At 39.7% G+C, this 240,779-nt stretch overlaps 5 protein-coding genes across 6 annotated transcripts; 3 read left to right on the forward strand and 2 right to left on the reverse strand.

Moving 5' to 3' along the window:
• Positions 1–78,445: 78,445 nt before the first annotated feature.
• On the forward strand, positions 78,446–107,433 carry LOC132406200 (uncharacterized). 2 transcript variants are annotated; one of them, XM_059991521.1, is made up of 9 exons: positions 78,446–78,865; positions 79,916–80,161; positions 80,658–80,902; positions 84,871–85,029; positions 87,334–87,436; positions 91,199–91,345; positions 94,742–94,936; positions 103,881–104,056; positions 106,371–107,433. In XM_059991521.1, exons 1-9 carry the CDS (start codon positions 78,610–78,612, stop codon positions 106,518–106,520), a joined length of 1,677 nt encoding a protein of 558 aa, XP_059847504.1. In that variant the 5' UTR covers positions 78,446–78,609; the 3' UTR covers positions 106,521–107,433. The 2 variants fall into 2 exon arrangements, with proteins under 2 accessions (XP_059847504.1, XP_059847505.1); XM_059991522.1 differs by lacking the exons at positions 94,742–94,936; positions 103,881–104,056; positions 106,371–107,433 and adding an exon at positions 92,143–92,279.
• An 808-nt stretch (positions 107,434–108,241) lies between these two features.
• med16 (mediator complex subunit 16) lies at positions 108,242–136,877 on the reverse strand. Its single transcript, XM_059991520.1, has 14 exons — positions 136,668–136,877; positions 131,226–131,333; positions 130,528–130,697; positions 129,163–129,594; positions 127,997–128,102; positions 125,869–126,021; positions 125,027–125,238; positions 123,887–124,093; positions 119,592–119,802; positions 118,855–118,988; positions 115,265–115,457; positions 110,568–110,784; positions 109,787–109,870; positions 108,242–108,538 (listed from the first exon to the last, which is right to left on the reverse strand). Exons 1-14 carry the CDS (start codon positions 136,801–136,803, stop codon positions 108,412–108,414), a joined length of 2,490 nt encoding a protein of 829 aa, XP_059847503.1. The 5' UTR covers positions 136,804–136,877; the 3' UTR covers positions 108,242–108,411.
• A 5,889-nt stretch (positions 136,878–142,766) lies between these two features.
• Positions 142,767–158,998, forward strand: LOC132406202 (iron-sulfur cluster assembly 1 homolog, mitochondrial-like). Its single transcript, XM_059991524.1, has 4 exons — positions 142,767–142,868; positions 150,061–150,114; positions 155,966–156,071; positions 156,423–158,998. Exons 1-4 carry the CDS (start codon positions 142,776–142,778, stop codon positions 156,569–156,571), a joined length of 402 nt encoding a protein of 133 aa, XP_059847507.1. The 5' UTR covers positions 142,767–142,775; the 3' UTR covers positions 156,572–158,998.
• A 134-nt stretch (positions 158,999–159,132) lies between these two features.
• On the reverse strand, positions 159,133–189,123 carry r3hdm4 (R3H domain containing 4). The gene is made up of 8 exons (XM_059991523.1): positions 189,003–189,123; positions 181,325–181,479; positions 170,130–170,245; positions 163,291–163,414; positions 161,423–161,508; positions 160,750–160,835; positions 160,288–160,343; positions 159,133–160,193 (listed from the first exon to the last, which is right to left on the reverse strand). The coding sequence occupies exons 1-8, from the start codon at positions 189,056–189,058 to the stop codon at positions 160,090–160,092; spliced, it is 783 nt and encodes a 260-aa protein (XP_059847506.1). The 5' UTR covers positions 189,059–189,123; the 3' UTR covers positions 159,133–160,089.
• Positions 189,124–201,106: 11,983 nt separating this feature from the next.
• On the forward strand, positions 201,107–222,696 carry LOC132406590 (G-protein coupled receptor 54-like). Its single transcript, XM_059992409.1, has 6 exons — positions 201,107–201,344; positions 201,868–201,992; positions 216,456–216,591; positions 217,320–217,558; positions 220,121–220,470; positions 222,603–222,696. The coding sequence occupies exons 1-6, from the start codon at positions 201,107–201,109 to the stop codon at positions 222,694–222,696; spliced, it is 1,182 nt and encodes a 393-aa protein (XP_059848392.1).
• The last annotated feature ends 18,083 nt before the right edge of the window (positions 222,697–240,779 follow it).

Below are 240,779 nucleotides of genomic sequence, written 5' to 3' on the forward strand. Positions count from 1 at the left end.
AAAAGTAAGAACCCCAAAACCCCCTGCCCCCTGCCATGCACAGGCAGCAGCAAGCAGCATCAACCCTCCTCTTCCTGCCCTTCCTTCCCTACTTATTCTGGCATAAAGCATCAGCATTCCCACCACCCACCATGCCAGCAACAGCAAAGCCCCAAAGAGAGACCATGGTCTACAGTCCATCAAAACCTAACCGTTCACTCCAACATTTTCGATATTTCGCACGCACTCTCGCACTAATAAGGGAGAGTCATATCACTCCTTCTACAGCGAGAGACAGTATCTCCCAAATCCTCATCCTCTACTGGTATCAAGTCAAGCCAGCAGGTGTGAGGGAATACTATCACCAGTAAGCTTCTCCCCAGTTCACCTCCCATCATATCTTCAAACTATATTCCTGTTCCTACATCTTCACTGGGTCTAATTCCTAGAGTTCTCTACCCAGCGGTTCACCATGATATTCTCATGGGTACAACCACTAAATGGTGAGTGACACCCAAATCCCAAAAGTGAGTAACTGAAAAATAAGTCAAAATTCAAAGTAAATTTATTATCAAAGTATATGTATGTCACCATATAAAATCCTGAGAAACATTTTCTTGTGAACATATCTATAGAATAATAACTATATCAGAATCAATGAAAGGCCGCACAAGTAGGCCATTCAACAAGAGTGCAAAAGACAACAAGTTGTGCAACTGCAAAAAGAAGAAATAATAATATAAATAAATAAGCAATAAATAATGAGAACATGAGATGAAGAGTCCTTGAAAGTGAATTCATTGGTCGTGGGAACATTTCAATGATGGGGCAAGTGAAGTTATCCCATTTGGTTCAGGAGCCTGATGGTTGAGGGGTAGTAACTGTTCCTGATGCTGTGAATCCTGAAACTCTTGTGCCTATTTCCTGACGGCAGCAGTGTATGTCCTGGGTGGTTGGAGTCTGTGATAATGGATGCTGCTTCTGTGTGACAGCATTTTGATGTAGATGTGCTCAGTGGTTGGAAGGGCGTTATCCATGATGGACTGGATCATCTGTTTTCTCAGTTATATAAAAAGTAAAAGGGAAGTGAGAGTTGATATTGAACCACTGGAAAATGATGCTGGTGAGGTAGTAATGGGGGACAAAGAAATGGGAGGTGAGAGTTGATATTGAACCACTGGAAAATGATGCTGGTGAGGTAGTAATGGGGGACAAAGAAATGGCAGATGAGCTTAATTAGTACTTTGCGTCTGCCTTCACTGTGAAAGACACTAGCCACGTGCCAGAGGTCTGTGAGTGCCAGGGAGCAAGAGTGAGTATCATTGCTATTACAAACGAAAAAGTGCTAGACATAATCAAAGGTCTTAAGGTGGATAAGTCACCTGGGCTGGATGGATTACATCCCAGAGCCCTGAGAGAGGTTGCTGAAGAGATAACAAGCATTAGTCATGATCTTTAAAGAATCACTGATTCTGGCATGGAGGACTGGAGAATTGCAAATGACACTCCACTCTTTAAGAAGGGAGAAAGGCAAATGAAAGGAAATTATAGGCCAGTTAGTCTAACCTCAGTGGTTGGGAAAGTGTTGAAGTCTATTATTAAGGATGAGGTTTCAAGGTACTTGGAGACTAATGATAAAATAAGTCAAAAGTCAGACTTGGTTCTGTAAAGGGAAACCTTACCTGACAAATCTGTTATAGTTCTTCGAGGAAGTAAAAAGTAGCATGGATGTCATTTACTTGGATTTTCAGAAGGCATTTGATAAAGTGCCATGCATGAGGCTGCTTAACAAGATAAAATCCTATGACGTGACGGGAAAGATACTGGCGTGGATAGTGGAATGGCTAGCAGGCAAGAGGCAGTGAGTAGGAATAAAAGGGGCCTTTTCTGGTTGGCAGCTGGTGAATAGTGGTGTTCCTCAGGGGTCAGTATTGGAACCGCTGCTTTTCACATTGCTTGTCAATGATTTAGATGGATTGTGGCAAAGTTTGTGGATGATACAAAGACAGATGGAAGGGTAGGTGGTGCTGAGGAAGCAATGTGATTGCAGTAGAAAGACAAATTGGAAGAATGGGCAAAAAAATGGCAGATGGAATAGTGTTGGGAAATGTATGATAATGAATTTTGGTAAAAAGAACAATAGCACGGACTATTATCTAAATGGAGAGGAGGTTCGAACGTCAGAGCTGCAGAGGGACAGGAGTCTTCATGCAAGTCTTAGAAGGTTATTTGACAGGTTGAGTCTGTGATAAAGAAGGCAAATGCACTATTGATATTTATTTCAGGGGGAATAGAATATAAAAGCAAGGAGATAATGCTGAGCCTTTATAAGACACTAGTCAGGCCCCACTTGGAATATTGTCAACAGTTCTGGGCCCCATATCTCAGAAAGGATCTTTTGTCATTGAAAAGAGTCCAGAGGAGGTTCACAAGGATGATTCTGGGAATGAAGTGGTTAACATATGAGGAGTGTTTGGCAGCTTTGGGTCTGTACTCACTGGAATTTAGGAGAATGCATGAGGATCTCATTGAAACCTACTGAATGTTGAAAGGACTAAGTAGGGTGGATGTGGAGAGGATGTTTTCATGGTGGTGGTATCCAGAACTAGAGGGCACAGGCTCAAAATTGAAGAGTGGCCCTTTAGAACAGAGGTAAGGAGGAATTTGTTTTTTAGTCAGAGATTAGTAAATCTGTGGAATGCTCTGCCACAGACTGTGATGGAGGTCAAATCCATGCTTATATTTAAGGTGGAAGTTGATTGTTTCCTGATCGGTCAGCACATCAAAGGATATGGCGAGAAGGCATGTGAATAGAGTTGATTGGGATCCAGGATCAGCCATGATGGAATGGCAGAACAGATTCGATGGGCTGAATGGCCTAATTCTGCTCCTATAATTTTTGGTCTTATAGGCCATATCCACTACTTTTTGTAGGATTTTCTGTTCAATGACATTGGTGTTTCCATAGCAGGCTTTGGAAAATAGACACAAAGCATGAAAACATGCCCTTTAGCCTACCTGGTTCACCCGTTTATATTAATCTAATTTTATTCTCCCCGTATTCTCATGAACTTTCCCTGAATTTCTACTATCTCCATTTCCAGTGGCCAGTTAGCCTACCAACTTGCAGATCTTTGGAATGTGGGAAGAATCCAGAGCACCCAGAGGAAACCATCACAGAGGGAATGTAGAAACACCACAGGTAGCATAGGAAATTTCTCACCTGACAACCTCTATCTGCTTCTTTTTTATCTGCTGTTGGTTCTATTCCATCAGCAGGGACTTATTACAATACCTTTCACATCTTGGACTTTAGGGTTCAGAGAACTAACAAGATAGGCCCTCCTCATCTGGCCTAGGTAAGAATAGAAGTGCAGGTACTATTGTTGATGGTTCTGTGTAGTGGCCGTAGTACAGCATGATTATTCTCTTTGTTCTGGTATCTGAAATTCAGCCCAATGTACAAGGATGAGCATATTTTAATTTTACAAACTATTCATGAACTCTAATTTTTGAACAAACTAGGAATAGTGTCTTTATAAGTACAAAAACAGCATCAGTAATGCTTATGCATGATAAAGCAACAGGTTTCTTCAGGATGGCCTTCATAATTTTTTGTATTCTCAGTCTAGCCTCAGAATCAAAATCAGGTTTGTTATTACTGACGTACGCCATGAATTTAGTTGTCTTGTGCCAGTACTGCAGTGCAATACAAAAATATAATATACAGAATAAAATAAAATATATAAAATATAATATAATATATGTTACAATAAGGAATATGGAACTGTGGATTCTAATTAATTGGGCTATCAGTGAATCAGGGCAGCTGTTTATTTGGGACAATTTGTAGAGAACAAAATCTAATTGGAAAAAATAGCCAGGATTCTCTTCCTTTAGTTGGGACACTATGCCACTTAATTGGGGCAGGAGACCATTGCTGAACAGTTTCTAACTAACATGCATTCACTTGGCTGTTAGACACTACACAATGCTTAGAGTTTTCAAACACTGTCAGTTGCGCATGCTTATGTTCAAAAAGCAGCAATTTTTGTCACTTTTAGTTGGTGATAAGTAAGCATTAAGGCAAATCAATGCTTTTTTGCTCACTGCAGTTTCAAGTATTCAGGCTTAGAGATGCCAATAACTGCAAGGAAATTAAATGATTTCACTACTTCAACAAGTTGGGGAACTACAAATAATTTGAAGGTATCAACAATAATCTTGAATGCTGCAATGAAAATGAAGATTTTGAAGATGCAATGGTCAAAAATTGTATGAAGACAGTCCATTATCTACACTAGGTGTCTGCACTGATTTTGTTCATTTACAGTCAATCAAAAGAGCACAGCATCATAATTCCTCTGTCAATAACTATAGAGAACTAATATACAATTTATTGTACTGTAGAAATATTGATAGTGTTCTTATTTTTTCTGTATTTTATTTAAGTTCATAAATTGTTACTCAATTAAATAGTAGTTTATCTTTTTTATACTTTTTAAACTATTTCTATGAAACTTAGGCTAATTGGAGCAGCTGCTGAATTGGGCCAAAATGCACTGGATGGGTCCAGAATCCTGGGTCTTGTGCATGGTTTAATTGATGCAGTTTGTGGTTTGTACTGTGTAGTTCACATTATGATGTTTCTGGATTCTCGTCTCTCTTTTTTGTGGCTGTTTTGGGCAATTTTGATTGGGGTGGGCTGGCTCTGAGGCCTGCAGATAGCAAGCAATGCTGCGCTGCATTGAACTGAACTGAGCTGAACTGAAGGTGCCTGGACTCCTGATGACTTTGTGACTTGGTCTTTGCAGTCTATGTTTCACACTCTTTTTTGCCATTTGCGTGATTTGTTCTTTTTTTGCACTTGGGGGTTTCATGCTTTTCTTTGAATTAGTTCATGGTTTTCTTTGTTTCATGGTTGTTTGTTTGAAGACGAATCTCAGCTTTGTATACTGTATACATAGTTTGATCATTGATCCCAGTTGTGTCCCAATTAACCAGAAGGTAGTATTTTATGAGGTGGTATCTTATGAGTTCATGGACTATTCAGACATCGGATAGAAATCTGCAAAGAAGTTGTGTACTACTGATCTATGTCTAGTTTTACTGAACAATTTATCCATTTTTTGCAGACCATATTCTTAGTCATTGGGTGTCCACCAACTAAAGAAATAAAGATATACAAGTAAGTAATCGAACATTTTAACATTACAAAATGACTTCAACTGAATTTGATTGCTGAATACTATAAAATAACTAAAGGGATGAAAAAACAGTATTTTTGGATGCAGATTGTGGGATTTCTAGTTAGCAGTATTCTATAGATCCCCAAAATAATTAGCCTCTACTCTGAAGTTAGCTTGTGTTTGTATGGTGACTTTACTCAGTTACTTAAGTCAAGTCAAGTCACTTTTATTGTCATTTCAACCATAACTGCTGGTACAGTGTAAAGTAAAAATGAAACAATGTTTTTCAGGACCATGGTGTTACATGACACAGTACAAAAAACTAGACTGAACTACGTAATTAAAAAAACACAGAGAAAGCTACACTAGACTACAGACCTACACACGACTGCATAAAGTGCACAAAAACAGTGCAGGCATTTACAATAAATAATAAACAGGACAGTAGGGCAAGGTGTCAGTCCAGGCTTCGGGTATTGAGGAGTCTGATAGCTTGGGGGAAGAAAGTGTTACATAGTCTGATCGTGAGAGCCCGAATGCTTCGGAGCCTTTTCCCAGACGGCAGGAGGGAGAAGAGATTGTATGAGGGGTGCATGGGTTTCTTCATAATGCTGTTTCCTTTGCGGATGCAGCATGTAGTGTAAATGTTCGTGATGGCGGAAAGAGAGACCCTGATGATCTTCTCAGCTGACCTCACTATCCGCTGCAGGGTCTTGCGATCTGAGATAGTGCAATTTCCAAACCAGGCAGTGATGCAGCTGCTCAGGATGCTCTCAATACAACTCCTGTCGAATGTGATGAGGATAGGGGATGGGAGATCAGCCTTTGCAAAAAGTAGATAGCTCGTAAGATATGGGAAGTGGTCCATCTTTTGCAGGGTCTTGTTATGAACCGTTATTGCTAAGGGCAAGTTTGTAGAAGATCCTGGTAAGGCTCATTCTGTCATATGCTTTGGTGAATCTTCCAATTGACTAAGGATAAGTGACCCAATGTTAGCATCCTTTTTTGGGCCACCAACCCCTGCTCTGACACCCTAGTTACTCTCAATTACAATTGCATGCCTGGCACCAGGCTCTCAAAGCAAATACGCAGTTCTGAGATGTAATGGGAGAAGGTACCAGATGGACAGAGAAATACCTTTTGATGCATGGATTTTTGTCAAAGCTTCCATGAATAAGTCCAGGGAAATCAAAGAGGAGAAAGAGCATTTGGGATGACATCGATAACCTCAAGACTATGGATCAGGCATACACAGGAGCCTCATAAGCAACTGAAGTGTTCCATCTCATAATCTACATACCTGTTTACCTTGCCAACAACTCCTGCCCCATTTGTGGAAGAGTGTGGAGTTACCATATTGGCTTCAATAGCTACGTCAGAACCCACAATGTAGGAGTGGAAGCAAGTCATCTTCCAAGTAATCTTCAAATAACATGAAAATATTTGTAAATCTATGTTTCCTGTTATAAGAACCTCTGGATTCTTCTGATTAAGACAGATCTTCACTACTTCTGTCCAAGAAAGCATGAGAAGGAACTCCAGTGTCAGATGGCTTTACATGAAAAGCAAACTAATTTCCTGTGCTTCTGATACAATAGCAGCTTTGCAATAGAACATAGAACAGTACAGCACGAAAACTGGCCCTTTAGTCCACAATGTCTGTGCGGAATGCAATGCCGCATTAAAAAAAATCTCTTGTGCCTGCATATGATCCAAATCACTCCTTTCCCTGCTCTTAAATGCCACTCAACACACACAAAATTCTGGAGGAACTCAGCAGACCAGGCAACAACTATGGAAAAGAGTACTGTCGAAATTTCAGGCCGAAACCCTTTGGCAGGACTCTTAAATGCCACTGCTGTATTTGCTTCCAACACTACCTCTGGCAGCCTCTTCCAAGCATTCTGTAAAAAAAAATTTGCCCTGCACATCTCTCATAAACTTTCCACTGTTAATCAGAATCCTGGTAAACCCCTTAAACATTCTTTCCAAAGCCTCCGCTTCCTTCCTGTATTGTGGCGATCAATACTGCATACAAAATGCATTAAGAGTAGTCTTTACCAAACTTTTATGATGTGCTTACTTTTATACTCAATACCCTGACCAATGAAGGTAAGCATGCCATATACCTTCTTTACCACTCTATCTACTTGAATGGTCACTTTTGCTGAGCTAAGGACTTGGGCCTCAAGATCCCCCTACACATCTTACATTTGACATTATAAGGTGCAGCGCCTCACAATATCTTAGATTAAAATTCATCTGCCATTTCTCCACCCATATCTATAACTGATTTACAGAACATCCTGCCCGCAACACTATCCACAACTCCACCAATCTTTGTGCTATCTGCAAACTTATAACCCACTCAACTACATTTTGATCTAAATTTTTTATATTTATCATAACCAACAGAGGCCCTAGAACACCACTGCTTGTCACAGTGCAAAAGTTCACAAAGTACAGAGACCAGTAACAGCAGGCATTTGGGCATTCACACAGAGGTCCATGTTTCTTTACCACTGCATACTTCCCTTCTCTTCACTACACATCACTATGATATATCTGATAATGTGTACTCAAGCATATTGTATTGTTGAAAATGAGTTTGAGAGCATTAATGACTGTAAAATCTTCATAAGAAGCACATCAAATCTTACCAGTTCTGTAACAGGAAAAGGTTACTGCCAAACTGAAATGTGAGTCCAACAATATCCAGTCAAATTTTGGCACTCTGGAAATTCATCCAGGAATTCTCAGTCACACTTTGCACTCCCTCAGCTGATTCCCACATTAGGTTCATAAACAGAGGGAAACTTAAATAATATCATCACAGCTGACACTGGAAATGCAACCCAGCCAGGTACTCAGATTTGTCTTTTAAACTTTCTTACTTTGATTTCAGTGCTCATAATGTAGATGCTAATGCACAGGGAAAGAAAACAAACTCAGATTGAGTTACCACATTGCAAACTGTCTCTATTCATCCTTTAGGCATGAATTTGGGCTTCCATTCATTCTCAATCCCACTCCCTCTCTGGCCTTTCTATCCTTATCCACTTACACTTTTCCAAACATCCAACTTAAGCTTAGGGAAGAGCACCTCATCTTCTGTCAAGACAAGTTACAGCTTTCAGGACTCTACATTGAATTCAACAATTTCAGTCTTTCTAGTTTGTGTCAGAACTGGGTAGCTCTGATGCAATGTCATTCACCTGTAACCCTAACTCAGTTTTTTTTCTCCCTGCACAGTTGCAGCCTCTTTATTCTGTCCTTCATTCTCATTTTTTCATGATTGATTTATGTACTTTGTATCTCACTGTTACACCATTATATTATTTACTTCCCTTCCATCATTATTCAACTCACTTAACACCACTGACATTGGCCAAATCAAAGGTGGTGATTTATTGGTATAGAGGAGGGAGATTGAGAATCTCCCTCAACAACAACAACCTCTCACTCAAAGTCAGAAAAACCAAAGAGTTGATTATTGACTACAGGAGGAAGAAGTTGGAGACTGGGGAGTGAGAGGGGATCACAGGTGGAGAGGGACAATAACTTTAGATTTCTTGGCATAATCATATCAGAGGATCTGCCCTGGGACTGTGAGTTAAGTGCAATCACAAAGAAAGCATGGTAGTGCTTCTCCTTTCTTAGAAGTTCCATAAACCTGGTTCCAAGGTGGAGATGACTGGAATTAAATATTCAAGGGTATCAGGTAATACGGAAAGATAGGCAGGAAGGCAAAGGAGGTAGAGTGGCACTCTTAATTAAGGATGAGATCAGGGCGATTGTGAGAGATGATATAAGATCTACAGAGCAGAATGTTGAGTCCATCTGGGTAGAGATTAAGAATAGTAAAGGGAAAAAAATCACCGGTGGGAGTTATCTATAGGCCACTTAATAAAAATATTGCAGTGGCAGAGGTGATTAATCAAGAAATAACTGAGGCTTGTAAGAACAGAACAGCAGTTGTCATGGGGGATTTAACTTCCACATAGACTGGGTGAATTAGGTTGTTCAAGGAAGTCTTGAGGAGGACTTCATAGAATGCATCCGTGACGGCTTTCTTAAGCAGCATGTTAGTAAACCTCCAAGGGAAAATGCTATCTTAGATCTAGTCCTGTACAATGAGACAGGTAAGATTAACGATCTTGTAGTCAGGGATCTTCTTGGAAAGAGTGATCATAGTATAATTGAACTTTACATAGATCTAAAACTACTGTATTATGCTTGAACAAGGGAAACTACAAAAGGATGAGGGAGGAGTTGGCTAATGTAGATTGGGAGCACAAGCTATCTGGTAGGACAGTTGAGGGACAGCGGAACATTTTCAAAGAGATTTTTCACAGTGCTCAACAAAAGTATATTCCAGTCAAAAGTAAGGACAGTACAGTAAGTGTGGGGAGAGCCAGCCTTGGATAACTAAGGAAATAAAAGATACTATCAAATTAAAAGCTCATGTGTACAAAGTTGCAAAGAGGACTGGGAAAACTTTAAAAAGCAATGAAGAACAACTAAACAACAACTAAGGAATAAATATATAAAAAAAATTATGATGTATGACCTATCTTTAAATTTTTGATTACAGAGTGGTATACCTTTATGTGTTATGCTATAAGATTTTGATCAATTTTATCACAATATATGAATGTACACGTTATGTTGAGATGTATCTATGTGTTGCACTCTGTAAATCTTGTTTTTTTTTCTTCTGAATAAAAATGAATAAAAATATTGTAAAAAGAAAAAAGAAAAAAGAAGTAAGGAAAGGGAAGATAGAGTATGAAAGTAAATTAGCACAAAATATAAAAACAGATAGCAAAACGTTTTATATATATATATAAAGTGGAAGAGGGTTGCTAAAGTCAACATAGGTCCCTTGGAAGACAATAAGGGGAAATTGATATTGGGTGATAAGGAAATGGCTGAGGCATTGAACGACTATTTTGTGTCGGTCTTCACAGTGGAAGACCCATCTAATAAGCCAAAGAATGATGTTATGGATGAAATGGGAGGTGAGGACCTCGATAAAATCACTGTCACTAAAGAGAAAGTGATGAGCAAAATAGAAGGCCTGAAGGTAAATAAGTCCCCTGGACCTGATGGGATGCATCCCAGGTTGCTGAGGGAAATGGCGGAGGTTATAGTAGATGCGTTGGTAATCATTTACCAAAATTCTCTAGACTCTGGATAGGTCCCAGTGAATTGGAAGACAGCAAATGTCACACCACTTTTTAAAACAGGATGCAGGCAAAAGACAGGTAACTATAGGCCAGTTAGCTTAACATCTGTAGTCAGGAAAGTACTTAAAGCTGTCATTAAGGAAGAAATATCGAAACATTTAGAAAGGAGTGGTTCCATTAGACAGACACAGCATGGATTCAGAAAGGGCAGGTCCTTTTTGACAAACTTACTGGAGTTCTTTGAGGACATAATGAGTGCAGTGGGTAGAGGGGAACAGATGGATGTCATATACTTGGATTTCCAAAAGGCGTTCGATAAGGTGCTGCACAAGAGACTTATAAATAAGATACGGATGCATGGAGTAGGAGGAAGTGTATTGGCATGGATAGTGGATTGGTTAACCAATAGAAGGCAGAGAGTTGGTATTAATGGGTGTTTCTCCAGTTGGCAGTCAGTGGTGAGTGGGGTGCTGCAGGGGTCGGTGCTGGGCCCGCAGCTGTTTACCATTTACATTGATGATTTGGTAGAGGGGGCTGAGTGTAGTGTAGCAAAATTTGCTGATGACACTAAACTAAGTGGAAAAGCAAATTGTACAGAGGATGTGGAGAGTCTGCTGAGGGATATAGATAAGTTAAGTGAATGGGCCAAGGTCCGGCAGATGGAATACAATGTTGGTAAATGCTAGATCATCCATGTTGGAAGGAATAATAGAAGAGAAGATTATTATTGAAATGGTGAAAGATGCCAGCAGGCTGTTGTGCAGAGGAACTTGGGAATGCTTGTTCATGAATCGCAAAAAGTTGGCTTGCAGGTACAACAGGTTATTAAGAAGGCAAACAGAATGTTGGCCTTCATTGCTAGAGGGATTGAATTCAAGAGCAGGGAGGTCATGCTGCAACTATACAGTGTTCTGGTGAGGCCACACTTGGAGTACTGTGTGCAGTTCTGGTCTCCATACTTGAGGAAGGATATACTAGCTTTGGAAGCAGTGCAGAGGAGGTTCACCAGGTTGATTCCAGAGATGAAGGGGTTAACCTATTAGGAGAGATTGAGTTGCCTGGGACTCTTCTCTCTGGAATTCAGAAAAATGAAAGGGGATCTTATAGAAACATACAAAAATTTGAAAGGGATAAATAAGATAGAAGTAGGAAAGTTGTTTCCATTGGTAGGTGAGACTAGAACTAGGGGACATTACCTCAAGATTCAGGGGAGAATATTTAAGATGGAGATAAGGAGAAACTGTTTTTCCCGAGAGCGATGAATCTGTGGAATTCTCTGGGCAGGGAAGCAGTTGAGGCTTCTTCACTAAATTTATTTAAGATACAGTTAGATAGATTTTTACATAGTAAGGGAATTAAGGAGTTATGGGTAAAGGCAGGTAGATGGAGCTGAGTTTACGGACAGATCAGCCATGATCTTATTGAATGGTGGGGCCGGCTCAATGGGCTGGATTTCCTACTCCTGCTCCTATTTCTTACGTTCTTATGTAAGTTCTCATAGATTCAGCATGTCACCTAAAGCTTTAACAAACTTATACAGATGTTCAGTGGAGAAATTTCTGACTGGTTCCATCATGGCCTGGTATGGAAAAACCAATGCCCAGGAATGGAAATGTGTACAGAAAGTAGTGGTTACAGCCCAGTCCATGACAAGCAAAGACCTCCCTATCATCCAAGGAGCATGATACAAAAAAACAGCATCCATCTTCAAGGAGCCCTACTATCTAGGCCATGCCCTCTTCTCAATACTACCAGTGGGCTGGAAGTACAGGAGTCTTAGGTCCCACACAAGAGGTTCAGGAACAGATATTACCTTACAACCATCAGGCTCCTGAACCAGCATGAATAATTACACTTACCTCAACTCTGAACTCATTCCATAATCTACACATTCATAATTCATGTTCTTAGTATTTTTTAATTTGCACAATTTGACTTCTTTTGCACATTGTTTGTTTGTCAATATTTGTTTATGTGCATTATTTAATAAATTCTAATGTATTTATTTATTTCCCTGTAGTCGCCTGCAAGAAAATGAATCTCTAGGTGACATATATGTATAAAAATGTACTTTGAGTTTTTATTTATGTTTCCCCCAATTAGATCAACTGTGCTTGACTTGCCTTCACTACTTTTCCTCAACTGGCTCCACCACTTTTTGTATCATTCTGTGCCTGCTGCCTACCATAGACTTCCTTTTGCTCTATCCATATCTCCCTCTTTACAACTTAAGGCATGTTAAATTTCAAATATTTCTATCTTCTGATGAAAGGTAATTTACTTAAAACTTAACTTCATTAAACTCTCCACTGATGTTGCCTGACCTACAGAGTATTTCTGGAATTAACTGTTTTTATTTCAGATTTCTAGCATTTGGAGGTTTTCTTTTTCTTCCTGATTATCCTCTGCATTCTGCTTTTTCTGCTTGTTCTTCGTCGTCCACCTCCAAGCATTGATGACAGTAGTGAAATGGTTTGTAAAGCAGTCCAAGACAAACAAAATTTTCTTCTTAGTGAATTCATATGATAATTTACAACTCTGGCAAAAAAAAGTGTTCAGAAGTTAACAAGGAATTTGAAATAGAAAGGCTGAATGAACTGCTGATAATTTTAAGTAGCACTTGTAAACTCTCCTTTTCTTTTCTTTCTGCCAGTTAGTGAGTTAAGAAGATAGTGATAGCCTATGTGCAGGCCTCTGTTAGTCTCAAGAGACCATGGATTTGTGCCTTGGAAAGTTTCCAGGGCACAAGTCTGGGCAAGGTTGTATGGAAGACCAGCAGTTGCCCAAGCTGCAAGTCTCCCCTCTCCATGCCACCAATGTTGCCCAAGAGAAGGGCATTAGGACCCATACAGTTTGGCAACGGTGTCATCGCAGAGCAATTTGTGGTTAAGTGCCTTGCTCAAGGACACACACGCAGTCTCAGCCAAGGCTCGAACTAGCGACCTTCAGGTCACTAGATGAACGCCTTAACCACTTGGCTACGCGCCAACACTTAATAGCCTATACCAAAATGTAAACAAGTGATATGAATTACTTAAAGTAGCTGTGGTACATCAGCTCCAATAAAACTGTCACCACTCTTTTTTTTAATAGAAATAAGCACTTACTTGGATACAATATTCCCTTTTTTTAATAGGTGCATGGACTAACCAGTGTTCTGAGTGGAAATATGTATAATATGAATATTTAGAATGAATAGCTGTGCAGCAACAAAGGCTACGTGCACAGGAGCACCAGTTACTGAGCAGCCATGCACCTGTGCAGCTTAAAGGGAACAGTGTTAGAGACAATCGCAGGCCAATCATTTGCTCAGAGGCTGAAAAATGGATGTGAAATTACTTGGATAGTGGATTCACAGTATGCATAACCAATGAGATTAACTGAGGGCCTATAAGAATTATGTTATAAGAACTGGATTGTTTTACTCAGTCAAAAGCCTCAAAAATATAAAAGAATAGAGCCATATTAATGCTGGGCTTATTAGTTGAAATGATCTTCTCCCTACAGAAGAGATACATTTTAAGGAGGGTCATGGAGTCATAGCATCATACAATATGGACAAAGGTTCTTTGACTCAAGCAACCCACACAAAATGCTGGAGGAACTCAGCAGGACAGGCAGCATCTATGGATAAGAGTACAGTCTATGTTTCGGGCCGAGACCCTTTGGCAGGACCCTGCCGGAGAGTCTCGAAACGCTGACTGCACTCTTTTCCATAGATGCAGCCTGGCCTGCTGATATCTTCCAGCATTTTGTATACGTATGCTGCTTGGATTTCCAGCATCTGCACATTTTCTCTTGTTTGTCTTTGACCCAACTTGTCCATGCCAACACCGTTGTCCGTCGGCCCATGTTTAAGCCTTTCCTATCCATTTAGGTATCTACATGGCTTTTAAGTGTTGCTAATGTGCCCACCTCAACCACTATTTCTGGCAGCTTATTCCAAATCCACCCCTCTCTTTGCATGAAGAATCTGCCATATATCCTTTTTAAATCTCTTGCTTCTGATCTTAAACCTATGTCTTCCTGTTTTCAGCACTCCTTCCTGGGAAAAAGATAGTGTGCCTTCAACCTGTCTATGCCCCTCATGATCTTATTTACCTCGGTCAGGTCATCCTCAAACACCTATATTACAGGAAATAGTCTGAGTCTACACAAACCCCCTCCCCTCAAATCCAGAAAACATTCTGGTAAACTTTTTCTGTACTATTTCCAATTTAATAACATCTTGCCTATAACCAGGTGACCAAAACTGTAACAGTACTCCAAGTGTGGCTTCACTAATGTCTTACATAACAACAACATAACTTCCCAACTCTGATACTTAGTGCCCTGACTGATGAAGACTAACGTACGAACACCCTACTTACCTGTGACACTGCTCTCAGCAAAATCTGCACATGCACTCCTAGTTCTCTCTGTTCCATAACACTCCCAAGGATCCTATCATTCACTGTATAGGTCCTAGCCTGGTCTGATTTTCCAAAATGCAATACTGTATCTCATAATTATCTGGATTTGAAAACAAAATGGTATTCCACAGCCCACATACCTATCTGATCAAGATAAGACTATAAGACACAGGAGCCGAACTAGGACACTTAACCCTCTGAGTCTGCTCTATCATTTCATCATGGCTGATCCTCTCCTGCCTCCTCTCCATAACCCTTCATCTCCTGACTAATCAAGAATCTTTCAACTTCTGCCTATTTGGCTGTGTGATGAACTTCATGACCACAGACCACAGTGCATGATGATCTCAACAACAGCCATCTGGCGACAAGATTTCCTTCCCACACCATAACAGAGATTCTGTTAGGATATCAAATCAGCTGATTGAAAAGTATATAAAGGCTAAACATTGAGAGGACACACCACAATCAACAGTGCACTGATGATGTTTTCTCACATAGTGATGAAACATTTGCAAGTAAAATGCCAAGATCAGGGAACAACTCAACCCAACCAACAACCACCTGAGCAACACACCTCTAATTCTTTGTCTGTCCTGCTGGGTGCAATCTTTCATTGATTCTGTTGTGTTTCTTTTATTTACTCTGTATCCCTGCAAGAAAATTAATTTCAGGGTTACATATGGTGACATATATGTACTTTGATAAGAAATTTACTTCAAACTTTGAACTTTGAATTCACCCTGAAATTTGAGAGGGAGGAACTGAAACCAGATGCATCAGTGTAGGAATTAAGTAAAGATATCTACAGAGGCACAAGGGAAGAACTGACCAAAGTTGATTGGAAGGGGACACTAGAAGAGATTATGGTAGAGTAGCAATGTCTGGAGTTTCTGAGAGTAATGAAAAGATTCAGGATTGGTTCATCCCAAAGAAGAAGCAGCATTCTAAATGGACGTTGAAGCAACCGTATCTGGATTGGAAACTTTTAAAAACAAAATGTCAACTAAAAAAGCAATAAGGAGAGAGAAGATTGAATATGAAGGTAAGCTAACAAATAACATAGAAGGGGTTACAAAAGATTTTTCAGATATATAAAGAATAAAAGAGAGGCAAGAATGGACATTGGACCACTGAAAAATGATGTTGGAGAGGTAGTAATGGAAAACAAGGAGATGGTAAACTAACTGAATAAGTATTTTGTGTCACTCTTCATTGTGGAAGATATCAGCAGCATGCTAGAAATTCACAAATGTAAGGGGGCAGAAGTGAGTGGGCTCACTATTACTAAGGAGAAGGTGCTTAAGTCATCTGAACCAGATGGGCTACAGTCCATTGTTCTGAAGGTGCTATCTGAAGAGACTGAGAAGGCATTAGCAGTGATCTTTCAAGAATCACTAGATTCTGCAATGGTTCCAGAGACTGGAAAATTGAAAAAATCGCCCCACTTTTTAGGAGAGAGGTAATAGACAGGAAATTATAAGCTAATTAGCCTGACCTCAGTAGATGGGAAGGTGTTGGAGCCCATTATCAAGGAGGAGATTTTGGGGTACTTGGAGCCACAATATAAAATTCACTGAATTTAGCATGGTTTCCTTCAGGGGAAATCCTGCCTAACAAATCTGTTAGAACTCTTTGAGGAAATAGCGGGCAGCATAGACAAAGGATAGTCAGTGGGTGTTGTTTACTTGGATTTTCAGAAGGTCTTTGACAAGGTGCCGCACATGAGGCTATTAAATAAGCTAAGAACCCATGGAAAGGTACAAGCATGGACAGAAGATTGTCTGACTAACAGAAGGCAAAGAGTGGGAATAAAGGAGACCATTTTTAGTTAGGTGCCAGGAATAGAGATGTTCTGCAGGGGTCAGTGTTGGGTCTGTTACTTTTCACTTCATATGTTAATGACCTGCATGATGGAATTGATGGCTTTGTGACCAAGTTTGCGGAAGATACAAAGATGGATGGAGGGGCACATACTGTTGAGAAAGCAGGGTATCTGTAGAAAGACTAATTCCTGATGTCCCCACAATCACTTCAGCTACCTCTTCCAGAATCCTGGGGTGTAGTCTATTTGGCCAGGTGATTTATCTTTTCCATTGTCAGCCATCGTTTCCTCATCCTCCCTTTTGAATACTTCATCTTTGGGATGTACCTTTCCCAACACCAGCCAATGCTGCTCTGCCATCATCCCTGTAAATGTCTCCTTCCAATCAACTTTGCCCAACTCCTCTCTCATGCCTCTATAATTCCCTTTACTCCACTGTAATACTGATACATCCAGTTTTAGCTTCTTCTTCTCAAACTGCAGGATGAGTTCTATCATATCATGATTACTGCTTCCTAAGTGGGTTCCTTTACCTTAATCTTCATAATCAAATCTGGGTCATTATATAACACCCAATCCAGAATTTGCCATCCCCTTAGTAAGCTCAACCACAAGCTGCTCTAAGAAAGCCATCTCAGAGGCATTCTACAAATTTCCTCTCTTGGATCCAGCACCATCCTGATTTTCCCAGTCTATATCCCTGCATATTGAAATCAATGTTGATTATTGCAACATTGTCCTTTTTACATGCCTTTCTATCTCCCATTGTAATTTCTAGCCCACATCCTGGTATGTTACCCCTTACTAGGGATTTGATTTAATTTTTACCAGCAGAGCCATGTTACTCTCTCTGCATACCTGCCTGTCCTTTCAATGCAATGTGTATCCTTGGATATTAAACTCCCAACTATGATCTTCTTTCGGCCACAACTCAAAGATGCCCACAACATTATGCCTGCAAATCTCTAACTACATTACAAGAGCATCAACTTTATTCTGTATATTGTGTGGATTTGAATATAACACCTTCACTCCTGTATTCATCACCTTTTTTGATTTTGTCTTCCAGTACATTGAACTCATCTCATTGACTGCAACTTTGCCCTATCTTTTGACCGTCCATCCTCACAGTCTCACTACACACTGCATCTACTTGTATATCAACTTTATCACTTGGTTCCCATCCCTCAGCTACCTCAGCTTAAACCCTGTCCAACAGCTCTAACTGCCAGCAAGGATATTGGTCCCCCTCTGGTTCAGGAGTAACCCGTCTTTTTTGTATAGGTCATACCTTCTTCAGAAAGGGTCCCAATGATCCAGAAATCTGAAACCCTGCCCCCTGAACCAATTCTTCAGCCATGCAATAATATCCTATTCTTACCCTCCCCAGCATGTGGCACAGGCAGCAATCCAGAAATTACTATTCTGGAGGTCCTGCTTTTCAGCTTTCTGCCTAACTCCCTATATTCTCTCTACAGGACCTCCTCCTTTGTTCTACCTATGTCGTCAGCACCAATATGTACCATATCTTCTGGCCACTCACCCTCCCCCTTTCAGAGTGCCATGGTCCTTATCTAAGACATCCCTGACCCTGGGAGGCAACATATCACCCGGCTGTCTTTTTCACAGAATTTGCTTTCTGCCCTATCATTACTGCACTCCTCTACTTCCCCACTCTTCCCTTCTGAGCCACAGAGCCAGACACAGTGCCAGAGACCCGGTCAGTTGAAACGATGTATGAGCTTGGATACCTGGTAGGTTGTTTCCTCCCACCGCCACCAACAGTATCCAAAGCGGTATAATTATTATTGAGGAGACTCAGGAGTACTCTGCAATGGCTGCCTATTCCCTTTCCCTCTCCTGATAGTCACCCTGGTACCTGCTTCTTGCAACTTTTGGGTGACTACCTCTCTACAGCTCTTATCTATCACCTCCTCATATTCTTATATGAGCTGAAGGTCATCGAGCTGTAGCCCCATTTACTTCTTACAGTCTCTAAGGAGCTGTAGCTCTACGCACTTTAACCAGATGTAGTTATCATGGAGACTGGATGTCTGCCAGAGTTCCCATGTCTCACACAAAGAAAATAACACTACTGATAGACCCATTCTCAGCACACTAGCTATTTACCTACACAGAAAAAAATAGCACAAAAGTCCAGGACCACAGTGCGCCACCTCAGAATAGAAAGATGTCCATTTAGAATAGTGATGATGAGGAACTTCTTCAATCAGAAAGTAGTGATTTTTTTGGAATTCATTGCCACAGATGGCTGTGGAGGCCAAGTCATAGGGTACAATTAAAGCAGAGATTGATAGGTTACTAAGAGCATCAAAGGTAATTCTACAATTTTAGTGATATAGGGAGAAGACAGGAGAATGGGATGGAGAAGGAAAATAAATCAGCCATGATCAAATGGCAGAGAAGACACAAAGGGCTGAATGACCTAATTCTGCTCCTATGTCTTATGGTTTTATTTGAGTGAATGGAGCAGAAGGGGGCAAATGGTGACATAAGGATGGTAGTTGAAGTGGTGAATGATTTTGGAAACCAGCAGAAAAGTTTTCAGATGAGCTCATGTTTATGGATGGTACATGTTGGAAGCTGACCAGGAGACTATTGAAGCCACTGAGACCAAATGTAACAAGCACTTGTTGGAGGGTTTCAATCACTGTTTTGCTGAGGCTATGGTAGTAAGAGTCAATGTTACGGATGTTCAAATAATTCGGCAGAATGTAGTGTTGGGAATTTAATTCAGGGTCAGAACAGGGCCACAATGATGCAAGCAGTCTTGTTTAGACCATAAGATATAGGAGCTGAATTAGCCATTTGGCCCATCAAGTCAGTTTTGCATTTCAACATAGGCAATCCATTTTAGCCTTAAAAATTAGCCAAGGAAAGTGGTGAAATTAGCTAAATGATGTATTGGGGACCAAGAACAAGAGCTTGGTGATCTAAATTTTAATTCTGAAGGAAGTCCTGCTTGTAAAATACAAGCAGAAAGCTTGGGGGATGAACTGAGGTGATATGTCGCAGAATCATTGCAGATGGAGTTCCGATGCTGTCATTGAGTGGTATGGTCTAAGCCCAGAGCTTTTTGCAGAAGTGGTGTCCAGGTCCTAGTGTGAGGTATGATACTCTTATTAGACAATTTTAACGCTGGTCCAGATTGGAGGCGTGCTTGCTCTCTGCGATCTTCTCTCCACTCTCCTGGGCGCCGGATCCTTTTGCTGTCTATTGTTTGGTCAATTTAAATGTCAGCGCAGGTAAACTGAAGGGACAGGGTGTCAGTCTGGACAAGAGCTGATTTCACTCATTCTCTGCGATGGTCATCTCCATAATGCTGAGCCTTTGAAGATTGTCCTGCTACTGTGCTCCCTGCTACTGTGCTCTGTACCCTCTAATATGATGAACTGATCGGCGAGGTTTTAAGCCTATTTCATCCAGGTCTGCAGTTCAGATCTGAGTACTCAATTTTGATTTGGAATGCTGCTGTTTGCTTCAATTGTTTTATTCTTTTATTCTTCTTTAATTGAGTTCTTTCGGGTTTCTTGCTTTATGGGTACCTGTGAGCAAGCAAATCTCAAGGTTGTATAATTTATACATTCTTTGGTAATAAATCTACTTGAATCTTGCACATTGGACAAGATGCTTGATAAATCACAGGGATTGGAAACGTGAAATAGTATAACAGTGCTGGGGAGGTTATTTGGGTGTTGTTAAAACGTACGTGGAGTTCAGCATTTGTTTGGATAATGTGAGTAGTAGCATGTTAGTAAGACTGGGTTTGGATATGCCTTGTTGCTTCTGCTACCCATTTAATTAGTTGTACACATTTTCTTCCTAGCCATTTATGTTCATTTGTACAACTTCATAAAATAGCTCTAAGCAATTTTTAATGTTTAAAGAGACAGAAACCATTTTTGTCTAAAACATGATAGTACTGTATTTCTTCACACTTCCAACCCATTTCTGCCTCAGGTTTTTTAGGATTAATGGCTGATAAGTTTTCCATCAATTTCTCCTTTTTGTCAAGTAGAATACCAGCATGTTTGTCTTATCTTTGTATTAATAACATTTTAGTTAACATTAATGCATTTTGTATCAAAATATGAACCTTTTAATTTTTGTTTCTGTTTCGATTTTGCAAAATAGAAGAGTAACAGCATGTAGCAGAGGGTTACTTAGTGCTTCAGGACTTAGTAATTATGTCATCAAAAAGTGAGTATTGACTTTTAAAAAATTATTCAGTACAGTAAAACCCAGATCATTTGGCGCAGTTGGGATTTTGGTAGAGCCAGAGTCAGACTATTGGATGTTACTCCAACCCAAATATATGTTTATTAATTTCTTTATATTTTACATATTACATGGTATAATAATTCCACCAATGTATCCAGTGGATTTGAAGGAATGCGAAATATGCAAGCACTCCAAATATGGTTCCATGGCAAACCTTTCTATGTTACTAACTACTGGTGTTCTTAACCTCTACCACAGTTCCAGCAGCAGATGAATTCATAACCCTGACTCACATTCCAGACTAACAAGTGAGTCAGATGGTGCAATATCAACGTTTTGAACATCCGAAACTAAGATTATTGGTGATTTACTGTAGCTGGGGGATGTCCAACATTTTTCAGCTGAATAAGTGGGATTGGGATATGTTTTAGCTTTCTGGCTGACAGAGTTATTCATATCAACATATGAATGAAAAGCAGGAGGAGACCACTTTGAGACCAGTGCCTTTCAATGAGATTGGGTCTGATCTGATTGTAAACTCAGCTTCTCAGTCTGGTCTACCCTAGTAATCTTAACAAACATCTATTTAGCCCTGTTTTAAAAACTATGCAAAGAATCTGCTTCCACCACCCTTTGAAGAGGAGAGATCTAAACATTTGCAATACTCTGGGGGTGGGGGTAAAGATTGCCTCGACACTTAATTTTGAATTTTTATCTCCATTCCTACTCTTTACCACAACAGGAAACACCCTCTTCCATCCTATGAAGACCATTTATGATCTTATGAACTTTTCTAAATTCCAGTAGATCCAAACTTAGTCTGTCCAACTTTTCCTTGTAAGTCAACCTACTCATTTCAAGTATTAGTTTATTAAACTCATATTAAATTTGAACTCTAAACCTTCCTCAAATAAGGACACCACTACAGTACACAATATTCCAGATGAGCTCTCATAAGTGTCCTATTTTTCCTGCCAAAATGGATAAAATGTCTGCTCAAGTAATTTATCTGCATTTCTTTGTAACCTCCTCATATCCTCTTCATTAATTACATTCCTACTTGTCTTTGCCTCATCAGCAAATTTAGCAACTGCACCTTCAGTGCCTTCATAATTTTTACAAATTATGAGGCCATAACATTGATTCCAGTAACTAACCTTTTCACATCTTGCCAATCAGAAAAATCCCTTTGTGTCTATGGTGTTTACTGTTAAGCAGCCAATCCCTTATCAACACCAGTTTCTTACATCCCAGATCATACCCATTTTTCCTGCAATTACTTTTGATTTGAAAATCTCTACAGCTCATTCAACAATTCCCTTTTGCTGCACACATCACTTCTTCAAAGTATTACAATGAATTGATCAAGTGTGATTTCGCTTTCATTTTGAATTTGCCTGATCACGTTGTCATTTTAAGGTGTCCAGATGTAACATCTTTAATAATAGCTTCTGACAATTTTCTACGAACAGATATTATGACAACTGGCCCATAATTTTCAGCTTTCTATTCTTCCCCGTTTTGGATAAGGGAGTTACATTTCACTGTTTGTCAATTTAAGGGAATCTTCCCTGAATCTAGGGAATTTTGGAAAGCTGAAACCAATGTGTCCACTGCCTCACTAAGCACTTTTTGAAGACATTAGGATGAAGTCTGTCAAGACCCAGAAACTTAACAGCCTGCAAATCCTACAATTTTCCTGAGTTACTCCCTCTTTTCCAGTTGTTGATTTGCAGTTACAGTATTCGGGCAGTGGGTGAATCAGCCCCCTTGTGCTTTTTGATCTCGTCACTTGAGATTCAGTGTCACGCAACCCTGCCACTTTGATCTGGCCCACACCTTCATTAACTAGGTCTAACACTTGCCTTTCTTGGATCTTGCCCCTTCTGACACAGATCATCGGGTTTGTGGGGGTGTGGCCAGGGTTAATCAGGGTGTGCGCCCCCTTGGACTTTAGGATTAGGTTTGAGGATAGGGTTGGCAGTTGTATATGTAGGGTTGGGAGAGATCAGGTTGTGGAGTTCTGTGTGGTGAGGTATGAGGGGCTCTGGCAGAAAGGGTTGTGTAGTGGAGCCAGTTTAATCTGGCCCATGCCTTTCACTATCGTGGTCCACCACTGCTTGGCTCAACAAACCGGGTGTGAACTGGGACACATCATCAGTAATGCAACCTCATATGCATGTGACTTATACACTCTGGTGAAAGAAGGCTTGTTTAATTCATCTGGCATTTTTGGTTTCCCATTAGTAATTACCCAGACTCACTTTTTATTCGACCAACTTTCTCTTTATAAAATATCCAGAGAAACTCTTTTTGTTTTAACATTTTGGGCAGGTTTTATCCCGTACTCTAACTTTTCGTTGGTTGTTAGTTATTTGTTGCTGCTTTTTAGATTCTATCTGGTTTTCTTTCCATATCTATTTTGTGCAGTTATGTACAGATATATTCCCAGAATGTAGATAATGTTCATGGTATGTGGTATGATATATTTTGCCAGCATTTATTCCAGGTACACTTTACTCATTTACTTAATAAACTTCAATAGAAGAACATCTCAGATAATATCATGGTATTTTATTCAATACATGTAATAGAACACAGATGCCTTGCAATTATTCCCAGTTAGCTTCTGTTTTGCAAAATCCATTCACCATACTCATGTAAACTGCATGCTAAAGGCCATTGTAGACCTGGATATTATCTTGATGATTTATTGTATTGAGCCGTCCTCGATTTGTGTATGGCACACTTGCAGCAATATTGGATTGCGAGGATCTTTTGGCCCAGGGCCATTTACAAAGTTTCACATGAATGTGAATGCATGATGAAACACAGAGGCCTGAAGTCCTAAGAGTTAAATGCTGACACTTCAGACTCTGTGTTCCATTGCTGGATGCACTATTGAGTAGCAACCCTGAAGAAAGAATCAGAAACAAACACAGGCATAGTAATGGTAACATCAATTATTTGAATTATGGTCACCCTCAAAAGTTAAATACAGTTAAATGTTTCAGTTAATTTACTTTGTTTTAATATTTTAAATTATAATTTAGTATTTTAATTTGGTTTTAATGTTATTAATAACTTTTTAAAAATTACCTTTTATATATTTGAATAGCTTTAAAGTTTGAAAATTATCTACAAATGCTTCACAAGTGGCTGACAAAGTCTTTGAAAATTATCTACAAATGCTTCACAAGTGGCTGACAAAGTCTGTGAAGGGGTTTGTAGATATTTTCTAAATCTCTCTAATCATAGTTACTTCAAATTACTTATTATGTATTTAGATATTTCTAAAATAAGGTATTCCCGGATTAGAACTCTATTGTTAGTTAAATAAGGCTGTCTCGCTGCTTGGAGATCACTTTGGCTTAATGGATCCCTTTTGGATGCAGAGATCGGCTCATTTGGCCCTCCACTTTCAGAGAAAAAAAAAATTTGCAGGTGGCTGAGACAACAGGTAACAGACTGCAGAATGGTTTATTGTGTTTTGTTTGAGGCTCAAGGCATCATATGTGATGAATTGGACATACCGTTTTTAAGAATTTAAGAAAGGTTAAGGTTGGGAGGGAGTAGGCATTGCATTTGAGAGAGCTCTTCGGGATATATGGTAAGTTGGAGATTCTGTAGACTGGGTGTGAGAATGGGGATCTCAGGATTAGGCTAGGCCATCAAGTGGGTTGGTGACTATTGACTGATAAGGAGTTTAGGGTTATGATCTGGCCAATGTTGGGGGAACCTGAAACACATATGTTGATGCAGTTGAGCAGAATGAAAAATTGGAGTGGAGATAAATAGAAATCCTATAGGCAGTCTTTCTTTAGAGCAGGGGTTCCCAACTGTTTTTATGTCATGGATCCCTATCATTAACCAAGGGGCCCATGGACCCCAGATTGGAGCCTTCTGGTTTAGAGGATCCATGGACTCCATAGCTTTAGAGCAGATGGAAATTGAAAGAGTCAGGTAATGAGTCCAAGCTGTAGGAGTTAATGTGTTGCGGTTGAGGCTCAAAGCATCTTTAAGTCAGACCAAAGCAGCCCTTCCCTACCTTGTGAAATTTATATATTTTATTTAGAGATTCAGCTTGGAATAGGCCTTTCCAGCCCTACGAGCTGCACTGGCCAGCCACCCCCGACAACCAAAATTTAACCCTAAAGTGATCACGGAAAAATGTATAATCATCAATTAAACTATCTAGTATTTCTCTGGATTGTGGGAGGAAACCAGAGCATATGGAAAAAAAACCATGCATTCCACAAAGAGGACGTACAGATTAATCTCCATTAATCTTACTGCTTAAGCTTTCAATTAGTTCCAAAATATACATTCTCATTTGGCTTGATCTAAATCTTAGTTACTTTGGTTATCTTCTTTTAAAAATCTTTATAATTTTTTTCCCTACACTAGCTCCTTATGCTGTAATTTCTCTTTATTGACAGCTGTTATCTCACCCCTTTCTCTGGAATTCTATCCCTGTAACCTTCCTCCTTAAGAACCTCCACAAAATTAACTGCCTTCGGCAGGTCTTTGGTCATTTCTTTCAATGTCCATTCTCTTGATTTGGCATTAAATCTTTCTTTGATCCCTGATATGGTATTCTTTATTGAAGGATAAATGAAAGTTGTGAACATCCGTTGTTAAATTTCTGAACTGTTAAATGTATCTTTGACAATTTTTTTGCTTAATTTCTTTTTGTTTTAATCTTTTAGGGAATTCTATGATCCTTCCTTTTCTTTTAAATCTAAAACAGCAAAAGAAGACCTAATTGTGAAATATAACTATAATTTATTGGGATGTCCAGTAGCAGTACATTATGCAAGTCCTTGGAGTCCAGTACTACAGCTGTAAGTTTTTACAACTTGTTGGTGGAAAACACCATAGAAGAGCTAGTAAACGATAAGGAAAAATGAAGTACTTTCATAATTCAACATACTGCTGGTATAGAACTGTTATGTAGATGTTGTATAGAGTACGTTCAAAGTTCAAAGTAAATATATCATCAAAGTACATACATATATGTCTCCATAATCAACCCTGAGATTAATTTTCTTGTGGGCATCCATGGTAAATCCAAGAAACACAATAGAATCAATGATAGACCACACCCAACAGGATGGATAAACAGTCAATGTTCAAAAGTTCAAAGTAAATATATTATTAAAGTACATTTGTGTCACAATATACAACCCTACAATTCATTTTCTTGCAGGAATACTCAGTAAATCCAAGAACCATAATAAAATTGATGAAAGACTGCATCCAACAGGGCGGGCAAACAACTATTGGCAAAAGAAAACAAACTGTGCAAAAACAAAAGAGAAAAAAATAAATAAGCAATAAATATCGAGAACATGAGTTGTAGAGTCCTTGAATATGAGTCCATAGGTTGTAGGAACAGTTCAGTGATGGGGTGAGTGAAGTTGAATGAAGTTATCCCCTCTGGTTTAAGGGCCTGATGTTCGAGGAGTTGTAACTGTTCCTGAACCTGGTAGTGTGAGTCCTGAGGTTTCTGTACCTTCCTGATGGCAGCAGAAAGAAGAGAGGATGACCTGTGTGGTGACAGCACTCTGTGTAGATATGCATAATGCAGGGGAGGGCTTTACCCATGATAGAATGGGCCATATCCATTACTTTTTGTAGGATTTTCCATTCAAGGACATTGGCACTTTCATACTAGACTGTGATGCAGACAGTCAATATGCCTCCACCACACATCATTAGAAGTTTGATAAAGTATTAGATTTATGCCGAATCTTTGCAAACTTCTAAGGAAGGTAAGATGCTACTGTAGTTTCTTCATAATGTACTTATGTACAAGGCCCAGGATAGGTCCTCTGAAATGATAACACCAAGGAATTCAAATTTGCTGATGCTTTCCACCTTCAATTCCCGATGAGGTCTGGCTGATGGATCTTTAGTTTCCTCCCCTGAAGTCAATAATTAGCACCTTGGTCTTGCTGACATTGAGTATGAGATTGTTGTAGGAGCCAGATTTTCAATATCCTTCCTATATGCTGATTTGTCACCACCTTTGATTCAGCCAGTGACAGTGGTGTCATCAGCAAACTTAAATATGGCATTGGAGCTCTGCTTAGCCACACAGAGATAAGTGTAAAGCGTGTAGAGCAGGATGCTAAGCATACAGTCTTGTGGTGATGTGGAGAAGATGATTTTGCCAATCCGAACTGACTGCAAGTGAGGAAGTTGAAGATCCAATTGCACAAGAAGGTATCGAAGCCAAAGTCTTGAAGCTTATTGATTAGTTTTGAGGGGAATGATAGTATTGAAATTAGAATTGTAATGTGCAAATGCAACAAACTATGCAAATACAAATAAAAACAGTAACAATTAATAAATAAGCAATAAATATCCAGAGCATGAGATGAAGAGTCCTTGAAAGTGAGTCCATAGGTTGTGGGAACAGTTCAGTGATGGGCTAATTAAACTTCTGTAAAATTACCCCTCTTGTTCAAGAACCTAATGGTTGAGGGGTAATAACTTTTCCTGAACCTGGTGGTGTGACTCCTGAAGCTCCTGTACATCTTTCCTGATGGCAGCAGTGAGAAAAGAGCATGGCCTGGATGGTAAGGGTGCTGCTCTCCTGTGACAGCACTCCACGTAGATGTGTGCAATAGTGGGGAAGGCTTTACCTGTTATGCACTGGGCCATTTATGCTACTTTTTGTAGGTTTTTCTGATCAAGGGCATTGGTGTTTCTATACCAGGCACTGATACAATGACCAGTTCAGTCACGGGCTTTCCATTGAAAACTTAAGTAGTGTCTGAGGCCCAATGTTTTGAGCTCTACTGACCTATGGTACAGGCCAATTTCAAGTCTGGGGATTAGTACTGGTTAATCAACAGAATGGAACTAGGAATTGAGCCAGGTCAATGATCAGGATTGAGGATATTTGACAGAATGAAGAAGTTCAATTTACAGGGACAAAATTTGGTTTGCCAATCCACATCCAAGATGGGAGAATTAGAGTAACTGTGGAAATTGATGGAAATCAGATATTCAGGATGGATGGTGGGATCGTAAAGGATGGAAATGTGGAGGTAATGGATTTGACAAAAAAGTAATGGTAGAATAAGCTCTATAAGTTACATTGATTAGACTAGCTGAGATGGCCTGCAATGTTTAAAGAAATATGGTAAAGGATTGGAGAAGTTTAACTGTGAGAAAAAATTAGGTAGGTTGGAATTGTTTTCTTCAGAGCAGTCCACATGGGTGCTTAATTTAGATGTATAAAGCAATGATATAGCTCGGGAAAATCCATTTCCCTTAAAGGATTAACCACAGAGAATTAAAATATTAAAGGGGTATTGTAGAAAATTTCTTTTAACCCAAAGAACGATGGAATAATTTAATGGCCTAAAAGGTTGCTGTGGCAGAAACAGTTGCTTAAAAACTAAACAGATGAACTTTTAAAGGCAGTTGTAGTCATCTCACTACATGAAGGATGTGGATACTATAGTGAAAATGCAGAGGAGATTTACAAGGATGTTGCCTGGATTGAGGAGCATTCCTTATGAGAATAGGTTGAGTGAACTCAGCCTTTTCTCCTTGGAAAGACAGAGGATGAGAGGTCACCTGATGAGGGTGTATAAAATGATAAGGGGCATTGATCAGGTGGATAGCCAGAGGCTTTTCCCCAGGGCTGAAATGGCTAATATGAGGGGCATAGTCTTAAGGTGCTTGGAAGTAGGTACAGGGGGATTGTCAGAGGTAAGTTTTTCACAAAAGAGTGCTGGGTGCGTGGAATGCACTGCCAGTGACAGTGGTGGAGGCAGATACAATAGGGTATTTTAATAAACTCTTGGATAGAATCAGAATCAGAATCAGACTTTAATCACCAAATAGCTGTGCACATACAAGGAATTTACTTCCGGCAGATGTACATGGAGCTTAGAAAAATAGAGGGTTGGCACAACATTGTAGGCCGAAGGGCCTGTAATGTACTGTAGGTTTCTATGCTCTATAAGTACGTTATAGCAGGAGAGTGCCAGTTGGTTTCTTGTGATTTCTCCATCAATGAATAAGATCATAGCCAATCCATCACCGCTGTGCCAGCTTTCTGCACAGATCCCTTAATATCTAAAAATCTGTCAAATTTTATTTTAAAATAAGCCTCGACATCCATTTTATGTCGTGAATTCAAAAAACCCCTTCATTAACCTCTGGGTGCAACATTTTTTTGCAGATCATTTCTGAATTGCTAACATCTTATTCTGAGACAGTGATCCTAGTATTTTAGATGTGTGTGCTGGAGGGAACATCAACTCCATATCTACCTTGTAAGCCCAATAAAGACTTCATATGTTTCAATGGGATTTTACCTTCTTCTTCAAATCTGTATACAGTGTAGGCCCAGATAACCTAACCACTCTTCAACAAAACTGCCTTTCAGGAATCAATCTGATGAACTTTTGTTGCACTCCATCCAACCCAGGTATATTTTTGCTTGGCTAGAGAGAGAAGGTTTATATAGATTATTCCAGATCTGGTAATGTTGGCTAAGTCTCTGAAATAAATATGGAGGAGTTTCTGTTTCAACTTTCAACAGCAGCAATGGCATTTTCAAACTGTATGTCACTGGATAAAATTTAGTTCTCAATTTTAGGAAGTTGATAAAATAATCCATCTCATTAATCAATGAGACTCAAAAAAACACTAATAAAGAATTTTGGATCCCATAGCTATGGTGAGATCCAGGTTTCTAAATTTGTGGGCTTTTTGATATTAAACTAGAGTTTCATCTGCCAGTCGAGTAATTACTTTTGTGGTATTGTTCAAATATTATAAAGTTTTCCTATACTCTTGCTTAGATTCTATGGTATTAGTTAATTTCCTGATTTTGATGTTTCAGATGGGAAAATGGTAAATTTCAGAAGGAACTTGATGTAGAATATGTAATGTTTGAAGTGAATGGGATAAATGATTACAGCTATCAACTCCATCTACATGACATTGATTGTATCTCAGAAGTACAAAACTGGACAGTCATGTTAAGCCAACAGACTAATCCAGATCCTCACACTGCTTGGCACTCAAAGGTAATAGTTGCAATTAATTATAAATAATGTGTTAATCATATTATCCACATTTTATAGTAACTTTCTCAGTATGTAATATTGATCCACAAGTTTAAATTCTTTTGATAAATAACACAGTTAGAACATTACTAAGTTCCTGCTTACTATTTTCCTGAGCTGATTCCATTTGATGCTATAAGAAAAACATAAGGAATTACCATAAGACCATAAGACACAGGAGCAGACTTAGACCATTTGGTCAATGGAGTCTGCTCTGCCATTCAATCATGGCAGATACTTTCTTCCCTCCTCAGCCCCACTCCCTGGCCTTCCCCCCCATAACCTTTAATGGTGTGGCCAATCAAGAACCTAACCATCTCTGCCTTAAGTACACCTAAAGACCTGCCTCCACAGATGTCTTGGTAAAAAAATTCCACATATTCACCACTCTCTAGCTAAAGAAATTTCTCTGCATCTCTGTTTTAAATGGACAGCCCTCTATCCTGAGGCCGAACCCTCTTATCCTAGACTCCCCCACCATAGGAAGCATCCTTTCCACATCTACTCTGTCTAGGCCTTTCAACATTCAGAAGGTTTCAATGGGATTCCCCCCTTCATCCTTCTAAGTTCCAGAGAGTATAGTCCCAGAGCCATCAAAGGTTCCTCATATGATAACTCTTTCCTTCTCCGAATCATCCTTGTGAACCTCCTCTGAACCCTCTCAAATGCTAGCACATCTTTTGTTATACCAAAATTGTTCACAATACTGAAGGTGAGGCCTCACCAGGGCCTTATAAACCCTCAGCATCACATCCCTGCTCTTATACTCTATACCTCTTGAAATGAATGCTAACATGGCATTTGCCTTCATCACCACTGACTCCACCTGCAAGGTAACCTTTAGGGTGTTCTGCACAAGGACTCCCAAGTCCCTTTGCATTTCAGATTTTTGGGTTTTCTTCCTGTTTAGAAAATAGTCTGAATATTTACTTCTACCAAAGTGCATGGCCAGGCATTTTCCAACATTGTATTTCATATGCCACATTCTTGCCCATTCTCCTAATCTGTCTAAGTCTTTCTCCAGCCTTGTACTTTTTTGCCAGTTGAGTATTTCTTTGTTTTGGAATACATCTATCCTGCCCTTTCCTCATTTTTCCCAGAAACTCCAGCCATTGTGGATCTGCTGTCATCCCTGCCAGCATCTACCAATTTATCTGCCATCTCCTCTCATACCACTGTTCCTTTACTCCGCTGAAATACTGCTATGTCAGACTTTGCTTTCTCCCTTTCAAATTTCAAATTTAGCTCAATCATATTGTGATCACTGTCTCCTAAGGGTTCCTTTATCTTAAAATTGGTAATCGCCTCTGGTTCATTACATAACACCCAATCCAGTATAACTGATACCCTAGTAGACTCAACAACAAACTGCACTGAAAAGCCATCACATAGACTTTCAACAAATTCACTCTCTTAAGATCCATTACCAACTTTATCTTCCCAATCTACCTGCATATTAAAATCTCCCATTACTACCATAACATTGCCCTTTTGACTCGCCTATTCTATTTCCCGTTGTAATCTGTAGTCCACATCCTAGCTACTTTTGGGAGGTCTGCATATAACTGTTGTCAGGGTCCTTTTACCCTTGCAGTTTCCTAACTCAACCCACAGGATTCAACATCTTCCGATCCTATGTCACATCTTTCTAACGATTTGATGTCATCCTTTACCAGCAGAGCCACACCATCCTCTCTGCCTACTTTCCTATCCCTCCGATACAACTTGTAACCTTGGACATTCAGCTCCTGACTACAACCATCCTTCAGCCACGATTCAGTAACAACATCATACCTGACTATCTGTAAAAGTGCAACAATATCATCCACCTTATTTCTTATACTCCATGCATTGATCCTGCATCCCTAATGCACTGATACTCATCCTGCTGACTGCAATTTTTTCCGATCATCTGCCTGCTCTTTCCAACAGTCTGACTGCATGCTATCCTTGCTTTTTTACCATCTGTCCTAAGCTGAGTCCCTTCATTTTATTTCCCATCCCCCTGTCAAATTAACTTAAACCCTCCCCAACAGCTCTAATGAACCTGCCCATGAGAATATTGGTCCCCCTCAGGTTCAGGTGCAACCCCTCCCTTTTGTACAGGTCATACCTCCCCCAGTAGAGATCCCAAAGACAGGAAGAGCCTGAAGCCCTGCCCCCTGAACCAGCTTCTCAGCCACGCATTTATCTGCCAAATTATTGAGTTTTCTACCCTCATTGGGGCGTGGCACAGGTAGCAATCCAGAAATGACTACCCTGAAGATCCTGCTTCTCAGCTTTCTGCCTAGCTCTCTAAATACTTTCTTCAGGACCTCTTTGCTTTTCCCTCCTATGTCATTGGTACCAATGTGTACCAAGACACCTGTTTGCTCTCCTCCCCTCTCCAAGTTGCTGTCGACACAATCAGAGACGTCCCTGACCCTGATATCTGGGAGACAACATGCCATCCGGGTGTTCTGTTCATGTCCACAGAATCTCCTGCCTGTTGCTCTGACAATTGAGTCCTTTAACACTACCTCTTCTCCCCCTTCCCTTCTGCACCACGGACCCATGCTCAGTGCCAGCAAGCTGGTCTTCATGGCATCCTCCTGGGAGGTGATACACCACAATAGTATCCAAAATAGTATATATACTCATTTTTGAGGGGAATGGCCACAGGGGTGCTCTGCTAACTGCCTACTCACCTTCCCATATCTTCTCCTGACAGTCACCCAGCTAAATGCCTCCTGCAACTTAGGGGTGACTACTTCCCTGTAACTCCAGTCAATGATCTCCTCACTTTCCTGTACAAGGCAAAGGTTATCCAGCTGCTGCTCCAGATCCCAAACACTGTCTTCAAGGAGCTGCAGCTGGATGCACTTCATGCAAGTGTAGTTCCCTAGGAGATTTTGGGTCCTACAGATCTCCAACATCTGGCATGAAGAACACACAATAGTTATTTAAACTACACTTACCACTCCTGACACAGTAAGGAAAGAGGGAAACCTAACAGAAACTTAACTGGACAACTTACCCAGAGCCAACACCTCTTCCAAGCCGAAGCCTCCTGCACTTGTCCCCTCTGTACTTTTATTTACTCCTCTCTGCACTTTCCGGCCGACCTGCGAAAAATCTCCTCACTGTGCACTGCTCCTGCCAACCTCCGAGAAAACTCCTCGCTGTTCGCTGCTCCCGCCACTGATTGTGCCACTGGAAAGACAGCTGACAGCTTTCAAATGATGATGTTTTTTTACATTCCTGCCTTTGTGATTAATGGCAATACTAAACTAATGATTTTTTTTCTTTCACTTTAAGAATTACCGTAGCTGTTTGCAACCGGGCCCACCACTAACAGCTAGTCCTCTTGCTGAATACCAGATTATGGGTGGAGGGTTCAAAAACCAAATCCTCTTTGCAAAACGCAATGGCATTTATGTTTTCAAAGCAATTGTGGTAAAACCCTCTTACAGGTAGGTTTAAAAGAAACTGATTACCTCGGCTTTTCTTTATTTCTGTTCAGGAGATCATTTGAATTACTTCCAAACATTTTAATGACATACTTCTCTCTTTCCACATGCTGAATATCTACAGCATTTTTACCGCACCCACAGTGTTTTGCTTTTGTTTTAACAGCATGCTAACAAAGTGTAAAATAAATTAGAGATATTACGTGATACAGTGAAGTAAAACAATTACTGTATGTGAGTTTAAGAAACCCATTGTCAACTATATTCACCATATACATTTACATGTATTAGGAAATTTCTGTGGTGTGTCGGCATGACATGCAGCAACAAAAAACACAACATTCAACAATTATAAAGAATAAAAATGTTATATTAAAAATAAAGTTATAAGTTAAATTACAGACGTGGATATGTTGACCATATAGTACCACTTTCTAGGTTAGAGTTAGGTACTACAGTTCTGGTATATATGCATCTTAAGATGTTAATATTAGAGGAGGCTGAAGAAAGATGAGAGAAGGGCTCTGGCAAGGAAGGCATGTCCTTCCAAAGCCAATTCCAAATCCACATAATGCATCAAGATGCTAACTTAAAAAATAGATTATTGTTGACATCTATCAATGGTTCCATGACAGGCTCCACCATCCTACTCATTGAAATAAAGGTCACTCAGGGACATATCACTTTCTCCTCATACAGAGAGCAACACAGGCATGTGGGTTTGCACATTTAGTAGGATTTCTGAAACATAGAAAATAGGTGCAGGAGTAGGCCATTCGGCCCTTCGAGCCTGCACCGCCATTCAGTATGATCATGGCTGATCATCCAACTCAGAACCCTGTACCTGCTTTCTCTCCATACCCCCTGATCCCTTTAGCCACAAGGGCCATATATAACCTCCTCTTAAATATAGCCAATGAACCGGCCTCAACTGTTTCCTGTGGCAGAGAATTCCACAGATTCACCACTCTCGGTGTGAAAAAGTTTTTTGTCATCTCGGTCCTAAAAGGCTTCCACTTTATCCTTAAACTGTGACCCCTCGTTCTGGACTTCCCCAACATCGCAAACAATCTTCCTGCATCTAGCCTGTCCAATCCCTTTAGAATTTTATACGTTTCAATAAGATCCCCCTTTAATCTTCTAAATTCCAGTGAGTATAAGCCTAGTCGATCCAGTCTTTCTTCATATGAAAGCCCTGCCATCCCAGGAATCAATCTGGTGAACCTTCTTTGTACTCCCTCTATGTCTTTCCTCAGATTAGGGGACCAAAACTGCACACAATACTCTAGGTGTGGTCTCACCGAGGCCTTGTACAACTGCAGTAGAACCTCCCTGCTCCTGTACTCAAATCCTTTTGCTATGAATGCCAACATAGCATTTGCCTTTTTCACTGCTTGCTGTACCTGCAAGCCCACCTTCAATGACCGGTATACAATGACACCCAGGTCTCGTTGTACCTCCCCTTTTCCTAATCGGCCACCGTTCAGATAATAATCTGTTTTCCTGTTCTTGCAACCAAAGTGGATGACCTCACATTTATCCACATTAATTTGCATCTGTCATGAATTTGCCCACTCACTTAACCTATCCAAGTCACCCTGCATCCTCTTAGCATCCTCCTCACAGTTAACACCGCTGCCCAGCTTCGAGTCATCCACAAACTTGGAGATGCTGCATTTAATTCATCTAAATCATTAATATATATTGTAATCAACTGGGGTCCCAGCACTGAGCCTTGCGGTACCCCACTAGTCACTGCCTGCCATTCTGAAAAGGTCCCATTTACTCCCACTCTTTGCTTCCTGTCTGCCAACCAATTCTGTATCCACATCAATACCATACCCCCAATACCGTGTGCTTTAAGTTTGCACGCTAATCTCCTGTGTGGGACTTTGTCAAAAGCCTTTTGAAAATCTAAATATACCACATCCACTGGCTCTCCCCTATCCACTCTACTAGTTACATCTTCAAAAAATTCTATAAGATTCGTCAGACATGATTTTCCTTTCACAAATCCATGCTGACTTTTTCCAATGATTTCACCTCTTTCCAAAATGTGCTGTTATCACATCTTTGATAACCGACTCTAGCATTTTCCCCACCACCGATGTCAGACTAACCGGTCTATAATTCCCCGGTTTCTCTCTCCCTCCTTTTTTTAAAAAGTGGGGTTACATTAGCCACCCTCCAATCCTCAGGAACTAATCCAGAATCTAAGGAGTTTTGAAAAATTATCACTAATGCATCCACTATTTCTTGGGCTACTTCCTTAAGCACTCTGGGATGCAGACCATCTGGCCCTGGGGATTTACCTGCCTTTAATCCCTTCAATTTACCTAACACCACTTCCCTACTAACATGTATTTCCCTCTGTTCCTCCATCTCACTAGACCCTTGGTCCCCTACTATTTCCTGAAGATTATTTATGTCCTCCTTAGTGAAGACAGAACCAAAGTAGTTATTCAATTGGTCTGCCATGTCCTTGTTCCCTATGATCAATTCACCTGTTTCTGACTGTAAGGGACCTACATTTGTCTTGACCAATCTTTTTTCTTTTCACATATCTATAAAAGCTTTTACAGTCAGTTTTTATGTTCCCTGCCAGCTTTCTCTCATAATCTTTTTTCCCTTTCCTAATTAAGCCCTTTGTCCTCCCCTGCTGGACTCTGAATTTCTCCCAGTCCTCAGGTGTGCTGCTTTTTCTGGCTAATTTATATGTTTCTTCTTTGGACTTGATACTATCACTAATTTCTCTTGTCAGCCACGGCCCACTACCTTCCTTGGTTTATTCTTTTGCCAAACTGGGTTGAACAATTATTGTAGTTCAACCATGCAATCTTTAAATGCTTGCCATTGCATATCCACCGTCAACCCTTTAAGTATCATTTGTCAGTCTATCTTAGCTAATTCACGTCTCATACCTTCAAAGTTACCCTTCTTTAAGTTCAGAACCTTTGTTTCTAAGTTAACTATGTCACTCTCCACCTTAATGAAGAATTCCACCATATTATGGTCACTCTTATCCAAGGGGCCTCGCACGACAAGATTGCTAACTAACCCTTCCTCATTGCTCAATACCCAATCTAGAATGGCCTGCTCTCTAGTTGGTTCCTCGACATGTTGGTTCAGAAAACCATCCCACATACATTCCAAGAAATCTTCTTCCTCAGTGTCCTTACCAATTTGGTTCACCCAATCTATATGTAGATTGAAGTCACCCATTGTAACTACTGTTCCTTTATCGCACGCATTTCTAATTTCCTGTTTAATGCCATCCCCAACCTCACTACTACTGGTAGGTGGCCTGTGCATAACTCCCACCAGCGTTTTCTGCCCCTTAGTGTTATGCAGCTCTACCCAAATCGATTCCACATCCTCCAGGCTAATGTCCTTCCTTTCTATTGCATTAATCTCCTCTCTAACCAGCAACACTACCCCACCTCCTTTTCTTTCCTGTCTATCCCTCCTGAATATTGAATATCCCTGGATGTTGAGCTTCCATCCTTGGTCACCCTGGAGCCATGTCTCTGTGATCCCAACTGTATCATATACATTAATAACTATCTGCACATTCAATTCATCCACCTTGTTACGAATGCTCCTCGCATTGACATACAAAGCCTTCAGGCTTGTTTTTACAACACCCTTAGCCTCATTTTACACCCCTCTGTCTCTCTGCACTTGTTCCCATCCCCCTGCCACATTAGTTTAAAGCCTCCTGAACAGCAGTAGCAAACACTCCCCCTAGGACATTGGTTCCAGTTCAGCCCAGGTGCAGACCGTCCTGTTTGTACTGGTCCCACCTTCCCCAGAACTGGTTCCAATGCCCCAGAAATTTGAATCCCTCCCCCTTGCACCATTTTTCAAGCCACGTATTCATCTGAAGTACCCTCCTGTTTCTACTCTGACCAGCATGTGTCACTGGTAGTAATCCAGAGATTATTACCTTTGTGGTCCTACTTTTTAGTTTATCTCCTAACTCCCTAAATTCACCTTGTAGGACCTCATCCCGTTTTTTTACCTATATCGTTGGTACCTATGTGCACCACAACCATTGGCTGTTCACCCTCCCATTCCAGAATGTCCTGCAGCCGCTCAGAGACATCCTTGACCCTTGAACCAGGGAGGCAACATACCATCCTGGAGTCTTGTTTGCAGCCACAGAAATGTCTATCTATTCCCCTTACAATTGAATCCCCTACCATTATAGCTCTCCCATTCCTTTTCCTTCCCTCCTGTGCCACAGAGCCACCCATGGTGCCATGAACTCGGCTGCTGCTGCCTTCCCCTGATGAGACATCTCCCCCAACAGTATCCAAAACAGTATATCTGTTTAGGAGGGAGATGACCTCAGTGGACTCCTGCACTATCTGCCTACTGCTATGCTGTCTAGTAGCTACCCCTTCCCTTTCTGCCTATTTACCTTTACCTGCAACGTGGCCAACTCACTGAACGTGCTATTCACGACTTTCTCAGCATCGTGGATGCTCCAGTATGAATCTAATAGCAGCTCCAGATGCTCAATGCGGTCTGCCAGAAGCTGCAGCTGGACACATTTCCTGCACACATAGTCGTCAGGGACACTGGAAGTATCCCTGATTTCCCACATGCTGCAGGATGAACAAACCACGGGGCCAATCTCAGCTGCCATGACCTACCCAATACTTGCCTCAACTTTTGAAACTTTCTCCTTTTAAAGGAACTTACCCATCCTCAGCCTCTGGTCGTCGAAGCCTCACAAGACAAAGCTTTTGTTACTCTATCTCCCTGTACAACGTCGCCTGCTCCATCTAACTATTCTCTTTAAATACTCCCGCTGCCTCACACGCGCTTGCGCAGTCATGCCCCCGTTAAACTGGTTCGGGGAGTAGAAGATTGGACACATTTGATATTAAGGGATCTGTATGTAATTGACAAACTTTTCATTAAGAGAAAATGCATGTTTTATTAAGTTGTCACTACCATGTGAAGATCTAATTTGTTATAGCTAAGCACCTGGTAAACATGCATGACTCATTCATTCTAAGGTAGTCCTACTGTACCCATCATGCTGGACTGATTGACAACTCACAGAACAAATGGTCTTTTGTCTTACACTTCATTCCTCTCCACAGCTGCAGTCTCCCCGACCCAGTTGAAAAGGGGGGACCAGATGTGAAATGTTAGCTGATCTTTCTTTCCACAGATGCTGCTTGACTGGCTGCATTCTTTCAGCCTTTCTGTTGTTGGTTCGGGTTCCAGTATCTGCAGTTTTATTTATTTTCCTGCCTTTCTTAGTGTAGGTTAGGGCTATCCTTTAGAAATTTTTCCAAAATTTACTGACCACAGATGTTGGACTAACTTGCATGAAATTACAACTAATCCCTGTTGTCTGTCCTGATTAAAGCTACATTTGCCGTCTTCCAGTTATCTGGTACCTCATCTTTAGCTGGTGAAGATTTAAATTTCTCTATTAGATTCACAGCAAAATCCTCCCTTGTCTCCTATTGTAACTCATCAAGCCCTTGATTTATAAGACAATGGATTTATAAGACAATAAATAACTTCCTTTTCATTTTAACATGCTCTAGAAATTTGCCATCCCAAATAACATCTCTAGGTACAGTATTTTTCTTCTTAAATAGATCTAAAGTATTCATTTAAGACCTTACCCACATTCCCTGGTTCCTTGCACAGTTGTTCCTTTGGTCCCTAATTGGCTCCACTCTTTCCCTTACATTAGAGCACTTTTGCTCTTATATACTTATAAATGCCTTGGGATTTTCCATAATCTTACCTGCTAGTGATATTTTGTGATACTGCTTCACCATCCTTCTTTTAGTAGCTTCCTATACTCAGTATCCTGAAGGGCCTTCCCTGTTTTCAAAGCTCTATATCTAACATATGCTTTCTTGTTTTTTAAATCAAACCCACAATATCCCTTGACTTTCAGCCTTCCCTGACTTGTGTTCCTTATCCTTCAACTTTATAGAAGCATGTTGGTCTTACTCCCACTTCCCAATCGTAGATTTACCTGCTCACAGCCTACTTATCCCAGAACCTATCTAATGATATTGAAATCATCTTTCCCCCAATTCAGACACTAGTTTCTGGATCATCATTATTCCTTTCCATTTATTAATGATGGTCACTATCACCAAAGTGCTCAGCCAAACAATGACAATTCATCAATTTCATTTCCTAGGATTAGGTTTAGTGTGGCCCTGTCCTTGTACAGCTATTTACACACTGACAAGAAAAGTTTTCATTGATGCACTTTAAAAATTACACCTTATCTAAACTTTTCACACTAAGATGATCTGAATTAATGTTGGGGAAGTTGAATTCCCTTTTTGCACAGTCCTATTCATCTTACACCTCTTTGCAATGTGCCTGCATATTTGATCACATGCTGGGAATGATTAGTTCCCGATGAAGGCACATGGGTTAGAAGCTGAAAATCATGGTATCCAAAACACTCTTATAAAAAACAAGAAAAGTAATGAGCCCAAAATGAATGGATTGAATAGATGTTATCAGTTACCCTGCAATCAAAGCTGTGGTGAATTCTCAATTGAAGAAAAGGTAAAACATGTTGGAAGTATTGCTGACTGCTTCTAATTATTAAATTGTAATTAATACTACTTCTTCTCTTTTACACAAATTGTTTGAGTATTGAATTGAATTAAATTTATTACTTACATCCTTCATATACACGAGGAGTAAAAATCTTTATGTTACATATCTGTCTAAATGTGCAATGTGTGCAATTTATAGTCATTTGTAATAAATAGTATGCACAACAGGACAGTCAGTATAACACAGAGATACAATTGTATCAGCATGAATTAATCAGTATGATAGCCTGGTGAAAGAAGCTGTCCTGGAGTTTGTTGGTCCAGGCTTTTATGCTGTGGTACCATTTCCTGGATGATAGCAGCTGGAGCAGTTTGTGGTTGGGGTGACTCGGGTTCCCAGTGATCCTTTGGGCCCTTTTTACACACCTGTCTTTGTAATTCCTTCCTGAGTAGTGGGAATTTTACATCTACAGATGTGCTGTGCTGTCCGCACCACTCTCTGTAGAGTCCTGCAATTAAGGGAAGTACAGTTCTCATACAAGGCAGTAATACAGCTAGTCAAAATGTCCTCAATTGTGCTTCTGCAGAATGTCCTTAGGATTTTGGGGCCCATACGAAACTTATTCAACTGTCTGAGGTGAAACATATGCCATTGTGCTTTTTTTACCACACAGCTAATATGTACAGATCACGTGAGATCCTTGATAATGTGTATGCCGAGGAACTTAAAGCAGTTCACCCTCTCAACCCTAGATCCATTGATATCAATAGGGGTTAGCCTGTCTCCATTCCTCCTGTAGTCCACAACCAGCTACTTTGTTTTTACAACATTGAGAAAGAGGTTGTTTTCTTGACACTACTATATTAGGGTGATGACTTATTCTCTGTAGGCTGCCTCATTTTTTTTTGAGATTAGGCCAATCAGTGTACTATCATCAGCAAATTTAATTTGCAGTTTGGAGCTATGGATGGCGACACAGTCATGGGTATACAGGGAGTAAAGGAAGGGGCTTCGGGCACAGCCCTGAGGGGTACCTGTATTGAGGGTCAGAGGGTAAGAGTTGAGGGAGCCCACTCTTACCACCTGCCAGCGATCTGACAGTAAGTCCAAGATCCAGCTGCACAAGGCAGGATGAAGGTCAAGGTGTCTGAGCTTCTTGTTGAGCCTGGATGGAACTATGGTGTTGAATGCTGAACTGTAATCCAAGAACAGCATTCGTACATAAGCATCCTTCTTCTCCAGATGTGTAAGGACAATGTGTAGAGCTGTGGCTAATGAGTCATCTGTCCATCGGATGTGTCAGTAAGCGAATTGTAGGGAGTCCAGTGTGGGTGGCAGCATGCTGCAGATGTAGTCCAGCCTCTCAAAGCATTTGCTTATTATTGAGGTGATTTGCTAATTATTATTGGTTGATGATGAGGTCAGGAAATTCCTGAGAATAACTTGTGTAAGTGCATATTTCAACAGGAACACCTTGCAGATCATGATTCTATTAGTTATGTATATATTGCAATGTCCATCTCTCATGAAGAGTAATTGTACAGTGTCTTTATTTCTACTAATCCATGTAAAACATGCCCATGAACTTTTCTCTTTACACATATAACAATGACTCCTTCAACAATAAATTTTCCTCAGATTAATTATTAGAAATATGTAAACTATGCTTATTAATAGATCAAACACAAGGAAATCTGCAGATGCTGGAAATTCAAACAACACACACACAATGCTGGTGGAACACAGCAGGCCAGGCAGCATCTATAGGGTGAAGCGCTGTCGACATTTTGGGCCAAGACCCTTCGTCAGGACTAACCGAAAGGAAAGATAGTAAGAGATTTGAAAGTAGAGGGGGGAGGGGGAAATGTGAAATGATAGGAGAAGACCGGAGGGGGTGGGATGAAGCTAAGAGCTAGAAAGGTGATTGGCGAAAGTGATACAGAACTGGAGAAGGGAAAGGATCATGGGATGGGAGGCCTCAGGAGAAAGAAGGGAGTGGGGGGGTGGAGCACCAGAGGGAGATGGAGAACAGGCAAACAATTAAATATGTCAGGGATGGGGTAAGAAGGGGAGGAGGGGCATTAACGGAAGTTAGAGAAGTCAATGTTCATGCCATCAGGTTGTTCCTCCAACCTGATGGCATGAACATTGACTTCTCTAACTTCCGTTAATGCCCCTCCTCCCCTTCTTACCCCATCCCTGACATATTTAGTTGTTTGCCTGCTCTCCATCTCCCTCTGGTGCTCCCCCCAACTCCCTTCTTTCTCCTGAGGCCTCCCGTCCCATGATCCTTTCCCTTCTCCAGCTCTGTATCACTTTAGCCAATCACCTTTCCAGCTCTTAGCTTCATCCCACCCCCTCCGGTCTACTCCTATCATTTTGCATTTCCCCCTCCCCCCTCTACTTTCAAATCTCTTACTATCTTTCCTTTCGGTTAGTCCTGACAAAGGGTCTCGGCCCGAAACGTCAACAGCGCTTCTCCCTTATTAATAGATGTTGGTTATTTATAAAGCCTATGTATACATATGTATACTTAAGAACTGTGCAGAGTACATTTTATTTTTTATTCTTCTTCCATTTCTTTTGCAGTTTCTGTAACCTTACTACCACATTTAGTGTGTTTGTACATGGAGCCCAAACAAAGACTCAATTTTCTTCAGAAATGTTGCTAGTAATATTTATTTGTGTATTAATTTTCATTATTTGGTTAGGTTTTTTTGTTTCATTGAATGTATAATACAATGTATTTTAGTTAATCAAACATGAAATTACATTCGTTTTGAATTTTTGTTGATACCTATTGTGGCAAGAAGTTTAAGTACATAAAGTTTTTGTATAAATCTCTATAGCTCAAACTGAACTTTCCATATAGCTTTAGAAAAAGTTGTTCTAGTCTAATAGGTAGTAATTCTTAATATGCATGGAGCTATTGTCATCAGAGAAAAAGTGGTGCATAATTCTGTTATATTGACTGTTATACAATGAATCCTTAATGTTAAAAAATGTCATATATAAAATAACTAAAAATGTTATGACTGAATAATTTTCGAGTACATTTTGAATGTATAGAAGGGAATGCAAATAAATAAAACATCTAACCAAAAGAATTTTATGTTTTGATCTTATCAAACTTCGAAAACTATAAAATGCACTGAATATGCCTGAATGATAGTATAACAATACTTATGGGTATATAATCATTTTGCAGCAATAATGATTTTAAGTTGTTTCTTTCTTAAATGAAATGGTTGGATAACATTTTGTGTGTCCTATATCAATGTGTGTTTTTATTAAGATGTAACCATAGGTTTGTGATTTTACATAGCATTTACATTAAATTCGTGTTTTACATTAGACAACAATTTTTTTCAAAAGTGTTGCTTCCTTAGAATTTTTATTTTGTTTATGATAGACCGCTTGAAGCTGAACACAAATATAATTTTAGATTACTTGTATCATATAGGAATTTGGAAAAACAAGAAGTTAACTTTGATTGTATATTAATAAAATATTTAATTGCATAACAGTGCTGACATTTTGCAAAGGTTCACCTAAGCTAAAATGTTACGTTGATGATTTTCATTTCTATTCAGTGCCTTAGGCTTCTTGCTAAAGCCACTAACAACAATCAGCCAACATTGATAATTCCAATTGCCCTGATACTGTTTCTCCATGATTGCAATGTCCTGGTAAAACCTTTCACCATGCTCGATGCTTAACAGCGCCAAGATTTACAGGGTGATGCACCATCAATAACTCACACTGAGACGTAAGGCGAGATATTGGCTTTTATTGACTGGAAGAAGGAACCAGGAGTGAGTGTCCATCATACTATGTCCTGGAGACTGAGGCCGAGCGTCAGGCCTCAGATCGCCTTTATACAGGGGCCTGTGGGAGGAGCCACAGGAGCAGTCAGCAGGGGGCGTGTCCAGACAGGCACATAGTTCACCACACAGGGAAGAAGTCTAAATGGGAATGCAAAAAATTAATCTTTTAGTGACATGTTGCACTTAACAGTCTTGAATGCTTGAAGCATAATATCTACCAGCTGCAAGTCATTTGGTGCTCTGTAGTTGCCAAGAAAATTTTCAACAATTCCACGTGATTTTTTCTGCTCCTACTAGAAGTGCTTCGAATAGCCTATCATTGATTACCTGCTTGATCTGTGGATCAACAAAAATGCATTTCTTAATCTTGGCATCAGTTATTCTGGGAAAAATCTGTCTCAAATTTTGAAATCCTTCTTAGAAGTTTGTAGCTTTTCTAAAACCTGTCCTGCCATACACCATCTGCCTTGCCTGAGCTTGCTCAGGCATGCCTGGACAAGATAGAAAACTTTTCAGTTTTCAGGCAACATTTTAAATTGACTTGAATTATGAATTGAAGTAACAAATATAGACAATTTTTAAAAAATGGTGTGTGATAGGGAAATTTCATTGTGATTTTCATGATCAGCAGTCCAAATTCCATAAGACACACCCAAAAGTACTCAGGAAACAAGATCTTTGTTTCCAGTGTTACTTACATTTCCTCGCTATCTCACAGCTCCACAGGAGGTTCCCACTTCTTTCAGTTATCATAATAATGGGGCACCATTGTAGCATAGAGGTTAGCTTGGCTCTATTACAGCTCAGGGCAACAGAGTTTGGACTTCCCTCCCAGTATCCTCTGTAAGCAATTTGAATGTTCTCGCTGTGAAATGCATGAGCTTCCTCTGGGTGCTCCATTTTCCTCCTACAGTTCAAGATGTACCGATTAGTAGGTTCGTTGGTCATTGTAAATTGTTTCATGGTTAGATTATGGTTAAATTGTGGGTTGTTGGCACAGCTCAAAGGGCCTATTCCACACTGTATCTCTAAATAAATAAAAATTAAATGATGAATGTGTGAGGGAGAGTGAAGGGGTTCTTGCTATTACCATGGAGAAGGTATGCTTGGAAATCTGAAAAGTCTGAAGGTAGATATGTCACCAGGACCAGATGGACCCCAGGGTTCTGAAAGAGGTAGCTGAAGAAATTATAGAGGCATTAGTAATGATCTTTCAACAATCATTAGATTCTGAATTGGTTCATGAGGATTGCAAAATTGCAAATGTCATTCCACTCTTTAAGAAGGAAGGAAGATGGAAGGAAGGAAATGATAGGTCAGTTAGCCTGACTTCGGTAATTGGGAAGATGTTGGAATCCATTATTAAGATAAGGTTTCAGGGTACTTGGAGACACGCAATAAAATAGGCCAAAATCAACATGCTTTCCTTTCTGGGAAATCTTGTTGGAATGCTTTGAGGAAATAACAGGCAGGATGGACAAAGGTGAGTCAATTGAGGGTGTATAGTTGGATTTTCAGAAGGCCTTTAACAAGGTGCAGCAAATGAGGCTGTCGACAGGATAAGAGCTCATGGTGTTACAGGAAAGATACTAGGAAGGATAGAAGATTGGCTGGCTGACAGGAGGCAAAGAGTGGTAATAAAAGAGGCCTTTTCTGTTGGGCTGCCAGTGATTAGTGGTCTTTCACATGGGTCGGTGTTGGGTCTTCTTCTTTTCACATTATATGTCAATGATTTGTTTGGCAGAATTGATGGCTTTGTGTCTAAGTTTGTGGATGATATAAAGATAGGTGGAGGGCCAGGTAGTGCTGAGGAAGCAGGGAAATTCTAGAATAATTTAGACAGATTAGGAGAATGGACAAAGGTGGCAGATGGAATATTGTGAAGGAAAATGTATAGGCATGCACTTTGGTAGAAGGAATAAAGGCATGGACTATTTTCTAAACAGAGAGAAAATTCAAAAATCAGAGGCGTAAAAGGTCTTGGGAGTCCTCGTGCAGGGTTCCTTAAAGGTTAACTTGCAGGTTGTGTCAGTGGTGAGGAAGGCAAATGCAGTAGTAGCATACATTTCAGGATGACTAGAATATAAAAACAATTGCGTAATGCTGAGGCTTTATAAGTCGTTGGTCAGGCTGCATTTGGAGTATTGTGAGCAGTTTTCCCTTATCTAAGAAAAGATGAGCTGCCATTGGAGAGGGTTCAGAGGAGGTTCACAAGAATCGTTCCAGGAATGAAAGTGTTAATGTATGAGGAGTGTTTGATGACTCTGGGCCCATACTCAGTGGAGGTTAGAGGGGCACTTCATTAAAACTTATTGAATATTGAAAGGACAACACAGTGTGGATATGGAGGGGATATTTTCTATAATGGAGGAGTCTAGGACCAGAGAGCACAGCCTCATAATAGAAGGTTGTCCATTTAGAACAGAGATGTTGAGGAATTTCTTTAGCCAGAGCGTGATGAATCTGTGGAATTAATTGCCATGGGTGGCTGTGGAGATGAGATCATTAAATATATTTAAAATGCAGGTTGTTGATTAGTAAGGGTATTGAAGAGTATGGGGAAAATCAGAAGAATGGGGTTGAGAGGGATAATAAATCAGCCATGATGGAGTGGGGGAGTAGACTTGATGGACTGATTGACCTTGTTCTGCTCCTATGTCTTACGATCTTATGAATCCTGTAGATGGCTCTTATCAGTTTCCAACTGATAACATTTTATTGAAAATAAATAAATATAGATTAGGATAAATATGAGTAATCGCAAAATATTTAGAAACTGTTTCCCTATTTTGAAGTGTACCTTTTATCTTGTAGATGCTTAATTTCTTCAGCTTATTTGCAGCCACTTTTTTTCTTCATAATCACAATCAGCCTCAGAAACCTGATTTAGTTCTTTGAGGTTGTGACAAAACACATTAATGAAGACAGAACAGTTGACGTGGTATATACAGACTTTAGTAAGGCAGTTGATAAGGTTCTTCACAGTCAGATAGTCATGAGATATGGGATGCAGGAAAACTTGGCTGTGTGGATTCAGAATTGGATTGTACATTGAAGCAGAGGGTGTTTGTAAATGGAGTGTATTCTGCCTGGAGATCAGTGACCAGTTGTGTTCCACAGGGATCTGTTCTGGGACCTCTGATCTTTGTGATATTTATAAATGGCTTGGATGAGGAAGTGGAAGGGTGGTTTACTAAGTTTGCAGATGATGAGAAGGTTGGTAGTTTTGAAGATAGTGTACAAGGTTGTTGTAGGTTATACTAGGACATTGATAGGATGCTGAACTAGGCTGAAAAGTGGTAAGTGGATTCAACCAGGGAAAATGTGAAGTAATTCAATTTGGGAGGTCAAATTTGAAGGCAAAATACAGGGTTAATGGCAGGATTCTTAGCATTGTGGAGGAACAGAGTATCTTGGGGTTCATGTCCCTCAAAGTTGCCACACTCGTTGATAAGGTTGTTAAGAAGGTGTATGGTGTGTTGGCTTTCATTAGTCAGGGGAATGAGTTCAAGACCCATGAGGTAATGTTGCAGCTATATACTGCAGAACCCTGATTAGACCACACTTAGGATATTGTGTTCAGTTCTGGCTGCCTCATTACAGGAAGGATGTGGAAGCTTTAGAAAAGGTGCAGAGGAAATTTGCCAGGATGCTGCTTTGACTGGAGCGCATGTCCTAAAAAGATAGGTTGAGCAAGCTAGGGCTTTTCTCTTTGGAGCAAAGGAGGATGAGAGATAACTTAGCATAGGTATACAAATTGGTAAGTGGCATAGATCATAGACAGCCAGAGCCTTTTTCACAGGGATGTATGTGAAAGAATGTATTATGTTTTGCACCTTGACCCCAAAGGAATGGGGTTTAATTTAGCTGTGTATGTGCATATGGTTGAATGTAGAATATGTTGTTAGGGGTTATGATAGAGGTAGATGCATTAGTGATATATAAAACACTCTTAGGTAGGCACATGGATAATAGAAAAATGGAGTGCTATGTGGGAGGGAAGGGTTACTGTACCTGTATTGTAGGAAGAAGTGCCTATACTGTGCTGTTGTGTTCTATGTTCTAATTCATAAAATTAATTTGGAAGCTAAATCAAGATAGATCACTGTAGATTTTACTTGCACCTCAATAAATTAAACCAAGACAAGCTCCTTGAAGCTGCTCTGCCAGTCAATGACATCATGGCTGATCTGATTTAACTTTTCATTCCTTTACTTATCTAGAATCTCATTAACTCCATTAGAAAATATTCAAAGACTCTGCTTCCACTAGTGTTTGAGAAAGTGAATTCCAAAGACCCTCTGAAAGAAAAAAAACACTCTATATCTGTATTAAACAGGTGATATCAAGATCTCTATTCTCCAGAAGAGAAACCATCCTTTCTACAGTCACTCACTTATGATCCCTCAGAATTTTACATTTTCAATCAAATCCACTCTCATTCTTCAACAGGTAAAGGTTTGCTGATTCTTTCTTTATGAGAGAACTTGCCCTAGTATCAGTTTCAGTACATCTATTCTTAAATAAGGTGACCAGTGTTGCAGAAAGGACTCCAAATGTGATCTTATCAATGCCTTTTTGAACCATATACTTAATAACAGCCAGTCATTAGTACAACATTGGGCAATCCAGTCGGATGTAAGGAAAACAAAAATGAAGAGGTATGGATGGCTAACACAGGAGAGAATAACAGAGTTGGAGAAAGTGGGAGAATGGAATAGAGTTCTTACAAAAAGCATATCAAGAGAATATGTGGTCAAAGGAACTGTGCATTCATGGGTTTGTAGTGGTTCCATTTGATAAAGGAGGATAGAGATGGAGATCCACACTATTCCTGTTGAGCTCAGAGGGATTCCAACAAAAATTGCATTAGTACGTATCTTTTGGAGATGGGGGAGGAGGTAAAAATATTCTACTTGCCCTTCAGGCTTGCCGTGGGTTTATGCCAATAGTTCTTACATAAGAACATAAGAAATAGGAGCAGGAGCAGGCCATCCAGCCCATCAAGCCTGCCCTGCCATTCAATAAAATTATGGCTGATCTGTCCATAAGCTAAGCTCCATCTACCTGCCTTTTCCCCATAACCCTTAATTCCTTTGCTATGTAAAAACCTATCTGTTTCTTAAATATACTTAGTGAGGAAGCCTCAACTGCTTCCCTGGGTAGAGAATTCCACAGATTCACCACTCTCTGGGAAAAAGTTTGTCCTCATCTCCGTCCTAAATCTTCTCCCCTGAATTTTGAGGCAATGTCCCTCGTTTTAGTCTTACCTACCAATGGAAACAACTTTCCTACTTCTATCTTATCTAACCCTTTCAAAATATTGTATGTTTCTATAAGCTCCCCTCTCATTCTTCTGAACTCCAGAGAGTAGAGTCCCAGGCGAATCAATCTCTCCTCATAGGTTAACCCCTTCATCCCTGGAATCAAACTGGTGAACCTCCTCTGCACTGCCTCCAAAGCCAGTATATCTTTCCTCAAGTATGGAGACCAAAACTGCACACAGTACTCCAGGTATAGCCTCACCAGCACCCTGTATGGTTGCAGCATGACCTCCCTGCTCTTGAATTCAATCCCTCTAGCAATGAAGGCCAACATTCTGTTTGCCTTCTTAATAACCTGTTGTACCTGCAAGCCAACTTTTTTTGATTCATGAACAAGCACTCTCAAGTCCCTCTGCACAACAGCATGCTGCAATCTTTCACCATTTAAATAATAATCTGCTCTTCTATTATTCCTTCCAACGTGGATGATCTTACATTTACCAATGTTGTATTCCATCTGCCAGACCTTGGCCCACTCACTTAACCTATCTATATCCCTCAGCAGACTCTCCACATCCTCCGTACAATTGCTTTTCCATTCAGTTTAATGTCATAAGCAAATTTTGCTATGTTACACTCAGTCCTCTCTTCCAAATCATCAATGTAAATGGGCCCTGCACCGACCCCCGCGGCACCACACTCACAACCAACAGCCAACTGGAAACAGCCATTTATACCTACTCTCTGCCTTCTATTGGTTAACCAATCCATTATCCATGCCAATACACTTCCTCTGACTCCATGCATTCATATCTTACTTATAAGTCTCTTGTGCGGCACCTTATCGAATGCCTTCTGGAAATCCAAGTATATGACATCCACCTGTTCCCCTCTATCCACTGCACTCATTATGTCCTCAAAGAACTCCAGTAAGTTTGTCAAACAGGACCTGCCCTTTCTGAATCCATGCTGCGTCTGTCTAATGGAACCACTCCTTTCTAAATGTTTCACTATTTCTTCCTTAATAACAGCTATTTCTTAATTCAGGTAGGCCTCAATCCACACTCTCCTTTAAAACTGACCTCAGGGCAAAAATAGAGTGGTGAACTCCTCCCTTCACAATGCAGCTAGAAATATTTCCTCTTGTTTGTTGATACCCATAAGCTAGAATTTGCACAGTAGAGTCACAGAGAGCCCAGTATTCATTAAACACATTGAGGACAAGTATGGCTATATCACAAAGTCATCAGTTTTATATTCCTAAAGTCATTAAAAGACCATCCAAAATTCATCACTTTTAAGTTCCTTAGTACATTCCTGTCATCTTTATTGGCATTATTTCAGTTGCTTCCATTAGTGCAACATTTCATTTGTAAACTATGTGTTTGAGTCTTGGTTAGCTCATGTTGGGTCCATAATTTTTTTTTATCTGTTTATCTGTTTTGGTGGAAATCATTATATATGTGCAAGGCAATTGCAAAAAGGGACCCATACATCGCCATTAAATATCAGTTTTAGTAATGATGAATTGAACTTTATATGATAATCTGTCCTGGTGAGGCACAAAGATTTGTGAGAATGTGGAATGGGCCAGTAGATGAAATGGTGAAGGTGGGTACAATTGCAATGTTTAAAACAATATTTGGACAGGTACATGGATAGAAAATATTCAGCAGGATATGGGTCAAATTCTGTCAAATTGAACTAGCTCAGGTAGGCAACTTGGTCACCATAAATAAGCTGGGCCAAAGGCCTGTTCCAAAGCTCTCTGGTTCTATGACTCTATTGACTTCCTCATCCTGAAAACTACTTAGACTTTCTCCAGCGTGATGTAGATGCCAGAAAATAGGAAAATTTAGCAAAAATTTAAATCTTCTTTAAACTAAATGTTGATTTGAAAATAACATTAACCCATCTGATCAATTCCTATGGCTTTTTCAAGAATGCAAAGGGCATTTATCATATTTCTTTTCAGTGACAATATTATGTGCCCTGTGTACAAGCAAAAAATCTGTAAAGAAATATCTTAGAAAGGGAAATAATATGTTTATTGGATAGTTTTTTTTTCAGTTATGACTAGTTCTTTTGAATATGGAAAATAATATTTCTGAAGAATGAATCATTCACAAGGTAGGTACTTAACTTATTTTCAAAATAACCATAACAATTTTAATTAGTAACATAATTGCAATAATCAAAATTAAAGATCCCATTACCCTGGCAATATCAACTTGATACTGCAACAGTGCACTAGTTCTATTTTGTACATTGACTATCTGCAACCTGTAGAATAGGATGGGCAATTTCATACGAGATCCTTACAGCTGACCATCTGAGAAGACTACTAGCAGAACCAGACACAAGTTGATTCAGACAAAGTGAAAGGTTGCTGCTACCTTACAGCTATGAGGTAAACATTTTTCAATATATTACCAATGAATATGCTAAATAATTTAAACATGTGTAACCACATAAAATAGGCTGCAAGCTGATTAGGATTTAATCAGTGTAACTACTCTTAGTCTTTATCATATGTTTTTTTAAATCATACAACTAGGATGATAACAACTCATTTTATTGCTTACACTTGAACTCTCCTGGTTTAGTTTTCAGACATGCCCTAGTTAGATTTCATTGCTTGATGTTTGTAACTTTGTTGATGCTATGCTGTATTGTCCCCTTTGCTTCCATAATTAAGACTCCAGAACTGATTAGTCTTTTATTTTAATCCTATAGTTTAAAGATTATTTTCATGATTTCTTAAGAATTATTCATTTATTTTAAAATGACTTTCATCTTGTGTAGTATTAGTAATATTATTTGATTTTATTACATATTACTTTTTTTCTTTTTCATTTACTCAGAAATTTCAGAAAATCATTAATTGTATGAAGTTAAGTTCAATGTGGGGGAAATACTTTTTCACACCTGTGTTCACTTTGCATACAATTTTACTTAATTACTGGCCCTGGTTTATTTTCTTTAACCGTTTATTATATGCTTTGTCACATTATTTCTAGGGATACATTCTATGGTGAGTTTTTGTTTAAATATTCTAAGTATTTTTACTATTTGTTAATTTTCTATTGTTTATATTTCAGAAAGGAAGTTCATCACTTAATCACAAGTTTTCCTTTTCTAGTAAGCCATGACTGTAGCCTATGAATGTACCAGGCAGCTTTTTTCTCTATATATTGTTTAAAACAGTGGTGATCTTGTTCAAGAAATGACTGACCTAGAAAATGTGTAGGCTAGGTTTGAATTTGAGAATGTTATTGTTTCTTTCCATCCATTTGTTTTGATATACCTCCATTTCCCTTGAATTTTTATGCTTTGCTATTTTCCTTGTCCTTTGTGTAAGCAGGTATCATCCATTTGGTATGCTTTAGTTTGGATTATCTTCAGACAATACCCCTTATTGCCTGGGTGTTTGTATAAATTTACTCTTATCAGTTTGTAAGATACTGAAGTAATATATTGTTCTGTTGAATCCCTGCAGTTACATCACATCCTTCCCACTTTTGAGCATCATGCTTTGCATGTGTCCATTGCGCTAGTGCTTCAATAACAGAAAATAATTTGCATTCACTCTGAACTCTTTTTGTTAACTTTGAACCTTATTGGTTTATTTTTCTCCTACAGATTTTCTTTTCTTTAAGGATTTTGCCATGTCCTCCTTAGATACTTCAGTTCCTTCATGCAGTTTTCCAGTGGAAGTTCAGTATTTTTGGAGAAGAATCAACAAGTCAGTGAGGATGCTGAAGTGCTCCATTGCAGCAGTGACCAATGGTAAGTTCTCTGCCAGTCTGGAATCTTGATTATTTTTTTAATTCATTGTTCACTCTTAAGTTTGTTTAAAATACCTCCTGCCAGATAAGTTGGACAGACAGAGGCATTGCTTTCTGATAATGACTAAAATTTGGTCTTAAAATCACTGTCCTTCATCTACCCAATTCATTTTACTGAAATAAGCTGTCATCTTTAATCAAAATATTTTTGTTCCATTATGCTCCCAAAATTACATCATAAAGTGTTATATTGGTGCTTCAATACAAAAGCCCCTCAGGGCTGTGTCCTAAGTCCAGATTGAGCTTTGACTGCCTTGGCCCACACACTCCTGTTTCGGGTCAAGTGGATCAATTCATCGGTATTCATTTCCAGTTCTCTGGCTGCTGTCTCCATCATCATTTGTCTTTGCCTTCCTCTTGCTTTCTTCCCTTCAATCTTTCCCATAATTACCATGCTTTCTAACTCTTCTTTCCTAATCACAGGTCCAATGAAGTTACGTTGCCTTTTCATGATCTCAATCATTATTTCGCTCCTCAAATGAATATTAATAGTTTTATTTATTTTTCTTTCTTTTTGTATTTGCACTATTTGTTGTCTTTTGCACATTGGTTACTTCTCTTGTTAGATGTGGTCTTTCATTTATTCTATTGTGTTTTTTGTATTTACTGTGAATGCCTACAAGAAACTGGATCTCAGGGTTGTATATGGTAACATATATAGGATGAATTCTGATAATAAATTTACTTCATACTTATTCAGTGCCATTCTAAATTATTTTGGACTTCTATTCTTATCCTGGCCGGCTGGTGGTGCCGTGACCTCAGTGCCAGACTCTGGAGCGAAGGCTCCCAAGTTTGAATCCAGTTGGGCTGCTTCTGGGTATGCTTTCCATCTGTGCCGGATTGAGTGTCGAGTTCGCAACTCAGCCTCATAAATAAAAAACAACTGCTCTGTGAGAAGGACGTGGGGAACCACTCACAGAATCTTTCCTTCAAGACAACAACTTGAAAAAAAAAGTGGTCGCTGAGGCTCTGGCAGAGTATGGCACACACACAAAAAAAAATTCTTGTCCTAATAATTTGATCACTGATGAAGTTATTCTGGCTTGGCTATAATTACTTGAATAGACTAATAATCTTTCGACCCTCTAACATCAGACCAGCTAGAGAGGAATGGAAAATAGCAGTCATTGCTACTACTTTTCTTAACAGATCATTTATTAATCCCTTTTGTATGTTTCTCTTAAATATGCAAACCTGTTAAGCTTTTCCTTCTCTTTATATACTCTTGCCTAATTGCACCACCCCTGACCTCTCTCCTAACCAGCTTCTTAATGAATACAGAAGCACAGCATTCATTTAAAATGATGCTCATTTCCAGCTCTATATACAGCTTGTCTTTTAGCCTCCTAATGAGCTGTAGTCTTAAAATGCATAAGAAATGATAAACAAAATAAAAATCATCAGACTTTATATCAGCCAAGTAATTATCGTAAAATTCTGTAATTTGGAAAGGCATTAACAAATAAACAATCAATATGCACTTAAATAAAGGATGCATTTTGGACATTGGTGAGTCATAGAATACCATAGCACAGAAACAGACCTTTTGGCCCATCTAATGCAGACCTGATCTTTTCCCTAGTCCCATCTACCTGCACCCAGACAATATCCCACCAAACCCATTTCATCCAAACTTCATTTTGTTGGCCAGAAAGAACAACAATCTACAAATCAGCAAACAGGAATGAGGCAAGGGCAGTGAAGATAAAGCAAAAACCTTTGTTCTTCCCATGTGGTTGCAGGAGTAGAGGTGGCCATTTTATGAGTTCTTCCAGTCACCATTTTGTGAACTGGCTCTTGCTCACGCATAGCTTAATCAGAGCAATTGAATGTGGACATAAGGAGTTTCTGTTGATGATCTGCTAAACCTGAGTCTGCTTTCAGATGAGCTGTTTATTATGTAAAATGGCAGGCTTGTAGAAGGAACAGCCTGTGGTCTGGCTGTCTAGGTTCAGTGTTTAGCTGACCTGGTTGAACTGGTTTGAACCTGTCTGAGTGGAAAAAACAAAATAGTTCACCTGGTGCATAAGTCTGGGAGAAAGAGCCGTAAGGCCAATCTGTTTGTAGCCTTGAGCCGCTTCCAATGAGAAGCTGACATGGGTTGGTCACATGAACATGAGCAAAGAAAATCGAAACATCACAGATTAATTTAATGAGGATAAGAATGGAGGATTTTGGGAGGTCAAGCAGCATCATGTCTGAAAACGAACCATCACAGAAGTGAATGAGCCCATGTCAGGAATGTGGAGATTACAGGGATCAAGAAAAACTCCTGGCCAGCATAGACTCCTTTTCCTGGATATTACCTCTTTTATTCTTTGGCTGGTCATGGAAGGTCAGGGAAACCTAGTGGATATGCACCCTGGTACTTAGTTTCATAAATTCACTGTTTGTTAACTGATTACAGATTCTCTCTGTGCCTAAATGATGATTATTGTTGAGGATCAATATTTGTAATAACTCTAGTGTTACAGTTGAACCCACATCTACCACTTCTTCTGGCAGTTTGTTCCACACTCACGCCACATTTCCCTTGGATTCCCTGGGGTGGTTGTGGGGAGCCTGCATGCATTCACACTATCTATACACCTCATAATTTTGTACAGCTCTCTAAGTTCTTTATTCATTCTCCTGCACTCCAGGTAATAAAGCCTGAACCTATTCAACCTTCCCCAAAACTCAGGCAACATCCTTGTAAATTTTCTTTGCATTCTTTCATGCATATTGATAACGTTCCTGGAAGTAGGTGACAAGATCCGCATATTATACTCTCCAAAATCTTGTATAACTTCAACATAACATTCCAGCTCTTGTACTCAGTGTCCTGATTTATGAAGGACAATGTGCTAAAAGCTCTGTTTATAACCCTACCTTCCTGTGATTCCCCTTTCAAGAAATTATGGACCTGCCTGCCAGATCCCTTTGTTCTACTACATTGCTCAGTAACCTACTGTTCACTTTCTAAATCTTGCCTTAGTTCGTCCTCCCTAAGTCCAACACCTCACATATGCCTGCATTATATCTCATCTACTAATTTTCATCCCAACTTCCCAGCTGTTCAAGGTCATGCTGCAAGCTTTGATTGCCTTCCTTGCTGTCCACTATGCCCCCAATCTTGGTGTCATCTATAAATCATTAATATTGATAGGAAATAACAATGGACCCAATGGGCACACCACTGGTTACCAACTTCCAGTCAGACACAACCATCTACTACTACTCTCTGGCTTCTCCCATTCAATATCAGATCCAATTGACCAAGCGACTTAACCTCCTGGACCCGCCTCCCATGTGGGATGTTGCCATGTTCTTTTTTTTAAACACCACCCCTTACAATTTCCATGCATGCTTATCTTGTGACCACGACAGTCAATTTCAGCTATAGTCCACTGAAGCTGTTTTCTGTGTATCTACCCAGCAATAAATTAGAATTTGTGGCCAAATATAGTTGAGAGATGCATTTGCACCATGGAATTGGTTAATAAATACAGTGGGTTCCAGTTAATTGGGACTGATTGGGCCTAGTACATTTTGGCCCAATTGTTGGCTGGCCCAATTATCCAAAATTTCATGGAAATAGTTAAAAAGGAATAAAAAAAGACAAACTACCATTTAAATGAGCAATACTATCTATTTAAATGAAATACAGAACAAATTAGAACACTACCAATACTACTACAGTCCTATAAAAATGTGTTATTAGTTCGAAATGGTTACCGACAGAGGAATTAATCAAGTGTACTCTGGCATAGCACTCATTCGTAAATTATTCATTCTTAATCCTTAAAGCATTGAGGTTTAATGCTTTTGCCAATAGCCAACTATTTCTTTTTATCAGATCCTGACAGTTTTGAACAATACAACACACTTATGTGATCCATTCCTTTCTTTGAACCTGATACTCTTGTGTGCTTACAGTAAAGGGAATCATCTAGCGTGGTATGATAAAATGGCCTGTTTCATCTGCACAAAATTTTTGAAGCAGATGGTGAAGTTTTGTAGATTTCCAAGTTTCTGTACTTACTGCATCAGCACTACCTTTCTAGCTGTGTGCTTTCTTGAATTTAATGTGGTGCCTACATTTTCATTGAGACAACCATCCATCTGTTGCCTTAAAATCTTCATGCCTCAGCTTCTTGGCTAGCTCCTCCGACTTGTTTTTTAACATTGACCTACTGACACGCACAGCTCGTCCAGTTACAATGGAAAACCACTGACTGAGGGCCCCTTCAACATCTGGATCCTGACCACATTTTCATTTTTGGGATCTTCCCTGTTGTCCTCTTGCATAATGCCCATTATTCTCGCAGTTTACCTTGCTGATATATCAAGCATGCAATTGTAGATTTCGGCCCTCCAGTTCTGCTGACGATGAGTGGTGTTAGGTGGGAGGCTTTTGATTTGGTCCAGTAGGGTAATTTTTTTTTTGGCTGGTGTCACATCTTTCCATGGCAAGGATCTTAGAAGAAACTTTTTGAAGTCAAAATTTAAAAAAAAAAATCAGCATCCATTGGTCCAAATGGTTAACATGACACAAGCACAAGCAACTATTCCCTCTAATCACAGTGTTGTGTCTAATGGCCACACAAGTGTATGTGACTCACCGTGTTCTGTCCCAATTTCTGGTATAGTGTCCCAAATAAACAAAGAGAATCTCAGCTATTATTTTTGAATTATTTTTGTTCTTTAAGATTTGTCCCAAATAAGTGGCTGCCCTGATTAACCAGAATCCACTGTACATGTAACTAAAAGTAAGAATGTAAAACAACTTTTGTTTCAATGTAGGAAATACAGTACTTGATTTTGTCTTTTGAACATTGGTTTTGATTTTCAGTTCAATTATGCTGCTACAGTTATGTTGTGAAAGCTTTGCATTTTTAAGGAACATGGAAACATAGAAAACCTACAGCACAATACAGGCCCTTCAGCCCACAATACTGTGCCGAATATGTACTGAGTTTAAAAACTACCTTAAGTTACCCATGGCCCTCTATTTTTCTAAGCTTCATGTACCTATCCAGGAGCTTCTTAAAAGACCCTACTGTATCCACCTCCACCACAGTTCATTCCACTCACTCACCACTCTCTGAGTAAAAAACTTACCCCTGACATCTCCTCTGTACCTACTTCCAAACACCTTAAAACTGTGCCCTCTCGTGTTAGCCATTTCAGCCCTGGGAAAAAATCTCTGACAATCACACACGATTAATGCCTCTGATCATCTTATACACCTCTATCAGGTCACCTCTCATCCTCCGTTGCTCCAGGGAGAAAAGGCCAAGTTCACTCAACCTATTCTCGTAAGGCATGCTCCCCAATCTAGGCAACATCGTTGTCAATCTCTTCTGCATCCTTTCTATAGGTTCTACATCCTTCCTGTAGTGAGGTGACCAGAACTGAGCACAGTACTCCATGTGGGGTCTGACCAGGGTCCTATACAGCTGTAACATTACCTCTTGGCTCTTGAACTCAGTCCCACGGTTGATGAAGGCAAATGCACCATATGCCTTCTTAACCACAGAGTCAACCTGCACAGCATCTTTGAGTGTCCTATGGACTCGGACCCCAAGATCCCTCTGAGCCTCCACAATGCCAAGAGTCTTACCATTAATACTATATTCTACCATCATATTTGACCTACCAAAATGAACCACCTCACACTTATCTGTGTTGAACTCCATCTGCCACTTCTCAGCCCAGTTTTGCATCCTATCAATGTCCCGCTGTAACCTCCGACAGCTCTCCACACTATCCACAACACCCCCAACCTTTGTGTAATCAGTAAATTTACTAACCCATCCCTCCACTTCCTCATCCAGGTCATTTATAAAAATCACAAAGAGAAGGGGTCCCAGAACAGATCCCTGAGGCACTCCACTGGTGACTGACCTCCATGCAGAATATGACACGTCCACAACTATATTTTGCCTTCTGTGGGCAAGCCAGTTCTGGATCTACAACCAATGTCCCCTTGGATCCCATGCCTCCTTACTTTCTCAATAAGCCTTGCATGTGGTACCTTATCAAATGCCTTGCTGAAATCCATATACACTATATCTACTGCTCTTTCTTCATCAATGTGTTTTGTTCCAAACTCAAAAAATTCAATCAGGTTCATAAGGCACGACCTGGCTTTGACAAAGCCATGCTGACTATTCTTAATCATTTTATGCCTCTCCAAATGTTCATAAATCCTCTCTCTCAGGATCTTCTCCATCAACTTAACAACCACTGAAGTAAGACTCACTGGTCTATATTACCTGGGCTATCTCTAATCCCTTTCTTGAATGAGGGAACAACATCTTCAACCTTCCAATCCTCCAGAACCTCTCCCGTCACCACTGATGATGCAAATTCATTGCCAAAGGATCAGCAATCTCCTTCCTCACCTCGCACAGCAGCCCGGGGTATATCTTGTTCAGTCCTGGTGACTTATCCAACTTGATGCTTTCCAAAAACTCCAGCACATCCTCTTTCTTAACGTCTATATGCTCAAGCTTTTCAGTCCACTGTAAGTCATCCCTACAATTACCAAGGTCCTTTTCTGCAGTGAATACTGAAGCAAAGTATTCATTAAGTAGCTCTGCTGTCTCCTCCGGTTCCATACAGACTTTTCCACTGTCACACTTGATTGGTCCTATTCTCTTACATCTTATCCTCTTGCTCTTCACATACTTGTAGAATGCCTTGGGATTTTCCTTAATTCTGCCCACCTAGGCCTTCTCATGGCCCCTTCTGGCTCTCATAATTTCATTCTTAAGCTCCTTCCTGCTAGCCGTATAATTTTCTAGATCTCTATCATTACCTAGTTTTTTGAACCTTTTGTAAGCTTTTCTTGTCTTCTTGACTAGATTTTCTGCAGCCTTTGTACACCATGGTTCCTGTACCCTGCCATCCTTTCCCTGTCTCATTGGAACATCACTCAAATATCTCCTGCACATTTGCCACATTTCTGCCATACATTTCCCTGAGAACCTCTGTTCCCAATTTATGCTTCTAAGTTCCTTCCCGATAGGTTCATATTTCCCCTTACTCCAATTAAACACTTTCCTAATTTGTCTGTTCCTATCCCTCTCCGATGCTATGATAAAGGAGTTAGAGTTGTGATCACTATCTCCAAAATGCTCTCCCACTGAGAGATCTGTCGTCTGACCAGGTTCATTTCCCAATACCAGATCAAGTATAGCCTCTCCTCTTGTAGGCTTGTCTACATATTGTGTCAGGAAACCTTCCTGAACACACCTAACCAACTCAACCCCATCTAAACCCCTTGTTCTAGGGAGATGCCAATCAATATTGGGGAACTTAAAATTTCCCACCACAACAACCCTGTTATTATTGCATTTACAATTACAATACAATTATAGGAATGTAAACCAAACCATCTTAGCCTTGACTGTGAATTCAATTCATATGTCCATTGCAATAATTTTAAGATTTAAATTTATGAGTTATTTTCCTTATATGATAAGTGTTTGACTAAAGATTGGAAAGTATTGGTCCTATGCTCTGAATTATTTTGAATTGCTGGAAATAAATCAGAAGGGTCAAAGGTTCATTGAAGAAATCCTCTGCTAGAATCCCTTCTAAAAATGCTGCCAAATAAACATATATTGGCATGGAACTTTCGTGAGGATTCTCCAGAGAATAGTGGTGAAAAACTTGTCCAAATAAATATCAAGGAAACAGCAATTTTTTTTTCTCTATTTATGGTGTGATCAGTTCAATCCACCTCTTGCAGCCAGGTAAGGAAATACCTGTTTTATTGAAAAAATGTACATTGAAATTGTGTTGCCTTTAAGGCATTTGTTTAGTTTATTATATTTTCGCTTTAGTAATTTATCATTTTCATTTATCATTTTCTAGTTAAAGTTAAGATTGTTTAAAGTAAATTCGTTGTCTGTGATATATTGTGGCATGAGATGACGTCACACCTGGTTTCGCCGCGTCTTGTGGGAAAATACCGGTTTGGAGAAACGGGAAGGAGGGGGCTTATGTGTGCAGGATCAGCGCGAGAAAAGTTTTCTTTCTATGCACTAGAAACATTAGTGAAGCAACGCCGTAAGTTCATGAGATAATCAATATGTTGAATTAAAAATGTTAACGCTGATTCTGTTAAAAGTAATGACGGTTGATAAAGTTTATGTTTTTTGTTATTTAAAGAGTTGCGGATAGTTTGTGTTGAAGTGTATTTAAAGCCAGTCGATGGCACAGGTAGATTCTGACTGTATGTTGCACTTTAATGTAATATAGTTGTAGTTTTACTTTTGCTAGTATTTATGATGTAAATGTGATGTCAAGAAGGAAAAAAATACTGTGTATATTTTGTATTGTTTTATCAACAGTTTTCACCATACGTTAATGTGGAAGAGTGAACAGTAAATGGTTAATCTTACTGGGACCGCCTCATTGACTGGTTTATGCTTGGTGTTTAGTTCAGAGTTCTTTTACACCTGTGCGAGAACACTACAGAAATATTCAGAGATTAAAAGTAAGGTTTGTGTTTTGATTGAATATGAAAACTGTGAAGGAGTCAGAAAAGCCTGTGAAGGGTGTAGTCGAAGGCATTGGTGTACTGGTGAGAATGTAAAGGTTGTTATACTAACAGGAACAGGTACTAAAATGTCACAGACAGACATACAGAGTATTTGGAGGACTTAAAATCAAACTATAAAAAAACCTCCAAGACAACCAAAGAGAGGACAGCTTCAATCTGTTTTGGAAGAGTCTTTATACAGTTCCTCAGAGTCTAATGGTGCCGCCTCACCTATCTTTGTCCAGAGGTATTTACAGCATCAAATATGTGATGCCTATGATCGCAATCATCAAAAGCTGAGTCCATGCATGGCTTCAAGGGCTCCATCATGGAGTGATCATTACAGTACATGCATTCCTCATAGAAATTCAACTTACCATAACCCATCACCCCTAACTGATCTTGTTGGGCAAGAGTTTTGGTCAAACTCTAATACAATTCCAAAGCTTACAAAAGCATTCCATGACTCCTCGCCTGATAGTGGGAACTGTTCTGGAAGTCTCTGGGTGCAATGACATAATCTAGATGCTTGTCAGGCCTCACAGTGTTATGGGCCTACCACCTGGATTGATCCATCTTTCTTCAGGCCCAGATGGTAGGTAATCAAAAGGTGGTGTATGGTTTTCACTTCTGCTGTGCTACTATACAGTTCTATCTACAACCTCCTGAATTGTGACCAACACCAGGAGTTTGTTATTTAAAAAGAGCGCTTTAAAGCTTAATAAGCTGACTCTAATTTTATATAATGGAATTAAAATATATATTTTAAAAAAAGTCTTGAAGTAACTGGAGAAAATATTAAATTTACCAATTGTGATCTAATCTGGCAGAGCACACTCAATGAGCCAACTGATCTAATTCTGCTGGTATGTCTTATGGTTTTATTATACATGTAAAAATATGCCTAATACTATAGATTTGCATACTGCACCTTTTTAAAATTGCCATTCAGACCAGAAAATCAATCCCAATGTTATTCTTTATCTGATGTTGATATCTCAGCATATCCCTGATTAGGTTAGCTTTATTTGTCACACGTACAGTACATTGAAACATACAGTGAAATGTATCATTTGCATCAAATCAAATCAGATCCCTAGTCTAGACATTTGAACTTAAGATAGAGTGTATAAGGGTGGAAAGTGGTCCTACCTTCTTGGCGGTAAATATTATCCATCCTGCTTGCTCTGTCATGACAGGCTGAGGAGTGGCAGCTGCTGGTTCTGTAGAGGGGTTAGTGTGGCATTATCAACACCATGCAAAATGTTTAAGTGTTATATAGGCAGTTTCACCCCAAGAAGGGACAGGACTCCTAGTTTTCTTTCTGCCATTTTGAAAAGTGTGGGAGCCATGTATTCTGTGTTGTGCATTTATAATGTGTATTATGTTATTAGTGGGGGCATGCTAAAAGTACAGGGAATAAGTTTTGTATTCTTCCTTATTTTGTGGCAGTTTGTAGTTTGGGACCACAAAGGTCACACCTTTGGTGATCACTTCATACTACTTTATATCGCTTCAAGATTGTATGCTTGCTAATTGCAAATAAAAGATTGAAATAAGGAATTCAGCACTTTGGAACAATCGCTTTCATTGGAGCTGAGGATCATGCAGGTACAACAAATCCATCTGAAGTAGCAAGCTGGCAGCAATTGTTTTGGTCTTGTTTTAGTTTGGTTTTGCTGCTACATTTTGTCAGCAAAGTTATCGACAGTTACATCAAACATCAGCATTTCATAAGACCATACGAAATGGGAGCAGAATTAGGCCATTTGATCCATTGAATCCACTCCACCATTTTATCCTGGCTAATCCATTTCCCTCTCAGCCCCAATCTCATGCCTTCTCCCCATATCTCTTCATGCCCTGACTAATCAAGAATCTATCAACCTCTGCCTTAAATATACCCAGAGGCTTGGCCTCCACAACTGTACGTGGCAACAAATTCCACAGATTCACCACTCTCCGGCTAATGAAATTCCTTCTCATCTCCATTCTAAGTGGCGTCCCTCTATTCTGAGTCTGTGTCCTCTTGTCTTAGACTTCTCTGCCAAAGGAAACATCCACACCAAATCTACTTTATCAAGGCCTCTCAACGTTCGATAGATTTCAGTGGGATCCCTCCTCATTCTTCTGAACTCCAATAACCACAGGCCCAGAGCCATCAAGTGATCTTCATATGATAAGCCTTTCAATCCTGGAATCATTTTTGTGAACTTACTCTGAACCCTCTTCAATGTAAGTACATCTTTTAGATAAGAGGCCCTAAATTGCTCACAATACTCCAAGTGAGGCCTCACGAGTGCTCTTTAAAGCCTCAACATTATATCCTTCCCTTTATAGTCTAGCCCTCAAAATTAATGCTAACATTGCATTTGCCTTTCTCACCACCAACTTAACCTGCAAGTTAACCTTTAGGGAATCCCGCACAAGGACACCCAAGTCCCTTTGCACCTCAGAATTTGGAATTTTCTCTCCATTTAGAAAATAGTCTACACATTTATTTCTTCTACCAAAGTGTATGACCATACACTTCCTAACACTGTATTCCATATAACTCCTTTGTTATATGGGGTTAACCTTTGTAGTTTCTTAGCTTGACTGGCAGCAATGCTTTGGTTTGGTATTGCTGCTACAAAAAGTAAACAATTTTGTGATAGGCCACTTTCTTTAAAGTTCATCCTGCAATTTAGGAAGTGTCTTGTTGAGATCATAGCAATCCTCCATCATGGGGATTACTGTATCTCATGCTGCTCATGTGGCCTCCTGTATATCAGTGAGACCTGACATAGATTGGTAGACTGCTTTGCTGAGCACCTATGCTTTTTCCACCAGAAAAAATGAGATCTCCCAGTAGCCATCCATTTAAATTCTGCTTCCCATTCCCATTCTGACATGTCAGTCCATGTCCTCCTTTACTGCCGCAATCAGACCCACACTCAGGTTGGATGAGCAACACCTTATATTCCATTTGGATAGCCTCCAACCTGATGGCATGAACATTGATTTCTCAAGCTTCTTGTAATTGCCCCCCTTTAACCATTCCCCATTCTTGTTTACATCTCTCTATCTCATTACCTGCCCATCACCTCCCTCTGGTTCTCCTCCTCCTTCCCTTTCTTTCTGATCTTCTACCCTCTCCTATCAGATTCCCCCTCCTCCAGCTTTTTATTTCTTTCACCAATCAGCTTCCCAGCGCTTTACTTCAACCCCTCCCCCTCTTCCAGTTTCACCCATCACCTGCCACCTTGTGCTTCTTCTTCCTTTTCCCGCACCTTCTTGTTTTGACTTCTCAAATGTTGACTGATAATTCACTTCCATAGATGCTGCCTGACCTGCTGAGTTCCTGAGTTTCTCCAGTACTTTGTGTGTTTTGCCTCCATTGTGGGGATCTCCGTTGGTATTTTTAAAAAAGCCATGTTTAAGTTTACCTCCACTCTTGAAGAAATAGCATATACAAGTACCTTATTGTTGCTGTTTACACATGATCAATACCAGAAAATATAATGCAAAATTGAATGACTTGGAGTACAAGTTCAATTACTGGCTTTGTGTAGAATTCCCTATCATTTTCTATGCTGTAGAATTTTCTCTGCAGTTGTCTACATGACCTCAATATTGCTTCCTTTAGTGTACAAATCTATGTACACATTTTCCCTGCATAATAAGTAACAGAACATAACTTTTTAAAAATTATTGCTCAAAGGTAGTTTTTCCACAAATGTTTTGCTAATATTGTGAACTTTGATTTAAGTGGTTGCCTGCACAATTGTCATCTATTCACAATTCCCTACATTCTGGAGACTGGAAAACTGCAGTTTATTAAATGGAGGTAAAATGGGAAGCTCTAGGCTACTTTGTCCAACCACTGTCATTAGGAAGATGTTGGAATCCCTTTATTTAAAATATATTAACAAGTGATTTTTATCAAAGGGAAATCATTTTGACAAATGTACTAGAGTAGTGAAGACAAAACAAGTGGATAAAGAGAAACCAGTAACTGTGGATTTACAGAAAGACATTTAATAAGAAGCACAAAAGGTTGCTACAAAATATGAGCGGGCATGGATGAGAATAGTAAATTGACCATTTAACAAAAAAACTGAGAGTCAGGATAAATAGGTCATCTTCAGATTGGCAATCAGTAACTAGCAGGGTATCACAGTGATTGAGGTCAAGGTCTCAATTATAATCTATATTTGGATGAAAAGACTAAATGAACTATAGCTGAACTTGCTGATACAAAATTATGTGAGTTGGCTAGTTGTGAATGGGTATGAAATGTGATTAAGAGTAATGGAATGTTAGTCTTTATTCCAAGGGCTTTGGAGTAGAAAAACAGGGAAGTTTTAATGCAGCTCTGCTGGGTGTTGGTGAACTGAAGTTGGAATACTGTGTAGTATTTTGGACTCCATAATTAAGGAAGGATGTGTCGTGGAGACAGTACAGAGAGGGTACAATAGATTGAGTTCTGAGATGAAGGGGTATTTTTATGAAGAGATATTGGACTATACTCAATGAAATCTGGAAGAATAAGAAATAATCTATTTAACCAAAAGATTCTGAGGAGGTTTGAGAGCATGTTTTCTCTAGTGGTGGTGTGTAGAACTTAGGAGTATGCTTTCAGGATATGGGGTTACCCTCTTCAGGAATGAATTTTTTCAGTAGGTCATGTCTCTTTGGCATTCCCTGCCCCACACAGGTGTGAAAGCAGATGGAGAGAGACTGGAAAGGTGGCATTGAAGTTGAGATTACATCAGCCATGATCTTACTGAATTACAGATCAATCCTAAGGGACAAATGGACACACTGGTGTTCTCTGTTTCTGAAAATTCTCAGTGGCCTATCTTTGAAATTCTGAATGCTTGGATGATGAATCCTCTGGTGATTTAATCAAAAATAATTTTGTATATTTACCAAAACAGCTAATATAAATATGGAAGATATCCCTGACATCCTTTTGTCTTTCAGTTCTCAACAGAAGATCTTGCCATTATTTTTCAGCACTTGTGTCTGGAGAAGCTGTTCATTTCTCACAATTAATTAACCAACCTTATTTGTGATAACTTTTATTTGAAAATACACAATTAAAATAATGGGGTGAAATCAAAGTCAGTTTGATCCCAAGTTCATTAGTCTTCAATCCCTAAGCGTTTTTTCATTGTAGTAGACATTGAGACCACACAGAACTCCTGAACTGCTTCCAGAGCTGCAGAATCTGCAATCCTACTCTTCTTGGATACAGAATGTGTGATTGTATCTGTGGAATGCCTTTTTTCCTTTCTGGCGAGGTCAAGATTTTTTGGGGAACTATCAGTTACTAGAGATACCTCTCCAGGCTTTGGTAAGGTATTCAAACCTGGGTTGCAACTGCTGTCTTTTATTGAATTGTACAAAGGGTTACAGTCAGATGACTCAGCATTGAACAGACCATAAATGCTAACACTATAAAAGAAGTCCATGGTAGTAATTATGTCTTCAAGCTCAGGGACTTCATAATCAGAGGACATAAGCTCCTTGGGCAGTGCAAGGAAACCCATGCTGTCTTCAGAACTATTTTCATCTGTTAGAGGTAGTTTTGACATTTGATTCCTGATATTTGAGATGCTTTCAGCTATGGTTTTTTCTTCTGATTTTTCCTGGGTGATCTCAATATTATTACTGAATTCATCTAGGTCTATACTATCTGAAAGTTTTCCTGATATTGCAATGGGTGAATTGTTCAATAATGCATTGTGGAATGGGGTGCAATCAAACATCTTCATGGCATCTTCTAATGATACCTCATCAGGTAGTGTATCTGACACATGATTAGTTGGGCTTGTGGAGTCTTGGTTTTTTGCTGTTTCTACATTGGAAATGAGTTCACTTAACTCTTCACTTACTGCATCAAGTGCAGCAAGCATTTCTTCTTCATCATCCGTTAATCGGGTTTCATTACTGGTTGAAGCAATTACACATTTTTGTTTTTTCTGTTCACTGTTAGAGGTTGGGCTGAATTTTGTGGTCAGTTGATCAGAAGGACTTTCCTGAACTGGGGTATCCACAGGCAATGGGGTTGTCTTACTCATAGCATCTTCAGACTTCGAAGCCTTTGGCAGTTGAGTATTTTGGTTTTGTCTCAGGTTATGACGTTGTTGCAATTGAATTTGAGGATTTAGCAACTCAGTATGAAATCTTGCAGGAACATTCGACACATGAGTCTTACTATTGATGGGAAATAATTGGCTAGAATAAGCAACTTGGTTTCTTCCTGGAAGTAAAATTGGAGTTTGATAGTAGACAGGGGGTGGTTGGTAGATGCTATTATTCTGATCAGATGGTGAACAGTAAAGGGGAGAAAGGTACTGATGGTCAAGATGGCCAGGCGTTGCTGCTGTGTTTAAAATGAAGTTTTGATTGTAGAATGATGAAGCAAATCTAAGTGGCAATTCACATTGGGTTCTGTTACTTCCAAGATTTTGTATTCTGGAGTCATACAGACAACCACATGGTGCTACATGGAATCCTGTTTAAAAAAAAAACACATCTATTTTTACCTTTCAATAGAATAATTTTTATCTCAGAAATACATTTGTGAACCTATGTGTTTAATCGCTTCCTGGTACTTGTGTGTAGGTACGTCATATTTTAGTTCCATCATGGACACTATGTAATGATTATCAGTTATGCCACATTTCACAATGCTTGTACACATGTTTCACAGATTTTTGTAGTCTGGCTTTGTTTCATGTACTTGATAGGCAATGAATGAGCTTGGTCAAGAATCCCTGTTTGTTTTTATCCTGTTTGTTCTGTTATCAGCAAAATAATAAAAATAAAGTTTAAAAAAAGGAATTGCAGTAAAGCCAGAACTCATCACTTTGAAGTCAGGATGGATGGAGCATTTGAGTCCCAGTGATGGGTCCACTTACTTTTGTAGGATCAGAAGGCAGATTTATGTGCAAAGCTTGCAACTATTGGCTTTTTGATTTGTAAAGCATTACTGAATTGTGCTGTGATTGCTCTTGAGCTCCAATTATCCAAATTTCTGTTTAGAATCACTATGGGCACTGTCCCCACTTTGCTGAATGTTGCAACACCTTGTGTTATAATTCTTCTTAAATATGTGGGACCTTATTTCAGATTTCCAACTTTGTCAGAAAGTATATGGTAGTTTAAATGTGTCTATCATCTCTGTTTTCAGGATTAACAAACTTGTCTATTTCCTAAATAGAATTATAAATAAAGCTACTCCTTTGGCACAGTAATCCATATATAGGACAGGTGATTGATAAGTTCGTGGCCCAGGGTAGAAGGAAATGAGTTATTAACTTCAAACTTTCTGCATAATCACTCAGAGTTGACCTGCATGTGCATGTAACGAGAGCTGTATAATATCCTTCTACCTTAGGCCACTTTGTACTTTGTCACCCTCCATGTAAATAGCCTGATCTTTTAAGTAAAATTTAGATAACTTATGTTGACGTGATTAATTCATAGGAAATAGTTAATATAAACTAATTAAATTGGATTTCCTTATTTTATTAGAATTTAACCTTTTTTCTGCAATGGTGAAGTTGATTGATCCAGCATATCAGAGGAATTAAGCTGGTGTTGCTGCTGTTCTATTTGAGTTGGTACTGCTGATAAAGTTTTTTTTAACTGTTGCAAATTTACAAGTTTGTCACTTTTAAACCATATGTTACTTAATATATTCTTCAAATCTGTCAATTGAAAATTTGCTCTTTAAGAGCCTTGTAGGTAATTCCAATAATGGTGCAAGAAAGTTGGTGAACTTCAGATGAAAATTTTCAAGGACCTGGATGCCCTGGATTTTTGAATGTGGTGACTTTAGAGATAATGAGTGCCCTGGTCATCATCTTTCAGAGTTTTATCAATTCTAGAATTGTTCGTGCAGATTGAAGCACAGCCAATGTTACCCACCTATTTAAGAAAGAAGTGAAAATGTGGAACCAATTTATTAGTTCTAACTTCAGCGTTAGGGGAAATGCAACAGCTGTACATCTTAATTAGAATACTGCAACTGTGTTTGAATAAAGTTTACTTTTGGTATATGACTTGTAGAATTGATTAGGGAAACAGTGGCTGTGGTATACAATATTTGGAGTTTCAGAGGACTTTTGTTAACTACCACATAAGGTTAGAGCACATGGAATCAGGCAGTATGACAACTCAAAATTGGTTGTCAGGCAAAATTGGGAATAAATGGATTTTTCAGCTTGATGAGCACTGACCAGTGAGGTAGGCCATTTAGGACAGAGGCCAATTTCTTCCCATTGGACTCAACTTTTGGAGTTCTCTACTAGAGAGGGCTGTTAGTGAATCCACTCAAAACTCAGAAAGGCAGTATCTATTATTAAGGACCCCAGTACCCAGAACATGCCCTTTTCTCACTGTTACCATCAGGTAGGAGATACAGAAACCTGAAGGCACACAGGAACAGCTTCTTCCCCTCTGCCATCTGATTCCTAAATGGACATTGAACCTACCTAAGAGCACTACCTCACTTCCTAACTATATATTATTTGTTTTTGCAGAATTTTTAATCTATTCACTCCATGTATACTGTCATTGATCAGTTTATTTATTCATTATTTTTGTTCTATATTATGTATTGCATTGAACTGCTGCTGCTAAGTTAACAAATTTCATGACACATGCCGGTGATAACAAACCTGATTCTGATTCAATGGATCTTTGGATATTAAAGGCATTGAAGTACATGGTAATTGTCCTGGAAAAAGCCTGTAAGCAAAAGACCAGCCATGATCTTGATCAAATACTGAGTTGGTTTGAGGGACAGATGGCCTAACCTACTTCCAAATCTTATCCTCCTCTAGTTTAATTCTCTTTTTCACATTAGTTATTCAGTTATGTTGACTTAATTTATTTAGTATGATCAACTTGCCTGAAAACTGTAGACTTGAATCTCATTATGGTTGTCAGTAGCTAATCTAGGCTAATACTTCAGTACAATGCTGAAAGGTTGCAGGATTGTCAAATGTACAACATTTTGAATGAGATGTTATAAGGAGGCTCAGTCTACTCATTCATTAGGTCCTAAAAATAAATATGACACCATTTGCAAAGCAAGAAATTCTAATAGCATCCTTGTTCACATTCAATTCCCAACAAACTAAATATTATTCATCTATAAGTCCTCCAAGAGAACCACAACCTTGTTTTCAGGTTTGAAGGACTACGTGCCTCAATGACCCAGAGGAGTCAGGGTCACCCTTGCCAAATAGGCCAAAAGGTAAAGTTCAGACTTAGAGTGGCCTACCAGTCCTCTGGGTTCAGGGGTTCAGCTTAGGGCTAACAACCCTGACAGATACAACAAAATTGTTACGGAAACAGCAATGAAGAATCATTTTAAATCTGAGTGCAACAGTCTTCCTGAGTCTCCATCCGGGGCTTGTGTGGTTGACAGTAGTGAAAACCGAGAGGAAGCTACTGACACCACGAAGGGGGTCCTGAACACCGCCTGAGATGGAGGACGTTCATTGCTGCCCTCAATGCCAGCAGCGTAACGAGCAGTAAGTACATCCTGTTAGTGGGACAGTGCTGTAGGTTGCTGTCTAGTATCAGTTCCTTCACGGTAGGACGCCCTCAGTATTACTTTGTCAACTGCAGCTCAATTGTCAGCATTTGTAATACTGAGTCGAGAGATTGTTTCCTTAAACGCCATAGAGCACAAATCCAGCTGTTAGTTGGTGCAGGTCTAAGGAAGCGCCCCGGCATTAGAGACGGAGTTCTGAGCAAGTGTCTTTTATATTAAGTATTGAAACAAGACCCTCTTTGCTCTCTTGGAAATGTAAGTGTTGAAGGAGATTACTTGCACGACAATACAAGCACTAATTTTATAGAAAATAGGGTTTTCTCGCCCGCTTTTCCTCCGTTTCCAGCACTTCTGTCCTTAGCACAGATCGCACCACCCCCCAGACAAAACACAGATAGAGCACCCTCCCCCCCACCCCCGGTCCTCGCCTACCACCCTAGCGCCTCGGTAATCAACATATTATTCTTCGCATCCTCCATCTACAACGCAAGAGGAACCTCTCCTCTTTCCGCTGGAATCGCTCTCTTTATATGACTTCCATCTATATGAGTCCTGACGAAGGGTCTCGGCCCCATACGTCGACGGTGCTTTTTCCTATAGATGCCGCCTGGCCTGCTGTGTTCCACCAGCATTTTGTGTGCGTTGCTTTAATTTCCAGCATCTGCAAATTTCCTCGTATATGACTTCCCTGTTCGCTCGTCCCTCCACAGAAGTCTCCGCCCCCGAAACAACAAAAATTGCCTCTACAACATATCCATCGCTACCACCCAAGGCCCTAAACTGCCCTTCCAGGTGAGGCAGCACATCGCATGTGAATCCTCGTTGCTTCTTCCTCTACATGGTTCCTCGCCTCGCCGAGCAACTTCTCTCCGTCGACTTTGCCAGGTGGGATCTCCCAGGTAGCCAATCATTTTAATTCCATTTCATAAGCCTATACTGACGTGTTTGTCCACGGTCACCTCCACTGCCAGGTCGAGGCTAAGTGCAGATTGGAGGAACAACACCTATTCTGCCTGAACAATCTCCAATCTAGCGGTAGGAACATCGAATTCTCAAACATCTGCTAACTGTTCCCCTCTATCGCTCGCTCCAATCTTTTTATCTCCTATCCTGTTCCAACCGTCACCCACCATTCTATCACTTTTCCCCATCACCCTTTCTATCTGCTCATCACCAACACATTCCTACTGGCTCTTCTCCCCAGCCCGCCCCATTCATTCCATGCTCCGCCGTCCCCTCCTATAATTTTCCATTACCTCCCAGCTTCTAACATACCCACTTGCTCCCTTAACCGAAGAGGTGGAATTCTGTGCTAGAGGAAACAGTTGAGGTGAAATCATTAAAGCAGTTAGATATATATTTTTATAGCCATAGAGGTGAAAAGTTGTGGGGAGAAAGCAAGAACAGGATCAGCGATTAAAATGAAAAGGTCAGCAGGCTACAAGCAATAGATGGCTTACTCCCTCTCCTGTTTTCTGGGGGTTTTTTTCTTGACCTCTTGAACAATATGTATTCCACCAACATTCTACGCAAAAAAAGATCTCGGATACTATTTGCGGAAGCGTTATCACCGTGAGTACAATTCGAAAGCGTCTAATTGACAAGGATTTTGACACTCCTTAGAGGAGTGATGATCTCTGTATTATAAAGATGAAAATATTTTCCACTTTGCTTTGAAGTAGCAAGAGAAAGGAAACGAAATCGGATCACCCGCAGATGAGGTGAAGAAGAGCGGAAGTTAATGAGTTTTTATGAACAATATTATAAACGGGCGATTTCGGGGAATCAAATGGAACTGTATCTATGTAAAAGGGGTTGACTTGTGAAAATATAAGATCTTAATCCAAAGAAATCCGACCTTGATGTTCTTGTAGAACATATCTTGTGGCTGAAGCTGATAGGAATTGGGCTACAGGTTGTCCTGAGAGAGGGATACTGGACCTCTGTGAAAATCCCTCGTTCTGAAATCTTGTTGAACGCTGCATTTTAAGTCCACTTGCTTATTCAGCGAGAAAGACACTTTAACGTGTTAATAACTTACGGTAGAGCCAATGTTTGTGTAAATGTCTCCAGGGAGACAATGTTCCAAAATATAACGAGATGTTCGGAATACGAACAATTACATGTTCTAAGAGAGAACCGATACGTTCTAAGCACTGATTGAAAATTCTCTTATTCAACAATTAACAGAATTTGCTGGATCATAATCAAATCTTTGTAAAATGCAGAGAATGAAACGTCAAGCAAAGGTTAAATGTGTTTTAAATATTCCATTAGTGTACAATTTGATATTGAGATGCCTTAACCGCGATCATTGATTCATATAACCATATAACAATCACAGCACGGAAACAGGCCATCTCGGCCCTCCTAGTCCGTGCCGAACTCTTAATCTCACCTAGTCCCACCTACCCGCACTCAGCCCATAACCCTCCACTCCTTTCCTGTCCATATACCTATCCAATTTTACCTTAAATGACACAACTGAACTGGCCTCTACTACTTCTACAGGAAGCTCATTCCACTCTCTGAGTAAAGAAATGCCCCCTCGTGTTTCCCTTAAACTTCTGCCCCCTAGCTCTCAAATCATGTCCTCTCGTTTCAATCTCCCCTACTCTCAATGGAAACAGCCTATTCACGTCAACTCTATCTATCCCTCTCAAAATTTTAAATACCTCAATCAAATCCCCCCCTCAACCTTCTACGCTCCAATGAATAGAGACCTAACTTGTTCAACCTTTCTCTGTAAATTAAGTGCTGAAACCCAGGTAACATCCTAGTAAATCGTTTCTGCACTCTCTCTAATTTATTGATATCTTTCCTATAATTCATTGACCAGAACTGTACACAATATTCCAAATTTGGCCTTACCAATGCCTTGTACAATTTTAACATTACATCCCAACTTCTGTACTCAATGCTCTGATTTATAAAGGCCTATGTTCCAAAAGCCTTCTTCACCACCCTATCTACATGAGACTCCACCTTCAGGGAACTGTGCACTGTTATTCCTAGATCTCTCTGTTCCACTGCATTCCTCAATGCCCTACCATTTACCCTGTATGTTCTATTTGGATTATTCCTGCCAAAATGTAGAACCTCATACTTCTCAGCATTAAACTCCATCTGCCATCGTTCAGCCCATTCTTCGAACCGGCATAAATCTCCCTGCAAGCTTTGAAAACTCACCTCATTATCCACAACACCTCCTACCTTAGTATCATCGGCATACTTACTAATCCAATTTACCACCCCATCATCCAGATCATTTATGTATATTACAAACACCATTGGACCCAAAACAGATCCCTGAGGCACCCCGCTAGTCACCGGCCTCCATCCCGATAAACAATTATCCACCACTACTCTCTGGCAACTCCCATCTAGCCACTGTTGAATCCATTTTATTACTCCAGCATTAATACCTAACGACTGAACCTTCTTAACTAACCTTCCATGTGGAGCTTTGTCAAAGGCCTTGCTGAAGTCCATATAGACTACATCCACTACCTTACCCTCATCAACATTCCTCGTAACTTCTTCAAAAAATTCAATAATTCAAAAATTCAAGTAGCCCTTTTCGTCTGACAGTTTAAAAAAAAGTTACTGTACTGGAGAATTTGTAGAAACTTACAAGTATATAACCAGCGCTGGAAAATTGTAGGCATAATGTAGCACAGGAATCAAAAAAGTTCTTAAAATTATGAGGGGCATGAATGGATTTACTAGGAAGGGATTTATTTCCCTTAGCAGAGCGGATCAAGAGCTGTGGGCATAAACTTAAAGTAATTGGTAGAAGGATTGGAGGGAAAAGGAGGGAAATAGATGTACCAGAGGATATGAGGGGTCTGATGCATCCCTGTCTGACAGTGTAGTAAAAGCAGAAGTCCTGGTCACATTTAAACTGTAATTGGACATGCACTTTAAGAATAACCTTATATGGTTGCAGACCTTGCCCCGAAAGATGAGTAGCATTTGTTTTACTGGCAGGGGCACAATGGGTTAAACGGTATTCTCCTGTGCCATTGTTTCTATGATGTAAGATTTACTACAAATGCAGGTTAGACAGTTGTTTGCAAATATTTAGGCAAGTAGCTGAAATAGACACAATTCATAAGTGGAAGATAATCCTGGTGCAAACATTGCACTCTAGCAGTGATTTTTAAAATAGAATATTCATTGATTTCTGAGAAATTAGTCTGGAACTGTATTGGTAGATGACAGTACCTTTGGGAGAAGATGGGGTGTTTCCAAACCAAATGTGTTATGTGATGATGGTGCACAGTTATACACTTGTTGCCAAAGTATATCAAATGAACACAAGGCAAGAATATTCTGAATTGTCTTTTTAATAGCCACCTACTGACTAATTTCAATATTTCACTCCATTTTATCTTCATCAGATCCTTCTCTTACCACTGTAGTTGGATTTCCTCCAAGATATTCTGCTCTAACTTGTCCTGTGCTATGTGATACAATGAACACTGTTTCCCGAGGGTTCTGTCGTTCACAGTTGGTTTACTTAGCCGACCTTTTCTCCAGAAAAGATTCTTCATTGTTAGACCAGAACTACTAAACTGATCAAGAAAATACTCCTAAATGCATTTCAGAAATTCTAGTCCTGCTTTGTTATTTAAATTGCTTAAGATTAGTGTAATGGGAACCCAAATAACACTGCTCTAAAATTCCCTCACACCTCTGTAATTCCTTTGCAGGCTTGTGATTATATTTTCCTATCACTATATTACTGTACAGAATATCATCAATAATTTGATTACATCCTTACTTCCTATTCTTAACCAAATTGATTTTTTCTTTGGCTGTCAAGGATAGCATTTCTCTCAAGCACACTAAATCTTCCTTAATCATTTTTGTCATGCTGACTCCTTTTTTTTCCCATAAACAAGAGAAAATCTGCAGATGCTGGAAATCCAAGCCTTTGGAAGGGTCTCCGCCTGAAACATCGACTGTACTTTTTTTCCATAGATGCCTGGTCTGCCGAGTTCCTCCAGCTTTTTACCCTTTTTTTCCCCAGGCCTATCTTTTCTGAATACCTTGAATCCAAAACTATAAAGCACTTAACCCTCTCCTCCTTTTAAATCATGCTTCATTCATTAATAAAGATATTGATAAACTTTTTTTCTGTATTGGAAAGCTTCTCACTCTAGTGGTTATCACTTTAAGATATACTATAGTGGTTGGTGTATTGTTATGTCCTTTTGCTCTTGGCTGTGGTTTTTGATAAACACCTGGTGCTGGCAGCTCCTTGACATTCCTTAATATTAGAGTTTTCAAGGTGATGAATTGTGCCCATTTAAAAGCCCTCAAGATTGCCAGCATCTGCAGAATCTCTTGTGTTTATCACTTAAAAACATTTATTTGATTGTCTTAGAGTAACTTTATAAATGTTCACTTTTATGGATAATTGTTTCTATATTCACTAGCAATATTTTACAGATCACACCACTGGACTCCCACATGCTCTTGAGGGATTTCTGCTGCACAGTATAATTCATTCATTTTATCAAAATATGCAAGAAAATGGAAACTACACCAAATCGTTCACTAAAGTAACCTTGCTGTGTAATTTCGACAAATCTCACACATTATTTATTTAACTTTTTGAATGTTTTATTTTAGGTGAACACATGACCTAAAACAAGGAAATTATTGTCAGTGACAAACAAGAGAAAATCTGCAGATATTGGAAAGCCAAGCAACACACACAAAATGCCAGAGGAACTTAGCAGGCCAAGCAGCCTCCATGGAAAAGAGTACAATCGACATTTAGGCCCAGACCCTTCATCAGGTCAAACCCACAACCTGTGGCAGCTGGAACGACAGGGACAGCAAGAACATAGGACTGTCACCCAGAAGTTGCTTCAAGCCACATCATCATTCCTTTAGCATCACTGTTTTGGAAATATCAGGAACTGCAGTAATTCAAGAAGGCAACTCACTGCCACCTCTCAACAGCAACCAGGGACGGGCAATTAACTGGTAATTCTTCCTTTGAAAACCCCACCTCTTGAATATATTAAACAAAATCTGTAACTCCAGCTAAAGTCTGAAAATTAAAACGATACTGTCTTGCTTTTCCATTTGAAATACTGCCCCCAAATGCCCACCATAGTCATCGAGAACGATGGGATGGGTGAATAAAGTTTTGATGATGGCTTGGCAGTCATCCCCTGAAGGCACAAATATTCAGCCTGATGACAGGAGGATGGGTAATCTCGGTTTTTAAATAAAGTTAATACAAACTGAACAGCTACCCATTTGTTCTGTAGAACAGCTTTACTTCATTCCCAATTTACGATCTTAATTACATTCACTGGGCTGGGCTCCAGACCTCAAACACCTCAGTCAGGCAGAGTACCCCAAGCTGTGTAGTGGCACGAAGTAGCGGGTGGATAGAGGAAACTGCATGAGCATGCCATTAAAGCTGCCCTGGCAGGAAGGAAAACTCCACCTCCCAAACCGCGTGCTTCCCTGGGCAAGCACCTCCTGGCAGAGTCGGCCCATCCCACTTCGGCCTGCCCAGAAAGCATAGAAGCAGGTTGTTCTGACAAACTTACAGTTCTAATGATTTCTGGCCTGGCACATTCATGCCGTTTACTTTACCTCTGCCGCCTCCCTCTCACTCGTGTTTGAACCCAGCTTGACGTGCTGAACTCATCCTATCTGACATGTAAACCAGTTATTTGTTTAATATTGTTTCAAATTAGCAATTATTTTCTTAATCACATGTCAAATGCTCACGTCATTGAACAACTTTTCTGAACTTTAAAGAGTGCAGTTGATTTGCATGTATTCTAAGTTTGAAATAAAATCGTATTTCTGGAGACTGAAAACAGTTTATTGAAGGAGTGGGATAATGTGTTTCGTATACTAAGTAGAATCGTAAGCATTAGTACACGGATGACGCTGCGGAGCTCAACCCCATTGAACAATACATACAAAGGCGGCATTTCCTAAAGTGGGCCCAATTCGAGTAATCTTTCAATCTGCCTTTCAATACTCTACTTAAGACTTCAGCTGTTTTCTTTCATGGATACCGGAAATGATAAAGAGCTTTGAATTTATTTAGGGTGACACCTTCTATGGAAGCTCCATTATTTGATAAACTTGTTCGTAAATCAACTATCTCTTGCTAACAGTTAATTCTAGCAACAAACGATTTCGTCGTCTTGTATGGAAAAATATATTGAACGGAAATGTCAAATCGCATAAATGAGTTATGATTTATAAAAGTCAATTTATAAAATGCATCAACGAACTCTGACCTAAGATCATTTTCACGTTTCGCTTTTTGTTTCCTTGCTTATATTTGAGTTTAAATCTGGTTGATCGACATAGTGAAATGTAGCGTTATATTTTTAATTGTAGAGTTATTGACGAGCGTTGCTCCTTTAATTTTTTTTGGTGTCTTGCACACACTGCTCCGCAACGGCTTTAATGGCATGTAGCTTAGCAACGACCAAGCCTCGGTCTGCCTCGCGAATTGCCCTTCGAGGTGTCCAACTGGGGTTTGGAAATGCATTCGTGTACCATCTCGGGGCCCTGGGTTCTAGAATCAAAAACTTCTGAAAGCATTGAGGCGTGAAGACCGAGGGAGTGAGGGGGTGAGGGCGATGGGTTGCGCCTCCAGTGTAAAGACAGCAGAGGCCGTCTCCCCGCCACTGACCGTGGGAGATGCCCAAACACAGCCACTCGTGCAAGGAGCGCTCGCTACAGCCGACCGCCTGTTTCCTGCTGAACATAACCGGAGCCCAAAGGGCGAGCTCAACTTAGCGAGGGACGACTTGAAGGCAGACGAGGAGACTGGGGAAGTGTACCGTCAGTCCTGGTCTCAGTTGACCCATGGGACCGCAGGTCCCAGTTCTAATGGTAAGTGCCTCTAGTAGAGTCAGAGAACTAATCAAACTTGCCCCTAGACAGGAAAAAAATCTGAAATTTCCAAAACAGCTGAGTTATAATCAACGCTAAAAAGTGAAATAGTCAAAGCTAAATATTGTGGATGCGGAAAACCAAACAAAAATTTGCCGGAAATACTCAGGTTAATTTTGTCGAGTGTACAGAATCTTATTTTCATGCGTGCCGGCCAGCAGATTGTACCTGAGGCCATTCTGCATCTTTCACATACATAAATAACAGAGCCTACTAAATTCAACTCTCCATTCCCTTCATGCCGGACACAGTGGCACCACGGAAGGCACTTGTTTCACAGACTTGCTTACCTACGTCAGTTCTCCATATGGGAGTTTCATTAGTTTTCCCTGTGACTATATAGATCTTTCTTGGTATCTTCCTACATTTAAACGATTCGGAGAATCAGCAATGTATTGTGGGCATATGTGATAGAATAGGTTACAGGGAAACAGGTGTGGGAAAGAGATTGGTGCAATTGATCCAAGAGCCAGTTTAGATTTGATGGGCCAAATTGTGTAAATAAAACATTCAATTCTGAGTCTGTTCAAAATAAGAGCATAAAATGTGAGAATTACTAAGCAGGTCAGGCGTATCTATGGAGGGATAAGAATTACCATTTCAGTCACACCTCTCAGGACTCCAAAATTTTCTCTTTTTTCAGCTTTCAAGCATCTGAAGTTTTTCTTAACTTTTTATCTTTTTCCCTAATGAGATGACATTCCTCAAAAGCCCCAGTTAGAATTAAAACAACTAGCCATATTAGAATGGGAAGTGGGGGGCGGGAGACGTAATTTACAATGTTTCTGATCAACCTTAGTATCTAATGTTAAATAATCTCTTCTAATAATGTGAAAGTATTTCATGCAACCTATCTAAGACAGATGTTTCCAAGAAGAGTAATTAACACTTGATACTGGATGAAGTTTACAATCTGTCTTGGATCATAAAGACCCTAAATCAATAAGTTTATTGCAAGTATTTTTTCATATGACATTCTTTCATTAATAGATTTGAATAATTCTGTAACTATGGAGGAATACAACAACATTAATAAAAAGGCCATGGGTGAGGAGCAGTGTGCTTTGAAGGAGATTGATTCAGTTTCTGTAGTTCAGGAGCAATCAGTCAGCAAGGTTACTGTGGTTGTTCTGGAGAATGGAAGTAACCTAACATGGCCAGAAACTACCAGAGCCCCAGATTCTGAACAGCACAATATGCTACTTTGTGAAGGAGGTCTACTGATGAGACATGAAGGTGAGAAATATGTTCATTTTATCAATTTAGACATGAAGGGTGCTTTTTAGCTTTTTTTGTGCAATATCCTTTATCCAAAGCCACTCTGATCCTCCACTGAAGGTCTGAAGATGACTGTCACAGAAATATTTCAGATATCGTCTTCTTACTTGCATCATTCCTGTGGCCAGTGTTTCTACACTGATAAGGTGTTTATCCAGAATATCAATGGAAGCATTATATCTAGCTCTAAGCTTGTTTTCAACAATAGACTTGGCAGTATGGTGAGCCAAGGCTTGGCTAATTACTTTCCTCTTATTTTGAACCATGGTGATGGGTTTTTATCTTCTCCTTTTCCACGCTTGCATGTAGAATTTTTATTAATGTACGGCAATCAGCTTAGTGGAATTTGATGTTTCAAATGGAAAATCTGATTGCATTAGCCAATCAGATTCTTCCACAGACATTCAGAGATGTTGCTTGTCATATTTACCTTATCATCCAAATTCCTTGCCAGACAGTTCATTTTCTAGTGAGACCAACTGTTCCAGTTTGCCCAGTGACCTCTGTCTCCCAGTTGTAATCGATAATGGCAGTGGACTGATAAAAGCTGGACTCTCAGGAAATCAGTCTCCAGCTTTCGTTTTCCCAAGTGTGGTTGGAAAGCCAAAGGACACATCAATGAATGTTTTTGGATCATCAGGAAGAGACACTTACGTTGGAGATGAAGCTCAAAGAAAACGCAGCGTTCTTCACTTGATTGTAAGTGGAAAACTTTTGTATGAAAATACAGATTACTTTCATTAGTTTTTCAGTGTTAATCTACACAGTCTACAGTGTGGAGTCCATCAGAGATTGCTTCCTAGAACAGATACAGAATCTACTCAGAGATTGGCTATTTTGAATCGGTGATGAACAGTAGGAAGCAGTAATAAACAATCTTGTGATAAAAGATCCCCAGGACAGGGGTGGTGAACGTTTTTGAAAGGGCAAGCTCAACTTGGTGATGAATTTCTAAATAAATATTATCATGCATGTTGTGGTAATTTTGAGCAGAGATTATCATTGATTAATGAATTAGTAACATTAATTATGGACTTTTTTAAGGAAAAAGGATGAGCCCAGTTGGTTATTAAATGTATTCATCATTTTACTATTACTAGAATTATAATAGAGACAGATTGAAATAAATGAAGTGATTTAGCAAATCTGTTCAAAATTATTAATAGTAATCTTTTAAAGACATTTGAAAAATAACAACATTTTATAAATGGTATTATTGTACCTCATGTATAACATAAGAATTGTGAATGTGGTGTTATAAATTCTTGTGCATATTCATAAAGGATCAAGGGAATGAAAATAAATACACTTTACTCTCAGTGAGACTTTTGTTGCTGCAATAATGATGACAAGTATTTCAAATCCACTTGTATTTGGTTGTTTCGAGAGCTAAACACTAGTTTAATCTCCCATAATTAGATTTGACCAAGTTCATCACTGAAAACAACTTGCATGAATATTTGTGGAGGCATTGAACTACATACAATACTTACTGTTAATATCACTGAATATCCAGTTTTCACTCACAAACAACAGAAGAAAAAAATATAAGCAGAGCTAAGCCAATGCCAACTGGCTCAACCATTTACTATCCAAATACTGATAAGGTATACTACGTTTGTGAGGTTTTCAAAATGTATCATCCAATGTTACGTATTCTCACAACCATCTAGCTGGCACCAAGCTGATGTGAGATGTTTCCTGTGAAAACATCTCACTTCTCTCAGTTTGTAAAAAATCATTTGTTGTTGCATTTGGCAATAAAAATAATCATCGTGATGAGGTTTAAAGAATTGAGCAGTGGCACTACACCCTGCATGCCAACAAAATTTTTGTGGGTGCCTCCTTGTACAGGTGAGCCATAGGCTTCGCCACCCCTCGAGGTAGTCACCACAATATGATAGAATCCAGATGCGGTTTGAAGCTGAATATTACAGGCCAAAACTACTGCTTCCAACTTGTATAAGGTCAATTAAATTGGTATGATGAAGAAACGGGAAAATAAGAGATGTGTCAGTGGATGAACAGTGTCAGATAGTCAAACAGCTGGTCAAAACACTCAGAAGGAACTTGTCCCAATTAGAAAGGGGGAATTCAATGAGAAAGAGACACTATTTATGGTTAGCAAAGGAAGTCGGATATAATGTTATATTGAAAATTACAGTAGGTCAAACAAAGTGACAAGGCCTGGGAAGTTTAGGATCCAGCAGCAAAACGCTAAAAAAAAGCTCTTAAGAAAGGGGGAAATCACTTTTTTTGAGAGGAGATGCATATAGTATATAAAAGAAACATTGAGTTTCTATGCATATGTAAATAGGAAGAAGGTGGCTAAGGTTGGTGTGAAGGATTTCTAGATGAGAATCCTGGTGAACTAATCACATGGAAACAAAGAACTGATAGATATATAAACAATGATTTTTTTTGCAACAGCCTTCAAACGAGGATGAACATTTAAAAATTCCAATCATAAGGGATAAAATATTAGAGAAACTTGGTGGACAAATCACTGGGACCTGATGGCATGCACGGAAGAGTTTCAAAGGCTGTGACTGCAGAGATAGTGGAGCCATTGGCTGAACATTTTCAGTTCACTAAATTTGAATATGTTCCGGAAGATTAGTCAACAAATGCGAGTCCCTTATTCAAGAAGGGAAGAAAGTTTAGGCCAGTTACTTTAAAATCTGGCAAGGGGTTAGAATCAACAATCAAAGAACAATTAACTAATCATTTAGGAAAACTATAATTAAGCCTAATTTCATTAGGTTTAATGAAATATAAATCATGCATGACAAAATAGCTTGAATTCTTTGAAGATGTAATGGGGAAGTTGATAATGGGTGTAATGTATTTAGATTTCCAAAAGAAATTTGTCAAAGTGCCGCATAAGAGGCTGGTGCATAAACTAAGATCCAAAGACAATGGAGAAAGTGTGTTAGCAGGGATAGAAAGGGGAGAGTTAATATAAATGGGTCCTTTTCAGGCTGGAGGGCTATAACTTGTGGAGTACCCCAGGGATCAGTCTTTGGCCTGCAATTATTTATAATTTGCACTAATGACGCAGAGAAGAGAACAAAATGCAAGGTTTCCAGGGTTGTCGATGATATACTAGGTTGAAGGCCACATTCTAATAAACACATTATGTCTCTGCAATGAAATATATACTGAACAATTGGGGAGGAAACCTGATAAATAGAGTTTAATATGTGAAGGGTGAGGACATGTACTTCAGTAAGAGAAATCAAAAGCCAGATTATTATCTACATGGAGAGTCCCACTGATTGAAGTTCCAAGGGCTCTCAGAGTTATAATGTATGAATCACTAAATTTAAAGGCAAAGAATTACCATGTACAGTAGTTAACAAGGCAAAGGATATATTGGCCTTTATTTCAAAGGGATTGGAGTTTAAGAATAGGGAGGTTTTGTTACCATTGTGCAGGGCCTCATGTGGAATACTGCACTAAGTTTTGACCATCTTAACTATAAAATGATATAAAAGCACTGGAGGCTGTTTAAAGGCTAATTATTGTGATGAGAGATTTGTCCTACCAGGAAAGGTCTTGTGTAGCTTTCTCTGTGTTGTTTTTTTTTATTATTACGTAGTTCAGTCTAGTTTTTTGTACTGTGTCATGTAACACCATGGTCCTGAAAAACGTAGTCTCATTTTTACTATGCACTGTACCAGCAGTTATGGTTGAAATGATGATAAAAGTTGACTTGACTTGATAATTGGGGTTTAGATGAATGGGAGATGATCTTATTTAAACATACAACACATGATATTAAGAGGGCATGTAAAGGTAGTTGTTGACTTTTTTTTCCATGATTGCAAGTTCTTGAACAAGGGGATATGGATACAAAATAAGGCCCCAGTTTTTTAAAGTTGAGATGCATAGAAATTTCTCTCAGAGAGTGTGAACCTCTCCAGTTCTCTGCTCCTGGAAGTGGTGGAGCCAGATCATTAGATATTTAAAGTGGAAATGGACTATGTGAAAGATTAAACACTGGCACAGAGAAGTCCATCAGTTTTGATCATCCATGACCATACTGAATGGTGGAGCAAGCTTGAAGGGCTGAGTGGCCTACTCCTGCTCCTATTTCCCTGTGTCCTTGTATGTTTGATTCTGGACACAACCTTAAGAAGGACATAAAGGCCCAAGGGGCAGTATAGAAAAAGTTTAATATAATTTCAGGGGTGTGAAATTTTAGTTACCAAGGTAACCAGGAGAAGTGGTTATGATTCTCAGAACAAAGTAGGTTTACAAAATCTTGCTAGTTCAAATATAGAGAAACTATTTCCATTAGCAGGGTCTAAACTGCCAGAGGATACAGGTCCTAAGCCCTTGGTGCGAGATCTAGTGATGAGGTGAAAAAACATTTACACAATGTGTTGTCTGAATTGCTGTGCAAATGGTTTGTGTAGACTTGTGCCAAGTGAGAATTTCCCAAACTGTAACATTTCAATAAAGCTTAATCTATGGGGATGAGGCAGTAATGGTTGGAGGATGAAAATGATGAGGCTTCACTATTCACCTCCTATAATTCTCAACATGTAAAATTAAATTCACTAGTAAAGTACAATCAATTGAAGTGCTGGCCTGGTGCTTTAGGGGATTGTATACTATTGCTGGTGGTGAATGTCTGTTCAAATGTTTGACTGTGTTTGAAGTATCCAATTCAGCATGGACTGATTACACATTGGACAGAAATGGAAGCACTCTGGAAGCACACGTTTGAAAACGAACTGCGTATTGATGTCCAAGAACACCCAATTGTTATGACGGAACCAACAAACAATCCGCAAAGGAACAGGGAGAAAACAGTCGAGGTAACAAACCCACAGCCTTTGAGATGTGCTGGGTAAAAGCATGTCATCTCTAAAGCTTTTGAAATAGATCCTTAAAAACTTGATATGAATGCTGATGTAGTGAATGTACAGGCTATTCCTTTCCCCTCAGACCTGTAAGGAGATACAATCCAGAAAAGCTTTCTTCTTTAATACTTAATAAGGAACTTAAACACACACGAGTAGTGAAATTAGGTTCCAATGAATAGAATATAATCCAGAAGACAATTTAAATAAAATTTATGAAATTTAGCTCAGTGCAATAAACTGGTACATAATAAAGTATATTTTACTCATTTTCCATCAGACTTTCCCTTTAAGCTCCTGTCAACCACCCTTGGACAACAGACACAAAGTGAGACATTCTGCCCTTCGGTTAGATTATAGCTGATTATTACTTCATTTACATGCCTTTAGTGTCCTAACCTTTGACACCACAAACTAATACAGATTGATTGATCTGTCATAAATCCTTTGATTGATTAACTCAACACCTAAATTCTTTTGGGAAAGTAAATATCAGATTTCTAATTTTTTTTTGTCTGAAAATCACTTTTTCATTTCAGACCATTTACACCCTCAGAGACTGGAAGCATATCCTCTAAATCTGGAATCTGTTCAATTTACAATTAACAGAAGGGTTTGTTTACTTAACATTTAAAATTTAACAACCTCATTAGAATCTCCCTCTAAATATATTTGAAGTAGGAGAACATGCAGTCTGTTTTCATAATTTAAGTTCTCCTATCACTTCGGTGAATCAGTGCTCTAAGTATGCTCAGACCTCTAAGGTTCGACACTAAAACAGAACATAGTACAAAAGCATTAGAAGTAGACACAATAATAGGCCATTATTGCTCCCACACTTGCTCCCCCATTCAATAAGGTTTTACTTCTTTGTTGTGAAACAACTCAGAATGGGCCCTTCCGGCCCCTTGAGCCACGCTGCCCAACAATCCCCCGATTTAATCCTAGCCTAATGATGGGACAATTTATACATTAACCTACCAACCGGTATGTCTATGGACTGTGGGAGGGAACCGGAGCACCCAGAGGAAACCCACACGGTCATGGGGAGAACGTACAAACTCCTTACAAGCAGCAGCAGGAATTGAACCCAGGTGGTCTATACTGTAAAGCATTGTACTAACCTCTACACTACCGTGCCAATCATGGCTGATTTTTCAACTCGTGCTGATTCCATTTCCCCTGGTTCCCTTAATATCAATTTATCAGTCTGTGTGTTGAATAACCTCACACAGCCCTTTTGAGTGGAGAACTCAAAAGACCTTATGGATGAAAAAAAAAATCCTCAAATCAGACAGAATAGCTATCTCCTTATATTGCAACTGTGACCCTTGATTTTAGATACCCCAGCCTGGGCACTTCACCCTTGTGTCTGTTGTTTTAAGCCCCATATTGCTCTTTTTGGATAAATTGCCCCATTCCAGGAATCAATCCGGTGAACATCCCTTGGGTATGTAGACCAGTACCACACAGAAGGGTTGAGATGCAATCTCACCACATTTCAAATGCACTTCAACCAAGGCTACGTACAACAGCACAACTACCTTTTCACTTTTTACTTCCAACCCCACTGAGATGATGTCTAATATTCCACAAACACTTTGATTACTTCTTGCATCTGTTAAAGTATGCACAGGTGAAATGAAAAAAAAAGACTTGTAGTATATAAGCAGCATTCACAAGAAAAAATGTAAACATGTGTACTAAAAACAAATTAGAATAAAAATGTCAATTGTAGTGCACGGTGGCTCAAACTATGATTAGAGTTTAAAGTGATTGATAAACAAGACAAATCATTTTCTTCTTCTATGATCTTTTATTGACAGTTTTAAAAAAATCAAACTGGAATAACTTGCTAGAGACTTAATTGGTTTTTATTATATCCATGTTGTTTAACTCCTTTTAAGTTCCTACACTCATCCTCACAACCTGTTGCATCTCCATCCTGTTATTTGTAAGTTAGGAATTTCCTGTTCCTGCATCCAGTGTTAAAATATTTATGCGAGACAGTGCGCAACACTAGTTCAAGGCAACTGTCTATTCCTACATTTGTCCCTCTTTCTCTAAAATCTTTACCTAGATTGTAATGTAATGCAGACAATCTCATTACTCTCAGAGTGGTGCTTTGGAGCTGATTAACTCTCCACACTAAAAGTGAAACACTTTAGCCATCATATTTAAAACATTGCAGTTACTTTGAGTTAATTTTAACCAGGGTTAAAACTAACAACCAGTTGTATTTGTGTTTATCTAAAACAGATTCTTTTTGAAGCATTCCAAGTTCCATCTCTTCTTCTGGGAATCCAGGCGGTGTTGGCATTATACTCTACTGGCAAAGTTACAGGAACTGTCATTGATTCTGGTAGCATCTTCTCACTAAGCAACCTAACTGATCTGTAACCCAACATTTCTATAACTTTGGTTTTACAATCATGTGCTGCTAGCTTCAGTGAATGGTGTAACTTTGCCCATAATCTTTTGGAGTTGTGAATTTAAACTGATCAGAAAGAAGAGTGACTGGAAAGATCAGATTTAACTTTATTGTTACTGATTTGATTAGTTTCCAAGATTCACACTTAATCCATGAACCATCTGTGCAAAGCTGAAATGTGTTCTGCATCTTTGAAGGAAAATTTTGTTAAAACAACACAATGTGCCAATGTTAAATAAAATTAAGATGATGTATGGCGTGTTGGCATTCAAGAGCTGTGAAATAATGTTGCTGCTCTATAAAACTCTGGTTAGATCACACTTGGGGTTTTATGTTCATTCTTGTGTTCAGTTTTGCTTTCATTATAGAAAGGATATGGAAGCTTTAGAGAATGGACAGAGGAGATTTACCAGGATATTGTCTAAATTAAAAAGCATATCTTATGAGAATTGGTTGAGTGTGCTCGTAATGCTGTCAATATAGCACCAAAATACCACCACCCCAAAAAAATTGCAAAAAAAAGTTTTATGGTAATTTCTTGTACTTTCAGACATACTGAACAACATATCAAAAGTTGGACAGAAACAGAGCACGGGAAGTAAAAAAAAAAATCTGACGCTAAAAAAAGGCCGCCAATGAAAAGAATCGGACCCGTACCTGCCTTATTTTGCTATATTTCACTGTTTTTAACAATGATAGTGCCATAATTGTGGTATAAAATGTGTATGGGAATACCCGCAGGGTGTGTTTTATCGCCAGAACTATGAACTATTATTTCATGACGTCTCACTGTGGGTTAACTACAAGAGCACGGTAGGGATTGCTAGGGCACTTGCTGCAGCCAATTGGATGGGGTCATGGAAGATGCATCTCAGTGCCATCTCAGCTTGCTTGCCAATATTCGCGGCCACTGGCCATCCGAATTATCTGAAATTGGCTTGTCTTTATCTCCAGAAGATGCATGCATTGGAGGATGACAACCCTGAGGTTCAGAAGTTCCAGTCTGGGTTCCATGTAATCAGACGCAGCAGCCAATACCGGGCTGGTCTTGGCTCTGAACTTGTGATAGAACAGACACTAGTGCACTCACTAAAAAGCCAAGGGGGCCTAGCTCAAGGAAGTGGGATGTCAGAGCACCGGAGAGAAGTTTGGACTATGTCTTCCACTGTGTCATCCTCTTACAACCTTGCCATGCAAGAACTGACCACGAATAGTTACACAACAGGTGAACAACATAAGGAGTTGTCCACCTCCAGAGTGAGTGGAGATGAGGCTGACCTTGAAAAAGTCGCACCAAAACTGGACTGTTTCATGCCATTTTCGGATGATAAATCATTGCGCAACATCATCACAGGGGTTTATGCAAATGAGTTTGTCAATGTACGTGACCTGTTTGCAATAGGAAATGATGGAGTTAGGAAGATGGACGGACACTCTGTTTTCTTGTATTCGCACAAAAGGAGTTCGAAGGTCAGGACACTAGTCTCCAGTGTCAAAGTTGCTAAAGACTGTACCATAGATCCAGGGTTGTTATTCCAGAGGTTCTTAGTTATATCACAGACAGGTGATCTCCAGCTATACAAAGTGATGAACTATGAACTCTGTCCATATCCGATGTCTTTGTTTGAAGTAAAGAACATCTTGCACCAGCCAGATAAGCCACAACTGTCAGAAGCGATAAAGAACTATGTCACCTCCAAATCGGACAATGCTGTCACACAGACGGTACCAGTGACAGATCGCTTCTGCACCGCTTAAAATGGATGGAGGGGTGCACCTACAGTTCAATTGCAGATGACTACGCCTCATTCACTGTCAAACACTATGCCAGAACCACTGTAGTGTTTGATGGTTATGGGGTTGGGCCAAGCCATAAAGGACTGTACTCATCAGCATCGAAGTGAACAAGGTGAACATTACAGGGGCGACAAATTTGTTGGAAAAAAGGAGGACCTCTTGTTGAATGAGGCAAACAAGCAGGTAATTATCCAGCCCATCATGGAACATTTGTGACAGAGAGGCTGTGAAGTGATTCAAGCTGAAGGAGATGTTGACATTGAGATCACAAAAGCAGTCATCACAATGTCTGCTTTCAAATCTACCACCCTTGTTGAAGAAGACATAGATCTCCTTGTACTCTTGCTCTACCATGTAGTGGTAACAAACTGCACTGAACTCTATTTCTGCTCGGAAAAGGCAAAATCAAATGCCTATAATATCAAGGTCCTTAAGCAGATACTCTGAGAAGCAGCTTGTAATGATTTATAGTTTTGCCATGCCTTTACTGGATGCGACTGAACATCCAGAGTATTTGGGATCAGAAAGAAGTCGGGGTTCCAAAGAATCATCGAGAAAGAAAAGGAAATCAGGGACTGTTCGAAAGCATTCTGTGCACCAAAGCAAAGCAGGATGTTGTAGAAACCAATGGCTGTAGGGCAATGGTGGCGTTGTTCAATTGAAATCAGAACGACTCCCTGGCATCTATCAGATACAATATGTTCTACAAGAAAGTTGCGAGAGCTAAGACTTTCGTCACGCCTAAAAGACTGCCACCAACCACCTCGGCCTCTAAATTTCACTCCCTGCGGACTTACTACCGGGTTATGGAGTGGATGGGCTGTAGTGATGAAATGGAGCTGTCTGCGTGGGGATGGAGGGTAGAAGGGGAACAACCCGTTCCAGTGATGACAGACAGAAGGCCTGCTCCAGAGGTACTCATTCAGATGATTCACTGCAACTGTTCAGGAGGCTGCAGTATGCTAAAGTGTACTTGCAGAAAGCGTGGGCTGGAATGCACCAGTGCATGTGGGCGTTGCCAAGATGGCAACTGTGAAAATATGACAAATGAGCCAGTTATAGAAGAGGATGATGAACAAGACTGTGTCTGACAAGCCTAGGTAGCATGTTATGTGTCATGACATCAGTACTTATTACCAGAGTTGTCCCTTGATTGCATCATTGATGACATCATGATGTCAGTACAAATGCAACTTTCATTCCAGGAACTACTGTTATTTGAAAAACATTGGTAAAAAGAGCATTTGTTAAAACACCAGGTTTTAAAAAAAACTTGCAGTTTAATGGCTATAGTCAGACTTTTGACGTTTTTCTGCTGGTGGCCACCTTGTCTTTTGATGTCATTTTTGGAGATTTTCCCCTGTATCAAAATTGTCCAACTTTTGATATGTTGTTCTCCACATCAAATAGTACAATAAGCAATCATAAAATGGTTTTTATTGCAATTTTTTGGGGTTAGGTGGTATATTGACCCACCTATAGGGCTTTTGGAGAGGAGGTTGAGAGGTGACCTGATAGAGGTGTACAGGTAGATCAAGTGGACAGCCAGAGACCATTTCTCAGGGCTCGTACAAGGGGCCATAACTTTTAAGTTGTTTGGAGGAAAGTATAGGGGAAAATGCCAGAGGCTGGTTTTTCACACAGGGTTGTAGGTGTGTGAAATGCTCTGACACGGGTGGAGGTGGAGGCAGATACATTAGAGACTCTTAGCTAGGCACACTGATGAAAGAAACATGGAGGGAAGGGTTAGATTGATCTTATGTAGGTTGAAGGATCAGCTCAACATCATGGGCCGAATGGCCTGTACTGTGCTGTACAATTTTATGTTCTGTTTCTTTTGATAAATAAAACAATTATTTCACAGAACATACAGATTTCCCTTCTTTCTGGTTGCAGGATCGTCTGTGACACATGTGGTTCCTGTTCTTGAAGGAGGTGCCTTGAATAACCTCACTAAGCGCATGTACCTAGGAGGAGAGGACCTGACAGAGTACATGATGAGATCCCTGGCTGAAAACAATAGCTGGTCCTTCACCTCCAAAGGTAAAAGCAACATAGCATCATGTAACAACATTGGATGATGCTGCATGTGACCGTACCCCAATTTATTTCTTACACATAAAACTTCATCCTTGTGTATTGGCGGGTGTGATCCTCTGTCAGGTACAACCACACATCTACATCCACAATGGGGCAATAATAATAGGTCATATTCTCATGATATTTAATTAATTGTTTTGTTTCCTTTATAAAAAACAAATGGTTCAGAGAAATATTGCAACAAACACAAAATGCTGGAGGAACTCAGCAGGTCAGACAGCATCTATGGAAAAAAAAAATACAGTCGATGTTTTGGGCCGAAACATTGACTGTACTGTTTTCCATAGATGCTGCCTGACCTGCTGAGTTCCACCAGCATTTTGTGTGTGTTGCATGGATTTCCAGCATCTGCAGATTTTCTCTTGTTTGTGAAGATAAATATTGGTTTAGCTGAAGATATTAATTTGGTACAGAATAGCTTGTTTAATTTTAATTGGAGTTTCTTGTATTACATAAAACAAGATTATTCTTGTAAATAAACAATCCAAAAGGCCCAATTTTTGTGTTTGGCTTTAATTTTTTTCTAAATGTAAGGCTTCCTCCCTCCTTACAATCTGCTATTTGCAGACTGAGACCTCAGTGGCTGACATTATACAGTTTTTCAGTTGAATTTTGAGCTTTCCTAAAACAACACTGTTAGAACTGGAATCCAAAAATAAAACAGAAGAGGAAAAATTAGGGTTAATGACCTGAACAGGTTGATCTGTAATATTAACTCTGTTCCCCTTTCATATTCTCAGAAGAAGAAAAATAGCCCTTAACTCGGCAGTGGAGTTATCGGGGCACCGACATGACAATGTTTCCATAGCAAGTTATTCTTGTTTTTATGAGGCCGAGTTGCTAGCTCAACGCTCTTTCATATTCACAGAGGGGAAATAAATTATGATGAGGTATGTAACTAGAGATCAAAAGGATGAGAGGAGTTTAAATCAATTACTATGATTAACCAAAATGTATAAGGCAAACTAATGGGACTGCTGAATAACAGATCTCCTGGATCTGACTATCTATATCCCTGAGATTTTTTAGAGAAGTGCTGTGCAAATGGTAGATACATTGGTTGCGTTCTTCCAAAATTTGTCACAAGTGGGAAAGCTCCCAGTGAATATGAAAGCCACAAATGGAAAGAAATGTAGAAAGCAGGCAACTATGGGCCATATTGTCCATCATCTGCCTTTGAGAAATACTGGAATAAGTAGGAGTAGGAGAAAGCTATTTAGAAAATACTGTACTAACATGGTTCATACAAAGGAAGTTGGGGGTAATTACTTTAGCACACTGCATTGCAGATTCAATTAGCAGAAAGGATAATGGGAAAATCAGTGGGTGTGGTGCATCTGCATTTGTAAATGGTACATACAAAGCTACTGCTCAATGTAAGGATTCAGAGCTTTGAGGTGATAACTAACAGAGTCAGAGGATCAGGAAATTATGGAAAGCTGAGAGAACAGATAAACGGATAAAATTCAGGTGGATAAGGTGTAACTACAGGAGTTCCACTGGGATTAATGTTGGAGTCACAATAATACATATCCTATGTTATTAATTTAGATGAAGGAATTGGTTTATTTGGGCAGTTAGTAGAGCCAGTGTTTCAGTGTCAGTGATCCTGTTTCACTCCTGATCTCTGATTCTGTCTCTGTGAAGTTTGTTCATTCCTGTGCAACAGTGTGAGTTTTGTCTGGATGCTTTGATTTCCTTTCACATCCCAAAGAAGTAGGTTAATTGGCTAATCTAGATGGTCCCCAGTGTATAACGAGGCAGTAAAATGTTGATGGGAATGTTGGGAGAATAAATTACAAGGAAAATTAACTTGGGAATCGCATTGCAATCTCAGCTGGGATGAACTGTCAGAGGTTCCTATTTCACATGGAAATATAGAAATATTGTACTCAGATTTATTGACAATAGAATGATGGATGAGAAAGTAAATTTAGGGAGGCTGCAGAAATACCTGTAATTAAACTGATATAAACATTAGAATAAAAAGGCAAACTACAGTGGTGCATTACATTATGGAAAGAGGTAAGTTCTTTTTATTTGTTTTTTTTTGGGATGTAGGATCCTGATGGCCTGAGAAAGTGTTGGTGAGCCAATTATTTGAACCACTGCAGTCTTTCTGACAAAGGTGCCCTGATGGTGCTGCAGAGTGATGTGTTTCAGGATTTAGTACTCATAATGAGAAAGGAATAAGTCAATTTGTTGTGCAACTTGGAGAAAACGTGGTGATGTTTCTGTGCACCAGCTGACTTGATCTTCTTGATGGTGGAAACTTGGGGAGGCATTGTTCAAATCGTCTAGTTGAGTCATTGTAACATTATTTTGATGGTTCACATTACAACCACAATGTGCCAGGAGTAGAGGAAATGAATATTTACGTTGTATGAGGTGCTAAATTGGGTTAGATTGCTTCTATTTTATTGGATCTGTGCTCATCAAAAAAGTGTTCTATTGCTCTCCTGACTTGTGTCTTGTGGATGCTGAAAAGGCTTTGGGTGGCAAGTGGCAAGTCCATTGTCAGGGTGTTACTCCGTCTCCATCCTGACGTTGTCAATGATAACTCAAGACCGATGAATAGGTGGTTAGACCCTCCCTTGCTGTGGATGACTATTGCCTTGTTTGATCTAAACGTTGTATGGAGGCATGAAGTTGTTCTTTGCAGAATTGCAAACAGAATTGAGTACTGTGTAATCATTAATGAACATCCCTATTTCTAGCCTTGTGACAGAAAGAAAGTTGTTGACTGAAGTAGACAATGTTGCAGGAGTTCCTAAGGGCAATGTCTTGAAGCTGTCATGACTATTATTCAACAATAATAATCATCTTCCTTTGTATCAGATTTGCCGGTAATTATAAAACACTGTCGCTCGCCGAAAGCTCCGCAACGAGTCAAAGTCAAGTTTATTGTCCTATGCACCACAAGTACCGTATATGTACACACAGATGCAAAAAAAACTTACTTGCAGAACTATCACAGGCAACACACTAATTTGGGTTTACAGTCATCATTCCTTAAGCATTACTTGATCAAAATGCTAGAACTGCAAACACTGGGAAAGTACTTTAAGCATGGACACCTGTGATTCAAAAAGACAGTTTGCTTAAAACTAATGAACAATAAAATATTGTATTCCAATGTTCACACAAAGTATGAATACGATTAAGGTTTTGGGAATTAATTCCAAATTTACTTAGATACTGCCTAAAGGAAGATCTAGTCTCTGAGGAATTCCCAATCCCACCTCCAGATGTGTCTCGTTGATTTTGAGATATATGAAGCCCGTAGAGGGTTTGCTTTTCAATTTTTCTTATTTTGTGTGATTTTCTTTTTTTCCCCAGCTGGGTTAGATATTATCAGAAATATCAAGGAAAAATTTTGCTATGTTGCACTAGACTTTGAAGCAGAGCTGCAGAACTTCAAGAACAATCCAGACGGAATAAAAGAAGAATATGTGCTTCCAGATGGACAAAATATGATCGTCACGAACCAGAAATTCAGTTGCGCAGAAGTCATGTTTAAGCCATTTTTAATAGGTAACCTGGTTAAGAATTTTTCCATTGTTTTTCTGTTCATGGAACTTCTGACCATAGAACAACAGTTAAGCTCAAATCTCTCAGGTGTTGGCCTCCAGGAATGACCAGCAGCCCTTGAGTACTCTTGGTTCAGCTTTATTATAGGGCACGGTCCCAAAACAATAGACCAAGATGTCTCTGCCAAGTCTTTGTAATTTGCCTACATTATGAAATAGGAATACAAGATACCTTTAAATATCCTTAAGTCTCACATCTTATTTCCTTCTATGCGCAAACACTTTCAATGTCCACAAGTCTGTCTCGGAAGTGAATGTACTCAATGTCTATCTCCACACCTTTCTAGATCAACACATTCCGTAGGTTTGTGGCCCTCTGATACAAGTTCCTCATCATTGCAATCATAAATCGGTAACACCTTACTCTGAAACTGTCTCCTAGTTCTAGATTCCCCAAGAGTGGAAACATATTCTCATTATCTACTGTCAATCACTCTAAAGGTCATTGCTCAATCTTCTAGCCTCTAATGAATATGTGTAACCTGTTTAATTACTCCATTTGCTAAGTATGTATTTATGACAGTTTTGCAAACTTTGTGTCCTCCCTTAGCTGTCATTGCATCCTCATCAAATATGGCTGTCACTCAGTGCCCTCACCCATTGTAAATACCTGAGGCCCTAGCATTGTACCCTGTAGCATTCAACTAGTTGCAGTTTACCAGCCTGGTTTTATGCCAACTGTCTTCTGCTAGTTACTCAATCTTCTTTTGACACAAGTGTTTAATATCTGCAGATTTATCATGCAGTAACTTCTATTGTTCTTTTTTGCGTCTTTGGCCCTCCCTCCGGATCAAAAATGATTCTGATTTTATAGATTCTGAGGTGATTGATGAGGCCAATGTAAGAATCAAAGATTCTGCTAAGTGCAGGGGATCCCTAATTGGGTGTAGAGCTTTGAAATAGTGTGACCCTTTCACCATGTATGTTGGGTTTTCTGTGCTCCCAGTGCAAGATCTTTAGATTCACATCACCAATCATCTACTCAACTTTAATCAGGAAAGCATCCAGATTCCCAGGCATCAGTAGAAATATTATATTTCCTTGAGGGTTTTGAGTACATACTTGAATATGCAGATACACATGTGGTCACCTCTTCACATGAAAGAACTTGCATCAGGATCTGGACCAGCTGGAAAAATGGGCTGAAAAATGGCAGGTGAAATTTTAATGCAGACAAGCATGAAATGTTACACTTTGATAGGACCAATTGGCAAATCTTACACAGTGAATGGTACGGCATTGAAGAGTGTGGTAGAACAAAGGGATCTGGGAATACGAGTCCATAGTTCATTGGAAGTGGTGGCACAGCTAGATAGGGTTGTAAAGAAAGCTTTTGGCTCATTGGCCTTCATAAATCCAAGTATCAAGTACAGGAGATGGGATATAATGTTGAAGTTGTGTAAGACACTGGTGAGGCCTAATTTGGAGTATTGTCTGCAGTTTTGATCACTGACCTACAGGAAAGATGTAAGTAAGGATAAGAGAGTACAAAGAAAATCTACAAGCATGTTGCTGAGATTGGAGGACCTGAGTTATAAGGAAAGATTGAATAGGTTAGGATGTCATTCCTTAGAATGTAGATGTCTGAGGGGAGATTTGATAGGGGAATTCAAAATTATGAGGGGTACGGATATGATAAGTGCAAGCTTTTTTCCACTGAGATTGGGTGGAACTACAACTAGAAGCCATGGGCTAAGGGTGAAAGGTTTAAGGGGAACTTGAAGGGAAACTTCTTCATTCAGAGGGTGATGAGAGTGTGGAACAAGTTGCCAGTGCAGGTGGTGCATGCAGCTTGATTTTAATATTTAAAAGAAGTTTGAATAGGTACATGGATGGTGGAGGTATGGATGGCTATGATCCCAGTGCAGGTCACGGGGGGTAAGCAATTTAAATGTTAAAGAAAGGGGAAAATTGCCGCCCAATGCAGCACAAGGCACAGAAAGGAACGATAAATGTAATTAGAGACTCAATGATGGGGATGATGACTTGGGAAGGACACTAATATTGGTCCGCTTATCCTTCCAGTGAATATGGAAGATTTTCTGAAAACAGCACTGGTGGTATCTTTCCATTGCTCTGAATCATTTGCTGAAGACAGTTTGCATCTTAAAAGCATATGGGGTACAGATCAATGCTGCTTTAGGTAGGCCATGAGTTTTGTGTCAAATTTGAGGTCTTGCTCTGGAACATTTTCTCACAGTTGATGAAAGACTGCTGATACATGAAAGGTGATGGTGAATTGGGGTTTGCCTCCCTAAGTGTTTGCTCCTAAAACCAAGACATGAGGATCTTGCTGTGAATCTTTATTGTTAAAGCAAGATGGTGTTTTTTGGGGGCAGGCTAGCAAAGGGCCAAAGTCTTGGTGTTGTTTAGTTGAAGGTCCAGTCTGTGTGCTTTGGTGAATGAGAAGTTATTGATGGTTTGGAGTTTAGGCTGTGAGTGTATTGAAACATCATCATTGTCATCTGTAGTAGCCCCTTAAATTCAAATTACCTTGGTTCAGGTGTGTAGTCAGTGTAGTTACCTTAAAACAGAGTCACCTAGATATCTCTGACTCCCATGAGCCATTATGCATTGCAGTGGTTTAGCATTTTGATGATTCTAAAGACTAATTCCACTTGATGGGAGGTAAGGTGCAGCATTATGGTGGGAAAGATTAAAAAGTATCAGGGCAATAATGTATGTAGCTGTTCAACACTTGCCCATTGAGATTGGCTTTGCTTAGACGTGTCGGTTAGGATCATGCAGTGCATGACACTATTAAGCAAATAAATGACAGAGAGCATCTATTGGCGGGTGAACTTGAGGAGAGTGCTCCACAATACTTACCGGTTGAGAAATCAAAGGCTTTAGTGAAGACTGTGTATAATGATCAATTCCATTCCTTGCAGATTTCTGAATTGTGTGGTGAAGCAGTCTTTTGTGCTTTTAGATGGACAGAATCAACATGGATGTTGGGAGTAGTTCTTCAGTTTCTGTGTGGAGTTGAGTTAGATGCTGGTCATGACTTTTGCTGTGGAAGACAGCAGATAGGCCCTTCTAGAGTTATGAGTCAGGTCTGTCTCCTTGAACGTACAGGCAACTAGTGAAGAGTTTCTGGCACAAATCTACAAAATCTTTGACCTTCAGCAGGGATACTTTATGCTCCTGAGGCCATGTGACATAGGAGTAGAATTAGGTCATTTGGCTCATTGATTCTGCTCGGCCATTCTGTCGTGGCTGATTCATTATCCCTCTTGTCCCCATTCTCCTGCCTTTTCCACCTAACCTTGCATGACTTTATTAATCAAGAACCTATCAACCTCCACTTTAAGTATATCCAATGACTCGGCCTCCACAGTCTGTGGCAATGAATGCAAAGTTCAAAGTCAATGTATCATCAAAGTACATATATGGCACCTGAGATTCGTTTTCTTGATGAACCTAGTAAATCCAATGACAGTAATAGAATCAGTGAAAGGCCACACCCAACAGGGTGGACAACTGGTGTGTAAAAGATGACAAACTGTGCAAATACAAAAGGAAAAAAGGGAATAATAATTGTAAATAAATAAGCAATAAATATTGAGAACCTGAGATGAGGAGTCCTTAAAAGTGAGTCCATAGGTTGTGGGAACAATTCAGTGAATGGATGAATGAAGTTATTCCTTCTGGTTCAAGAGCCTGATGGTTGTTGAGGGGTAATAACTGTTCCCAAACCTGGTGGTGTGAGTCTTGAGGCTCCTGAACCACCTTCCTGATGGCAGCAGTAGAAAGAGAACATGATCTGGGTGGTAGGGATCCCTGATGATGGATGCTGCTTTCTTGCAACAATGCTGTGTGTAGATGTGCTCAGTGGCGGGGAGAGCTTTATCGTGTTACATAGAAACATTCAAGGGCATTGTCACAGTCTGGTATGGAAACACCGTTCAAGGGCATTAGTGTTTCCATACTGGGCTTTGATGCAGACAGTGAATATACTCCCCTCCACATATCTATACAATTTTGTCAAAGTTTTAAATGTCATGATGAGTCTTTGCAAACTTTTAAGGAAGCAGAGGCACTGCTGTGCCTTCCTTGTAATACACTTACGTGCTGGACCCAGGACGGGTCCTTTGAAATGGTGACACTTAGAAATTTGATGTTGCTGACCCCCTCCACCTCTGATTCCCCCAATGAGGACTGGCTCATAGACCTCTGGCTCCCTCCTTCCTGAAATCAATAATCAGCTCCTTGGTCTTGTTGACATTGAGTAAGAAGTTGTTGTTGTGGCACCACTCAGCTAGATTTTAAATCTCTCTCCTATATGCTGATTTGTCACCACCTTTGAATTGGCCAATGATAGAGCAGGGGGTATTGCACACAGCCTTGTAGTGTACTTGTGCTGATGGAGATTGTGGAGATGTTGTTGCTCATCCAAACTGACTCGGATTCCACCACCCTCAGGATAAAGAAATTCCTCATCTTTCTTTTAAAGGAACATCCTATTCTGAGGCTGTGCCTTCTGGTCCTAGACATACCCACCATAGGAAACATCCCCTCCAAGCCCACTCTGTCTGGGCCTTTCAATATTTGATAGGTTTCAATGAAATCCACCCCCCCCCCCAATTTTTCTAAACTCCAGCAAGTACAGGCACAGAGCCATCAAATGCTCCTTTTGCATTAACTGTTTCATTCCCAGGATCATCCCTATAGATTCTGTCCAATACCAGCACATCCTTTCTTATATAAGAGGCCAAAAAGTACTCACAATACAAAAAGTGCAGTTTGATCAATGCCTTATAGAGCTTCAGCATTACATTCTTGCTTTGATATTTTAATCCTCTAGAAATAAATTCTAACATTGCATTTGCCTTCCTTACCACCAAAACACCTGCAAGTTTACCTTTACAGAATAATGCACGAGGACTCCCAAGTCCCTTTGCTGATGTCTGAATTTTCTCCTCATTTAGAAAATAGTCTATGTCTTCTACCAAAGTGCATGGCCATACACCTACTACACTATATTTCATGTGGGATAGGCATCACTCCACCGGTCTTCATATTGTTTACAAACTTGGCCACAAAGCATCAATTCTGCCATCCAGATCATTCACATATAATGTGAAAAGAAGCAGTCCCAACACTGACCCCTGTGAAACACCACTAGTCACCAGAGGCAACCAGAAAAGGCACCATTTGTTCCCGTTCTTTGCCACTTGCCGGTCAGCCAATCTTCTATCCATGCCAGTATGTTTCTTATAATACCATAGTCAGATAAGGCCTTTTGAAATAGTTGGGAAATGACTTTTGCCTACTTGTCAGGCAGAAGGGACAATGGGTTGGCATGAACGTGCTGGTGTGGGATGAAATAAAGGACATTCACAGGAGAAGAGGTTTTCAGAGTGTTCCCTCCAATGAGCATTGACTGTGCTCTTGTCCTTGATTAGTTCACCCATGTTCTTTTAACATTAGGTAGTTGTTTATCATTTGAAACAACATGGACTTAACAAAGTGAGATTTTAGACCAGTGGCGGGGTCTGAAATGTTTGCAGTAAGCTTCCATTAATCCAGCAAGCTTGGGTCTAGCATGATTGCTTTCCCCTAAAGGTTCTTTTACTTTAAGGTCTCATTGCACAGAACCCAATCCAGAATAGCTGATGCACTAGCTAGTGGGCTCAACCACGAGCTGCTCGAGAAAGCCATCTCGTAGGCATTCTAGAAATTTCCCCTCTTGGAATCCAGCACCAACCTGATTTCCCCAATCTACCTGCATATTGAAGTCCCCCATGACTATTGTAACATTGCCCTTCTGGCATACATTTTTTATCTCCTGTTGTCTTTATACCCTTGTAGTTCTTTACCTCTGTTCACAATGATTCAACACCCTCCAACCCTATGTCACCTCTTTCTAATGATTTGATTTCATTTTTCAACCTATTTTCCAACTCCTTCTGCCTTCCTGCCTGTCCTTTTGATACAACGCGTGTCCTTGGACATTAAACTCCCAGCTATAATCTTCTTTCAGCCATGATTCAGTGATCCATACTACATCATACATGCTACCTTATTCCGATAGAAATAGAGATATAGCTTATTTCATGGAATCATATAGCATGGAGGTGGGCTATTTAGCCTAACTCATCTTTGTATCCCTCTGTATTAGCCTTATCTCCCAGCACCTGGGTATAGAGGGCTAGGAACCATGTGATTCAAGTGTTCATTGAGACACTTAAAAGGCTGTCAGTGACCCAGTTTCAACTATTTTCTCAGGCAGAGCATTCCAGCTACTCACCTGAGTAAATAAAAAGGTCCCTTTCAGATTCTCTATCTCCATCTCCTCTCTTCTTAGCCTAAACCTATGTCCTCCAGTTTTATTGACCCACAATGTGGGGAGAATGAGAGTCAAGATTCCTACAGTCTAGACCATCTATACCCCTCATAAATCTTATATACCTTGAATATGTCCTCTCTTAACTTCTTCTGCGCCAGGGAGAAAAAAGTCCTAGCTTCTCCAGTATCTTCTCATAATTGAACTGCTGCATCCTGTGAATCATCTCTGCACCTTTTCTGGCACAATGATATCCACATTATAGTGTGGATGATGAAAAATGCATGTAACATTCCAGCTGAGATTTTATCAAGTAGCATAGGGACATAGGGTTGGAGTATAACCTACTGACTTCTATATTCAGTGTTCTAATAAAGGTCAATATCCTGTATGTGTTCCTAATTACATTGTCTACCTACATTGCTATCTTAAAGAAGCTCTGGACATTTACTCCAAGGACACTTTTTCTTAATATATCTCAAGACCCTATGATAATATTCCCAAAATTTATAATTTCACATGTCATGTGGCATCCATGAACTTGCTGATCTTGTCTCCCCTATCCAAGCCATTCAGATATTACAAATAATAAAGGTTATTTGTTAAATAATAGCACTGATCCTTGAAGGACATCACCTGTCAAAGTATCCAATCGCAAGAACTCCACCGTCACCTTATTGCGGCCAACTTTGGCTCTAGTATGCCACTTTTCCTGGTTCAAGTGATCCTAATCCTTTGAATCAATCTTACATCTGAGACCTTAAATATTTTACTAAAGGCCACGTAAATCACATCTACTACTCTGCCTCATCGATGTACCTCTTCAAAGAATTCAATAAAATTGGTCAGACAGGAAACCATGACAAAGCCAATCTTAACTGACTTTTTAAAAATGACAAAGCCAATTGTAATTGATTGTTTAAAAATGATGTTATATGGTATAATAACTTATGTTCTAATGGAGAGCGAGAAACAGAAGCAATGAGCTTCAAGGCAGCTTATCAAGCAGGTCTCTATGTGCCAGATGCTGAATCATCAGGATTTCAAACAATGCATTTATTTGTTTTTCTTTAACTGTATTACTGTTACATTGTCAATGAGTTCTAATTTCAGAATCAGATTCAATATTACAGACAAGTCATGGAATTTGTTGGTATGCAGCAACAGTACATTGCAACACATAACTGTAAATTACAATAAATATATATAAAAATAAATAGTGCAAAAAAGAGAGAGATGTTGAGGTAGTGTTCATGGGTTCATTGCCCATTCAGAAATCTGAGGGGAAGAAGTTACATAGAACATTACAGCACAGTACAGGCCCTTTGGCCCACAATGTTTTGCCAACCCTTAAACCCCGCCTTCCATATAACCCTCCACCTTAAATTCCTCCATATACCTGTCTAGTAGTGTCTTAAAACTTCACTAGTGTATCTGCCTCCACCACCGACTCAGGCAGTGCATTTCACGCACCAACCACTCTCTGAGTGAAAAACCTTCCTCTAATATCCCCCTTGAACTTCCCTCCCCTTACCTTAAAGCCATGTCCTCTTGTATTGAGCAGTGGTGCCCTGGGGAGGAGGTGCTGGCTGTCCACTCTATCTAAAAACGTTGTTCCTGAAACATTGAGTGTGCATCTTCAGGCTCTGATACCTCCTCCCTCATGGTAGACATAAGAAAAGAGGCATAATTTTTTTTGAAGGTGTCCTGGATGTTGAGGAGGCTAGTGCCCATGATGGTTAACTTTTTTAAAAAAAAATTCCTGCTTTAATAGATTTCAGCATTTTTAATGAAAAATATGAAACTAACCAGGTTATGTTGTCTTCCCACCCAATCGCCAAATATGTATTATGACATAACTCCAATATATCATTGTATTTCCTGTTATTTCCCCCCCTCAGTCTATTTTCTATCTTATAGTCATGCTTTGCTAATTTCCAAAATGTTTGTAGTATTCTGGCTTGCCATGACTCATTTACTTTTTGATCTGTTTCTCCTCTTGACTTGACAGGTACAAAAGTAGAGTTGTTTTAAGTCTAAAATAGGAAAAAGGAAGAAATTGCAGTCCTTACGAAGATCTTCTACCTGAAATGTTAAGTTTCTCTTTTCATTGATGCAGACCAACTTGAGTGTATCTAACATTAAGATGCTAAGGTGCACATTTCCTATTCACCAATGACCTCTTTTACTATATTAAAAAAAACCCACCCAAATTGATTCTGTATCTCCCAATGTTAGGATCCTTTTTCTGCACAGATACCCTAAACTCCTTTTTTTCTTTTGCCTCTCCTGTGGAGTATCAAATCAGCACTGGTCACTGTGCAACCATATCTCTGTAATAGTGATCAGATAACTTCCATTCATTTCTATTAAGACATCAATTAATCTATCTTCTAATATACTACAGGTTTGCAAATACAATATATTTCTAGTTGTGTCTAAAATAAAATGACAATAAGTCTTTAATTTGAAATGTTGACTCTTTTCTCTTCCCACAGATGTGGATTAACCTGGGTATTTCCAGCTTTTTCTGCTTGTTTTAATTGTTTGCATTAGTACATGAAGAATATACTATTGTTAAAGTTCATTTGACTTTCAGGCAAGGACATTCAGAACTTACCTGCATTGGCACATTCTGTGATTGAGCATTGCAATGAAGAGATCTGCAATGAGATGTACACAAACATTGTTCTAGCTGGTGGTAACACTATGTTTAGAAACATGGGAGAGCGAATTCAACAGGAGATGACAGACCTTGTAAAATCAGAAAAAAAGGTATCTTTCCCCAATCTAAACATACAATGTTTGGTGCCTTAATGTGTTTGGTTCCTGAACCATCTCATACATGGTTTATATTATTCTTCTTGTAAGGGCTGAGAATTAGTTACTGCAATCTATTTAATAACATCAAAACTTTTTTATCTGTTGAAGTTACTTACAGTGCCTATAAAAAGTATTGACCCCCACCCCCCCCCTGGAAATGTTCATGTTTTATCATTTTAGAAAATTGAATCACAGTTGATTTAATTTGACTTTTTTCCCTTTCATGTCAAAATGAAAATAGATCTCTACAAAGTGATCTAAATTCATTACAATTATAAAACACAAAATAATTGCATAAGTATTCACCCCTTTAGTATGACACACCATATCATCACTGGTGCAGCCAACTGGTTTTAGAAGTCACATAATCAGTTAAATGGAGATTTAACTAGTGTGCAGTCAAGGTGGTTCAATTTATGGTAGTAAAAATACACCTGTAACTGGTAGTCCGTCTGCTGGTGAGTCAGTATCCTGGCAAAAACTAAACCATGAAGACAAAAGAACGCTCCAAGTAACTCCACAAAAAGGTTATTGAAAAGTACAAGTCAGGAGATGGATACAAGAAAATTTCCAAGTCAGTGAATATCCCTGGGAGTACAGTCAAGTCAATCATTAAGAAATGGAAAGAATATGGCACAGCTGTAAATCTGCCTAGAGCAGGCCAGTTTTGTAAAGAAGAATGGGGAAAAATTGCAGTGTTCAGATGTGCAAAGCTGATAGAGACCTAGTCACACATACTCAAGGCTGTAATTGCTACCAAAGGTGCATCTACTAAATTCTGACTTGAAGGGGATGAATACTTAGGCAATCAATTATTTTGTGTTTTACATTTGTAATTAATTTAGATCACTTTGTGGAGATGTTTTCACTTTGACACAAAAAAGAATCTTCTTCAGTTGATCGGTGTCAAAAAAGCCAAATTAAATTCATTTGTGATTCAATGTTGTAAAACAATATATCATGAAAACTTCCAAAGGGGAAGGGGGGGGGGTTTAATACTTTTTATAGGCACTGTATATTATGCAAATTCATATAGTTAAGTAGACTGTCCACATAGATGAAACAAACCTGTTCCCTTTTTCAAATCAGCCCAAACCACCAACTTACTACTGTGGAGCAAACATTGGTACAAATATCATCTCATAAAATTAAATCTTACATTCTCTTAACCTTACCTGTCTTTTAATTTCTTAACCCTCTATAGATGTAACAAATTGGTTGTTATTTAAAAATACTGAGCTGGGAATCACAAACACTAGGAAGTCTGCAGATGCTGAAAATCCAAAGCAACTTGCACAGAAAGCTGGAGGAATTCAGGTTAAGCAGCATCTATGGAAAACAGTTGATGTTTTGGGTTGAGACCCTTCATCAGGCCTGAGAAGGAAGGGGGAAAAGATAGCAGAATCCTTCCCTCACCTCTTTTTTTTCTGGCATCTTCCCCCTTCTTTCAGTCCTGAAGGGTCTCAGCCCAAAACGTCGACTGTTTGCTCTTTTCCATAAATGCTGCCTGACCTGCTGAGTTCATTATGCATTCCGTGTGTGATACCAAGTTGGATCATCTAAACTTTAGATCTCAATTTAGACAATATTTGTTAGCTTGAGAAAAATCTATTCATTTTTCTTAAGAACCAGGAACATTCTATATTCTTCAGACAGTCTTATCTTCAGGAATGTTACTCCCCCTATTAAAATAATTGAAAGAAGGGGGGCTTACTTTAAACAGATGTTTGAGAGTACACTTAGATATGACTGGCCTCCTTTCGCATTATAAAATGGTAGTAACAGTAGCTCAACTTATTTCATTGCCATAGCCGTAAAGGAATCACCTTGTTCCATCTTACTTTTGAACATCTGTTTATAGATATTGCTCATCCTATCTCTAACAACAAATACTGTTAGAGGTAACAATAAATGACAAACAGCAATTAATCCAGAAGTAACTACTTTTCCTAGCAATTTGTTCTAGAAAGAAAATCAGAATAAATGCAGTCTAAATTTAGGAAACCAAAGGGAAGTTGTGTCACCCATTCATCACTTCGTCTATTCTGGTGATTTCAAACATGCTTAAGGGTGTTCTAATTGCTTCTCATTTAAAAAAAATCATATTCAGTGATTGAAGACTTGTACTTACACTGGTATTTTATCTGCCCAGCATAGTATTTTTTACTTCAATTCACAATTCAGTTTGCAATATTCCTTGTTAATTTTATTGTAATTTAAAGATTAATTTTTATTTCTCTTCCCTCTCCCCCCCCCCCCCACTTAGGTGAAGGTTCTTGCACCTTCCAACAGGAACTATCTTTCATGGAAAGGTGCATCCATTTTGGCAGGTCTTTCTACTTTCCACCAGATGTGTATAACTCAGCAAGATTTTGAAGAGTATGGAGTCACTGCTTTGTACAGAAAGTTAGTGTAACATCATGAGGATTAAAAACCCCTGAAATCCAAAAATACCAGTGCTATAATCTATCAAGCAATGGCAAGATACAAGTGGCCAATATTTGTTGTAAGCCAGTCATTACTGAAAACTTGTTACTAGTCCCAGCAGTGCAACACATTTCAGATCTTTAGAGTGGTTATCAGCAAAAGGCACTGGAACTATTCAATACCTCACTGACTATCAGCTAGTTCTGAGTCATCATCATGTTTATCATTAAAACACTCTACTTCTCAATCACCAGTGCTGAAACGTATCCAGGCAAATGCTGAATTCTTCAACCCATTCTACCTCCAACTTTATACAAAGTCGCTTATTTTATTTGTAGGCTTTTTAAAAGTATATTCACAAGACCCATGGGATGAACAACATTCAAAATTAACACACCAGAGAGAAATACCCTTTTTCTCTTCAGTTGGAGAGAGATCTTAGGGAGAAGACGGCAAAAGGTTTAACAGTTAATAACTGTTCTTTATGTTGTTTTTTGACTTGTAATTGTAAAGATCTTGGCTCTCAGGATTTAAACATGTCTGACTCAATTCAAACAGCCTGTAGAATTCTGCATGTGAATTGAAAACACTGTAATTAAGTGTAACTGTTTTGGTGGTGGGGGGATACTTATCTGCATAACTGCACTGGAAATGGGCTTTTAAAGTATTTTTAAAAAGTGTGCAGTACTTAAAGGCAATAGATTTAGACGATAACACATAGAAGAATTCGGTCCTTTGGCCCATCCAGTCTGCTCTATTATTCAATCATGGCTGATTTATTATCCCCTTCAACCCCACTGTCCTGCCTTCTCCCCATTATCTTTGACTCCTTTACTTGAGGGAATTTTGTGTTTTCTGCATGTATGAATGGGTCTTGCAGATAATACAGAAGCTTAACCTGAGCTAATGGCAATCGGCAGAGAATGGTACAGTCTGGAACAAATAACTTCAGGTTTTCATGATTTATACAATTATTCAAAGTAACTGACTAAATCAAATTGCCCGATTACTTTTCCAGTAGTATAAATTGAGCAGATCTGAGATATACACACACACGTATGGCTTCAATAACCAAGACCTTTACTCTTTTCTGCTAATGTACAGACAGCATTAGCATTCACTGAAAGCCCTTACAGAATTCCTGAATACACCTCTAGCCTGCAACTAGAAAGTGAAGTCCAATCTTTGAGTGAAAGATCAGCATCAGGGTTATTTCACTGGAGGCTTGTTAGTGAAAAGGAAAACCAGCATGTTTAAATAAAACAGCAGCAGCTGTAACAATCATTAATACAGCAGAGTTTAACATGGTCGAGGGACTTCTGAAGGAGATGAAGGAGAAAAACAGATTAAATTTCGTACTGCTCAAAATATATTAGGTTATGAAATTCACAAAGCCATTCTCAAATACTTGTGTTAAATGTGAAGTGTTAAATCTTTGCTCTTGACAATCCTACAAATCGCACCAATTCAGAACTTTTTAGTTCCCAAGTGTAAACTTGCTAAAGTCTAACTGCAGCTTTGAACAAGAAATTAAACTGATGAAATGCTATCTGGAGAAAGATGGCTAGGAGAGTGACATTGTAAAGGCTGCACATCAATAATGGACAACTTGGGCAAGGGAAGAAAAGCTCGCTGGCACCCATCAAAAGCTTTGCAGTCAATTACCTCAGGAGAAGACCAAAGCAAAAATTAAAACAATAATTCAAGCCATCAATCAAAAAATTCTCAATTTTACTCAAAACTCTATTTAAAAAATGTAGGAAACATTTAATTATGAGAAGTACAAACAATATACAAATATCTTTTGAACATCAATAAATTTCAAATGAAATTTTTCAAGGGTGTATTTCTTTATTAAATTACAAAGTAACTGATGTTATTCAGGTTGGACTAATGGGGAATTTACGCCACAGCCCCCCGCACAGACAGTTCTTTATCCACCGCTGCTCCCACTGCTTAACTGCAGTCGACTTGTTTGGTGATTTCAGCATGGTGTTGCATCCACATCTGTTTAAAAGATGGAAGTTTTAATTATTGCATAATTTAACAAGAGTTACCAAAATCCATAAAGAATGGGAATAATGAAGAGGTACTCTGACAGCTTTCATTCACATTAGGGTTTCAGTTGCAACCAGTACTGTATTTAATATATTACATGATGAAAGGTGGCATTGTAACCTGTGTAGATGGAAGGAAAACAATGCAAAGATATTAACAGAATGAGGAGGAACTGTGACAAATATTGCTGTAAGTTTGTCAAGAATATGTTCATCTACTTTGGATACTGAATTGCTAAAAGCAAACTCCAAAGCTCCATACACGTACATTAGGTGGATGTGGACTGGCATAAAAAATTATGACCAAACTAAAAAACCTCATACCACATGCAAATACAATGAATGGGAAATGATGCAACAGAAAATTGTATCAAAAACACCTCATTCAATATACTGTAGTATATAATCCAAACCTTAAAAGGCAATATTGGCCTTGCAGTGAACACAAAAAAAAAGATTAGCAAGTTGAAGTTACATAAAGACATGAGACTAGATACTAGAAACTTGGTCAATGACTATCCATTTGGCGCCACTGATGCTTCCTGACCTGCTGAGTTCCTCCAGCATTTTGTGTATTACTGGAGAAATTACATAACCTTGCAGCATTTCTTTGGAATTTAAATAATGAGATAATGTATTTGAAGATTTTAAAATACCCAAGTTTATGTAAATAGATTACTGTCTATACTTGGTATCAATAACACACACTACTCTTGTTCTGATGTTGTACAGAAAGGAATACCAACAAGAGTGAACTCATTTAACTATACTGGCATTGTAACCTGGCAGCTATGTAGTAGCTAGATTAACATTTAAAATGTATATGTACATGACAAAAATAGCTTTTTAAATAAAGTTCAAATTTTAGAAACTTAAGCAACTCAATCCACTCACAGAAGGTTACACTGATCCTGCTTTCATTTAGAGTGATTTAAATATACCGGACAAGTTATAGTGCATATTTACAAGCAAGTACTAGTTTCATACTTGTGCAGAAGACCGAACTATTGTTTAGCCAGGTTGACACACCCTAATCCCAATATTTTATCAGAACATATACCTGATCCTGTTGGGATCAGGTGCATTAACCAGGGACTAGTGCACATATTTAATACCACATTGATAATTGGCCATTTGCCTCTGATTAAGTTAAAGTCTTCCACGAATAATGAAGTTATTGTCCTTATTTATTGCTTACCTAGTACAGGATTTGGTTTCTTCTGTTGGGCATACTCCTAAATTAAGTCGTCTCAAATTGTCCATCTTTTGATACCCCGGTGACCTGAACATTATATAAATTGACAGTACTGTAATTGAATTAAAGCTTAGTGTGGCATTGATAGTAAAATACAACTTACTCTATCAGTACTTACACATCACAATTAAATAGGATGGAAATATATTACACCCCATTGGCCAGGCTGACAGGAAAATAATTCTGATTAGATTAGCAAACAGTACAAGGTTTACCAAAGATGACTGAACTTCTGCCATGATATGTTTGTCAGAATCCTAGGTACAGGAACATTCAGTTATTAATACTGACTGCAGCACTTACCTTGTAGTGGACCCTCACATCCACCTCTTCCCATCAACTCCACAACATTATGAACGAGCTTTTGTAGACAGGCAAAATTGAGAGACAGAATGTCACATTGTACAACAGAGTAATGGAAATCATTCCAAATGACATGATTCCTTCCAGACTTTAATGAACTAAAGTGGAATTAAGAGCAATGCTTACATTGCAAAGATCTGCATTAATATCAATGCTACCTGTAGCCACTGCTTTCCCAGACAATCGGAAATTGCTATAACAGTAAGAAAATAACTTAAAAGCCAATTTATAATCAAAGTCATTATTGAACTAACATTTTAATGAGATAATAATTAGTAGTGATTATTTAATATGAAAGCTTCCAAAACCCAGATTCAGAAGGGGCTACGATTCTCTTAGCAAGCCAAGACATTCCAAATACCTTGCAAAGATATCAAGCTGAGAGGTTGCAAAGTGGCTCGGTATGCTGACTGGCTTTCCAAACTGCAGCTTTAATGGCTGTTTACTCTGTAACTTGCCAATAATTCCATCATTCACTGGCAGCCAGTCTATGCTGGGAACAAGGAGCTGGCTGGGAAGCAGACAACATTCGTCAATCAGATTGTCATCAGGTTCAGTCATATGGTTCTCATCTCTACCTGGAAAAATGTTGGACAAGAAATGTTAAAATTTACAAAGGTGGCAGCTACTTATGAACATACTAAGCCCACTGGGGTTTCTATGCATTCAAAACATCCAAAAGTAGAACATGGAACCGTACCGCACAGTATAGGCCCTTCAGCCCCAAATGTTGAGTCTATCCTTAAACTTACTGCAGGACCAATCTAACCCTTCTCTCCCACATAGCACTCCATTTTTTTTCATTCATGTGCCTAGGAGTATCTCAAATATCCTTAATGTATCTGCCTCTACCATCACACCTGGCAGCACATTCCACACACCTATAATTCTGTGGGGAAAGAAAAACTACCATTGATTGGCCACCTATACTTTTCTTCAGACACCTTAAAGACATGCATTAGTCATTTCTGCTCTGGGAAAATGTCTCTGGCTGCCCCCTCTATGCATCTTTTCATCTTGTACATGTCTATCAAGACATTCTCATCATTTTTCCCTCCTAGCTTGTTCAACCTATTCTCATTAGACATGCCTCTAATCCAGGCAGCATCATGATAAATGTCCTTTGCACCGTCTCTAAACTTCTATATCCTTCCTATAATGAGGTGACAAGAACTCAAAACAATATTCCAAGTGTGATCTAATCAAAGTTTTATACAGCAGCAACATGACCTTATGGCTCTTGAACTCAATCTCCTGACTAATGAAGGTCAAAACACCGTATGCGGCATAACTGAGGAATCTATAGACATGAAGCTCAAGATCCCTCTGTTCCACCACAATGTTAAGAATCCTACTATTTCCCCTGTTTACTGCCTTAGAGCTTGATCTTCCCAAGTGTCTCACCTCACACTTTTCTGGATTGAACTATATTTGCCACTTCTCCATTCAACTCTGTACCCTATCTATATCCTGTTGTAACCTTTGACAACCTTATACACTTTAACACCACCAACCTTAATGTCATCTGCAAACTTAGTAACAACGCCTTCCACTTCCTCATCCAAATCATTTTTAAAAATCCTAAAGAGCAGAGCTCCCAGAACACATCACTACAGAACAATGACTTTCAGACAGAATATGCTCCATCTAATACTACCCTCTATCTTCTGTGGGCAAGCTACTTCTGAATCCACACAGCCGTTTCCCTGGATCCCATGCCTCCTGACATTCTGAATGAGTTTACCACAATGAACCTTCTCAAATGCCATACTAAAATCCGTATACACATCTACTGCTCTACCTCCATCAATGTTCTGCCATTTCCTCAAAGAATTCAACCAACTTATATTGTGAACTTGGCATTAGAAATTTATAATCCAAGCGAAGAACTATGGAAGAGAAAGAAATACATTTTATTTTGCTTGTGACTATCACTGCAGATCCTATCAGCTGTATCATAGCAGGGCAGGCTACACTCTGATATTAGTCACGGTAGCTCCATAAAACATTTGTAAAAGGGCATTAGTCAATGGTGAATTCCAACTGAAAAGGTTCTTCGATAATCTACAATAAGTAAATGGAGCTCCAAGTTATGTATGGTTTTGGGATTCAAGTATGTAGTCTTGGAATTTAACATAAGTGGCCAGAAAAAGAAGCATTTTCTTTTGACTAGTGTAAATGCAAAGCCGGGTCATTAACAAATTGTTGTCAAAAACCTGGGTCACTGATTAACATGTTTGACCACATACACCCAGCTGAGAATGTGACAGTCCCAGATAGTGACTCTCCACCAATTTTTAAAAGGACAAATGAGGAATGGACAATCCTAGTTGATAGCAACATACCCCATAAATAAAATCACAAAAAGTTAATTAACTGCTTCATATCATTCCAGCACATCATTGCATTACATTTCCTACTCTATCCCATTATGTGTCTTATCACTCTCCGGCATCCATCAGTTACTGCTCTGTAAACGTTTCTCATGTTCACATCAATTTAGTTTATGCTGTGGCTCTGTATTCATTAGCTGCATTCATACAGCTCAGAGTCAGATCACATATCACTTTTACAACACATCAATTTTGGGAGAACTCAAAATGATAGCCAGTAGACACTGCTCCAAATTATTCCAAACAGCTTTAAATTTGCTGTTCTGTAATAACCAAACTTAAGAACCTTTCAAGAATTAGTCATTCAGCATACTAGAAATATGCTACAAGAAATACTCAGAAGGTAAAACTATTGCAAGACTTCAGACATCAGTACTCTCCCATTCTGAAGTGATCAGATCACATTTCCGTGCTGAGTTACAGTCTTAATGAATTCCAGAGGGCTGTGAAAATTAATACCTGCCTGATAAACTGAGTATCCTGTTAGACTATGCAAGCATTCTCATATTTTAACAAGGGAGAATGCATTTAGTTTTATTTATTTAGCAATAACATTTCTTAACAGTAATATTTGGTGGAAAAATATGCTAAATACATACTGCAGCTGAACGTAACTGGAACAAAATGTCACTATTCTTATACTTAAATTCTCTTCCAAAATATCATCTGCTTTCATAAATGTTTGAACCTACTTGTTAATGTTCAGTGATTTATGAACAGAACCACTCAGGTCCTTCTAAACACCAATAACATTCAAATAATATTCTGCCTTTCAAATTTCTTGCAAGTGGATATCATATTTTTCAATGCTTATTCATTTGCAAACTTAGCACACTTACTAGACTATCTATACTCTTTGGAATCCCCTCATGTGCCACACTGCCTCTTAGCTTTGTACTTCCATACAATATGAAACATCACTAGGTCCATCAAATCCACGCCAACTCTTAAGCCATTCCATTGTTTCTCTCCCCCCCCCCCCCCCTATTTATTACCTAGTTTTAGCACATATGCACATGAACATCCCAATTCTCCCACACCCATCTCCTCATGGGGCAATTTACAGCAGCCAATCACCTAAGCAAACATGTATTTGGGATGATGGAAGAAAGTGGAGCACCCAGGGAAATCACCGTGGTTACAGGATATATTAACTCCGCATGGACAGCACCACAAACAGAATTAAACTTGGCTGCTGGAATTGTGAGACGACTGTACTCGCTGCAGCACTGATGTGCTGCCCATCTTCAATCATAGATGTGCTACACTTGCCAACTGATTAAAGTCTGCAAACAGCTGGGATGCCCATACTGATTCCTGAAGCATCCCATCAGCAGCAGCTTCCAAACCAAAAAAAAAAATCATCCCATTATTCCGACTGTTTTCTATCAATTAGTCAGCTCTCAATCCATACCAGAACACTGAGTATTCTAATTTTGTTTAATAATCTCTTGTATGGCACCATATGCAAGGTCTTCTGTAAGCACATCAACTATTGCTCTTGCCTATACTGCTATCTACAGCCTCAAAATTTTAACATATTTGTCAAGTATCAGTCCCCTTTCACAAATTCACATTGACTTTGCTCAACACTTTATTTCCAATCTGTGGATACTATTCTAGAACAGAATTTTGGAAGATGACAGCCACAATTACCACAGCCACCTTAAAAAATTGCTGTTCATCAAGTTGATAGGCTTTCAGTCATATTCATTTCATCTAGTTTTTTTTTAAAAAACAAATTCTAATTTCTTGATCATTTAGCTTATACTCAATCCTGTTCTATTTCTGGAAGTTCTTCAATGCCTTCGAAGAAGAAGACAGAATTTAAGTATTTGGTTAATTTTCGTTATTTCCTCATTCCTCATTATAAACCTCCTGTCTCAGTCTGTTAAAGACTCCTATTAATCTTGGCGTTATTTCCCTTTTGATAAATCATCTATGTTTCTTTTTGGTCTACTCTTGTATTTTATTTTCTCTTATTACAGTGATGGTCACATCTCTTGATTTCTTTAACATCCAAAAATCTATTGCTCTGTCTTGAATATTGAACCTCCAGAGTCTGCTTTAATTTATTACTATGTATGTGAAGAAATTTCTTCAGACCCGTCTTTAACAGTTGATTATTTTTTTAAACTGTGACCTTTGATTCTATACAGGTGTCCCCGCTTTACAAATCCTCACTATATGCCACTTCACTTTACAAAGGACCTAACATTAGTAACCTGTTTTCGCACTACAAAGAGGATTTTCGCTTTTGTGAAAAATTTTCCCATACAAATTAATGGTTCTTCGCTTTATGCCATTTCAGCTTAAGAAAGGTTTCATAGGAACGCTCTACCTTTGTAAAGGGGGGGGGGGGGAAAACACACCTGTACACTAAACTGGGGCGGGGAGGGAAATCAGCTCTGCATCTACCTTTCCCTATAACAATTTTATAATTCTCACTGAGATCACTAGCATAATAGGGATTGTCACTGTTTAGATTTCTCTGATCCAAGGGGTTTTAGGTTGCACACTCATTGAATATTAAAGCCTAGGAGACAGAGAGCCAAGAGGCATGGGAACTAGGTAGGAATCTGAAGACCTCACAATCATGTGCTTAGTGCCAAATGATGCCCATTTTTACTCTCATACCCACATCACTTCATTATGTTGAACTTACAGCAGAGCCAGAGCTTGGTGAGAAGTCGAAAGAGCAGGGACATACTATCCTGCGTGTCTGATGTAGCAGTGTATATCGGCAAACAGCCAGGTTTAAGCAGACCCCAAATTCGGATCACTACCATGAGTTCTCTCAGCATGCCGAGTGAGGTACCATCTCTAAGGAAACTAAATCCTGGTCGAACAGGAGAACTCTGTAAAGAAGGATTGACCATCAGCAAGACACAAATTCACTGAGTGGTGTTAAAAAGAGAGAGCACAATGGGAAGACAATTTGTTCAAAATACATTCTGTCAGCACTTTTTGATATTGTAAATATTTATGTTGCCTTGATGACCCAAATATTCACTCTTCCAACTGGATTGCTTTGGGTTCCTTTTCACATTTGTGAAGTGCAATGTCTTAGATTATTACAAGCTACCTAATGATGTACATGAGGGGATAAGAGTATTACAGGCAGAAGGATGGTGAGGAGGACAAAAGTTTGTAGTTGCTGCCAACTTACAAGATTCTACTGACAGACCTTCCACTCATTTCAACATTTGAACAAACCTTCCATAGGGCTTTTCTGATCTCGGCTTTTACCTGTACCAACTACTCTTTTCAACATTTTGTCCTTTTAGCTTTTCCATTCACAACATCCAGGGAGCAAAATAGTCCCATTAGGTGAAGCAATTCTTCCAATCTCGTGTGATGCATTTGATGCCCATAAATATGATCTCTTCTACATTAGAGAAACTCAGCCCAGACTTGGTGTCCACCTTACAGAGTGTCTGGAGCAATGACTCTGAATTTCTATTTAACTGTTACTTTAGTCACTACCCCAGTCTGACCTGTTAATGATCAATTACATTTTTATAATGTGGCCCAGTGTGCGCTTCCATCAGGACATGCGGCAACCCTGTGAACGCTACGTGTGTAGAATTCAATGATTTCAGGTAACTAGTTTTCTTTTTATGAATCAGAACTGTCCAATTCTACTATAGGTCATCCATCTATAGTATGGATCCATGGGAGACTGCAACATGTGACCTTGTGGTATGAGGGCCTAGTCCATGCCACAGCTAAATCTTCCTGCCAAGGAACCAGGGACTGGGTGTGACATCTATAATATTTTCCTCTCTTCTCTCAAAGAACCTGACCTGCTTGCTATTTCCTGGAGTTCTGGATTTCATGGCTCTTTGAGAGTCCTTTGTTTTCTCTCAATTTACTTCATTAACCTAGCAACTGTATGCCTTCACCAATGGTCATGGTGATCCTGGCCTTACCTTATCAGAGATATCCCTTTATTCTATCCATTCCTCCCTTGCTCTCTCAGCAACTTAAAGCAAACAAGTTTCCTCTTGCTCTGAGCTCCAACAAAGGGCTTCAGAATAAGGGGTTATCCAGATATGACAGAGGTGACAGAATCATTTCTCTGAGGATATTTATTGTAACTCTCTATCCTTGGACTATGGACCCCGTGTTTTTGAAATGTATTCAGGGTGATGGAATACATTTTTGGACCTTTTGAAAATCAAGAGTTCTGAAGATTGAGCAGAAAAATGCATTTGAGGCCAAGAGCAGATTGGCCATGACATAATGAATTACTCTGCAGGCTCAAAGGGGATATGGTCTATTCCTGCACTTGTATGGTTTTTTCACTGACATCTTATAGAATTCAAGCAACATAGGAGCTAAAACAAATGCCATGCAATAAATTATAGAAGGTGCTTGGTTTATTATGCTGCTTACTGTAAATTTCGGTGTATAAACTGAGAATTTGGCCCTAAATTTTGGTCCTAAAATTAAGGGGTCGGCTTATAAGAGGATGCCAACTTTGGAAAAGCAAATACACGGAAGACAGGTCGTATTTATTGGCTGTTTTTGAGTCAAATTTGTTCCACTGTCAACGCATGAATTCTTTGAAAGGTTTGTTTAAACTCGCATCTCATGGCTGGAGAACGGACGTCAAACCACCGGGGATGACTGCAATGTCCGTATTTTCAGCTTTCAATGCTGCTTTTGTCTCATCTGACAAGTACGCTTTGAATATGTTCCAGACAAGTAGTGACTTTTCCTTCCTGAAATCTTCGGGATGTTGACGCCACACTTCTTTAACCCACTTCAAGCAATCCTCTTCGTCCATCCAACAGCGTTCTTGAATGTAAACAACACCCCGTGGGAATCTTCTGAGCAATCTTTGATTTTTGTCTCAACCCTATTCATGTCTATTCATAAATCAGGTGCACCAACTTCGCATAGCTTTGAAAATTTCACTGACCTCACGGTGTTTTTCGTCCCATTTTAATGCTTGAACTCGAATCATTTCTCTGGTAACAATGTATCCAGATGATCGCTGGTGATTCAACCACTCTAAAACTTTTTCTTCCAGTTCTGGCCAAGGGGATGTTTTCCTGCGGTTTGCACATTTCGTCTTTGGCATTTCTCTCAGCGTGTCCTCTGCCTTTCTCCATCCTCTCACTTGTTTTTCGTTTACACTAAACTCCTTAGCAGCTGCAGAATTATTCGTTCCTTTAGTAAAATCAACAACCTTCAGCTTAAAGCTAGCATCATATCGCATTTGTTTTAATTTTTTGTACATGGTGGCCGCAAACTCAATACTGACTACACGTACTGATCCCGTCACCGTGTTATGTTTTCACAAGATTACAATGGGTGCTAAATGGTTTCACGGGGGTTACATTTCAGAGGAATCTTTACCATTGGGAACCTAATCCAAAACTTCCCTGCCTGATTTATTTACGTATTAAGAATTTGCTTATAACACTCTACAATGTGTAGGCCTGTTTTCTTAGCAGGTACTGGTTCATAAAATTTTCAAGTTCCGGATCCAGCAAAGCTGAGTATGCCAGCATGCCAGATCTTGTGATCTTTTTTGGTTAAATCAAAAACCTCTACAAAAGGGGTCAGTTTATACAAAGGTAACATGAAAAAGTCACTTTTTTAACCTTGAAAGTGGTGGGGGGGGGGCGAGGGGGGGTCAGCTTATACACCGGAAATTACAGTACTTTCCTCTGTACTATATTTGCTGTCAAGAAGGTTAACATTTCTCTAAAGAATGTCCTCTCCCAATAAGAGGGGATAAATATTTTATCCAGTGGATTCACCAGACCTTTTAAAACAGAGTAAAAGTATGACAAAAAAAGCAAAGGGGCATAAGATTTGGAATAGAGTAAAAGTATGGATACTGTGGGTGAAATTAATACAGAATCTATTACAGAATGTACTTCAACATCTTACGAATAAATCACATAGTTTGACACAATCACAGTTATACTTTCAAATGGTTAGTACAGGCCATTTCCTTTGTAATGGTAATGCAAAATTGTTGGAATGTGGGCTTAGATCTTAAAACCACTCAATTGTGTGAAAAGAGATTTAAGAGTGAGCATCTCGCAAACTGTAATAGCTCTACAATATCAATGGTGATAGACTGAAAAAATGTCATCAACTTCAAAAGCCATTTGATGTACTCATTCTTTAAAGGGAATGACATCCATAGAGCTTGGAGAAAACATCTCAATCTTGTTACACATACATGTACCCACTTTAGTTAAAAAGGAAATTCAGAAGCATGCTATTACTCACCTGATTGGGCAGACTAGCCAAGAGATACAGTACAAAGTCTCCAACCCACTGAATGAGCTGCTGCAGAGACTGCAACACCCAAGCATCCAGAACAAACTCTTCAGTTTTTAAATTTATCATAACCTTATCAATATCTGAAAGAAAGCACCAGTTACATTCTTTAAACAACTTGACACATAGAAAACATTACTCGAAAACTGTTTTAAGTTCAAAATTCAACAATAATAACCAGTTAAAGGTTAGCATCTGTTGATACTCCCATCTAAAATGTTTTACTCTGGCCACCAAAACAATAAAAGGCAATATTGAGACTGCATAAATCCTAGACATCCAAATTTGAAAATTAAAAAATGCATAATGGGAAAAACATGGTGTACAAATTTTATAAAAATACATTACTTACAACTGTAAAAAAAAACACCACATGCACCAACCATTGCTCTCCCAGCAGGAAATTTTAACAGGACCTGAAAACTGTGCGGCACTTTAAATGATAAAAAAATCCCAGCTGCGCAGCAACAAAGGCTGTGTGTGTGGGAGCTTTTCAATTACTGTGTAGCCACGCACCCACGCAACTTAGAGGGAACAGTGATTGCTTGAATGTTGAAAAAAGCTTGACAATAATTTCTGCATTTAAGAATGCCCACAATCTGTCTGAAGAACACTTCATTTGAAGAATTGGAAGGCTTTTATCAGCCATTAAGTATTTGGTCCACACGCACAAATTGGGTACGTACCAGTGTCAGTGTTCTTACAGCAGATTTCAGTCAGTCGCTCTCCAGGGCTTTTATCTGGCGTGTTTAGCAAGTGTGGTCGAAGAAGTGATTTAAGTGTGGAACCGATTGCAATCAACAACAGCTTTGCATGGAAATCACAGGCTCTTGCCAGTGTATTTGTTGACAGCTTGCACAAAGATGCTTTCATAGCCACTATTCGTGTGGCTAGAACCTCAATAAAGGGAAAGATAGAAAGTAAATTAAACATGTGCACACAAAACACAGTTGAGACCTCAAGGGTGGACGCAATAGATGGTGCAAAACTACAGCTTTTCCATGTCATTAATCAAGGCAAATAGGATGACATTGAGGATTTTGGACTGGGCCAGATACCAGATCATATAAAATGCATTGTTGAACTACCACTTGACATGCAAAGAAGCATTCAGTAGATCTAAAGAATAGTCATTTCTCAAGAAGAGCTTTAAAAACAATGTGGAAGCAGCAGTTTGTACTTGTACACTATATATGGGGCCTTCAACCACCTCAGGATGGGTTGGTGGGGTGGGGGAAGATGACACCTCCTGTCGGTGCTGCCCTCTGTTGTCTGCTCCATGGAAGAACAAGCTGGACCAGGACAACACCCAATGTACTATCAATTGCCATTCAGGGAATTAGGCTATACTTCTTGTAACTGTATGTTCTTCTGCTATTATACTCACATGTGTTATGTGCTGGCGGTAACATGTTTTGCACTTTTTGCCCACAGGAATGCTGTTTTGTCTTGCTATATTCATGTATTGTTGAATGATAATTAAAATTGAACTTAAAATTATAGGCCCACTGCGTATCTAAAATTCTCACTAAGGCAATTAGATCCTTCTTATTTACTCCACCCAAACATAACAATTTTAAATGTTCAGGATTGCTAGCTTTGCTGAATGGATTACCTCACCTGCCACCTCAGATCCCTCCAGTCCACAGCTAAATCAATTTATTCCACATCTCTGACCAACCTACTCCAGCACATTAACACACACATCTACAAGACAATGTGGAAAAATGGCCAAAGTCCATGAAAAGCAAATCAAATTGAATCTGGCATTACAGTCCAATCAGTCTATTTCCAATCAGTACACTACCAACCACCAATTAAGTAATGGAAGGTGTTATCAATAGTGCTAGCATACTGATCACTTGCTCACCCATGCTCAGTTTGAGTTTCACCAGAATTGTTCAACTCCACTTACTTATTTAATATTTTGAACAAGAATGAAGTGAAGAGGCAAAACTGACTGCTGTTGATATCAAGGGAGGTTCTGAATGCCATCAAAGAGCCCTGGAAAAACTAAAGTCAATGGAGATCAAGGGATGGTTGTGGATTTGGAGTTTACCAGGATGGCACTGCAGCAATTACATACCCAATAGTACCATGGGAGCATAATCATCAGAAGGACTTCAGCAGTTCAAGGCAATGGCTTACCAACGCCTCCCAAAGGAAGATGGGTCTGGGCAATATATAGAGGCCTTGCCAGTGATCCCCCTCGACCCTTTACAAAATAAGTCAAGCTTATTTATCTTTTCCGATAGCTAATCCCTTCTGCATTCCTGCCACAACACTGTTGGACTAGCAACACCCATAAAATACCAGAACTCCTTCAACAGCATCTCTCTAAATCTGTGTCATCTACCAGATACTCGGCAATTTTTCCTTCCAATTCACACATCACCGCAACTTGGAAATACATTTCCTTCATCATTCATGTCAGAATCCTTGAATTCCTACCCAACTCTGAGAACACCTTTGCAGAGCTTAGTAGATCATGGCAGCAAGCTCATTTTATTTTAAAACTTGCATTGCTAATGATGCCAATAAACACACATGTGCAGAGTCTGCTGCGAGTAATGGATATTGCAACCTAAAGTACAGATGGCTTGCAGTTTCTCATCTGACCAAATAACCCCAGACTAAAACTTGCATGATTACAGCAGAGATTGTAATACTTGTATCATAAATGGACAGTTTGGAAATTGTGCTCCCTTCTCTTTCCTTCAGGCTGCTGAAGGCAATTCTTGCCCATGAATTTGATGCTCTGTAGGAAACAATGATGCTGCTTGTTCTGTTCATTTAGTAAGAGTTTCCACTGGTCAGGTTCAATTCCAAATAGCTCATATATTGCTAGCAAAAACATAGTGACATAAATATGTCTATTTTATGGCATGAGTCATGTCTTCATAAATCAGGAGTACAGGAGTTGGAATGTTATGTTGATGATGTACAATATGCAGATAGGCCCAAATCTGGAATACTGTGCAATTTTGGTTACCTAGCTGCAGGAAGAATGTTAATAAGATTGAAAGATTACTGAAAGGATATTATAAGGATATTGTCGGAACTTAAGGACCAGAGCTAAAGGAAAGGTTGAATAGGTTAGGACTTCATTCCCTGGTGAGAATTGAATTGACTTTATTTCTTAATTCCTTTATATGAGTAGTAAAAATCTTAGTTTTGTCTCTGTCTAAATGTGCAATCAGTCATGCACAGTAGACTCTCCTTATCCACAGATTCCACCAACCACAAATCGTGAAAACCTGGAAGTGCTCTTCCAGCACTTGTTCAAGCATGTACAGATTTTTTTTTACTTGTCATTATTCCCTAGAAAATGCAGTATAACAACTATTTTACATAGCATTTACATTGTATTCGGTATTATAAGTAATCTAGAGATGATTTAAAGTATACAGGACGATGTTCATGAGTTATCATGCATCGGGATCGAAAAAATTGTAAGTTCTCTTACAAGTTCTCTTAAGTCAGAACAGGTACATCCGGTATTATTTAGCGTCAGTTAGTCAAACGTTTGTCTTAGTATATAGTATATACCTTTCTATGCATATAAAACATTTAAGAACATATGTTTCAGCACTGGGCTCAGGAACAGAAGTTCTCAGGACTCAGGACAGATCGCTCCCGAGTGCACCCTCCACCGTGCCAGGTTGATGTGGAGGATCAAAAACCCAAAACCCAATAATTAACCAATTGCGTTGCTTAGTAATAATTGTAGCTTTCATCGGGGCAGGGCCTTTCTCACTTTATCCATTAAAATTGTTCCAATCGTCGACCGACATAGCTTAATGTTTTTCCAATGACTGATGGCGTTTTACCTCTTTCCAATTGCTCTATTATTTCCACTTTATTTTCAATCGTGGTCGAGATTATTTTTGTGAACAGTAACACTGTGGATTTAGATCTCTGCTGCTGGGTCCTAATGTCCACCGCACTGAGACAGGTTAAATAAGGTCTGAGGCTCTGCTGGGTCCTAAGGTCCACCACATTGAGACACGTTGAATAAGGGACTTGGGAATCCATGAATCTTGGTATCCGCGAGGGGTCCTGGAACCAATCCCCCGCGGATAAGGAGGGCCGATTGTACAACAAATAGAACAGTCAATGTAACATAGAAATACACTCAAATCAGCACGAGTTAATCAGTCTGATGGCCTGGTGGAAGAAGCTGTCCTGGAGCCAGTTGGTCCTGGCTTTTATGCTGCAGTACCGTTTCCCGGAAGGTAGCAGCTGGAATAGATTGTGGTTGGGGTGACTCGGGCCCCCAGTGATCCTTCAGACCCCTTTCTCACACCTGTCTTTGTAACTGTCCTGAAGTTCACAACTACAGATGTGCTGGGCTGTCCATACCAGTCACTGTAGAGTCCTGCGATTAAGGGAGGTACAGTTCCCATACCAGGTAGTGACGCAGCCAGTCAGGATGCTCTCAAATGTGACCCTGTAGAAAGTTCGTAGGATTTGGGGGCCCATATCAAACTTCCTCAACCGTCTTGAGTCGGTGAATGCAGGAAGATTTGATAGAGTTATACAAAATTATGAGGGGTATAGATAGGGGAAAAAGGCTGCTTGCATTTACCCTAAGGTTGGCTGAGACTGGAGGTTATAAGTTAAGGATGAAAGATGAAGTACTTGAGGGGAACCTGAGGGAGAACTTCATTCGGAGGATGGTGCAAGTGTTGAACGAGCTGCCAGAAGAAGTGGTGGATGTAGGTTCGGTTGTAACGTTTAGGAGAAGTTGGAATAAATACATGGAAGGGAGGGGTAGGGAGAGCTATGTTTCAGATGTTGGTTGATTGGACTAAGCAAAATAACATCTTGGCTTAGACTACATGGGCCAAAGGGCCTATTTCTGTTCTGTGGTGCTCAGTTTACATTACAGGAGTAATTACCAAAAAAAAGTAAACTTCCCAAAAATGAGCAGACATCACAGACCCAAACTGCATACCTTACCACTCTACTGAACTCTTACCTGTTGCAAAGCCTGATTCTGACGTGTATATTCCTCATGTAGCTTCTCTACTAGGTTTTGCACCATGTTAGGCTGTACATGTAAAAGGATATCCCACCAGTCATAACCAGTCACCATAGAGTATTCCAATAGGAAAAGGAGATGACGCAGTGAGGTGTTCATGTCTAATGTGTGACCCATTGAAGGAGAGATTCTTAGCATGCTCAGCTACGAGGGAATAAGAAGAACATCAACTTTCAAGATTTCACCAAGAACGTAAAATTGCACTTCAAAAAAAAAATTGCATTATATTACATAGAAACTAATTAGTACTTGCAGAGATTGGTTGTGTTGAAATTGCAATAAATTTTAAGTAACATAAATATTCAAACTGTAAAGAAGATAATAAAAGACACCTATCAGTTGGAGATCTTTTAAAATTCATTTCAGGAAAATGGATGATGCCAGAAATTCCACATATATACACAACCCCATATCACCCATGAACCGAGAAGCAGTTAATAATTAACCATATATGTGGGCTCAATGCCATGTACGAGGATGGCAACTTCTTTCACTAAAGGTCACTAATAAACCAGATGTTTGTTAAAAATTACAATATGGTATTTGCAAGGTTTCAGTTGCTGAAATTAATTTATTTCAGATTTATTGAACTACTTGGAAGTTAAATTCTGCAGCAGCCATGAACTCAACACCCTGAATAATCTGTCCAAATCTCTGGCTGCTCTTCCAGTAATTTACATTACTGCAAAAATGTTACTGGCCTAATTCCTAGCACAGCGTATTTGGAAGAAATTTCCTAACTCAGACTCCTTAGAGGGAAGTAGGGGAGGATGGAACGGGGAGGAAGTGGAGAGTGTTGGGAGACCAGTAACACTCAAGTAGTGACATTTTCCAAGCAAACCATATTTAAGCAGTTAATCTATCCCAACCCCAAAGTTACTTTATTTACAAGCTGCTTGATACAAGAAAATCTGTTCAAATGCAGAAGGAAAATTGAATATAAACATGGAAACAGTCCATAACTGATGTGTGGGAAGAAATATTTTTGTTGTGTTTCAGCATTTCATGTGCAATTACTGAACTTCAGAAACTGAAATATCTCTTTAGATATTGATCATAATTCAACAGTATTTTCACCTTTCCTTGGCTGTCTATTCCTACTAGTGCCAATGAAGTCCAGGATAGCTGCAGAGCTTTGAAGTGCACAGAAGATGCAGTTGTGCGCTGGCGTTTAATAGACTGGTCATCCGTTGACCGTTGGGAGGGCATGTTGTAGAAGACTCCCATAGTTTGTAGTGAAAGCCTGTGAACAATGTGAATAGTTCCATCATGGAATGCTAGTGCAAGGCCTGGAAATAGGAAGGAAAGTGGAATTTAGTCAATTCTCCACAACAAACACAAATACATTTTCATGACCCACTTATCACAACTATAGTTGGTGTTTATTATGCATAATGTTTACTTAAGTCAATATATTGGGTAAACAGTGAGCAACCGCATTAAGCAATTATGAGATAGATGTTATGAAAATAAACTATAAAGTAACTCCATATAAGAACTGTAAACTCATTAATGGTAGAGATAAAAGAAACATGACAATGGTGTATCCCTTCTACTGTGATGCAAGGAACCATTTAAAGATTTTCTTCTCAATAGTGCTTTGCATTAGAATATGTTCTCCAAATCAACCAGGAAGTCAGATCAATAAGGAGAGTAGTAATGAAGCCAACACAAATTCTAACTTGTCATTTGTTTATTGATTAAAACTTCCAAAATAGAATTACTTTGAGTGCCCAGACTAGCATCCCATCCAAATCAAAGATAATTCAATTTACATGGTCCTCTTGCACAGACATTGAAATCAAATACAACTTATCAATGAAGTAAATCCCTAAACGAGATCTTTCATAAGGATCTACACTGGATAATATTAAGAAAACTTTGTTTTCGTTTTGGACCATGCAAGTTGTAATACTAACCAAGGCCTGGAAAGAATTTGGTGTCTGTTGCCACCTTTAGGTCAGTGCTGGTAAGTGAGATGGGAAGTTTGGGTAAAGCCACAGCTGTTACACGATCCAGATCATTGGTTGCAGATAGAATCCTCCATTTGAGGATGCTTGGCTGTTTATCACCTGGGCGAGTAAGAAAACAGTAGAGTGAATAGAAAACTAATGAAAGGTATGTTACCTTCAATAGCAATTTAGGAGCAAAATAAATATTTTACCATAATGAATTATTGATCCATTTCATCGAACAATTTTACTTCTTAAAAATTTCTCTACATTTCTTGCAATGATTTATGTACAAGGATTCCAGGCCCCTCAGAACACCAGCACCTTTCAATAATTCATTTAAAACAGAAGAATAACTTCAGAATACTAAACTGGAAAGCAATGAAAATTATTGAAGTGAAGGCTTATAACTAATTAATTCAGTAACTGTCATAAACTCTATCGCCTTTAGTCTTCAGGTATGATAAAACTGAAATATAACAGAATCATAAACACAAAGATACAAGTCAATCTATTGAGTCTGCTTTCAAAAATACTAGATTCTGAGCAGAATAGTTCATAAGTCAAAACTTCCATCACGTTACTCTAATTAGGCCTGAATCATTAAAACTGGCAAATACAAGACAGTGAAAAACAACTGGTTATAATGAAAGGGCAGAGTTTAAGAATCACTTGTATCAAATGTTACATAATTAGTAAAAAAAAACAAATCAGATTTGTAAGATTTTTTTTTACATAAATCACTGCAAGTTACAGCAAAAAATACATTAACGCTCATTGTAAGAGGATTCAAAGTGCAAGAGTTGGCACCTGACCCTGAGGGATTTGCAAAAGCAGTGCAATGAAGGTTCACCAAAATGTTTCCTGGGATGGCAGGAAAGATTAAACACACTCTGTCTATGCTCTCTAGAAATTAGAATAATAGATATACAACATTTTTAAGGGTTTGACAGGCTAGGGGCTTCTCTTGACTGGGTTCTGGTACCAGAAGCCCAAAGTTTGGCCATTCCCTGTGGAGCTAAGAAGTAACTTCTTCACCCAATGGGTAATGAATCTTTGAAATTCATAAAGCAAGTATGCTATGAGGTCTCAATGATTAAGTGTAATATTACATTCAGAAATTCATCTTACTTCAGGGTCTAATTGACTTTAGAAGTTTAGGATTTAATTCCATAATTTCCTCATCTGAGGAAAGACATTCTTGACATAGAGGGAGTACAGAGAAGGTTCACCAGATTGATTCCTGGGATGGCAGGACTTTCATATGAAGAAAGACTGGATCAACTAGGCTTATACTCACTGGAGTTTAGAGGATTGAGGGGGGGATCTTATTGAAACATATAAAATTCTAAAGAGATTGGACAGGCTAGATGCAGGAAGATTGTTTGCGATGTTGGGGAAGTCCAGAACTAGGGGTCACAGTTTAAGGATAAAGGGGAAGCCTTTTAGGACCGAGATGAGGAAAAACTTCTTCACACAGAGAGTGGTGAATCTGTGGAATTCTCTGCCACAGGAAACATTTGAGGCCAGTTCACTGGCTATATTTAAGAGGAAGTTAGATATGGCCCTCATGGCTAAAGGGATCGGGGGGATGGAGAGAAAGCAGGTACAGGGTTCTGAATTGGATGATCAACCATGATTATACTGAATGGCAGTGCAGCTCGAAGGGCCAAATGGCCTACTCCTGCACCCATTTTCTATGTTTCTATTTAAACTAAACTTTACGATTTTTATTGAAGGGAAAATAACATGCACATTTGATGGCATTTCAATAACCTAATGTCTATCATGAACCATTTAGTCAATACTGACATACAGGCAATAAAATTGAAAGCATGCACAGCTGTAGCTAGTCTATCAAAGGAGATAAAACAGTTTTGAACTCACCATCTGCCTCATAAAGAGCTCACTTCATTCAGTTCATTTATAACACACCATATAGGGCAAAAAGCAAGCCACCAAGACACAGGAAAAAGATGCAAATTTTCTAGTTTATTGATTGCAACTTCTCTGAAACCCTAGTTTAAACCTTAACTCGAATTGTTCGCAATCTGAAATTATATGCCCTGCTTAGAGCAGCAATCTCCGTACTCACCCACTGGGGAAATTGTTTGAAAACTATTGCTTACTGGCAACCCTTCTTTCCGTAACGACCAACATTCTACAATGCTGCCCGTCAGACTGGAAGCACATAGCAACACCTGCAGGAAGTAAGAGTATGGCAGTTACTCATACACTCAGCTATAATGTTCAAACTCTAGACTAATCAAATTTCACCAACCTCAACTCAGAAGTTCACTGCTCATTATCCAGATTAACTTATTATCATAAATCTTATGCTTTCCTATTGTTCTTCAAGCACTGTTTCGAGTGCCACATCATGTCAGCAGGTAGAAGTGAACTGTTCTAGGCTGTTTGCATGTATGTAGTAACTATTGACCTTGAAAGTTCTCATAAAGGAAAATTAATAATAAAAACGTGGCATCCTGCTATCTCAGGAGACTGAAAGCTTGAATGAAAAATATAGATCAATATATGTAGAAAAAGCAAAATAAGCAGAAACAATTAACTTTGGGAGATAATTTATTAACTTGATTATTCATTTATTGTTAAGGACTGCAGCTCCAAAAAATAGAGGATACACAAGCAGGGAGGACTGAAAGAGTGGAGGAGCTTGGTCTCAGATTTGATTAGAATCTTAAAATTCAATGTACTGCAGATAGGAAGTTTATACCATGGAAGGTGAAATGGATAGGTGAATAGAGAACTGGAAGCCCACACATTTTGTACGACAAAACTAACACAATAACTATACGGCACACGCATGCGCACACAATGCTGGAGAAACTCAACAGGCCAGGCAGTATCTATGCAAAAGACTACAGTCCACATTTCAGGCTGAGACCCTTTTGCAGGGCTGGGAACTAGACTGTGATTGTTTAAATGGTATTGACAAGAAGTACAACTGTTTGTATGTTATTAGTTTAGGCAGATTGTGTTTGTCTATTATTGTGACTTAGATGAAGATCAAGCCACATTTTATGAGTAATTAATGCAGAAAACCAAGCAATTACAAAGGGTTCGCGACTGTATGTTTAAATTGAAAAAAACCAGGAACACAGGACAATGCTGCCACCTCAAAAATCAGGCAAACCACCAAAATTAATGATTTCAAAAGGGAACTATTTATGCCTACACATAGGTGGTATTTAGAAGTGGCTGCAGAGCCATTTAATGAATATGGCAACACTGACATCTTACCTGCTCAGAGGTTTCTCTTGTTAAAAATTTCAGGTGAGTGACAACGGGGTATTTCTCCTTTCGAGCAACGTCAGTCGTACAGCGCATGAAGAGCGAGGGAAGCAATTCAGTATCAATTTTGCACTTCTCATTAACAACACTCACGCAGACTTTATAAAACTGAACAGGTGATGAGCTGCTGCCGTCTGATGTGGTCACCACAATGTTTCCACCACCAGTGAATGCAATGTCTGCTAGCGCAACTCTGCTCCTCAGCCGCGATAAGCTTTCTGTAGCAGTGAGAACTTGTCCACTGGGTTTCAATAATGACACAGTCACTAGACCACTAATGGTTACAGCGATCCAACCTTCCATTGGTTTTCCTCCAAAGAGCGTCAAGGACGGGGAGAATTTCACCCGCGAAAATTTCTCGCCAAAATTGGTTACTCCAGACTGATTGACAGGGAAATAAAACAGAAAAACATGTCATCTCTAATTCTGTTAAACCACTTGTAAAGATAACTGTGATAAAAAATACTAATCAGCACAGAAAATAAAATTAAAATTGTAATGCTGTGCCAAGTCAAGTAATTGGACAGCAACACATTTTGTTTATTAAACACAAGAGCAGTAAAAATGCTCTAAAAAGCCCGGGTAGATCAAATTAGCTTGGCACACCATCCAGTAATTTAAAATGGTTTTGTGGCTGTAAATTAAAAGAGCCTGTGAAGTTGGCCAGTTTATTATTTGGACCATATTATTTATAATCACCGCAACTGTAAAATCAGATGCAAGAAATGCATCTGCATTTTAGTTTCCATTTATTCCAGATCCAATAAACCCACCAACCCACACATCTTTGGGGTGTGAGAGAAATCAGAACTCCCGGGGAAATTCACGTGGTCAGAGGGAGGACATGTAAACTCCACTCCGATAACGCCAGAGATCAGAATCAAACTCAAGTCCCTGGAGCTGTGTGGCAGCAGCTCTACTAATGGCATCACTGGGCTGCCCAAATGAATTTCTTCCTAGAGTGACAGAAAGGCAAGTCTGCCATTGCATCATTATTTACAGAAAACCCAGTCTCAACAATTAAGTGTAACCATTTAGCACCAATATAAATAAAACTATAACGTGCTATTTTACCATACATTTTTCTATAATTGCACAATATTTTAAGCAAATGAGTATGAAATCACTTTGAATTATTACAAGTTAAAATCAAAACAATTCTGACCTCTCTTAATTATATGCATCTTCAACAGCACAGACTATTAAGTGTTGCATCCTACTGTTAGCGACCAAGGTGTCAAATGTAATTATCAATATATTTTGTTATTGGGAGGTAACAGGAATATTATTCAGGGTTTTGATTACAACACAAACCTTGTCTACATGCAAGGCCAACTTGACACCATTGTGCAGCCACGACAAGGCCACAATAGGGTCGCCGTCTACTGAACTCCCAACTGTGCTGTCCCAGCTATTCACTAGGTGATCCGTCATACTCCAACATTTCACCTGACCATCAGCATCAGCTGATAACAGCCGGGAACCTTACACAGAGAGATGGAGCAAAAATGTCATTATAGAAAACAAGTCGCTTCAAAATTATACATTTTAGTACTCAATAATTATGGAAAAACTTCACTCAGTTAGTAGATATTTTCTATGTAACATTCCAAAATGAAAATAAAAAATATACACCAGTTATCCACAGGAAATATGTACATTTGTTTTAAAAAGTATCATCCAAAGTGAGAGTTTACATACAGAAAAAATATTTCCCCTCTACAATATGGTAGTGAAAATCAAACATGTTCTTCAAAGAATTTTAAAACTTCCCTACTTATAACATATAGCAGAGATATTCTATTAGAGTGTTGAAATGTTAACTCCAGACACACCGAGAAATGAAGGGGCAGTTGCAAATATTGTGAAAACCTTTTAATGATTCATTTCTTAGCCCCAAGACCTTCAGTGGCCTAATGGCCACAATCTCGTGGGAGGGCAATAGAGTTAATTATTTTAAAATCATGTGTCACTATCATGTGACATTACTTATTGACACACTAACACGTTACCTGATTGGTCCCACTCCAGAGAGGTGATCACTTCATGGTGTCCGGAGTTTATAGAGTACACATCCCAAGGATGTTCAGTGTCCAAAATGTGTATCATATAAGTGAGATCTGAAAGAAAAATTAAAGGTTTTCAGAAAACATTTTTAGCCACAAAATTCATGTTCTAAATTATTTTCAATTTAATCAAACTCTGCCAAAAAAAAATGGCAAGCGGGAGTAGTTGGCATGTCAGTCTGCAAGTATAAAGAGAATGCATTTCAGATAGGATTGAGCAAACTTTATTGGAAAGGGAAAAAATAAATCCACAAATATTTAAAATCCAAAAAAATCTTCACTTTGTAAATACCACTTAGCAAGCATCAAGGCCAGCAAGCCCATGAAACTGAAGTATTCAGATGACAGAATTCATTAGAATTCTAATCAGTGATCATTTAGCAGGATGGTAACACAATGAACATTCCTTTGTTTATTACAAATGTACTATATGTCAGTTCAATTGGTGCTCAGCTTCAGCTCACAAGACTGCTAGCTTTTGAGAAATTCAAATCCACAAATAGAAATTAGAACAAACAAATTAAAGATGAAAATGTATTTCAAATAGTATGTAGTCTCAACATTTAATTTATACTAAAAAATATTTTATTCTTATCTCTCCCATTTTGAGGAATTCCTGGTTTCTATTGCTTTAACCCCAATAGTTAAATGCTATAGATTTTAGATACTGTGCCCAATATTTCCCACTAACATTTTTATTATTCTGCATTATTTTATTATAATCAGTTGACATCTCCTGGTTCTCAATAACATAACGTTCCTCGTTTAGTTTTATGTATGATCCTTAACTAGTTGATTTTTCTCTTGCTGACAGTATTACAGTTAATTTTTAGGAAAATAGTTCTTTTGCAGCCACTGGATTATCTACAGCCCCAGATGGCATTCTATTGCAGAACCAACAACAAAAGAAAAATTCCTAAAAAAAACAAAGCTTTCAGAAACTTTCATTTTGAAAGCAAATTGTTCAAAAGTCATGACCTAAAAACACACACTAAATCAATGACTTAGTGACCTTCTGTTGAAATATTTTCCCATTACTTTGCAATGTGGTAAATAAAGCATCCAGAAGAAGCAAATAATAATCAAATAATCTGTAGTTTGATATTGGCTAAGGCAAATACTGGTCAAAACACCATCCATAATTTAGACTGAAACAGTCAATCAAACAGCTTCTTGAATGTTCTTTTATTAAAAATATAGATGATCTTATGCTTTATTCACCCTCCTGCACGATTCACATATACATTGTTTCCTTAATATTGAAAAGACAGCTTCAGGTTTGAATATACTCAATGAATATGTACATTCCGCATGTAGAAACTTCCCAAAATATTTAAGAGTATTTGTTAGAAAATTTGCCCTCCTCTCCATCCTTTTCCTGAAACTAAATCCCTTAATCTTGGGTGTCCAATAATAAACTTCACAGAACCTTTACTTATCCAATGAGATCTACTTTTACACTCCTGTCAGCATAGCCCAACAGCAATCCCTCTCTATAGGAGAAGCACTTGGGAATGGAACCTTGCCCTTTAAGGATCGAGACCAAAACAGTTAACAGCACTCCAAATGAAGTATCATCAAAGCTTAGTACAATCTCAGAAAACTTTACCTTTGTCCTCCAACCCTTTGCAAAAAAGGCCAACAGAACATTTGCTTTCCTAATTACCAGAATGAATTTCTGCATCCCATGAACCTGAGAGGGAATTTCATGCAAGTGTGGAATGAGCAGCCAGCGGAGGTGTGGATGCAGATTCAATTGCAACATTTAAGAGAAGTTTGGATAGGTACATAGATAGGGAGCTATGGTCCTAGTGTGGGTAGATGGGAAAGACAGAAACAGTTGGTCGACACAGACTAGACAGGTTGAAGGGCCTATTTCTGCACTGTAGTACACTATGAACCCAGTCAAAACATTAACACTTCTCAACTTACTAATAATTAGATACTCATCATTTAAACTGATTTTATTTTCTACGCTTCTTCCCAAAATACACGGCTTCATTTCTGTATTCTAATAACTTCTTTTCCACTCAAACTGCCCTCATGTCACAACATTCTTAGATCTTCTGCTATTTTTATTCATTGCTAAAAAGATTCATCCAATCAGGTTTCCGCTGTCCCACCTTACCTACAATCAAATACCAGTTCTTACTTAGAGCAAGACCTTTATCTTTGTTAACATTCTTTTCCTCTAGTTTTATTTCAAAGGCTTCCTTTACCAGACAGTCCAAAAAGCCACTGGCACGGCACAGTAGTTTTGTGCCGAAGTCAATCCTATGGTCATTGAGAATGCAACGTTCTGCTACCGTGGATTTCTCTTGGTAAGTCTGCCAATGATGTTAGTACATGAGATGTGAAGTTACAACTTTCTGCAAAGGCATGAAGATCTCTGATTTGTTCAAACCAAATCCAGTTTACATGTGGATCAGGAAACAATACTGATATTACCTTTAATGTTCAATTTTAATTTAGTCCCTATCTCATCCCTATTTCCTTTCAATCTGTTAGACAACTGATGAACAGAACCTTGTTTTTGGATCTACCATGTCAATAGATCCTAGGTGAACCCTGGCAGTTTGATCCAACTTCTCCCGCTGATGGGAATGTGTCAACATCCCAAGCAGGCAATGTAGACCTCTTGTCAAGTCTGCAGAAAACTATCACCCAACTGTACAGTCCTCTACTTGCATTGCATTCCTTTTCACATCTCCAACTTTAATGGTCTCCGAGATCCTACTGTTGTGATCAGATGGCTCACTGTTCCTAATGTCTTTCTTAATATTGTAAATATCTCACACCTGTCAGATACTCTTTAGGAAGGGAGGGACTCAGAACAAAGGAAATTATACACGTACAAAAGCTGGATGAACTCAGCAGGTCGGGCAGCATCCGTTGAAATGGATCCCGACCTGCTGAGTTCCTCCAGCTTGTCTGTATGTGTTGATTTGACCACAGCATCTTCAGTGTACTTTGTGTTTACTAACGGAAATTATAGGCTTGTAGCGATGTGCTACACACAGCGCTGAAATAACAACACACAGTCGGTAAGTCGTTTCGAGACTAGTTTATTCATACTCCGCAGCGCTGGCATTTAATCCCTAGCGCCTGGCCTCTCCGGGTGGAAATGATGTCAGGAGGTGCATTACCAAAGTCTCCCCCCTCACGCTGGCTATTTGTGAGCCAGTTCGCCTGCGCAGAAAGCTAGCTAGCCTGACATCAGTGGTTGGAAAAATGTATGGTTTATTCAAGAGTTCTTGGAGGCACAAGATAAAACAGGTCTAAGTCAGCATGGTTTTCTAAAAGGGAACCCTTGCCTGACAAATCTGTTGGAAAGTCTGTGGATGTTGAAAAAGGATCTAACGCTTTCTCTCCGAGCATGTATGACAAATAACCTCTTCTCGGGCTTCCAGCCGGGTAACCAACATTTCGATGACAAACTCTGCCATCTTCATCAGGGATGATGCCTGGGCATGTTGAGTCTAATGGTATTTATACCCCCATCATCCGTCCATTCTGATTGGTTAGTCCTCATCCAGTTTCCGCTGTCCCACCTTGCTTACAATCAAATTCCAGTTCTTACTTAGAGCAAGACCTTTATCTTCGTTAACATTCTTTTCCTCTAGTTTTATTTCAGAAGCTTCCTTTACCAGACAGTCCCAAAAGCCACTGGCATGGCACAGTAGTTTGTGCCAAAGTCAATCCAATTGTCATTGAGAATGCAGCATTCTGCTACTGTGGATTTCTCCGGGTAACCCAAATAGATACACTTCCTGTGTTCCTTGATGCAGGTTTCCACTGTGCATCCCGCCTGGCTGATATGCACTGCTCCACATTCACAGGGAATCCTGAAAATGGCAGCCAACCAGGGTCCCAAGTCATTTTTGACCTGCGTAAGTTATGATTTTAGCTTCCTTACAGATTTGTGGATGGTACTAATCCATTATTTCTTCAGGAATCCTTCCAGAAACTTTAGAAATATAGGGAAGATAGGCAGTAGTGACCGCTTCCTCCTCATTGCTAGGTTTCCTGGTTTTTCCATCAGTCCTTTTAAGGACCTGATTGATTTGCTTCACCTACAGCCATCCTGTAGGAACGTCATGCGTATTTGTCTTATTTCCTCTGGGAGAGTTTCCAGGTCCAAAATAGTTTTCACACAGTTAATTGAAGTGGAAAGAACTGCTCTACGTTTGGAGGCATGATGGAGCTGTTACTGTTGAGGTACAAGTCCATGTGAGTGGACTTCCAACAGACGCCGTGTCTGGTTTCTGTCATATTAGAATGTCCAGGAACAGGAGGCAAACATTCTTCTTCATCTCCACTGTTTAGATGGTCATGGAACTGTTGGGTGTGCCTGGAGTCCATGAGACCACACTACGAAGGTGTTATCAATGTATCTGAAAAAGCATTTGGGGCGCAAGGGCAATTAACTCAGAGCCCTCTTCTCAAAATCTTCCATGTAGAAATTAGCAATAACCAGTGACAAGGCCACCCTGTCCATTTGTTCCCAGTAGTTCCCCTGGAGGAAGAATGTTGATGTATGGGTGTGTTCAAAAAGGGCAAAGGTATCCTTATCAAACCTTGAAGCTGTTCTTAATGGGAACTCTTGTGAATGGGGCCAACACATTGAAACTGACCATTATGTTCTCCGGATTCAGCTGGATGCTGGTTATCGCTTTTACAAAGTCAGTCAAGTTTGTGATGTGATGCTCACAGCCTTCAATGTGATGCGCACTGCAGGCAGTGTGGTCACTAAATGCTCACAATAGGCCTCAAGGCCTCCTTGTGTTTCTTAGGGAACCCATACAATGTTGGTGGTAGCTGTGCCTGAGGCATAAGTGTCTTGCACGTCTGCTGGCAGTCCTGATTAATAAAAACACCAACTTAAAATAAGCACAAGACAAAGCTTAAAATCACAAAACATATTTTGGAGGCCCTAAGCATTTCTCCTTCCCCTCTCAACTCTTACATCTGACCGAAGACCCAATTTTTTCTGCAAAGAAATGTCATCACATCCACCTCAGAGAACGCAATTCATCTTAACGGAAACAAGGCAGTGACACCTAGATTTCGTCATGTTTAGGAACTGAATTTGAATCTGCAAATTTCCTATTCAATGATACACGCTATCGGTTATAAAACTGTATTGTTACTCAAGTATTATTAAACATGTATTTGAAATCTTGTTCTGTGAAAATGGGTTGCAAGTCACACGATGTATCTGCAGGACCCGAGTATTTTTGAAGCGGGCGTTAACACTACAGAAATCCATATCCCTGGCTGTACAAAGAATGCCGTATGAAGACTAGCAGTCTGAATGTGAAACTTCCCCAGTATCACACCAAGACAATGCAAACATTGGGCACACCTGGTATCAGGCCCAACACCTACCTTGCTCTTCCTCGTTCTTCAGGTCGGTTGTGAAAGCAACTAGGTTCCTACAGGACCAGGCGCATACTAGTGGCACCGAGGGACAGTAATTGCTCTTCGGCCACTTATCCCACTCACAGACATACGCCACCTCCATGTTGGCGACCAGCGCGACTCCGCTGACGCCCGGGGCTCAGGCGCATGAGTCTCACTCTGACTGTCCAGGAGCTGCCTGAAATCCGAATGAAATTAAAAATTCACCAACTTGCCAGGTGCTTCAGCCATTTAAATTATTACTAAATGTTTCGTCAGATAACGCAGGTTTATTTTTTTTTTATTCCAGGCGGTTGATTTAAGCTTCTCCTTTTTGACATTGGGTCCTTCAGTTGCCCAATTAAAGGGATGCGTCTGTAACTTCAGTTTGAAATTGGGCGTTTAGAACAATGTATGAAAGTAAAAACAGAATAATGTGATAAGTGTAAATCCTTATAGCTCCATATTTACTTTTTTGATATTTTCCGGCTCTTAGATTCATTATTTATTTTACATTACTGGTATTTCTTAAAATATCAGCAAGATATCTCCTTAGCAACATGTTTTACAAGTGATAGGTTTTAGTTTATTTCGACGTGCTCGATCTTAATGGATATTAATATGTTCAAATTACACTGTGTCGTTATTAAATGTCAGCCCATCTTTAAAATGAAAATTATTAATTAACAAAAGTTACAAATTAAGAATTTTCAGAATGGCATAAACCATAGATCGTTTGTCCTGGTCAAAAGTGCGTCTGATTATTAGTAAACGATTTATTTGAATATTGCCGCCGAGTGCCTTACAATAGCTGGCTGTAAAAATATTTGAGAGCTTTCGGATTTCGCTGAATGTTATATTCCTTATCCTCTCCATTCCCAATTTACTCCCTAGAATTTTGTACTGTAATAATTTATATGTAAACAAATCTATTTAGCTTTTGATTATCAATGTATACATTTGCATGTGAATTTTGACGGTTCCTCTGAAGGTTTAATTCCTATTTCCATATTCTCTTATTCCTTTTTATATTCATTTTTTTCTCTTTATCTTTGGTAGACGTATTCCTCCCACCCTGGAAATAAATGTTTTTCTCATTTACCATCACACCAGCTACCACATTCAGCTACCACCTTTCATTATTTCTGACACCCTCACTATGTTTGCACCATCTCATCTTTCATCATTCGAAAAGGATTTTTAGGTTGTTTTTCTGTTTCCACTAAGGCCAACTTCCCTTTTCACAGAAGGGTCTAAAATTAGAGGGCAAAGTTTAGGCTAAAGGGTTAGAAGAATGAAAGGCGATCTGAAGAATATTTTTCAGCCAAAGGTTATTTGGAATTTGGACTGCACTGCCATATGGATGGTAGAGGCAGGTAACCCTCACTACACATAAACTGCATCCAAATAAGTGCTTGAATCGCCAAGGCAGAGAAGGTTGTAGACCAAGCACTGGCAGGTGATATTAGTATGGATGAGTATTTGCTGGTCAGCACAGACATGGTAAGCCAAAGGTTCTGTTTCTGTGTTATTCATTCTATTGTATTATCACTATTTGAGAAAGTAACCTGTTCTTAATTTCATTACCCTTCCAAATATCATTTAGAATATTTCTATTATATTGCAAAATCAATTCAAAGTAACTTATCATAAACGTATCATTTGGAGCATTTCTGTTACAAAATTGAATTCCTATTTCTGTTTCCATCATGGTGCAGTTTTTTTTTTCTTCTGTCATGATCCTATACTCAAACTCATTGTCTTCTCCAACATTGTCCCTTCACCTCGTTTCACGCTGTGATTGAGATAGCGATGCTGTGGTAGCAATGCCAGAGGGTACCAAAGCACACAGGACTTTCTCAGATTTTCAGTCTCTCTTTGTTCATGGCTGTTTGGTCTCATACTTCCTCTGCTTCAGAACCAATTAAAGGAGATTGTTTTGGATCTTCAGATGTTTTAGTAGTAGAAAACAGAGATTTAAGTTTAACTAGAGAATGTCCAAAAATTACTTTTTGAATAAAAAATAGAAATAATTTTAAACAGAGTAGGGAAATTACAAACCAGTTTAATAACACATTTAGAAAGGAAGAATAAATAGGATTAAAATTACACATTAATTACAACTTTGGGTTGCTCTTCTATTTATTATGGAATGAAAATGTGATTGTAGACAGCATCAACACACGCAAAATGCTGGAGGAACTTCGCAGGTCAAGTATTTATGGAATTTAATAAATGGTCAATGTCTTCTACTTGAGAGCAGCAACAGGAAAAGTGCATGGCCTAGTACTGCAGAAATATAAGAAGCAGTTCTGTGCAAAATATGACATTAGTGCAAAAATAAAATCAGAACGAAGACCTTAGAATACTAAGGTGAAGATAGTATTCTGTTGCTGAGGTAGGATTATTTCTCTTTCTTTAAATATCCACAATAAATCAAACACTTAAAGGAGGAAAAACCTTATACGTGCTCAACACTAAGTTCTTGATCCACATGGTGAGATTCACAGTGATTCACATTAGGTAAATTACTGGTGTGTGAATGCACTGTTATCTGATCACACATGAAGAAATAAGTATTACCCTTTTGACCTTTAGTTTTTAAACATTAATGACAGCGAAAAATTGTGTGTGATCAGATATTTCTATTGATCAAATATTCTGACAGTCACTGGATAAATAAATGAAGAATGGTGTTTTGAATAAATTAGTGAATAACAATCACACCCGTGGGCCAATACCCCACATGTCAGATCCTTCAGCAGAAAAAACAATCATTCCACATAATACCTTTATTTATGTACCATCAGCATTGTTGTTATACAGGTGATTCTTCATTTGCCTCAGAAACTTTACTTCCTTTAAACCATGTGGCTGTAATGTGCGTAATATAAATGACATTCAGAGTGTGGTCACTTAACCCCAAAACAGAACTAAACAAATACAGCAGATCCTGAAAATATGAAATTAAAAAAGACAGGATATGCAGTGGTGAGAAAAAAACTGAATTAATATCTTTATACAAAGCTGGAAAAAGTCACTTAACTTCTATTTTAATATAAAGCCAGGGAAAGAAAGGAGGGAAAAAGGGACACAGTATATCAACTGAGACAGTTTGATAAAGTGGAAAAAAGATATGCTTTTGCTCCACAATTTCCTGTACAAATGCTAACCATGTAGTGAGCATAATGGCCACATGGTGGTGGGCTATGACGTATTAACAGAGTCACAAGTTGTACAATATGGAAAATACACACAAAGTTCTGGAGGAACTCAGCAGGTCAGGCAGCAGCTATGGAGAGGAATAAACTGTCATCATTTTGGTCCAACTCTCTTCATTAGGACTGGAAAGGAAAGGGGAAGAAGACAGAATAAGAAGGTTTGCGGAGGGGAAAGAGCACAAAGGTTGTTGTTAATAGGTGAAACCAGGTGGTAGAGGAAAGGGGATAAAGTGAGAAGCTGGGAGAAGATAGGTGGAAAAGGGGAAGGCAAAATAATCTGATAGGAGTGGAGAATGGACCATAGGAGAAAGAGAAGGAGGGGACACCAGAGGGAGGTGATGGGCAGGTTAGGAGAAGGAAGGGTTAAGAGGGGAGCTGGAATGGGGAATGGAAAGAGCGAAGAGGAAGGGGGAGAAATTACTGTAAGTTAAAATGGGAGGCCACCAGGAAATTAAGTCTGTTGTGGAGGACAGAACAAAGGTATTTGACCTTGATTTCATAGTTTAAATTCTATTTTCCATTTCCATTCCGACATACTGGTTCATGGCCTCCCTTACTGCCATGATGAGGCTACTCTTAGGTTGGAGGAACAATACCTCTGGGCTCTATCTGGGCTCCCTCCAATCTGGAGGACATTGATTTCTCCACCCCCATCTCTCTTTTTCCATTCCCCATTCTGGCTCCCCTTTTACCCATTCCCTTTTCCTCAGTTGCCCATCACCTCCCTCTGGTGCGCCTTCTCCTTTCCGTTCTCCTATGGTCCACTCCCCTCTTTTTTAAGATACTTTTCTTCTTCAATGCTTTACCTTTTCCATCTATCACCACTCAGCTTCTCACTCCATCCCCCATTCCTCCACCCACTTACCCCTCACCTGACTTAATCTATCATCTGCCAGTTTGTTCTCTCGCACCCCCCCACTTCTTAATTCTGATTTCTTCCCACTTTCTTTCCAGTCCTGTTGATGGATCTCAGCCCAAAATATTGATTGTTTATTCACCATGGATTCTGCTTGGCCTGCTGAGATCCTCCAGCACTTTGTGTGTTGCTCTAGATTTCCAGCATCTACAGAAGCCCTTGTGTTCACAGTATGGAAAAGGCACTTTGGCAAGCTGAGTCCATGCTGACCATCAGCTCTGTACATTTTTACAGTTTTCCTATCTTAATCCCATTTTCATTTTCCCCATGCTCTCATCAACTTTCCTCTCATTCTACCACTCACCAACACAATAGGGACAATATACAATGGGCATTTAACCCACCAACCTGTAAATGATTGGAACATAGGAGGAAACCAAAACACCCTGGGGAGACACATACCGTTACGGTGAGAATGTATAAACTTCACACAGACAGCATCCAAGGTCAGGAGTGAACGACTGTCCCTCCTTTTAAACAGTGCAATAAAAAGATGACTAATGGTCTCATAATAAGCATAGTTAGTAGGACTTATAGTGATTACTATGGATTTTGCTATTGTAGTGAGCACAGCAATGGTATAAACAGAGCACATGAATGATCAATTATAAAACTGTAGTGAAAAGGAAAGACTTCCATTTACCTTTTGAATCCCAGGTCTTATAGAATCCTCAGGATATTTCAAAGAAATTTACAGTGAAAGTTTTCATTTAGTTAAAATGATATAGTTATTGCAACAGTGAGGGGTGAAGCCCTTTAAAGTTCAAACTCAAAATTTAGTTAGAATGAATGAACAATGGATTCATAATTAGTGAGTGTGTTCAAAAACTAGGAAATGGAAAGGTGAGTAGAAACAAATGAGCAGAGGGAAGTTTGTGGCAATGTTCGTTGCAATTCAATATTAAGACGAATATTCTTAATAAATGAACGGGAGGATGCAAAATACTTCAGGTAGACATGATGCTAATGCAAGAAGAAAGGAGGAAGGCATGTTTGCTTTATATATAGAACTGTTGTTTGCAGTATTAAGAAATGTCTGATTAAATTTTCAGTTTTGGATCCTTCATATTCATAATGACAGAGTACCTACTCAACAACGTATGACTTTGTGCAGTTTTATTCCCAACAAAATCACAATGATTTCTTATCAGTCATGGCAAAGCTTGATAAAGTTTGTAAATATATTTCCAAAATATCAACTCCTGCCTAAGCAAGGACCTGGACCCACTGCAATTTACTTAACGCCACAATAGGTCTACAGTGGATGCAATCTCATTTGGACTTAGAGCACCTAGACAACAGCAACGCCTATGACCGGCTGCCATTTATTGATAACAGCTCAGCGTTCAACACCATCAAATCCTCAGCACTAATCAACAAGCTCCAAAACCTGGGCCTGGGTAGCCTCTTCTGCAAGTGGATCCTTGACTTCCTCATTAGGAGACCACCGTCAGTGGGAATCAGAAATAACATCTCCTCGCTGATCATCAGAACTGGTGCATCTCAAGGATGCGTGTTCAGCCCACTGCTCTACAGCTACAACTGTGTAGCCAGGCACGGCTAAAACGCCATTTATAAATTTGCTGATGACAACTGTTTTTGGCAAAATTTCAGATGGCGACGAGGAGTACAGGAGTGAGATAGATCAGCTGGTTGAATGGTGTCCCAACAACCACCTTGCACTATATGTCAGTAAGACCAAGGAATTGATTGTGGAATTAAGGAAGGGGAGGTTAAAGGAACACACACCAGACTTATCAAGGGATCAGAAATGGAAAGGGTAGGATCTGGGCAGTCGTTATCGGTGTACGAGGCGACAACAAGTGAATTCTAACAACAATGCAGAACGGTTTGCCCCACTGAACAGCACCGCCCTTCCACTGCTGCCCAGTTGTCAGGACCAAACAAGACGGCCTGCGATTGGCTGGACGTCCCACCAGTGAAAAGCCTCGGTGTTAAATGTGTCATAGAAACAACATGGCGGTCAGGGCAAGTGTGAAAGCGGTGACCTCTCGGAGACTGAGACTACCGACCAGAGCAGCCCTGGTGCTAGTAAGATTGGGTTAATTATTTGAATTAATTTAAACTAACCAGTACAGTTTGGCCTACTAAAGTCATCGCAGCATATTGATTACATCGGTAATAGAAATTAGTAGGTCGGGACGCTGGAAATCAGCAGGTCATGTATCTGTGGTAAGAGAAACGGGGTCAGTATTTCAGATGGGAAACCCTTCTCAGAACTGCAGGAAGCGAGAGAAGAAATGACCCTTTTGGGTGGCATGCAATAAAACTTTTCATTGTATCTCGGTACATTTGACAATAATAAGCTGCAAGGATGCCAGGACTATGTCTTTGATAAGAAAAAAACTGGGCTGACTATGGGGATAAAATGTAAACTAGGTGAAGTGGGCAGCGAGTCTGCGAGCAGTTAGAGAGTGAGAATATAAAGATAGACAAAAGAATATGGGAGGTACGAAATGCAGAGCTGAAGGACAAAGTCATCAGGTTGGGTTGCGCAGGTCCTCCACTCCCGGGGAGGAAGAGAAAAACAATCTAACCTAACTTCATTAATGGATGACTGTTACAGATCCAAAAGTCAGGTTACTTCAAATTCTACAATTCAGTGTTGAGTCTAGACGGTTGTAATGCAGAAAACGAGGTGCCTTTGCTTATGCTTGTATTGAGCTTGTTTCTTATTTCTCAATGACACTCCACTCTCCATTTCAAGAGGCCAAAGTACAAATGCAGTGGTCTAATACTATATTTGTAATGGTATTTGAGAAGTTATGGTTAAATATCTTAATACAGTTGAATGAATTTTATGTTGCCATGTTGGATTTGGAGAATTGTGTGCAGTTTTGGCCTCTTTACCTTATTAAAAAAATTGCTCCAAAGTAAGACCAGCGAAGATATTTTTTCCCAAGATATTGAGAAGTGGTCTCTACCAATATGTAATTAATACATAGAGAAGTTGTTACACTAGGGCTGGACCTCAGAAGTCCAAGTCTAGTGGTATAAGTTATCGTCACAACTGGGGTCTTCCTTGGTTGACGATGATTTTTGTACCTCGTCATGCCTTCTCTCCACAAAAAGTTGCAGAGCAGTCTTCCTGGCCTTTGGATGTCACTGTTGATCTCATCTGCCCAGTCCGGTGGAGCTGTCTTTGCATGCTAAGATGAGCATGTCCCTATCTCACCTGGCTGTCTGGCTGCCCTCACCTGGTTTAGCTTGCCTGTCAAAGGGGACAGGGTGTGGCCACTGTCACATGCTAATGGCTACTTGGAGCCACAGGTGAGAACAGAGTGTCCGGGGGTACGGGGGGGGGGGGGGGGGAACCAATGGTGAGTGTGCTGTCTCAGAATGGACACAACAAGCCCCTTCATCAGAGATACTACCCTCCCTGGACACCCCATATATATACCCCACATAGGTTTCCTGTCAGTGTTGGACGTGACGGACAACCACCAATCTACACATGAATGGAAATTTATACAAGTAGGTAAACACTCAGCCCTGACACAGCAAGGACTTACTTGGAAGAGAGAGAAAATGATTAAAATATATTCTCAGATTCTCCCAGCAATTGGAGGGTGGGGGTATTTAGGGAAGGAAAATAGTTTAACATCCTCATTGACCCATTAGCTCATTACTATTCAAAATGCAGAATGAACATTCTGAATGGCATGGAGAGCCCGATCTTTACAGTAGCACATAAAAATCTAATGAGAATTGAAGGAGGAATGCATCTCCTTCAGTATTACCCATCAAGTAATAAGCTCTTGCCCCATCAATGGCTGTCTATAGATCCCTTATTTTGTCTTTTTATGTGCTTCATTAAGCATCTTGGAACCCACAAAACTGGAGTAGAAACCTTGAGGAACCTCCTAAGATGAAAGGTTGATGATGACAAATTCTTTGCTTTTTTTTAATTCCCCAAGAATTTTTAAATATCAGCAGATTCAAATCCATTTTAACATAATAGCTTAATACAAATACATTGCATTTGTGCTTTCCACAGAAGCTCGAGGCAAAGGAAATAGTGCAAACATTAGTAGATGCAGATTCAGATTTATTTATCAGATATACATTGAAATATACAGTGAAATGAGTCATTTGCATCAACAACCAATATACCCAGGGATGTGCTGAGGGCATCCCACAATTGTCACCACACATTTCAGCACCAGCATAATGTGTCTACAATACTTGGCAGAACAACACAGACCACAAAGCAACAAGCAACAAACAATAACAACAGAACAAGCCTCTTTTCTCTCTCGCACTGTTCCTCTCATCCACACACGTGAACAGGTCCTTCAAATCCAGGACAAGCCTCTGGGCCACCAGCTCTCCAGGGTTTGGCTTTTGGGCTACGACTTCAGGACTTCTGATTGAACTTTGGGCTTTAATAGATGCAGTTGTAGTGAAGGAAATGGTTAATTATGTAAATTATTTAGTCTTTGAAGCAAGGCATCCAAAAGCATTCTAACGCCTAATGATTATGTGATATATTATATAAACTCCATCAACAATTGACATCCACTGGTAGTGAAAGCTGCTTAGACCATTAAGTATCACTGTCTTAAATGATTCATTTGTAAGAGCAGTTAATTTAACAATTGCCTTTCGAAAGGTACTCTGTTCTTGTGTATATATTAATACAATAGACACTTTGCGGTAATAATTAATGTTAATTCTTCCACAGAAGAATATTGCTGTGGAATTTTTAATGTTATCTAGAAAAAGCAATGGATGCTTTGTTTTTACCTGCTTCTGAGCTATAGCAGCACTGATTCATACAATTGCTTGTGCCTGGTAGGAATAATAAATACTCTGCTCTATTGTATTCTATATTCACAATAGTTTTTACCTTTTTACTATTCTTTCCCATTGTGACAATCCAATTCTTTTCTAAGTATGTATTCAACATCCCATTTTCATACCTTGGGCTATGGAACAGTATTTGGAAGGCATGTCATATATAAGATATACATTTATGCTGTTAAATTAAAAATCTTAGATTAAATATGCAGAAAAGAAACAGTTAATGTGTATGAGTATTCAGTCGAATATCTTTAGATCCCTACCAGCACAGACAGTCTTCAACTAATTCTGCTTTGCTTATGATATTGAGAAACAATGCCATTAGTTTCAAGGTAATTATGGAAAAGGATGGGTGTGATGCTTGTGTTGAGATTCTAAATTGGAGGAAGGTCAATTTTGATGGTATCAGAATGGATATGGCAAATGTGGATTGGGACAGGCTGTTTTCTGACAAATATGTACTTGTTAAGTGGGAGGCCTTCAAAAGTGAAATTTTGAGAGTACAAAGCTTGTATGTGCCTGTCAGAATAAAAGGTATAGGCAAGAATAACAACTTTAGGGAACATTGGCTTTTGATAGATATTGAGGACCTGTTTAAGAAGAAAAAATTGCATAGCAGGTATAAGCAGGCAGGAGCAAATGAGGTATTTGAGTATAAGAAATGCAAGAGAACACTTAAGAAAGAAGTCAGGAGAACTAAATGAAGGCATAGGATTATTCTACTGGACAAGGTGAAGGAGAATCCTTGGGGCTTACAGATATGTTAAGAGCAAAAGAATTTCAAGGAACAAAATTGATCCTCTGGAAGATCAGAAAAGTATTCTCATTTAATTTTAAAATCTTTTTATTAATTATTATTGAAGATTAACCAAAAAAAGATACATGAAGTCAATAAGTCAGGGGATTTTTTGCCTTCTTTTTCTTTCAGAAAAGTAATCTTTGCATGGAGCCAAAAGAGATGGGGGAGATCATAAATGGATTTTTTTTGTGTCTGTATTCACTCAGAAGATGGACACAAAATCTATAGAAGTGAGGCAAGGCAACAGTAAGGTCATGGACCCAAGACAGATTACAGAGGAGCAGGTGTTTTCTGTCTGAGGCAAATTGGGGTGGATGTGGACAAATTCCTCAGACCCTGTGGGAGGCTAATGCAGAAGTTGCATGGGCCCTAGCAGAGATATTTAAATAATCCTTAGCAACAAGTGGGGTACCAGAGGATTGGAGGATACCTAATGTTGTTCTGCTGTTTAGGAAAGTGTAAGGAAAAAACAGGAAATTATAGGCCACTGAGGCTGATGTCAGTAGTGGGAAAGTTATTGGAAGGTATTCTAAGGGACTGGATATGTGAATATTTGGATAGACATGGACTGATTAGGTATAGTCAGCATGGCTTTGTATGTGGTAGGTCGTGTGTACCCAATCTAATTTAGAGTTTTTTGAGGAATTTACCAGGAAAGTTGATGAAGGCAAGGCAGTGGATGTTGTCTACATGGACTTCAGCAAGACATTTTTCAAGTTCCCACATGAGAGGTTGGTCAAGAAGGTTCAGTCACTTGGTGTTCAAGATGAGGTATTTAATTGGTTTAGACATTGGCTTTGCTGGAGAAGTCAGACAGTGTTAATAGATGGTTACCTCTCTTATTGGAGGCCTGTGACTAGTGGAGTGCTACAGGGATTGGTGCTGGGTTGGTTGTTGTTTGTCATCTATATCAACGATCTGCATGATCATGTGGTTAACAGGATTAGCAAATTTGTGAATGACACCAAGACTGGGGGTGTAGTGGATAGCAAGGAAGACTATCAGTGCTTGCAGTGGAATCTGAGTCAGGTGAAAACATGGGCTGAAAAATGGCAGATGGACTTTAAAGCAGACAAGTGTGAGGTGTTGCACATTGGGAGGACCAACCAGGGTAGATCATACATAATGAGCAGTAAGGGCCTGAGGAGTGTGGTAGAGCAAATGGATATAGGAATAAGGTCCATAATTAATTAAAAATGGCATCACAGGTAGATAGAGTAGGAAAGAAAGCTTTTGGCATTTTGGCCTTCCTATTGATTACAGGAGTTGGGATGTTTGTTCATGTTGTGTAAGACATTGGTGAGGCCTAATTTAGAGTATTGTGTGCAGTTTTGGTCACCTACCTACAGGAAAAATGTAAATAAGATTGAAAAAGTACAGGCAAAAATTACAAGGACATTGCCAGGACTGGAGGACCTGAGTTATAAGGAAAGATTAAATAGGTTAGAACTTTATTCCCTAGAACTTATAAGATTGAGAGATTTGAAAGAGGTATACAAAATTATGAGGGGTATAGATAGGGTAAATGCAAGCAGGCTTTTTCCACTGAGGTCAGGTGAAACTACAACTAGTGGTCAAGGGCTAAAGGTGAAAGGTGAAAAGTTTAAGGGGAACTTGAGGAGAAACTTCTTCACTCTGAGGGTCATGAGAGTGTGTAATGAGCTGCCAGCTCAAGTAGTGGATACTATTTTGATTTCAATGTTTAAGATCAGTTTGGATAGATACATGGATGGGAGGGGAATGGAGGGCTAAGGTCCAGGTGCAGGGCAATGAGACTAGACAATTTAAATGGTTCAGTATCGACTAGATGGGCTAAAGGGCCTGCTTCTGTGCTGTAGCATTCTATGACTGTGACTCTAAATAGCTGGATGCATTGGATATATCAAGGCTGTGGGTCCAGGCCTACAACACTGACATCTATCTGATATCGGGCTGCAAAGCACTCTAGCGTGTGGTGAAAACTACCCAGTGGATTATCGGCACCCAATTGCCCACCATTGAGAACATCTACCATAAATGCTGCCTGGGCAGGGCAAAAAGCATTATCAAGGATGCATCTCACCCTAACCATGAACTTTTTACTCTCCTCCCATCCATTAGGTGCTACAGGAGCCTCCGCTCCTGCACCAGCAGGCACAGAAAGAGCTTCTTCCCTGAGGATGTCATCATGCTGAACCTCATGTCACAGTGCTAAGCAGAATTGCACCCATATTGTACTGTGTCAGTACGTTTATATTTGTGTGCTGTAGCACTTACTTTTTATTCGCAGTTATTTTGTGCACTTCTGGTTAGATGCTAAATGCATTTCATTTGGCTTTGTAGCTGTACTCAGCACAATGACAAAAAAGTTGAATCTAATCTAATGTGATTTGTCATGTAAGCAAAAATCAGGACAAATTCAATCTAATTACTGCCTGATCTGTTTGCTCTCAAGTGTCATTTGGTATTGTCAGGCAGTCGTGTATTTGCCAATAAACTGAACACAGATGATCAGGTTAGGTTTTGTCAGACCACTTAATTCCAGGAATTAAATTTCAGAGGCAAGATAAAATTAAATTCACCTGATCTGTGACCATTATAGCATTAAGGGACACTGGTAAAATTTAGTCGACATCAAGGGTTGGTCTCATACTTTGTTCAAAGGAAGTTGGTTGTGGTAATTGGAAGTCAATCTCCTAGGACATCCTTGTAAGAATTCTTCAGCAATGCCTTAAGCCTAACTATCTTCAGTAGCTTCATCAGTGATCTTCATTCCAGGACAAGATCAGAAATGGATATAGTCACTGTTTGCAAATTGAATTCAGATTATTTAGCTCCTCAGGAAATGAAGCAGTCCATACATCTCACAAAATTGTTGGTGTCCATCCCCAACAAAAGTCAAACAATCTGTCCTTGATATTCAGTGGTATTGCAATCAACAAGTCCCATGCCGCCAACATCCTGGAGTCACCAGTGGTGAATAAACTTGGCTAGATCAGCCATATACATATGGTAGCTACCAAAGCAGGTCAGAGACTTGGTGTTCTGTGCTGAGTGACTCGTGACTTATTGATGCTGAAAACGCTGTAGGTATCAGGAGACAAGTTTGATGGAAACCTTCCCCTTGTCTAGAAAAGTACAGTTCCAACAGTTCTCAAGAAATTTGTCGCTGTCACAGACGAGCAGCATGCTTAATTGATACCACAGCCACTACTACTTTAAAAATATTCATTCTCTACGTCATCAATGCACTGTGGCAGCTGTATGTGCTGTCTTCAAAATACACTGCAGTTACTTGCCTAAGCTGCTCTAACAGTACTTCCCAAACTCACAGCCTCTACCACTTAGAAAGACAAGAGCATCAAGAGTACCCCTTTCTGCAGGTACCCTTTCAAGTATGTCTGGTCTTTCATCATCATGGGGTTAAATCCTGGAACACCACCATGTGGACAGATTGGGATAAATATAAATACTGACCGTGCTGGTGCTATCTGGATGGCAAAAACAGAATTTTTAAAATAAAAACTAGTTTTAAATCTGCCTTTAAATTCATCTTTGATAGTTTTGAGACTAGTTTTGAAGTCTATTCTTCACTTGTTCCATCTTCTAGCATTTGACTCTACATTTATTTTTCATTCACAGACCTCATCTGCTGTCAACAGAATTAAAAGTCTTCTACAAGAGAGACCAGAATGTGTAAGTAAAAGTATAGTTAATGTAAGATTTTATGCCCCAAATAGCAACTGGCTTGTTACTCATACTGTGAATGATGAACATGATTGTAAATTCCTTTGGAAGAGTGGATTTTGTATATGTGTGGGTTAAATTGTAAAGGTCTGGTGGTATTTCTTGATGGGTCGCACTTGCGAATCTCAACTGTACAGCTATGGAAGAATCTCCTCTGTTACAATAATGAATCTCAGATCTCCCAGGCCCATGTTATTCAAGACTGCGTTGAAACTGATATTTTCCACCTGGTCTAAAGAAGTTGCTTTTAAAATCTATGTCCTAAATTACTTTTGCCAACTTTTGTGATATATAGTTCTCTTTTTTTAAGCTTTGCTTAACACAGTAATTGGGTTCAGTTGTGTGTCTCTTTGACTCTGGGAGTTCTCCATTCAAATTATTTCGTTTGATCATACAGTATATAAAATTACTGAGTAATTCACTCATAACAAGGCTCTGTGCTTAGCCTGCTGCTTTACTCACTAGCTGCCTATCACCTCTCTCATGATTCTGCCTTCTACTACCCATAGTGCTTTCCCCTTACATTCCTCCTCCGCCTCTCCTGCCTATCCCCTCCCTGCTTCCCCTCCCCCACCCCTTGATCTTTCCTCTGATTGGTTTTTCACCCTCCCCCACCTTCTTTATAGTGCCCCTGCCCCCTCCTCCTTCAGTCCTGACGAAGGGTCTCGGCCCAAAACGTTGGCTGCTCGTTTCAATGGATGCTGCCCGACCTGCTGAGCTCTTCCAGCTTGTTTGTATGTGTTGATTTGACCACAGCATCTACAGTGTACTTTGTGTTTACTCACTTTATACTTGTGATTGTGTGGCTAAGCACAGCTGCAATGCCGTATTTGCTGATGACACCAGTATTGTTGGCTGGTGATGAATCAGCATATAGGAGAGAGATTGAAAATCTGGTTGAATGATGCCTGAACAACAACCACTTACTCAATGTTGTCAATGCAAAGAGTTGATTGCCATGGGAGGACCCCTCAGCTATCAGGAGCTGATATCCCCTTGAACAAAAGGGGATAATTAAACTCATTTAAAACTCCTTTATATTTTTATTTCACACTCGCTATTTATATCTGCATTTGCACAGTTTGTTATCCATTGATCCTGTTTACAGTTACTGTTCTATAGATTTGCTAAGTATGCCTGCAGAAAAAGAATCTCAGGGTTGTATGTAGTGATATGTAAGTACTCTGGTAATAAATTTTACTTTGAACTTTGAGGAAGAAGCTGGAGGTCTATGAGCCAGTCCTTAAGGGATCTGAGGTGGAGTTTTAAATTCCTTGGTGTTATTATATTGGAGGATCTGTTCTGAGGGTAGCATGTAAGTACCAACACAAGGAAGTCACGACCGTGCCTCTGTTTTCTTAGAAGTTTTCTGTTTTCTTAGAAGTTTGTGACATGTTACCAAAATCTGTGACCAACTTTTAATAGGTGCACTGAGGAAAGTATCCTAACTGGTTGCAGTTCGGATACAGAAAGTGATGGATACAGCCATCACAGGCAAAGATCTCGCACTATTGAGTATGTTCACATGGAGTGCTGCCACACCATCCAGGCCATACATTCTTCTTGCTACTACCATTGGGTAAGAGGTACAGGAGCCTTGGGTCCCACATCATCAGATTCAGGGACAGTTATTACCCTACAATCATTAGGCTCCTGAACCAGTATGTGTATAGTTTTTTTGTAAATTCTGTTGTATTTCTTAATTTTTATGTAAATAACTGCAAGAAAATTTCAAGGTAGTATATGATAAACATATGTACATAAATAATTATTACTTGAAAAGGCAATATCAAAAATCTACCTCTGTCTTCGTGTATTAGTAGGAATCTCAATGTGTTGAAGCCTCGTTACATATCCCATTAATAGTAACTGATTATAAAATGAAAAGTCATTTTTCTTTTGCCAGCTGGTAGTAATTACTGACTGCACATTTATATTGCTGTCAGTGTTTGATAAGAACTCACACCCTTTATCACTTGGTGAGAATTGGAAGAGCTCTATTACATAAAAGATTAACAAGCTTATTTACTTAAGTATGTTGTACATGTTTGAACTACAGAATTAAAACAACTGTTTCTGTAAAAGGAAAAGTGGGAAATCTAGGAACTTTGTCCAGTTCCAATGTCAGAATTTTTTTTTAAAAAGGCAAAAAAATAGATAAAAAGGTTGTGGATTCAAACTTCACATCTAGAGACTTGAACAAGCAAACTATCGTCACTCCAGAAGCCACTCCATTTTTTTAGATGTTACTGTGAGCCCCATCTTACCTTGCATGTAGATTTAAAAGATCCTATGGCATTATTTTTCAGAAAAGGCAGAATTATTGTTTCTGACTAATATTTATTTTTCAAAACATTTACCGAAAAGAGTTTGTCATATTGCTATTTGTGTGAACTTGCTGCACTTAAACCAAAACAAAATGGCTATGAAGTTTAACAGTAATGGCACTCCAAAGTGTATTGATTGGTAGCAAAGCACTTTTAAAATGCTTTAAAAGGCATACAATAGGAATACTAGAACAGCAAATTTTTCTTTCAGATTTATAATAGCCAATGTATACTTAAAACATGATTTTTTATAATATGTCAATTTTGTAAAATGCTATTATTTAATCTGACTGTTTACATTTTAAATTGCATTCTATGATATCTGTCAATAAGCTTAATTTTTTTTCAATGGCTCAAAAAATGTGTTTTTATTGAGGAGTATTAATGAACTTTTGTCCTAAAAATGTTTTACTAAATTACTGATTTCCTTAGTAGTTGGGAAGATGTTGCAGTCGATTATTCAGGATGAGATCTCGGGGTAATTGGAGGCACATGATAAAAAAAGGCCATTGTCAGCGTGGTTTTCTCAAGGGAAAATCTTGCCTGACAAATCTGTTCAAATTGTTTGAAGAAATAAAAAGGAGAATCAGTTGATAAACAAAGTGCACTGCAGATGCTGGGGTCAAAGCAACATGTACAAACACGCTGGAGGAACTCAGCAGATCGGGCAGCATCCGTGGAAACGAGCTCGCTTCCACGGATGCTGCCCAACCTGCTGAGAATCGTTGATGATGTGTACTTGACAAGGTGCTAAACATGAGGCTGCTTAACAAGCTACAAGCCCGTGATATTACAGGAAAGATTTTAGCATGGACAAAGCAATGGCTGATTGGCAGAAGGAAAAGAGTGGGAAGAAAGGGCGCCCTTTCTGGTTGGCCAGTGGTGTTCTACAGGGGTCTACTTTGGGACTGATTCTTTTTACATTATATGTCAATGATTTGGATGATGGAATTGTTGCAAAGTTTGCAGACCATATGAAGACAGGTGGAGGGGCAGGTAGTTTTGAGGACGTAGGGAGGCTACAGAAGGACTTAGATTGGGAGAATGGGCAAAGAAATGACAGATGGAATACAGTGTATTGTCGGGAAGTGTATGGTCATGCACTTTGGTAGAAGAAATGAAAGAGTGGACTATTTTCTAAATGGAGAGAAAATACAAAAAACTGAGATGCAAAGGGGCTGGGGAGTCCTTATGTAGGATTGCCTAAAGGTTAATTTGCAGGTAGAGTCTGTGGTGAGGAAGACAAATGCGATGTTAGCACTCATTTCAAGAGGACTAGAATATAAACGCAAGGATGTAATGTTGAAACTTTATAAAGCACTGGTGAGTCCTCACTCTTGGAATATCATGAGCAGGTTTGGGCCTCTTATCTTAGAAAGGATGTACTGAAACTGTAGAGGTTTCAAAGGAAGTTCATGAAGGGTCTCAGCCCAAAACGTCAACAGTGCTTCTCCTGTGGATGCTGCCTGGCCTGCTGTGTTCATACCAGCATTTTGTGTGTGTTGCTTGAATTTCCAGCATCTGCAGAGTTCCTCCTGTTTGTTCATGAAAATTATTCTAGGATTGATGGCTTGTCATGTAAAGAGTGTTTGGCTCTGGGCCTCTATTCACTGGAATTCAGAAAAATGAATGACCTTGTTGAAACCTATCAAATGATGAAAGGCCTTGATAGAGTGGTTGTGGAAAGAATGTTTCGTATGGTGGGAGAGCCTAAGACCAGAGGACACAGCCTCAGAATGGGGGGGCATCCTTTTAGAATGAAGATGAGGAATTTCTTCAGCCATAGAGTGGTGAATCTGAGGAATTCTTTGCCATGGGTAACTGTAGAGGCCAAGTCTTTATGTATACCTAAGACAGAGGTTGATAGATTCTTGATTGCTCAGGGCATGAAGGGATATGAGGAGAAGGCAGAAGATTGGGGCTGAGAGGAAAATTGGATCAGCCATGATGAAATGTCATAGCAGACTCGATGGGCCAAATGGCCTAATTCTGCTCCTATATCCTATGGTCTTATGGAATGTGTTAGCATGAGGTCAAATGGGAAGACAAATAATTGGGTATGGCATTGGAAATAGTCAAACTGCCACTATGATGGTGAATTTGGGAAAGCAGGATAACATTTTTAAATTGGGGAAATGGCGGTACTTTATTCATAACTTTTGGGATTGCATTCTCTTTTCAGACCTATTCATACATAAAAACTGTGATTTTACAAGCCTGATTGAATTTTTTGAGGTTGTGACTAAACACATTGATGAAGGAAGAGCAGTAGATGTAGTGTATATGGACTTCAGCAAGGCATTTGATGTGGATCTAGAACTGGCCTACCCACATAAGGCAAAGAGTGGTTGTTAGACAGGTCATATTCTGCATGGAGGTCGGTCACCAGTGGAGTGCCTCAGGGATCTGTTCTGGGACCCTTACTCTTCGTGATTTCTATAAATGACCTGGATGAGGAAGTGGAGGGATGGGTTAGTAAGTTTGCTGATGATACAAAGGTTGGAGGTGTTGTGGATAGTGTGGAGGGCTGTCAGAGGTTACAGCGGGACATTGATAGGATGCAAAACTGGGCTGAAAAGTGGCAGATGGAGTTCAACCCAGAGAAGTGTGAAGTGGTTCATTTTGGTAGGTCAAATATGATGGCAGAATATAGTATTAATGGTAAGACTCTTGGCAGTGTGGAGAATCAGAGGGATCTTGGGGTCCGAGTCCATAGGATGCTCAAAGCAGCTGAGCAGGTTGACTCTGTGGTTAAGAAAATGTATATAGTGTATTGGCCTTCATCAATCGTGGAATTGAATTTCCGAGAGGTAATGTTGCAGCTATATAGGACCCTGGTCAGACCCCACTTGGAGTACTGTGCTCAGTCGCCTCACTACGGGAAGGATGTGGAAGCCATAGAAAGGGTGCAGAGGAGATTTACAAGGATGTTTCCTGGATTGGGGAGCATGCCTTATGATAACAGGTTAAGTGAACTCAGCCTTTACTCCTCGGAGCGACGGAGGACAAGAGGTGACCTGATAGAGGTCTACAAGATTATGAGAGGCATTGATCATGTGGATAGTCAGAGGCTTTTTCCCAGGGCTGAAATGGTCGCCACAAGAGAACACAGGTTTAAGGTGCTGGGGAGTCAGTACAGAGGAGATGTCAGGGGTAATTTTTTTACTCAAGAGAGTGGTGAGTACGTGGAATGGGCTGCCGGTAATGGTGGTAGAGGCGGATACGATAGGGTCTTTTAAGAGGTGTTTAGATAGGTACATGGAGCTTAGTAAAACAGAAGGCTATAGGTAAGCCTAGTAATTTCTAAGGTAGGGATATGTTCAGCACAACTTTGTGGGCTGAAGGGCTGTAGGTTTTCTATGTTTCTAATCTACACCTGAAGATGTGGTAGTCTCCAATTTCATTTTGTTTGAAGTTCTGAGAGTATTTATTGTTTTGATGCAGTTCAAGCCATTTTTTTTTCTGCATTTCAGGTTGGTTTGAAGGTAGGAGTCCGCACACGTGGCTGCAGTGGTCTGTCATATGTCATAGAGTATGCAACGGAGAAGGGAAAGTTTGATGAAGAAGTTAATCAAGATGGTATGGAATATCAACAATTACCATGTTTAATTGTTGGAGTTACCATGCTTTATCTTAATCCTAACTGAAAATTCTCAATTTGCTATGTGTAGTCTTACATTTAAGACTTCATTGTCTCATATTGTTGGCCTGCTAATTATGAACACTTAACATCTAGGTTGGGTTTGATGGTTGTAGCAGAAAAACTGGGACTTCTGTCTCTGTCTTTAAGAATTGCTTCTGTTGAACACTGTTTTAAATTCATCGTGCAATTGCAGTGAAATTGTGACTGTTTTATCAAAGGAAAGCAATGAATATAGTTTGTTCCTCAGTGTCATCCAGTCTATTCATTAACTTTTGTTTTCTTCACAGGTGTACGTGTCTTCGTTGACCAGAAAGCACAGTTAACCCTACTTGGAACTGAAATGGATTTTATTGAATCAAAACTCTCTAGTGAATTTGTTTTTAATAACCCAAATATTAAGGGAACATGTGGATGTGGTGAAAGTTTTACAGTATAAATTAAATATTTAAAATATAAGCAATATGGGATTATATAGATTTATTTTGAAATTCACAGAAGAGTTGGCTAAGTGGTTGAGAGCCTTGCAGTTCTTTTGGAAAGAACAGGTGTAATGGGACATTTGGGATTATTCCACGAGGAGTCAGTGTATACGTTAGTCTGAACAACCTCCATCCGTGCTGAGAGATAAACTGTCTCAAAATCATACAGATGAACATATTGTCGTAAAGTCTTGAAGCAAAGCTATTTGATATTTACACCATTTGCCAAGATATGGCTCATCATTACTGCTTAAAGCCCTTGCAATGTATAAACCAAGTAGAATTTTGCCCTTGAAGGTATTCAATTGAATTGTGCATTTGTTCTAAGTAACAACCCTGTGTGTAAATATTTGATTTATGCTGCTATCTTGCTAAATCAGTTAGAGGCAATGTGCTTAACAATTGAATCATTGTATTCAACTTTGGGGGAAAATCTTTAAGTAGTTCCAAATCATGGAGTGTACCTGTGAATTAGGAAGTACTTTACTCATTGATTCACAGCTGGACATTCAGAAACCACACAACTTTGACTTAAGGGATGAGATTTATTTGGAAATGCCTTATTGTCTAATAAAATGGGCCATTGCAATTTGAGCTTAGTGCAATGTGGGAATGTTCATTCATTCAAATTTGTAATAAAAGAAATATTCTGTAAAAAATTTTTGTAGAATAAAATTTAACTTGCCATCTGAAAGCTACAAATTTCACTAATTTACTGCATCTTTTAATATTTTAGGACTTTGAGGATAAAATTTTACAAAGAAGGTCAAGACTAGAATGAAGATTTAGCTCCACACTAATCAGGATTTGATTTTTTTTCACTCACATGTGCATACCCACATATGATAATGAAGCAGTTGAATCAGGTCGAAATTGAAGGTTTTATAATAACTTCTATTGGGCACTAACAATAGTTATTTAATTTGAAATGAATATTCCTAAGTATGTTTTTTTTCCGCTAGGATAGTAATTTCCCACCATTCTATTCACTTCACAGAACACAAATCAGGTCTGTGCTGTAATTTGCATTCATCATCGGACTTCGAAGAAAACTTCCCACAATGTTCAAATGATATGCTATAGCTGGCTACTGCTATCAAGTCAATTCAAGTGGAGGCCTAGTGTGCAGAGTTTGAAAGTTTAATTTTCAGCTTGCTGAAAGAACTTGAAAGATCCAAGACTAAGACAAATGCTGAAACACAAGTTTGCAGTTATTATAGCTCAATACACCTCATGCAAATACCATTCTCTAATGTACCTTAGAAAAATCTGCAAATTTTATAATCAGTGAGGTCATCCCTTTCCAACTCCCAAACTGACTGATTCATCTGCTTTACTTAATGTTTCATTGAACAACTGTTTTGATTCCCCACTGCCCCCCCCCCCCAAAATAAGTTGCTTCGAGAACCTATGGATCCAAGCTATGAACTATAATCTGGAGCAAAATTTGGAACAATGTCAATCTCAGTCCTACTTCTCTCTCTCTTTCACTAGTACGAGGATAATTTTTTCAGCATGCTGCTTGTCCTGGTCTAAGCTAAGAAAAAAATCATTACTTTTGCTGCTAATTTCCATTTTGCACCAGGGTTCCCTCCCTTAATTACTATTTTAGCGTATGGTCTACTGATGAGTATGCCCTAAGACAAGTTTCCTTGTCTACACTTCCCTCCATCCAGCCTTTTGAAAGGACTCAATTGGATTCTTCCATTACCAAAATCTGAGGAAAAAGTCCTTAATCTCTAGTTAACTGGTTGTCACACATTTCCAACATCTTCTGCCCTAATTTCAAAATGCATCTCCATTAGTTCTGGCAATGATTGTGTTCCTTTTCATCTCGTATTTTTTTTGTTTTAGCATGCTGCTTGGTATTGAGGCTTATCCAGTCACTTAAAAACAACATTCCCAGAATTATGCTAATGAAAAAAATAATTAGTTAAGTAAATGCACCCAAACTGTAAATCAGTGGCAACTTTATTAGGTACAACTGCTTGTTAATGCAAATTTGTGTTCAGCCAGTCATGTGGCAGCACCTCATGCAGACATGGTCAGGGGTTCAGTTGTTGTTCAGACCAAGTGACTTTGACTGTAGAATGAATGCTAGTGCAAGATGGAGTGGTTTAAGTATCTCAGAAATTGCTGATCTGGGATTTTCACACACAAGTCTCTAGAGTTTACAAAAAATGGTATGAAAAACAGAACTAAAATCCAGTGAACACCTTGCGAATGAGAGAGGTTAGCAGAGAATGGCCAGACTTATATTGGGAGTTGGTCAGCACTTATCTTACAAAGCACCTTTAACTGTTTTTACAATGTTGACTGTGGGTAGCGCTTATCAAAAATGAGTTCACTTTGCACAGAAATGAACAGGAGATCAATAACGTGAAGGTTTGTTGTAATATGGTGCTTTTGTGGCTGATTATTCTGATCGCCAGTAACTAAAGAAATCCAAACAGCATGTTTATGCAACATTTACACAGATCCAGTAGGCAAGGAATGAAGATTTTAGAGGACCAGTGAGTGTGACTCGATCATATTTATTTCAGCTGAGAATGATAAAATAGTAAAATTCCACACAATGAAAATGACATATAGATGGTTATCCAACTGAAGATCTATCTATTATTTTGACAAATTTTATAAAGCACCATGCGCTTAATAAAACTTTATCTTTTTTTAAAACTGAAAACCACTGGTGACTAAGGTCACAACATAATAAACTGAAGCAAGTATTCCAAAGTAGTAACAACATTCATACAGCATAATTCACAAAATACTATCCACATAATATTTAATTCCAAACCTTTCTTCTTTTAAGATGCATGCAAAACCAAATGATCTTTTCACAAGTTTAAAAACAAGTCTTTCAAAGTTCAGATCCTACAATGTCAATATTTATTTTCCACATGCCTAATTATTTCTAACTTCAAATTTGTTTTACAAACATTTTAAAACAACTTTTCTAGCAACCTTGCGTCTTAGAAACAACACACACAACATGCTGTAATTTCCTAACTGACATCAATTTGTATCCCTGGTCTATGCAATGTTAAGTGGAAGCCAGGGCGTAACAATTAACATGAGAAATTTTCCAAGCGTTACACTATGGGTAATCAATATGAGGCAACTTTGATAAGAGGCATAGTGAAAAGTGTGTAACAAATATTGTAATAAATTCTATGAAGTAATCATAATAGTGAATTGTACAATCATATCAGATATATTACTAAAAAAATTCAATTCAGAATGCACTTGAAAGCATTAAAGAAAATTTGGGGTAGTATATTTTTTGAACCCTCAAGAAAGATTTATGGTTTAAAGTATAAAATAATTTATAACTTTATTCAGAAATCAAGGTTTGTTTTAGTTCCTTGTGACCACGCAGCAGGGAGAACATTTTATATTAGTCTTTTGGCTGCAGTTGATTAGGTTCGTCCAACATTTATGGATTAGCTAGGGAGGGACAGATTTCATACAATCAACTCTGCTGCTCCAAGTAGACAGATAAAAGGGGTACTGGGGGCAGAAAGTCTGTCCCTTTGTTGCTTACTTCGGTTTGTCTTTTTCCATTGCAGTCAGAACCTGTAAAGATTGTACAAAGGTTTGTTGAATTACATGTAAAGTTCAATAATGCAATTAAGCAGGATAATAAAATCATGTTTATAAGTTCACTCACTTTGTGAAATGAGATCCAAATACTGACACAGAGCATGAAGCAACAATCTCTCATAGCTGGAAAAAGGAAAACATGCAAATCGTTAACAGCTTCTGGGCTGCTCATCAAATGGTCACATTTACACAAAGCAGCTTGATGCAGGCAAGATGTTCCTTTCAAAATAAAACAAAGCTGGTGCCCTTTCATCATCACTCCCTCCTGTACAAGGAAGAATTTCACTTTCAATTTGGTCACTTTTGACATACAACCGTTTTGAATCCATGACATGGCTGAGAATCTACCAAAAAATAGGACTATTTACACTATATTCCATCCATTTCACATTATTTCAATCCATCTTTATTTTTCCTATAATTATATAAACAACTCAGCATTTGGAACATAGGGGTAAAAAGAAACTTTTTAAAATGTTGCATGTCAGTGTTAAAAAGTGACATACTGTCTTAAAAAAAACCATATTACCTGTTTTCCAGCATTGCCTTGTACACAGATTGTGGCTTCATGGCAAAGAATCCAGTCAATTCCTCTTCTAAAAATTCTAGGGTACCCTGAAAAAAGGATACATCCAATACTATATTTATCATAAAGGGAGAAGCGCTGTCGAAGTCCTGACGAAGGGTCTCGGCCCGAAACGTTGACAGCGCTGCCTGGCCTGCTGTGTTCCACCAGCATTTTGTGTGTGTTGTTGTTTGAATCTCCAGCGTCTGCAGATTTCCTCGTGTTTGCTCTTTATCATAAGAACTTGTTCTTATTTAATTGATGTAATAGAATTTTCAGGAATAATTCTGCAACACCTGCTACTATGCCTTAAAATACAATATTTTTTGTATATGTCTTCTGAAACCAAAATTGAGGTAGAATTTGTAGGTGTTCTAGTCCCATCCACAAAAGTTTACTTGTGCTGACAAATATTTTATACAAAATATGCACTTATATTTTTTCTTTCATGGAAAAGATGGAATCATTGTCACACAAATCCCAAAAATCTGCAGTATCTTTTAGAATGATATTTGACTTGTCAAATCACAACCTAGTTCTTTTTCATCTATATAGGATGTTCCAGCAATTACTGCTTTAGAATATGTTTTATACTGCCACACAACACACTAAAACTGGCTAAGAAAGCAATGCTAACCATGGGGATCTGACGTCGTCTTAGAGTAGTACGCAATCTTCTGTCAATCCTCTGGAAACACTCCTTGCCTGTGCAGCCAGAGTGTTCTGCAAGAAATTATAAGTGAAAAGCATGAAACAAAACAATTAGCTACTCCTGGGCATAAGACTTGGTGGAAACCGAAGAATTTGAATATTCAACATCCAGTGACAAACTTGTGCTAACTTATGACTTCTTGCAAAAGGGTAACAAAATCTTGTGCTTCAAGCTTTATTCATTACACTAAAAGGAAGGTTAAATGAAAATCACATTTATTAGTTAACCTGCCAAACAATGATCATATTGTATAAGAATGTATCACTCAAAAAAAGGCAGAGTTTGAACAAATTTGAACTGATCACATGGGTGTGTGAAAAAGTCAAGCTACTGATGTTTCTGTTGAAATAGTTACTGAAATGATGGATAGAAGAGCATCTATGGGGTATTTATAAGCAAATACAAGAGACATAAATAGGTTCTATTAAAAAGATTATTGACAAAAATTTTAGGCAACCTTACAGTATTGGTAAGAAATTGGTTAAAAGGTGGAAACAGACATATGGATTTGTTAATCCCAAACATGAGAAAACCTACAGATCATTATTAACAAATTGTTCATTAAAAATGTTGAAAAACTGAGGCACCAAGATAAAAATAGCGGAGAACACCATTTAGCACATCACATTATTCAACAATGTCTATAACAAATCCAAAGCAACACATAAAATGCTGTAGGAACTCAGCAGGTCAGGACTGAAGAATGGTCTCGGCCCAAAACGTCAATTATTTACTCATTTCCATAGATGGGGTCTGACCTGCTGAGCTCCTCCTGAAATTTGTGTGCGTTGATATAGATTTGTTATGGACATTGTTGAATAATATGATGTGTTAAATGGTGTTTTCTGCTAATTTTATCTTGGTGCCTCAGCCTTTCAACATTTCTAAATTAAAAATTTGTTTGAAGCAGTTGAGTTATATGTATAAAACGTAGATATAACATTAAGTCAAGATCTCAGGTACTAGTATGGTTAGAAGCAGGTAATTGTGAAATTATAGATTCTTAGAATAGGTAAAACCAACAAAAGGAGGTCAGTGTTTGAAAGTGGGAGATATCTTGAAAAAGGTGAGAAGCTAGGAATCATAACATCCAAGCAATTTGGATGCATTGAAATGACCAAAAAAAATTCACATGTACAAAAACATAATTACATATTTTTCTAAAAGGCTTTGGATTTTTGGCTATTTTCATTGGGCTGATATTCAAAGAGAAGGAAATTATGCTTCAATTATAAATACAAGTTTTGTGAATCAGTTAAGTAATTCGGTAATATTCCCTTGAAGGAAGGGAGACGCAAAATATTCAAGGTAGTTTAAATGATAAAGAGATATTAATGCTTCTAGTGGAGTTCAAAACAAGAGCCATTTTAAGATCAGAGCCATCACAAGTGAAATGTGAAAGTAGGATTCCTACACGGTATAGACAGTAGAAATGTGAAGCAACAAACAAATGCTGGAGGAGCTCAGAATTTGGTCAAGATATAGGGTCTCAACCTGAAACATTGATTGCCCATTTCTCTCCACTGATGCTGCCTGACCATCCATCACACCCCCCCCCCCCCCCAACTTCCTCAGCATTTTGTTTGTTGCTCTAGACTCCAGCATCTGCTGTGATGGTGTCACACCAAAAGATTAGATCCAAGGTCAACTGAAACTTATGTTGAATAAATCATTTTTTACCAGTTAGAAGAATGAAAGGAAGGTTGAGGTGCTGATCCGCCATGACCTAATTAAATAGAAGAACAGGCTTGAAAAGCCCAAGGATTCTCCCATTCTCAAGGGCAATTTCTTACCCCCTTTTGCATCCTGGGAATTTGAGCACACTTTCCTTTTGTTCTTCTTCTTTGCCTCTTCCTCCAAATAATGTAAAAACTTCTCTTGCTCTTCACCAGAACGGTTCATAAAATCATTCCAGATCTGAAAATTAAATTAACCAAAGTTGTGTGACACACCTACCAGGTATCAACAACAGGTGTTTCAATATTAAAAGGCTGTCAATTCTTATACGATTTGCTATTAAACTGCTCAGAGGAGGAAATCCTCTCAGAATATTACAATTTCTTTTAACTTAATATCTCTTTAAGAATTAGGTTAAAATGTAAATAAAGGTCCTGGAACAATTCTACAGAGACAATAATTTCAGAAGATCAGCATAAGTCTGATTAAATATACAAAAAATAAAAAGATCTTCCATAACGCTATCTTCTCTGTGTCCAAGGGAAAATCCCTCATTTCCTTGCATTTGTTCTTCCTTGTGTTACGAACCCCGTAACTGGCTCACTTACCAGCAAAGATAGAGAGACCCGTTGAAGTCTGATGGTACTATTTTTAAAAGTCTTTATTTATAAAGAGGCACAAAAATAAGATTAATACAGACATTCAGATAAAATACGTCGTCAAAACTCAATCGAAAAATGCGGGTATAATAATCATCATCAATTAAGCAATAGCTCTATCGTTTGTCTAGGGGATATTGTATTGTCCGATGGAAAGATAAAAGTCACTGTCCTTTCAAGCTGCGGCTTTTTGGGTTTAAGAGAGACTTAAACTTGCCTGGGACTTTTATGAGGCCAATCCGTTGCGTCGGGGGAGTGGGTTCCCCGTTGTTAGTTCCAAGTCGTTTTCCGTGATACCAGCCACCAGTCCCCAGGCAAGGGAACCGAACGCACATGGCTTCCTTCAAATGGCTTCCCGCTATTGTGGGATCGCTAGCGTTTCTTCTCGTGCGTCTGAAAGGGGTTGTTCCCCCAGACCCTCTTTTATACTTCCTCAGAGGGTCTCAGATGTCAATCAGGTTGGGATGATGCCATCCCTCTCTCAACCAGCCCACTTTGCCCGAGGGCTTGCATATAGCATATTCCCCAATCCACAAACATGGTCTCCAGGAGACAATGGCCATGTCTCTCTCTCATTTCCTGGGTCCTCTGACCCAACCCAATAATGCTCTTGCAATTCTCACAAAGGAGGGGGCTCCCCCGCCCCTTCGGCCCCTCAGAGCTGAGGTGCATTCATAACACTTGCAAAAGTAACAACGCAAAAGAAAATTATTCTCATTATATTGTGTGTTCCTTTGCCACGGATACCAGAACCAGTGGTGGGGACAATGAAAGTATGGTTGAGAGAGACAGAAGAGCATTTATAGGACTGCTTTGAATTGTGAACTAGACCATCTTCAAATCTGAATGAATATACCATAGCAGTCACCAACTTCATCAAGACCTGTGTGGATGAGTGCGTATCTTCGAGAACATACCGAGTCATCCCTAACCAAAAGATTTGCAGTCTGCTGAATGCTAGATCTGTGGCGTTCAGAACCTGTGATCCAGAACTCTACAAGAAGTCCAAGTATGACCTATGGAAGGCCATTGTGAGAGCAAAAAGGCAATTCTGCGCAAGTTAGACAATAAAGTGCATGGCACCTGTGGCAGGGTTTGCATGCCATTACTTCCTACAAGATGAAACCTAATAGCATAAATGGCAGTAATACATCACTCCCCAGTGAGCGTAACACCTTTTATGCATGCTTTAAAAGGGAGACCCTGTGATTTTGCGTCAGAGTCTTACATCAGAGCATTTTTCAAGAGGGTGAACCTACACAGCGTGTCAGGTGCTGATTGTATACCTGGCAGAGTACTATAAATCTTTGCCAGCTGACTATCTGGAGTATTCAAGGATGTCTTTAGCTTCTCACTGCTGCAGTCAGAGGTTTCTACCTGCTTCAAAAGGGCATCAATCAAGAGAAAGATGAGCAACCACATTGACCATCACCCGGATGCACTCACATCTACTGTGATAAATTACTTTGAGAGATTGGTCATGGCTAGAATTAACTCCTGCCTGAGCAAAGATCTGGAACCACTGTAACTTTTTTACTGCCACAACAATTCTGCAATGGATGCAATCTCACTCAGCTTTGGACCACCAATACAAATGGAAAACATATCAGGCTGCAGTTTATCAATTACAGCTCAGCATTCAACTCAATCATCCCCTCTCTACTAATCAATAAGCTTCAAAATCTGGGCCTCTGTACCTCCCTCTGCAACTGAATCCTTGACTTCTTCATTGTAAGTCCAAAGTCAGTGTGGATTAGTAATAACATCTCCTCCTCATTGCTGACAATCAACACACGGTGCACTCAAAGACACATGCTTAGCTCACTGCTCTGCTCTCTCTATGCTGATGAATGTGTGGCTTGGAACAGCTCAAATACCATATATCAATTTGCCAATGACACTACTGTGTTGGCAGAATCTCAGATGGAGAACAGGAGGTGTATAGGAGTGTGATAAATCAGCAGGTTCAGTGGTATCCACAACAATCTCACAAGACCAAGCAACTGATTATGGAAGGGGAAGTTAGAAAACACACACCAGATCTCACTGAGGCGTCAGCAGAGAAGAGGCTGAGCAGCTTCAAGTTCCTGGGTGTCAACTCTCTGAGGATCTATCCTGGCCCCAACACTTTGATGCAATCACAAAGAAGGTATGTTAGTGGTTCTACTGCATTAGGCGTTTGAGATTTAGTATGTCATCAAAGAAGCTTCCAAATTTCTTCAACTGTCTGGCGGAAAACATTCTGACCGGTTGCGTCACAGCCTGGCATGCTCAGGATCACACGAGGATCTGGCCAGTTCTGTCATGGAAACGATCTTCTCCACCATCAGGAACATTTTTAAGAGGCAATGCTTCAAGAAGGCGGCATCCATCATCCAGGACACTCCCGTTTCTCTTTGTCACCACTGGGGGCAGTACAGGAGCCTAAAACCAACACACTACATTCTAAGAACAGCTGCTACCCCTCCACCATCAGGTTTCTCAATAGTCCATGTACATTAGCTTGTTATTTGTCTTTTACACTATTTATTTTGTAACTTGTAGTGATTTTTGTGATTGTAATGATTGTAGTGCTGTACTGCTGCCACAAATCAACAAATACTGGTATGTATGAGAGTGGTAACAAACCTGATACTGGTTCAGTTCCACATTATACTGCACAATAGCAGGGTTGTCCAGGAACTTTCTTAGTATGTAAAATTTTGATGCAGCATTCATACCAAGGATAGAATGTGGATTTTATTTATTTATTTATTGACGCCGTGCTGAACAGGCCTCTCCTGCCCATACCCAAACCACACAACTATGCACCTGTTTAAACATGGCCTGATCACTGCAGAGTTTACAATGACAAATTGGACTGTGGAAAGAAGCCCAGCAGCATCCCACATGTTCATGGGGAGAAGCTCCTTATAGAGGATGCTGAAACTGAACTCGGACACCCCGAGCTGTAATAGCATGCAGCTAACTGCCACACTACCATGGCACCCACATTCCTGCTATCCATGCAGGGCACAGACAGGCTTTAGAGGTTCTGTCAAAGCAGCTTTGGTGAATTACTGCAGTAAGAGCTTTATTTGTTAAATATACATATAAACAGTTAAATAGATCATTTTTGTCAAATCAAATCATCAAGGATTGTGCTGAACAGCCCACCAAGCTTCTGGTTTCTACGTAGCGTGCCCACAACTCATTAACCCCAACTTTAGAATGTGGGATGAAACCAGAACACCCAGAGGAAATCTGTGCAGTCATGTGGAGAACGTACAGACAGCAGCAGGAATTGAACCCTGATCTTACAGCTGGCCCTGTAAAGAGTCGTGCTAAACACTACGCTGCCCTGCTGCAAGATATATCTAATACAACACAGTCCTCGTGTACTGGTGTTGGAGAAAGTGAATGTTCTAGGTCAGGGAATGGGTGTCAAACAAGGAGGCTATTCTGTCGTGTATGGGGTCAAGCTTTTTGTGCGGTGCTGAGTTGCACTCATCCTGACAACTGGGGAGCACGCCATCATTTTTACTATGCACTGTATCAGCAGTTATGGTCGAAATGACAATAAAAGTTGACTTGACTTGACTTGATAATCCTGATTTGTACTTTGTCAACAATGTGAATATTTTGGGCAGCCAGAGACAATTCATTTATCTGAGAATATCCAGCCTCTGATTTGCTGAACATTACTGAAGTTGAGGATTGACAATGATGAAAGCCAAGAAAGGTTAGTTAAGTCATCTCTCAGCAAGGAGTGGACATTACTTTCCATCTCAGGTACAAATATTGTCCAGATCTTGTTGTATTAGGAACGTCTATGAAGGCTCTCAGTCATCCAGGTCATTGTATATCAAGCAGTAGTAAATAAAGCAACTGGACTTGCTGCGTTGTCCAGAAGCCATTTCACCACTCTTCTTCAGTTCTGATCCATGGTGGGCAGTTTCCCGGCTTATCAACTCTATGAGTTGTTTAAAAGGTATAGCAATCACATGAGGGCTGTTAGGAGTCATAGAGGGAATGAGAGGGTCATTAGTCTTATCTTTGCATGAATGGAGGTGTGAACTGTTGTGGAGACACCGGGGTAGAGATGTTAGGATTGCATTCTAAGTACAGGTAGCTGATAGGTGGTGTCGTACCTCGGGTTGCCAACTGTTTCATAGTAACTGGGACATCCTGTATATTGGGCTAAATTGGTTTGTCCCGTATTTCCCTCGCTTAGGTAGAGTGTTCCTATGAAACTGTTCCTAAGCTGAAATGGCGTAAAGCGAAGAAGCAATTAACATTAATTTATATGGGAAAAATTTTTAAGCATTCCCAGACCCAAAAAATAACCTACCAAATCATACCAAATAACACATAAAACCTAAAATAACACTAACATATAGTAAAAGCAGGAATGATATGACAAATACATAGCCTATATAAAGTAGAAATAATGTATGTACAGTGTAGTTTCACTTAACAGAATCGGGAAGATTAAGCCAAAACCGATATTTAGAAAAAATGTACACACATGCGCACACAGGTGCCCACACAAGGCTTCATGGTCATGGTAGTCTTTCTTGGGGTAAACACAAGTGTCCCGTATTTACCTGCTACTTTTGTCCCTTATTTGGGAGTGAGAAAGTTGGCAACCCTAGTCGTATCCCACCCTCTCTGTTCAGGGATGGGTTTTCCAGTTTGACAAAGCTGGCTTCTTTAACCCCTCTTTCAAACCACCTATCCTCCCTGTCCAAAATGCGCACATGGTTATCATCAAAGGAGCGTCCCTTGTCCCTTAGGTTTAGATATACAGCCAAGTCTTGACCTGAGGTGTTAGGCCTCCTACGTTGGGCCATCCGATCGTGAAGTGTTTGTCTTGCCGATAAACAGATCCTTGTCAAACTGAAAAACAGAGGGGGTGAACAGAGGGGGTGGGGTACGACACGACCTATCAGCTACTTACAATGCTGTCCTAACATCTCCACCCATGTCTCTACAATAGTTCACCGGTCCATTCATGCAAAGATAAGGCCAATGACCTTCTCATTACTTCTACGACTTTTACTGATCCTCATGTGATTGCTAGACCTTTAAACAACTCACAGAGTTTATAAGCCGGAAAACTACCCATCATGGATCAGAACTGAAGAAGCCTCTGGGATGAGTAGCGAAACGTCTTCTGGACAACACAGCAAGTCCAGTTTCCTTGATTTACTACTGCTTGACACCCACAAAATGCTGGGTATGGAAATTAATTAACAGTCGACGTTTCAGGCCTTAAAAATTCATCAGGAAGGGGAGAAGATGTCAGAATAAGAACTGGGGGGGGGAGGGGAAGAGGGAAGGTGATAGGTGAAGCCAGATGGGTGGGGGGATGGGGGATGAAGTAAAAAGCTGGTAAGTAATAATTGGACACATTAGTTCATGGCCTCCTGTACTGCTGAAATAAGGCCACTCTCAGGTTGGAGAAGTAACACATCATATTCCAGATATGTAACCTCCAACCTGATGTCGCAAACATTGATTTCCTTCCAGAAATTTTATTTCCCGCTTCCTCTTCTTCTATTCCCCACTCTCACCTGTTACCTCTTCTCCTCACCTGCCAATCACTTCCTCTGGGTCTCTTCCTCCTTCCTTTTCTCCCATGGTCCACTCGCCTCTCCAATTAGTTTCCTTCTTCTCCAGCCCTAAGCCTTCTCTAATTATTACCTCTTGGCTTCTGACTTCGTCTTTCCACCCCCACCCACCTGGCTTCAACCATCACCTTATGACTTGTCCTCCTTCCCCCCCCCCCCCACCACATTCTTATTCTAGCATCTTACCCCTTCCTTTCAAGTCCTAATGAAGGGTCTTAGCCGGAACCAGACTGTTGATTCACTTATACAGATGCAGCTTGACCTGCTGAGTTTCTCTAGCATTTTGTGTGTGTTGCTCTGGACTTTCAGCACCTGCAGAATGTTGTGTGTTTATGGTATGCAGGACCGAAAGGCTTTCACAACTGCAAGATGTGTAAATGGAACTGAACACTGTGTAAACATCCTTATTTTTGACATTGTGATGTAAAGAAAATCACCGATGAAGCATCAGAGATTAATAGAACTGGGGCATATCCTGAAAAATTCTTGTTAACAATACTATCTCTATTACTGCTGAATGACAATGCTATCTCTAAAACAGAATCATAATGTCATCTCCATTAGACCCCTTAATTGTGCAGAATCAATGTAAACATAAAATCTCATTCATTCAAATCTCTTAATTCTGATGCTACATTATTTCAATCAAATTGAAGCTGATGAATTGTTAATAAATTAGAATACCTCGATATAGTCAACATTACAACAAGCTTCTGTGAAGATTGTTGGGGAAGCTGGATCTGCCTCGACTTCATCCTTGACGCAGTCATCTTGTTCCATAAGATTCATCAGATAATGAGCTATAAAGTAAGTGAATTAAAGTGAAGTTTGACTTTCATGGAGCAGTAGTTACAGAATAACACAAAGCACTACTTCTTAATGGTTGAAGAACTGGATTTTACAGCCACAGCTAACCAATGGTGCTCACAGTGACTTGAACAAGAGTTCCCAATCTGTGACAGGAACCTGCCCTTTTGCTATGTTGGTTCCTGTCTGATGACAATTCAAAAAGATCCCTGGTATCCACAAATGGTCATAATCAATAAATAACACTCAGGGAGCAAATCAAAATTAAAAGACACAACTTTTAAAAGTTGATACTTTTACACATTTTGCAAAGCATAAAATGTGCACCTGATTATAAGTGACTTGAAATAATAGCCAAACAAAACAATTTTGAAATACTTAGCTGAAATTACAACCTTCACACTTAAGGATCTTGGAGAAGTTTAATGGATGATTTTATATTTAATACTCCATGAAGAAGTTATTATCTGGTTGAAATGTCACACTATTGTATTGTGCACCAAGCTGAAATTTTGCCAGTTCATTGAATTCTACAAGTTATACTTGGAAAGGACTCCAAAAAGATTGCCCTGCAGAGCAGTAATAAATCATGAATGGTATCTCTTAGATTTTGCTATTTAATTTATCATGGTGTCAATGACTGGCAGTTTCACCATCATTATTGGTAAAATCCAGGCCAACGTAACTGCAGTGAAGTAATGAGACTTTGCTTCATGGTATTTCGTTCTGTCTTAAAGACTTTACATAAAGGTTGCAAGGTTATTAGCTTTTGTCCAAATCCAACAATCAAGTAGTGAAATGGTTCACCCATGGTTTCGGAATTGCAAAACCAGTCAGTTCAGTTTTAGGACCAGCAGAAAAAATGCAAACTACTATTTTCTTATGGTACAGGCAATTCCAGCATTATGACCATTCAGGTTAAGGAAATTTGTGCTTACAGAATTCACAAATCACTATGCAAAATTTTGAAATACAAAATAATATTTACACTGGAATTTATGCAGAAAAATAGTCAACATAATATTTTTACAGCTTACATTTATAGGGCATATTCAGGTGACCCAGCTTCAAGTCATAGATAATTGTGCCTTTTTTTTTATGAATGCAACCATGCTGCCAGTCTGTTCCATCTCCCCAGCCCATCGCCCCAATAACATGGGTGTTGTTTGTACAGGAGGGGGAGGCTACTCCGCCCATCCAGTTTCCGCTACCCTCAGGACCATCTCATTAATCCAACCTATTCACTCATATAAGTGGTTTATTAACGTGGGCATCATTGTCTTATCAGCCATTTATACTAAGGGCAATTAACCAGCAGACCTTGGAACATAGGAGAAAACAAGTACTTGTAGGAAATTGATGCAGTCATACGGGAACGTGCAAACTTCACATGGACAACATCATCAGAATCACAATGTCAAAATTGAAGCTGGGTAGCTGGGGCGGTCATCTCGCTGAATTATTTGCAGAGATTTACACAAATTGTAACTTGGTGCATTTCAAACACCAAGTTACAATTTGTGTAAATCCATAAAAAATACTGCAGATAGTGGAACTATAAATTTAAAATAAAAACCCAGAAAATACTTAAAACTACTTAGCAGTTCAGGTCACACTGATGGGAGGAGAAATAGAATCAGCTTTTCAGGTCAAAGACCCTTTGTCGGAACTCTGTTACACTAACTTTATTTCTCTTTCCATTCTTGCAGTCTGATCTGCTGAGTATTTCCAGCATTTTTGATTTTAAGTACAGAGTTACAATGATGAGAGGCATTGATCGTCTGGATAGTCAGAGGCTTTCTCCCAGGGCTGAAATAGTTGCCACAAGAAGACACAGGTTTAAGGTGCTGGGGAGTAGGTACAGAGGAGATGACAGGGGTATGTTTTTTACTCAGACAATGGTGAGTGCGTGGAATGGGCTGCCGGCAACGGTGGTAGAGTTGGATACGATAGGGTCTTTTAAGAGACTTTTAGATAGGTACATGGAGCTTAGTAAAATAGAGGGCTATAGGTAAGCCTAGAATTTCTAAGGTAAGGACATGTTGGGCACAACTTTGTGGGCTGAAGGGCCTGTATTGCGCTGTAGGTTTTCTATGTTTCTATTAATTTAGCAGAAATGGTCCATAATCAGAATTTCAGACTTGTTTGAATAAATAAGGTTCTATCTATTGTTTGTTGCACAAATTCAGAATCTATGCTAGTTACTCTTATTGGAATCTCTAGCCATGTTCATTATATATTTCAACCCTCTTCTGAAAGGCTCGTCACTGGAAAATTCCACAAGAATTTTGAATTCCTCTTCAAAACTAAAGAATTTCTTTTACTTTTGTATGAACAAAAGGAGTAATGAATAGAAATGTCAAAGCATTTCAATGAATATGCCCAAACACAGCAATTGAAATCACGTTTTATTCTGAAGCATGTTAATCATAGATATTGTTCAGAAAAAAAGCCAGGTTTTCCAAAATTTGTAGCAAAATACCTTTTGTAGAGGAGCAAGAGAGAGTGCTGCAAGAGAATGAGGGAATAATGAAGGACAAAAAAAAGAGAGGGAAAGAGATATGTCAAGGGAAAGGAAAAGAGAGACAGAAAGTGAGTGAATACAGAGTAAGAAGTAGAAACACAACAAAGAATTAATCAGATACCAATGCTTTATATCCATTGGCTTGAGAGGCAACTACTTTTGGGGTAAATACATGCAACTTTTATTGATGGAAACCTCTCTGGGTCCTGTTGTTTACTGTTACAGAATTCTGGACTATTCAGTGTTCCATTCCTGAGAAATGTCTGTAAGCAGCCTTTATTTTACTTAGAGGTACAGTGCACTAACAAGCCCTTCCAGCCCAACAAGCCTGCACCACCCAATTACACATGTAATGAATTAACCTACTAACCCATACATCTTTGGAATGTGGGAGGAAACCAGAGCACTCAGTAAGTCAGAAAGGTCTACAGTTCCCCACATCATACTGCTCAACGTGCACTTGCTGTAATTCTTTCATTTCATTCATTACTAACCTAAACATTCCTCATAAATTAAGATAAAGAATGATATATTGTAATCAGTCATTAATGAATACCATAAAACATTTTATTATTATTGTTTTGAAAAATACTTTAAAAATGTCTGGGAGTATTTGCATAAAGTTGTATTTCACTAAGTCAGATCAATCTGAAACCTGGGAAGCGCTTTTAAATCAAACTAATTTTTGTATGTGTACTTATCCAACACTGGCATATAACCTATAATGTATATCAGCTCTATGATACACTCCTGCAATGTATATATTATTTTCACAGGTTTTCCTACTCCTCTGAGCTCTCCTATCAAGACTAATGAAAAATCTCAGGCATGCAAGCACTTCCAAATTCCCACCATTCATCCAGATCTAAACTTGAACATATAATTACCACTTTTTCACTGTTGCTTGGTTAGAATCCTGTAATTCCCTCACAACAGCATCATGGAAGCAATTCATCAGCTCCCTAACAAGTTAGGACATGCAATAAAAATGTTTATCACTGTGACCTACCTTCAGAACTAAGAGAAGTTGACAAGTGTTGAACTTTAGAACTCGACTGTCCTAAAATGTTCTAAACTCCATCACTAGACTTACAGAAAATAAACCACTGCGGTGCTACTTGTAAGACTATCTCTAAAAGTGTTAGAATGTTTTAATGATTTTTTTCAATTGCTAAACAACTTAAAATGAGAAATGTACTTGACCCATTTACTATCTAAAAAAATAGTACGGTACAACACAGGCCCTTTGGCCCACAATGTTGTGCCAAACCAATTAAATTAGTAATCAAATGGCTAACTAAACTATTCCCCTCTGGCCACATAATGCCCATATCCTTCCATTTTCCTCACATTTGTATCTCCTAAAAATCTCTAATATTAGTTCTACCACCACCCCAGCAGAACATTCCAGACACCTACCACACTCACTGTGTAAAAATCTTGTCCCACACATCTCCTTTGAACTTCCCTCCTCTCACCTTAAATGTATGCCCTCTGGTATTGGACATTTCAAAAAGATATTGTCTGCCTAGTCTATCTATGCCTCTCACAATCTTATAAACCTCTGCCAGATTTCCCCTCAGCCTCCGAGAAAACAATCCGTGTTTGTCCAAACTCTCATTAAAGCAGATGCCCCTAATCCAGGCAGCATCCTGGAAAACCTCCTCTGCTCCCTCTCCTAAACCTCAACATCCTTCCTGTACCGGGGAGACCAGAACTGTTATATAAAATTGAAATACAATTTCCTGAACTCAATGCCTGACTAATAAGGGCAAGCATGCCACATACCTTCTTAACCACCTTATTAAAATAGTGTAGCCATTTTCAGGGAGTTATGAACTTGGACCCCAAGATCCCTCTGCTCATTAAAACTAGGATCATCTAGAATTATTAGGATGAAGATCTTGTTGTTAACAGTGTACTGTCTCTTAACATTTGACCTAGGATTTTTCTAGGATTATCACTGGTTCCCTTCTTGAGTAACAGAGTCCTTCGGGACCTTGACTGTGGCTTAAGAGGACACAAAGGTATTGGTCAAGGCCTCAACTATCTCCTCCCTTGCCTCTCTCAAATCCCACCAGGCCCTGGGATGAAGATCTTGCTGTTAACAGTATACTGTCTCTTAACATTTGACCTACCAAGCTTCACCTTTGGCCAGTTTAAATGCCAGCTGCTATTTCTTGCTTATATCTGCAACTGAACCATATCCCATTGTATTCTTTGCCAGCCTTCTACACCATCAATTTTTGTATCATCTGCAATTTACTAACCCACCCATCTGCATCTTCATCCAGGTCATTTATATACCTGACAGACAGCAGAAGACTATCCTGTCTTCTATGGGCAAGACAGTTATAATCCAAAGGGCAAATTCACCATAGATCCCATACATCTTAATCTTCTGGATGAGCCTCCCATGAAGGACCTTGTCAAAAGCCTTACTAAAATCCATGTAAACAACATCCACAGCTCACCCTCAACACCTCATCAAAAAAAAACACGATCATGTTAGTAGGACATGACCTGCCCCACACAAAGCCATGCTGGCTCTCCCTAATTAGCCCATGGATTCCAAATGCTCTTAAATCCTATTCCTAAGAATTCTCTCCAGTAACTTCCCTATCACTGACAAGAGATTCACCAATCTATAGTTTCTAGGATTATCACTGGTTCCCTTCTTGAGTAAGAGTCCTTTGGTACCTCGACTGTGGCTTAAGAGGACACAAAGGTATTGGTCAAGGCCCCAACTATCCCATCCCTTGCCTCTCTCAAATCCCACCAGGCCCTGGGGATTTACCAATTTCAAGATTAATTATCATTCAAAGACACACATGAATACAGCCAAACAAAAGAGCATTCCTCCGGGGCCAAGATGCAAAACACAGTATCGACAATCACACACGGCACAAAACACATACAATTATGAAAGCAGTAAAACATACAGTCACAAACAATAAATAAGTAATATAGCACAGGTGCCTGTGTCATGGCCTGTAGATTGATGGTGCATAGGATGTTGTCCTGGAGCCATGTTTCTGCAAGGACAAATACGCAGCAGTTCCTCATCACACGCTATGCAGCTGCAGATGAACAAAATCCAGCTTAGTGCTCTTTAAGAGACCCAACGCTACTTTCTTCTTTACCTCATAGTGCCCTAGCCTGTCAATATGCTCAACATTGATCTCCCAATCCCCCATGTCTTTCTCCTTGGTAAATACTGATGTAAAGTACTCATTAAAGATCCACATCCTCTGCATCCAACAAATACGCCTCCCTCTTTTATCCTTGAGTGGTCCAACCCTATCCCTTGTTATTCTCTTGCTCCTGGTGTATATGTAAAATACCTTGAGATTCTCTTTAATCCTTCTTGCCAAAGACTTTTTATGATCTGTCCTGATTTTCCAAATTCCCTTGACTTCTTTTCTGGCTTTTTTATTTAAGGGTTGGGTTTGATTCTAGCTTCCTAAGCCTTAGATACTTTTCCTTTTTTTCTTGACTAAATTCATCACTTCTCTTGACATCCAAATTCTTCTAAACTCTAGTAAGTACAGGCCCAGAGCCATCAAATGCTACTCATGTTAACACTTTCATTTCTGAATCATTCTCATGAACCTCCTCTGGACTGAGCCCCAATGCCAGCACATCTTTTCTTAGATAAGGGGCCCAAAATTGCTCACAGTACTCCAAGTGTGGTCTGATCAATGCCTTATCAAGGCTCAGCATGAGATCCTTGCTTTTGTATTCTAGTCCTCTTGAACTGAATGCTAACATTACATTTGCCTTTCTTACTGCTGACTCAACCTGCGAGTTAACCTTTAATTACAGCACCTCTGATTTTTGAATTTTCTCCCAATTTAGAAAGTAGCCCATACCTTAATTCTTCCTAACGAAGTGCATGATCATGCACTCCCCTACACTATGTTCCATCTGACATGACTTTGCCCATTCTCCTGATCTGTCTTCCTGCAAACATCCTGTTTCCTCAGCACTACCTGCCCCTCTACCTATCTTTGTATCATCTGCAAACTTGGACACAAAGCCATCATTTCCATCATCCAAATCATTGACATAAGTGGCCCCACGCTGACCCCTGTGAAACACCATTAGTCACCGGCAGCCAACCAAAAAAGGCTCCCTTTATTCCCACTCCTTGCCTCCTGTCAGTCTTCTGTCCATGCTAGTATCTCTCCTGTATTACCACAAGTTCATATCTTGTTAAGCAGCCTCATGTGCGGCACCTTGTCAAAGGCCTTCTGAAAATCCAATTACCAATATCCACTGACTCTCCTTTATCTATCCTGCCTGTTATTTCCTCAAAGAATTCCAGCAGATTTGTTGGACAAGATTTCCCCTAGTAGGAAAATTAGCTGACTTTAGCTTATTTTGTCACGTGCCTCCAAGTATCTTGAAACCTAATCCTTAATAATAGGATAAATTTGATCATATTATGATCACTGCTTCCTTATAGTTCCTTTATCTTAAGCTTCCAAACCAAATCTGGGTCATTACATTACACCCATTCCAGAATTGCTGTTCCCCTTCTGGGCTCAAGCACAAGCTGCTCTAAAAAGCCACCTCATAGGCACTCTACAAATTCCTTCTCTTGGGATCCAGCACCAACCAGATTTTCCCCATCTACCTGCATATTGAAATTCCTCATGATTTTCCTTTTTACATGACTGTTTTATCTCTTATTGTAATTTGTAGGCTACGTTATGGCTACTGTTCAGAGGCCTGTATATAACTCCCATGAGGGCCTTTGTATCCTTGTAATTCTACATCTTCCAATCCTATGTCACTTCATTCTAAGGATTTGATTTCACTTTTTACGAACAGAGCCATCCCACCTTCTCTGACTATTCTTTCGATATAGTATATCCCGAGATGTTAAACTCCCAGATCTTCTTTCAGCCATGACTCAGCGATGCCTACAACGTCACACCCACCAATCTCTAACTGCGCTGCAAGATCATCGACCTTATTCCATGTACAGTGTGCATATAATCACAACATCTTCATCCTTTTCAATTTTGGTATCATGTTAAACTTTAACTCATCCAATGACTGCAATTTTTCCCTATCATCAGCCTGTCCTTCCTGACAGTCTCACTACTCACTACATACCAACTGCACCATCCTAGCCCTATCACTCTGGTTCCCATCCTCCTGCTAAATTAGTTTAAAGCCACCCCTACAGCACTAGCAAACCTGCCCGCAGCAAGGATATTGGTCCTCCTTGGGTTCAGGTGTAACCTGTCCTTTTTATACGGGTTATATCTTCCCCAGAAGATATCGTAAAGTTCTATATTAGGGAAGATGAAGTCCACCATGACAACCGTATTGTTTTTACACCTTTCCTTAATTTGCCTGCACATCTGCTCCTCAATGACCCAGTGGCTATTCGGTGGGGGGAGGCGGTCAGGAGTAGAATCCCATTAGAGTGATTGCACGCTTCCTTATTTTTAAGTAGACTCAGAGAACGAGCCCTCCATTATATTCCCTCTGAGTGCAGCTGTGATATTGTCCTCGATTAAGATTAACATCGCCACCTCTTTTACCTCCCTCTCTATCTCTTCTAAGTCATTAAAATCCCTGGGATTTTAAGCACCAGTTCCTGTCCTCCTCTAAGCCAAGTCTCTGCAATGGCCACCCTCATCATTGTTCCATGTACAGATCCATACTCAAATTTCATCATTTTTACCTATAATACTCTTGGCATTAAAATACACATGCTTCAAACTAGTCAGTCTCATTGAATCTATTACTTTGCTCCAGCCTGTTTTTACTGGCCTTGACATCTACCTTCTTGCCCATCCCTTCACTTCTGACTTGGTGTTCCGGTTCCCAACCCTGTGCCAAACCTGTTTTAACCCTCCCGAGTAGCACTAGTGATCCTCCCGGCCAGGATATTGTTTACCCTACAGTTAATGTGCAACTCGCCCCTCTTGCTCAGGTCACCCCGTCCCAGAGAAAGTTCCAATTATACAAGAACCTGAAAACCTGTTTTCACAGAGATATTTAAAATACTTTTGGAAAACAAATAAAACTGTAGGTATGAAAATCTGAAACAGAAACAAATGTTTTGGAAGAATTCAGGCAGTTAAGTAGCATTTGTGGAAAGAAAAAACAATCAACCTTTCAGATTGAAGACATGTCCTCAGAATGAGATACCTCACTTTATGGTGCCACATCACCAGCCTTTGATCTTTCCAAGAATACTTAATCTAGCTTAAATCTGAAATATCAAAGAAGTCACTTCTCAGCCAAATATTTAAACATAATTTTATGGTCCCACGTCACCAGCCTTTGATCTCTCCAAGAAAAGTTGATCTATTGTGAACCTAAAATATTAAAATTAATTATCAGACATTTGAAAACAACTGAAAAGGTCCTCAACACCAAGCTATCTAAAGGTTGCATTGCATTCCAGGACAAGGAATCATGATCTACCATTTGCTACCTAGCCACAGCTCACTCCCTGTTCCACCTCACAGCACAATCGTGACATCCAGTTCACAAGGTTGGTTGACTGGAGCCACAGAACTGTAAGTGGTAACTGAGGCTGTGGAAAGAAAGCAAGAAGTGCGTTGGGGTAATGGGCCAGGTTCAACCCTTCAAAGGAAGTGTCTGCCTGGTTTCTTAACCACAAATGTATTCAAACTGCACATCATTTCTGCACACATTTTAACTGATCTATTTGTCCAAATATACAAGTTGCAAGAAAAAGTTTGTGAATCCTTTTACAATTACCTGGTTTTCTGCATTAATTACTCATAAAATGTGGTCTGATCTTCACCTAAGTCACAATAATAGGTAAACACAATCTGCCTAAACTAATAACACACAAACAATTGCACTTCTTCTTGTCAATACTGAGTTCATCACTTAAACAATCAGAGTCTTGGTTCAAATAAGTATGTGAGCTTCTGGGGTAATGCCTTCTACAACAGCTATTTGGATTCAGGTGTTTCAATCAATGAGATGAGACTGGAGGTGTGGGTTGTTGAGGTGCCCTGCCCTTTAAAAAATACACACAAAGTCAGGTTAATTAGAGAGCCTGCTCTTCTCAAGAAAGATCTGTTTATGTGCACCATGCCTCCATTAAAACAATTTTCAGAGGACCTTAGAAGAAGAATTGTATGAAGCTGGAAAAGGCTACAAAAGCAATTCTAAAGACTAGAGTGTTCATCAGTCCACAGCAAGAGAAATTGTCTACAATTGGAGGAAATTCAGTACTGTTGCTACTCTCCTTAGCAGTCCTGAAAGATCACACCAAGAGCACAAAGTGCAATGTTAAAGGAGGAAACAAAGAACCCAAGAGTATTAGCAAAAGTCCTGCAGAAATCTCTAGAACTGGCTAAAGTCTCTGTTCATGTGCCCACTATAAGAAAAACACTGAACTATAATGGTGTTCATGGAAGAACACATGGAAGAAACCACTGGTCTCCAAAAAAAAACCGTTGCTGCACATCTCAAGTTGGCAAAAGACCACCTGGATGTTCCACAACGCTTCTGGGACAATGTTCTGTGGACAGATGAGACAAAAGTTGAACTTTTTGGCAGAAATGCACACTGCTACATTTGGAAGAAAAAGGGCACTGCACACCAACACTGAAACCTCATCCCAACTGTGAAGCACGGTGGAAGCAGTATCGTAGCTTGGGGCTGCCTTGCTGCCTTAGGGTTTGGACAGCTGGCAATCGTTGAGTGAAAAATGAATTCAAATTTGTATCAAGATATTTTACAGGAGAATGACTGGTTAGGTGTCTTTCACCTGATGCATAATAGAAGGTGGATGATACAATGATCTGAAACATAAGAATAACCCAACAGCAGAATGGTTTAAAAAGAACATTTGTGTTTTGGAATGGCCAAGTCAGAGTTCAGACCTTAACCCAATTGAGATGCTGTGGCATGACCTGAAAAGGGCTGTTCGTGCAAAGTATCCCAGAAATATTGATGAACTTAAATACTTTTAGTATGGAGGAACGGTCTAAGTTCCTTCTCACTGCTGTGCAAGTCTAATCAGCAGAAACAGGAAATGTTTGGTGGAGGTTCTGCTGTTAAAGGAGGTTCCACCAGTTACTAAATACAAGAGTTCACATACGTTTTCCAGCCTGGACTGTGAATGTTTACACAACTTGTTTAATAAAAACATGAAAAGTACAATTGTTTGTGTGTCACTAGTTTAGGCAGATTGTGTTTCTCTATTATTGTGACTTAGATGAAGATCAAACCACATTTTTATGAGTAATTAATGCAGAAACCCAGATAATTGCAAAAGGTTCACAAACTTTTTCTTGCAACTTAGATATGCCTGGAGTTCAAAATGTAAATGCATTGATAGCACAATGATATGGAATCTTCAGTAGCTGTGGAAATAGAACTTTATACTGTGTTGCACAATAGGAAGTGTATTTACTCACTAAGCCTTTAGGGAAGTTGAGTAAGACAAATTGTTTCGATTATCTACAATTCAAGCCAGTTTTACTTCAGAGAGAGAAAAAAGCATTGTGGAAATTTTGCATTGTTAAAATTCACTTCTTACTGTTCTCCAGTCTTCTCAAACTTTTTCTTCCCTTTGCTTTGGGAATGAGATCAGAGTTACGGATTGCTTGATTGATGTAGTATTGCTTGCGTTTTGCAGGTGATGTGCGCTTTGCTGGAGAGTACTGCAGAGGAGGAAGGCAATCTTCAATCAGGCTGAGAATATTAAAAAAAATCATTAAATTGGTACAGAATTAACACCTATTTTACAATTTCCTATTACAAAAAATGCAGTATTTACCAAGTTCTCTAATAGGATGAACTGAGGCTAGTTATTTCCTCTTTTACAAAAGGTACAAATTTGTAGCTCATTAAGGAGACATAGTTATTAAATAAGCCTGATATGAAAAATTGGTGCAGGAATAGGCCAATTGCCATTCAATACAATTGCAGTTGGTCTGATTGCAACCTAATCTCCACATTTTTACCTAGTGATTCTTCATATACTTATTTATCAAGGAAGGATTAATTATTGACAAAAAAGATAATTTCTATATTAAAAAAAATAACTTTCTGATCCTTGATCAATGCCTCGACTAATAAAGGCAAGCATGCATACCTCTTCTTTAGCAACCACCACCTGTGGTGTCACTTCGACCCCATGATTCTTCTGTGCATCAACACTGATAAAGGTCTTGCCATTAAGAATATACTATCTCTTTGTTGTGCCTTTGCAAATACTTACCAATTAAAATAAAAGCATGCATGCCGGAGATGGCTTTAACTGGTGTAGTGATGAGAGAGCGAGAGACAACAGATCATATGTAGTGCTACGGGGAGTCATTGATCTAAAAGAAATAGATCAATACATCACATTTCCTCCCCCTTTAAATTAATGTAATATAAAACTATATGCAGAAAACATTAAATTTCCCTTTCACAAACCATATTCAAATAAACATGCATTCACAAAAAACAGTCCATAACTAACTTTACTATTCTAAAGGTTCAGTCTTTTGGGTGCCTCTGGACCTTTGGAGAGGCATCAGGTTTGGCAGGTGTCTTGTCAACGACAATGTTCTCTTGGTGCCTCTAGGCCTGTGGAGTGGGAGCAGTTTTGGCCAGTGTCTTGTCTAAAACAACATTCTCAGTTGCTGGTGTCATATTGCTGTCAATGACATGATCATCATTGAGTGGCAAGTCCGCTGGCTGTCTTGTTGGATGCAATTGTCTTCATTTGAGCTTCCAGCGTCTGGTCCACATGACGTCTCCACGTCTGATCTCCAACATCCACTGTGTACACCAGTGGTCTAATTCTTGTAGCTCTCCTATTGGGTGTCCACTTGTCCTCTCGGTAATCCCATGCTAGGACTTCCTGTCCATCCTCGAAGCTCCTTGCTGATTCACTTGGCAACTGGCTGAACTATTTATTCTGCACTTCCCTCTGTCAGTCTGGTTTTGGGAGGTCCATGTGAAAACTCATATTCCTAATCATGCAGGTGTTTGATTTATCACCACATAAACAGAGTTCCAATACACAAAAAGGAAACTGTCCACCTTGTGTTGTAGAGAAATGTCTTCCATGTCCATTATTTTAATAGACTTATTGAAGGTTTGGATAAACCTTTCAGCTAACTCATTCATTGCTGGGTGGCAAGGAGCTGACTTGAAATGTCTGATGCCTTTTTTCTTCATGAACAGTCAGAATACTTCTGACGTGTATTATGACCCGTTATCACTCACAATTTATTCCGGTCAGCAACTTCTGGTGAAGATAGTCCTTGGTGGAGACAGTCTTTGCTGAGGTGCTGGACTTCATTGGTTTAACCTCAGGCCACTTCGAATGAGCTTCCACAGCAATCAGGAACACGAGTCCATGAATGGCCCAGCAAAGTCAATATTTACTCTTTGCCACAGTAATAGCGGCCACTCCCATGGGTGTAACGGTGCCTGTGCAGATGGATTTTGAACTTTTTGGCATCCCATACAACTTTTGGCCAAGTCATCAATCAGTTTATCTATTCCTGGCCACCACACGTAGCTCTGGGTGAGACTCTTCAACGTGACTGTCCCCAAGTGTCCTTCATACAGATTCCCCAACACTCTGGTGTGCAGTTTAGAGGGAACCACGATATGGGATCCACACATCAGCATCCTTTGATATACTGACAGTGGTCTCCCTATGAACTCTGGAAACAGGGTCACCATGAGATGGCCATCCCTGCAGGGTGATTTCATTGACTTTTCACATTCTTTGTTTCTCTTTTCATTTCTGAAGTTGCTCCCGGCAACTGGTCACAGTATGAAGACTCTTCTTCTTCTTCTTCTTCTTCAGTTGCCAACAGTGGAAGATGTGATGAGCCATCAGCAATGCCATGTTGTTTGGTACCTTTCAACTCTATGTCATAAGAGTGGGCTCCTAGGAACAATGCCCAATGTTGTAACCAGGTAGCAGTCATCACTGGAATTCCCTTCCTAGGATTGAAAATTGACACAAGGGGCTGGTGATCTGTCACTGGTGTAAACTTTTGTCTGCAGAGGTAGTGATGGACCTTCATTATTACCCCATACTAAACTAAAGGCCTCTCAGTTGATCTGTGCGTTGTTGCATTCTGCACTCGCCAGTGATCTTAAATCAAACACAATTGGACGTTCAGATCCATCTTTTATAGTGTGTGACAAAACAGCTCCAATGCCACAAGGGGATGCATCACACGTCAATCTGATGAGCAGCAATGGGTCATAATGGGTGAGCAGTTCATCTGAAGTTATTAGTCTCTTTGTTTCCTTTTTCTGACCATTCCCACTTTGCTCCTGTTTGCAACAGCGCGTTCAATTGGTGCAGCACTGTAACAATGTTTGGGAAAAACAGGTGGTAGTAATTTACAAGGCCCAAGTATGACTTGAGTTGTGACACATTTTCCATTTTGGGTGCCTGTAGCACTGCTTCCGTCTTCTGTTGTGACTTATCCACATAATGAGATTTCATTCTTGAAAAACTCAAATTTCTTTCTCTTTGTGCGCAGACCATATTCACTCAGTCTGGTAAGGAACTTTACCCAGGTTCTAGGTGTGTTTTTTTATAATTCTTGTCAGTCACAATGATGTCATCAAGGTAACATTGTGTTCCTGGGATATCTTGGAGCACTTGTTCCATTGCTCTTTGCCAAATTGATGGAGCTGATGTGACGTCGAAGTCGAGATGATTATACTGGAACAGTCCCTTGTGAGTGTTGATTATGAGGATCTTCCTGCCTGACTCCACAATCTCAATTTGCAGATGGGCTTGTAACAAGTCCATCTTTGAAAACCTCTCCCTATCTGCCAAAGATGCAAATATGTCTTCTATTTGTGGCAAGAGATACTGCACGTTGCACAGCACATGAATGATGCTCATTTTAAAATCCCCACATATGCAAATGGCTCCAGCCTTCCCTTTCTTGATCACCAGGACAACAGGCCCAATCACTCCACTCAACCATGGAAAGAATTCCAGATGCCTGGAATTCAATATCCACTTTCCGACAAAGTGCATAGGCACTGGATGCACTTTACGGAATCTTGGTGTTGCTGCTTCATTCAATTTATTTCTGGCCTTCATGCCTTTGAGTTTACTGACACCCTTCTCAAACACCTTCTCATTAAGCATCTGAGACAGTCATTAGTTAGTGCTACCATTCGGGCTGCAGTTGCCTGTTGATAAGACATTGAGAGCTCTAATTATGTGCCAGTCTAGTTGGATTTTTCGCAATCATTCATATCCAAAAGGTGACGGTCTTCCACTTTTCTATGCATGAATCTCCAACTGCCATGTTTGGTCTCCATGTGTCACATTCACTTTCAGTTTGCCTTAGGAAGACTTTTCTGCCTATGTAGGTCTTCAGCATCACTGAGGTTTTTTTCTAATAGTAGCATAGAAAACAGTCTGTTGTAGTCAGCCTCTGAAATTATAGCCAAAGCTGACTCTGTGTCCAGTTCCATTTTCAGTTTTACACCAGACACATCTACTGTGATCCATATGATTTTGTGATCTGCTTCAGTATTACCATGCAATTTTAGGCATGACAGCTCACCTTTATCAGACTCTGTGTTTTCTGTTTCATAGAAGCATTTGCTTAGTTTTGTGTTTGAAACTTTTCACTTGGTTGTGCTTTTTGACTGACTTGCAGACTCTTTATGTGACCTTGACTGTGACACTGACTGCATAGTTTTTTTTGAACCAACAGTCATTTGCATCATGGAAGGATTTGCAACATCAATAACATTTTTGACATTTTGCACCATTCAGGGACATTTTGTGCATTTCACATTCTAACCTCTTTTTCTGTAGCTCAGCTGCATCCTTTGCTGCAGTCTCTAATGATATTGCAATGGTCAATGCCCATATAAGGTTAGGTCTCTTTCTGACAGATGCCTCTTCTGAGTGCTTTGACTATGCATGCCACATACAAGCCTGTCCCTTAAAGCATCAAAAAGTCCATCTCTAAAGTCACAGTACCGGGAAAATTTGCACAGTTCTAAAGTGTATTCAGAAATGCATTCATCCTTTGACTAATTCTTTTTGTAAAATCTAACTCTCAGCTATTACCAGCAGTTAAGTGCTCAAGTGATGTTATAAAATTGTAATAATTTTGTTGAATGCCTTGCTTGTTGGCTTTTCTGGGGTCACTAGGTTGTGCAGGAGACTCAACATCCTAGCACCCATTAAGCTAAGAAACGTGGAGGGGCTTTCTTTTGCTCATCCACAGTGTTCGCCTTACAATACAGTTCAACCCTCTCGATATACAACTCCGAGCCTTCATTAGCACTATCAAATTCGTCAACTTCCCCAACTGAAGCTTCCCCAAACTGAAACCACCACGTAATTTTCACTTTAACTTTGCTAGTTGTACATCTTTCACTGTGTACTATGCTGTACTCACACATCCCTTTTGTTAGCGTCCATGATGGCCTACTCTGTACTGTTTAAACCTTTCCTCTCACTGTTTCATCCCATAACTGTCAGTGCTGTTGGTGATATTCTCTGACATTCAGGTTCGTACTTGTCGATTTGTTATGTCTTTGCAACTACATTATCAATTAAAATAAAAGCATACACGTGGGAGGTGGCTTTAACTGGTGTATTCACATTGCAGTGAGAGAGAGTGAGAGATAAATGCGCATGTGTAGACAACAGATCATACGTAGTGCTAAGGGGAGTCATTGCTTGAAAAGAAATAGATGCATACTTCACGCTCTTTACATTTTTTTCTTCCACAAGTGCTGCGTTAAACTTAAATGGAAGGAAAGACACAAAAAAAAATTGAAGTGTATAAAATTGGGAATGCTAAAGACAACAGCACTGGAACTTTGCACAGCTGCAAGATATTACATGGTGTGGGAAGTTAGGGTGCTCATGGAGGGATTGAAATCAAGGATGGATTTTAAAAAGATGACTCTTGATCAGGTCCTAGAGCAATGGAATGACCAACGAATGGATTTGATAAATGCTTGTGGGAGAGTTGCAGAGTTTTATTGATGTCAAGTTTATGAAAGATAGATTAAGGGAAATCAGGTAGGTATGTAACAGATTACCCAAGTCTGAAGATAAGATGATGGAGGAGGGTTTTAGTAAGTAAGCTGAGGCAGAATGGAGTCAAGCAATATTATAGAGGTAGAAATTGATGGCTTTGGTCACACCTTAAATTTTAAAAAATTATACTTAGTTGTTAATCCTCTAGTTCAGCCTTACAGTTAAAGAGGATATGATTGGACTTGATAGGTTCACCAGCATCAAGATCTTTAAAAGTTATTAGATGGAGGAAATTATTTGGAATATTGTCTGAAAGCATGGAAGCGACTCAATCATAACTTTCAAAAGGAGAAGTGAATAAAGAACATTGTTAATGCTTCAGATACAGTTTTGCACCATACAAGGCACTGCACTTCTGGAAGTCACGGCCCTCATAAGGTGCAAAAGAGATTTACTATTTTGGTCCCAGGAGCTAAGGATTTCAACTGCAGTGGCAAGAAACTGAAGAAGGTGAAGTGATCTCTGAATGGCAGGCACATTAAGAAGAGATTTGATGGGGATCTTCAAAATCGTGAATAGTTTTAACAGAAACTACACCTTTTTAAAAATTATTTTTGGACACCTTTTAGCAGTTTTTTAAAATCCCCATACTAACATCAATCATTGGAAGCCAAAATAAAATACTGAACTTGAGACTAATATACAGCTCCATAAAACAACCAGCACAGACACAAAAAACCAAATGGCCTACTTCTACTGAGAATAGTAGTGTAAAAAAATGAATGTAAATGGAATCTATCCATTTGATAATCCAGAAGATGCCACCACTCACTCGGCTACCCCACAGACTCTAGGCAGCAGGTCTTAGGAGTGCAGATAAGGGGTATTAACATCTAGTCCTGCATAACATAGCAAGTTACAAGTTATAATGAAAAATGTTAATGTTGCCAAGGCCTTGACAAAAAGTATTTTCATGGATCTCTTTTGTCCAGTTCTACACTGAATTGCAAATATCTGAATCATTTCCAATTATCTTTTGCTATGAGGAACACGCCAATGAGTAATGGTTACATACACAAAATGCTGGAGGACTCAGCACGTCAGGCAGCATCCATAGAAATGAGAAGCAGTTGGACCAAGACCCTTCTTCAGGACAAGAGTAATAATTTTTCGTTTGGCTACATGCAGCATTATTTGTAAGGCCTGGTTGTTTTGACAAAGGTGCATGCCCAGTTGACATTTCTGAATAAATGCCTTTCATTCCTTTGTACATCAAAAGGGATTGTGGAAAAAGAACTTCCCTGGATGCCCTACAAAAAGAAACCAGCAGCCTCAAAGGAAACAAGCTGACATGAAATCTCTCAGATTTGACTCCCTGCTACTTCGAGCTGACAATCTACCTGGCACCCTACATCCTGAGAACCTTCCCAAAGCAAAAAATCAAAGAGGCCACAAAATAACCGACACAATGTAATCTATTTGAAACCATAAACTGTTCCCCTTCTGGGTGCGTTAATGAGTGAAGCATTTCTTTTTAAACCCGACATCAGTTTTCCTCTCATTTTGGGGGAAAGCTGCAGTCTACCCCTTCCCATTCCAGTATCATTGTTAATCCACATAAATTCTTGTCCAGGTGTCGATTTTAACCACCTGGACCCGGCTGGACGCCCGAGAACAGCTTATAACTCATATACACCGGTTAAGCACTAGATCCTTTTTTCAAATGTTAATTTTAAGTATAATATGGTAGATTCATCCATTACCACCCACGGTTAAAGTATTATTATCATAATGGCATCAATTCTTCCTATTCTTATGGGTTCCACTCTCTGTGTAGGAGGGCCTTCAGCTTAAGTCTTTCTACACGTTACTGTGGGCCACTGAACCAAGCATCGGTGCATCCTTTAGTATGATCTCTGGTCTTGGGAATATGCTAGCAGTCAAACCAAATTCCCACAAAGAGCAAAGACAGTCATTACTAACGATTTGTACCCCCTCCCCAACCTCGCGTCTCTGAGAGTCGCGCTGCGAGTGAACCCAGCCGAACCCACCTTCCTTTTGACCCTGATTGGTCCAAAGGCACCATCAATCATCACATTCGCAATATATTGTTCCGGGATTGGTTCCTATTCTGTCAATCAAATGTAACCTCGTAACTTTCCTACAAAAGAACTAACCTACAGATATTGTAAGGAATTAACTACACGAGGGTGCAGAATTTACTTACACATAGTCTTCTGATTCCGTCCGGTCCGTTACATCGTTCCGGTTCGCGATCACCATCCTGGATTTCGCGAACACAAAACCAACAGCGAATAATCACCCTCCCTCGCGAAGGTCCCGCCCACCCTTTGCGTCACGTACCACGTGGTTCCTAACTGACGCCATCCCATGACGTCGCTGAGGTGTTGGCTGTGTTTAGTAGTGAAGTGGCAGTGGTCTTGATTCAGTCAGTTACTAGAGAACCTGTTTGGGCTGAAATATATTTCAAAATGTACATCTACTTTAGTGTTTTAATGAAAAATAGCCTCCTTCCTTAATTGGAGATACATATATCTGCAGATACTGTAATTTGAATACACACATCGACAGATTTTTGCCCACCCACAGCGCTTTTCATGTTATTCCAGATTCTAGAACATTGTGCCTTCACGAGTCTGTCATTTCAGATGGTGTCTAACCAGCTGAGGTCCTCCAGCAGTTCTTTCTTCCCTGAATTTATCAAACTTTCGCATATTCAAAGGCGGCTTTGTGGCCAGGAGTTTGTTGGAAAAACGGATGCTCATGTCTTGTGAGATTTTTAGGTTTGAAATTATTGATTGGGAAGTCATTTGTACAAATAACACATACAATTTGTTACAAATTGAATGTTCTAAAACAAAAATAGGAGTGTTATTGCCCATATGGCTTTTTTGAAAGTTGTGATGAGCACCTCTTTGAACTGTTGTGGTTCTTGTGGTAAAGGCGCTCCACAGTGCCATAGTTAGGTTGTTGATGATAATGAGTAGTGTCAATATCAAAAAGCAAAAACAAATGGAAATACAGCATGGAAATAGGTAATCAGGTTTATATTATTTTATAATATAAATCTACTTTATATTAATCCTACCCGAGTCCATTTTGTTCTCCACCTATATATATTAATCTAGCTTTGATTAGACTGAGTATAATTTCAGATAATAGAATATCAGGGAAGTAATAAGGAGTGATAATTGATGAGATTTGATGTAGAGAAATGATGCATTTTAGAAAGAAAATGAGAAAGGATATGTACTTCGTTTTAAACAGGTGGTTGTAACAGACAATCCTGATGATTCCTATATTCCTAAAAGTGAACAAGTTGAAGACTTAGAAATGAAGCCTTTATGAACGGAGACAGTATTATGTCCGTGTATTGTAAACCTTTATAAATCTCAGGTTATATTCCAGATAAATTGCCATGGCATCTTCTAGGTATGATATACAAGTACTTGAAAGTGCAGAGAGATTACTGACAGGAAGGAGAGATCTTTAAAAATGGCATTGTTCCTCTAAGATCAGAGCAGGAAATAATAAGGAGCCATTCAAAAATTTAAGAGCTTTTACAAAGATCAGATAAATCAAGGTGGAAACAAGGCTAGAGAGAATGGTATTAAGATGGGACGTAAAAAATATATTTTGCTGGAACAGATAAAACATACAAGGTAGATAAGGCTACGGGTTACAAAGACGGACGAACAAAACACAAGGCTCTAACTGAATACAGGTTGTGTTAGAAACAAACAGATAAACAGAGTACAAATGGAAATAAAATTGACATGATAGCCATTACTGAGACATTATTGCAGATGATATAGATTGGGAACTGAATATTGTGTATTTGATATTTAGGGGCATTGAAGGTAAAGTAAAAGAACAATGGAGATAATTTTCTTTTTAACTGACAGGTTTTAATGTTCTGAAATGAATTGGTTGTGTGGGTGATGGAGGAAGATTCAATTGTAACATTTGAAAAGGATTGAAGAGTAGGCTGAATGATATCTTTCTGTGATGTGAGGTTATGTAGTTTAAATTTTGACAAAATTTACATTGCTTTTAAAAAAATCATAATTCTTCAGTTACATAAAGGGTAAGTTAAATTAATTAGCTTTTCAAAATTTCATCATGGTAATTTTTCTGCCTTCTGCCTACAGCTAGTTTCATCAATTCCAAATAGCACTGACTTCATATGAATGTCATAAATCCCTGTTCTCAGCTCTATCAGTGATAACTCTAAAGTACTGGTGGGTAGTAAACTTCTGGCTTATTTTTGAATTTGTTCTCTTCTTATTTTCATGCTTTTTAAATGTAGTTTAAATTCTCAATCTATAATAGTGAAATTTGGATTCAAATTCTCTGGCCTCTGAATGTCTCATCCAATAACGTGTTCATAGCACAACTGAACCTCTTTAATTCTTGTGAGAAGAAAGTCACCTTTAATTTTTTTCTTCATTTTTTTCTTGTTCCCATGCAGGGTCGATGAGCTGCATATTTACATTTGCGATTCACATTTTCTCCTGGGCTTTCATCTCAGTCAAAAAGAATGTATTTATTTCAAATGTCCAATATTTGAACTGCTGAAGTGCTCTCCATTGAGAATGCAGCTTATTCTAGAGAGGAGAAGGAAGGAAGCAGTGTACTACCATGAGCTTCCCTTCCATAGATGAGAGCAAATATTGTTTAGAAAGCTAAGCGTATAAAAGGATTGTCAAGTATAGCACCAATACCTTGGAATTTGGGAGTCCCATTCCCCATCTCTAACCTGAACTGAGCTAAAAGTATGAGATAGCATTAGAACATAGAACAGTATAGCGCAATACAGTCCGCTCAGCTTACTATGTGTACTGACTTTTTAACCTACTCCAAGAGCAATCTAACCCTTGCCTTCCACAGAACCCTCTGTTTTTCTTTCATCCATGTACCTATCAAAAATATCTTTTAAACCTCCTGAATGTCCCTGTGTTAGCCACCACCCCGGCAACACATTCCATGTACTCAGCACTCTGTGTGTAAAACAAAATTTTTAAAAAACTACCCATCACTTCTCCACTACATCTCTTCGGCCACCAGTAGGGTATTCACTGCTTTGATCCTTTGCTGCGATTTAGTAAGAAACTGGTTGATCGAATAATGGCTTTTGCTTTCCTGATCCCTTTTTGGGAATCAATCTCAGCCTAGAATATTTCTTTTTAGCAATATGCTGTGGAATAGGCCCTTCTAGGCCTTTAAGCTGTACCACCCCAACAACCCCATTTAACCCTGACCTCATTACGGGACAATTTACAATGACCAATCAACCTACCCAGTACATCTTTGGACTCTAGAGCTCCTGGGGAAATCCCATGCATTCCATGGGGAGGACATACGGACTCCTTACAGACGGTGCTGGAACTGAACTCCAAACTCCAGATTGCCCTGAGCTGTGATAGCATCATGCGAGCCATGGTGCTACTGTACCATTCTTAATGATTCAGTATCCACAGTTGTATGAGCTGGAGACTTTCAAAACTTCACTTACAGTATTTTGAGAGAAGAGAAAGGGCAAAGAAATCTTTGAATGCAGTGAGACATGAAAAAGCATCAGGACTTTCCTCATCACCCGAAGCCCAATCCTGAGCATTAATTTGGCTGTCCCTCCATGTATGGCTCAGGTTAGAGAGGGGGAATGGATACTCACCCTCTAATAGAGGTGACTTGGTGCAATAGTCTAAATCCAGTGAATTATACTGCAAGCTATATTTTCAATTGTACAGTATATTGCATGTTGATGGAAGAGGTGACTAAGTGTATTCAATAGATTTGCATGGTTTAATGTATGACATGGAACATCAACCACACCCCATGAAGTTCAGCAAGTCCTTGGTCAAAGTCTCATTTTGACAACTGACTGAAAAGATGAGAGGCTGTAGGATCCAGGGCAATTTGGCAAGTTGGATCTGAAGTTGTCTTGTTGACAGGAGCCAGAGAGTAATGGTTAAGGGTTGTTTTTGCAAATGGAAGCCACAATGATTTGATGCTGGAACCCTTGTGTTCATTACAAATATTCACAATCTGGATGTGACGGTGGGATGTATGATTAGTAAGACACCAAAAATTGTTTGTTGTTGTTGATGATAGTGAAAAGGCTCATCTTCAGCTACATATGGTATTAGTTTGTAAGATGGACAGAAAAGCAAAGATGGAATTTTATCAAGAAAAATGTGAAGCAATGCACTTTGAGGTATATACAATGAAAAAACAGACTTTAGGGAGTACTAAGGAGCTGTAGTACAGTTATATAAAATGTAAACCACAGTGGATCATTGTGTGCTATTCTGGTCACCACAATCTAGAAAGGACTTGTTTGTACTGGAGAGAATGCAGGATAAAATTCTCCTGGGATGGAGAATTTCAGTTATTCGAAGAGACTGGAAAGGCTGTTTTCCTTGGAGCTGAGGAAGTTGAGAGGTGACCTGACTGAATTAAACAAAATTATGATGAGCATAGATTGGGAGGAAGTGAGAAATCTTTCCCCTTAGTAGAGATGCTTTTAACTAGAGGAGATAGGTTTAAGATAAGGACTAGAACTTGAGAGGACTTAAGAAATAATATTTCACCCATAAGAAGGTTGAAATCTAGACTGCACTGATAAAAGGGATGGTGGAGACAGATACTCTCAAAATATATACATATTTAGATGAACACTTGAAACACAATACAGAAGGCTAGTAGAAAATGAGATCAAAATAGATAAGCTTGGCACATCTATGACTGCTTCTAATATAATTCTTGTAACTTGTCACCAATAATTTGTGAATTTGCTACATACATCTTATTTACATAGATTTTTTTTGTAAAGTTGATAAAATGTTTGCTATTACAATTGAGTCTCCATTACAGTTATCAGAATCAGGTTTATTATCAATGACGAATGCAGTGAACATAGTTGTTTTGCTGCAACAGTGCAGTGCAAAGTCTTACAATTGTCATGAAAATAAATAAATAACACAAAAGGCAAATAATGCCATTCAGAAATTTGATGGCAAAGGAATATAAACTGTTCTAAAAAAGTTTAGTGTGTGTCTTAAGGCTCCTCCCCTATAATAGTAATGCAAAGACTGAATGTCCTGTATGGTGATGGTCTTTAATGATGGATATTGCTTTTGAGACACTGCCTCTTGAAGATGTCCTTGATGGTGGAGAGAATTATGCCTGATGGAATGGAAAATGTACAACCCTCTGTGGCCATTTGTAATCCTGTACATTGGAGGTTCTGTACCAGGCCGCAATGCAACCAGTACATCTGTAGAAATTTACAGGTGATTTTGGTGACACACCAAATCTCCTCAAACTGCTAATGAAGTACAGCTGCTGATATTCCTTCTTCTTGATTGCATCAGTACCATACCTATAATTTTCCCTGCCCTTATTTGAGTTGATTTCGTACTTATCCTTATAGTTTATTTTTCACCTCTTCCTTATTTTCTTTATTACTATTGATAACTATTGATAATTGATCATTGATAAATATTTCTGCCTGCTGGTAAATAGTCCCACACCAGAAGAATTGAAGAATGCAACAATAATTATTCTTCATAAAAATAAAAGAACTACAACGGATTGTAAGCAATATTGCAGTAAATCTGCTCAGTATAGTTGAAAAAGTGCTTGCATGTACAGTACTATGTAAAATATTTTTTTATATTGTTTCAGATAGCAAGACCTTCACAGAACCCTGATCTCAACATCATTGTGGCTGTCTGGGATTACCTGGAGAGTCTTCAGAAGAACTGTGGCAAGTTCTGCAATGAACAAATTGGAGCAAATTTACCTGCTGATTTTTTTTATATGTAAAACTGCAGGACAGTGGAGAGATTTGATGTTGTTTTAAAGGCAAAGGTGGTCACACCAAATATTGATTTATTTAGTGTTTTTTTTGCTGTTTAGTGCTCTTTGTAGTTTTTTGATATTTAGAAACTTCAATTCAGTATCTTGAAAGCATCTTTGCCTTACAAATTTTTTTACATGTGCCTAAGACTTTTGTATTTTATTGTAATTTGCTTAAAAATTAGAAGTTATTGCTCAAAGAACCAACAACCCAGAAAGCCAACTTCGTTTTGGAGCAAGAAATTCTTTGCAGGTGGTTGGTACCATAGTTATTGCTAAATTGCATGATAGACTGCTGCTTATGATGAAACAATTTTATGATGCTTGCAGCAAATTTGATGTGACTTGATGTCGACTTAAACAAGACAGTTCTCTGATCACAAGGCACTTTTTTTGAATACTCACTCAAACAATGAAGAATTTGATAACATGGAGCACTTCTGCTGTGATGGGTCACATGTTACCACCTCAATAAGCCTCATCAGAGAACAGGATAAACAAACTGGCAATCTGGAGTAACAGGCTAATAGGAAGGTCTCAGCATATCAAGATTATGTCTTAGCACTACTTTTGCCTGTAAAAGAGCAGTTTCTATTAAAGGAAGAGGATGAAATACTGAATGAATGCCTCAAAACTGCATATCTACAGATAGCAGGTATGCACTAAACAGCCAGTCTAAGCATAAGAGAAGACCATTGCTTCATTGAACAGACATAAACAGGACCTGTAGAAAGTCAATATCCCTCTTGAAGGTTTCAACAGCCTTTTCCCTGAGTGTCTGGGAGGGTGACGGGGGTGGGACTGGTGGGACCAAAGCTAATATTTTTACTGCTGACCACCACCATTAAACAGTGACTGAACTTGGTAGCAAACCCAGGAAGAGAATGGATCTCTGTTCCTCCTGAAGAATGGATACAATTTACTATGGGATGTTTTGGCTTCTTTCATGCTACATCCTTGCATCCCTTTGCAATCGTCATGTCAAGATGACACACGACTCCGCTGCAGTCCTCATTATGTATATTCATTGCAATTGAAAGAATTCCTGTCTCTGATACAATAACATGTTTGCTCTTGATAACATAATTTATTATATTTGACAATAATTTTGTTCTACTTCCTAATAAAATTACAATTTATAATTTTTATGTAAAGGCCTCCATAAATCATGGGATGAACTTTAAAGAAATAGACCTGAATTGCAGGAGAGAAAGTCAAGATTACAGAGGTGTAATACTTCCTTTAAATTGTGGGAATTAGCAGAAGATAGACCTTACAAGAGCAGGTGAGAGTGACCATGGAGGTCAAGAGGGAGGCCTGAGATCCTGTGAGGGGGTAGACTGGTGGCCTGAAATAACAGGCAGTCCAGTGTTTTGTGTCTTCGTGGGTTCCCCAGGCACTGTGGCTCCCTCCACATATTGAAAAAGTGCTGGTTAACTGGTTATTTGGGCTATAAATATGACCCCTGGTATAGGTATGTAGCAAGAGAGTCAAGGGTAGTTGGAGGAAAACAGACTGTAAGGAAATTAATGGGGAATTGGGATTGACAGGATTGCTCTGAGGATTGCACAGAACTGACAGGCAAGAGGATCTTTCTGTGTCGTAAGGAAATATATGCACTATCAGAAAAATCTTTTACTAATGGCCTGGAAAGTTTTAGCTGCAAACATTCCTTTAGCATCCATTGCCCCCATAGCTGACAAATGATATAATGCCATATAGTAAAATACAATGACTTATGTATTCATTGTATCAAAATAGATTTTCTTAATGCCCTAATCCTACAAAGAAAAGAAAATATCAAAGATTGGAAAAAATAATATTGTTGAGTTTTCTTGGTGAAGATAGCAGGGATTATACTGTGGGATTGCACAGTAATGATTTTTCAAATGACTAATATTCCTTGAGAATGATACCTTAATATCACTGAAAAAAAACAATTGTACAATTTTCCCCTGCTGATACAAGCAGCTAACTGGGTGGCAGTGAGATCAATTCATTGGAGACTGAGGGTAATAAATAGAATTTAGTTATGGGTGAACTGAACCTTCAATATGAAACAAAAATATTGTTTCAATACCAAAGATAAATTATAAATTGTCAATGTTAACCCTTGGGATAACTTTCATTTGAAAATGTCCGCTATTGTATGGAAAGATTGCCCATACAAGTATTTTTGCAGATCACAAACAAAGCATGCACAGATAATGAACACAAGAGATTCTGAAGATGCTGGAAATCTTGAGGAACACACACAAAATTCTGGGGGAACTCAGCAAGCCAGGCAGCTTCTATGGAGGGGAATAAACTTTCCCTTCAGCTTGAAAAAATGAATGTTTATTCCTCTCCGTAGATGCTGCCTGACTTGCTGAGTTCCTCCAGCATTTTGTGTGGTGTAAGATAAGCTCAGTCTCAGTATCACAGAGAGTAAGAAATGAATATTAGTAACAAAACTAGTACAAAAATTTAAAACATGTCCTAGGTTTAAGTCACTGTATATTCAAATTACAATTTCTGTGAGAGAACACTTATTCCACTGTGAAATGGTTGTCATTTATTATGGAATTTGCAGCTGGAACACATACTGTCATTTCTTGGTACCACATTACTTTTCCAGCCTCCAGTCTAGTGTAAAGTATAGGTTTATCAAGATCTGCTGGGAATATATACTGATTAATGTGTTCTATGACTGTCACCTCAAAGAATGAATTGGTTTTAAATGGTTTGAGGTATCTTAAATGATTCAAAGACTCAAGTGAGATACAACAGACAAAATGTACATTGCTTTGGGGCACAGTGAACCACAGCAAAAAAAAGTATTACATTCTTTCAATATGTGACTATCAAGTAACCATAGAGTAATTTATTCTGTATACTGGTGGTGGACATGATGGTTTCATTCTACAACAGTCAGGACTCCACTACACCATGGCAAACCGAGATGTAAATATTGAATGACAAGCACATACTGTATATTATGACTCTGGTGGATAGCTCAAGTAAGTGTGGAAGCATCAACACTATGAAATCCATGCTCTAAGTGAAATGTAGGGCAGCATGGTAGCATAGCAAAACAGCGCCAGTTATCAGGGTTCAATTTCCACCACTGTCAGAAGTTTTTATGTTCTCCCTGTGATGGTGAGGGTTTCATTTGTGAGCTCTAGTTCCTCCCTTATTCCAAAGAGTGCAGGTTCATAAGGGATGATATGTTGTGGGCATGCTTTGTTGGTGCCAGAAGTATGATGAAACTTGTGGGCTGCCTTAAGTACATCCTTGGACTGTGTTGGTCATTTACTCAAATGATGCATTTCACTGTATGTTTTGATGTGACAAATAAAGCTAATCTTTCGCTTTAACTGTGATAGAAAAGACTATTGGGATCCTTAAATAATGTTTCTCCTGCTGGAGCACAATGGGAGTTGATCAACAATTTTGCCACCTTGAGGAGGCCACCAAGCTCCTCAAACTTGTCCTGCCATTCAATATGATCGTGGCTGATCTATGCCTCAACACAAGCTGGATTTTAATTCAGGGCCAGGTGCACATTGGCAAGACAGGTATCAAAGAGCCCAGGTCTGGCACATAGTCACCTTGGAAATTTTAATTTTGGGGAATGAGTGCTCAGCATTGATGCAGGAAAGCTTTAAGGTGAGAGGATTTGGTGTAAGCTTGGGCAATGGCAGGCTAAAGTTATCCTACTCCTGCTCCTCCGAGCTCTGGAAGGAAAGTTAAAGAAAAGCAGGTCAAATCACCCTTTTGGGTATTTTCATGCGGACATGGATCATGCAGAAAACTACAATGGTTTTCAATCACATGCTTTCAATTAAAAGTGCTGACAGCAATTGTATTTGCATGCCTATTCTGAAAGAAGAAATCCCAATGCCTTTTGACAAATGTGTCATTCAACTATCTATTCAAAATAATTATTTAAATTTGAAGCTCAGGAGGTGGTGGGGATTATTGCAGGTATGTCTCATGGGTTACTTTAACTGCTCAGTAGCCATACTTGAAAGGATAGAATCAGCTATGTGAGTTGAAGTAAGTTTATGTGATGAACCCCAAAATTCTGTCAACCGCAACCCCTTTTTAAAAAGTCTGAATGAAAATGAGGTTTTCAGTTATTCAGCATTTCATTAGGAAGAACAACAGAAAGGCAACAAAAAAATCTATTGGGTCTCGGCCTGAAACGTCAACTGTACTCTTTCCATAGATGTTGCCTGACCTGCTGATTGCTCCAGTGTTTTGTGTGTGTTGCTTGGATTTCAAGCATCTGCAGATTTTCTCTTGTTTATCAAAAGCTATTTGGCCTCCTTTTTAAAATTCCTGCTGTTAGATTAGTATATCCATTATCCAACTTTATCTTGGACCATTTCAAATATTCACCATCCTTTAAGTTAAAAAAATTCTTCTGATAGCTACAAACAAAAAATATATACTTTTGTTTTCAAGAGGTTGCGGAAGAAAGCAATCAGAATCATTGAGTGATGGATGGATTGAATGAACATTGAGGAGTTGGTGTGTAAACAAGTTATGATCTCACTCAGAAGAATCTGTGCAGTGATTATAATTGCTGATTTTAGCACAGTAAAGGGACCAGGATAACAAAATCGACTGGCTGAGTCTTCCTTCATCTGCTAATTCTACAGTTGCTCTTTAAGACTTTTTTTATTACACTTTTTGCTGTTTTAAATATTGAATTATGGGATTGAATATGTATTTCAATGCATATACTTACATTCTAGATATTAACTGGCTTCCTGAACAGACAAGAGGAATAACTGAAGAAAAAATGGCCTTAACCTAACATGCAGTTTATGAGTTAACATGTTTCCTGCTTTGGGATACTTATGAATTGGAAATTTTATAGTAAGAGAAGAATTTGACAAAGAGAAGACTAACCATGGACAGAACTTCTACCCAGAATACCTCATTGGCCTTTTTTAAGAGGAGGGAGGAATGTGTTGAAATAAAACAATAGGCAGGGATTAGTTGTCATGTCCATTAATCCCTCTAATAACTGCAAAATTACCATGGGGCTTGTGAGGACATACAAGTACCTGGGGTGCACATAGATGACAGACTTGTGTGGAGCACCTACACAGAGGCGGTTTAAAAGAAGAGCCAGAGTTGCCTCTACTTCCTGAGGAGACTAATGTCCTCTGGAGTATGCAGACATCTTCTTCATATGTTCTACCAGTCTGTTGTCGCCAGTACAGTCTTCTATGTGGTGGTGTGCTAGTCAATGGCATCACCATGGACTATGCCAACAGGCTCAATACGCTGATTAAAAAAGGTTAACTCTGTTATAGGAGCCAAAATGGACCCACTGGAAGCTGTGGCAGAACAGAGGACCCTACTGAAAACCTTGGCAATACTAGACAATATTCCTCACCCTCTGCATGTCACCTTGGCTGAACAGAGGAGCACTTTAAATAATAGACTAAGACAACTGCGCTGCTCCAAATTCTTAGGCTCTATAATGAGTCAATCTACGGCCAGGGAAGTGATGACCCCCTAATGTTAGACTGTTTGAAGTAACTTATATTTTTTTTACTTCTCTCCTAATATTTGTATATCTGTGCACTTGTAACGATACTGGAACACTGTAATTTCCCTTGGGATCAATAAAATATCTATTTCCATTGGCCATACATTAATTCAATAATACAACATTACTTTGCGCAATATTTTAATCCTAAAGTTAAATCAGTACAATGAGGATATTTTAACTAGTTTATAGCACTGAAACCACAAGAGAGTTGTGCTGCCCACACTGAGCTAACATCCTCCTTTTATGTAAGAGTACTTAGAGGACATTTAAATTTATAAAGGGGTTGCAATAGCATTAAGAAATTCAGAATAAGGAACAAACGATTGTTTTTGCTAAAATGTCAACTGAAAGATAGGAAAATGTAGTAGAAAATAATAATTACTGTAAAGATTACAAATGAATCTTTAAATGATGGAATACCCGAGTCATTTGTTATTATGGCTTGGATTAAAATGTCTTGATATTTTGGTTGGGATTTGAGTCATTGCAGTTTGGGTTAAATCTCACTGAATTTGAGCTCCGGGTTTCAGGAGTACGCACCTCCTACCCAATCCTCCGCTTTGATTTCACAAGCACGTCAGGAGCTCTTACTGAAAGAGAGAGAGAGAGAGAGAGAAATCAGCCCCTGCACTCATCCTGCTGCTGCGAAGTCTCCTTCCTTTGCTCTGACTGGTTCCTACCAACGAGTTCTGGGTAAGATCGTAGATGCTACAAACATTGCGCGGGACCGATTCGGTTGCATCAGTCTGCACTAAGGTTTCTAAATTTCATCTACATAGGTACCATCACTGACCGAGAGAAAAGCCAGTGTGGATCTCTCGGGCGACGTTCATGTCCATGTTCCTTTGTACATGTGGCGATTTTAACAGCATCTCATTTATTTCGTTCGGCAGACCATGGGTTCTCCTGTGACCCCTTCGATAAATGAATCACTACAATATTTGACTGGGTCTTGTTTGGGATACAACTGCAGTAACACAACAACTGCACCCACCCCTCCGGTGTTAATGGACGCCTGGCTAGTACCTCTCTGCTTTGGGATTTTGATGGTGGTTGGACTCGCTGGAAACTCGCTGGTGATCTATGTAGTAACGAAGCACAAACAGATGCGAACCGTCACCAACTTTTACATAGGTAACAACATCCATGTATTTCTAGAATATTCTACAAGTAAGTAGATTTACATGTAGCATGCAGATTTAATAAAGAATGAATAAAATATTGGTCCATAAATCCCGTTGAAATTAACGTAAAGTCAGTTACAGTAAAACATTTCGATGTACGTTAGATCAAGTTCAGTGCCTAAAAACAAAGTGAAAATCTAAATGTGCATTTTCCAAGTTAGTATTTTGTTTGCAATTGAACCAGTGGAAGTTAAGTGCTGAATGTGATTTTATTTAATTCTTTATAAATTCGCAATTATAAATCTGATGTGCGGATCACTGAGACAAGACTGATTTGGTTCTATAACGGGCTAATATACAGTGGGCTTATTATTTTCTATGAAGTGAATAATAATTCATCTACCTAAATATGTCGGAATGCATTGAATTCATTTAAACTCTGACTAAAATGAGATAGGTCTTTAGTATGTGACCAGATTTGTTCTCCTAACCTCTGCTGCATCTGAATTGTTTTGAACTTTTTCTTTTCCAAGCAAATTTAGCTACAACCGACATAATTTTCCTGGTGTGCTGCGTGCCCTTCACCGCAGTCCTGTATCCTCTCCCAAGCTGGATTTTCGGGGAGTTCATGTGTAAATTTGTCAACTACATGCAACAAGTAAGCTTTCCTAACATATTTTTTCTCTCTCTCGATTGACCCAATTGACACTTGTTTCTCCTGAGCTCAGTTAATCGTAATCTCTAGTTGTTGATGCAGTGATTTAAATAACATTTTAGTGCCAAATTTCACTCCTCATATTTGCAGTTTATTCTACGAAATATAGCATCTACCTAATATCGTGAATTCTGGTGACCGAAAGGTAGTTTAAAGGTGCACCTGTCGTTAGTCTTTCATAACAATGAGTTGGAATGGAACAATGAAAAATCAAAGCAATCACGGAGCTTGCCACTGTGTATCGAAGTCGGAGCAATCGTCGCATTCAATCTGAATTGACGCTCAATCTTGTCACATAACATTAGGTATCCATCGCTTTAGCAAAACTGGAACTGCCCTTTCCCTTAGCTGAACAGTGGATTATGAGAAGAGATGACATGCGTTTGCTTGGTATCCAACCAGAGCCAGCAGGTCTGGTAAACAGGTTATTACGGGCTCCGTTGATAGGTCATCGATCAAAAAAGTCAGCTCTTTTCTCAATCGTTGGACACTGCCTAACTTGCTGATTATTTTTTTTCAAGTTATTACAATTTTTTTCAACTGTGTTTAGTCACTATTTGAGGCTAGCAACCAGCTGAGGTTGGCGGAAAATGAACAGTTGGCTATTTCAGGTGATAATCTGCTCGCGAAAGACACTGGAAGGGTGCAGGTGAAAGACAGATGACATAAATTTTGCGGAATTCAGTTAAATTGCGGGCAGTTCTCCGCCAGAAGATTCATGTTATTGATAGGTAAGATTTCTTGAATAGTGTAAATATACAGTCGGTAAGTCTTTTAAGACTAGCTTCATTTCAATTACATTAAATAAGGGTAGTCAGGAATATGGTAATTACACTAAAAATGAAATAATGTTTAAACTGACTCATCTCATTGAAGCCACCGTGTAAGGCAATAATCGACCAGATTGCTGTAATGACAACAGGGGATCACTTAGCCCATTCCATTTCCCTGCATGCAAAGGAACCCTTATGATCCCCATCTCTCAATAACCCATAGGGTAAAACATTGTGCAAACCATAGCAACATAAAGTAAAAATTATTCACCATTAATCATTATATCATGTTCATCTTAGTAACTAACAGAACTATAAAGCTTCAGATCTAACTAGATTTTATTCAAACAGGGTAACCATAGTTGAAGACCAGAAACAGATCTAATTGCATTAGCCCTGAAGTGAAAAGAAAATCACACTTTATTGGCTAGAAGCACACCTGTCCAATAAAAGATCCATAAGAGAATGCAGATGCTGGAATCTGGAGCAACACATGAGATTCCAAAGGAACTTTGTGGGTCAGGAGGCATTTATGTAGGTAAATAGACAGTTGATGTTATGGGTCGAGATTCCCTAAGTCTGGTCTAAAAGCTCCAAGGGGCAGATAATATAAATGTGTCGAGTGAAAGGGTGGAGCAAGAGCTAGCAGGTGATAGGTGGATCTAGGTGGGGGGTGGGGGGGAATGATACCAGAAGCTGGCAGGAGATAAGTGGAAGTGACAAACGGCTGGAGATGATGCAGTCTAATAGATAAAGAAGGTGGAGCACAGAGTAAGGGAGGGAGGTGGGAAACAAGGCAATGTGACAGGTGCTAGGTAGATCAGGAAGGAAGAGAAAAGGAATGAGCATGTAGTGATTACTGTAAGTTGTTCAAATTACTAGGTTGTAGATTTCCCAGGCTAAATATGAGCTGCTAATACTTTAGTTTGTGTTTAGCCATAACTTACATTAGCCCTTACTATCCCAAATATTTGTTCCAGTTATTAAGTATTGAGGAGTTCTGACTCATTAGCTATAGGAGGAAGGTAGGTGGTACTGAAGAGGAAATTTCCTTTGCCATATTTGGTCTAATCCCATGAGACTTCAAGAGGTCTGGGATCAATTTTCAGAACTCCCAGGGTCACAGCCTCTTGCAGTATACACCCATGCCCTTCATGCTCGAGTCTGCCACTGGGCAGGATTGAGATCATAAGACATAGGAGCAGAATTAGGCCATTTGACCCACTAAGTCTGCTCCACTGTTCCGTTATGTCTGATTTATCATCTCTCTCAACCCCATTCTCCTGTCTCCTCCCCATAACATAGAACACAGAAATTTACAGCCCACAATGTTGTGCCAACCATGTAACCTACTCCAGAAACTGGCTAGAACTTCCCTTGCGTGTGGCCTTCTATTTTTCTAAGTTCCATGTACCTATCTAAGAGGCTCTTAAAAGATCCTATTGTATCCTCTTCTACCACTGCTGGCGACAGTGCATTCCATGTACCCACCACTCTCTGGGTGAAAAACTTCCTGCTGACATCCCCTGGGTACCTATTTCCAAGCAGCTTAAAACTATGCCCCCTTGTGTTAGCCATTTCAGCCTTGGGAAAAAGCCCCTGGCTATCCACATGATCAATGCCTCTCATCATCTTATACTCCTCTATCACATCACCTCTCATCCTCTGTCACTCCAAAGAGAAAAGGCCAAGTACACTCAACCTATCTCTCATAAGGTACACCCTCCAATCCAGGCAACATCCTTGTAAATCTCCTCTACACTCTTTCTATAGCATCCACATCCTTCCTGGAGTGAGGTGATCGGAACTGAACACAGCACTCCAAGTGGGGTCTGACCAAGGTCTTATATAGCTGTAACATCACCTCACAACTCTTGAACTCAATCCCATGTTTGATGAATGCCAACACCATACGCCTTCTTAACAACACTGTCAACCTGCGCAGCAGCTTTGAGTGTTCTATCGACATGGACCCCAAGATCTCTCAGATCCTCCACACACTGCCAAGAGTCTTACCATTAATATTATTCTGTCTTTAAATTTGACCTATCAAAATGAACCACTGCACACCTATCTGGTTTGAAGTCCATCTGCCATATCTCAGCCCAGTTCTGCATCCTATTGATGTCCCGCTGTAACCTCTGACAATCCTCCCAACTATCCACAACACCCCCAACCTTTGTGTCATCAGCAAACTTATTAACCCATCCCTTCTACTTCTTCATCCAGATCATTTATAAAATTCAAAAAGAGGAGGGGTCCCAGAACAGATTCCTGCAGAATACCACTGGTTACCAACCTCCATGCAGAACACAAACAATCTTCAACTAGCCTTTGCCTTTTGTGGGCAAGCCAATTCTGGATCCACAAAGCAAGGTCTCCTTGGATCCCATACCTCCTTACTTTCTGAAGGAGCCCTGCATGGGGAACCTTATCAAATGCCCTACTGAAATCCATATACACTGCATCCACTGCTCTACCTTCATCAATGTAACCTTTGACAATCTTTTACTAATGAAGGACCTATACACCTCCACTTTAAATATACCGCATGACCTGGCCTCCACAGTTGTCTGTGGCAATGAATTCCACAGATCACCAGCCTTTGGCTAAAGAAATATTTTCCTCATCTCTGTTCTAAATAGACATCCCTCAATTCTGAGGCTGTGCCCTCTGTTCATTGACTCGTCCACTATAGGAAACATCCTCTCCACATCTACTCTATTAGGCTGTTCAATATTTGATAGGTTTCAATTAGATTCCCCCCCCCCCACCCCACTTTCTTCCAAGCTCTAGTGAGTACAGGCCCAGAGCAACCAAACACTTCTCACACGTTAACCCTTTTTATTCTGCAATCATCATGAACATCCTTTGGACCGTCTCCCATGCCAGCACATCATTTCTTAGATAAGGAACCCAAAATTGCTTATCTAAGAAATAATGTGCTGGCATGGGAGATTTGTCATGCAAGATTTCCTTGAAGGAAACCATGCTGATTTTGATCTATTTTATCTTGTCTCCAAGTACCCTAAAACCTCATCCTTAATGATGGACTCCAAAATCTTTCCAACCACTGGTCGGACTAACAGGCCCATTATTTCCTTTATTTTTCCTCCCTCCCTTCTTAAAAAATAGAGTGAATTTGCAATTTATCCAGGGATTATGATCAGGGTGACTGGAATACATTTTAGGAAGAGGATGTGCTGGAGCTTTTGGAAAGCATCAAGTTGGATAAGTCACCAGGACCAGATGGGATGTACCCCAGGCTACTGTGGGAAATGAGGGAGAAAATTGCTGAGCCTCTGGCAATGATCTTTGCATCATCAATGAGGATGAGAGAGGTCCGGAGGATTGGAGGGTTGCAGATGTTGCTCCCCTAATCAAGAAAGGGAGTAGAGATAGCCCAGGAAATTATAGACCAGTGTGTCTTACAGTGTGTCGGTAAGGTGATGGAGAAGATCCTGAGAGACAGGATTTACGAACATTTGGAGAGGCATAATATGATTAGGAATAGTCAGCATGGCTTTGTCAAAGGTAGGTCGTGCCTTACGAGCCTGATTGAACTTTTTGAGGATGTGACTAAACACATTGATGAGGGTAGAGCTTCAGCTATAGTCTATATGGATTTTAGCAAGACATTTGATAAGGTACTCCATGCAAGGCTTATTGAGAAAGTAAGGAGGCATGGGATCCAAGGGGACATTGCTTTGTGGATCCAGAAATGGCTTGCCCACAGAAGGCAAAGAGTGGTTGTAGACGGGTCATATTCTCCATGGAGACTGGTGACCAGTGTGCCTCAGGGATCTGTTCTGGGACCTCTACTCTTTGTGATTTTTATAGATGACCTGGATGAGGAAGTGGAGAGATGGGTTAGTAAATTTGCTGATGATACAAAGGTTGGGGGTGTTGTGGATAGTGTGGAGGGCTGTCAGAGGTTACAGTGGGGCATTGATTGGATGCAAAACTAGGCTGAGAAGTGGCAGATGGCGTTCAACCCAGGAAAGTGTGAGGTGGTTCATTTTGGTAGGTCAAATATGATGGCAGAATGTAGCATCAATGGCAAGACTCTTGGCAGTGTGGAGGGTCAGAGGGATCTTGGGGTCCGAGTCCATTGGATACTCAAAGTTGCTACACAGGTTGACTCTGTGGTTAAGAAGGCATACATAGCATTCGCCTTCATCAAACGTAGGATTGAGTTTAAGAGCAGAGAGGCAATGTTGCAGCTATTTAGGACCCTGGTCAGACCCCACTTGGAGTACTGTGCTCAGTTCTGGTTGCCTCACTACAGGAAGGACATGGAAACCATAGAAAGGTTGCAGAGGAGATTTACAAGGATGTTGCCTGGATTGGGGAGCATGCCTTATGAGAACAGGTTGAGTGAACTTAGCCTTTTCTTCTTGGAGCGACAGAGGACGAGAGGTGACCTGATAGAGGTGTACAAGATAATGAGAAGCATTGATTGTGTGGATAGTCAGAGGCTTTTGTCCCAGGGCTGAAATGGCTAGCACGAGAGCACATAGTTTTAAGATGATTGGAAGTAGGTACAGAGGAGATGTCAGGGGTAAGTTTTTTACGCAGAGAGTGGTGAGTGCATGGAATGGGCTGCCAGTGGCGGTGGTGGAGGTAGAAATGATAGGGTATTTTAAAAGGCTCCTGGATAGATACATGAGCTTAGAAAAATAAAGGACAATGGGTAAGCCTAGGTAGTTCTAAGGTAAGGACATGTTCGGCACAGCTTTGTGGGCTGAAGGGCTTGAATTATGCTGTAGGTTTTCTTTGTTTCTCTGTTTCTATAAGCTAGAAAAAGTAAGTGTGTGTCAGGCTCTGGCTTGATTGGACCATGGGACAAATCTCTTAATTTATAAAGCATTACCCAGATGTTTGTGAGGAGAATTTTGTAATGTCAACTGATCTGAGATTTAAACATTATGGTGTTCGCCAAGCTCAGAGAACACTGCAACACTAAATGCGTCAACCTGAGGCATTCACCACCATTTAAACATTATATTCTTTCAATTGAGAATTTATACCATTTATTTATGATCCAACAGACCATGTGGTATTATCTTAATTTGTCACTTCACTCTCACCCTGAGCTAAAATAAAGGCCTAGAGTGTATTTTACCCAATTTCCAAACTCATTTGAATTAATAGAAAATTAATGCATTTTGTGATAGTATCGTCAAGAAAGCAGCAAAAGAGCACCACCTGCTGGAGGCTGCTCAGTGCCTATAGCTCTCAGTGCATTTACTGATGGATGGCTAAATCATATTTTAGAAGAATATATTAGTTACGAAAGAAGACAATCATATTGTTATACAGCACAAAAGCAGACCCTCCAGCCCAGCTTGCACATTGTGTCTTCCTGAGCTAAAACCATTTGACTGCTTGGCCATTGTGGCTCTAAAGCTTTCCTATCCATGATGATTTTTAAACAGTGTACTTGTACCACTTCTACTGTCATCTTTGGCTGCTCATCCCATAAACCCACCATCTTCTGTGTGAAAATGTGCCTTTAAATCTTTCCTTTCTCAGTTTAAGCACATGTCTTCCAGATTTTAGATGCCCTAACCTTGGGAAAAAATAAGGTGACTTATCTATGCCCCTTGTGATTTTTTCAACCTCTCTGTGGTCACTCTTCAGTGCTCCAGGGAGAACAGTAGCAGCTTTTCCATCAATATAATGTTCTAAGCTGATCAAAAAGACAGCATTTGATAGAAGAACAGTATCTGAAGAGAGCTAATGATTGTACTGTACTTAGACTTCCATATTTTTATGTATCAGTGGTTAGTAGACCAGGATAGGATTGGGTAACCTTGTAAGTCTTACCATGGTGGGATAATCTACCAAAGCTCACAGAATATATTCCAACCAAACAAAAAAAAAAAATCCAAAGAGAGGATCTACCATGAATGGTTAATCAAATAAGGTGGTGGTAGACACTGTCTACATTGACTTTAGCAAGGTCTATGTCAAAATCTGAAGGTCCTGCATGAAGGTCTGGAAGCTTAGATCCCTTGGAATTGAGGGTGAGCTGATCAATTGGATACAAAATTGATTGGTGAAAGGAGTCAGAGGGTGGCAGTGGAAGGTTGTTTTTCAGATTGGAGGCCCGAGACCAGTAGTATGCTGCAGGGATCTGTGCTACCTCTACTGTTGTTTGGCATCTCTGTTAATGATTTGGATGGCAACACTGTCAACATGTTTAATAAGTTTGTGAATGATACCAAAATTGATATAGTGTACAATGAAGTAGGTTATCTGAGATTACAGCAAGGTCTGGATGAAATGGGGAAGCAGGTAGAGGATTGGCAGAAAAATTTTAACTTGGACAAGTACAATGAGTTGCACTTTTGTCAGTTCAACCAGGGCAAGACTTACGCTGTTAGTAGTAGGGCCATGGAGAGTGTTGTAAAACAGAGAGGTCAAGGGGTACAGGTACATGGTTCCCAGAAATTCTGGTCATAGACAGACAGGGTGGTGAAAAAGGTGTTTAGCATGCTTGCCTTTATCAGTCAAGTCATTGCATAGAAAAGAGGGATGTTATGTTGCAACTTTGCAAGATGTGGATGAGACCTCACTTAGCATATTGAGTGTAATTCTGGTCACCCAGCTATAGGAAGGACATCATTAGGCTGGAAAGGGTGCAGACAAAATTTACATGGATGTTATTGTGACTAGAAGGCTTGAGTTATCAGGAGAGGCTGGATAGGTTTAAAATTATTTCCATGGAGGAAGTTGAGGAATTACTTCACAGAGGAATATAAAATTATGAGTAGCATTGATAAAGTGATAAAGTACAGTCTTTTTCTCAGGATAGAGGATTCTAAAACTGAAGAGCATGAATTTAAAGTGAGGAATAAAGATTTAAAGGGGACCCAAGGAGCATAATTTTCATTTAGTGGGGTTTGGTATACGGAACACACTACTAAAGAATGCAGTAGATGGGATACAATTACAATATTTAAAAGGCATCTGTCATTGATAGAGGCAATAAACCTAAAGGGATATGTGCCAAATACAGTGAAATGAATTAGCTCAGATTGACATCTTGGTTTTCCTGGACAAATCAAGCTATTGCTTCCATGCGGTATGACTCCATGACTTTAAAAAAGTTGAAAGATTATATTAAACTTAAATTATAAGAACCTAATTTTGTAAACCTAAATGGCAGACCAGAAGATTGGACAAAATATATAAGAGTAAAGGATGATTAAAAAGTTAATAAGGGAAGGAAAATTACAAATGAAGCTAACCAGAAATACACAAGAAAACCTTATACTTCCTTTAAGCATTCTTTAGATATTTAAAGAGTAGCAGAGTGGTAGAGGGGATAAGCTCCCATTACCTATTAAATGCTTCCAAAGACACGTGTCTCAAATAACCTCTGACAACCAAATCCAGTTCCTGGCCTTCACATATGGCTTAGCTACTAAGCCTGGTGGAATTGCTTCTACTGACAAGAGGAGGGGCCTTAAAACCAGTTAGGTTACTGGTGCCTTAAAACCAGTTGCTCTGGGCAGAAGAGGCTTGTCAGCCGTGGTTGGCAGCTCATTCAGGAGAAGGAAAACTCTAATCCTGAACCTCCACTGCCTTGCAGCTATACCCACTTATGAGGAATTCTTCAGCAGTAAACCAGGAGGAAAAATCCAGAGCTGGAGTCCCTAAGGCAGTCCTACTGTGGTGAACTACATATACCTGTCTGGACACGTTCCCTGCTGACTGCTCCTGTGGCTCCTCCCACAGACCCCGGTATAAAGGCGATTGAGGCCTGAGCCCGGCCCTCATTCTCCAGGATGTAGTATGGTGGTCAACCACTGCTTGTTCTTTCTTCCAGTCAATAAAAGCCGATATCTCGACTTCACATCTCAGAGAGAGTTATTGATGGTGCATCACCTACGTTGAGTTCAACGCTGACTGGCAACTCCTGCAATGCTGCTGGTACCAAACTGTATCAGTCTCTGCCTTTCCTTTGGGTTCATCAGATGTGTGGAGAGGAGGAGCTTGCTACACGGGCAACAGCACTGCATAGCACACTGGCTTGCGTATTATGTAGACAGGTGGGACACAACATCCATGGCCAACTCCAATCAACAGAGGGCTTCAGTAGAGCATTGGTCCTATAGGAAGTGAGTCTGTGTAATTAATGGGGAAAGGAAATCAGGAAATTATTATTGCCAGATAAGTGGTATTGAAGAAATTAAACAGAATAGCTTTACTTGTCGCATATACATCAAAACATAGTGAAATAAGGCGTCTTGCGTCAATGACCAATGCAGTCTGAGAATTGCTGAGGGGGCAGCCTGCAAGTGTTATCATCCTTCCCGCACCAGTGTAGCTTGCCCACAACTCACTAACCCTAACCGTATGTCGTTGGAAGGTGGGAGGAAACTGGAGCACTCGGAGGAAAACTACTCGATTATGTGCTAGAAAAATTGCCTATAGTTAATTTTACCAAAGGTTCCATTAGATTGTAAAAATAGTAAAACTGTAACTATAATTACTTTGAATAAAAAGAGGAGACTGAAATAGGAAATTTTAGTCCAGTTGGCTATACATTTTCATTCATGGTCCTCGGTAAAATGTTCAAATTTATTATCAAATACCTCTTAGCATTTGAGATAGTCAGGCAAAGTCAATACAATTTTGTGAAAGGAAAGCATATTTGATCATTTCATTGGAGTTCTTAACATGTACTGTGGATAAAAGGGAACTAGAAGTTGTACTTTGCATCAGTCTTTACTGTGGAAGACACTTGCAGTATGCTGGAAATTCAAGTGTCAAGGGGCAGAATCAAGTGCAGTTGCTTTTACTAGAGAGATGCTGTTTGGGAAGTTGAAAAATCTGAAGGTAGGTAAGTCACCTGGACCAGATGGACTACACCACAGAGTTCTGAAGGAGGTAGCTGAAGAGATTGTGGAAGCATTATAATGATCTTTCAAGAATCATTAAATTTTGGCTTGGTTCTGGAGGACTAGAAATTTTCAAATGTCACTCCATTTTTCAAGAAGGGAAGGAAGCAGAAAAGGAGATTAAAGACAAATTAGCTTGCCCTCAGTAGTTGGGAAGTTGTTGGAATTGACTGTTAAGAATGAGGTCTCTGAGTACTTGAAAGCACATGTTAAAATAGGCCAGATTTAGCATGGTCTCCTTAAGGAAAAGTCTTGCCTAACAAGTTTGGTGGAATTCTTTGAAGAAATAGCAAGCAGATTTAATAAAGGAGAATTGGTTGATGTTGTGTACTTGGATTTTCAGAAGACCTTTGACAAAATGAGGCTGCTTAACCAGATAGGAACCCATGGTATTACAGGGAAAAGGATTAACATGAATAGAAGATTAACTGATGGGCAGGAGGCAAAGAGTGGTAATAAAGGGAGCCTTTTCTGGTTGTCTGCCAGTGACTAGAGCCAACAACCTGTCTCTGAATGTGAACAAAATAAAAGAGATGGTTGTTGACTTCAGGCTGGTGTGGAGCGACCACTCTCCACTGAACAGCGACGGCTCCTCAGTAGAGATTGTTAAGGACACCAAATTTCTTGGTGTTCACCTGGCAGAGAATCTCACCTGGTCCCTCAACACCAGCTCCATAGCTAAGAAAGCCCAGCAGCCTCTCTACTTTCTGTGAAGGCTGAGGGAAGTCCATCTCCCACCCCCCATCCTCATCACATTCTACAGAGGTTGTATTGAGAGCATCCTGAGCAGCTGCATCACTGCCTGGTTTGGAAATTGCACCATCTCAGATCACAAGACCCTGCAGCAGATAGTGAGGTCAGCTGAGAAGATCATCAGGGTCTCTCTTCCTGCCATTACAGACATCTACACTACACACTGCATCCGCAAAGCAAACAGCATTATGAAGGACCCAATGAACCCCTCATACAAACTCTTCTTCCTCCTGCCATCTGGGAAAAGGCACTGAAGCATTCGGGCTCTTGCAACCAGACCATGCAACAGTTTCTTCCCCCAAGCTATCAGACTCCTCAATACCCAGAGCCTGGACTGACACCAACTTACTGCCCTCTACTGTGCCTATTGTCTTGTTTATTATTTATTGTAATGCCTGCACTGTTTTGTGCGCTTTAAGCAGTCCTGGGTAGGTCTGTAGTCTAGTGTAGTTTTTTTCTGTGTTGTTTTTACGTAGTTCAGTCTAGTTTTTGTACTGTGTCATGTAGCACTATGGTCTTGAAAAATGTTTTGTTTCTACTGTGTACTGTACCAGCAGTTATGGTCGAAATGACAATAAAAGGTGACTTGACTTGACGTTCAACAGAGTTCAGTGTTGGGACTTATTTGTTTTATATGTCAATGACTTGGATGATGGAATTGATTACTTTGTGGCCAAGTTTGTGGATGATATGAAGATAGGTGGAGGGGCAGGTAGTGTTAAAGAAGCAGGGAGGCTACAGAATGACTTGGATAAATTAGGAGAACGGGCAAAGAAGTGGCGAGTGGAAAAAAGTGTCAGGAAGTATATGGTCATGCACTTTGGTAAAAGGAATAAAAGTGTAAATGGAAAAAATACAAAAATCTGAGATGCAAAGGGTTTTGAGAGTCATTGTACAGGATTCCCTAAAGGCTAACTTGCAGGTTGAGTCAGGAAGGCAAATGTAATGATAGCATTCATTTCAAGAGGACTAGAGAATATAAAAACAAGGGTGTAATTCTGAGTCTTTATAAGGAACTGGAGAGGCCTCACTTGGAGTATTGTGAGCAGTTTTGGCCCCTTATCTAAGAAAATATGTCCTGACATTGGAGAGGGTTCAGAGGAAGTTCACGAGAATGATTTTGGGATTATCGCATGAAGAGTGTTAGAATGCTCTGGGCCTGTACTTGCTGGAATTTAGAAGAATGGGGGGATCTCATTGAAACCCCTTAATAAGTTTCAATTGAGGAGTTTCAATGAGCATGTTGAAAGGGCTAGATAGAGTGGACGTGGAGAGGACGTTTCCTATAGTGGAGGAGTCTAGGACCAGAGGGCACAGCCTCAGAATAGAGGAACATGCATTTAAAACAGAGATGACAAGGAATTTCTTTAGGCAGAGTGTGATGAATCTGTGGAATTTATTACCACAGGCTGCTTTGGAGGCCAATGCATTGCATGTATTTAAGGCGGAGGATGATAGATTCTTGATTAGTCAGGGCGTGAAAGGTTATGGGGAGAAGGTAGGACAATGGGCGTGAGAAGCCAAATGCCTTAATTTTGCTCCAATGTCATGGTCATGGTCTTATGGTCAAGTGAAGCATAATGACCATTTTGACAGGAAATAAAAAAGATGCTTACTATCACAGTGAGAGATTGCAGAGCCTTGGGATAAGAGCCCTCTGCCCTGTGCCAGAGCATGTTTTACATATGCTAATATACACCTTCAGCTGGCACTATAAAACACTGCTAATATGTTACCTGATTATTTGGAAATACCAGTGAGTCAGCACCTGGCTCATTGGATAATGTTTCCCATGCTCTATTTAAACTTAGTAGGGCTGTTTCCAGCACTCCATTTAAACACACTTGTTCTGGTTCCTGTGCTCCCTTTAAACTTACTAGCTCACTGGAAAATATATAACAGCATAACATCTAAAATAAGGTAAATTAAGTGTAATTTTGGGTATTAATATGCATAACATTCAGATCTGGGTAAACCTGTCAATCTGGCATAACTAAGTCCTGAGCATTTTACTTCACAAGGAAACTAACAAGGTATTGTGAATTAATGCGAGTGAAGTTAAATATAAAAGTAGAAAGGCTATTCTTCATTAATGTAGGACATTGGAGAGATAATTTTTGGAGTACCGTGTACTGCATTGGTCTCCTCATTTAAGTAAGATGTGTTTGAATCTGTTCAGTAATGGTTTGCTGAACAAATAGGTAGAAAGTTCAACAGGCTAGGCAAGTAAGTGCTGGAGTTTAGAAGAGTGAGAGGGAACTTAATTGAAATATTTGCAAGGATTTTTACAACTTAGATGTGGAAAGGATGTCTCCTCAAGTAGGAAAATCTAGAATTAAGGGTCACAGCTTAAAAATAAAAGGTCATGCATCTTCAACAGTGATATAGTGACATTCTTTTCTTTCAGAGTTGCAAGCCTTTGAGATGCATTTTCCCTTTCTTTTTTAAAAGCAGAGATAGGTTGACTCTTTACAGGCAATGGTATGAAACTAGTGGGGATGGGAATGCAGGATTGTCATTAAAGTCAGATGAGAATCAGAATCAGGTTTATTATCACCGGCCTGTGACATGAAGTTTGTTAATTTAGCAGCAGCAGTTCAATACAATGCATATTATAGAACAAAAGATAATAATAAATAAATGGATTATAGTATACATATATTGAATGCAAAAAAATATATACTAAATAAGTGAGGTAGCGTCCAAGGGTTCAATGTCCATTAAGGAATTGGATGGCAGAGGGGAAGAAGCTGTTCCTGAATCGCTGAGTGTGTGCCTTCAGGCTTCTGTACCTCCTACCTGATGGTAACAGTGAGAAAAGGGCATGCCCTGGGTGCTGGAGGTCCTTAACAATGGACACTGCCTTTCTGAGACACCGCTCCTTGAAAATGTCCTGGTTCTGTCATGTTTACATCTGTCATGATGTAAAGTCAGATACATAAGTAATTTGTGCAGACAGTACAAGGAACCAGCAAAGGAATATTCATGGGATACGTGAAAGGGCAAGTAGTTGATAGATGGAATATAATTTTGATAAATGCAAGATTATCTACTTTGATTCGGAAAATGAAAATGCAAGTTGTGATTTCAAAGGAGTGAGATCACAAGATATTGTAGTACAAATGGGGGACCAAGTGCATGAAACACAGTAGGCACATGGGTACACCAAGCAACTGGAAAGACTGTTGGAATGCAGCCTCTATTGCAAAGTATATGGAGTACAAAGACAGAGAAGGTTTAATGCAACTTTACAGGGAGCTAATAAGACAAAAACTGCAATTATCGAGATGTTATCTCCATATTTAAGAAAGAATATACTTGCACTGGAAACAATGCAGGCTCAAGGGGTAATTGGTCTTCACTTGTTCCTGCATATTATGTGGGACCAGAGGGCATAGCCTCAGAACAGAGGGACATCCACTTAGAACAGAGATGACGAGGAATTTCTTTAGCTAGAAGGTGGCGAATTTGTGCAGTTCATTGCCACAGATGGCTGTGGAGCCAAGTCATTGGGTATATTTAAAATGGAGGTTGATAGGTTCTTGATTAGTCAGGGCATCAAAAGTTACGAGGAAAAGGCAGGGGAATGGGGGTCATAATGGGATGGTGTAGTAGACTTGATGGTCTGAAAGGACTAATTCTGCTCCCAAGTATTTTGCCCTAAAATTGAGTAGCTGATTGGCTCATATGTAGAACTCACAATGATAAGATATTTAATTTGGCAAAAAAAATACTCACTAACATAGACAAGTTATAAATGATAAATGCTTGATGCAGATTATAGAAGGATTGTTGAAAATGTTCAGATGGAGGATCGGACAAATAAATTTATTGTAATTTTTAGTCTGTTTGGAATTGTTTACTCAACACATGTAATCACTCAAACCTTACATAATAGACCTCAATCCTGTTGGTGAAAATGCTTTCTGTTGCACTAGTTTTCAGAAATATACTCTGTGTTTTTGCAGGTATCAGTACAGGCAACATGTATAACATTGACTGCAATGAGTGTGGACAGATGGTATGTGACAGTTTATCCACTCAGATCCTTAAGGCAGAGAACCCCCCGAGTGGCTTTGGGCATAAGTCTTGGGATATGGATTGGTAAGCATAGAAGCTAAAGACTTAAATACTTAATGCTAAGGATCAGAAGCCACTGATTCAATTGGTAAATACAATCGGTTAATATGCGCAAACATTTTGTGGAAAGGGATATGCAACCTCAACTTTTAAAATTTATTAACCTATTAAATTACAAGTTATTATTTTTCAACTAACCTAAAAAGGTTAATCAATCAATATTTTTATAAGCAAGTAATTGCTATTCATACCTGAAAACTATGTAACTCAGTATTATCCTTCTAGGTACTGATCAATGTAGATAAAATGCTTATTAAACTGTAAAATAAAATTATGTCTTGGTTGCTTGAGTCTTCTCCCTAACACTGGTGGCTAGATCTTGTATTGCTTTGGCCATGTGCTCCCTTATTCAATCAATAGCTCCAAATGAAGTGTCCTCCTTTCAGGCGTTCTTTAATGTTCGCTGCTTTGAACTAATTATTGGTCAAGCTGTTCCCTGTAGCTTTTTCTTCTGTGAACTGGCATTTACATTCACTTTTGATGTGTGCTGCACTGTAGAATATTCTCTTATGTTATACGTGCAAGTAAAGTGCCATTCCATCCTTGCTACTGAATCATATTATAATTTCTATAAGCTTAAAGTAATAATTAAGTCTTATAATGAAGTAGGCAAGTCACCAAATGAAAACTTGTGAAATGGGTGACAAAGAACCCTTTTATTCAGCGTGTTAACCCTCTGCAAATTATTGTAGGTTCGTTTATTGTGTCCATACCAGTGGCTATCTATCAGAAGATTCAAAATGGATACTGGTTTGGGCCCCAAGTGTACTGCAGTGAATCTTTTCCATCAGCTTTCCTTGAGAAGGCCTTCATTATACACAACTTCCTAGCTGTTTATCTCCTGCCGCTGGTCACAATTTGTGTGTCCTACACTGCTATGCTACATCAGATGGGGCGCCCAGCTGTGGAACCCATTGATAATAACTTTCAGGTAGATTTTAATTACATATACCGTATTAGTTCAAATACTTTGTCTTTCAGATACATTAGAACAGCCCCATATAAAATGTACTCATCAAACCATAATATTTTTGGATTCAATCTGTACTTTTAAGAAATCTCCTGGGTGATTGAATTGAAATACTGATACCTTGCCCCACTAGGTTTCTGGTTTTAGCTGTGACATTAAATTGGGGTTGTCATTTCCTACAGAGAGGAGAAAGAATCAGAAGAATAAACAAGTCAGAAAGAAAGTTAAAAAATTTGGAACTCAATACAGTACTGGAGTGGAGTAGTAAGACAACAAAATTAGATTTATACATTTATAAAAATTATTTTGATAAAAACAAAATGGGGTTTGCAAGCAATAAAATACATTTAATAGGTTTCTAAAAATACTCGAAGTATTATCCTCTTGCTAACAATAAAAAAACTGCTAATGGTGGAAATCTAAACAAAAACAGAAAATACTGGAAATATTTCGCAGGTTAGGTCTTATCTATGGGAAATGAAACAGTGAAATTTCAGATCAGAGATACTTCATCAAATCTGGAAAGATGACTAAAGCTTGTAATTGTGCAAGGAGGGCAAGGGAGAGGGATGTTTGCCTCTGATGTGTTAAAATGATCATGGGGATGAGCTGTAAACAAGTTTATCTGTCAATGAGTGAATAGGAACAGTTAGTTTTCATAGATGAAAGGATCAAGGAAAACGTGTGTGGGATTTGCAAAATGCAGAGCAAGAGGGCATGAAGCAGTGATTCACTTGCACTGCATCTACTCTAGTGTACTGCATTTGTGTTCACAATATGGTCTCGATGGAGAAACCAAATGCAGACTGAGTGATTGCTTTGTGGAACACCTGTGTTCAGTCATAGGGGTGACCTTGAGCTTCTGGTTGCTTCACATTTTAATTCCCGGTCTCACTCCCACTTTGACCTATAGGTATGTGGCCTCCTTTACTGTCACTGAGGTAAGCTTAAGGAACAATACCTAATTTTCTGCCTGGACGTGGTGGTAGTGTTTTAGACCCAATATAGAATTCCACTACGTCAGATGATTTGATGTCTCCGTCTGTATCAGTCATCCTTTTTTTGTCCCTGTGAGTGGAGGACATGCTCACACTGGCTGTTGGGTATGTCCTCCTGTTCTGTATTTTGCAACTTACATATTTTTTTCTTTCTTAGTTTGTCTATGTTCTCTCTCTCCAGTTAAGTGGTTGGGATTTGGGTCTCCCACTGCCTGGCTGGGTTTGATTTCTGGTCACAACCTTCGGGATCTTCATCCAGTGACCGCCATCCAGTTTGGCAACACGAAAATGCTGCTGAGAGACTGATTGGAAATGGGCTTTGTAGAAAGAAGAACGGTAGTTGATTTTTGGGCATCACAGTAGCATGGTGGTTAGCATAATGCTATTATAGATGGTGGCAGAGTTCAGTTCTGGCATCCTCTGTCAGAAAGTTTGTACCCTCTTTCCGTGTGCGTGTGGGTTTCCTCCAGGTGCTCCAGTTTCCTCCCAATCCAAAAACTTACCAGTTAGTAGGTTAATTAGTCATTGTAAATTGTCCTGTGCTTAGGCTAGGGTTAAATTAGTTGGTTGCTGACTGACACAGTTCAGTGGGTGGAAGAGCCTGTTCTGTGCTGTATTTCTAAGTAAATAAAAAATATAAATAAATTTGGCTGGTGGAGTAGCGGCATCAGTACTGTACTTGGAGGCGAAAGGTCCTGGGTTCGAATCTGGCCAGCCAGCCCTTTGTATTCTCTCCATCCATACTGGGTTGAGTGTGGAGGCAACAATTTGGCCTTCATCCAAGAACATACAAATGCTAAGAAAATGGCAAAACATACCACCTTGCCTGATGCACCACAAGGTGCGAAAAGAAACAACATAAATAAACTGCTCTCTTCACTGGTTGACCTGATAATCTTCTTTACAAGGTCACTCTGGATTTACCTTGTCAGAGACACCCACCCCACCCTTTATGCAGCTTTACAAGCTTCTTTTGTCTCCTTTTTCAGTTCTGACTGAAGGTTTCCAAAATGAAACTTGCCGACCTGCTGAATATTCCAAACATTTTCGGATTTTTGTTTTATCCGCCCGTTATGGTTCCACTTCTGCTGCAGAACTGACAGTGAAATCTGAGAGGGTTACTTAGACTAATGGATGTAATTGGTTTTATACAAAAGTTAGCATTTCCAAGCTGGCAATTAGCAAGACTAGTTAGTACTCTGTTGAACTTCCATAGGCAAGTGATCATTTCAGCTCTACTTTCCTTTTTATTGTCTGCTTACACAATACTTAATGCCTTTGTAAAGTGAAATAAAATTCTACTCCACTGTGATGAAGGATATGCAAGAATAAATTAATTATAGATTGCATTTGAGAGATTAGAGGTTATTCGTGCCAAGCTTTCTCTCAGAAAGTTAAATTATAGTATATAGAGTATAAGGTATTTTGTATAGTATACATGAATTCAATGGATCAAATTGCCATTTCTTAATCCATGCTTCTGTATGTTATTGGGTCCTTATCACAGACTAAAACTGTTTTACAGGTACAGCTTCTTGCTGAAAGATCAGAGGCCATGCGTACAAAGATCTCCAGAATGTTGGCAGTTATGGTCCTTCTTTTTGCCATCTGCTGGGGTCCTATCCAGTTATATATCCTTTTGCAGTCTTTCCTTCCAAACTTTAACAGGAATTATTATACATATAAAGTGAAGATCTGGGCCCATTGCATGTCTTACACTAATTCCTGCATCAATCCCATAGTGTATGCATTCATGGGAGCCAACTTCAGAAAATCATTCAAAAAGGCATTTCCATTTATCTTCAAACAAAGAGTTGGGAGCATAAACAGTGGAAATGCTGCTGGTAATACAGAGATGCATTTTGTTTCGTCTGGAACATAAAAATTGTAAAATGACAGCCACCATTGACGCAGTTCTTCAAACTTCAGCTTGCACGTGCAAGTAGCTGTTTCTCAATACCCTGGAATGATGGCAGCAGCAATGAATTTCTCTTTACTTATGGTTCACGTTGCTGATCGATTAAAAATATTGTATTGACTTGGACAGGTCATTTAGGATATGCTGTAGATGTTCCAAACCATTAACCCACCCCACCTTTTAAAGTTGAAGAAGGTTCTTGGGTGATCCTGGATTTTCTTTAGCTAGCTTTGTACAATTGGCATCTTTCACAACTTGCTTATGTTTAAAAGGGACAATAATGGAATTACTGCAGGCTGTAAAGACGTCTTGAACTAGGGATTTATTAAATTAACAATATTGAAGAAGTGATGTTTTACAATGTATTTATTTTATTTTTATTTTTGCAGAAAACAGAAATGATAAGTAGGGAACTGTCAAATTCTAATACATCAGAGGCCTAGAACCTGCAAGGTGCTGATTTATTCCAAAAAATGAGAATTTTGTTTGTGGCTCTTCTCTGAATCCAGCATGACCATAGTCGATCTCCTGGAATACATTTTAATATTTGTCAATGTATTTGTGGTAATATTACTTTGTGTGTGTGGGAGTTATGCTTATAGTGCTATGCACCTTGATCCAGAGGAACATTGTTTTCCTTTGGAAGTATACAGTTGAATGACAATAAGCTTGAACTTGAATGAAAAGAAAGCCTAAAGACACTGATCCTTGTCTTAAGGCCCAAAAAATGGAAAAGGGCTATGACTGGGATGGTGCATCTTATCCAGACTTTACATGAATAATGTTCTTTATCTATGACAGAAAAGTAACAATATTTAGAATTTAGAAAATACAGCATTGTACAGGCTGTTCAGCTCTTTATGTTGTGTTAACCTTTTAACCTTCTCTAAAATCAATCTAACCCCTCTCACATAGCCCTCCTTTTCTTTCATCCATGTACCTATATATGAGTCCCTTAAATGCTCTTTATCTGTCTCTACCACTACCTCAGGCATTCCAATGTATTCATCATACTCATTGCACACAACTGACTTGTTGATTGTAAAATGGGTTATCTCCAGTTTACAGGAGAACAGCACCAATTCCTGTTGAGTAGCCACCATTCCAATAGCATGAACACTGAATTTTCCATTTTCAGGTAACCCACACCCTCTGCTTTCGTTTTCTACTCCAACCTGTCCATCTAGAGCAGTGGTTCCCAAACTTTTTTTGGCCATGCCCCGCCTAATCACCTCTAAAATCCTGATGCCCCCTGTGGTGATATATAATTCTTATTATTCAAAAAGTGAACTCCTATTCACCTGGAGGAAGCCTAAAAGACCATTAACTTGGTTTAAACAAGCTTCCAAAGAACATGACATTCATGAAAGAGAAAAATAAAAGAACCAAAGGACTGTTAAAGTTCTGAGGAAGAAATTACTAAGAAATTGTAAAAAAAAGAACATTAAGTGATATTAAAATAATAATAAAAAATAAATAAAACAATGCCGATTTGTTTCTACAGCATACAAAGACAGATACACCGTTTAAAAGAGATGACGCAATGTACACACCTTCACACCACCAAGAACCGAAAGCTACTGCAAAAAGCAGCATTGGCGTGACCTCGTACGAGTTTCTTACGCATTTGGAATTGTTCATTCGTTCCTTTCTACATCAGTCAATTCATTAATTTAATTATGAAAGCCATTTGATGGTTGTAATGATGGTGATACACTATATATACAGTACATACACAATTACACATGTACATGCACACAAGTATTTTTATGTATGCATACCATATATACACAGATGTATTAACTCGCACACACACTCATACTCACACAGACTTACTAGAAAAAATTCACTGTTAATAACTCATTCTCGAATTGCCCACCTTAAAAATCAAATTACCCTCCTGTGGGGCGTATGCCTGACGTTGGGAACCACTGATCTAGAGTCTCTTTCCCATTGTTCACCTTTTCCATTCCATTTCCTTCCCCAACTATCAGCTAAACTCACCACACTCCTCCATCTAGTTCCTTCAACCACATACCTACTAAATATGTAAGGTTGCCTCTCCTTTAGTTCACCTTTTCCATTCCCTGTCCCAACTGGTTCCATCTGCACAACATCACTCCCTTAGCTGGTTCCACCTATCAGCCTTTGTCTTTACCCTTCTCCCTCCCATCTCCCAATGAGATCCATTCACACATTACTGACATCATCTTGTTCCACCAATCACCCACCAGCTTCTGTCTCACCCCTCCCTCTCACTTCTACTGTATATAATGAGCATTTTCCATCTATACTCTTAGTTGTGCTGCAGAGTGAAATGTAGGCCATCTCTTTGCTTGACCTGCTAAGTTCTTAAAGCGGTTTATTTTTCTGCTCCAAATTTCAGCAGCTGCAGTCTCTAGTATAAGCCTAGTAACTAGATTTTAACTCAATAGAGTTTGACCTTCATTGCCTATTATGTATGTATTTATGATGTTCCAAATTTTAAAACAATTTTTGTTTGTTCTTCGTGATCTTGCTGCTTGTTCTGTGGTATTTTTCTTTGGTATCTCATTGAATTTTAAGTATTTGAATCGGGAGCAAGTTACAGCTTGTGATTCCGCTGGGAGCTCAGAGAATTCGACCGTGTAGGTAGGATTTAAGCCTACCTGGTCAATACCTGTGGAGGAGGGGGAACTGCGCAGGTGCGAGTGACGTCAGCGTCGAGCGCGCACTTTAAAAGGCAGGACTTCTTTTCAGAGCGGGCTTTGGAGTCCGTGGAAGCAGAGTCCTGGGCTTTGGCTAAGTGGGCTTCGGCGTAAGGGGACTTCGGTAAGCCTGTGTGATTGCTCGCTGAGGGGAAGAAGGTAAGGTCACTAGGTGCTTTTTAGACTTATTCTATTAATTCAGTTCAGGTATGGGGGAGACAGTCAGAGCAGTGGTGTGCTCCGTATGCAGTATGTGGGAGGTCAGGGTCAACACAGTTGTCCCTGATGACCACACCTGCAAAAGGTGAGTCCAGTTAGGGTCAGCCCGAGTTAGGGAGTTGGAGCAGGAGCTGGATGAACTACGGATCATTCGGGAGGTGGAGGCAGAGATAGATAGGAGTTATCAGGAGGTATTCACACCAAAAAACCAAGAAGTAGGCAGATGGGTGACAGTCCAGAGAGGCAGGGGGAGCAGGCAGAGAGAGCAGAGCACCCCTGCGGCCATTCCCATTAACAATAAGTATACCGTACTGGATACTGTTGATGGGGATGACCTACCAGGAATGAGTTGTAGTGATCCTGCCTTTGGCACAGAGGTTGAACCCTCAACTAGAAAAGGGAGGAGGGAAGAGAAGAGAGCGATAGTTTTAGGGGACTCTATAGTTAGGGGGGCAGATAGGAGATTTTGTGGGGCAGATCGGGAGTCTCGGATGGTATGTTGCCTCCCCGGTGCCAGGGTCCGGGACATCTCAGATCGGGTGCAGGCTATTCTTGAGAGTGAGGGCATGAACCCAGATGTAGTGGTCCATGTAGGGACCAATGATGTAGGTAAGGTGAGTGAGGGGGTCCTGCTTAGAGAGTTCAGGGAGTTAGGAGTGAAGCTGAAAGGCAGGACCTCCAGGGTGACAATCTCGGGATTGCTACCTGTGCCACGTGCGAGTGAGGCAAAGAATAGAATGATTATGCACATTAATACGAGGCTGAGAGCATGGTGCAGGAAGGAAGGGTTCAGGTTTTTGGATAATTGGTCTTTGTTCCAGGGACATTGGGATCTGTTTCAAAGGGATGGTCTACATCTGAACCGGAGGGGTACTAACATTCTTGCAGGAGTATTTGCCAGTGCTGCTCGGGGGGGGGTTTAAACTAGATGTGCAGGGGGCAGGGATCCAGATCCAGACGGTTGGTCAGAAGGTGCATGGGGTTAAATGTGTACAAGGTTTGGGTGATCTTGAGAAGGTCATCAAAATTCAGAGTGCAATTTGCCCGATGGAAGTTCAAGGAGCTGGGTTAGGTACAGTAGACAGTGTTTTAAGCAAAGAGAGGAGGAATGGGCTAAGAATTCTATACTTGAATGCGCGTAGTGTCAGAAATAAGACAGATGAGCTTGAAGCTCAGATGAAAATGGGGAACTACGATATTGTTGGGATAACGGAGACATGGCTGCAAGGGGATCAGGCCTGGGAATTGAGTGTACCAGGGTATACGTGCTATCGTAGAGACAGAAATATGGGAAGAGGGGGTGGGGTGGCCCTGTTAGTGAGGAATGAGATTCAGTCCTTAGCAAGAGGTGACTTGGAAACAGGGGAAGTAGAGTCTGTGTGGATTGAGCTGAGGAACAGTAAGGGTAAAAAGACCCTAATGGGTGTTGTGTACAGGCCCCCAAACAGTAGCGTGGATATTGGGTACAAGTTGATTAGGGAGTTAACATTGGCATGTGCTAAAGGTAATGCAATCGTTATGGGAGATTTCAACATGCAGGTGGACTGGGAGAATCAGGTAGGTGCTGGACCCCAGGATAGGGAGTTTGTGGAGTGTCTAAGGGATGTATTTTTGGAACAGCTTGTGCTTGAGCCAACCAGGAACGAGGCTATTTTGGACCTGGTGATGTGTAATGAACAGGAATTGATAAGTGATCTTGAAGTAAAGGAGCCATTAGGAAGTAGTGATCATAACATGATAAGTTTTTATCTACAATTTGAGAGGGATAGGGGCAGATCAGAGGTGTCAGTGTTGCATTTAAATAAAGGAGACTACGGAGCCATGAGGGATGAGCTGGCCAAAGTTAAATGGACAGATGCCCTGACAGGAAAGACAGTGGATCAGCAGTGGCAGATATTCTTGGGCATAATACAAAAGATGCAAATGCAGTTCATTCCAATGAGAAGGAAGGATTCAAAGAGGGGGAAGGGGCCACAGTGGTTGACAAAGGAAGTCAGAGATTGTATAGCATTAAAGAAAAAGAAGTATGACAGGGCTAAGATGAGTGGGAATACAGATGATTGGGAAAGTTTTAAGGAACAGCAGATCTTAACTAAAAAAGCAATACAGAGAGAAAAAATTAGGTATGAGCTCAGTCTAGTCAGGAATATAAAAGGGGATAGCAAAAGCTTTTTTAGCTATGTGAAGAGAAAGAAGATAGTTAAGAACAATGTTGGCCCCTTGAAGAATGAATTGGGAGAAATTGTTATGGGAAACAGGGAAATGGCAACAGAATTTAATGCATACTTTAGATCTGTCTTCACCAGGGAGGACACAAGCAATCTCCCAGATGTATGGATGGGCCAGGGTCATAAGATATCAGAGGAATTGAGACAGATTGACATTAGGAAAGAAACTGTGATGAGTAGACTGGTAGGACTGAAGGCTAATAAATCCCCGGGTCCAGATGGTCTGCATCCGAGGGTTCTAAAAGAGGTGGCTCAGGAAATTGCGGATGCATTGGTAATCATTTTCCAATGTTCCTTAGATTCAGGATCAGTTCCTGAAGATTGGAGAGTGGCTAATGTTGTCCCACTTTTCAAGAAGGGAGGGAAGGAGAAAACGGAGAACTATCGCCCTGTTAGCCTGACGTCAGTCGTGGGGAAGATGCTTGAGTCCATTATTAAGGACGAAATAGTGGCACATCTAGATGGCAGAAATAGGATTAGGCCAAGCCAGCATGGATTTACCAAGGGCAAATCATGCTTGACTAATCTGTTGGAGTTTTTTGAGGGTGTAACAAGGATGTTAGATGAGGGTAAGCCAGTAGATGTTGTGTACCTAGATTTTCAGAAGACATTCGATAAGGTGCCACATAGGAGATTGGTGAGTAAAATCAGAGCTCATGGCATTGGGGGCAGGGTTTCAACATGGATAGAAAACTGGTTGGCAGATAGAAAGCAAAGGGTAGCAGTGAATGGGTGTTTCTCAGACTGGCTGGAGGTGACTAGTGGGATACCACAGGGCTCTGTATTGGGACCACAGCTCTTTACGATTTATGTCAATGATTTAGATGAGGGCATTGAAAACTATATCAGCAAGTTTGCTGACGATACTAAACTGGGTGGCAGTGTGACATGCGAAGAGGACGTTAGGAGAATACAGGGAGACTTGGATAGGCTGAGTGAGTGGGCAGATACTTGGCAGATGTCATTCAATGTGAATAAATGTGAAGTTATCCACTTTGGAAGCTGGAACAAGAGGGCAGAGTATTGTCTGAACGGTGTCGAGTTAAGTAAGGGAGAAATGCAAAGAGACCTAGGAGTCCTAGTTCACCAGTCAATGAAGGTGAATGAGCAAGTGCAACAGGCAGTGAAGAGGGCAAATGGAATGTTGGCCTTTGTTACAAGAGGAATTGAATACAAGAGCAAGGATGTTCTTTTGCATTTGTACAGGGCCCTGGTGAGACCACACCTGGAATATTGTGTACAGTTTTGGTCTCCAGGTTTAAGGAAGGACATTCTGGCAATTGAGGAAGTGCAGCGTAGATTCACTAGGTTGATTCCTGGGATGGCAGGGCTGTCTTACGCAGAGAGATTGGAGAGATTGGGCTTGTACACGCTGGAATTGAGGAGATTGAGAGGGGATCTGATTGAAACGTTTAAGATAATTAAAGGATTTGATAGGATTGAGGCAGGAAATATGTTCCAGATGTTGGGAGAGTCCAGTACCAGAGGGCATGGATTGAGAATAAGAGGTCAGTTATTTAAAACAGAGTTGAGGAAGAGCTTCTTCTCCCAGAGAGTTGTGGAGGTGTGGAATGCACTGCCTCGGAAGACGGTGGAGGCCAATTCTCTGGATGCTTTCAAGAAGGAGCTGGATAGATATCTGATGGATAGGGGAATCAAGGGATATGGGGACAAGGCAGGGACTGGGTATTGATAGTGAATGATCAGCCATGATCTCAGAATGGCGGTGCAGACTCGAGGGGCCAAATGGTCTACTTCTGCACCTATTGTCTATTGTCTATTGAATTACAAAGAAAAGTACAGCATTAAAAATGTACCTACCCTCAATATAGTTTTTAAGTTAATTCCTCATTGAATATTATCACAATAAAGTACATGCAAAATTCTAGGAATGATAGATACTTTGTTGATTCCAAAGGAAATTACAGTGTCACAGTAGCATTACAAGTGCACAGATATACAAATATTAGAAGAGAAGTAAGAAAGAATAAAAATAAGTTACTTCAGTTTAACAGGTAATGGTCATCACTTCCCTGGCTATAGGTTGATTCATTATCGAGCCTACTGGTAGAGAATAGATAGGAACATGAATACAATTTAAAAACACAATACAGTAACAGTAGCTACTTGTGCACATTTTAATTATTACGGTGCAGCAAACTTTAGATGAATTGGTTGCTTTCTACTGAGTAAACATGACTTACTAAAGTTACTGTCAATTTCCTAACAGGATTAGGAAGCCAGCTCCAGCAAACAAATGTAGTCCTGCAGGTTTATTTTCAGTAGGTGTTCACATAAAATCAGGGGCCAAAAAGGACATCAGATACAAAACAGCATATAACTAGTTTCTTAAACATGAGTCAATACAGCTTTATGTATAAAATCATGAAAATTTAAAAGAAATAATGTCTTATTGAAGAAGCTACTGCAGAGAAAGGAAGAAATTCTAGACAGGCAAGTTTTTAAAATTTGGATTGAAAGTTAGGCATTTAAGATATAGCCGCTACTTCACAACTCCAGTGGAAAAAAAACATTATGATTGATGGAGAGTGAATCTGTGCTCATATGGGATATGCTGAGTTCTCAGTTTTCTGGCATTGATCTGTTCAGTGATATCTGACACATTGCCACTTTGTTTCACAAAAATAATATAAAGTCATTGTCCATGGCATGGTAGCATAATGGCTAGTGTAACAGTTTACAGTGCCAATTCCTGCTGTTGTCTGTAAGGAGTTTGTACGTTCTCCCCATGACCACATGGGTTTCCTCCTGGTGCTCCAGTTTCTTTCTACATTCCAAAGACATACAGGGTAATAAAAGGAAATGAGTAAGCTATGGGCATGTTATGATGGTGACACTTGTGGGCTGTTTCTGGCACATCCTTGAATTGTGCTGGTGGTTGATGCAAGTAATGCATTTCACTGCATGTTTCAATGTTTTGATGTTTATGTGACAAATGAAGATAATCTTTAATCTTTAATTGTTCTAAAATCTTTTCACTGAAGCACATAAGAGAATAGACCTTATACTTAACACCTGTAAAAACAACACAGGTCCTCTCTGCCTCTGCTGAACCATGCTATCAACTGGCAATAAATGTTCATGATGGCACCTTGGAAGATTTTTAAATCCTTCTGATATCTTGAGAGTCGACTCTCAGCAAAGACAGTCTTTAATGAGGAAATTCACTGTTACATTCAGTGTGCCAGTACAGATTTGGACCAACTACCATTCCTGGAATAATATCTCAAACCTAGCAAAAGACCTATCGTCCTGTACTCTTCTAAGAATGGATTATCTCATGAATGAAGTAACTCAAAGAGTTATCACAAGTGTTCCTCCAAGTTCATTAGCTGGTCATGAGTAGTAATGTCAGCACCTTCTCTGAATCTAGTGTTTCTGGCTTTAAAGCCTTAATTACATCTCTTTGGTTCTGATGAGAAGATACATTTGCGTGCCTAATACTAGAAAAAGACTGTCATGGCAAGAAATATTGGGTGGAGAATTATTCTTGACATCTTCTGGAAGCTCAGAATAATTATGACTGCTCAAAATGGAGAAAGAATATTTTGGATTGCATTAAGAAACCAGAGTCCACTTACAAGAAAAACACAGCTGAGTGTAAATGGAGAAATGAGTACACCCATTTTCAAAATATTCACTTGTCCATCCAATCAAGCATTTCCTGCTCCACTCACTTGTTCTCAACAATAACTTAAGAATCCAATTGACAGGTCATCCTCAACCCTGTCCAAGAATATTTGTGCATGGAAAGCCATGCTTGATAAACCTTTTAGCATTGCTTGAAGACATAACAAAAAAGGAGGATGAAAAAAGGATAGTGGATGTTGTCTATGACTTTCCGTAGTGGCTGACCTGGAAAGTTACATCCTTTGGAATCCCAAGAGACCTAGTTAGGTGGATTCTGAATTGGCTTGGAGGTGGGAGGCAGAGGGAGGTAGTTGAAGGTTGTTTCTTGGAGTAGAAGCCAGTAATTAATGGCGTGCAACAGGGATTGATGTTGTGAACTCTTGTGATTTGTTATTTATATAAATGATTTTGGATGTCAATGTACAAGGCCTGATCGATAATTTTGCAGATGATACAAAATTAGGTGTGTTTGATAGTTCTCATTGATTACAGGAGAATTTTGATCAGTTAGGGAAGTGGGCTAAGTGGCAAATGGATTTCAATACAGATTAGAGTTTGGTGATGGATTTTGGACACTCAAGCCAATATAGGACTTATACTATGAATAGTAGGGAACTAGGGAGTGTAATGGAACAGAGGGATCCAAGAGTCCGTGCAGAGTTCATTGAAAGCGGCATCACAGGTATGCAGTGTGGTTAGCACACCTTCAACAGTCAGGGCCATGAGTAAAGGAGTTAGGATATTATCCTGCAGTTGTATAAATTGTTGGTGAGCTGCACTTTTGTACAGTTTTGGACACTCTGTTGTAGTGAAGATGTAGTTAAACTGGTGAGAGTGCAGAAAAGATTTTCAAGGATGCTACCAGGACCAGAGGGCCTGGATTACAGGGAGGGGTCTTTACAGGCCAGGTCTTTATTCCTTGGAATGAGGGTGACCTTACTGAAATGTTTAAAATGGTAAGTATAGATAAGATGGACTGTAACAGTCTTTTCCCCAAGGTAGAGGAGTGCAAAACAGGGTAGGGGGCATGGACTTAGGGTGAGAGGGAAAAGATTTAGAAGAGACCTGAGAGGCAATTGTTTTGCATACAGATTGTGGTGATGATGTGGATCAAGGTGTCAGAAAAGTTGGATGAAGCAAGTACAGGAGAATCATTTAAGAAGCACTTGGATAGGTACATGAGGGGCAGGACTTAGAGATGGGCTGAATGGAGGAAACTGGAACAATTCGGATGGGCACTGTGTTTGACATAGAACATAGAACAATACAGCACAGTACAGGCCCTTTGGCCCACAATGTTGTGCCAACCCTTAAACCCTGCCTCCCATATAACCCTCCACCTTAAATTCCTCCATACACCTGTCTAGTAGTCCCTTAAACTTCACTGGTGTATCTGCCTCCACCACTGACTCAGGCAGTTCATTCTATGCACCAGCCACTCTCTGAGTAAAAAACCTTTCTCTAATATCCCCCTTGAACTTTCCACCCCTTACCTTAAAGCCATGTCCTCTTGTATTGAGCAGTGGTGCCCTGGGGAAGAGGCGCTGGCTGTCCACTATCTATTCCTCTTAATATTTGTATACCTCTATCATGTCTCCTCTCATCCTCCTTCTCTCCAGAGAGTAAAGCCCTAGCTCCCTTAATCTCTGATCATAATGCATACTCTCTAAACCAGGCAGCATCCTGGTAAATCTCCTCTGTACCTTTTCCAATGCTTCCACATCCTTCCTATAGTGAGGTGACCAGAAATGGACACAGTACTCCAAGTATGGCCTAACTAGAGTTTTATCGAGCTGCATCATTACCCCACGACTCTTAAACTCTATCCCTCGACTTATGAAATCTAACACTCCAGAAGCTTTCTTAACTACCCTATCTACCTGTGAAGCAACTTTCAGGGATCTGTGGACATGTACCCCTAGATCCTGCTGCTCCTCCACACTCCCAAGTATCCTGCCATTTACTTTGTACTCTGCCTTGAAGTTTGTCCTTCCAAAGTGCACCACCTCACACTTCTCTGGGTTGAACTCCAACTGCCACTTCTCAGCCCACTTCTGCATCCTATCAATGTCGACCTGCAATCTTCGACAATCCTCAACACTATCCACAACACCACCAACCTTTGTGTCGTCTGCAAACTTGCCAACCCACCCTTCTACCCCCACATCCAGGTCGTTAATGAAAATCACGAAAAGTAGAGGTCCCAGAACCGATCCTTGTGGGACACCACTAGTCACACCCTCCAATCTGAATGTACTCCCTCCACCACAACCCTCTGCCTTCTGCAGGCAAGCCAATTCTGAATCCACCTGGCCAAACTTCCCTGGATCCCATGCCTTCTGACTTTCTGAATAAGCCTACTGTGTGGTACCTTGTCAAATGCCTTACTAAAATCCATGTAGATCACATCCACTGCACTACCCTCATCTATATGCCTGGTGACCTCCTCAAAGAACTCTATCAGGCTTGTTAGACATGATCTTCCCTTCACAAAGCCATGCTGACAGTCCCTGATCAAACCATGATTCTCTAAATGCCCATAGATTCTATCTCTAAGAATCTTTTCCAACAGCTTTCCCACCACAGACGTAAGGCTCACTGATCTATAATTACCCGGACTATCCCTACTATGGTTTTTTAAACAAGGGGACAACATTTGCCTCCCTCCAATCCTCCGGTACCATTCCCGTGAACAATGAGGACATAAAGATCCTAGCCAGAGGCTTAGCAATCTTTTCCCTCACCTCATGGAGCAGCCTGGCGAGTATTCCGTCAGGCACCGGGGACTTATCCGTCCTAATGTAATTTAACAACCAACACCTCTTCTCCCTTAATATCAGCATGCTCCAGAACATCAACCTCACTCATATTGTCCTCACCGTCATCAAGTTCCCTCTCATTGGTGAGAGCCATGTGCAGTATCTGTGTTGCATTGCTCTATCACTATAACGTCAGACTGCTGTATTCTGCCATAAGATGCCACATACTGAGATAGTTGGTTAAGGGAGAAGACTAGTTCATTGCACAAAATGCAGCTATGGTAAGGAGAAGCTATGCCCTCTTGAAAGAGGACAATAATGTCATGGTCTACAAAGTCAATTCATCTCCTAAGGGACTGAACATGCAATGGCATTCTGTTGTAACTCAGACTGCAATTCCATCATTACAGCTTCTAGACCTGTGCATATCCAGCTGGAATGTTTGCAACTAAAATTTTTCTTCCCCAGATATAACTCTCTACCTGAACAAGTGTGGAGACAGTGCGAGAGGAAGGATAGGCAGGTGATCGAGAAGGGGTGCACTCAGACTGATGGTTTGAGATGTGTCTATTTTAATACAAGGAGTATTACGAATAAAGCAGATGAGCTTAGAGCGTGGACCAGTACTTGGAGCTATGATGTTGTGGCCATTACAGAGACTTGGATGGCTCAGGAGCAGGAATGGTTACTTTGAGTGCCAGGCTTTAGATGTTTCAGAAAGGACAGGGAGGGAGGCATTAGGTGGGAGCATGGGACCGTTGATCAGAGAGAGTGTCACGGCCGTAGAAAAGGAGGAAGTCATGGAGGATTGTCTATGGAGTCTCTGTGGGTGGAAGTTAGGAAGAGGAAGGGGTCAATAACTCTACTGGATGTTTCTTATAGACCACCAAATAGTAACAGGGACATTGAAGAGCAGATAGGGAGACAGATTCTGGAAAGGTGTAATAATAACAGGATTGTCGTGGTGGGAGATTTTAATTTTCCAGATATCAATTGGCATATCCCTAGAGCGTGGGGTATAGATGGGGTGGAGTTTGTTAGGTGTGTTCAAGAAGGTTTCTTGACACAATATGTAGATAAGCCTACAAGAGGAGAGGCTGTATTCGATCTGGTATTGGGAAATGAACCTGGTCAGGTGTCAGATCTCTCAGTGGGAGAGCATTTTGGAGATAGTGATCACGACTCTATCTCCTTTACCATAGCATTGGAGGGGGATAGGAACAGACAAGTTAGGAAAGTGTTTAATTGGAGTAGGGGAAATATGAGGATATCAGGCAGGAACTTGGGAGCGTAAATTGGAAACAGTTGTTCTCAGGGAAATGTACGGAAGAAATGTGGCAAATATTCAGAGGATACTTGCGTGGAGTTTTGCATAGGTATGTTCCAATGGGACAGGGAAAGGATGGTAGGGTACAGGAACTGTGGTGTACAAAGGTGTTGTAAATCTAGTCTAGAAGAAAAGAAAAGCTTACAAAAGGTTCAAAAAGTTAGGTAGTGATAGAGAGCTAGAAGAATATAAGGCTAGCAGGAAGGAGCTCAAGAAAGAAATTAGGAGAGCCAGAAGGGGCCATGAGAAGGCTTGGTGGACAGAATTAAGGAAAACCCCAAAGCATTCTACAAGTATGTTAAGAGCAAAAGGATAAAACATGTGAGAGAATAGGACCAACCAAGTGTGACAGTGGAGAAGTGTGCATGGAACTGGAGGAGATAGCAGACATACTTAATGAGTACTTTACTTCAGTATTGACTATGGAAAAGGATCTTGATAATTGTAGGGATGACTTACAGAGGACTGAAAAGCTTGAGCATATAGATATTAAGAAAGAGGATGTGCAGGAGCTTTTGGAAAGCATCAAGTTGGATAAGTCACTGGGACCGGACGAGATGTACCCCAGGCTACTGTGGGAAGCGAGGGAGGAAATTGCTGAGGCTCTGACAATGATCTTTGCATCATCAATGGGGACGGGAGAGGTTCCAGAGGATTGGAGGGTTGTGGATGTTGTCCCATTATTCAAGAAAGGGAGTAGAGATAGCCCTGGAAATTATAAACCAGTGAGTCTTACTTCAGTGGTTAGTAAGTTGATGGAGAAGATCCTGAGGGGCAGGATTAATGAACATTTGCAGAGGCATAATATGATTGGGAATAGTCAGCATGGCTTTGTGAAAGGTAGGTCAGGCCTTACGAGCCTGATTGAATATTTTGAGGATGTGACTAAACATATTGATGATGGTAGAGCAGTAGATGTAGTGTATATGGATTTCAGCAAGGCATTTGACAAGGTAACCCATGCAAGGCTTATTGAGAAAGTAAGGAGGCATGGGATCCCAGGGGAAATTGCTTTATGGATCCAGAACTAGTTTGCCCACAGAAGGCAAAGAGTGGTTGTAGATGGGTCATATTCTGCTTGGAGGTCGGTCACCAGTGGTGTGCCTCAGGGATCTGTTCTGGGACCCCTACTCTTTGTGATTTTTATAAATGACCTGGATGAAGAAATGAAGGGATGGGTTAGTAAATTTGCTGATGACACAAAGATTGGGGGTGTTGTGGAAAGTGTGGAGGGCTGTCAGAGGTTATAGCAGGACATCGATAGGATGCAAAACTGGGCTGAGAAGTGGCAGATGGAGTTCAACCAGATAAGTGTGAGGTGGTTCATTTTGGTAGGTCAGATATAGGTCATTAACACAATATATTATTAATGAGAATAGGTTGAGTAAACCTGGCCTTTTTTCCTTGTGGAGTGAAGGAGGATGAGAGGTGACCTGATATGAGTGTAGAAGATGATGAGAGGCATTGATCACATGGATAGACAAAGGCTTTTTCTCAGGGCAGAAATGGCTAACATGAGAGGGCACAGTTTTAAGGTGCTTGGAAGTAGGTACAGAGGAGATATCAGGGGTATTTTTTTACACAGAGAGTGGTGAATGTGTGGAATAGGCTGCCAGCAACGGTGGTGGAGGTGGATATGATAGGGTCTTTTAAGAGACTCTACCTGTCCAGGTATGGAGCTCAGAGAAATAGAGGGTTATGGGTAACCCTAGGTAATTTCTCAGGTAAGCACATCTTTGTGGGCCAAAGGGCCTGTATTGTGCTGTAGGTTTTCTATGTTTCTCAGTTAATTGAATTCACAGGTGCCATCCCTCTGCTCATAGAGAATGATATTTTCCAGTTTAGTAGAATTGATTCAGTTGGAGTATGCACAGATGCAAACTTTGCTTGCTCTTCCAAGGTGATTGTCACGTGTTCTAATATCATATTCTTACACAGAAGTTTACATCACCTTCAAGATGTAAATGATGCTCTCCCTATGAGTTAGGTTCCTCGTAGTCCTCGCATGGAAAGGGAAATAAACATTCTAGAGCAGTTGACCAAGAAACATAAAAGCAAATTCTAAGAGCTCTTATGGGTAGATGAATAGAAAAGAAGATTTGCAGAATTTTGTAGCTTCCTTACAGGAAAAAAAGCAAATGTTTCATGCCTGTCTTCATGGATGAAGAAATTCTTTGGAATCAATATTAGTAAAAAACTAATGTTGAAGAAAGTAGTGACAATGGTGGCTAATATACCTGATGACCTACAAAATTAGGTTTTAAAACATGTCAGCAGATAATGGATGCAGTGGTGATCATCTTCCATTTAAATGGTTGGCTTTATTTGTAACATGTACATCCAAATATACAGTGAAATGCATCATTTTGCATCAATGCAAATCAGCGAGGGTTGTACTGAGAAACCCACACGTGTCGCCACACTTCTGGCGCCAACGTAGCATGCCCACAACTTACTAATCCTAACTGAATGTCTTTTGAATGTAGCAGGAAACTGGAGCACCAGGAGGAAACCCGAACAGAATATGAGGTGCAAACATGAGGAAATCTGCAGATGCTGCAAATTCAAACAACACACACAAAATGCCGGTGGAACACAGCAGGCCAAGTAGCATCTATAAGGAGAAGCACTGTCGATGTTTCAGGCCAAGACCCTTCATCAGGACTAACTGAAAGGAAAGGTAGTAAGAGATTTGAAAGTAGTGGGGGGAGGGGGAAATGCAAAATGATAGGAGAAGACTGGAGGGGGTGGGATGAAGCTAAGAGCTGGAAAGGTGATTGGTGAAAGTGATACAGAGCTGGAGAAGGGAAAGGATCATGGGATGGGAGGCCTCGGGAGAAAGGAGTGGGGGAAGCACCAGAGGGAGATGGAGAACAGGCAAACAACTAAATATGTCAGGGATGGAGAGGAGGGGCATTAACGGAAGTTAGAGAAGTCAATGTTCATGCCATCAGGTTGGAGGCTACCCAGCCGGTATATAAGGTGTTGTTCCTCCAACCTGAGTTTGGATTCATTTTGACAGTAGAGGAGGCCATGGATAGACATATCAGAATGGGAATGGGATGTGGAGTTGCGAAGGGAGCAATCCCTGCGGAAAGCAGAAAGAGTGGGGTAGGGAAAGTTGTGCTTGGTAGTGGGATCCTGTTGGAGGTGGCGGAAGTTATGGAGGATTATACGTTGGACCTGGAGGCTGGTGGGGTGGTAGGTGAGGTCAAGGGGAACCCTATCCCAAGTGGGGTGGCGGGAGGATGGGGTGAGGGCAGATGTGCGGGAAATGGGAGAGATGCATTTGAGAGCAGAGTTGATGGTGGAAGAAGGGAAGCCCCTTTGTTTAAGAAAGGAAGATATCTCCTTTGTCCTGGAATGAAAAGCCTCATCCTGAGAGCAGATGTGGTGGAGACAGAGGAATTGTGAGAAGGGGATAGCATCTTTGCAAGAGACAGGGTGGGAAGAGGAATAATCCAGGTAGCTGTGACTCCCTTGTCCACTCATCCCCCCCATCCCTTCCCACCGATCTCCATCCTGGCACTTATCCTTGTAAGCGAAACAAGTGCTACACCTGCCCTTACACTTCCTCCCTTACCACCATTCAGGGCCCCAGACAGTCCTTCCAGGTGAGGTGACACTTCACCTGTGAGTCGGCTGGTGTGGTATACTGTGTCCGGTGCTCCCGGTGTGGCCTTTTATATATTGGTGAGACCCGACGCAGACTGGGAAACCGTTTCACTGAACACCTAGGCTCGGTATACCTGAGAAAGCAGGATCTCCCAGTGGCCACACATTTTAATTCCACGTCCCATTCCCATACTGATATGTCTATCCATGGCCTCCTCTACTGTCAAAATGAATCCAAACTCAGGTTGGAGGAACAACACCTTATATACCGGCTGAGTAGCCTCCAACCTGATGGCATGAACATTGACTTCTCTAACTTCTGTTAATGCCCCTCCTCCCCATCCCTGACATATTTAATTATTTGCCTGTTCTCCATCTCCCTCTGGTGCTTCCCCCCACCCCCCCTTTCTCCCGAGGCCTCCCGTCCCATGATCCTTTCCCTTCTCCAGCTCTGTATCACTTTTGCCAATCACCTTTCCAGCTCTTAGCTTCATCCCACCCCCTCCGGTCTTCTCCTATCATTTCGCATTTCCCCCTCCCCCCACTACTTTCAAATCTCTTACTATCTTTCCTTTCAGTTAGTCCTGACGAAGGGTCTCGGCCCGAAACGTCGACAGTGCTTTTCCTTATAGATGCTGCCTGGCCTGCTGTGTTCCACCTGCATTTTGTGTGTGTTGTCAGAATATGAGGTGTTGCTTTTCCAGTCTGAGAGTGGGTCACTGTGGCCGTAGAAGAGGCTATGGATTAACATGTCGGAATGGTTATGGGGAGTGGAATTAAAATGGCTGGCCATATGGAAATCCTCCCTCGTGGAAAGAGCAAAGGTGCTCAACAAAGCAGGCCCCGACCTATGTTGGTAGAGGGAGCTACACCAGGAACATCAGATACAGCAGATCACTTTGAACAAATTTGGAGGGAAGGTTTGCTTTACCCGGAAGGACTGTTTCGGGCCCCTGAATGGTGGTGAGGGAGGATGTGGCGCTTGTACCACTTGCAGGGATAAGTGTCAGGGGAGAGATCAGTGTGAGGTACAAATGAACAAAGGAATCACTGAGAGAGTAATCCCGTGGAAAGTGGAGAGCTTATTTTATTATTTAGAAATACAACGCAAAACAGCCCTTCCGGTCCACTGATGAACAACCCACCTATTTAACACTAGCCTAACCACAGGATAATTTACAACTACCAATTCACCTACTAACTGGTACATCTTTGGACTATGAGAGGAAATCAGAGCTCCTTACAAATGGCATCAGAATTAAACTAACTCTAGAACACCCTGAGATGTAATAGCGTTGTGCTAGCCACTACCAGAGATAAAGATGTGCTTGGTGGTGGGATTTCATTGAAAAATGCCAGAAGTTGCGGATAATGACGTGCTGGATGTGGAGGCTTATGGGTGGGTGGTTAGGACAAGAGGAATCCTGTCCCTGTTAAGATGGTGGGAAGACAGGATGAAGGCAGATCGCCGAGAAATGGAGGAGATGAGGATGAGGGCAGCATCAATTCTCGTGTTTGTACATTTTTGGAGGCCAAGCTCCAAGACATTGTTGACTGTTCACAGTTATAGTCAAGATTAAGACAAGATTGCAGCTAATGTATACACACCTGATCAAAAGTTTATCTACTTCACTTTAAATATTTCTGAAAATATAGCATTTACAACTCTCTGGGGAAGAGGGAGACCTTTACTGGAGGGAGATAGTACACCTGGTTGAGTGGTATCACAACAACAACCTGCCACTCAATATCAGCAAAACTAAAGAACTAATTGTTGCCTTCAGGAAGGCGAAGGCAGGTGAACATGTGCCAATCTGCACTGGTGGGAGTTGGCAGAGGAGGGAGTTAGCAACTTTAAATTCCTGGGCCTTAGCATGCCAAATGACCTGTCCTGGACCCAACCCATAGATTAAATCATAAGTAAGAAAATGAACCAACATCTTTACTTCCTTAGGAGTTTGAGGAGGTTCAGCTTGTCACTGAATACTCCAACAAACTTCTATTGATATACTGTTGAAAGTATCCTGACTGGTTGCATCATGGTCTGGAACAGCAATATGAATGCACAGAAATACAAAAAGCTGTAGGGAGTAATGGATTCTGCCAATACATTGTGGGCACATCCCTCCCACAATGGTATTATCTACAAGATGCTGCCTCAAACAGGCCACAACTAACATCAAAGACCCCCATCATCACAGCTACCATCAGGCAGGAGGTACAGATCCCAAACCACCAGGTTCAAGAATAGTTATTTCCCTTCAATCATTTAGTTTTTGAACCAACCTATAAAACCTTGATCACTACAGTTCAACAACAGTGACCACCTTGCACTAAAATTGAGTGTTTTTTTCTTGTCTTAATTGTGTTCCATTATAAATTATCTGGATATTTTTTGTTTAATTTCTGTTCTTGTGAAATCTACTTGTATGATGCTATGTACCTCTTAATGCAGCTGGAGTAAGTTTTACGTTGCACGTGTGGACTTGTGCTTTCGTCTGATTTTTTGCAAGGAAAAACGTCTATGTCCTTCAATTTTAAATAATCATTCCTTTATCTTGAAACCACATTTGAGTCTCTCCCATTAGTGCAACACCTAAACATCTCAAGACTGTATATCGTATACATACTTGGATAATAAATGTCCTTCGAACTTTAATCTACTTGCTTATGCTTCCTTGTGCAACCTTATGTGTTTCAATAAGAACACCTTTTGGTGTTCTAAATGCCAAAGAACACAGATCCATCCTCTTTAATCTCTCTTTACAGGACAATCCTCTCATCCCAGGAATAAGCCTGGTGATTCTCCTGTAGAATGCTTCCAATGCTACTATATCCTTTCTTAAGAAAGGGGACAAAAACTATTTGTACAGTAAATGTGACCTCATCAATGTGCAGTGCATTGTAACTATGTCAATATTTGAGTGTTTTTCCAATGTGTTCATGATAGTTTCTGCTCATCCGTTGTTCATCAGATAGATCAAAGTGATAATATGCTAATGAACAGACATAATCTCAGTTCCAGATATGACTTCAACTTTATCTCCATTCTTTGACTCTCTTTTTCACAGAGTTTCACTTCCATATTAAATGTAGCCAATGAAGTTTTAAACTATCCACAAAACTGTGGCTGCAGTATACTTCCCGTGTATGTGAATGCTCAGGAAGTCTCCTGTTTACTCATGAAAGGAACAATCGGCAAATACCATAGCTTCCCCAGAAGAAACTAACCTCTACTATTCTAAGAATTGTTAGTTCCTGAAAGTGTCAGTTTCCTACCCTCAAAAGTGGGTTAAGTAGTCAATTAGCATTAAACACCACTGATGAAACTTAGTATAACTTGCCTTGTCTGAGAGACAATCTTTTTACATCGTCATCATCATGGGTCATGTCATATGACATAGGTGATCATGGTCCCATGATCATAATCCCTTATCTTTGCAAATTTTTCTACATAAGTGGTTTGCCATTGCCTTCTTCTGGGCAGTGTCTTCATAAGACTGGTGAATCCAACCGTTATTAATACTTTTCCGAGACTGTCTGGCTGCCATCAGTGGTTGTTAAAAAACAAGACTTGTGATTTGCATCAGCTGCTTATATGACCATCTACCATCTGCTCCCATGGCTTCAAGCGACCCTGATCAGGGGGCTAATCAGTGATACAAGGGTGACCTGAAGGCTAGCGGAGGGAAAGAGTGTTTTACGCCTCCTTTTTTAGAGACATATCTCCACACCACCACCCTTTTTACACATAAGAAGCATAAATGTTAACAAAGATGC

This window comes from Hypanus sabinus, chromosome 16 (assembly GCF_030144855.1).
Source record: "Hypanus sabinus isolate sHypSab1 chromosome 16, sHypSab1.hap1, whole genome shotgun sequence".
Lineage (NCBI taxonomy): Eukaryota > Metazoa > Chordata > Chondrichthyes > Myliobatiformes > Dasyatidae > Hypanus > Hypanus sabinus.

What these genes read in the sequence shown, in the direction of transcription:
- LOC132406200 (XM_059991521.1), top strand. Translation starts at nt 78,610, where the DNA reads ATGGGTTGCGCCTCCAGTGTAAAGACAGCAGAGGCCGTCTCCCCGCCA. An exon ending in GTTTAAGCCATTTTTAATAG is followed by an intron (nt 94,937 to 103,880) that starts GTAACCTGGTTA and finishes TTTGACTTTCAG; the next exon opens with GCAAGGACATTCAGAACTTA. An exon ending in TTGTAAAATCAGAAAAAAAG is followed by an intron (nt 104,057 to 106,370) that starts GTATCTTTCCCC and finishes CCCCCCACTTAG; the next exon opens with GTGAAGGTTCTTGCACCTTC.
- med16 (XM_059991520.1), bottom strand. Translation starts at nt 136,803, where the DNA reads ATGGAGGTGGCGTATGTCTGTGAGTGGGATAAGTGGCCGAAGAGCAAT. An exon ending in TCAAACAATTTCCCCAGTGG is followed by an intron (nt 126,022 to 127,996) that starts GTGAGTACGGAG and finishes TTACTCGCCCAG; the next exon opens with GTGATAAACAGCCAAGCATC. An exon ending in CACCAAGCTCTGGCTCTGCT is followed by an intron (nt 110,785 to 115,264) that starts GTAAGTTCAACA and finishes ACATTTTTCCAG; the next exon opens with GTAGAGATGAGAACCATATG.
- LOC132406202 (XM_059991524.1), top strand. Translation starts at nt 142,776, where the DNA reads ATGTGTCATAGAAACAACATGGCGGTCAGGGCAAGTGTGAAAGCGGTG. An exon ending in TACAAGAGAGACCAGAATGT is followed by an intron (nt 150,115 to 155,965) that starts GTAAGTAAAAGT and finishes TCTGCATTTCAG; the next exon opens with GTTGGTTTGAAGGTAGGAGT. An exon ending in TGAAGAAGTTAATCAAGATG is followed by an intron (nt 156,072 to 156,422) that starts GTATGGAATATC and finishes TTTTCTTCACAG; the next exon opens with GTGTACGTGTCTTCGTTGAC.
- r3hdm4 (XM_059991523.1), bottom strand. Translation starts at nt 189,058, where the DNA reads ATGGTGATCGCGAACCGGAACGATGTAACGGACCGGACGGAATCAGAA. An exon ending in GTAATGTTGACTATATCGAG is followed by an intron (nt 163,415 to 170,129) that starts GTATTCTAATTT and finishes TTTAATTTTCAG; the next exon opens with ATCTGGAATGATTTTATGAA. An exon ending in AAGGCAATGCTGGAAAACAG is followed by an intron (nt 160,344 to 160,749) that starts GTAATATGGTTT and finishes TCCTTTTTCCAG; the next exon opens with CTATGAGAGATTGTTGCTTC.
- LOC132406590 (XM_059992409.1), top strand. Translation starts at nt 201,107, where the DNA reads ATGGGTTCTCCTGTGACCCCTTCGATAAATGAATCACTACAATATTTG. An exon ending in CGTCACCAACTTTTACATAG is followed by an intron (nt 201,345 to 201,867) that starts GTAACAACATCC and finishes TTCTTTTCCAAG; the next exon opens with CAAATTTAGCTACAACCGAC. An exon ending in AAGTCTTGGGATATGGATTG is followed by an intron (nt 216,592 to 217,319) that starts GTAAGCATAGAA and finishes AAATTATTGTAG; the next exon opens with GTTCGTTTATTGTGTCCATA.